Raw genomic sequence first — 213,683 nt, 5'->3', positions numbered from 1 at the left:
AGGTATACAGAAATAGGGACAGATAAAAGCCCGGAGGAAAAGATAGACAGCATAATTTAAGATAAGAAAAGCTGGCAAAAAAAAAAAAAAAGCCAAGCTAAGGCTGGACATTTATAATTAAGAATAAGCCTGTGTGTGTGTGATTTATTTGGGAGGTGGGTGGCGGACCCTCCAAAAGAACAAAACCAACCAACAACAATGATCTGGCCTTTACCAAGCACATTTATTTGTTTATTTGTTTACTGATTTGTATGTTGTATGAGTACTGAGTATGTACGCATGCATGCTAGTACAAGTATCCTATATGTGTGTTGAAGCCAGAGGAGCATGTTGTATGTCCCCGCTACCATCCTTTAAGTGATTCTTTTTAAAAAATATTTTTATTATTTTTAATTTAAAAAAATTATGGTGCAGCCGAGCAATGGTGGTGCATGCCTTTAGTCCCAACACTCGGGAGGCAGAGGCAGGAGGATCTCTGTGAGTGCCAGGTCAGCCAGGTCTACACAGTGAGAACCTGTCTAAAAGCAAAAAACTAAACCAACAAATGTGTGTGTGTGTGTGTGTGTGTGTGTGTGTGTGTGTGTGTGTGTGTGCTACACTCAACTCAGGCCCTTGATGCTAACTGAGATCATTATAAGGATGCCAAGTCTACAAAACGATAGGAACAGCTGATGAATAAAACAGTATTTTTTCTCCCCAAACACTAGTTAGTTCTGAAGTTCAAGTGGGACATAGAGCATGCTGCTTTGTGTATATGTGTTTTGTGTTTTTTATTTTTTTATTGTTGCTTTTGTTTGTTTTTTTCTGTTTGAGGCAGGATCTCACTCTATAGACCAGGATGACCTGGAACTCACAGACCTCTGCCTGTTTCTGCCTCCTGAAAGCTGAGGTTAACTCGTGCTCCGGCAGGCACACTTTGGAAAGGGCAGAAGACAAGAAGTAGTGAAGTTTCCTGGTACAGGACAGAGTCCAAGTAAGTATATGTGGAAGTTCAGTCTATGATAAAAATGCAACTGCAGAGCTGTGGAGAGAGATGAATATTCAGTGTGTGGTGTGGAGGCGACGAGGGAACTGTGAAAGGGAGGGGAGGTTGGAGTCCTACTTCATTCCTACACACAGCCAGATGGAGGGGGAGTGAAATGTGAGCGCGCACATCAGACAAGTACTAGAAAGAAATATAAGAAAGCTGCAGGAAAACCCAGAGGTGGTTGAGAGCACTGGCTGCTCCTGCAGAGGATCCGAGCACCATTTCCAGTGTCCACGGCAGCTCTCAACTACCTGTGACACACAAACACACGCATGCCCGCACACGCGCACACACGCGCGCACACACACGCACATGCACGCACGCACGCACGCACACACACATGCACACAAGAGGAGAAAGGAAGAAGGAAAACACCGTATTGACGTGGAAGAGGAAAAAGGGGAAACAGAGTGAGGAATGAGGATGAGTCAGTAGCACGGAACCAACAACCATAAGGAAAACAGGTGCGAAGTATGAAACCACGCCCCAGAAAAGAGCAATTGCCCAGGAATGCATGAACGTAGGGGTTTAAACAGAGTATTGCTGGTTGTGCTAGAGTGCACCTGGAGTCTTAGCACTTGGCATGTGGAGGCAGGAGGGTCAGTTCCTCAGTTACATGTGGACTTTGAACTTAGCCTGGACTAGATGAGACTGTCTCCCTAAGAAGAAAAAAAAGTGCTGGTGAGCTGGGTGAGAACGTACTGTGCTCCGAGCCTGAGGACCTGAGTTCCACCCCCATGGGGAGAAGAGAAAGCACTCCTGAAAGTTGTCCTCTGGCCTCTACACTCATGCCATGGCACACAAAACCAACAGAAAAAGTTTAATTCAAACCAATCAATCAATTAACTAAATAAAAACAAACACAGTAGGATGACATTCTTCACATGCCAGCTTGGAATATACTTGTAGAATATACATGTAGACTGTACATGTTGTAGACTGTACATGTTGTAGACTGTACATGTTGTAGACTGTACACATTGCAGAATGTACATGTTGCAGACTGTACATGTAGAATGTACATGTTGTAGACTGTAGATGTGTAAAGCCTCGTTCCTAGCCAGTGGGAGTGTGGCTGGCAGGTCATTTTAGCTATTGCTTTCAGAAGTGCCAATGTGCCTATCTGTGACCCAGAAATTCCTATCTGGGCTATCTGCCTGTGTACACGATGAACAAGGTGCTTTCTGCAGATATGGCTCTGACAGTTTATCTTGGTTGGCAATGTGGCTGGACCTGGGATCAACCGAGAGGCAGGCCCCTGGGCACACTTTCTTGAGGTGTGCACACTTTCTTGCATTTTGCCTGATGCCTTCACGTCTTGCTGGTGAACAGACACAGCTGTCCTTTGCTGCTGTCAGAACCCAGCTTTCTCAGATTTCAAACGTGGACTGGAGACCGGTGGCTGTCCAGGAATTCTCTAGGCCTTTAGCACCAGGTTGGGTGGCTGAAAATTATTTTATTTTATGTGTATGCGTGGGGGTGTTTTGTCTGTGCACCACGTTAGAAGGGTGTGAGCCATGTGTTGCTGGGAATCAAACCTAGGTCCTCTGAAAGAGTAACCAGTGCTCTTAATTGATGAGTCACCCCTCCAGCCCCTAAATCCTTTTAATATATACTTTTCTTTCTTTCTTTCCTTTTTTTTCCCCCCGAGACAGGGTTTCTCTGTGTAGCTCTGGCTGTTCTGGATCTTGCTCTGTAGACCAGGCTGGCCTCTAACTCAGAGATCCACGTGGCTCTGCCTCCCGAGTGCTGGGATTAAAGGCGTGTGCCACCCCCGCCACCCAGTGGCTAATGTATATTAAGTCTATCAGTTGTCTCTCTAGGAAACCCTGACTAATACAGTTGTACTGGTGACACCCATGACAAGTTTATTTGAATCACCCAGGGTTGGTGCCAACTGGATCCTCTTCATCTATCTGGAGAAGGGCACAGGGATTCCTCTGTACTGTGTCAGTAACAGGAAAACAGGTATAGTGCAATGTGGAACAGTTCATTGTTGTAAAATAGCAGTTAAAAATGTGTTACATTTGTTTATGCCGTGGAACATTTGTTTAATAATGCAAAGATGTGTTGCATTCTTTTATGTTGCATTTGTTCAACTCTGTGAAGCTGTGCTACTTTGCCTGTCTAAAATATCTGATTGGTCTAATAAAGAGCTGAATGGCCATTAGCAAGGCAGGAAAAAGGATAGGCAGGGCTGGCAGACACAGAGAATAAATAGGAGGAGAGAGAAAAGGAGAAAAAGATAGAGGAACAAGAAAAGGAGGAGAGGAGGACATTGGGGGCCAGCCACCCAGCTACACAGCCAGCCATGGAGTAAGAAGGAAAGAAAGGTATATGGAATAGAGAAAGATAAAAGGCCAGAAGTAGCACCGGGCGGTGGTGGCGCATGCCTTTAATCCCAGCACTCAGGAGGCAGAGCCAGGCGGATCTCTGTGAGTTTGAGGCCAGCCTGGGCTACCAAGTGAGTCCCAGGAAAGGCGCAAAGCTACACAGAGAAACCCTGTCTCAAAAAACAAAACAAAAAGGCCAGAAGCAAAAGGTAGATGGGATAATTTAAGAAAAGCTGGCAAGAAACAAGCCAAGCTAAGGCCAGGCATTTGTAGAAAAGAATAAGTCTCCATGTGATTTATTTATCTGGGAGCTGGGTGGCAGCCCCCCAAAGAGTAAAATAAACAACCAACAACAGTGCACTCCATTTGTTGTACACGACTGACCTCTGGGCCAAGCAACCTCCACCTGGCAGGTTTTTTGAGACAGGGTTTCTCTGTGTAACTTTGGTGCCTGTCCTGGATCTCGCTTTGGAGAGACCAGACCACTGCCCAGCCTTTTGTTTGTTTCTTAAAATTGTATGTGTCTGGTGTTTTGCCTGTGTCTCTTCGCCCAGCATCTGTGTACAGTGCTGTGGCAGTCAGAAGAGGTGGTCAGATCCCCTGGGCCTGGAGTTACTGACGGTTGTGAGCAGCCATGTGGGTGCTGCAAGCCAAATCCTGGTCCTCTGGAAGGGCAGTAAGTCCTCCTAACCCCTGAGCCATCTCTCTAGCACCTGTTCTTTTTCACTATTAGTTTTATTTGTTGACAGTTTCAGACATGTCTGCCGTTCAGTCCGATGCCACACGCCCCCGTACCTCTCACAGTTCCTCCTCCAACTTTTGTCTGGTGGGCCCGAGTTTAAGGACAGCCACCTGCATGGGTGCAGCTGCTGGGCAGAGCATGGGCAGTTCACCAGTAGCTACACCACTGAAGACATTGCTTCTCACTCCCCATCAACAGCCAATAGTTCCCCAGGGAGGGGTAGGGCCCTGTGACCCCCTCCTTCACTCATGACCAGATGTTAACAGGCCCAGTCTTGTGCAGACACAGTGTAGGCAATCTTAGCTGCTGAGGGTTCATGATTGTGGAAGTCATGTCATACCCAGAGACAGCATTTCCTGGCTCTTATCATCATCATCATCATTGGTTATGGTCCTAGAGAAGTCCCATAAAAGACCACCATCCATATATACAATCAACGAGAGCGTTTTTATTCCAGCATGCTGGGGCTGCCATCCCACACAAAGGCAAAATGGTGAAGGTCCTGAGCTTTTTAAGCACAGCCAAGGGGCGTTCCTAGAGCAGTTAGGTCATTTTAGATATGATTGGCTTAAGCAAGTGACAATCATATTAGCATGTTCTAATTGGCCAGGGCTTGTCAGGGGCTGCTCAGGGCTACATTTTCCATTTTGGGTCAGGCCTAGACAAGTCCCAGGCTTTGTCTTTGAGCTGCTGTGGAGGCCGGCTGGCTTGGCATGTACTGACCATGGGGCTGGCTCAGTGGCCCAGGCTTGGTGCGTCCTGTCTCCCTTGTCCCTGTGGTCAGGGGCACCAGTGATTATTTGTCCTTTGTTGGTGGCTCTTTCAGAAACTGCTTGTTCAATCTCAGGAAACTGAAATTAAGGCCTGATCTCTAAGAGAAGACTGAGCAGCCTGTTATGGCATCTGCTTGGTCCTCTCACATCTAGCATGTTTTGTTTTTGTTGTTGTTGTTTTTTTCCAAGACCGAGTTTCTCTGTTTAACAGCGCTGGCTGTCCTGAAACTTGCTCTGTAGACAAGTCTGGCCTTGAACTCACAGAGATCTGCCTGCCTCTGCCTCCTAAGTGCTGGGATTAAAGGTGTGCACCACCACCACCTGGCTCTTCTTATGTAGCCAAGCTGTTCAGGAACTTGTTATGTAGACCAGGATAGCCTTGAACTCAGATCTGCCTGCCTTTGCCTTCCAAGTGGTGGGATTAAAGGTGTGCGCCACTATGCCTGGTCTTCAAATGGCTTCCTTATTCATCCTTAGTTTTGGTCAACCCTCTCCTTAACCTTCCCCTTCTCTTTTCTTATTATTTTAAAATTTGTGTGTATGTATGAGTGCATGTGTGTGTACCACCTATGTGCAGGTGCCTGCAGAGGTCAGAAGGGATTGGCTCATAGTTGTGAGCCACTGTGTGGGTGATGGGAACCAAACCGGCGTCCTCTGAAAGAGCAATAAGTGCTCTTAACCACTGAGTCATCTCTCCAGACACCCTCTACTTCCTTATCACCCCCCCCACACACACACACACTGTCCCCTGCACCCTCGTATTCCCTCCATCTGGTTTCACATTCCATGTGTGCCTGCCCTGCCCCTTCAGGCCTCTTCTCCCCTCATGCTGGGGCCATTCTTACTGAGTGTCTCTAGGTGGACGGAGCAGATTCTGCCCACGCCTGAGATGAAGGCCGAGGCTGAAGGGGGAGAGTGACCCAAGGGTGAGGCTGGTCCAGTCCTCACGTCCTCCACCCAAACTCTCAATGCCTTCCATTCCCAGGTCATCGGTCCTTGTTCTTCCTTGACCATTGTCCTCCATGGGGGCAGCCATCCTGTGTCCACACTTCTGGCTTCAGCAGAGAAGGGGTGGAGACAGGGAGGCCTACAAGGCCCTAGGAGGCTCAAACATGCAGACTGTGGGGGTGGTGACCCCTGCAGCTGCTCCCCAGGGGTACACTCAGGAAGCTGGGTCAGGGGAGGAAGGTAACAGGTGACAGTCTTTCTTTTCAAGGCACAAACACTGTGCTACTCTACTGGGCAGGTCAGAGGCTCAGGCTGCATTGGCCTGGGGTTTTCCAAACGCCGACTTTCAGTTAACAATGAGGTGTGTACGGTCAAGGGCCTTGGCTGGCTCTGGAGACTGGAGTCCCCAGAGCAGCACACACAAGGCTGAGCTGGAGCAGTGGCGGGGAACTTTCCCTCTTTTTGCAGAAGTTTGGCCAGTGGGCAGCCGTGTGAGGCGGGCAGGAGGCGGGGCTGGTGGGGTACCTGTGGGCAGCAGTGTGAGGCGGGCAGGAGGCGGGGCTGGTGGGGTACCTGTGGGCAGCAGTGGAGGCAGGCAGGAGGCGGGGCTGGTGGGGTACCTGTGGGCAGCAGTGTGAAGCGGGCAGGAGGCAGGGCTCGTGGGGTACTTGTGGGCAGCAGTGTGAGGCGGGGCTGGTGGGGTACCTGTGGGCAGCAGTGTGAGGCGGGGCTGGTGGGGTACCTGTGGGCAGCAGTGTGAGGCGGGCAGGAGGCGGGGCTGGTGGGGTACTTGTGCAGGACCTTCTAGAAACAGAAGTCTCTGGGGCCAGAAAGTAACCCTGCCAGAAGAGCTCCCCGGGAACCAGGCTAGTGTGAGGTTTACGACCAATGGCAGGCCTTGGTGGTGGGTAGCTGCTGTGGAACTCTTCTCTGGGTTGCTGTCCTCTTGAAATCCAGAATAGCTGTGACTGGCCACACGAGACCCTCTTCCCCGTGGAAGGAGGGGAGGGCTCATAACTCAACCCGGGAGGTGGTGCGTGGTAGAAATGGTTGTCGTTCGCTGGGGGAGGAAAGGGCAACTTCCTCAGCAGCTGGGGTAGCTGCTTGAAAACTGTCCGTGCTCCTGGAAGCAACAGTCCTTAAATTCATGGCTTTGCCATGCTAGAGTTAGGTGGAATCCTTTGGTTTCTGTTGTTGGTCCCGTCTGGGTGAATGTCTATTGCTCACGTCTTTCCAGGAAGCCACACAACACTTGGTACCCAAACTGGACCATGACTGAACCAAAGGTAAGATGGGAGAAGCAGCTTTGCTGTCGTGCTGTGGGTGATGAGACATACAGCGAGGCTGCTCCATTTGAAGATGGAGTGTCTGGAGGAGAGGTCGTCTCCTGGGGTGGCTGTTGCCTTCGGTTTGCTATACTTCTTTTATGAATGGGGTCCACCACATGAATTCAGGGATGCCCCCTAAGCCGTTGATGAAAGGGACCTTAAGCAGGCTGTGGTGGCTCTCGTGTGACCTTTGCAGTGGGTGACAAGACATGCATTGGAGGGCCAGCTCTCTGCTCAGAAAGAGCTTGCCTGTGTAAGGGAGGAAGGACAATGAAAATGTCCTCACACAGCTGTTAAATTGGCACGGATGGGATGGGAGTATGGGCTTGTCCATTTCTTACGGGCGTGTGTGTGTGTGTGTGTGTGTGTGTGTGTGTGTGTGTGTGTGTAAATTAATCTGTGCTTAAGAGCACTTTCTAGTATCCAACAACTCAGAACCCACAGGAAGAATGGGACAGTGAGGGGAAGTGGGAGTGCCAGGACCCATCAGATCTGACTTTAGTACAGAAGTAATAAAGCCCCACGGTTCAGCTTGTAGATAGAGTCCTGAATAATGGCCCAGTACAGAAAAGCTAAGAACTGGGAACAAAGTTGCCTCTGAACTCTTTGAATTGCAAAGTTTTTGTTGGTTGTTTTTATTTAAAGTTTTTTAAAAAGTAGGTGTTTGTGTGTGGGCATGTGCACATGAACGCAGGTGCCCACAGAATCCAGAAGGTGTCACATCCTTTGGAGCTGGAGTGACAGGCAGTTGCGAGCTGCCTCATGTGGGTGCTGGAACCAAAGGCGAGTCCTATGGAGCCCTCTCAAGCACTGCGCCATCTCTCTAGTCTGTTATTTACTTTGAATTTTCTAAAAATGTATTTTATGGGGGGCTGGAGAGATGGCTCAGAGGTTAAGAGCACCGACTGCTCTTCCAAAGGTCCTGAGTTCAATTCCCAGCAACCACATGGTGGCTCACAACCATCTGTAATGAGATCTGGCGCCCTCTTCTGTATACATAATAAATAAATAAATCTTTAAAAAAAAAAAAAAAAAAAAAAAAAAAAAAAAAATGTATTTTATGCATATGGATGCTTCGTCCGCATGCATGTCTGTGTACTACATACTTGCCGCCTTTTGTCCACAGAGGCCAGAAGAGGAGGGGGTCATAGCTCTGGGATTGGAATTACAGTTGTGACCTGCCATGTGAGTGCCAGGAATCAAACCTGGTTCTTCTGGGAGAACAGCCAGTGTTCTTAACCTCTAAGCCATCTCTCCAGCCCAGTTATTTTTCTGACAAAGGGTTTGATATAGTCCAGGGTGGCTTCTTTTTTTTAAATTATTTATTTTTTTCTATTATCAGCTTGATATAGCACAAATTCTTATCCTAATAGTGAAACGTTTCACTGAGTTGCCCAGTGATTGAGTAAAATCAAAACTTACTTTAAGCCACAGTCATCCTCGGGTCCCCCCGCTATGTAGCCTCCAGGGTGGCTTCTAACTTGCTATGTAACTGAGGCTAGCCTTGAACTCCAGATCCTCCTGCCTCCACTTTCTAAGTGTTAGGAACTTTTAGATGAGAAATAAGAGAATCTCTCACTGTTTGACTTAGGAGGCCACGGGACACGGGGATGCAGAGCCATGGTCTGCTGTAACTGGTCGCTCGTTCATCCTCAAGACAAAGACTGCACACAATCTGAGGCATGATTGGAGGGAGATCAGTCCCTGAAGGACTGGTTCGTACAAGTCATTAGGTTTACTCAGCCAGTTTACTGCCAGCCGAGGTCTCCAAGAATATCCTGGGCTAGAAGACAGAAAGGAAGGACAGGCAAGACTGAAGGAAGCAGCCATGTGCGAGGTGTTTTCTGATGGTCAGGGTATCAGGCCTGGCAAACTGTGAACGCAGGGGAGTCCAGTGGATTCAGCAGGGACTCTGGACGAGTAGGAGGCTTCAGTGTTGTGTTGCAAGCCGCAAAAATATATGAAGTAGGATTTCAGCCGATTATGACAAGCTAATACCCAGAAGATGCCAAGGGCCTTCCAGAGGTCAAGCTGAGGCTTAAGGAGCCTTGGTGATATTTGGCTTTTGATTATTAGCCATTTCCTGCTATGAGCTTCTTGTGTGCTATTGTAGCTTTTCCATCATTTATTGGGCACCATTTCCCTTCTACTAAAGGAATATTTAGATAAACTTCTGTGCTGACAGCTATGCACGGCCAGAACCCCAGTTCAAGCCTCCCCGTAATTACCATCATTGGCAGCATCTGGCCAGGTCCATCCCCAGATGGAGGAAAGTACCTTATCAGAGATACCTCTGTACTCTCTAAGAACAGACTTCAAGTGTCCAGATGAGGAAGAGACAGATGGGGAAGTACTAGCTGGGTAAGAAAGAGATGAGAAGAACCTAGTTGAGGCAGAATTAAGGTGAGAGAATTAAGATAGAACTTAGAGGGAGCAGTAGATAAATATAGAGAGAAATCAGGAAAGAAGAGCTAGGCATGAGGACAGAAGTGAAGCTGTGTAGATAGAATTTTATCCCAGAGGAATAAAGTAGATGGACAAAGAGCTCAGTGTACTTACATTCTTTTCCTGAAAACAATTCTCACCGTTGGCAGTTTCTCTTTGGGCCCCCGGGAAGAAGATTATTAAGGCTGCCCTATAATAACATACAGGAGGGTTGGCGCCCTTCCACCTCCAGGTGTGGCCAGTGGCAGCAGCGCCCCTGCACAGGCGCAGCTGAAATCAGCCTCACTTGCCAGAAACACAAACTGAGCCTGCCAAGCCCTGAGGGATGGAGAGATGTGCTGTGTCCCCTAGTGACACCCCAGGAGGGTTAATGTCTACAATACATAAAGAATTAAAAAACAAAAAACTGGACATTAAGAAAACAAACCAATTAAAAAATGGGGCACAGAAGCTAAACAGAGAATTCTCGAAAGATGAAACACAGATGTCTGAGAAACACTTAAAGAAATGTTCAGTATTCTTAGTCATTAAGGAAATGCAAATCAAAACTTCTTTGACAACATTAGTCAGAAGATCAATACAATGGGCAAGATCAATACACAAACTGGAAGCTCATACTGGCAAGGATGTGGAGTAGGGAGCAGTCATCTACTGCTGGTGAGAGTGAAAATGTGTGCAGCCACCATGGAGATCAGGGAGGAGATTCCTCAGAAAGACGGGACTGGCTCCACCTCAAGATCCGGCGACACCACTCTCGGACATCTACCCGAACAACTCTACATCCTACTGCATAGATGTGAGCCCAGCCATGTTCATTGCTGCTTTATTCCTAAGAGCCAGAAGTTGGCAACAGCCTAGATTTCCATCAACAGATGAATAGATCAGGAAAATGTGGTACATTTACACAATACAGTATTACTCAGCTGTTTAAAAAAAATGAAATTCTCAGGTAAATGGATGGAGCTAAAAAAAATCATTTTGAGTGAAGACAAATGATATGTGTTTGCTTATATGTGGATGTTAGTTTTTAAGCCTTCAATGGGCATACCACAATCTGTATAACCTCAGAAGTTAGGTATAGCAAGAAGACTAGGGTGGAGGGAATGATCTTCTGAGGAAGGAGAAACAGAATAGATACTTATGGAGAGGTTTGGGGGTCTGGAACAGAAGGACTGAACAGAGGGAGTGAGGAAGGGGGAGTGAGGGACAGCTAAATTAGGGGACATTGGAGAGGACATGTGGAAACCTTCTACAGTAGAAGATTCTTTTTTCTTTTCTTTTGTTTTTTGGTTTCTCTGTAGTTTTGGCGCTTTTCCTGGATCTCACTCTGTAGCCCAGGCTGGCCTCAACCTCACAGAGATCCACCTGGCTCTGCCTCCCGAGTGCTGGGATTAAAGGCATGCGCCACCACCACCCGGCCTGAATGCTTTTTTAAACCTTATTTTATGCATTGTGTGAGGGTGTCAGATCCCCTGGAACTGGAGTTACAGACAGTTGTGAGCTGTCGTGTGGGTGCTGGGAATTGAACCTGGGTCCTCTGGAAGAGCAGCCAGTGCTCTTAACCCCTGAACCATCTCTCCAGCCCCTGGAGAAGATTCTTAATATATATATACACATACATATATATGTACACACACACACACACACACACACACACACACACACACACACACACACACACACACGAAAGAAACCTAAGCCAGGGCACAGAGGCAGAGGCAGGTGAATCTCTGTGAGTTCGAGGCCAGCCTGGTCTACAGGGTGAGTTCCAGGACTGCCAGGGCTACACAGTGAATCCCTGTCTTAAAAAACAAAACAAAAATCCACAACAAAAACCAAAACAAACCTAAATGTAATCACCAAATAACAGGGAAACAAAGCCTCAACTAGACAACTAGACAGCTCTTGCCACCAAATGAAAACTCCAATGCCAGGAATGTATTACATTGTTGGCCAGAAGGGCCCCATGGAAACACCAATCAACTCAGGCTTTAGTCAAGGCTATTGTTTGCTCTGCACAGAGGGATGGTAAGGTCCTTCTGCTGCAGACACTTTCATACCTGACTGTCCACTTTTGGGGGGAGTTGAGCTGGTGCCTCCCAAGAGCCTTCGCCCCTACTGAATGGTGTTCATGGTACTAGAAGGTACTCGGCATGCTACCAGAGAAAGGGAAACGCCAACCCAGCTCCAAACCCTTCCATCTACAGTGGTGACCTGTCTGCATGATACACTGGTCAATAGCGGCACATGAGCTGTGGGACTAACAACCACTATCTGATTGGATGTAAGGCCCCTCCACGAGATGGAACACATGCCTGACAGTGGTCAAAAACCTGAGGCCAGATAGGCCATAGACCTAGGGAACAACTAAATACTACTGTTCTGCTAAAAGAATGTAGCAATGAAATGACTCCTAATGACATTCTGCTATACTCATAGATCGGTGATTTGCTCAGCCATCATCAGAGAAGCTTCCATCTGCAGTAGATGGAAACAAACACTGAGATCCCCAGCTGGACATTGTGCAGAGAGAGACCTTGGAACACTCAGTCCTAAATGGGACATCTCCATTAAATCCCTCCCTTCAGGGCTCAGGGAAATTTGCAGAAGAGGAGGTGGAAAGATTTACGAGCCAGTGGGGATGGAAGACACCAAGAAAACAATGCCTTCTAGCCACAACCAGGGTAACACACATACGAACTCAGAGACTGTGGCAGCATGCACAGGGCCTGTACAGGTCCAAGCCAGATGGGTTCCCAGCACTGAGTGTGGAAGTGAACACCAGCTCCCATCCCTAACCAAGAAGCTATCTACAAACCACATTTAAGGGCAGGCCCCCTGTCCAGCAGTAGACAGCCAACTCAAAATGAACTCAATGGTGTTTTTGGAGTTTGTTTTGATTTTTGTTTTTGATTTAAAGATTTATTTATTATGTATACAGTGAGTTCTGCCTGCAGGCCAGAAGAGGGCACCAGATCTCGTTACAGATGGTTGTGAGCCACCATGTGGTTGCTGGGAACTGAACTCAGGACCTCTGGTAGAGCATCCAGTGCTCTTAACCTCTGAGCTTTTTGGTTTTTTGTCTCAGTGTTTTGTCTGGGAATTTTTTACCTCACTGGTCTTTTGTTTACATAGTATGGTTCGTTTCTAGTTTGTGTTTTCTGCATATATTTATGCTGCTGCTTCTTTTCTCTTTTTTTTTAAAGATAACTTATTTTTATTTTATGTGCATTGGTGTTTTGCCTGCATGTATGTCTGTGTATGAATGTGTCAGATTTCCTGGAACTAGAGTCACAGACAGTTGTGAGCTGCCGTGTGGGTGCTGGGAATTGAACCCGGGTCCCCTGGAAGAGCAACAAGTGCTCTTAAGTGCTAAGCCATCTTTCCAGCCTCCCTTTTTTCTTTTCTATGGTTCTTTTGTTCTATCCTGTTTTGTTTTGTTTTGTTTTGTTTTTAATTTGCCTGCTTGTTTTCTACAGACAGAAGGAATGCATGGAGTTACATGGACGGGGAGGGAAAACCATGATCAGAATACATTGTACGCCAAAAGACTATTAAAAAGCTATTCAGATGCCTTATCCAAAGAAAAAAGTTTCATTATATGTGAAACTCTGAGTCTCTCTCTTTTTTTTGTTTTTTCGAGACAGGGTTTCTCTGTGTAGCTTTAAGCCTTTTCTGGAACTCACTCTGCCACTCTGTAGACCAGGCTGGCCTCAAACTCAGAGATCCACCTGGCTCTGTGCCACCGTCACCCAGCTAACCTCTGAGTTTCTTACAAATGTTGAGAAGCCCCTGAAATAATCTGCTAGGATGAAAAATATGTCTATCCAGGGTCCAGGGTCCAGGCACTGGGCAGAGCTCTTGGGAATTTTGTGGCACTGATAATACCCAACAAGGTGGCAGAAAACCCTACAACAGCCGCTGTATAAAAACGTAAAAACAGGCTGGGTGTTGGCGGCACAGGCCTTCAATCCCAGCACTTGGGAGGCAGAGGTGAGTTCAAGGGCAGCCTAGTCTACAAAGAGAGTTCCAGGACAGCTGGAACACAGAGAAACTTTGTCTGGATAAAAAAAAAAAAAAGTCAGTTAAAAAGTTTAAATGATGAAGGCGCTGTGGTGGGAAAAGGCACATTCAGAATGTTTTTGGATGAAAATCCCAGTGTTAGGGATGTTCTCTTTCTACTAGTTGATGCCTTACAAATCACAAAGGTAACTGTCACTGCTGTTGACTGCACACTAGAACTAGATGTAAGTCCCTGTTGCTGAAGACACCATAAGCTGTGCTGTAGAGCATGGATAAGCCTGTGAGGGCTGGGCTGGAAGGTTCCTCCCAGCTGGCTGGCTTTCATAACACCAGGTGCTATGCAGGCTTCTGACAAGTTGCTACCAGTGGCCCTTCTCAACTTGTGCACAGGCAGCATGTTAATATGTTAATATCAGCCTACCCGGCAAGATGTGCTTGGAGATTCAGGAGTGGTACAACTGTTATGAGTGAAACCAATTGCTTTGCTTTCTAACTCGATTGAAGGCCTGCTCCACAGCAGGGAACCCTCGTTGACTGTCAGACAGAAGTCTGTGGCTGGTGAAGTCTTAGCTCCTAGTGGACATGTTACTGCTGTTGAGATTATTGCTGCTGTAGGCCTTGGTCAGGAAAGCTTCTTTATGCAGTGGGCAGTTCTTACAGCAGAGACTATTAACTGGCTGAAGTACTGAGAATAAAGGAACAAAGGACCGTTGCTTTGGTCTATTGGCACATGCTTATTCCCAAAGAGAGCATGGGAAAAAACATAAGAGCTGAACTAAGGGGCAGGTTACTGTGGGACCCTGTTCAGACACGATATGATGACCATTATTGTCCTGAAACCAGAGTAGCTATGATCAACTGCACATGACCATCACAAAGTTGGATCCAGCAACATTACCTCACAGAAGCAGGCAACAGGAGACTCCTCCCCTCCCCAAGGGTAACAAGAGGTCAACAATGCTGAGGTGGTGTTATTCTTGGGTGGTAGAATTTCCTGTAAGTAGTACATGTTCCCTGGGCTAATTGTTTCTTTGGTCTCTTGTAAGTGCCTCTTCCTGGGTGAGTCTCTCCCCAGATGACATCGCCCCAGGAAAAGACAGGCAACACTGCTCCCCCTCTGCTGTGTCCCCCTCTTTCCCTAGGCATTCCCACTGCTCCAAGATAGCACAAAAGAGGAGGAAACTCAAATGGAACTGCATGCCCTTCCCTGGAATCAGAGGGGACACAGCATCAGCTAGGTGAGACTTAGCATCAATGGCAGGAAGGTGTCAGAGACACCAGCAGGGCAGAATGAAGGGACAGAGAATCAGGGCAGGGACCACAGTCAGGTATATGGCTTCAGCCCAGGACCCTTGCCCAGAAGAGCCTTATGACCTGACACACTGGCCAGGGACACACTTGATGTCATCATTTTTATTCGTTTTCTCTTTTTGAAAATAAGAGTAAACATACAATATATATTCTCTATTTATACGTATTAGATATAGTTACTGTGGGGTCAGCCATTATCCCCAGCCACCAGAAGCAGTTTCTTAGGCCGGTCTTTCTTTGTAGAGGGAAAGAAGTGTGCGTGACTGCCAAAAGCAGAATCTCTTTATTATCAAACAGCAGTGACAGGCAAACCTATCACTGTTATACACACTGAGCCTGGGGAGCCAGGGGAGGGCAGCGGATGCTAGAGACCCACAGGAGCTCCACGCGGGAAGCACTGCCACTGCTGCTTGCTCCGCCTTTTACCCTCTTCTGTTCTAAGAGCCCGGGACTCACAGAGGGGACACCAAGGAATGTTTTGTAGGCAGTGACCATCCTCCAGGGCACGAGGGAACAGAATTCCAGATGGCTCTGGACCACGCAGGCAGTCACAGAGCACCAACTGGTATATATGGGGTATACAGTGCTGGCCCAGGTTGTCCCTCTGGGCTCATATCTGCCCAGCACATCTGGCCCCTGGAGTCCCAAGACTGTGACAGAGCAGTAATATTGGCACCCGGACTCTACCCAGGACAGGCTCAGTGGGGAGACAGGGCAGGGATTATGGGCTGGGACCCCAAAGGGAGTTCCATGCTCACCCCCAGGCAAAGGGAGAAGGCGGAGCACCCTGTGGCCTCTGGTCCAGCTTCTGCCGCTATGCTGGCTCCATTTCCTTTGATCCCACAGCAACAGCAATGGAAAAACAGCCACTGAGATACATGGAGATATCACTCCAGGAGGGGCCTGGCCCTGCTCCGGGCCCTCAGTTAGGCTCAAGGGAGCTTCCTGGATGGTCAGGAGCCCACCTGGCCTTTCCCCAAAGAAAGGAGGAGGTACTGCCACCCACAGGGGCTCCACAATAGGGCTGGCAGAAGGCTGGGGCGGATGCTGGAGGGACTTCAGTTCTTGAGGATAGTCTCGTAGGCCTGGTATACATGCTGGGACACCTCTGGTGCTCGGCACTTCAGGGACAGCTGCAGGAGAAGAGGAGGGCGGAGAAAGAACTCATCCCCAGAGCTCTTCAGTAAAGGATGGGAGAGAGCAGGCACCAGCTGGGGAGTGAGCTTGAGTGTCTGTGCATGCACACATGGCAGGGTGGCAGCTCAGAGTGGGGCAGATGTGAGGTAAAGCAGAGGGGGTGGCCGGCACAGTCAGCTGCGGGGAACCAAACAGACTTGCAGCCCCCACACCTGCTGTCTGCTCTGCCAGCAGGAGCCACTGGCAGGAGACAAGATTCACGAGCTGCCGGGAGTACCCAGACCCCACCCCCCTTTTTGGGCTGTCTGCCCCTGCAACCACTGGAGGTCAAGGTCAAGAGCGACTCTGACAGGCAATCCTGGTGGGCAGAGGGTTAAGAGGGAGCAGGTCTCTGCTGGGACGGCAAGGTGTGTGGGGCTTGCTCTGACTCCTGCACAGGAAGCAGGTTTGTGCCAGATCACCTCAGTGCTGCCTGAGGTCTTAGCCTTGAGACTCTGGGCAGAGGGGAGGAAGCCAGCCAGCCTGCACTTGTACTTGAGAGCATCCCATCTGTCTGAGGCTGCAGTTAGGAAGGAGTGGCCAGCAGAATTCTGGAATTCAGCAGCAGCAGCTCGCAGAGCGGTCCACAGGCCTCCTTTTAAGGAAGGGCTCTACATACCACGCATGTAGAAGTGTGGGAAAGCCCTGGTGTTAGTAGGCTCCATGCACGTCTGCTGGGCCTTGGAAGCATCACATTTAAGCAAAGCCAAGTTACAGAGGGAAGGAGAATGCATTGGGGTCAGATCGGGAGATGAGGCATGCGCAATACTGCCAGTAAGGATGGAGGTGGGGCAGAAGAAGAGAGAAGCAATCTGCTAACCTCCAAGTCCTGTACCATGGCACCAGCAGGGAAGGTGGACATGTAACAATCAGACGGAGATGTGAATTACCACCACCTCAGCTAACGTCACAGCCCCACCCACCAGCGCCAAGGTCACCAGAATTGGAAGGTAATATCTACAGGGCCACACCTACCAGGCAAGGGTGCGTGGGGGAAACAAAGCCTTGACTCCAGGCCTGGGAACAGCAGTGCAGTTTACAGAATACCCAGACCCCATGAAGCTGTCCTCCGATAGCTCTGACTTGGTGTCTAGAGGTATGGTTGCTGAGAATCAGTGTGCCCCTGGCTAGGCACTCAGGCCCCCATATGGCAGCAGGGCCAAAGTCTGTAGCAGTGATCCTATTTCCCTATCTGAGTCCATGTGTTTATGTCTATGTGCCTTGGTGTCTTATCTGGGTAACTGATGGGGCTGAGCTGAAGTTTCTCAAAGTTCAGAGAACCACTTCTCACACCAGGCTCAGAGACCTTGGCACAGTGCCCCTGAGATCACCGTCTCCCACAGCCCGGACTAGCAATGCTGACTGGGGGAAGCCCTGCCAGGGCAGGAGGCGGAGGGTCAGACCTGACAGTGGGTACCCGAGTTCTCACCGTGAAGCTGGGGTTGCCTGGCTGGATCCGCAGCTCTGCCAGCACCCAGATGCCGTTGGTCAACTTCAGAGACTGGTAGAGCATGTCCTGGCCCTCCACATTCCTCTTGGCGACGGTGAAGATGTTACTGCTCTGCAGCTTGTTGCTTGCAGCCTCTGCGGGATCAGACAGCCATGGAAGGCTCACATTCAGTGGGTACAGGGAGAGAGTGAGTGGAATCCTGGGGGGTGGGGGCCTCACCTGTGTTGAGTGGGCAGTCTCTGATCTGGAACTGGGCTTCATTCTCGTTGGGAATGTCTTTCCATGTGGCCAAGAACATTTGCCGGTCTACGGGGTGAGTAGGATGGGGTGAGAGATGGGATCCTCAAAACTGGCCCCTCAGCATCACATGACAGGAAATGGGTCTGGTCCCCAATGTGCCACCTGGAGCTGAGTGAAGGCACCGCCTCCTCCACAGTTGCATCTGCTTCAGCTCAGGACACAGGCCTGGTCTTAAATGTCCTCTGCTTCCTGCCTCTTCTCTCCCTTACCCTACATCTGACATTTTCTTCCACCTCTGTGCAGCCTGATCCTCAGACATGGCCACACAGCCCAGGCCCAGCCTTCCCTGCAGCCTTCTCCGGGTTCTGGCCCCAGCACTGAGGAGATAGACCCAGGTATGGAGACTGACCTGGCTCTTTGCCCCCATGGGACAAGCTGAAGGGTGAGCAGCAGGGCATCAAGTGAGGCGGATGTGCTCAAGGTCCCACCCCAAGGCAAAGCTGTCTTGTTAACTCTCGTACAAGCACTGGCCTCCTCCCGCCTCCTGGCTGTCATCCTGTTGAACAGCCCCAGGGCCCTCACAACTCACCCATCTTCCCATCCTCCACGAAGAGGACATGCAGTGGGTACAAGGTGCTGAAGTAGAAGACATCAATGTTGTTCTTCACAGCCACCTAGGCATGGGGGTCCCCAGTCAGTCCCCAAGGCCTGACACCCTGAGGCCCCAAGCAGGGTGCCCTGAGCAGACCTTCTCATAGAACCCTCCCTTGCAGCCACGGCCCTTTGTCCCCTCGCCCAGGTTCCGTCTGCAGCCCAGAGCACATTCTCTCTTAGGCCTTCCGCAGATACGGTCTGCAGATATGGCTAGCATCCGTCCCAGCCCTGTGGGGACACACCTGAAGATTGTTCAGAGGCTCCATCTTCATGACTGAGCCCACGGTGCTGAGAGGCAGGGAGAGCTCCACAGTCTGGTTGGGGCTGAGCGGTGCGTGCACCTGGAGCGGCGCAGCCGGGGCCAAGCCAAAGCTGAGGAGAGAAGGCCCGGGGGAGGAGTGGGTGCTGACGGGACAGGGCTGGCCCTCTGTGCTCCGGAGTGGGAGGGAGGTGCCGGCAAGGAGCTCCTTCATTAAGCAAGCTTTCCCAAGCTCCTGACCACCCGTGCTCCACTGGCCATGTAGAGAGGGGCAAGACTCTGGGACCAGCACTACAGCCCAGGCCGGTTAAGGCAGCTAATCTCTGCTGCCGTTTCCTCTGCACTGGACCCTGACAGGCCAAGGTGGCACACCCCTGCCCTTTCTTTAGGACCTCACCCAACACCAGGGGCCTGGACTGCAGCTTCTCGATGGCACACTGACAGCCAGGTAGTTATTGCTAAGAGCCCTGACTTCAGAGGGTCTGAGCAGCCCAGCAAAGAGCAGGTTTCCCTGGCTGGCCTCGAACCGGCCATGCCGCCAACCGCCACAGATTCAGGAGAGCCCTGCCTCTCTGTGTGAGTGGACAGGAAGGTGTTTCCGGAGGACACAGACTTCTGGAAGGCGAGTCACAGTGTGTGGAGGGGAGCCGGAATGAGTGCTATGTCCAGGGGAGTGCACCGCAATAGGCCGGTTTCCACCGTGGTGAAAACCACAAGTGCACACAGTTCCTTCTTCCTGAGGAGACACTGACCCTCCATGCCGTCCTCCATGGAGGAGGAAAGGCTCTGCTGAAGCTCCGCTCTCTCCTCAGGCCTGCTTAGACTCCAGGGGACCAGAGCTGTACCGCGGGGCTCTGCACTCCAGCTTTGAGGGAGTGCAGTCTGTCAGTGTCAGCTGGGAGCGGGCAGGGCCTTTGCCCCAGCACCAGTGTGCTTACCCATTATAAGAGGAGATAACAGCTGCCCTCCTGGACTGTCAGGTCGCTCTATGGAGACCTTGGCCTAGGATCTGCTACCCAGGAAGTGTTCAATGCAGAGGGTTTGTTATAAGCAGTCATGCATCTACAGCCTCTAATGTCCTGTGAGGGGAAGAGGCTGGGCTGCCTCAGCCTCCCCAGTCCGCCTAAGGCTCTCCTGAGGAAGCCGCCCCTTCAGTCAACTTCTTAGAGGGCCAGTTTGCTCCTCACTGGAGCCGCTCAGGAAGAGGAGTCATCAAGAGGGCTGCCAAGGTTCCCAGAGAGCCTGGCCTTGCCGGCGCATGGCGCTAGCAGGCCTGTTTTCTCACCACACACAGCACAGGAAATGTGGGGGACGGGGCGGTGAGGAGCCGGGAGCACCCACTACTTATTCTCAGAGTCCTTGTCTGATCAATCTTTTGCTCTTGGGGGAGGGTGGCACCCACTTTCTCAGAGCTGCTCCCCACACGAAAGGGACTCAGGCCTGGGAGGAGAGGCAGGCAGGAGACAATGCAGGGACTTCCAGTGGAGGGTTGCTGGCTTGGAGCTATGATTTCTGACCCAGAACTGTTCTCTGGGCAGTGGAGGAAAGTAAGTTAGGGGAGATGACCTCTCCATTCTGTCTGGTGCTCTGGCGTCCACAAAGTGGACAAGAAAGTGACTGATGTTGAGTTTGGTCAGGGGCTCACCTGTTACGATTGAACTGGATGGCAAAATCTGTCATGACCTGCAGGGCTTTGTTAGTCAGCTGCAGGTCCATGGAGATGGAGCCAACCTGGCGGGTGAAGGTGCCAGAGATCTCCAGGCCTTTGGCTTTCATGGCAGGGAGCCAGACCTGTAGGGAAGAGGATGGGAGGAGCTGTGTGACTCTTCTCCACCCCAAAGTCATAGCTAGCCTGAGATCCTTTTTCTCTTTCCTCAAGGGCCTTCTGATCAACCTGCCTCTACCACTAAGGCATGATAAATAAGCTAACCCTGTAGCCCACCCAGAACCAGCACCATAGCATAGCTCTGTATCCGAGTAGTTGAGGACAGGAAGGACATCTTCAGAGGTCAAAAAAGGCAATACAGAGAAAGACTGAAGAAAGGTGAGGAGACAGATGAGCCTTGCCAGTACCATGACAAGCCAAGGTCAGAGCTGAGTGTCCAACAGTATTCTGGATCCTGGCCACAGCCTGACTTCTCTTTGGCTGTTACAGCCCGTCCTTCCCTGCAGGAGACAGGGCTAGTCTTCCTCTGAAGAAACTGGCTGCACCATGGATAGTACCAAAGCAGCTCTGGCCTCCCAGTGTCCTGGCTGTCCTTAGCAGGCTCAGCACAGAATGCCTGCACCAGGAACCCTGCCCTCCTCCCAGCTGCTTGCTCCTTAAGGGAAGGGTTTTACTGTTCCGTCTCCACCTGCCTCAGAGCCTCGGGTGGCGCTGCACAGGGTGCTTACCAAGGAAATGGCAGGACTCAAGCCTGCCTGTGCAGGGCAACTCCAAGTGTCATCCTTTGGATTCAGGGGCCTCTCAGGCCCTCTGTCTCCTCGGACTGGCTCACTGGCCCCTTGATAATAAAAGGCTACAGTTCACCAGACAGCTTCCGCAAGCGCCCCAGTGTACAAATAGCTCAAGTCTTTTCAATGCTTCTGCCTACATCTGCCCTCAGGGCTTCTACTTCTCAAGGTACCCCAGCTTCACCCAGGTGGCTGCCCAGATTTCTCCTTCCTCCTTTCCACAGCAGCTAGAATTATCCTGTAAAATGCAAACACAATCACCAACCCCTGGAAAACCTTTTCCACTCTGCACTGGTATTCATAGCCTAGGACCTACTCAAGGCTTATATTGTCCCTTCTCCCCAAGATGTCCCACTTGCTGTCTCCCACTGTTGGAAAGTTCTCTGTCCCCACCTCACCTGGCAGGCTCTGAGCACCCTGTGTCCCCTGGGTCAGAAACCATCAGCACTGAGTCCCCAACAAAGGCTTGGGGTAAGAGCACTCAGAAAGCTGCTAAGCCTAGCCCTAGGCATGGCTCCCACAGAACAGGCATGTGACCCTGTCTCAGCAGGTCTCTTGTGCTTGCAGAACTGGTCCTCTCCCAACTACCATGTCACATCTGACATAGCACTCTGAGGGTCATTGTGGACTCATAGAGTCTTGAGAAAGTCCCAACAGAATTAAATCTTACTGGCTGACTGAATCCCTCAACTAGCTGCTAATTCATGCTGGACCAACTTGAAGTTTTCACATACAGGGAGCTCCATGCTCCATGTGTAGGGCACATACTTATCCAAGGAAGGTAGGGAATCTTGTAAAAGGGCAGACAACCCCAGCAGTAATAGTGTTATGAAGGAAGTATAGTCCCTGCCACTGCGAGTGAAGGAAGCAGTACTAAGGAGGTGGGAAAGTCCTGTCCTGTGGCAAGGACTCTTCCCCAGGAGTCTGCCTGATTACTTCTAGCCCAGTCCTCACAGCCTATTACCAGCACTAAGTGTGAGCAGGTACATCATCTCTACCAGACTAGCAGTGATGCCATCAGTTAAAATCTACACACACACACACACACACACAACCAGGTGGCGGCAGCACACGCCTTTAATCCCAGCACTCAGGAGGCAGAGCCAGTCGGATCTTTGTGAGTTTGAGGCCAGCCTGGGCTACAGAGCGAGATCCAGGAAAGGTGCAAAGCTACACAGAGAAATCCTGTCTCCAAAAAACCAAAAAAGAAAACAGAAGTCTCTGTGTCACGATTTGGGGGCTGGCTGGTGACCCAAAAGAAAAAGCATGCTATGTCCTATTGACCATTTTTTATTTATGTATTTACTTAGCTTTTTTTGTTTTTTCAAGACAGGGTTTCTCTGTGTAGCCCTGGCTGTCCCGGAACTCACTATGTAGACCAGGTTGTCCTCAAATTCAGAGATCTGTCTGTCTCTGCCTCCCGAGAACTGGGATTAAAGGCGTAAAAGCATGTGCCACTACACTTGACTTTGATCAAGTTTTCTTCTATTTATTTCATGTGTGTACATATGCACAGATGCCATGATGTGCATGTGGAGGTCAGAGGACAACTTGTGGGACTCAGTTCTTTCCTTCCACCCCGTGGGGCTCAGAGATGAACTCAAGCTAGGTGGTAAGCAGCTCTACCCTCTGAGCAATCTCACTGGCCCCAGTGAGTGGTTTTGTTTGTTTGTTTTTGATATCACATAGCTAAGGTTGGCCTTGAACTCCTGATCTTCCTGCCTCTACCTCCCAAGTATGGCTTTTGTTAGGTTTCTAATGGGTATGGTTTGGCCTGGTGCTTGGTGTCAACAATCTGTGTAGTAGACAACTAAACACGGTTTGTATCACACCCTGTGCTCTCTCGATCTGTTGACTGAGACTTGTGACCTTAGAGAGTATGTAGCCAGGCATGGTAGCTCATGTCTACAATCCTATAATCTGAGCCCTCTGGAGACCGAGGCAGGAGAATTGCCACAAGATAAGGCCAGCATGGGATTTCACAGTGAGACTCTGTCTCAAAAATGGAAGGCATACAAGTGTTCTTCTCACTTTGTAGCACAGTGACATAGAAGTTGAAGATTAGGCTACAGTGTCACTGCCCTGCATTTCATTCCAGATTCTGTCACTGAGCAGCTATGTGGCCCCTGGCAAAAGCCCTGCAGTTTCTCCAGCATACAGTGAGTAACAGTGGCATATGGCTGTGGGAGGAGCCAGGAGGCTGCTGCTGTGCAGGCTGCTGCGTGCCTGGCGTCAAGCCTGCAATGCTGTCGTGTGAACCTCTCAGCCCAAGCCTGTCACAGCCTGCCTGAGGCCCTGGCTGCCACCTCTGGAGGCGAGGCCAGGCCAGGGACGTGCAGGGGCTGCCTAGGTCCTCCTCTCCAAAGACCTCTAAGCTCCTGAGGTGGGAACATGGCCTCTGACCCGTGTTGTTAAAGGATTGGGCCTTCGAGGTCCTTGTGGAGCTTCCCTGACACAGGTGAACCTGACCCACACTGTGCTCTCCAAAGTCCCAGGCACAGGCATTTATATGCCAAACTTGGCTGTTCTCACCCATCCTCCAACGGCTCCACCTCAGTACCTACTGTCTAGTTGTCACATCAGAACGGCCTCAACCCCTTCAATATCCTGCTATTCCTACTGTGAGCAAGTTCTCATGCCACAGTCTCTGTCTGGCTCCCAAAGCTGCTGTTGCTGTCTAGGCTGCTAGGAGCACCCTGGCAATCTCCTTTGCCCCTATGCAACTCCGTCCACACCTTCCTTAGGGCCAAAGCTCAAATCAAACCGTTTCATCATTCAGTTTAGAACTCTCCAATGGCTATCACTGACCCTGTATCATGAGCAAGACTTAATTTGGCTTAGCTATCTACCTCTAGAATCTCTAGTCTAGCAAAATGTCTTGGTGGGTGACACCCTCAGAGCACACTGGGTACTTGTGGGCCGTTCTCCAGGAAGCATGATGAGGTAAGGGGGTGAGGTACTATGTTTTGGGGATAGGAGACAGGAATGCTGAGCATCCTGCCATGGAACAACTCAGGCTCCCCTGCATCCTTGGAGCACTCGCTGTATACTTACATAAGCAGAAAGAAATAAACAGAAGTTCCCAAGACTAACCCATGGGGAGGGAGGGAGGGAGGGAGGGAGCCTGTTTTATGTTTTCCTTTCTCTTTCTTTGGGGGGGGGCATGGATAAGGTCTCTATTTTTTTGTTGTTGTTGTTGTTTTTGTTTTTGTTTTTGTTTTTTGTTTTTTGTTTTTTTTTTTTTTTTTTTCAAGACAGGGTTTCTCTGTATAGTTTTGGTGCCTGTCCTGGATCTCACTCTGTAGACCAGGCTAGCCTCAAACTCACAGAGATCCACCTGGCTCTGTCTCCCGAGTGCTGGGATTAAAGGCGTGCACCACCACCGCCTGGCTAAGGTCCCTCTATTATGCAGCCCTGACTATCCTGGAACTCTATGTAGACCAGGCTGGCCTTGAAATCACAGAGATCCACTTGCCTCTTCTTCCTGAGTGCTGGGATTAAAGAAATGCCACTATAGCTGCTGTTCCTCCCTTGGAAACAGGGTCTCACTATATAGCCCTAGCTGGCCTGGAACTCACAAGGATTTGCCTCTCTCTGCCACCAAAATGCTGGGATTAAAAGCGTGCACCACTATGTCTGGTGACATTCTACCCTTGATCTTCCTGCCTCTACTTCCCAAGTACTGGGATTATAGGTTTACATCAGCACACCTGGCACCTGTTCTGTTGAGAACTTCACTGAGAGTCAGTTGCCTCTGCAGAAATTAAGAGTACCACCAGTCACACCCTCATCCTGAACTACTAATGCCACCCCTGCTTGTCATATCACAATGACAACACATTGGCATGTCTTCTAGGGCAGATTTTCTTCCTTGTCTTCTCCATAGACTGCTGGAGACATGTGGTTATTTTTTAATTTCCATCCTGGGTAGAGCCATCAGTTCCCTTCCAGGATAAGAAGCTGTCTGTGTCTGAGACACTGCATCTAACAGTCCTGAGAACAGGCACTCTGACAAGAGCAGGTATTCCCGTCCCTCCAGGCTTTCCCATAGGCAACAGTCTGTGCTGCCTTCTCCATCTTTACTCAAATGCTGACCTGCAACTGGGCAAGCACTGCTGTCACAGACAGGTCAAAGCAGAGGCTGTCAGAACCCGGGACCATAGCTAGAGCACAGTGAGAATGAGAGACTGTCCACAGGGCTGAACCCTTCAGCTTCCTTGTCCATCCCCAAGGTGCCAAGTTCAGTGGGAGGCCTTACCCATCCCAGTTCCGTTCCCCTCTCTGCTCCTGCCAGGAGAAAAGGTGAGGGACTTACTGCTTTAGGAGCTACATAGGATCCTGAAAGGGTGCCCACGCCACTGGTCAGGTCAAAGAGGTCACTCAGGCCACTGCTGATGGGTGCTCCAAGTCTGGCTGGTGCTGCCGCCGCTGCTGTCACTGCTGCTGGAGGCGCCCCAAAGTTGGTGTCTCCAATCTGGCAGAGATCAGAGACATGCATGAGAGGCAGGGACATTAGGGGCCCATGAGGAAGCCACCTGTCTTTAGAAAACAGTGTGTGTTTGTGTGTGGGGGGTAGGAACAGGACCACCTCCACATCAACTTTAAGTTGCAGAAATAAGACTAAGTAAGGCAGGTGGAGAAGAGGCTGAGCACTCCTGAGTCCCACAAGCTTTGAACCTTAAGGAGTGACCTCTGGGAGAGGACTCAACCCATAAAAGGGGGAGCCAGTGTACATTGCTAGTAGGGGTGAGCTAAGCGTAGAGGGGCTCTCTAGGAGAGCTCACAGGCTGAGGGCCAGCAGGCCTTTGGATGACAAGGCCTCACTGTCATGGGGTGGTGAGGACACTGAAGAATTTGTGGGCATGGGCCCAGGGGCAACTGCACGCCAGGAAGTCAAAGCAGAGACCGCGCAGACCCTGGCCCACCAGCCGAGGTTCAGCACAGCTGGAGAACTGGTGACAGAGGGTGGAACCGTACCCCTTCAGGCTCATCCCCCATCTCCAAGCAGAAGCAGGCAGGGTGGAGAGACAGGCAGCGACATGCAGAGAGAAAGGCCAGGAAAGAACATGAGACAAGAGAGAGAGAGGTTAGTTAACTGTGGCTCTCATTGGGATGGATCTGTTCTGAGGCCCAGGTCCCCACCCTTGGAAGGATACTACCCTTCCTTGTGGCTTCAGCCTGACACCCTCACAGCCTGTGTTCTAACCTCTCTGTAGTCTGTCCTAGGGTCTCTCATGGCCAGACTACTGATACCAAGTGCAAGGTTCAGAAGCTGCCTCTGCCCAGCACCATCAGGTGCCTGAGGAAGGGCAGAAGGAGGCTCTACTCTGACTTCCATGGAGGGCTGGCTGGGCTGCTCTCCTTAGCTGGTGTAGCCTGAGTGTAGGTGGATAAAGGCCTGGTTTCTCAGGGCTGGGAACATCCTAAGAGGACGCAGGTGACTGAGCATGGAGCGCAATCACCACTGAGGGCAGGATGAGCATCCGACACACCCCTCTGGGCTGATGATAGCACAGAGGGGCATTGAAAGCCTGCTCATCTGAAGATCATCAGTGACATCATCTGGGGGACCCAGGACATACCAGGCTGTCGAGGCCACCACCAAGAAGGTCCACAGCTCCCATCTGCACTGAGGAGGCAGCCAAAGGTGGGCCACTCACTGGAGGCCCAAGGTCCAGATTGAGGAGGTCACCTAACAGGTCGCCCTGGGCAGGGATGACATCTGGCTGATCACCAGAGGCTGCTCCAGCAGGGGCTGTTTCAGGGCTCTCCGTGCTCTCGCTCCTGTTGGACATAGAGAGGGTCAGGTGGGGCGGAGGTTTCGGAGTGTCCCTTCCCCAAGACAGGCACTGGGGTTCCTCACTGTCCAGGGGTGCGGGTGGGGGATGGGGCATCTACATGACTGGCCTCTCTGCCTCCCTAGTCCCACCCACCAGCTGTGCATTCTGGCTCATGTTAGAAAGGAAACCTGATACCAGCCCCCAAGACTGTCACTGGGCCGAACCAGCCACCCAGGAGCCACAGAGGTTCTGGGAACAGGTCTGTAGCACTAGAAGTCAGCTCCGCTGGCTGTGGGGTCCTCAACTGTCCAAACTCTCCACACCCACTATCCTCCCCTGTTAAATGGACAGTCTCAGTGGAGTGATCCATGGACACCTAGGATGTAGTTGCGCACTGGCAGGTGGCTAGAACCCTTGTTTGTTAACTAAGGTCTTCCTTCAGGCGTGCTGGCCAGCGTACTCACGAGGCAGTGCGGGGTGGCAGACTCTTGTGCACCACTCCTCGGCCACCCTCCACAAAGGCGCTGGGCGGCTTGTGGTAGACAGAGGCCAGTGTGCCGATGTAGCAGATGAGCTCGTCTAGTAGCGTTGGCTCAATAAGGTCTGTCTCCTCTGAGATGAGGGGCTTCTCCGCCAGCACCACCTCTTTGGCAGCTACAGGGTCGGTGGAGAGCAGGCGCCAGTAGATGTAGCCACGGTCCCGAAGGTCTGGGTTGTCTGAGTCCTTGGAGGGTGGAGTGGAGAAGCCTGTGTAAGTCCTTCCCAGATGAGAGAAGGGGGTCTCCCACAGCCCAGCCTCAGCATCCAACAATTGCGTGCGTTTGTTTTTTCTTTTTGGTTTCTTGAGAGAGGGTTTCTCTGTGTAGCCCTAGCTGTCCTGGAACTCACTATGTAGACCAGGCCTGAACTCACAGAGATCTGCCTGCCTCTGCCTCCAAGTGCAGAGTAAAAACATGTACTACTATACCTGTCTCAACCAACAATTCTGAACATAACCAAACGCTTGCCCCTAAACCACTTTAAGGGGCATATCCTAGCCCCCAACTTTCAGCAGGGTCTCCAATGCCCTATCTTTCAGTGAACCTTTCGGCAAACCTTTTGGTTCCCATATACCCCCTCTTCAATTTCCCCCTGTGACACCACCCCATGTAGATCTGTCTGTAACTGACTCCGGGAAGTCAGGGATCTCAGGCTACTCTGGCATCAATTCCCACAGATGCTACCCTTGGGGGTGGGGTTGGAGAGAGACTGGCTCCCAGGAATAAGGCTTCTTCTGATACATTGTGGGGAGCAGCAGGGAGGCGGGGGGGGGGGGGGGGGCACTACCTGAGTGGCCAGACTGAGGACCTGCTGCACCAGCTCCTGAGTCTCTGTTGGCTTCTTCAGGAAGAGCTTCACGATGGCTGTCAGTAGCTGTAGCTGGACCTGCAAGGGACAAGGCAAGGAGGGTGGGGTGCACAACTTAAAAGGAGGCTTGGTGGGTCTAAGAACAGCCGGAAACCAAGAACAGTCTTCCGGTCTTGGGGCTGCTGCTGAGGAACTTGGATGTGGAGCTGGGCATTGTACTATCTGACAGGTAGGGTTCAGCTGGGCTCCTAGATGCTTGTCAGAGCTTCAAGTCTGTAGCTCCGAAAGAGGTTTAGAGCTTCAAAAGGCAACATGTGTAACTAGTATGCTCCTTAAAGGTGTTGATGGTACCACAGAGATCCAGCGGAGAGGCTAGTAGGGCCCCACAGAGCTAGCCTGCTACCAAAGAACTACATGCCTATCAGAAGCAGGAAGGAAGCATTCCTGACTCCTCCATTTCATCATCAGGCTATCCTCAGCCTTGCTGGTGCTCCTCACTGTGGTCCTCATGCTGACCCCCAGTCTCACCCTTCCATAGTCTCCTCCATTCCCTCATCAATGTCATCAGCTATCAGGCTGCCCTATAGCTGTAAGCTTTTTCTTTCTTGTTTTAAAGTCAGGTCTCATTATGTAGCCCTGGCTGTCCTGGACCTCACTATGTAGACCAGGCTGGCTTGGAACTCATAGAGATCCGCCTGCCTCTGCCTCCCAAGTGCTGAGATTAAAGGTGTGTGCCACTACACTGAGCTGACCATGAGCTTTTGATGCAGGGGGATAGGGTCTGTCTAGCAAACTGTGTGACCCTATACTGCTTAGGCTACTGCATAGGGAACAGGAGGCACTTAAGAATGATGAGCAGCTGGTGGTGGTGGTGCACGCTTTTAATCCCAGCCCCAGCACTTGGGGGGCAGAGGCAGGTGGATCCCTGTGAGTTCAAGGCCAGCCTGGTCTACAGAGCAAGTTGCTGGGGCTACAGAGAGAAACCCTGCCTCAAAAAAGAAAGCGAGAGAGAGAAAGAGAGAGAGAGAGAGAGAGAGAGAGAGAGAGAGAGAGAGAGAGAGAGAAAGAAATCTATGCTGGTTGGAAAAAAAACCATACACACAAGACCACATATGTGGTCCTTCCGAAGTCACAATCTTTTTCAGCCTGGAACAGGTCTGTTGGGGAGGTGGGAACAATGGCCCAGGCAGCTCAGCAGCTGCAGTACTAGTATCAACTCCTGCTTGTTCAGGAGGAAGGCATGCACGGAAATGCAGGGCATTTCATCCCAGCTTGCAGGGTAGTCTGACAGCAGGATAAGAATGGAGAGGATGGGCCGGGGAGATGGCTCAGGGGTAAAGATACCTGCTGCTAAGGCTGATGACCTGAGTTCAACCCCTGGGACTCACATGGTGCAAAGAGAGAACTAACTTCCAAAAGTTGTCTTTGGTCTCTACTCAAGCACCTTAACACTGCCCCTCAACCTCATTTCAAAAAAAGAAAACAAAAGAGGTTTCTTCTGGGAATGAGTCATCCACAGCCCCTTGACACCTGCTTGTATACGGGTCTGTAGCTCCAGCCATTCACCTTTGGTCGGGGATGGTTCATATCTGCAATCCCAGTACTGGGGAGTGGAAGCAGAAGGACCAGAAACTCAAGGTCATCCTCTGCTACCTAACAAGTGGGAGGCCAGCCCAAGATGGATGGAAACCCTGTTGCAAAAGTACCCTTCGAAAAAAGCACAAAGAAGCTGGGCGGCGGTGACGCATGCTTTTAATTCCAGCACTCGGGAGGCAGAGCCAGGTGGATCTCTGTGAGTTCGAGGCCAGCCTGGTCTATAGAGCGAGATCCAGGACAGTTACCAAAACTACACAGAGAAACCCTATCTTGGGGGGAGGGGGCACTGGCTTCTCTTTCAGAGGACTCAGGTTCAATTCCCAGCACCCATGTGGCAGCTCACAACTGTCTGTAACTCCATGATCTGAAACTCTCACACAAACATATATGCAGGTGAAACACCAATGCACATAAACAAACACAAACACAAACACAAACACAAACACACACACACACACACACACACACACGGGGGGGGGGGGGGGGGGGGGGAGCATGGCTCACTTCAGGTGGGAGTTGGTGTGAACTTTGCAAACCACCTACAGCACTTGATTTGGAGCTAGACTAAGATCACACCTAATCTGAACTCTGGCTCTGTCACTTCCCAGCAGTCATTAAGGTTACCTGAGTTGGTTTCCTCATCTGTAAAATGGGTGTAACTCATATGGTGAACTGCAAGAGTCAAGCAGACAACCAATGGAGATAACCCTGGTGAACCATGCTGGGACTAAAGTGTGCACCACTACACCCTTTCAGGGACTTGGTAAATGGAAGGAACATGGGAAACCTGAGTTCAGAACTTCAGGGCTGTTTTCTTCCCTACAGATTCCTGACTCAGCTTTTCCTTCTGACATCGCTAATCCCTGGCTCTTTAGCAGGTTTATTCCTGTAGAGGTAGAGGCTACAAGACTAACCCAAATATTTGGCAGTTTACATATCCCCCACCCCCCAGGCAATCCTCCATAGGGCAGAAACAGTACAGGCAAGGCTTGGCTTCTTGGGAGCCACAGATGAGCGCTGATGTTAAAATTTAAAAGTGAAGCTACATGGAGGGAGGCGGGCAGCAGTGGGAGGTGAGTGGTAATGAGAATCACTGCTAGCATTCTGCCACGGACATCTGCTGTTCTCGTTCACTTAGCGCCCACTCTGCTGGCTTCCCTTCAGACAACTGCCATTCCGTCTCTTTCAACCCATACAGGCCAGGATGAACAACTGGCCCATCAGTCTTGGTAAATGGCTCCACAAAACACAGATTTGGGGACTTTTGTTGGACTGCTAAGGTAAAAGTTCTTTTTCCATGGGAGTTGTTAAACTATAAGGACAGAGTCTGAATGTTGCCTAACTATAGCTCCTGCTTGTGGGACTGTGACCAAGGCAGAGGCCATTTAGGGTGGCAGAGATAGCCCCAACACCACAAGGCAAGAGTGTGGGAGGGAGTGTGCTGCTTAGATACATCTGTCAGCTATGGGAACTAGCATAGCAGGCCCTGCTTTTTCCTGGACCACTTCACTTTTGAATCTGATTCTGACCCAGGTCAATACTACCACTGATTACTTATTATGGGCTAGACATAGGTTAAAGATGAGCATAAAATAAGCGAGGCTGAGGCAGATGAGGGGTGTGAGCTCCAGGGTTTCAGATTCCACTGCTTGGACCCAGTAGGTTATACTGCCTGCCCGAGTCAGGAGAAGACATTCCCTACGTCACAGTTAAAGGAACAGCAATGAAGAGACAGACCAGACTACAGCCAATGCCTTCTGAGCTGTCAAATCAAGTGAAGAGGAGGGCAGGACCATCTGATATGGGAGGTCAAACCAGGACCACCTCTCTACCAAAAGAAACCAGGCAAGAGCTACCCAGATCTCAGGTGTGCAATCCCTTCTCTCCAGGCTATCTGCTTACAGCTTCATTCCTGAAATGTTCACAACTCTACATCATGCTGCCTAGCCACAGCAGCCCGCTCACAAGAACAGACTAGACACACAAATGTCCATGGGCTTAAATAAAGCACACATTGACAAAGACACGCCTTCAGATATATCCTAAGGGGAGAAGGCAAGGTTCGAAGAAATCTTAAGCTGCACAATGGACTACTATAGCATGAAGTGAGAAGGAAGGAAGCACACACACACACACACACATCACTTCTCATCATTTGCAGTCCCATGCTTGTCAACCCTGGGCTTCCTTCTTTATTACAACTGTTTATTATTTATTCATGGGCATGTGTGGGTGTGCATGCCAGGAGACATGTGGAAGCTAGAGGACAACCTGCAAGAGTGGGTTCTCTCCTCCCACCAGGCCGTTCCGATGACTGAACTCAGCTGCCAGCCTTGGTGGCAGGTGCCTTTGCCCACTGAGCCATCTCACCAGCCTTGTTTTCACTGACAAGGAGGTCTCATGTAGCCCAGGCTGGACTCAAACTCTCGATAAGATGACCACTGACACCTGATAAACCCTGCCTCACAATGCTGGATTACATGTGTACACTGTCGAACCCTGCCTCATGCCTGTGAATCTGCCTCCTGTTGCCGCTGAAAAATCAATATTCACAGGGCTTGTATGGTCATCTGTAGACACAGGCCGAGCAATGGAAGCGTCAATCCCTTGACACATACTTCCAAGCTGAGGCTGGACAAGGCAAGGCTGGCTCTATCCTTCCTTTCAGTTCTCATTCTGTAAAAAGTATCCTTTTCCTCACTTAAAATGGCCCCTAAGAGCCGTGCTACAGCGCTTGTCTGGAAGACTGGAATGCTCTCTGTGGAGAAATATGTCCGCTAGATGAACTTCAGTCAGGCACAAGTAAGTCAGTGTGGTTGGCCACTGAGTTCAACGCTAATGAGTCAATGGTAAAGATTACATGTTGACCAGCTGGTAAAAAACGTGTCTAGACGTCATGGGACCTAACTTCATCTCTCCTGTTCAGGAACTGTGGTGGTTATGGGACACAAATGCCAAGAACAGTAAGAGCTGGCTCAACTGAACATGTCTGCATGCCTATCTACTGGTACATTCCTACAATCTCCATCACCAAGAGACTAAGCATGCTAGTACCTGGGACAGCGATGGCCAGGAAAGCTGTTGAGGAAGAAGTTTCATTATTCAGTCCCTGCAGTGTTTATATTTTGAACCCTGTCAATGTGCTACCAAAGACAAACGTGAAATTAAAACAAAGCCAGAGACTTCTGACCACCGTCCACACACACTGCACTCTCCTGTGCCCTCTGAGGCACTGCTGTCGGGGAGAAGAGGGGGGCACACAGAGCCTGTCAATTAATGCCCATTCACACAGCAATGCAGTAAGAGGAGGGAAGGGGATGGGGTAGGACAGGCCAGAAGTGGGCCAGGCAGTCAGTAATGGGTCTGCCCGAGTGGAGGCTCACCTGGGTGCTCTCATCATGGAAACCTTCAAGGAAGCTCTCCAGCAGCTCATCTGCATTGTCAATCCGCTCCGCATACTCGCCCACTATCCAGATCATAGCAGCTCGGGCCTCAGGCTCATCCAGCGAGTCTAGGTTCTCGCACAGTGTGGCTATGACACTCTCATACCTGGGAAAGCAGGATTGAGCCAGCAGGTGAGCAGCACAGAAGGTTGGCCAATGTGTGCTGGAGGGTTAGGGGCCAAGTCAGACAGGCAGCTGCCCAGACCTGGGGAGGCCATGAAGAGGGGATGTTTTAGCTGCTGGAGTTTAGCTGCTCTTATTTTGGCCTGGAGGGCCAGCTTGGGTAAAAGAAGAAAGCAAAAAGTTTCTTCTGAGAAAGCTGCCTGTGAGATGGAAAAGAGGAAGGGAAGCCAGGCTGCCCTCTTACCAGGAGCGGTGGGCACCTACTTGTTGGGGTACTTGCGGAAGATGTCCTTAATGACCACAATGGCTTCCTGGACCACATAGTTGACCTTGGTCTGGATGAGATCAAGCAATGTGCTCACACAGCGCTCTGCAGATTGCTGTGTGGGAAGAAGAGGCAGTGTAGGCAAGATCTCTGCACACAGTTTCCAACTGGACTAATGATCCTGCCAGGGTCAAGCGGCTTCGGCCACCTTGCCCACCTTCCTTATCATAGCATGAGAACAGATCACTCTCCCTTGACAATGGGGAGGCAGACAACAAGGGCCAAACGAGGGCCCTGGATATAAAGGACACCAGCTAGAATGAGAATACAAGACAGCCAGAGGCGTAGCTCTTGACAGTGTGAGGTCACTGGGAGTTCCTCCAGGCAAAGCCCAGGGGCTCGGTGACCCCATCTGGCCCCACCTCTGGCTTGTTTCATAAAACTGGCTGCTATGACTAAACCCACAATGTTTCTATACCTAGTCTTTTGCTTTTCTTTCTACACACTACACAGTAGCCCAATGGGACAGGTGTAGTGGATCTCTGTTCTACCTATGACCTTGAAGTCCAACCCTAGAGAGGTAGCAGGTAACTGTTCGACCTATAATCTTGAAGTTCCAGCCCTGGGGCATGGCCTCGGGCTACTCTTAAGACTGGAGAGGCATGTAGAGAGCTTTCTTCTCTCCCTTGTGGGCTTGGATGGTATGGACTGACTCAGGCAGCAGAACAGCGTGGGACAGTAGTACCTCAGCCTTCCAGGATCCTGTGACAATTCTCCTATTCTGTTTAGTGAGTTTTCTTTCCTAATAAATTCCTTTTACCCTTTAAGCAGACTCCCGTGGATTTCTCATTATAGGCAGATGTCTCAGGAGAGCCATAATAAACATCAAGGGAAAAACAGCTTAAATACCTCAAGGGTCCTGAGTGGGTATGACCAGTTCTCCCAGGATACTTAAGCCACCAGCAGACCCATTGAGTTCAGGTCAAAGTCAAGGAAGAGCTTCCCAGGCAGAGTGGGAGGGAATAAAATACTAGGGTTTAGAGTGACTTGGTAGCTCAGTCAAGGTATCAACTGAAGTATCTATCAGGCAGAGGTCCTCCCCAGACCTCTGTGATAAGTCTAACAGGAACTCCGTGAGCTGGTGGCTGCCCTGTGGCCCTTAGGTAATGCTGTAGGAGAACCATCACTACAGTGGCCTGATTTTACCTGTTACAACTCAAGGGCCTAAAGAGAGAAAGACCAATCTAGTCTGCATAGTTGGCACCTTGGAGGCTCTGTTGGTGACCCTTGGACTTACTGGACCACAAACAGCTGCTAGGACTAGACTGGCTATCTTTTTCAACAACCTTCTCCCTCCCTGGCTAGGAACGGCATCCCAGAACCTACTCACCTCCACCTTGATGGCACAGCGACCGATGGCACGCACCGCCTTCCGAACAAAATCCACATCTACTTCTGTAGCGTACTCTTTGAGTTCTGCCAAGACCTGTGCTCCCAACAGAAAATGGGTTGGAGGGATCTGATGGGACCTGCTAGAACACTTGAGTGACAGGAATGCACATGCTCCCAAAGGGATGGGACTCTGGTGCCTGCTCACAAGGGACAGTCCAGCAGAGTGTCATCAGGTTCATCAAAAGGAAGAAGACCCAAAGGGAAGGTATAGCTCTTGCTTGACACTGACAGCCACTCTATCCAAGTACCTCATTCTGTGTGGGTGGTGTTGGGGATGCTAAGTAGATACTCTTCTAACCACCACACTACATTCCCAGCCTCAACTGCTGCTTTTGGGGGTAGGGGGAGAGCAGGGGGTATGCTTTATGCACATGTGTGCACATGTGGAAGCCAGAAGACAACCTGGGGTGTCATTTCTCAGAAAAACAATCTACTTTTGGTTTTCCTTTGAGACAGGGCCTCTCACTGGCAGGCCTTGCCAGTGAGGCGAGGCTGGCTGGCTAGCCCCTGGGACCTGCCTGTCCCCACCTCTCCAGTGCTGAGATTACAAATGTACACACCAAAGTGTGTGTGTGTGTATGTGTGTGTGTGTGTGTGTGTGTGTGTGTGTGTGAGAGAGAGAGAGAGAGAGAGAGAGAGAGAGAGAGAGAGAGAGAAAGAGAGAGAGAGTGTGAGAGGGGGAAGCGGGGCCTAGGTACCCACAGAGGACAGAAGAAGGCATCAGACACCTTGAAACTGGAGTTACAGGTGGTTGTGAGCTGTCCAAAGTGGATGCTGAGAACTAAACCCATGTCCTTTGAAAAGGAGCCATCTCTTCAGCTCCCACACACAGCTTTTTAAACAGAAGTTCTGGATATCGATTTCAGGTCTTCATGACTGCCCCTGCTTTACCAACTGAACCACATCCCTAGGTGCCTAACTATCACTTTTTAGTGAATAAATGATAGGTAATAATAGAATAAGGAGAATTTTTTTAGTATATATAGGGACTATAATTATGTTTCCCAAGGTAGTCTTGATCTTCTGACCCCAAGTATCTGGGACTTCAGAGGTGCATTTGTACACAGCTTGAAAACACTCTTTAATAATAAAAATAGTAGTTGCTTCTGCTTGCTTACAGACCTCTAGCACCCACGACTCTCCATGAGATAAAATGTCAACAGTGAGCATGCTGACCTAGAGACACCTAGGAAATTGTCTGAAACCAAAGCTTGTGCCCCACGCCACCATACTCTGCTTGCCTGGGCGATGTTGGCCTGGGAGGCCAGGCGGATCATAATGTCCAGTTTCTCCAGCTTCACATAGATGGGGTCATTGTACTTCACAAAGAAAACCTTCATTTCATGCTTCAAGATTTCTGGCCTGGTGGTGGGGCAGGACGCCCAGAGGGGGGAAAAAAAGCCGTAAGTCCCATGAGGAAGCCATTCTACATCTACTGGGGATTCCTGGGCTATCCTGGGCTAGCGGTGAAGCTTGATGCCCAGGGAGGCAGAACCATCATCATGACCGTGTGATCACAGGCAGTGGTTCTGCCTGGTTACAGCTTGCTGGATTACATCTCAGGAAGGAAAAGGAGTTTACATGGAGAGCAGGCAGCAAGCCAGGGTTCTAATCCCAATGTATGACCTCAGCCTTTGTTTCCTAACCCACGAAATGAGAATGGGCTGTGCAGGAACAATTATTTCCCCAAGCCTGAATCTGCTAGTGTTAGACCTGGTGTATATGAACTCAAAATTTGGGAATATTTGTCCTGTTCATTCAATGATGAGGATGGTTAACTATGCCTAGACTATTTATAAACAATATAGTTTATGCTCTAACCCTACTTTCCTTCTGGAGTTCTGAAATATTGGAGTGTGCCCCTAAGATCACCTTAGGTGCCCTGTCTCAATTAGACTCCCTGGGAGGAAACATTCCACACATGTTCTGCTCTCTGCTGACCTTCCAATAGAGGAAAAGCCCATGAGGAAGGCCTTTCAGGGATTCTTCCATACTCCTCCTCATGACACAGCTGTAGGTCACTCTGCTAAGTCTTAGGCAGGAGCACAAATGACTCCTGGGAAATGCTCATCAATCTATGAACACCAACACAGACTCCTGCACAACAGGTCAACTCTGGGAGATGAACCGGCTAGCATGATCCATGTCTGCTGTATGAAGGCACTTGCCAGTCTGCTGAGCTATCTGAGTGCATCCACTGTTCCTCCCCACAGTCTGCTGCCCTCAAATGTACCATGGGACACATTTTCTAAGACAAGGAAATTCAGAGAGGTCACAAAGCTTGCATTTGTCACAAACTGAAAGGTTGAGAGCAAGATACTTCTGTGTCCTTCCCAGGACAGAAATTAGTAATTCTAAAACAAAGTTATAGCCAGGATGAAGCTCTGTGCTAGGAGCAGAGGAAAGAAGAAATCAAGAGTCTGTGTTATCATACAAACTGTAGAGAGCCTGGCTGAATAAGGAGCTTTTGTGGTGCTCTGTGGGGGAAGACTCTGAGGTGGGTAGTAGGAAGATGACTTCTACAGTCAAGACTTGACAAAGGCTGCCTAATCACATCGGGCTGGCCCAGGTCATGACTGGGTGACACAGACAACTTCTTAAGAGATTACTGTGTTAAATATAGCACAGGGAACCAACCCTTCATGCTGATCTAGTTCCTGTATTCTAATAAATGCAGTGACCCAAGGGCACTGGTATATAGAGACCCACACGGTAACAGCAAAGCCCTAGTCACATCACATTGCTTAGAGACTTGAACACTTTACCCAGGTCTACCCTCCAAATCTTCACAAATGTCCCAGCTCAGTAAATATTTCTGGCCCTCTCTAAGAAATATTAAGAACCAGACTGATGCTGTGAAGGGGTGCTACCTTCTGAGGCATGACCACAAGGGTCCCGGTTCCCAGCAGCAGACAGCAGAAATGAGTTGCCATTGCCAAGCCCTGACTACAGAGAGGCTGGGAGGTGAATTTAGGAGATAGAGCCCACCCCAGCTGCAGGGCACCCTCACTCAGAGCTGCCTTAGAGGGGAGAGGTCGTTCCAGAGACACTTCAGACCCAGTGCTGCTATGGAGTTTCAGACCTTACCCGTCTATCATCAGACCCCTTCCTTGGGAGCAGTGACTTCTCTGAGTCACCCCCTTAGGAGGAAGGAAGCAGGCTGCCCAGCATTCTGTTCCACTTCTCCCCCAGGCCTTGAGGTTGATACCAAACCCAGGATCTCTCACCATCTCTAAGGTCTCCAAATTCAAGGATTTCAATGAGACCTATGAACCTTGTCCCCGAGCAAACTGAAAATCTTCAGATATCCCTGAAGGACTCTACAGACTCTGCCGTCAAATGTCAGGGTGAATCAGCACCATGCTCGCCTTTACTTATCAGCTCTCTTTAAGGCTGACCCAAGGCTTCTTAACATTGACATCCTGACCTGGGCCAGCTAGTTTTCTGTCAAGTGTCCCCTGAGGGGGAAAGTACTCTGACTGAGAACCCTGTAGTACTCTCTAGGCTTCCTGCATGATGACAGATCAGTTTCCCTTGAGGGTCCCTGTCTCTAGCATGTTGCAAACATGTACCTTTTCTGCACGATGAGGTTGATGTTGCGCAGAGCCACGTACTGCAGCTCTGGCTCTGCTGACAGCAGTGTGACCAGGGGAGGTGCTAGCTTCTTGAGCAGTGTGCCGTAGTAGTCCAGGTCCTTGGACAACATCTCCATGAACTTCATCAACACCTTCACAGCAGACAGTACCACAGCAGAGTTGGCATGGGAGAGCCTGGGAGTGACCCGCTCACAGATGCTAGGGTCCAGCCATTCCAGTAGAGCAAAGAGAGACAGACAAGGGAAAAGTCCTGTTTCACTTATCAAAATAGCATGTCTTCTTTTTTTTTTGAGACAGGGTCTCATGCAAATGCAGATGGGCCTCAAACTTACCATGTAACCAATGAAGTGCTGAAGTCAAAGGTTGTCCCGTGCCCCCCCCCCGCCCCCTTTCCTTTTTCTTCCAGTAATAGCACTGAGTCTAGGCCTCATATGTGAGAGAAGTGCTCTCCCACTGGTCTTAACATTTCTCATCCTCCTGCCTCTACCCTCCAAGTGCTGAGATTACATACACACACCACCATGCCTGGTTTACGTGGTGCTGGGGCTAGAACCCAGGGCTTCATGTATGCTTAGCCATCACTCCACCAACTGAGCTATATCTCCAGGTAGAACAGCATGTCTTCTACAGGAGGAGGGCCTTCTGGTCTGCTGCCTACTGACTCTAGCAGGCCTAAAACACTGTGAGCCTCTGCTTCCTCAGCTAAGAAGTGGTGTAACGGTGTCTACTTCACAGGCTTGTTGGACACTTAAGTAAAAAGAATGAATACAGTGCCTGGAACACAGTAAATGTCCCTTCTACTGCCAAAGCATTCACTCATTCGTGTCAGTCCAGACAGGCCCGGCTGGGTGAACCAGACAATTCCTTCCACCTTTCTAATTCAGTCTCCTTGTCTGTGAGATGGCTGATGATAGGATACATTTCACAGATCTGCTTTAAACATTACATAACATGGAGGGCACCCAGCAGGTCAGGTACCTAGAGAATTCAGTGGCTCTGAAGCTACAGAGCTCTTGATTCAACCCTGATGGATACTTGTCAGTTCCTGGCTAGTCCCAATCTACGATCACAGCAGGCAGGGAGCTCACTGCCTGAAGCCATACAACTGACAGCATGGCTCTGGAGAGGAGAAGCAGACTTGGCTCCCTTAACATGTGTCTGATGATGGGAAGAAAGGGGTTTGTCTGCTCACCTCTGGGCCTCACGGTCATCCTTGGGCATGTAGTTGGCCAGACAGTCCAGAATGAAGATCTGGCCCCACTCAGTGCACTCATTAAGGGCTGTCAGCAGCTTGTTGATGGACTGTGGGTTCAAGTCAAGCAGGTTGCTACTGGGATGAGACTCGGCGATCTCTGAGAGGGCAGCCACTGCGTTTGCCACCACCTGGTGGAGAGGGTGGAGGGGCAGAGGCTGGAGGTACTGCTCCAGTCAGGGAGCAGGGGCTAACGACACTGTAGGTGAGAGGGACATCTGTGAAGGAATATGACCCTACTGCTTGGTTCTGGGGCCTCACGACACTCACTCACCCAGTGACTCCTCCGTAAAGAGAACTAAGGTGAGTACAGCTGCCACTGGGAAGAAGGGGAAGAAAGGCCCAGCCCCAGGCACCCAGCAGTGGAAGGCAATGCCCACCACCAGTCCAACCTCGCTCTACTGGCTAGAGCCACTCAGGGCAGTGGTTGTCAGCTGTGCTTCTCAGAGAGAGGAGAATCCTGTAGGTCACTTCAAGGCTGCTGAGAATGGGGAACTACAGAGGGGTTTCCCGAATGTTTCCACCAAGACAGCTCCTTTTATGTACAGTCTATGTTTTCAACTTTCCTGTATGGCACAGTATTCAAGTTAACAGTCTTTAATCTATGAGCAATCAGCGTTTCTGGTGGATACAGAGTGGGGGCTGTGCCCAGTGTTCTGAATATTTCATTTTTTCTTACACGCTTTTAAATTTAGAACAGATCTTGTTACATAGCACAGGCTGGCCTTTAACTCTCAGTCCTCCTGCCTCGGCCTCCTGATTGTGGGATTACAGGCCCTGACAAACTTCACTGCAAACAAACTCTTGTCATCCCAATGAGTGAGGGGATTCGGCTTCCCACCTAACACACCCTGGTGTCCCGCGTTCCACACTCTAGTACTGTCAGGTGACGCCTCTGCAACCCCACATGGAAGAGAACTACATGACTGCGAATTACCAAGGTGGTCCTGCACTGACTGCAGAGTCACAGCTTGCCAAGCAGGTCAGGCCAGCTCAGGTCAGATATGTTACCTTCCCAAAGTCTAATGATGAGACAAACAGGGATCTGAAAGATTAGGCAGCTTTCCTAATGCCATGTAGCTAGTTTGAGAGGGTAAAAGGAAATCCAGGCCTCATTCCCCGCAAACCAGTACAAGGAGCAGGCACTAGATACTCAGCAAGGCCCCCCCTTCTAAGAAAGGGGAGAGCCAGCTAAGGGTCAAGCCAGGTCTTCTTCCCAAGCAACCCAGGAACCTGTGGGCATCACAAGGATGTTAGCACTTACCATAGGGTTAGAGTCAGAGATGAGGTCTTTAAGTGTGTCCAGGAAACCCTGGTCTTCTACCAGCTGGGCATTGATGTCATGGAGCTTGGCTACACACACAGCTGCTGTCTTGCGCACATATGGATCTTCATCCTTCAGGCACTTTCGGAGCGGTTCACACAAGTACTCTGTGATCTTGTCAACTCGGATGCAGCCCATGGTCCTCACAGCCAGGGCCCGGATGAGGGGGTTGGGGTCCTCACAGTCCTGAGGGGAACCAGTCATTGGCCAGGGGCAGGATGAATCATCTGTGGCTTCCTATTCTTCCTGGCCTCCAGCTCTGAGCAACATCGGGCAGCTGCTGTGGGATGTCCACTGACCACAGCCAACAATACTCAAAGCAAATGGCACAGAATGGATGCCAAGCACTCGCCAGATGCTGTGTGAGCGGCTCTCTACACTCTGTGCTGCTGCTTCCTGATGCCCTGTTTCACAAGCAAGGAAGCTGAGGCTCTTGAGAAGGTGTGTGCTCACCCTGTCGGAGTAGAGCAGCTATCCAAACTCATATGCTCCTGGCACCACAGTCCTCAATCTTTTCTTTTCCAGACAGGGTCTTGCCATGTTGCTCAGACAGGCCTGGGACTCCCTATGTAGCCTAGACTGACCTAGAACTCATAGCAATCCTCCTTTCTTAGCCTCCCAAGTGCTGGAATTACAGGCACACACAGCCACAGAACCTCTCATTTCCCCATATGTGAGCCCTAGTGGGCTAGAGTCAGTGTCCAAATTCGTGCTTTGTTCCTCATCTAGTGACAGAAAATAGAGAAAGGAGTCATGAGGCAAGGGACAGAGCTGCTCTCAGACACTTGCTACAATCTGCTCTGGCAACAGACACAGGGAGTGAGTGGCCCAGCCCAGGGAAATAAAAGGCCAATAGGCCTGGTGCCACCTCACAGGGAATGAATAAGCCATAATCTTTGGGTCTATGGTTCTGAGAGAGAGGGAGCCCTCTGCTGGAGGATGAGGCCCTCAGCCTGCTCAGGCAGAAGGAAGCCTGCAGGTCTGCAAATGAGCCTGAAAATTCCAGCCAAGCCAAAGTGCGCCAGCACTCCAAAGAGACAGGGACGGTGAGCAGCCTTTCCCCCGCATTCCCACTTCCACTGGGTTTCTGCTCACCTTCACAAAGGTGTTGACAGCCATGATGGCCATATCAGGCTGACTCTTGGCATAGTTCATCAAGTAGAGGTACACCAGCTTCTTTAGCTCCAGGTTGTCTGTCTGCATGCAGTTCACCACATCAGGGAAGAGGGCGCTGCAAAATCAAAGGCGCACCAGTCAAGGCTGAAGACAGAACAGGAGCTTTTCAGGCAGCTAACTGCAGGGGAGGGAAGGGATTGCAGTGAGAAGTAGGAAGAAGGAAGAGAAGAGTGATCTGAAAGGCTTGCTTTCTTCATGGGGTTCAAGCACAAGAAGAGCCCATTAAAACAGCTCCACCTCTTGCTATGTTCATGACTCTGGGAAACTCCTTCCAGCCCCTAAGTATGAGTTCCTTCATTTGTAAAGAACGAGAAACAGAAATTGACCTTGAGGCTGGGGCTGAGGCTTAGTGGTAGAACACTTGCCTAGCATACACAAGGACCAGGGTTCAATTCCCAGTACTTCTCCCTACCTCCAGAAACCCACTTCTTAATGAGGCAGCATTCCTAAAGCATCTGGTATTTGCAGAGTATCATTCTTTTTTTCCCTCCCTAATACTTCACGTGGTCCCTTATATCAGGCTGCTAGTTCCAGAGCATCTCAGAGAAGCAGGGCTGAAAGGACAGGTTTGGCACCCACTAAGAACCGGCAAGGTATATGGGACACATGCTGTGTGCCAGGCTTGGTGCTAATGATTGGACACAATCCATCTCACTGAACAGCCCCAAGAAGCCGGAGGAATGTTCCCTTTTCTGGTAATTCTGAGGTTAAGAAAAGTCAAACATGAGATGCCAGCTCTGACTAGGACCTTTGCTGTACTCGGTACGACTCTTCCCAGCATGGAATCCTAACTATCCCAGAGTTACAGGCCTTGAGATGAGAAATACAAGCATCAGTTTTCTGGAATGTGAACCATCACCCTCTCTCCTAATTCTTGGGCTTCTACTGCCAAGAACAAGGTCACACAGAAAATGAAGGGGGCACCCAACAGACCAGGTTCCTTCGGAGCTGCAATGGACAAAGTCACCTGGAAAGATGATACAGCAGCAAGAACAGAGCCACTCTGGGGAGAGAAGAGGAAGTGAAGAGCCTGAATGGCTTTCAGGCATCATCAGCAAAGCAAGCTCTTTTGACGAGGGAGAACAAAGATGTTTCCTTTGTTAGGAAGAGACAGATATGTTCCCACTGAAGTAGAATATATTTTTTTTTTTCTAGAAAGAATGAGATATGGCCGGGCGGTGGTAGCACACGCCTTTAATCCCAGCACTAGGGAGGCAAAGCCAGGCAGATCTCTGTGAGTTCGAGGCCAGCCTGGGCTACCAAGTGAGTTCCAGGAAAGGCACAAAGCTACACAGAGAAACCCTGTCTCGAAAAACCAAAAAAAAAAAAAGAATGAGATTTATCCAGTGACTGATGGAAGCAGATGCAGAGATCCATGGCCAAGCCCCAGGTGGAGCTCCAGGAGTCCAATCGGCAAGAGATATTGAGACCAATCGGCAATGAGCAAGAGATACTGAGACCATGATTGGAAAAAGCACAGGGACAAATAATCAAACTAGTGGAAACACATGAACTGTGAACCAATGGCTGAGGAGCTCCCAAATGGATCAGGCCCTCTGGATAAGTGAGACAGTTGATTAGCTTGAACTATTTAGGAGGCCACCAGGCAGTAGGACCGGGACCTGTCCTTAGTACATGAGTTGGCTTTCTGGAACCTATGCCTATGCTGGGACATTTTGCTCAGCCTTGGTGTAGGGAGGAGGGGACTGGACCTGCCTCAACTGAATCTACCAGGACAAGCTGAATCCCCAGGGGAGACCTTGCCTCGGAGGAGGTGGGAATGGGGGAAGGATTAGAGGGGGAAGCCTGGGGGGTGGGAGGAGGGAGGAAAGGGGGATCCATGGCTGATATGTAAAATTAAATTAATTATAAAATAAAAAAAAGAATGAGATTTACAGATACCCAATCCTTTAAAACATATTTATAAATCATAGTTTACTAAATGTTTGTGTATTGTGTGTGTGCGCACTGTCCACCTGGGCTCCTGTGTGCCACAGTGCACATGTGGAGGTCACAGGACAAGTAGCAGAAGACAGCCATGTGGATCCTGGAGATTGAAGTCAGGTCATCAGGCTTGGAGGCAGACACTTTTACCCACTGAGGCACCTCATAGCCCCAATCCTTTTACAATCTGTCCTAAGAAGGTCTCCGCTAAGATTTCTCCTAACTGGCTGCAGGAAGTCCTTGCTAAGGTTCGCAATCGGGTGGGCAATCTGTGTGGAAGCCTGGGACAGCGGGATCATTCTCTAAGATCCAGTCAGGGAGCAGCTGGACATCAGAAGCTCTGTGGTATGTGCACGGTACTACGACATACATAGAACAGTCTGGATTCTGGATTCTGGAAGGTCCAGGCTCCATATCTGGTTCTGCATTAGCCATGTGATTGTTAGGCAGCATTTTTCCTCATTCTTTTTTTCATTTATTTGGCAGTAAAAACATCACTGCACACAATGGAAAGTGTAGAGAGCCACTGAGAAAATGTATCTGAAGGTGTTCTGCAGATTTGCCAAGGCAAATATTGAGCTGTCATAAAATCTATCACTTGGAGATTTCTCAATCTAACAGGCGGTCAAACACAACTACACACAGCGTGAAGACAGCCTAGAGCAGGTGCTGAGTGTCAGAACAGAGAACAACAACAAAAAGTAAAAAACACACTTCCTGTTCTCAAAGCAAAGCAAACGAGAATCGCCAGCTGTGTGTGCTGGGTTCACCTCCCTTCCTTCTGAGAGGGCTCTGCCACACCCCTGAACGCCCGCCCAGTCTGCCCCCCTCACTGTCCTCTCTGCCCGAGCCGTTAGCACTGCGGCCTGTCGCTCCCGTGCAAACAGAACCCCGTGTTTGCAAAGGAGGCCTGTCAAAGGAGCTGCGTGAGAGAAGATGGGAGACAGACATCTCTCCCATGAGAAGATGGACCCTAGCCCTGACAGCATCCAGCCGTCACCAGCTGCTCTGGCATACCTGACGTCTTTGCCCACAGTCATTGATGCAATCACTTTCTTTACTGCCTCCTTCTTCTTCTCCTTCTTGTCACTGTTAAGCTCTGCTTTCAGCTCGAAGATCTCCCCTAAGGACAGGAGACAGCAATGAGCAGTCCATTTTCACCCCGAAGATGATCTCTTGCACCAGCTTCCCAGAGAACTGGGTGGAGGTAGAGAGCAGCTTTAAGCCCTTGCTTAGGGAGGACAGTGACAGTGAGAAAAGGTGAGGAGAGATTAAGGTGATGGAAGCCTGAGGCCATGTTGGACTAAAGGAATAGGAACCAAGGTCCTGGGGGCCAGCCTGCTAAAAATGCAGAGGACAGCAAGCTCCCCTCAGCCTTCTCACTTGCCCTCATTCTCTCAAGGCTGAGTGGAATTAGGGGTGGGTGGCGGTGGGTGGTGGCTGATCTTACATGTGGCCTTTTCCTGTTTTCCCAGAACCCTGAGCTCAAACAGCTTGCTCAGGGTTTCACTTCCTCGGCCTGGAGATGGGAATTGAGCTGTTTTACAAGGGCTGCAGCAAGCAATAAATTGTTCTCAAGAACTTGATGATGTAGAAAAGAAAATGAGGATGTGCGGTTGCTCCCCACCTCCACCCCATGGAGATAGTCAGGATGTGCTAACAGGTTAGGTGGTAGACTAGAACCACACTAATTTTCCCATATCCTTTCTCATTTCATATTCACAATAACCTGTCTCTCCCCGTTTTACAGAAGAGCAATGGAGGCTGTTCCACAACACATGGGACAGGCTAAGGCTGGGAACCAGGTTTGTTCCTTCCAAAGCCTATGCTCTAAATAAATCCCTTGGCTTGGCTGGCCCTCCATGGACAACCCTTGGCCTCTCTGACCCCATTTTTTGCCTGTTCCTCTCTCTGGACTGGACAATGAACTCTCTCACTCAGTCTCAGCTGTGAAATGTCCAGCTCATTGCTTGGCACTCTGTTCTGCATCAAGGACAACTGTTGATATTAATTAGCCACATGAAGAATTCTAGTCCTAGGGTTTTTTTTTTTTTCAAGTTACTTGGGGGTGGGGGTGAGAAGGGACTGTGGGGGAAAATGCTAAGAAAGTTCTAAGTAGATTCATAATGAGAAAAAAGAAAATGAGTTTTTGTTTGTTTGTTTTTAAAATCATGACCACAAAAAGAAATTAAATACAGTTGATTAAGAACAATGACCTAGCAAAGCCTGAGCAGGGTCACATTAACGACACTGTTTAACAGGACCAAGAATAATCTATAGATCCTGTGGTTCAAATTTATAAAGGAATACATCTTCCTCCTCGAAGAGGGGCCTGATTCAGCAGACAAGGACAACCTTGGCCGAACTCCATAGGGATTTGGAGATTTACTCAAGCACGTGGCTGGGTGATGGAGGTCGGTCAAACCCATCCCAAGAACACTGGTGAGCTCAGGGCAGGCTGCTCTGAGATGCCTCCTTCCTCCAGCCACTAAACCTGGATCCTAGATCATAGAAGGCAACCAGTTCTTTCTACCCAAAGGCCACACGCCCAGTCTCTGGTGCTGCAGTCTCAACAGAGTTGTGATCCTGGTCTCACTAACTCCCTTCAGTCTTTGATTACAATCTGCCTTGGATCTTTCTCAGATTTACATCTGAATCTAGATGTCTCTATTTCTATTCACTGTCTCTCAATCTCTTTTTCACAGTCAGGGCCCCTATAACAAGGCTTCACATAAAGCAGGTTAAGCTTGAACTTGCTGTGTATCCAAGAATGGCCTTCAACCCCCAAACTTTCTGCCTCTGCCTCCCAAAGCTGAGACCCAGCACACCTGACAAGACTGTCTTAAATAAGCAACAACTAGACCAATAAATAAAATGCCTACTGGGGGCTAGAGAGATGGCTCAGTGGTTAAGAGCCCTGGCTGCTCTTCCAGAGGACTTGGGTTTGATTCCCAGCACTCATATGGTGGCTCACAACTGTCTGTAACTACAGTTCCACAGGATCCAACACCATCACACAGACATGAATGCAGACAAAACACCAGTGCACAGAAAATAAATTTTTTCAAAATCTAAAAAAAAAAAAAAAGAATAAGTAAATAAAAATAAAATGCCTGCTGATGGGCAGACTTTGGATCTGACTCAGTGATTCAACAAGATTAAGAATCAGGGCTGGAGAGATGGCTTAGTGGTTAAAAGCACTTCCAGAGGACTGGGGTTTGACTCCCAGAACCCACATAGTGGCTCACAACTCTCTGTAACTCCTGTTCTGAGGATCCAACACACTCTTCTGGCCTCCTTGGGCACCAGGCAAAGACATCCATAGAAATAAGTTTATATATATAAAAGGAGACTAAGACTCTTGTGCCTCGTCAGCGGGCACTGGAGAGGAGAGGGTAGGAAGGGCTGGCCAGAGAGGTTAAGGCACACTTCTCAGCCACAACAACTTCCACCATTTCTTTAAAAGCAGAAAGGAACAGTTTCCAAAGACATTAAACCAGCTTAGCAAACTTCAGGGCAGCAACTTAACTGGCTTTAATACCAAGTCATGGAACTGTTGGGAAATGTTTATGATGATGTCAAATGAATAACAGGATAAAAACTTTTGCTACAACGTGAACAATGCCATAGATAAGGGCCAGCCTCCCCGGACAGCAGGGCTGCTGACAGACTGTGTACTTTCCCCAGGGAGAGGCAATGTATTGAACTACTTTTAAGCCATGGGGAACAAGGACTTTCCCCCATGCTTAGCATTAATGTTCTTTCTGGGTTCTAAAAGGAATACTTGGGTTCTTACATCATCAACTGTGAACAGTTTCGGGATCTTCATTCCCAATGACGCCTCCAAGCCTCCACCCTCCCCAAGCTCCCCAATGCACCTGGGAGGAGAACATCTGGAAGACAGCATAGGCTGTGGTGAAGCATACAGTACCTTTCTTGGTGGTTGTGAAGTATTTTGAATCAGTCATTTTGGTCCTTTATCTGTGGCCAGACTCTGCAAGACAGAGAAGAAAAGGGTGGGTCTGTGTTCTGGTCCATTTTCAGTTAGGGTGTGCACTGGAAGGAAAAGAAGGATCCAGAACACACAAAGTAGGGAAGATAACTACTTATCTCTTTCTCCAGGCAAGTGAACTGTTAGGTCATGGCTGGTCTTATTTTGGAGGGTAACTGAGGGAATCTATCAGTGTTTTGACGGAACAAGCTTCCTTCTAGGAATCTCTCCCACAGAACAGGAGCTTGAGGCCATCTGTCTTTTTCGGTCTCATTATCTATGACACACTCCTATGGCTGACAGTTGAGTAACTATATGTAACTATATGTATTAGCTACATAGAGTAACTAATCCATGGACTAGAAATAAAAAGCCCTCGATGGTCAGTCACAGCAGCCCCCTTGCTGTGTTCATCCTGTTCAGCATATTCTAAATATCCACCCAGCTGTGGGGCTCAGCTTCCCAAAGCTCAGGCGGGTCTATCCTCACCTCATGTATGCAAGTGATCTTGAGAAATGCAAAGTTTAAGTAGTGAGGGAGGGAGAGATGGCTCAGTGGCTAAGAGCACTGACTGCTCTTCCAGAGGACCTGGGTTCAATTCCCAGCAACTACATGGCAGCTCACAACTGTCAGTGATTCCAGTTTCAGGGGACCCAACATCCATGGCAAAACACCAACACACATAAATAAATTTAAAAAAAAAAAAGTGAGGGAGGGGGACTGGAGAGATGGCCAGGAGTTAAGAGCACTGGCTGCTCTTGCAGAGGGTACTAGATTTGGTTCCCAGCACCCACGTGGCAGCTCACAACCACCTATAACTCCAGTTCCAGGAGAGTCAAACATACTCTTCTGGCCTCCAAGGACACTACACATACATGGTGTACATACATACATTCACTCAGGCACACGCACACCCATAAAATAAATAAATAGGTACTTGTGTGTACTAGTTTTGTCTGCATGTATATCTGTGTACCACATGTGTGCCTGTGGAGGCAAGAGGATATCAGACCCCTTGGAACTGGAGTTGCAGATGGTTGTGAGTCACATGTAGGTGCTGAGAATTAAACTTGGGTCATCTGGAAGAACAGCTGGTGCTCTTAAATGCTGGGCCATCTCTCCAGCCCCCTAAGTAAATAAGTCTTAAAGAAGCAAGGGGGGCCGGGTGGTGGTGGTGGTGGTGGTGGTGGTGCACACCTTTAATCCCAGCACTTGGGAGGAAGAACCAGGTGGATCTCTGTGAGTTCGAGGCCAGCCTGGTCTACAGAGAAACCTGTCATGAAAAACAAAAACAAAAACAAAAACAAAACAACAAAAACAGGCCGGGCGGTGGTGGCGCACGCCTTTAATCCCAGCACTCGGGAGGCAGAGGCAGGCGGATCTCTGTGAGTTCGAGGCCAGCCTGGGCTACCAAGTGAGTTCCAGGAAAGGCACAAAGCTACACAAGAGAAACCCTGTCTCGAAAAACCAAAAAAAAAAAAAAAAAAAACAACAACAAAAACAAAAAACAAAAAGAAGCAAGGGGGTTTCTTATTTCCATAACTTCCCTCAAGCTTCTAAAAAAATCTACAATTATCTCTAGAAGACTGGAGTTTGCACACTATGATTGCACCATTTCTCAAGTCTGGCCAGTTTTCTCACAGCATCTCTCAAGATATTACCCAGTTGTTGGAGTCAGGAGGTCAAAGAAAATACTGAAGCCCCCAAGTTCATCCAGCAAGCATTTACTGAGCAACTACTTTGGATCTCAACAGTTCCTCTTAATCAACAGATGAAAGATTAAAAAGGAAGTGGGAAGGATGCTGGTGAGATGGCTCAGCAGGGAAAAGCACTATGCCATGCAGATTTGACCCGAGTTCAATTCCTGGGATCTACAGTAGACTGAGAGAACTGACTCCTCAAAACTGACCTGTGATCTGAGCATGTGCATCCTCTCTCTCTCTCTCTCTCTCTCTCTCTCTCTCTCTCTCTGTCAAACACACACACACACCAGTAATAATAATTTTTTAAAAAAAAACAGCTAATGAGCAGACCATGTTGGCACATGTCTGCAATATCAGCCTTGAAAAGTAGAGGCAGAAGGGTCGTAGTTGAGGTCAACCTGAGCTACTAAAACTAAAGGAAAAAAAAAGTTACCCAGGGGCCACAACACCTTGGATAGCAGCTACTTTTGGAACTGCTCTGAGATTTACTAAGAAGTAATCATTTATTGGCACCTCTACTAAAATTAGAGGTTTAAGGGGCCAGGGAGATAGCTCAGTGGTTAAGGTGCTTAGCAATTAATTGTGAAGACCAGAGTGCTCAGAATTCATGCAAAGGATGAGCAGGTATGGCAGCCTGCCAATAATTCCCAGTCAGGGCTTATGTTCTCTTGATGAAGAAATTCCTCCTCATTTGAGAGGAAGGACAGGGCTTTATCAGCACTAAGGACTTAATCAAAGGCGGGGGAATTTTCTAATCTACCTGTAGTTTTTCATGGTAGAGAACAACCACACAGCTGCTGGATGTAGTGGTGGCTCACCTGTAATCTTAGCACCCAAAGGACTGAGGCAGAAAGATTGTGAGGTGAATCCAGATTGGGCTACAGAGTGAGACCTTGCCTCAAAAACAAAAACAAAGCTGGGCAGTGGTGGCACACGCCTTTAATCCTAGCACTCGGGAGGCAGAGGCAAGAGTATCTCTGAGTTCGAGGCCAGCCTGGTCTGCAGAGTGAGTTCCACAGCCAGGGTTACAAAGAGAAACCCTGTCTCAACATCCCCCACTCCAAAGAAGACACCTGAGGTTGTTGAGTTAGTAACTCAGGAGGTAAGGGTGCTTGCTGCTGAGGCTGATGACCTGAGTTTGGTCTCTGGCCCCCATGTGTTGGCAGAACCAATTCTTAAACGTTACCCTCTAACCTCCAAAGGGCAGTACACAAACACAGAAGAAAGGGAGGGGCAAGAAAGAAAGACATCCAAAAGGAGCAAAGTCACTTCATTTTGTCCATGCAGTTGCCTCAATGGAAGGGACTCAAATATGTAGCCTACTTCGTATTTCTTATTATGAGGAGGCAAAAATGAAAGGCCACGATGTGACCGATGTGAGCTACACAGTCTCTCCAGTCTGACTATTTGTTTCCAGTTCAGCCTGTATTATGGCAGGACAGCAGCGAAGCGGCCCCCCACCCGTTCTCATCAACGGAACACTAGCATGTCTCAGGTTGCTTTAAGTACTTACGGATGCCATTGAACACGGGTTCTCAACCTTTGGCAAATGTATATCTCCAAAAAGATTAACATTGTGATTCATAGCAGTAGCAAAATTATGGTTATGAAGTAGCAACAAAATAATTTCACGGTTGGGGTCACCAGAACATGAGGGACTGTATTAAAGAGTCGCAGCATTAAGAAGGGTGAGAAGCACTGAATAGAATACAAGAACAGAAGCTTCACTAACAACAGTATAAAGAAAAAAGACATAATTCTACTTTCTTTCACAAAGTTCAGAAGAACGAAGGCCCTTTCCTTCCAGAGCTGCAGGAAAGAGCCAAAGACGCCAGATCTAATGACGTAAGCCCTGCATGGCGCTTCAAAAAAGATCCCAGTGCTCCAGGGGAGAGCCTCTGCTTTGCTGGGCTCACAGCATGGGCCAGGACTGGAAACAACCCATAAGGGGAGGGGCATGTGGGTTTGCCTCACAGGGGGCACCATCCACCTTCAGGCCCACATAGGGCTCTGCACAAGGCCAGTGTTCAATTGACAGTTCTTCAAAGAAACTAAAGGGGCCGCTGGAGATCCCAGGGACACTGACAGATCCATTAGGTAACACTGTGCATTCAGCATCAATAGCAATTTACTTAAATATGTTCTTTTGCACTTGCACATAGCCACTTTTTTCAGAATGCTAATAATGAGAAAGCAAAAAAGATAACAGGTGTTCTGTTGTATCACAAAGGGCTACATAGTTTAAGAAATCAGATTTGAGCTGGGCAGTGGTGGCGCACGCCTTTAATTCCAGCACTCGGGAGGCAGAGCCAGGCGGATCTCTGTGAGTTCGAGGCCAGCCTGGTCTACAGAGCAAGATCCAGGACAGGCACCAACCAAAACTACACAAAGAAACCCTGTCTCCAAAAAAAAAAAAAAAAAAAAAAAGTCAGATTTGGGAGCATAATGCCCAAAGGGTCCAAAATAGGAAAGCCTCTGTTCCTTGCTGAGTCTAAGAGAATGATTAAGGCTGAGGGGACTATCTGGGCATGGAGGTACATGCCTGTATCCCCAGCAGTTGGGAGGCTGAGAAAGGATGAGAGCAGAGTAAGACCACTCCTTAAAGCAATAAGCAAACAACCTATGAAAAATAAAGTTGGAAGAAAAAGCAAAATAAAATACCAAGCACTCCCTGGGCACCCAACTGTAGGCTGCTGGGAGTTTTCTTCTGCAGTGGAGGAGGCTGTCAGGGCCTTCCCGCCTCTGTGACACAGCCTAGAATCTAGGAACCCTGAATTCCCAGGACAGAACCTGCCAGGGATTGATTCGGTATTGCACGAAGCTGACAAGGAGAAAGGGACAGGGAAGCTTCTTTTTTTGTAGATTAAAAAGAGGACAGAAGACGGGCACAGTCTATATTCCCAGCTCCTCAGAAGGCTGAGGTAAGGACTACTTGAGTAGTTCCAAGAGTTCAGGACCAGCCTAGTTAATAACAGTGAGACTCTGCTGCAGGGTTAGCCAGCACAGACCAGCAGCCAAGCTTCTGACACATCTTCTCTCAGAATGTAACAACTCCCCACAAATTTGAGCTGGCCTTAATATGCTAATTTCTGCAGCAACTATTCTGCAGATCCCTCTGCAGAGGCCCAGTGGGACAGATGATACATAAACTGTGTTCCTCCTAAGCTGACCATGTCCAGAAATGAGAGAAGTAAAGGGACACAGGGAAACGTGAGAATGATTTGGAAAGCTACCCAACGCCCAGGCTATAAAGATAAAGATACCCTCACTCCACAGGGAAAGCAAGCATCCACAGCTTGCAGATCTGCTGTAGAGCGCTCTCACACCAGTGCCAGGTCTCATGTTTGGTTGTCTCTTGGATGTCATTGCAGGAGAGATCTTGCATTCTCTCCACAGGGATGGGGAAAAAAAAAAAAACAGTTCAGTCCTGAAAGCACTTGCACTTGGAGAAGCCATGGGAAAGCTGCAAGTCCCTCACACTGCCAGCTGTGGCCTGTACCAATTCCTCTCCCATGAGGCCAAAGGTGCTAAGACCCTGTCATCTGACACATCTGATCAAGTACATGAACCACATTTAAAAGTAGGTGGTCTGCTTAGGCAAAAAAAAAAAAAAACAAAAAACATATAAGGTTTGTATTCTATCTTTGTGAGTGGCAGGGAACATTTTCAAAACAAGTAGTTAAGTTGGGTGTGGTAGTTCACACCCATAATACTAGTATTCAGGAAATAGAGGCAGGAGGATTGCCATGAGTTTGAGGCTCACCTAGACCACACAGCAGACCGTTTCAAGCAAACAAGGCAGTAATTTGATAATAGAAACCACTCTGGTGGAAAGAGACAGCATTTGGGACTGGGATCCCCTCAATTTTAGTATTTACAAGTAAGAAATGCCTCAAGGGACAGTACTCCTGGAACAACTGGTTTGCCCTTCAGAAACCATTGTCACTGTCCCACCTCCAGAATGCCGTGCCACACCAGACAACAAATTCCAATTAACAGGCAGTTTTACCATCTGAGCCACCTGCTCACCCTTTATCTCTCTCTCACACACACACACACACACACACACACACACACATACACACACACACACACACATAAATAAAGTTGGGATTAGGTTTAGGAAAAGTCCTTAATACTTTTCAAATGTTTTGTCTTCATATAATTTATCTAAATTTAAATTTTTTTGTTTTGTTTTTTGAGACAGGGTTTCTCTGTGTAGTTTTGGTGCCTGCCCTGGATCTTGCTCTGTAGACCAGGCTAGCTTTAAACTCACAGAGATCCGCCTGGCTCTGCCTCCCAAGTGCTAGGATTAAAGGCGTGCGCCACCACCGCCTGGCTCTAAATTTAATTTTTTTTTTAAAGATTTATTTATTTATTTATTATGTATACAGCATGTATGACTGCAGGCCAGAAGAGGGCACCAGATCTCATTACAGATGGTTGTGAGCTACCATGTGGTTGCTGGGAATTGAACTCAGGACCTCTGGAAGAGCAGTCAGTGCTCTTAACCTCTGAGCCATCTCTCCAGCCCTCTAAATTTAATTTTTAAAATAAGAAATATAAACTATCTGCTTTAAGCTAATAAAATGAATTTAAATGAACAACTTTTCTCCAATGACTCAAAATTGTTAACAGAAGTGTGTATGTTCAGGGCTGGAAAGATGGCTCAGTGGTTAAGAGCACTGGTTGCTCTTCCAGAGGACCCAGGTTCAATTCCCAGTACCCACATGGCAGCTCACAACTGTCTGTAACTCGAGTTCCAGGGGATGTGGCACCTTCACACCAAAAAATTTAAATAAATTATCTAAAAAAAAAGTGTGCGCGTGCGTGCGTGCGTGCGTGCGTGCGTGCGTGCGTGCGTGAAAAAGAGAGACATGGTCTCTTACTTATTCCCTGTAGTATATCCCAGGCTCACTGGACCATGACTACCTCCCACCTTGCCAAGGGATTGTTGAAATTACAGACACATACACCACATCACATCCTAGGGATATGAACTCAGGTCCTCACACTAATGTGGCAAGAGCTTTATCCACTGAATCATTTCCCTGTAAATAGAGGCTTTTTTTTTGTCCCATAGTCCCACAGCCGCTTTTAAAGTAATCACTCAGAGACTTAATATTAATTACAAACTGTTTGGCCTATTGCTCAGGTTTATTGCTAACTAGCTTTTACAACTTAAACTCATTTCTATTAATCTATGTTTTGCCACGTGTCTTGTGGCTTCACCTGTGTTTTAGTACATCTTGCTCCCCTGGCGGCTGGCTGGCATCTGACCCTGACTCCTCCCTTCTTCTCCCTGTATCTCTGCTACGATTTCCTGCCTGACTCTATTCTGCTATAGGCCAAAGCAGCTTCTTTATTAACCAATGGTAATAAAACATATTCACAGCATACAGAGGGATTATTCCACAACATTTCTCCAGCCCAATAGTAACTTTAAATTTTTTTAATTTTATTTATGTGTATTAATGTTTTGCCTGCATGTATGTATGTGCACCACATCTGTGCCTGGTGCCCTGGATCCCTTGGAACTGGAGTTATGGATAATTATAAACCACCATGTGGGTGCTAAATATCAAACACAGGTCCCCTTCAAAGCAACAAGTGTTCTTAACTGCTGAGTCATCTCTCCAGCTCCCATAATACTAACTTTTTTTTCCTTTTTTTTTTTTTTTTTAATAATTTATTTAACTTTATTTTATGTGCATTGATGTGAAGGTGTCAGATCCCCTGGAACTGGAGTTGTAGACGGTTGTGAGCTGTCATGTGAGTGCTGGGAATTGAACCCGTGTCCTCTGGAAGAACAGTCAGTGCTCTTAACTGCTGAGTCATCTCTCCAGCCCCCCAATACAAACTTTTTAAAGGAATGACTATCGTTCTGAAGTGAATTGACTTCACTGCCATTTTTTTTTTTTTTTTTCAAGACAGGGTTTCTCTGTGTAGTTTTGGTGCCTGTCCTGGATCTCGCTCTGTAGACCAGGCTGGCCTCAAACTCACAGAGATCCGCCTGCCTCTGCTTCCCGAGTGCTGGGATTAAAGGCGTGCGCCACCACCACCCAGCGCCTTTTTTTCTTAAATTACACTTACTGTATGTACATGTACACACATACACAGTTCCCAACACGGGTGTGTATGTCAGAGGACCAGTTGCAGAATTGAAATCTCTCCTCCCACCATGTGGATCCCAGAGATAGAACAGAGTTTATCAGGCTTGGCAGCAAGTGTCTACATCCTGAGCCATTGCGCTGGCTTCTATTTAGTTTCCATGTTTTAAAATGGGGAGAGCATCACTGCTGGTTTGTGTATCTCACATACTTCTTCTTTTTTTTTTTTTTTTTTTTTTTTTTTTTTTTTTTGGTTTTTTTCGAGACAGGGTTTCTCTGTGTAGCTTTGCGCCTTTCCTGGAACTCGCTTTGGAGACCAGGCTGGCCTCGAACTCACAGAGATCCGCCTGCCTCTGCCTCCCGAGTGCCGGGATTAAAGGCGTGCGCCACCACCGCCCAGCTCTCACATACTTCTTCTAACGGGATAGCATGAGAATGAAAACTCAGTGACAAGATCAAATGTAAACAAAAGCTGAGAAGTGCCTCAATGGTACAGCATGTACTGAGCATGCATGAAACCTTGGGTTTGATAACCAGCATCAAACAAAAACAGCCAACCAAACAGAATACATAAACATATCATGGGATATCATTTGGATGAAGCTGCAGAGCAGAAAAAGCAAAATTAAACTATGGTGGTAGAAGTCAGGTCAGGGGACACTGGCTGGGCCTGGAAGCTCCCTGAAGGTGATGAAGATGATCTGTGTCCTGACACATACATTGGGCACATGTTACTTGGTATGAATTATACAAACATTAAGAACAATTTCTTTCTTTCTTTCTTGATTTTTTTTTATTTTCGAGACAGGGTTTCTCTGTGTAGTTTTGGTGCCTTTAATCCCAGCACTTAGGAGGCAGAGGCAGGCGGATCTCTGTGAGTTGGAGGCCAGCCTGGTCTACAGAGTGAATTCCAGGAAGCCAGGGCTACACAAAGAAACACTGTCTCAGAAAAACAAAAACAAAACAGTAAGATCCAATGTTGGAGAGGAAAAGGTAGACTGGACCAAAATCCAGAAGAAAAAAAGTGTTTCTATGATATAAAAGCTAGCCTTCAAAAGTCCAATTACAAAAGGTCAATTTTCCTGCACGACCAAAACAATAAAAAGAAAAAGAGGCAAATTACAAACTCACAAATATTGTCATCCCATTGATAACAAAGGCACACTTGTTTCCACAGCATATCAAAATCCAGAACTGAGGCAGGTAGGTGGCTTATGGGGCACTCAGCCCTTGGGAAACAAGATGGAAGGAGAGTTTGAGGCCAGCCTGGGTTACATAACAAGACCTTGCCACAAAACAAACAAAGGAAACCCACCAATACAAAGAGGAGAATGGAGAAGGATGTAGACAGTTTATGAAACATTCATGCCTAGACCTAAGAGACACAGAAACTGAAATTACAGTGAAATACTATTGAGTGGCTATGACTAATGAAAAGCTAAAAGTCTGCTAAGAGTCCATGTTGGTATAAATACAAGAAATAAGGACCTCATTGATGTCAACAAGAGACTAATTGCCTTATACACCTCTTAGAGTAGCTGGCAGTAGCTTTCAAAACCGCAAGTATACTTAGTCACTGGTCCAGCAATTGAACTTCTAAAACTTTCTATAAAAAACAAAAAGTTGCCGGGCGGTGGTGGCGCACGCCTTTAATCCCAGCACTCGGGAGGCAGAGACAGGCGGATCTCTGTGAGTTCGAGGCCAGCCTGGGCTACCAAGTGAGTTCCAGGAAAGGCGCAAAGCTACACAAGAGAAACCCTGTCTCGAAAAACCAAAAAAAAAAAAAAAAAAAAAAAGTTGGGCGGCGGTGGTACATGCCTTTAATCCCAGCACTCAGGAGGCAGAGCCAGGAAGATCTCTGTGACTTCGAGGCCAGCCTGGTCTACAGAGCGAGATCCAGGACAGACTCCAAAACTACATGGAGAAACCCTGTCTCAGAAAAACCCAAAAGTTATTTACTCAACAACCTTTGTAATAGCAAAATGCTGTGACTACTTGAACTCACGGAGATCCATCTGCCTCTGCTTCCTGAGTGCTGGGATTAAAAGCGTGTGCCACTGTCTCCAGCTATACATGTTTTTAAAAAAAGTTTTATTTTATGCGTATGCCTGGTGCCTGCAGGAGCCAGGGTGAATGTGTGGGATCCCCAGGAACTGGAGTTACAGATGGTTGTGACCACCATGTGAGACCTGAGTCCTTTGTAAGAGGAGCCAATGCTCTTAACTGCCAAGTCATCTTTCCACCCCAACATGCTTTATCATAACTATCCAAGACAGTCAATGGAAAAGCAAAATGCAAAGTATAAAAGTATGCTGGCATCGCCATTTTAAATAAATATTAATAAAATGCAAGTATCTTACACGTTTGCAAATGTATCCACTATCCTTAAAAGGACAGAAAAGTTATCAGTGGTTTCTTCCAAAAAGGAAACTGGGTAACTAAGGAATGGGGTGTGAGACTAACTCTCCATTGATCCTTTGATAGAACTCAGAAACTCTGTGCTGTGTGTACACATTACCTGTTTAAACATAAAGCAGCTAGATGGATTGGTACATTTATCCCAACACTAGTTCCATCAATAATATCTCATTCTTCAGCCTCAGCTTTAACTCTCCTGCCCTAGAGAGCTTCCTTCCTCTGTAGCCAGAGGGACACTGGCCTCCTGGCATTCGACTCATATCTCCAACCTCTCCACAGCCTTCTTCATGCCTCTAATTTGCGATCTGTTCTGTTTAACGCTGTCAGCCCACTGACTGGCACTGTGCCTGGCACATTCCAGGAGCTCACCAAGTGTTGGCTGGCTCAGTGAATGAAAAGACAGGTTCCCAAGGAAGCTACAAAACCAAGGACTCACAACAAATCAAACTTTGTGACAAGCACCAGACAGACCAGGAACAGAAGGCTTTGCAGTTAACTTTCAACAAATACAGCAAGGCTGAGCCAATGCCAAGATTGCTGCCATAAGTCTGGCTTTACTACACAGACAGCTGTGTGGCCTTGGGAGTAAAGTAAACCTCCTGACTCTGGCCTTACATTTTCCAACTGTCAAAGGAACTTCGGGGCCCTCTCCCGCAACACAGACAGCAGGTGAAAGGTGAAAGGAAGGCTGAGTGCTAGATCCTGGCTCACCCAACTATGCCCTGGGTTCCCCTCCTCAGGGGCCCCCAGGCAGGCCATAGTTCAATGCAGTTTGAAAACCAGTCAGGTCAAGTCGTAGTGAGTGGCGCACACCTTTAGTCCCAGCACTTGAGAGGCAGAGGCAGGAGGACCCCTGGGAGTTCGAGGGCAGCCAGGTCTACAGAGTGAGTTCCAGGACAGCCAGGACTGTTGGAGAAACCCTGTCTCAGAATGCATCAGAAAAACAAAAACAAAAACAAACAAACAAAAAAAAACCCAAACCAAACAACAACAAAACAGACTCCTTCCACATTTCAAATGTTCTGATTTGCCACTCAATGAAGGAGTTTTTCCCCCATCAATGGATGTTTTTCTAAGGGGATCATGTGGTTGATATATTGTGCACCCCAATAAACTTATCTGGGGGTCAGAGAACAGAACAGCCATTATATTAAACATAGGTTTAGACAGTGGTATCACACACCTTTAATTCTAGCATTCTGGAGGCAGAGATCCATCCGGATCTCTGTGAGTTCAAAGCCACAATGGAAACAGCCAGGCATGGTGACACACGCCTTTAATCCCAGGAAGTGATGGCAAGAAGCAAAAAGGTATATAAGGCATGAGGACCAGGAACTAGAGGTCTTTTTTAAGCTTTTAGGCTTTTAGCAGCAGTTCAGTTGAGATACATTCAGATGAGGACACGGAGGCTTCCAGTTTGAGGAAACAAGATCAGCTGAGGAATTGGTGTGGTGAAGTTAGCTGTGGCTTGTTCTGTCTCTCTGATCTTCCAGCGTTCACCCCAATACCTGGCCCTGGGTTTGTTTTTATTAATAAGACTTTTTAAGATTTGTGTTACAGGATCAAAGAGGGTAAAATTCAAAAGGCAGCCAGGCAGAGGCAGTAAACCTTATTAGTTTTTCCATTTATTTATTTCTCTGCCTGGGGGTGGGGGTGTATATGCCATAGCTTGAGTGTGGCAGTGAGAGGACAACTTGTAGGAGTTGGTTCTCCCTTTCCAGCATGTGGATTCCAGGAACTGAACTCAGTTCATCAGGCTTGGTGGCCAATGCCTTTACCCACTGAACCATCTCAAGGGCCCATTTGGATTTTTGAGACAGGATGTCCTGATGGTATTTTTTTTTTTTTTTTTTTTGTCAACTTGACACAAGCCTAGACATATCTAGGAAGAGTTGATCTTGAGAAAATGCCTTCCCCCAGACTGCCTGCAGGCAAGTCTGTAGGACATCTTCTTGACTTAAGATTGGTGTGGTAGACCCAGCTGACTACGGGTGGTACTGCCCTGGGCAGCTGGTCCTGGGTGTACATAAAGCAGGCTGAGCAAGCCAGCAGTCCTCTGCAGCTCCTGCCTCAGTTCCTGCCCTCACTTCCTTCACAGTGGACTATGGTGTGGAGCTGTAAACTGAAATAAAACCTTTCCTTTCCAACTTTCTTTTGGTCACGGTATTTTATCACAGCAATAGAAAAGTAACAAAAACAGAGGACTTCATTATGTAGGTCAGGCTAGCCTCAAACTCATGATTCTCTCGCCTCAGCTGAGTGTTAGGACTATAGGTATGTACCACCATGCTCAGTTTATTAAGTCTTCAGAGAGAAGGAAAACCATAACACTCTGAGGAGGAAGGCCAAACATCGCAGGGGTAGGACTTTCTTCCTTTCAGGGCAGTGTCTTGTCAGAGCCGTCCAACCTCTGCATTGAAAAGCCATGTTAGCACATGTATGGCACATTGAGGGCACTTGGTGAGTCAGAGGGGAGCTGGTCCACAGAACAAAGAGGCAAGAGATGAGAACCACTTCAGGAGGTCGGACTCAGGTGCCAGCGCCCATCTCTGACCGCATACGAATTTGGGCAGGGAAAACTGTCCTCTCAAGGTCTGTGCTGGGCTATGCTGTGAAGCCCTTCCATGATGACAGCTGCTCAGAAACCTGCTATGTGGACATATGAACCTCAAGGACCGTCGGGACTAAGTTAGACTAGCAAGTGGTGCATACCTGTAATTCCAGCCCTAGGGAAGCTGAGGAACAAGGATCATGAGTTCCAGGTCAGCTTGGGTTTCATAGTGAGACCCAGTGTCAGAAGTAAAAAGACAGGAAGGAGAAAGGCTAAGAAAGAGAGAATGAGGAGGGCTTTCTTCAGCCAGGAAGAAAGCTCAGTTTGGGTGAAGTGCTTGCCAGGCCAGCATGAGGACCCCAGTTCTCCAGAACTCATGTACTAAAGCTGGTGGTACGCACAGTGACAGATCCCTGGTGCAAGCTTATTAGCCAGCCAAACTGGACTAATTAGTGAGTTCCAGGCCAGGGAGAGACCGTCTCAAAAATCAAGATGGATATCACCTGAGCAACAACACACCTCACGCTGACCTCAGCCTCTACAAGCACATGCATGTATTCGCACACTCATGCACCAGCACACACATGGAAACGCACACGATGGAGGGGCTAGAGTGTAGTTACCACTTCTCCTTCATCTTAAGCAGAAAAGGCACACTTGGGTCCTTACATGCGTTCTGCTCTTTCAGCTGTGTCTCAGGGGCAGAGATTGGCTTATCTCACAGATGTCCCCTCTGCGCTCTGCCCTGCCTGACTGTGACCCTGCCCATGAGGATGAGTCTGACTGAGGCACTTCTCCCCATCGGACAATCTTTTATCTTATTTACTTCTTTCTGGTGATGTTGGTGACAGAACCTAGTGTCATACCTACAAAGCAAACACTCTACCAAGAAGCTGCAGACACCCTCTGCCCAACAGTCTTTTAAAAAGGAAAAGGGGCCGGGCGGTGGTGGCACACGCCTTTAATCCCAGCACTCGGGAGGCAGAGCTAGGCGGATCTCTGTGAGTTCAAGGCCAGCCTGGACTACCAAGTGAGTTCCAGGAAAGGCGCAAAGCTACACAGAGAAACCCTGTCTCAACCCCCCCCCCAAAAAAAAAAGGAAAAGGAAAAGGAACCTCATAGGTAAGTGCAAATGTTCACTTTAAAGTTAGGGAAACCAGTAAGGCCAACTCAAAGACAAAAAGGTGAGTCATCAGTAGAGAAACCAGACTTTAGACTTTCTCTCTTAGACAATGTGGTCACCAGACTCATACAAACAGGCTCCTTCAAGTGAGCTCAGCAACTATGAGAAAATATTCCATGTTCTTTAGGGTTGGCATGAAATGCTGAACAAAGATGGTGATTACGGAAGTATGACAAACAGACATACACTATGGGCCAGACACCACATAGAGTTTTAAATGTAGTCCTCAGGGGGCTGGCAAGATGGCTCAGCAGGTAAAGGTGTTTGCCACCAAGCCCGCCGACAAACTGAGTTGACACCCAGGACCTACCTCATGGAGAGAAGGAATTCTGCAAGTTGCCCTCTGATTTCCACACACTTGTCATGGCATGCACAATAAATAAATGTAATAAAAGTATATCATTTAAAAAATCCGTCTTCATATCTGTGAAGGTTTTAATAATATCACAGGCTCACAGTTAAGGAAAACAGAAGCCAGTAGAGTATAAGGCATTTGTTTGGAGTCACATGGCTGGTGACTCCCCCAACACTGTCTCAAGAGCAGGTCACATGTTGCCCTCTATCCAGGGAAACAAATACTCTTCTGGATGAAGACCTGGTAGAAACGCATATAGGTCAAGCTAAAGGGTCCAGGATACGGGTTGCCACATCTCCCTGCAGAACTCCTCAGATGTTGAATAGCAGGTTACTTTAGGGCCCATCTAGCTACCTGAAACAGCAGGAACATCAGGTTTGGTAACATGCCTAGTAAAAGCCTGTCTGGATAAGCTTGCCAAGCTGTGGGTCTCTTGGGATTTGGATGAGAACTGATTAATCAAAGCAATCTCTTGAGGCTCACAGTAATTAAAGCTTCAAAATAAAAAGGACCCAAAGGTTTCTACCACATGCAAGCAAAAGTCCTTCATCAGCAGTGAGCATCAAGAGCCTCATTTCAGAATCACAGTCAGTTTCCCACTAATCTGCCAACAACAATGTGTTGAAAGAACCACTTTCAAGAAAGAGCCACATTCTTCTGGACAAAAAAATAAACAAACAAACAAACAAATAAATCCCAGCACTCGAGAGGCAGAGACAGGCAGATGAGGCCAGTCTGGTTTATGGAGCGAGTTCCAGGACAGCCAGGGCTACACAGAGGAACCCTATCTTGAAAAACCAATGCCCCACCCCCGACCCCTGCAAAAAAAATAATAATAAAAATAAAACAAGATGGTTATAGTGGTGCATATCTTTGATCCTAGCACTTGGGAGGCAGAGGCAGGTGGATCTCTGTGAGTTTGAGGCCAGCCTGGTCAAAGAGTGAGTTCTAGGACAGCCAGGGCTACATAGTAAAACCCTGTCTCAGAAAACAAAACAAATAATAGCCGGGCAGTGATGGCACATGCCTTTAATCCCAGCACTCAGGAGGCAGAGGCAGGTGGATCTCTGTGAGTCTGATGCCAGCTGGGGCTACAGAGTGAGTGCCAGGAAGAGCGCAAAGCTACACAGAGAAAACCTGTCTTGGGGGGAAAATTAATTAATTAATTTATTAATTAATTAATAGATAAGGAGTTCTTTGGGACAATACTCATGTTAATTAAATATGAAGAAAGAAACCAGAGACCACAGAACAAGGCTCATTACAATTTCTGCTCTCCCACTGACCAAAGGGAACACTTTCTGGAGCACTGTGGCCATCGATTCAGCAGGCACAGTGTGGAGTGTCATCCATTGCAGGCCTGGGACTACGTCCACACAGGAGTTGTACACAGTAGGCCATAGACAGGATTGCAGAAGACAGGAGAGTAATCCTGACCTTCAGAAAACTGTCTCCAAAAATCAGAGGAGCATCAGCACAGTTCTCTGTGGTGAAGGGAAGATTATACAGAGATGGAAAGATGGGTGACAGACATACTCACCAAATGCCAGTATAACAAGGTAGAGACCCGAGAACAGTGGGGCCACCAATGCCAGCCAGAAGCAGGCTCAGTCCGGAGTGATTTACAGCTGTCTCATTTCACTCTCATGGTAATCCATTTAAAAACAAGGGCCATGACACCAAGAGAAGAGCTCATGTACAAGCCCAAAGAAGCCCATGTGTTAAGGAATCTGTGACTAAGGTAATTCTTTCTCTAATATATAAAAAGCCTCCACTGAGCCAAATATAACGATAGATGTACTTGGGAAGTGGAGCCCAGGGGAATGAAGAGTTCAAGGCCTGAGCTGGGCTTCATAGCAAGACTACATCACAAAACAAACAAGGACTTGGAAGAAGAGAGGAGTGGATGAGGTTAGAGAAGGAAGCACAGGGTTCAGAGATGGCCTTGGAGGCCAGTATGGTGGACTCTGCCCACAGAAGATGCAGAGGCCTTGTCAAGTGGCATCTGCCACTGCCCAGCCTTGCCTCCTCGGAGACATTTTCTTCCTTTGATCCCAGCACCTGGGAGGCAGAGGCCAGCCTGGCCTACAGAGCAAGTTCCAGGACATCCAGGGCTATACAGAGAAACCCTGTCTAGAAAAACCAAAAAAAAAAAAAAAAAAAAAAAATGTTTTTAAATTTACTTTCTTTATTGTATGAGTGTTGTGTCTACGTGCATGTCTGTGTACCGAATGCATATCTGGTACCCTTGTAAACCAGTTGGATTCCTTGAAACTGGAGTTATGGGTGACGGTGGTAAGCCTTCATCTAGGTGCTGGGATTTGAACCCAGGTCCTCCGCAAGAACAAGTACTCTTAACCACTGAGCCACCTCTTCAACCCAGGCTTATTTTCTAATCTGTAAGTACAATAGGCATGTTTCTATAATGTGCAGGGCCTTTGGACAATCTGTCTACTTTGTTAGGAAGACTTTTTATCCAGATAGCTTCATGTTTCAGACCCTACTTTTTTTCATCTTGGCTCAGATGTCACTTTTTTCTTCTTTTTAAAGACAGGGTCTCTCTATGTTTTCTGAAGCTTGTTATGAAGACCAGGCTGGCCTCAAACTCAGAGGCTTCAGCTGTTACCTTCTTTTTTTTTTTTTTTTCTTTTTTCTTTTTTTTTTTTTTGGTTTTTGAGACAGGGTTTTCTCTGTGTAGTTTTGGTGCCTGTCCTGGATCGCGTGCGTGCGTGTGCGTGTGCGTGTGCGTGTGCGTGTGTGTGTGACAGTATACATATATGGAAGTCAGAGGACATCTTGTAGAAATTGGTTCCCTGACTGTTCTGGAACTCGCTCTGTAGACCAGGCTGGCCTCAAACTCAGAGATCCGCCTACCTCCGCCAGCCTCTGCCTCCCTTGTACTGGGATTAAAGGCGTGGACCACAACTGCCCAGGTGATTCTCTTCTTATATCACGTAGGGTGCCAGCAGAATCAAACTCATATTGTCAGGCATGGTGGCAAGTGCCTTTCATCAACTGAGCTGTCTCGCCAGCCCCATGTTAGTTCTTTTACTATTAGGTTTTCTTAAATCAGGGCCTCAAAATTTAGCCTTGGCTGGCCTAGAACTTGCTCTGTAGACCAGGCTGGCTTTGAACTCATAGAGATCCACCTGCCTCTGCCTCCCAAGTTCTGGGAGGCATCACCAGACCTGTCTTCCCGATTTTAGACAAGTTATTATTATTTCGCTGGCCCGAGACTCACTGTGTACCCCAGGGTAGCCTTGAATTCATGATCTTCCTGCCTCAGCCTCCCAAGTGTTGGGATTACAAGTCTGCACTAATTATGCCTGATTGACCCCTTTATCTAAAAGAGTACACCTTTCCAATCTATCTCCAACACTTTTGAACAAAGTATTACATATTATAAAGTGCTTATAGCATCTATTTTTCTTCCTCCATAATGCAGATTTCATGAGAGCTAGAAGTTAGATTTGTTCACTACTGTATTCCCACCGCTTATCCATACATCAAGCAAATAGGTGCTCAACACACATTGATAACTAAGGCTCAACTCTTGGGGAAATTTCAAGTTTTGTAAACCAGTCTCAAACTACTGTTGACTATCTTGAAATGGAAAATGCCAGACCTCCAAGCTCATTTTACAGGCAATAAATGGAAGGTTAAGCATAAAAATGACTAGAGAGAAGAAATGGCACAGGGTAGATGACCAGGTGGCAACGTCTCAAATGGGAGAAATAGGCTAAGAGGAGAGCTCAATGGCAAAGGCCCAAGGTTCCACCCATCCTCAGGACCACAAAAAATTAATTACTTCTAAATACATAATTGTGGTAGTTTAAGTGAGAATGGCCCCTAAAGGCTGAGATGTTTGAATGCTTGGTCCTCAGTTGGTGGAACTGTTTGGGAAGGATGTATGGCCTTATTAGAGGAGGTGTGCCACTGGGGGTGGGCTTTGAGGTTTTAAAATCTATCCCATTCCCGGTTAGTATGTGTTCGTGTTCATGTTCATGTTCTCTCATCCTCTCATCTCCTCTCTCTCTCTCTCTCTCTCTCTCTCTCTCTCTCTCTCTCTCTCTCAGGCTTGTGGGTCAGATGTAAGATCTCAGCTACTGCTTCAGCCCCATGCCTGCGTATGGCTATGCCCCCCACCACGACAGTCAAGGACTCGAACCCTCTGATTAAACACTTTCCTTTATAAGTTGCCTTGGTCATGATGTCTCTTCACAGCAACAGAAAAGTAGCTAAGACAATAATGGAACGGAGGTTAGACATGTTCAGGCCCCTTCCTTCAGTGAGGCAGGCAGGCCGTAATAACCTGCCCCACAGGCTCAGAGAGAGCAGATTACAGGAGGTGGGGAGCTGTGACAGGGGCTGCAATGAGAGCACCTCCAGGCCACAAGGTCTTGCAAGGACGCAAAGACCGTCAGGCCCTCGGTGTTTTGCTTCCTTCTCATTGTCTCTGTACTTGCTGATCTTACCAGGATTATCCCCTCCTGCCCTAGCTGCTCCAACTTATCCTTCAAATCTCAGCTTAGATGACATCACTTCAAAGACACATTCCCTCCATCTACCATCTTCAGAAGGTATTTATCTGTTCCTCTCCAGTGTTTTTATACATTTGCATACATTCACCAAGTACCTACCATGTAATGGAAGCTGTCTATGTGCAATGAAAGAAAGAGGAATCTTTGCAGACAAGCAAGATTTAAAACAAAACAAAAAACAACAACAAACAGAAGTGCAGATATTAGCCAGTTCCTTAGAAGCAAATAAATAAATAAAGCCAGGTAATGGTGGTACACACCTTTAATCCCAGCACTTGGAAGGCAGAGACAGGCAGTCCTCTGTATCTCTGTGAGTTCCAGGACAGCCAGGGCTACACAGAGAAACCTTGTCTTCAAAAAACAAAAACCAAAACCAAAACAAACAAAGGAAAAACAGGAAAGGAGGACAGCAAGCATGGAGCAGGGGGAAAGGAGGTTGAAAGTTAACTAGTGGCCACAGAAGGCCTCCTTGAGATGAAGGTTATATGGGAAACATTAGCCGGACCAAACGAACATCTGGGGCTAGGAATGAGGCAAAGCAATAGAGCAGAAGCTTAGCAAGCATGAGGTGCTGGCTCCATGCCTCCCAGGGTGGAGGTGGAGTGTAGCTGGTGTGTCTGAAGTGGTTGTGGCTGAATGAGCAATGAGACACAGTGAATGGGGCTGAGCACGAAGCATCAGAAGAATGGATTGCAGTCACTGTAAGGGTCTAGTCTGGTGTAGTGGAGTCCTGAGACAAGACTTCCATTTTAACAGGCTCTGGCTGCTGTGTCTTCTGTTTTCCTCACATCTTATTAGTTTTCCAATCATTGCATTTGTTTTCTCTTTCTGCTTTGTCTCTCCCCCAAGAGAAAGCAATACCATGGCAGAAACTAGGCCTGACTTGTTTACCTACTGGCACATCCCAGTGCCAGACACCAGTGAGTCTCAATAAACACTGAATGAATGAATGCTAGACTCAGGAAGTCTGTTGTCAGAATCTCAACGCCAAGCACTTCAACTGTTCAAGATCAAAGAATGAAGCTGATGGGAGCAGACTCAACAGCTGGCTACACAAAAACTGTCTGTCCTCCGCAAACAGCTTATAAGACCAAAAACCAATTAGGGTGTAGTTCAAAGTATAAGCTGCCCCGGTCTACTCCTATACACAACAAAGCTGGTAAAGCACTTCAACATCAAAGCACTGATTAAAGCTTCTGAGGAAAGGGTCAGTGAGATGGCTCAGTGGGCAAAAGTTCTTGCTATTGGAGCCGGGCAGCGGTGGTGGCACACACCTTTAATCCCAACACTTGGGAGGCAGAGGCAGGTGGATCTCTGTGAGTTCAAGGCCAGCTTGGGCTACAGAGTGAGTTCCAGGAAAGGCGCAAAGTTACACAGAGAAACCCTGTCTCAGAAAAAAAGAAGTTCTTGCTATCAAGCCTGATAACCTGTTTGAGCCCTGAGTGGGTGGGACCCTGATGGTGGCAGAAAAGAACCCACTCCCAAAAGCTGTCTTTTGACTTTCATAAGCAGAGACCATGGCAAGGGTGTCCTTGACCTCACACAAAAGAAATAAATGTAATTAAGGTTTTTGAGGGATCTGGAGAGATGACTCAGTGGATTAAAGACATTTGCTGATCTGTTGGTTCTGTTCCCAACACTCACAGGCAGCTCTAACTCCAGGCCTAGGGGACCTGTTGGTCTCTTCTGGTCTCCGAGGGCACCAAGCTCACACATGGTGCACATACATATATGCAGGCAGTCATATACATAAAATAACTTTTGTAGAGCAGCTTTTGAGTATACAGGTCAGCGGTGGTACACCTTCCTGTTGTGCTTTAACTCTCAGCACTACAAATAAAACAAAACGGAGCTGGTGAGACAGCCCAGCGGGCAGAGGCTTTTGCTGCCAGGCCTGACAACCTGAGTGGTATCCATCCCTAGAGCTCCCATGGTAGAAGAGGAGAGTCAACTCCTGGGAATTGCCGTTTGCCAGCCAGAGGTGCTTTGTGCCATACACAAACACACACAGAGTACAAAATAAAAGATTGTTTAAGTGTGACTTCCAATTCTACCATCTCCTACCTTAGGGTACACTGAGAGGAACGGACTGGAACCTGGTATCCTAGCTGATGGACTCGGGAACTTCTAGAGTCAACCAGCTATACTTCTGCCTTAACTGGAAGGGGCCTCCCATCTTTAGAGATCACCCTGTCAGAGGTCCAGCCCATGGTTGAAGACACAAGGAGCTTCAGAATCTAGAACCGCAGCCAAGCCTTTTGTCCCCACTAACTAACAGGACCCATCCTGGAATTAGAGGTCTGTAAAGCTAAAACAGGTCAACACATGCAGAATCCAACACACCGGTTTGGCAAACATCAGCCAACACTACTGAAAGTTTACCATCTCTCTGCTCCCCAGAACCCTGGAGGCCCTCAGGCACTCTGATGACTGGGAACAGCAGTGGAGGCCCCAGAGTAGTCAAATCCCTCTACCAGACACATTTTTCCCTATCCCACTGGGATAACATGAAGATGCACATAACATCACCTGGAACCCTAACAATGCAACAGAATATTCCTTCATTTGTTCTTTTCCCAAACCCTTATTACACATTGACTGTGTGTGCCATACACCTCACTAGATGCTGGAGACACACACAGTTCAGACAAGTTCCTTTAAAGACAGAGATCTCTACTAAGAAGGTAGCTAAGTCAACAGGCAATTACACTCATTGTCATCACTGCCACAGGACACTAGAAGGGCATCAGCTCAGGCCTCTGCAAGGTGAGGTAATGAGCGAAGGACAAGCATCAAGCAGTAATCTCGCAAAGGAGTTCGGGTAAGGGCAGCAGGAGTGGGGTCTAAGCAGAGAGAAGAGCACAAGGTACTGGGTGCAGCTTGCAGAAGTGGCAGCAGCTGAACATGCTGAGAGGAAGCAGACGAGTAGAATGGGAAAAAGCAGCCGGTGAACCAAGTGAAGTCAGAGCCTAAGGGGCCTGGATGCTACACTAAGAAGTGAGGTCCAGCCTGAGGGAAAGGAGGACCCACTGGTGGATTTTCAAGTAGGATTTTTACTTTTGGTTTTGTTTTTCAAGACAGGGTTTCTCTGTGTATTTCTGGCTGGCTTTGAACACGCTCTGTAGACTAAACTGGCTTCAAACACACAGATCTGCTTGCCTCTGTCTCCCAAGGGCTGGGATTAGGTCATGTGCCACCATGTCTGACCAAGTAGTATTTTTTTAAGGTGCCCCAGCTGCTTGGGTTATATTTTCTCCCTAGAGTATTTTTTCCTCTCTATGTAAAGTGATAAAGAAGGGGGGCAGGGGACAGGACACACACGACTCTCTCTGGCTTGTGATAATCTCAGCAGTGTATCTTAGAAAAAAAGACCTGTTGAGAAACAAAAATGCCTTCAATGCCCTCAACCTTCTGAAACACAACAACGTAAAACACCTGGCCCAAACCATGACTGTTAGCACTCCAGGCTCTGGTGCCAGACTTGAGGGTTTTTTGGGAAGTGAGCAGTGAAGACATGCAAGTCTCGGGTAAGACTAGCAAAAGATGAACGTCCAAACCCAGTCCCAGTGGCACCCACAACTAAACTGTCCTCAAATACTTTTAGGAAGTGAAGTGAGAAGAATGGGAGTGGTCCCTGGTAACTAATGTCTCATTGGAGAGGGAAGCACTACCCTCACAGGGCAGACAGCCTTCCTCAGACATAGGCCCCAGCAGGTATCATGGCTTAGGGTCAATAGAACATGCTCTGCAAGATATCCTCATCTGCCGGGCGGCAGTGGTGCATGCCTTTAATCCCAGCACTTGGGAGGCAGAGCCAGGAGGATCTCTGTGAGTTCGAGGTCAGCCTGGTCAGCCTGGTCTACGGAGCGAGATCCAGGACAGGAACCAAAACTACATAGAGAAACCCTGTTTTGAAAAACCAAAAAAAAAAAAAAAAAAAAAAAAAAAGATATCCTCATCTAATACCTACAGACACTGAAGGTGGGTCAATAGTGTCTTCTTATGATTATTTTGAGACAAGGTCTTTTTATGTAGCCATGGCTGGCACTTACTATGTAAATCATGTGGGCCTTGTCCTACCTCAGCCTAATGAATACTGGCTGGGATTACAGGCATGTACCACCATATTTCCCCAAAATTCTTATTTTCCTCAGTGCTAGGAATGAAAACCAGGGCTTTGCAAATGCTGGAGAAGTGCTCTACCACTTGAATATATCTACATATTTTATTAGGATGGAAACCCAATCGAAGTGAATTATCCAGGTCACGCTTCTAGGAAGCTGCCAGCCTGGGGCTGGAGCCAGGAGCTGACTGGGAGTCAGAGTGCTCTGCCCATTGGACCTCTGAGCCCTTCAAACTACCCAGTGGGAAGCTTCCAGTCAACCCACATTCATCAGATGATCTCTCCACAGACTCTGAATGTCTGATTCTCTAGGACTAGCAAAGCCCTCTGGACAGCTCCTAAGAGGCAGAGGGACTGGTGGGCTCAAGTCAAGACAGAATACCAGAGCTCCGAGCTCTGTTTATGTTCTTACAACCTGTGACAAGTGCTCTATCTCCAATTATCCCGTGGAAGGATAGGGATAAGGTGACACTATTAAGTTTCTGTGAGTTCAATGGAACTAGAAAAACAGATCACAAATCTCATAATAAATAAATAGAAGAGCTGGGTGTGGTGGCTCAGGTCTGTAATCAATCCCAGAACTTGGGAGGCTGAGGCAGAAGGATTGCTCTGAATTCAAGATACAATGAGATCCTGGCCAGTCTGGGGCTAGAGACAGGCAAAAAGGAGGCGACCAATGTAACCTTTTTACTTACTGCTTTTTCCAAAAGCAGAGAAACCCCTCCCATGTTCACTCCAGTTCACTGCACTCAAGGGGAAGTGAGAAGGGAGTAAGTCTTTGTGCTGCTGCCAGGGAAACTAAGGCCTAAGAGGAGCAACAAAATGTCTACAAAGGAAGAGACCCTCACCCTCCAGCCACCAAATCACCGCCCCATCTCCCAGGCACCACCACAGGCCAAAGCCGCTTCCTTTGGGCGTGTTCTTCTAGAACCTAGGGCCAAAAGATCCCCTAAGGGGTCCTGCCGCTCCCCTCTCCTTACTCCAAAAGCTCAACTGCAATGAAGGGAGTGTCTGGTATTAGTTCTATGAACTACTCTGCCATTTGGTGTCTCACAGTTCCCAACAGTCAGGAAACCCCTCGGAATCTTGCCCTGAAAGGCAGAACCCTGACAGCAACAGCCTGCGGCAGGACAGGCTGCTAACGAAAGTGAATCAAATGCTCCTTATGAAGATCAGCCCAGACAAGAGACAAGAAGGCTGCATCCTGACACCAATCCAAACAATACAACGGCAACTAAATATATCACATCACTCCTGGCCCCCACACCGGCTCCAGGTTCCTTGGTCCCTACACTCTGATGGTCCCTGGAAGCCTGCAGAGGAAGCCTGGCTTTGCCTCGACTACTCGAATGACCTTCCGTGTGTGATTTAACCTCCTGTGCCTCCGTGTCCTCGTGGGTAAAATGAGTAGAGCAATAGTAGCTACCTTACAGGAGTTGCCGTGAGCTCAGGGCACGGAGCTTCGAAGTCAGAGGTCTGGATAACCAGTGACAGGCATTCTTGTTGCGTTCGCACGAGTACAAGTGTCCCCATTCCGTCAACTTGTCCCTGAGGACCCGACGGACGAGGGGCGGGCGGCATAAGGCCATGTCTAGATTTTTGCCCCATTTAGGGGGCGGTGACCAAGAGATAAGGCCCTGAACCAGGAGGCCCCGGGCTGGCCACGGAGTGGGGACGGGGAAGCGGCGCGGAGGAGGGGCCTAAGTCCAGGAGTCGCTCCAGCCGGCCTCTCCAAAGGGGACTGCGGACCTCGGAGGACGGGATGACGCCGGGCCACCAAGCCGGGGCGAATGAATGAGCACGCAGCGCTTTCACCTTCGCCCACCCACGGCTCGAGCCCCCCCCCCAGCGTAGCGTCCTCTGTGACCTCTGACCCCGCAGACCCCCCCCACCTCGGACCCCCTCAGTTCTTCTATCGGGCTGGGCTGCCTTTTTCCTCACCCGCAAGTCCAAACGGCTCCGGGCACCACGGCTCGGCTCGCTCCAGCAGCAAAATGTCCGCAGCCTCCGCCTCCCTCTCCGCCGGTGCGTCGCTGCAGCCGGCCGCTCCGAGCCCCGCGGCTGTCACCTGCCGAGCGGAAGTGAGCTGCCCGTGCGCGGAACTTCCGGTGGACGCACACCCCGGGGGCGGGGTCAAGGGTGCAACCCAGGAGGGAGGGGCAGGGGACCGGGTGGGGCGGGGCCTGGAGCGGGAGGGGCGGGGCCTGGGTGAGAAGGGCGGGGCCTGGGCAGGTCAGGAGGCTTTGGCGATCTGTGCAGTCCTTGCCTAGATGCCCTGGCCAGGTTCCCTCTCAAGAACTGTGGAGTCAGAAAGGGTCTTAAAAGACTTTAAAGTCCATCTCTTTCTGAGTTACAGATGGGGAGACTGAGGCCATGAGCATAGGCCTGGTAAATGGGAAAGTCAACACGGAGCTGTAAATCGGATCAGCCGTCAGACTGTGCCTGTCTGCTAGGCTGAATCTAGACTTTTTCTGCAGTCCTTGGAGAATTCATTGTTCTAGGAGGAAAACATAAGCTACTCCCAAGACTTTTCACCCAAGAGGAACTTCAGAGTAAACTAAGGCATACAACCTGTCCCTTTGGCCAGGACCCCAATTCGTACAGCCATTTCATTCCTGACTTTGGTCCTCTTAATTAATTTTCTCTTTCTTCTAGATAATTTGTGATCATCCCCTTTAAAACATTATAAAACCTCTATTCCAACATTTTTATTGAACCAATATTTGCATTGCAGAGAAAAGAAAATATACTACTAAGAAAAAAGAAGACCAAAAAACCATGTAGGCTTCTGAGGCAATCACCTTTTAATACTTGGTTATTGAACCTAGATGTAACGTATCTTCTGAATTTTTTATTTTATTTTTTTGTGTTTTTTAGACAGGAACTTGCTATGTTATGCAAGCTGGATCCAGTGTTGAGGTTACAGTGATGTACTACCAGGCCTTGTTTGTGTAGTGCTATGGATCTAACTCAGGTTTGGGGCATCCTCAGCAATCACTCTAACTGAATTACTTACTATCACCTTGGCTGACCTGGAACTCTGTGAAAACCAAGCAAAGATCTGCTTGCTTCTGTCTCCCAATACTGGGATTAAAGGTGTGCACACCCATATCCAGCCATTTTTACATTCTTTAAAGCTTTGTAAAAAACTGTATGTAGCATTACAGCAAATTGTAAAAAAAAAAAAAATGGACAAAATAAAACCCCATTTGCTGGGCTGGAGAGATGACTCATCAGTTAAGAACACTGTCTGCTCTTCCAGAGGACCTGGGTTTGATCCCCGGCACCCATATGGCAGCTCACAGCCATCTTGTAACTCCTAGGGGACTTAAAACCCTCTTCTGACCTCCACAGGCACATGCATGCACATGGTACACATACATATGAACATAAAATAAAAATAAATAAATCTTGCTGGACAGTGGTAGTATGCCTTTAATCCCAGCACTTGGGAAACAGAGGCAGGTGGATTTCTGTGAGTTCAAAGCCAGCCTGGTCTACATAGAAAGTTCCAGGCCAGTCAAAAGTTACAGAGTGATACCCTGTCTCAAATGCAACAACAACAAAAAGAATACCATGTACCCCTCACCCAGCTTCCCTCAATGGTGACATTTTTTTTTTATATGTAGGATAACACTAATACCAGGAAATTGTCATTGGTAAAAGATCTTTAATAGAGTGCCTTGGTTCGAAAAACAGGATTTGTATGAGATTACAGCTGACCTTGCTCAGCCCAGAGAAGAATGCTTGAAGAGACAGCCTGTCTCCCAAGATTATCTGTCTTGCTTGATGCAGACAATTCCAGGAAAGAGAGACCACAGACCTGCACACAGTCTGCACAACAGCACCAACTTCCTCAGTCCAAAGCCTCTCCCCTGCTCTAAAGGGTCTCAGCCAGCTCACCCTCCAGCCCCTCCGGAGAGAGGCTACCCTCACTGTGTGTGTGCTAAGACAGTCTCATCTGCTAAGGTCAGACTCTCGTCTCTTTCTGTCCTTTGCCTCCAAACTCTAACAATCTTCATCTCAGTCACAGACTTTATTCCATTTTGAAAGCCTTTTTTAAAAATACAAAGTGGGGGACCTTTCTGGTATAGCAACAGAAATTCATTTTCTCACAGTTCTGCTGGCTGGAAATCTAAAATCAAGACCAGGTTAATTTTTTGTATACATCTAGAATAATTGTACATGAACATACGCTGCCTGGTGATATGTCAATATCAGGTGTCTGGAGGAAACTTCTCCAGTGAGAAGTGTTGGCAGTTGTCAATCATACAAAAAAACAAAATTTCATTGGGAATGTGAAATGAAAAGAGGAGAACTATTTAACAACAATAAAATAAAACAATTTTTAAAAAACACCCTAGCAGCACCCTGCTGGCGAGAGTTCATGTTTAACAAAGAGGCAGAATCTAAACAATCCAAGGAATGCGGGTGTGGTGGGCAGACTTATAACCCCAGCACATGGGAGGCAGAGGCAGGAGGACCATCAGCTACACATGAGCCTGGACTACACAAGAAGACTTTGTTGGGCATCTACCCAAGGAATGCTGATTTATACCATAAAGATACATGCTCAGCTATGTTCATAGCAGCACTATTTGTAATAGCCAGAACCTGGAAACAACCTAGATGCCCATCAACGGAAGAATGGATGAAAAAAATGTGGTACATATACACAATGGAGTACTACTCAGCAGAGAAAAACAATGAAAGCATGAAATTTGCAGGCAAATGGATGGAACTAGAAAAAATCATCCTGAGTGAGGTAACCCAAACCCAGAAAGACAGTTATGGTATGTACTCACTCACTGGTGGATTCTAGATATAAAATAAAGATCAGACCACAACCCATAGAACCATAGAGGCTATATATATATATATATAGCATGGAGGTCCCTAGGATGACTGTGGCATATAATAAATTTCAGTTTTACTCAATTATTGAAAAAAAATAGCCAAATGAATGGAAACACATGAACTATGAACCAAAGGCTGAGGGGCTCCCAGCTGGATCAGGCCCTCTGAATAGGTGAGACAGTTGATTGGCTTGATCAGTTTGGGAGGCATCTAGGCAGTGGGACCAAGTCCTGTGCTCATTGCATGAGTTGGCTGTCTGAAACCTGGAACTTATGCAGGGACACTTGGCTTAGTCTGGGAGGAAGGGACTGGACCTCCCTGGACTGAATCTACCAAGTTGATCACAGTCCTCGGGGAAGGACTTGTCCTGGAGGAGGTGGGAATGGAGGGTGGGCTGGGGGTAAGGGGAGGGCGTGGGAGGGGGGAGAATAGGGGAACCCATGGCTGATATGTAGAACTGAATGATATTGTAAAATAAAAAATATATATTAAAAAAAAAAAGAAGAAGACTTTGTCTCCAAACAAAAATTTCCAAGGAGACCAACGTCACTGATCTGGCTCCCAAGGGAGGCCTCCAGAGGCAGGCGGCTTTTTTGCTACATCTTCTGACTGAGAATGTGGTTTCTTCATAGGCTGAGATGGTGGGAAAGGGAATTCCAAGGAGAAAAAATATTTCAGAGGTAGGGAGGCTTGCAAGGGAAGTCCTGCAAACGGGAGCTGGCTAGGCATCAGAGGAGTCTTCGGGATTTGAAGAGTAGGTCTGGGTGAGTGAGCGCTACATAGTCACATGGATGAGGCAAAGGCCTGCTAACCGAGCTGTGTCGGAGCTGTGTCTCCAGCCCCCAATCTAACAGCTGTTACATAGTATCTATGCTCTGTGACATACTATACAAGTCATTGAGCAGCGTCTTAGTATACAAGAGGATATATGTAGGTACTACGCAAATATCATATTTCAATATCAGGGCCTCGGCTCTCTAGAGATTTCTGTTTCTGGTATCAATTCCTGGTAGACAGCAAGCTAGACTTAATTTGGACAAATTAAGTAAGTGTTCTTCACTTCTATGACCACTAGGGGGTCGACAAATGCCATTAGCTGCCATCCTTCCCTCTTGGCACCGGCCTTTTCCTTTTGGCACAGGCCCTGCAATATGCCCGTCTAGTCCCCAAGCTTCCAGACTCTTCTTCCTATGTGATTATGGATTGGAGAGGCCAGTCTTCACTTACTGCTCCTTGTAGATTTTAGTCCTTTAAATCCCTAAACGTTGCTACAGATCCTTCTGGGAACGAGGCGGGAAATGACTATGTTCCCAGCCTCACTGACAACACCAGCCCTTCACTGCAGAAGGTGGGCAGCGTCCTATCCTTCTCACACTCACCGTGTGGGGCAGAGCTGGCAGAGCAGAGGGGTCTGGAGGCATCCAGGGCTCCCCCTCCCCCACTCTCTCCCCTCTGCTGATGCTGTCACTACACACCATTGCTGCTGCGCACAGAAGCAAAATTCTGACCAGCCCTCCAGGCTCTAATGCCTCCGGCTGCCACTCAGAGTCCTCCGCTTGCTCCAGTCCCTGGGCTGGACCAGTCTCTACTCCACAGTTGAAAAGCCCCAGGCTAGAGTTGTGGATAATGAGCTCAGAGGAAGAGCACTTGCCTAGCATACTCAAAGCCCTAGTTTCAACCCCTAACACGAGGGAGGGAGGGAGGGAGGGAGGGAGGGAGGGAGGGAGGGAACCCACCAGGCTGCAAACATCATCTGGATTCAAATCCCCAGGTGTGGGAAATCTGTCCTCAACCTAGAAAATAGGACAGCTGTGTCTCCTTGCAGGATTGCTAATAGAGACACAGAGATTAAGTCACAGCATTTATGGCCAAGGCCTGTCAACTTGATTGCCCCTGTTAAACAGGATCTACTGTTTGCATTGATACTGGTTAACCCCCGCCACTTGTTGACTGTGTCCACGAGCACGTAACTCAGTCTCTTTGAACTTCAATATCCCATCTGGAAAATGGGACTGAGATCCTATTTTATACAGATGTCAAGAAAATCGACATATTTTCTAGATAGGCAAAGTCCTTAAGGCACAGACAGCTGTGGTGGTAATCTAATTGTATTGAAATATTATTTTGATTTGTACTGAAATATTAATTTGATTGTATGTTAATAAATAAAGTTGTCTGGGGGTCAGAGCTATTAGAGCCATAGCAAGAGTGTGGCGGTGGTGGCACACGCCTTTAATCCCATAGATATCTGTGTGTTCAGGGTCAGAGCTATTAGAGCCATAGCAAGAGTGTGGCGGTGGCGGCACACGCCTTTAATCCCATAAGATCTCTGTGTGTTCAGGGATACAGCCAGCATTGGAGACATATGCCTTTAAGACCTAGGGGGCTGTACATTCAGACAGTGACGAGGCAGTCATGTGTTTGGGTTTACAACCAATGAGAAGGCAGAACAACATACTTTAAAAATACGAACCGACAGGAAGTAGGTCTCTTTTCGCGAAGCTGGGACAGCAGGAGGAAGGGTGAGATTTTAGCTCTGAGCTCTGACTTCTCGGCTTTCTCTTTTACATTGTTTCTGTGTTTCTTATTTAATAAGACGGTTGGTTACATCTACATCTGGCGCCCAACGTGACAAGAATCCATTAAAAACTGCTTGGCTTGGCGGCAGGTCCGCTTTCCCGCAAGGGCGGCAGGCGGCCCGCGGCGGCGGCGGCGGCGGCGGCGGCGGCAGCGGCGGCACACGGCAGCCGGCGGCAATCGGCTTCTTAGTCCGAGCTGCTGGCGTCCTAGTCCGGGTAGCAACTTCTAGCCCGGGCCTAGGTCTGTGAGCAGCTTGCCTAAAGCCGGTGCTACAAACAACTCAGACCTGCCCTGCCGAACAGGGCCCTGCCTGTAAAGCCAACGCACGTGGTCGGAGCTTAAGGAAGCCAGACCCAAGCCTTGACTCGGCACAAGAGGGAACACGTGGCTGCATTTAAGCTTTAGCCGGCTACGCTTTCTTGTGCGTTCTCTCTTTCCTCTCTCTCTCTCTCTCTCTCTCTCTCTCTCTCTCTCTCTCTCTCTCTCTGGATTTACACCTGGGACACTAGGTGGCTGCTTTGAAAATCCCCTCGGATTTCTACTGTTCTACGCAGATTTGGTAAGTCATAATATATCAGATATTTTAAAGGAAACTATCTAAAAGAGAATTTTTTTCCACATTAAAAAACAAATGGGTTTTATGTGTACATTGGAAGAAAATTGGTTTTTGTTCGAAATTTTAGGCAGTCTGGCAATGGAACAACTATATAATATTAGTATTGGTGGAATTATGCACCTCATCACTATAATAATCCACATTTTAATATTTAAAAAGATAGTCAATTTAAGTGCCAGGATAACAGCGTTAGAAGAACTTGTTAAACCTGTAAAAATTCAGACAGAAGAAATTAACAGTGAAGTTGTTTCAAGTCGGGATCATAAGGTTGCAGAAAGAAAGCCTGTTTTCACACAGTCACCCTTAATTTATCCTGTAACAGTACAGCAGATGCCTGATCAAATGGCTACACAAAATACTTGGGCTCCAATTGAAATGTTGGATTTAAAAAGGTTTAAGGAGGCAATAGTATCTTATGGCATGCATTCCCCATATGTAAAGCAAATGTTAAACACTTGGTCAACATATAATAGGATAGTACCACAGGACTGGCGGGACCTCGCACAAGGTGTTCTGGAACCCAGCCAGAGACTTCAATTTCTGACTTGGTTTAAGGAGGAGGCTAAAAACATAGAAAAACAATGGAGGGATAAAGGAGTACAAGTTTGCCAGGATCAGCTTATGGGCGAAGGCCAATATGCTTCAGCACAAGCACAATGTTTATATGATGTCCAAACCCTAATTTTATGTCGAACGGCAGCCTTGAATGCATGGGACAAAGTTGAGGAACCAGGAAAAAAATCTGAGTCATTTACAAAGGTGAAGCAAGGCCCAAAAGAGTCTTTTACAGATTTTTTACAAAGACTGGCTTCAGCAGTAAAGAGAACGGTCTCGGATTCAGAAGCTGGTAAGGCAATAATTGAATCTTTGGCCTTTGAGAATGCGAATGCAGCATGCAAAAGAATAATCAGGCCATTAAGGGCAAGATCTGCACCTATGGAAGATTGGATTAGAGAAACAATTAATGTTGAAGCTGATGAGCATGATGATACATGGGTAGGAGAAGTAATTTCAAAAGGTTTGAGGAGTGTTAGATGTTTTGGATGTGGAAAGCAAGGACATTTGAAAAGGGACTGTAGACAGGTCATTTCCAGAAACAATGTTTCTTCAAGGAACAATGGCAACAGAATGCCCCTTCCTTCTGGAGTATGCAGAAGGTGTGGTAAGGGAAAACACTGGACCAACGAATGTAGATCAACAAAGGACAGACAGGGTAATCCTTTGCCTCAGTCTTCGGGAAACTCCCAGAGGGGCCTCAGGCAGGCCCCCAGTGCAAATCCAGTTCAAACCTTTCCGGCAGCCATAGAGGAAATGCCTGCTCTGGAGAGCGATTAAATAACCAAATGCCTATTGGAATAAATCATGCTGGTCAGAATGATGAAACAGAGAGAATAGAAAATTCAGGAGAAAACATAAAGAAAATTTTTTGGCAAACTTCTATTAATGAACAAAGACCAAAATTAACGATAAAAATAAATGGTGTTTTGTTGTCTGGTCTGGTAGACACAGGTGCGGACGTTACCATAATTGCACCAGAATTTTGGCATCCAACTTGGCCTCTTCAGGAGGTAAACGTTCAACTGTTAGGAATTGGGACATTATCTCAGGTGAAACAGAGTGCAAGATGGCTCGAATGTATAGGTCCAGAAGGACAGAGAGGAAAATTAAAACCATATGTGGCTAACATAACTATGAACCTGTGGGGTCGAGACTTGTTGCAACAATGGAATACTCAGATTAACATCCCTCCAATCTCAGAAACAAATCATAAACTAGCACATGTTACTGAGAGAAATATTAGAAGATATTGTTCTAATGAGTGGTCACCAGCCATCCATATTATACAAGAACAGGGCACAATAACTGATGATCTTCCAAAGACACCAACAGCTCTACCTTTAAAATGGTTAACAGACAAGCCTGTATGGGTCCAGCAATGGCCTTTAACAACAGAGAAACTCCAGGCTTTAGAAGAGCTGGTAGAAGAACAGTTAAATGCTCAGCATATTGAAGAATCAACCAGCCCTTGGAATTCTCCTGTATTTGTTATTAAAAAGAAATCTGGTAAATGGAGAATGGTAACAGACCTTAGGGCAATTAACAAAGTAATTCAGCCAATGGGTTCTCTACAATCTGGGATGCCTTTGCCTACTCTGTTACCAAAAGGATGGCCTCTCATAGTTATTGATTTAAAAGACTGTTTCTTTTCAATACCCTTACAAGAAAAAGACAGAGAAAGATTTGCTTTTACAGTGCCTACTTATAATAATTCTCAACCGGTTAAAAGATTTCAATGGAGGGTCCTCCCACAGGGAATGTTGAATAGCCCAACTCTGTGCCAATATTTTGTACAACAGCCATTGGAAGTGATACGTAAAAAATTTCCTAAATCTATAATTTATCATTATATGGACGATATTTTACTAGCTGACTCAAATGCAGATACTTTAGAAATAATGTTTGAAGAAGTAAAGAAAATTTTGCCTCGCTGGGGATTACAAATTGCTCCTGAAAAGATACAAAGAGGAGATTCTATTAATTATTTAGGATATAAAATAGAGCTACAAAAAATTAGACCCCAAAAGGTGCAAATTCGGAGAGATAGACTACAGACTCTTAATGACTTTCAAAGATTATTTGGAGATATTTCTCATCTACGAACTATTGTTGGGGTAAAAAATGATGAACTGACTAATTTGTTCAAAACCTTAGAAGGTGACAAGGACTTAAATAGTCCAAGAGAATTATCACCTGAAGCTGAGAAAGAATTAGCCTTGGTAGAAAAGAAAGTGCATGAAGGACACGTGAATCGTATTGATCCAAAGCTGGATTGCATTTTGGTTATCTTACCTTCTAGGCGTTCTCCTACTGGAATATTAATGCAGAGGGAAGATATTATATTGGAATGGATATTTTTACCAAATAAACCAAATAAAAAATTAAAAACTTATGTGGAAAAAATCTCTGACTTGATTTACAAAGGAAAAATGAGACTTCGTCAATTAGCAGGCATAGACCCAGCAGAAATTGTCGTACCATTAACTAAGGAGGACATTGAAAAATTATGGACAGAAAGTGAACCTTGGCAAAGAGCTTGCAGTAATTTTTTGGGAGAAATTAACAGCAAATATCCCAAAAGCAATAGAATTGATCTTATAAAGAGAGCTGAATGGATCTTGCCTCGAATTGTACGGCAAAAACCCATATCTGGAGTTCGTACATTTTATACAGATGCCAACAAAGAAGGAAAGGCAGGTTACAAATCAGAAAATTTAAGTAAAGTGGTTCAAAGTCCGTATAATTCAGTGCAAAAATCAGAATTGTATGCTATTCTGTTGGTATTAATGGATTTTTCAGAATCTCTCAACATAGTAACTGACTCTCAGTATGCTGAAAGAGTGGTGTTACATATTGAGACTGCAGAATTTATCCCTGATGCTTCAGAATTAACTTCACTATTTATTCAATTACAAGATACAATCAGGAAAAGGAATCATCCTTTATATATAACTCACATTCGATCCCATACTGGTCTGCCAGGCCCTCTAGCACAAGGCAATGAAGAGATTGATAAATTATTGATAGGAAATGTGCTGGAGGCCTCAGAATTTCATAAAAAACATCACGTTAATAGTAAAGGTTTAAAAAAGGATTTTTCCATAACCTGGCAACAAGCCAAAGAAATAATAAAGAAATGTCCTACTTGTTCCTTCTACAATCAGACGCCATTACCAGCAGGATGTAACCCAAAGGGTACTCAGAGAAATGAAATCTGGCAGATGGACGTGTTTCACTTTGCAGAATTTGGAAAATTGAAATATGTACACCACACTATCGATACTTATTCAGGATTTCAATGGGCAACTGCTTTGAGTTCTGAAAAAGCTGATTCTGTAATCACTCATTTGCTAGAAGTTATGGCCATCATGGGTATACCTGCACAAATCAAAACTGACAATGCTCCATCATATGTCTCTGTTAAAATGAAACAGTTTTTTGCTTATTACAATATAAAGCATATTACAGGCATACCACATAATCCTACAGGTCAAGCAGTTATAGAAAGATCAAACAGAACTCTAAAGGATATGCTAAATAAACAGAAATGGGTAACAAAAACCCCCAGAAATAGACTGCATAATGCTCTTCTAACTTTGAATTTTCTGAATGCCAATGAGAAAGGAACAACAGCTGCAGAGAGACATTGGATAATAGAAAAAACTACAGAATTAAATCAGCCTATATACTTTAAGGATGTGCTGACCTCAGAATGGAAACCAGGGTATATATTACATTGGGGACGTGGTTTTGCTTTTGTTTCTACAGGAGAAGATAAGCTGTGGGTACCATCAAAATTGATAAAGGTTCGATTTGAACAAGAGAGACCTCTTAATTAGAGGAGGTGATAGTTCATCAACCAGCATGAACATCCAATTTAAACTAACTTGTATCAATAAAACATGCCTTTTCATTTCATCAGATAATAACTTGCCAAAAAGGAACATCCCCAAAATTAGTCTTGGGGAAAGGTTTTTGTTTTTGTCTTTTAGGAGAATGAAGGTTAAGGAATCTGAAGAACACTGGACAAATGAGACAACTGAAGAAAAGGGACAAATCATCTATCCCAAGAAACAGAGTGAAACGGTGTATGGGTATATATTATCTAAAAAAATTTTATGTCTTCCTAAATGTTTGTTTCTGCTTTTCTCTAAAGATTTAACACTCTTGGTTTTCTAATAGTCCCAGTTCAATTAAAATTTAAAGCTGACTTTGGAGTTGGAGAATGGCTCTCTCCTTCTTTAAAATCAAGCATGTTGTTAAAAGGAAAATGCAAACTCCCTGTATCATGCCAGAATAAGAGCCATCTTCTGCTATGGTACAGGACAAAAGCAAAATTAATTAAGGGACTATTCTATTACTAATCTCAACTCTTTGATTCTATTCTGATTCTTTAAACTTTTCTCAAAGTATAAATTTTATATCAAAATTTACAAGATTAATATATATATATATACATTTTAAACTTTGTTAAGATATGAATGGTCACATAGAGTACTAACTAATTCTAGAAAAAAGGCTAGCTGCATATATATGTTTTTGTGTTCGAGTCTCTTATCAGTTTTCTGCAGGAAATCACGGCCTGGCCTAACATCAACTGAAGTCTCCAGAAAGAAGATGGGGCCCCACAACAACAACAATTCCACGTGGACAATAATAATATCATTAAGCTGACAAACATCATCCACAGATCAGCTTTGAACTACAAGGTGCTCAGAGCAAATTTGAGATGACTAGCTGAGATGATCCAGTCTCAAAGACTACTTGAATAAGGACTTGAGATAAACCCTCAACTTTGGCATTATACACAGACTGGATAATGAAGGATATAGTTACCTCTCCTAGAATTTGACAATTAACCTAAAATTTTTCTTTCAGGATAAAGAAAACTTCGCCCATACCCAGCAGGAAGCAATTTTAAGAATACGACGCCCACATTCCCAAAGAGGTGGTGTGGGGCGGGTGGTTTTTTGGTCTTTTTAATGGGTTTTGGGTCTGGGATAATTTTCAGTATTTAGAGGGGTTGGTTACAAGTTATTGTCAAGGGTTAGGAAAAAGGCTAAGCAAAGGAGATTAGATTTAAAGTTCTTGTTTAAAAAAAAAAAAGAGAAAGAAAGAAAAGAAAAAGACAATTACTAGTTTTAAATACTTTACATTGGATTGAATTGTTTTATATTGTACACAAATTTGAAACTGATATTGTTAGAAAATGCTATATGTATATTTCTAATTGTATTTATTCCATCCATTTAACAATGTAATGCAAATTTCTGATCCTTGAATGTTATTATTATCAACTATTAGGATATAAAGAAATGAAAGCTAGTAGTTAGACATTATCATAGAACTTGTAGTCATATTAGATATGTTTTAAAAATTGAGCAGAGATGTTTTAGACAGGTCATCTTCAAACCCTTCAGAGATCTACAGAATATGGCATTTAAAATGTTTTAATAACTTAGAAAATTTTTCTTTTTTGAGACATGTCGGCTCCTGGCAGTACCAATCTACTTTAGAGAAAATATGGGCATTGAAGAAACTGCATATGGAGTCAACTTTCATTCTGGCAAAAGTTAGCCACTGGACAACAAAGTATCCTCGAATCAACAGGACAAAATGGACAGACAGATCACGAAACAAGGGACTACTGATTCTTGCCAAAACAAGTGTGGTTATGGCTTTATCAAAAGGCATCTTCTGAGGCCAGGACAATATGGCCCCATCCCTGAAGTGGCCTTCGCATCCGGAAAAGGTACGGTGCCCTTTTCTTCGAAGGCAGCTTAACAGGCAGAGGGCCGATGGATTCTGTTGTACAATGGAACAGCAGCTGAAAGCTCATGCCTCTCAAAAGTAGACTGGCATTTAATAGAGGGATGTGGAGAAGAAGGGGATGCTGAGATGAAGCCATATATACACAGCCAAGAAGAATGGACAGCTGAATTAAAAAACTGTCAACAATTTCCAGAATTTAAAATCCTGAATCATGACAGGACACTAGTGGAATTCAGGTGTTTCTGGTACGTGGACTGCTCTCACCCAATGTGAGGTTGAACTGTTGACCTTGTGTACATCCTACTTCACAAATGAGTCTGTCAGATACACTAAGCCTATAGGCTGAAGATGATGCCCCAACACTGCGGAGAAACCTCAGGTGACTGCCCAGGCAGCTGGCTGTTTCTGTCAACTCACAAAATTTTTTGGAAGTTGCTTGCATGCACTTCCTGTTTTTATTTTTGTTAGCTACTATTATTCCCTTCTTGGGTCTCTGAGGGAGTTGAAGATTAGTTAGTTATGGTTGAAGATTAGTTAGTTATAGTTGAAAATTAATTAGGATAGAAAGTACATTAGATACATCTTGGAATTATCAAAATAGGATAGATAATGGAATTATTTTCTCTGATTCGTCAAATACCTGTTTAGGTATTTATTACTTGTATATATTGTATATAGTTATTGTACTTTTGTATATAGTTTTTCTTTTGTTAGTCATAACCTTTTGCTTTTTTTCTTTTTATTAAAATAGAAAAGGGGAAATGTGGTGGTAATCTAATTGTATTGAAATATTATTTTGATTTGTACTGAAATATTAATTTGATTGTATGTTAATAAATAAAGTTGTCTGGGGGTCAGAGCTATTAGAGCCATAGCAAGAGTGTGGCGGTGGTGGCACACGCCTTTAATCCCATAGATATCTGTGTGTTCAGGGTCAGAGCTATTAGAGCCATAGCAAGAGTGTGGCGGTGGCGGCACACGCCTTTAATCCCATAAGATCTCTGTGTGTTCAGGGATACAGCCAGCATTGGAGACATATGCCTTTAAGACCTAGGGGGCTGTATATTCAGACAGTGACGAGGCAGTCATGTGTTTGGGTTTACAACCAATGAGAAGGCAGAACAACATACTTTAAAAATACGAACCGACAGGAAGTAGGTCTCTTTTCGCGAAGCTGGGACAGCAGGAGGAAGGGTGAGATTTTAGCTCTGAGCTCTGACTTCTCGGCTTTCTCTTTTACATTGTTTCTGTGTTTCTTATTTAATAAGACGGTTGGTTACATCTACAGACAGCCAGCACTAAGTAAACAGTAGTGACTGCAGTTTCTCAAGGCACCATGTATGAGTGATGCACACCTACTTTTTCAGCATTCAGGAGGCAGTACAGACTAGGCCAGCCTGTTCGGCATATGGAGTCAAGTCTAGCCTGGGCTATTTAAGAAGATCCAATCTCGAACAATGCAAAGAACCAGTCAATCGTGTGTAAGACCTCGGATTCAATCTGCAGAAAAAACAAAACCTAAAGCAGGTGCAAAGAACAGAGCACTAAGTCCCAGTCCTGCAGGCATCGTTCCTGCTCCATAGCTGAGCACTTCCACCTTATTATGCAGCCCTTACCTGTATCCATCTACCCGCAGAACCAGACTTTCTCATCTCAGCCTGAAGCAATGTGCTCACTGACCACCAGCTCCCACTGCCTTCTCCAGTCCCTCGTAGCCATTAGTTTAGTTTTCCTTCCCTGTGCATTTGACCATTCTAGGCACCTCATATAAAGTTAATCCAATGTGCTGGATGGCCTTAGGTCAACTTGACACAAGCTGGAGTCATCTGAGAGGAGGGGACCTCAGTTGAGAAGATGTCTTCCTAAGATGGGGCTGTAGGCAAGCCTGTAGGACATTTCCTTAGTTGGTGACTGGTGTGGGAGGTCCCAGCCCATTGTGAGCAGTGCCATCCCTGGGCGGGTGGTCCTGCTATAAGAAGGCAAGCTGAGAAAGCCACAGAGAGCAAAGTGGGTAGCAGCGTTTCTCCACGGCCTCTGCTCCTGCCTCTAGGTTCCTGCCTTGTTTGCGTTCCTGCCTGGGCTTCCCTCAAAGGACTGTGATTCAGGATCTATAAGCCAAACAGACCCTCTCCTCCCCAAGCTGCTTTTGGTCTGGGTGCTTCCTCACAGCAACAGTAATCCTTACTAAGACATCCAATAATAGCTGTTCTTTTATATCTAGCTGATGTTTCTTATCATAACTAACGTCTTCAAGGTTCACACCTGGTGTAGCCTCTGTCAGAATCCCTTTTGTTTTATGGTGCTGCAATGGAACCCAGGGCCTTGTGTAACCTGGGTAAACGCTTACCACTAGGCTACACTCCCAGACCTCCTTTTTATTTATTTATTTGGTGTTTTTTTTAAGGCAAGGTCTCTCTTTATGTAGCTCTAGCTAGCCTGGAACTCACTCAAGCTTCACCTCTGCCTCTGACTCCTGAGTGCTAAGATTAAAGGTGTGTGCCACCACCTGAGGCTCAGACATCCTCTTAAATTTGTGTGTGTGTGTGTGTGTGTGTGTGTGTGTGTGTGTGCAGGTTTATGTAGAGGATGGAGGACAAGCTGCAGGAGTCAGTTCTCTCCTCTGCCATGTGCATCCCGAGGGATCAAATCCAGGTCATCAGGCTTGACAGCAAGCCACTTCTGCCTGCTGAGCCTTCTCACCAGCCCAAGCTTGCTTTCTACAGTTGAGCAATACTCCTATATATATGGAGCCTATCATTATTCACTATTTCATTTGTCTCAACTGTATGGACTTTTTAGATTGGCTCCTTCCAATAAACTCAATATCATTTATTTATCTATCTACTTATTTATTGAGACAGGGCTTCTCTGTGTAGCCCTGGTTGTCCTGGAACTCACTATGTAGACTAGGCTGGCCTCAAACTCAGAGATCTGACTGCCTCTGCCTCCCAGAGATTAATAAAGATGTACATACCAACCCACAAAACTCCCACTTTGGAAAACATTATTTGTTTTTAAGACTAAGTCTGGCTCTGTATCCAGATAGCCTTCATCTGGAGTCTCCTGAGTGCTGGGATTACAGGCATGCACTACCAAGTCCAGCAACTTTCTATTTTTATTTTTTTTGTAGCACTTCCTTACTTTCTGGTAACTCAAGATGGCCCAGGCTGGCCTTGTACTTCTCCTGCTCCCTGTTATCATTTTTCCAAGTGTTCTTACCGTCTTTTATTGACAATGGTGGTAGAAATCCAGCACTGCGTGCTTGATGTGCTCAATGCTATGAGGTGTTCCAGAACTTCTCAGTGGTCAGAGGTAAACCTGTAAAGTGTCAAGTCATTTGGCCATATCATCTATTACAACATAAACTGAGGGCAAACCGTGCTTTCTCCGAACCGCTTAAAAACGTTTAAAGTCTCCCAAGGCAGTGACCCTTCCTTGCCATGGCATTCCCAGGGTCCAGGATGGAAGCAATGGCTTGGACTGGGTCCTCTCGCTCACTGGGGAATGAACAGGACACAGCCCACTTTGTTTGCATGACAGGTGCCCATTGTCACCTTTCAATCTTCAGAAAAAGTCTCATAGGACTGCGAGCTGAGGAGCTCAACCCGAGCGAGTGCCCCCCCCCCTCCCCAGATCTGCTTCTGGAGATCACTCATGTTTGATCTTTTGAAGGTGGTTAAAACTTCCGGGAGCTACTTCATCAGCAAGCGTAAAGCCTAATGCCTCTCCCATGGGGTTTAAAGAGTTAGCGACCTCATAGCAAATCTATATTTGTTTTCAATTGCTGGTAACAAATTACCACCTCTTTAGCGGCTTCAGACAACAGCCATTTATTAGTTCACAGTTCCGGAGGAGCACAGTCAGCGTAGCTTGCCTGGGTTCTCCGCTGAAATTTGACTTGGGCTGAAAGCAAGGGGTTGGCTGCCCTAGGTTGCTGTCGTTTCCGGCTCCTTTCCAGGCTCATCAGTTGTGGTACAATTCATTTCCTTATGGTCAAAAACCTGAGGTTCCCACTTTCTCCCCAATTGTCAGCCAGAGACTAGTCTAAGGCTGTGCTCAGGGCTTGCCCCATGGCCCTCCTGCTCAGCAATGGAGACCCTCCCTCAACATCAAATCTCAGGCTCCAATTCTCCCGCTTCTGCTATCAACTGGACAAAAATCTCTACTTTTAAAAGGCTCCTATAAAGTGACCTCGGTCTCACCTGGACAATCTCTCTCTCTCTCTCTCTCTCTCTCTCTCTCTCTCTCTCTCTCTCTCTCTCTCTCTCTCTCTGTGTTTACACATGTTCTCGTGGGTATGTGCACATGTATGTGTGGGTGTCCACATACACATGTTCTTTTGTTGCTGTTTTCTTTGAGACAGTCTTACTATACAGCATTGCTGGTTCTGTAGACCAGGCTGGCCTTGAACTCAGAGATCTGCCTGCCTCTACCTCCTGAATGCTGGGATTAAAGGTGTGCACCACCAAGCCTGGTGCGTGTCTGTTCTTGTGCATGTGACAATCAAAAGTCAATATCAGTTGTCTTATTAGCTACTCCCCTTCCTTCCTTCCTTCCTTCCTTCCTTCCTTCCTTCCTTCCTTCCTTCCTTCCTTCCTTCCTTCCTTTGTTTTTTTGAGACAACTTGCTTTGTAGATCAGGCTGGCCTTTAACTCACAGAGCTTCACCTGCCTCTGTCTCTTGAGTGCTGGGATTAAAAGCATGCCCCTCCACTACCCAGCTTCCATCTTTTTTTTTTTTGAAAAAGGGTCTCTCACTGAACCTGGAGCTAATACATTGACTAGGCTGGTTAGCCAATGAGTTCGAGAGATCTACCTGTCTCTGCCCTACAATAAAGCAGGGGATGGACTACAGAAGTAGGCTTTCAATTCTGGCTTTAAAAAAAAAAAGACTTATTTATTTATTTTATGCATATAAGCCCTCTATCTGCATGTACAACTTTATGTCAGAAGAGAGCACCAGATCCCACTATAGATGGTTGTGAGCCACCATGTGGTTGCTGGGAATAGAATCATGACCTCTAGAAGAGCAGCCAGTGCTCTTCCTCACTGAGCCATCTCTCCAGGAGATCCAAACTCAGGTCCTAATTCTTGGGCAGCAGGCACTTTGCTAACTCTCCCACCTCCACAAACCCTGTAATCTATCTTTTTAAAGTCCATCAAGCTGGGCGATGGTGTCTGTTTTTAATCCCCAAACTCAGAAGGCAGAGACAGACAGATCTCTATGATTTCAAGTAAAGCCTGGTCTACACTGAGACTTCTAGGATAGCCATGGCTATACAAAGAGACCTTGTCTCAAAACAAACAAACAAACAAACAAACAAAAACAAAACAAAACCAGATAAACAAAAAATGGATAAATAAATAATAAATCTGGGTGATGGTGGTGCACGCCTTTGACCCCAGCACTTGGGAGATAGAGGCAGGAGGATCTCAGTGAGTTCAAGGCCAGCTTGGTCTACAAAGTTCCAGGACAGACAGGACTGTTGCACAGAGAAACTCTGTCTCAAAAAACCAAAAAATAAAAATAAAAAAACCCCCAGACAAACAAGAAAGTTCATCGAGCCATATGCTAACATGCTTGAGAGAATTCTACACCATCCTAGGCCAGGGCTCCGGTCACATTCAAAAGGTAGAGAACTAGATGGGGGGTGAAGGAGCTATCTTTAGGAATCTCTGTTTTATGCAAAGTGAAAAATTTGCAAAATGAGGGGCTTACAATAGACCACACTGCAGCCTCTTGGAGGTTCCAGGTGTGTGTGTGTGTGTGTGTGTGTGTGTGTGTGTGTGTGTGTGTGTGTGTGTGATAAAGGGTGAGCAGGTGGCTCAGATGGTAAAACTGCCTGTCTTGAGCCTGACCCTTGACTTTGATCCCCAGAACCCACATAGATAAGCAGGTGTGGTGGTGCATATCTGTGAGCTCAGCTCTCCTACAGCAGAATGGGAGGCAAGGGCAGGAGAAACGGCCAAAGGCTTGGGGGCCAGTGCACTCACTGCTCAGCCCACAAACTAGAGAGACCCTTTCTCAACAGGGTGGAAAGCAAGAATGACTTGACTCTCAAAAGTTGCCCTCTGACCTCCACATGGACACTGTGGTTCTCCCCAAACCCCCCCGACACTAAATTAAAAAAAAAAAAATGGTCTGGAGAGATAGCTCAGTGCTGAAGAGCATTTACTGCTGGGGGCTGGAGAAATGGCTCAGTGGTTAAGGGCAATAATAGCTGTTCTTCTAAAGGACGCAGGTTCAATTCCAGCACCCACATGGCAGTACACAACTGTATGTAACTCCAGTTCCAGGGTACCCAACACCCATGGCAAACCACCAATGCACATAAAACAAACAAATAAACAAACAAAACCCCCACAACTCTGGCATTTACAGACCTCTGAAGACCAGGTCAGGAACCAGCATGGCAGGATATCTCAGTAGATCCCTGCAGAGATTAAAGAAATGGGAACCTTCATTGACACTATTTTTATTTTTCGAGACAGGGTTTCTCTGTGTAGCCCTGGCTATCCTGGAACTCACTCTGTAGACCAGGCTGGCCTCGAACTCACTGAGATCCTCCTGCCTCTGTCTCCCAAGTGCTGGGGTTAAAGGCGTGCGCCGCCGCCGCCGCCGCCACCACCACCACCACCACCACCACCACCACCCAGCTTTAAAGGTGTGCACCACTAGCGCCTGGCTTCATTGACACTATTAACCAGCATATACCTATAACTAATCAGTTCACATCTAGCAGGCTGGGTTTATATATATATATGTATGTATATATATATATATATAATCTGATATATATACACATATATAATCTGATTTTCATATTTTCAAATATGTATTTATGTTACATGTATGTGTATTTTGCCTGCACGTGTATCCATGTACCACTCACAGGCATGCATTGCCTGAGGAATCGCCAGGAACCGGAGTTACTATAGTTATTAGCCTCCAGTATGGGTCTTGGGAATCGACCCAGGTTCTCTGGAAGAGCAGCCAGCGCTCTTAATGTCTGAGCCATCTCTCCAGCCCCATTCATGTATTGTTTCTTCTACAGGAATCTACTTGTATAGTTCTGCTTACATTTACTCATTTGTTTTTACAGTGCTGGGGATTAACCAAGGACCTTGCACACTAATCAAGTACTAAACCACTGAGCCATACCTCCAGCTCCTGGAATAGAAATTATTACGGGATTTTACTAAGTGTAGGTTAAATTTATTATTTGTTTTGTTTTTCCCAAGACAGGGTTTCTCTGTGTAGTCTTGGCTGCCCTGGAACTAGCTCTGTAGCCCAGGCTGGCCTCAAACTCAGAGATCTACCTGACTTTACCTCTGACCCCTGAGTGCCGGGGTTAAAGGAGTGTGCCACCACCACCTGGCTTAGATTAAATTTATTAATTGAATTTTTTTCAGATACTATTAATTGGGTTACCAGGTATCTTAGGTTTCTATTGCTGTGATAAAGATCATGACCAAAAGCAACTTAGAGAAGAAAGGGTTTATTTCACCTTACAACTTACAGTCCGTCTTGAAGGAAGTCAGCAGTAGCTCGAGGCAGGAACCGGAGGCAGGAACCGAAGCCAAGCTCCAAAGGACTGCTGCTTACTGGCTTGCTCAGCCTGCTTCCTTATACACCCGAGAACTACTTCCCCACAGGTGGCTTTGCCCACAGGTGGCTGGGCCCTTGCACATCCATTGTCAATCAAGAAAACACCACACAGACTTGCCTCCAGGCGTCTATGGAGGCCTTTTCTCGGCTGAAGCTCCCTCTTCCCAGACGACTCCAGCTTGTGTCGAGTTTGCAAACACAGGGGGCTGGAGAGATGGCTCAGAGGTTAAGAGCACTGCTTGTTCCTCCAAAGGTCCTGAGTTCAATTCCCAGCAACCATATGGTGGCTCACAACCATCCGTAATGAGTTTGCAAACACTGACTGGCCCAGGCAGGAGTCACCATCCTGCAAATCTTCTGTACAGTCCTAGATTATACATCCATGGGCTCAGCCACCTACACCTGACAAATATATATGAGAAAAAATGTGTACAAAACACACACAAGCAGGTGGTGGCACGGGCCTTTAATCCTAGCATGAAGGGGGCAGAGGCAGGTGGATCTCTGTGAGTTTGAGGCCAGCCTGGGCTACAAAGTGAGTTCCAGGTCAGCCAGGGCTACACAGAGAAACCCTGTCTTGAAAAACCAAGAAAAAGAAAGAAAGAAAGAGAGAGAGAGAGAGAGAGAGAGAGAGAGAGAGAGAGAGAGAGAGAGAGAAGGAAGGAAGGAAGGAAGGAAGGAAGGAAGGAAGGAAGGAAGGAAGGAAGGAAGGAAGAGAGAAAGAGAAAAAGAGAGAAAGAGAGAAAGAAACTCTGTCTCAAAAAACAAAACAAAACAAAACACGCAGAAACTCTTCTTCATCCATTGCTTCCTTAACAATGTAGCCTAAGCCAGTAGTTCTCAACCTTCCTAATGCTGTCACCCTTTAAGACAGGTCCTCATGTTGTGGTGACCCCCCACCACGAAATTATTTTCATTGCTACTTCATAACTGTAATTTTGCTACTGTTATGAACCCTAATGTAAATATTTGTGGAGATAGAGGTTTGTCAAAGGGGTCATGACCCATAGATTGAAAACCACTGGTCTAACCACTATTTACATTGTGTTCCTTATCCTAAGTCATGTAGAGATCAAAGTATAGAAGGGCTGGGTAAGCATAGCTCAGTGGTAGAGCACTTGCCTGGCATGTCTGAAGCCCAAAACTTTTTTTTTTTTTTTTGAGACAGGGTTTCTCTGTGTAGCTTTGTGCCTTTCCTAGAACTCGCTTTGGAGACCAGGCTGGCCTCGAACTCACACAGATCAGCCTGGCTCTACCTCCGGAGTGCTGGGATTAAAGGCGTGCGTCACCACCGCCCGGCTAAAGGTTGACCAGAAGAAGGCACCAGATCTCATTACAGATGGTAGAGCAGCCAGTGCTCTTAACCTCTGAGCCATCTCTCCAGCCCCTGAAGACCAAAACTTAATCCTCAGAACTGCAAATATGAAAAACCAATAGGGCTGGCAAGATGGATCGGTGGGTAAGGGCTTGTTGTCTGGCCTGAGTTCACGCCTGGAATTCCACGTGACAGGTTACCTGCAGCTAACCAATCAGGCTACACTAGAATCCTGCTTCCTCCGAAGTACTGAGGTTGCAGGCGCTTGTCACCATGGCGTTTTTCATGTGGGCTCTGGGGATCAAACTCCAGGCCTCACCCTTGAGCAGAGGCACTTTGCGAGCTGAGCTGTCTCCACAGCCTCCCTGCTCTGCCTCCAGTGGACTTTTGTTTGTACTGCTTCCTGTGGGACCAACAGCAGCACCGGGGTCAAAGGGAAGCCACTGAGTCGGAGCTTATTATGACTTTTTGATCTGAGGGGGTTAGGGGAAAAGACACTCACACTCTCTCCTGACGATTTCCTTCTTTATTCTCTATTCTTCTGTATTCTTTTTACTGTATATATTTTTTTCTACAGCTTATATACCCCAACAAAATTTTTTGGGCAATATAGGAATTACAATGTGGTTACATTCTATTTTTCAAGTGAATGATTATAATAAATACAAGTAAAAACATGTTTTTCATCTCCTTTACATGATTAAACATTTTATGTATTACAGGTGAAAAACAAATTGTCCTAAGAACCCACATACATTCATACTGAAGCAACTTGTTAGAGATTAACCATGTAGTCAAGCAAGGTATTTTTCTCAGTAAAGGACTTTGACTGGCAGGCTACATTTTGTAGTTACAAAGAAAGGGTCTTATCTTGAAAGGTAATCTTATAAGGACTCTTAAAGGAATCACAAACCTAAACTTTTATATATGAAAAAGAATCAGTCAGCTCTACTTTAAATCTTTGGGGTGCATACTCACTCAGCAACAGTTTCTTGCATTAAGAGATTGAGGGCAAAAATGGGCACAAGGAATTAATCATCACCTTTAATCACCAGCCAAACCTAGCAAGGAAAGTACTAGCAACAACTGGGCTGCTTTGTATTTTGACCCTAATCTAATGAATCTACGACTCAGCGATGTTTCCTTGTAAACTTTAGATTGTTTTCTGGGGGTGTTTCTTCTCAAAGCTATTAGCAAAACATCTGATCTAACCTGAAGCTATTTTAAGGCTTTGTTTCAGCTAATGATGAACAGCAAAACCCGTGACTGCATTGTCGTTCAGCATTGAGAAAATTAGAGCCAGCCTGGCTCCTGGGGACTCAATTGTTTTCCTTAATCATTAACCTGAACTGTGATCTATGCAGCTCCTTAGGTGAAATGCATAGGTCCTAGCTGTGTGACGTTTCCTCGTATTTATTTTTATTCATCAAAACTCTGTATAAACTAACATAGTTATTATCAATTAAACAATACAGCTTAGGAAGGAAACATGTTCATAATAATCCACAGGTAAAAGTGCCCAGTAGAATGGGATGTTTCCATGAGATAATCACACTACATTACAGGCAGTGGGGATCTCCCCACACCCATTCACACCATGCCAGACACCAGAGGAAAATGGCAGGGGCAAATACATAAAGGCACAGCAGAAGCAAAAGACACTCTGTGGTCTGTGGTCTCAGGGCCTTGCCTATCCGAGATTCACCCAAGAGGGATTTTCCTCCTGGTGGCTGACACCCTGAAGTCAGTTGCCACCTGCTGCTCCTCTGACATGGTCAGGCCATCGGCAGGCTTGTTTGCTTTTGGTTTTTTGAGACAGGGTTTCACAATATAACCCTGGCTTGCCCGGAACTTGCTACCTAGACCAGATTGTTTTTGAATTCATTGAGATTAGCCTGTCTTTGCCCCACCTAGGGCTAAGGTTACAGGTGTGACCACCACACGTGGCTTTCCTGGTGGATTTTTAACATACCGTTTTGGCTGGACTGACATTCCTTACGTCCCCTTTCTTGGGTGGGACATAGGAAAGATGCATGTGCAGGACTGGAGAGCAGAGGTGAAACCAGCACTCGGTGTGTGGCTCTGGCCCGGCACCTCTGACTAGCTCATTTGTTGGTGGGAAGCTGCAGCCCTTCCCCAACCGCTCCACCTTCCCCCTGCATGGCCTGGGCTCCACAACTCCCAGGCCATGGGCGTGTGTGTAGCTTTCTGGGAAGGAGTCCTGCTTCTTTAAGACACCTCCACATCCCACCCAGGTCTGTAAGGGCCAGCCTGGGGTTCTGCCACTCACCTAGGCTTACCGCTTTCTGTGGGTTCCAGCATATTCTTGCTATTTCCCATTTTGAATTCCTCTTCTCTTGTCTTTCCTGTGGACTTAAAGCTCTCACATCAGACTAAAGGGTGACAGCCTTCCAGAAAGTATGTATGCAGCTCCCCACAATCTTTGAGTTCAGACACCGGAGGCAAGCCTTTATTCTGTGACCTCAGGATTCTGCCTCCTGATTCAGAACCCTGCTCCAATCAGTGTGGTTGTACTGGGTCAGAAGAAGCAGGCACCTAGAGTTCTGGGCCCCAAACCATAAGCAGTAGCCCCCCCCTTTTTTGGGGGGGGGTTCAAGACAGAGTTTCTCTGTGTAGTTTTGGTGCCTGTCCTGGATCTTGCTTTGTAGACCAGTCTGGTCTCGAACTCACAGTGACCTGCCTGGCTTTACTGGGATTAAAGGCATGTGCCATCACCGCCCAGCCCACAGTAAGGCCTCTTACAGGGTCTGCTGAGTCCCAGGCGCCCCAGCTCCCTGTCACTAAGTGTCTGGAGGAGGGATGCTGCCCAAGCAGATGCCAACTACAAAAAAAAGCTATAGTTACCTGCTGAACCCTGGACCAAACAAAATGAAATGAAGATGATATGGTAGCACACACCTATTATCCTCGCATTTAGGAGGTGGAGACAGGAGGGTGTGGATGTCAAGGTCATCTTTGGCTACACAGTGTGCTCAAGGCCAGCCTGGACTACAGAGGACCTTCTCTTTTAAATAAACTTTAAAAGTGTATAATCCTAGATTATTATAAGAAAGTCTTTTTTTTTTTCTTCTTTTGAGACAGGGTTTCTCTGTGCAGTCCTGGCTGTCCTGGATCTTGCTCTTTAGACTAGGCTGGCCTCAAACTCACAGAGATCCACCTGCCTCTGCCTCCCAAGTACTGTTAAAGGCATGTACCACCACCCAGTTTAAAATAAACTTTGATGAAAGTCTATTAGATAAAAGTTTGTTAGATTAAAAAGCTTTATTTTAATCTAATACTAGAGCAAATGAATTTTAAAAGCCTATAATCCTAGTTGGGTGTGGTACATAAATATGCAGCTCCAGTTAATGGGGAGGCTGAGTCAGGAGGGAGGATGTTGAGGCCAACCTGACCTAAACAGGAAGACCCCATTTTCTCTCACTAAAATGTCAGATGTTTCCCCCATTACAGAGGCTTTGATAAGTGGGCCACCTGGAATGGGTTGTGTCCGGAAACAAAATGTGAGAGGACTTTGCGGGTGTGTGCTAGCCAGTTCACCCCACCAGTTTGGGTCCATAGCTCCTAGAGTGGGTCTGGTTCTGAGAGTCCTGCTTGAACAGCTGATTCCAGGGGCCCAGAGGCACAGGGAGCTCTCGGCAGAGCTGAGCGGGAGCCCCAGGGTAGGCACGCTCTAGCTCTACCCTGTGCTGGCCACTAGGGGGCTCTAAAGTCATGTCTAGGAAGGCAGTCAGTCCCGTAGGGCGCAAACCAAAAAAACAACCACCGTGAGGAGGCTTAATCCCCCCCCCCCACCGGAAGAGTCGGGGTGGGAGCTGAATTGCCTGGAGTCTCCGATATCACGAGGGACAGAGTTCCCTGCGAGGCTGTCAGCTGTGCCGGTGAGAACTCCGGACGCTGTGGCTACCTGTGGTCCACCTTCTACAACTGGGAGAACACAGCAGGGTTGGTAGCAGTCCAGGCTTCCCAGCTGCCCTCCTGGGAAGGAATGGGTCATCACCAGCCAGGCCAGGAGGCTGGAGATGACAGGCTTCATACCCATGAGGATTTCGGAAGTTTCTTTTCTGATAACCAGCCATGATCCACATACCCCGTCATGCCTGTTTCTTCCTCTGTGCAGTAACGGGGCGGAATCATCCTTCCACCTTCCTAGTAAAGGTGCAAACAGAAGGGATGACAGTGCAATCATTTGTCTAGGACTCACCATGCTCTAGAGCACTGTTCTCAACCTTCCTAATGCTGCGTGCGACCCTTTAAACAGTCCCTCATGTTGTGGTGACCCCTCAACCATAAAATTATTTGGTTGCGCCGGGCAGTGGTGGCGCACGCCTTTAATCCCAGCACTCGGGAGGCAGAGGCAGGCGGATCTTTGTGAGTTCAAGGCCAGCCTGGGCTACCAAGTGAGTTCCAGGAAAGGCACAAAGCTACACAGAGAAACCCTGTCTCAAAAAACCAAAAAAAAAAAAAAAAAAAATTATTTGGTTGCTACTTTATAGCTACAATTTCGCTACTGTTATGAATCATAATGTAAATCTCCGATATGTGGCCCTGCGGGGGTCGTGACCCACAGGTTGAGAACCAGTGTTATATGGTCTAGCCTATGCAGATACATCCCTTTGTTTACACAGTGCCGCTGGGAAGGGCAAAGCTGCTATCCTCGTTTCATGAAGACATACAAGGCTCGGGGTCTGTGCTGGCAGGAAGCTAGTACTTCTGGAAAGGGTCTGTCTAGCTATGACTACATGGGTCTGGGCATCTTGGACACAGGATCTGCTGTTTCGGGCTGTGTGAGCCTGAGCAAGACACTTACCCTTTCTGTGCACACAAAGAGACGTCAATCATTGTAGTATGTTCATGCATCTTTGTGGCTTGGGTTTGAACCCCACTGTCCATTTCACTCCACAGCCTGCCCCCGCCCCCTTCCCTGGGGGTAAGGCCTTGAGGCAACAGGAGGTCTAGTCTGGAACTAGGATTTCATGACAAGCTCAGGTTTCTCCCAGAAGGCTGCCCCCTCACCCACCCCTACCCTCGCCTCCCCCCCCCCCGGCCCCCTACCCCACAGGCCTGCCCACAAAGCTCTCTGCGCCAGGCATTCTCCCCTGGCACACACACACACACACACACACACACACACACACACACACACACGCACGCACGCACACACACACGCACACCAGGCATTCCCCTGGCCTGGTCAGCAGCCTCTGACACCCACCATGGCCTGCTGGCAGCCAGTCTCTTCCTGTTAGCTCTCAGCCTCCTCTTCAAGGCCTGCTGGGGCCCACGTCTCTCAACCAGTCAGGAGCAGCCCCTCCGTCAGGGCTTCAGGAACTGCTGTCTACCCCGAGTGCCCCATGGGATTGAGCTATGGCTGACAACTGCTCCCCGTTAGTTCCTCTGGAACCTTCTGGAATCAGCTGTGGCAGCTTTGCTCTTCACCTTTCCTTCATCGGGAGATGCTAGGCGCTCCATGTCAGACGCTTCCACACACCCTCTCCCCGGAGTCACAGACGGGATTTGTCGTGTCTGTCCCCCAGGGTTTCTCTGTGTAGCGCTGGCTGTCCCGAAACTCGCTCTGTAGACCAGACTAACCTCAAACTCAGAGATCTGCCTGCCCCTGCCTCCTGAATGCTGGGATTAAAGGCGTGCTAGAGATAAGATCTAAATACAGAATTCTGCTCCAAAATCCACATTGTTAACCAGCCTTCTGTCTCTCCTCCTGTCTCCATCAAGCAACACCTCCCACTTCTCTGAAGAAGGGTCTCATCTATACCAGGATGGACTGTTCTGCTCTCTGGACCAGGCACCCCACCAACATTATGCAAATCTCTCGTGTCACCTGTTAGTTGACAGTTACTATTTGCCTTGGTCCGGGGAAAAGGGCGGTCACAGGACCCAGGGAGAGAATGGAATGCCTTGGCCCTCTGAAACGAAACTGAGACATTCCCTGCATTTTTATCATCTTGTTCTTTTCTCTTGTCTTCAGTGCTGGGGGTGGAACACAGACAGAGCCTCACGCAGGTTCGGCAGGTGCTCTGTGACTGAGCTCCACCCCGACCATCCTGTTCACAGCTGATGACGAATGTATGTGGCTTCGTTGCCAGGTCCTGGGTCCCACTTGCCTCCTGGGACCACGCCCTTCCAGATAATCAAGTCAAAGTGCAATGGGGGGGGGGTGAGGGCTCTCTGAAAAAGACATCCCTGTGCAGGGCCTTGCCCCTAGGTGCAGGGCATCACACAGACCTTTGGTTAATAGCTGTGTGACTTGCTCAGTCTCTTCAGCTCTCTGGACCTCAGTTTACCAAGGTGGCTACCCAGAGGTCGCTGTTATGAATGTCAACAGTGAAGTGACTCCTAGGCAAGCCCAACACCCCCCCAGCGGAGGTTAGGTGCAGAGTGGGTACATAAGAGATGAGCCAGCTAGCCAGGTACGTGGCTGGCTGTTTTGAGCTTTCACAATTGACATTATTACTACTTTCTTGTTTTTATGAGACACTCTCAAACTTAACATGTAGCTGAGGATGACTCTACCGTCTCTACCTCCTGGGTGGAAGGAATACAGGCATGGCTCACCATGTCTCCCATATGATGGGATGCTGGTGATGCTGGTGATGCTGGTGATTGAGTACAGGGCCTTAGGCATGTTGGCAGGCACTCTACCCAGTGAGCCACACCCCCAGCAAGTTATTACCCTTCAACAATTATCACTACCAACATTAAGGAGTGGTCCACCTCTCAGCAAGCTTCACCCCGAGTCTAAGTGTAATCCCTGAGGTGCAAGACAGGGGTCCTAGCAGCCCCACTTCAGGGGCCAACCTGTCATCATCAGTACCCTCTTCCCCTCTCCTCTACTTCTTCCAGATTGTGATTGTGAACTTAGGGCCTCACCTGCTAGGCAGGCACTCTGCCACTGAGATGGTTCCAGCCTTCAACCTGCCCTTTGAGCCTTTTTCTGGCTTGGTGGCCCTTCAGACCCCCAGCTGTGCAGACATTAACCTGCATAACATTGTCATATGTAAGATGAGAGACACTAGCAATGACATAGTTTCTAAGATCCTAAGGCCACGTGGTTGGTACTGAAGCCACCTAAAAAAACATTTGGCTTGGGGGCCACAATGACCTGAATCCATACCCTGGATAAATGCTTGTATTTACACAAAGCGATGAAGTACCAACTCATGCTACAATGAGAAAGAACTCTGAAAACTTGCTAAGTGAAAGAAGCCATACATAAGAGACAAGTATTGTATATATCTCATTTATTGACATGCCCAGAATAGGCAAATCCATAAAGAATGATTTAGTGGATACCTGGGACTATAGAGAATTGAGAGAACTGGTGTGTGTTAGTCAGATTTGTGTGACTATGGTTCTGAGGCAGTCAAGTGATAAAGAGAAAAGGTTAGTTTATAGTTTGGAGGTTCAAGTTCAAGATCAGGGGTTGAATTGCTTATGGTCCCTATGATGGCTTGAATAGAATGACACCCACCCCCCAGGCTCATATATGTGAACACTTGGTCCCAAGTTGATAGAGCTGTCTGGGAAGGATTAGGAGGTGTGGTGCTGGAGGAGGGGCGCCACCGGGGGGCAGGCTTTGAGGTGTCAAAAGACTTGTGAGTTTCCCAGTCTCTCTTTGCCTCGTGGTTGTGGATCAAGAAGCGATCTCTCAGCCACTCCTCTGCTCTGTCACTATGGACTCTGACCCTCTCAAACCATAAGCCAAAACCAAACGCTTTCTTTGATAAACTGCCTCAGTCATGGTGTTTGTCACAGCAACAGAAAAGTAACTCAGTCTCTGATGAGGCAGTGAGGACCAGCGGGGAAGAAACGTGTTGGGCCGAGCTGTGATGTCATAAGCCAGCAAGAAGAGAGAAGAGGGGGATGGACACAGACAGGCAGACAGACTGATATGTGGGATCTCATAATCCCAATCCCCAAATGACCCAACTCTCACCTACTAAAATCCACAGCACTGTCCAGAACCACCACTCCCGAGACCAAACCTTCACATATGGACTTTTAGGGGATATTGTTTATCTGAATCGTTGCAGGGAAGGATAGCCAGTGGGTAGGGGGCTTCTTTTTGAGGAGATAAAGTGCTCTGGGATTAGGTGATAGCGGATAGCCTGTGGCTATGTGGTGGTTTGAAAGAAAATGGCCCCCAAAGGGAGTGGCACTATTAGGAGGTGAGGCCTTCATGGAGGAAGCGTGGTCTTGTTGGAGGAAGTGTGTCACTGTGGGGGTGGGCTTTAAGGTTTCATATATGGTTAAGCCACATCCAGTGAAACAGTTCACTTTCTGTTGCCTTTGGGTCAAGATGCAGAATTCTCCAGCACCATGTCTGCCTGTACGCCGCCATACTCAGAGCCGCCCTGCTCCCTGCCATGATAACAGACCACACCTCTGCAACTGTGAGCTGCCACCTCAATTAAATGTTTCCTTTTAAGAGTTGCCGTGGTCATGGTGTGTTCACAGCAATGGAGACCCCAACAGAGACAGACTGTGATACAGCCACTGAACTCCGTACTTTAACACGGTGAATATATTATGTCGAGTGGGTTGTGTGTCCATTAACAAAAGGAAAGGGGTGTAAATGGTAGTGCTGCTTCTAGCTGGGCGACACTGGGCAAGTTTCCTTCACTTCTCATGAAAATGTATTATTTTAGGAGTTTTTAGATAAGGTCTCACTGTGTTGCCCAGGCTGATCTCAAACTTCTGGGCTCAAGGATCCCCCTGCCTCAGCTTCCAGAGTAATTGGGATTATAGGTGTGGACCACCACGCCCAGCACTCTGGTAAGTTTTAAACCTTCTGGTGCCTCCTGTCCTCTGTAGGATGGGGGTAAAAGTCACTGGCAGGCTGCATGAAGTGAATAAAAACCCAAGTGTGAAATCGCCAAGGACACGCAGACGCCTCAGACAAAAGCAGGACACCTGGCTCCTGGTCACTCTTACGCCCCTCCCTGCTTCCTATCTGCTCACTTGCTCCTCCAGCTGCGAAGGCTCAGCCTCTTGGTCTTTATGCCACGGGTATGGAGGTTCTCCAGGGCATCCCGGGCTGTAGCCCAGGAGACTGGCTAAGGGGACCAGCACACGGCTGGCTTACAGAGGACATGGTACAAATCCTCCAGAGACCACAAGAACAAGGCAAGGGCTAACCCCAAGGTCTTATTAAGGTGTCAGAGGGACCACACTCAAGCCAGGGTAAAAACAAAACCTTTGTGGGGGTGATACATCAGTCAGCTCTCCATCCCTGAGGGAAGCACCACAGACACTCAATGTATAGATAAAAGGGTTATTCTGGCTCATAGTTCAAAAGCTCACGGCTCTGGGCTCACTGTAAGATAGAGCACAGCACAGCGGGAGTTACAACACAACTGCTCCCCTTACAGTCAGCACATGAGAGAGAAAGAGGAGCCAGGCTCCCAGGATCCCCAGTGACTCAAGATGTCCCACCAGTCCTACCTCTTAAAGGTTCCACCACTTCCCCAAAGGCTGGGGACCAGGGCTCGGTCACACAGGCATCAGGGGAATACTCCAGATCTAAACCATACCAGTGACTACGTCAGCGGGCACCAACCTGCTCAAAACTCAACGTCCAGTCTTCAAATCTGCCAGACGAGGAAATCCCACCCCACGAGCATCTCACCTCCCACTTGGAAGGGTCACCTGAGAAGAGGGAACCTCAGTTGGGGAACTGCCTACATCACATTGGCCTACCAAAGTCTGTGGCACATTTTCTCCCAGCCCAGTGTGGGGGATCCCATTCCTAGGCGGGTGGTCCTGGGCTGTGTAAGAAAGCCAGCTGAGCAAGCCATGAGAAGTAAGCCAGTCAACAGTGCTGCTCCATGGTCTCTGCTAGTGTCTGTGTCCAGGTTGACTTCCTGCCCCGAGTTGCCTCAGTGATGGAACCTGGCCTGGGAGTTGTAAGATGAAGGGAATTCTTTCTTTCTCCAGGCTGTTTGTGGTCAGTGTTTTATCACAGCAACAGAAAAGCAAACCAGGATGCTCCCCAGACTGGCTGGCCCCCTTGGCCCCACTTGTTTACCTCCTGGGGTACTAAGCAGACAGCAGACGCTGTTCTCCAAAGACACTGTTGGAGGTCCCTGAGCAGGAGTGAAATGCCACCCAGGAGTGAGGCTCTTGTTCTTTTCTGGAATTGTGTCACGTGCATTTTGCTTGTTTGTATTTCAAGATGGGGTCTCACAGCCCTGGCTGTCCTGAAACTCTTTGTTGGCTAGGCTGGCCTTGAACTCAGAGATTCGCCTGCTTCTCCCTCCCAAGTGCTGGGATTAAAGGTGTGCGCCGCCACTGGCCAGCTACTGAATATGATTTTTGCCATGGATTTCCATCCATATGCTCTCTCATTTTCCAGTCACATTTTTGAGAGTATGCAATTTTATCTGTATGCAAATGCACAAATATTCACACATACACACCCTACACACATTCTCACACCCCAAAAATAATAACAAAAAGAATTATAGGGGCTATGGATGTAGCCCATTTGGTAGAGGTCTTACCTAGTATCTGGGTTCCATATTCAGCACTGCATAAAACCAGGTGTGATGGTGCATGCTTGTCATCCCAGTACTTAAGGAGTGGAGGTAGGAGGATCAATTCAAGGTCATCATCATCATCTTCATATTGAGTTTGAGGACAGCCTGCCGGTAAAGCTGGGGACTGGTATACCAGGCTCTAATCTACATCTGATGACCCCGGTGGCCTTGTGCAGGCTTCTGTTTTTGTTGACACTCACTGAGATGTACCTCCAGCCACTGTACAAGCATTTGGGGAGAGTAACAGGGCCTGCCCGCTGGGTTTGGGGCCATTTGGCTGGGGCTAGCTGAAAGATGAAGTGTGTGGGCGGGGTGGGGGTTCCATGCTTAGCAGAGGAGGCACACTCAATGATGGTGGCTGCTTGTTTGGGTAATATGAGACCATCCTGCTGCAGCTAGGAAAGACCTAAGTATCCAAGCTCCGCAAGGCCTGCCTGGTTGTAATAGTCAATCGCTCTCAGATGGGCTGGGGCTGTAGTTAATGAGTGGACAAGCCCTTGTCTAGTATGCACACGGCCCCACAAAACTAATGACAACAAAAACAAGCAAAATAAAGGAAGGGGCGGGTCCAGCGCTCATGTTCTGCCCATGATAGGGGACCCTGCTTGCCCCTTACCCACTCCTGTTTAGGCTAGCTTAGGCTAGCTCTGGGAGGGCTGCCGGAGCCTGGAGAAGCCAGGCCTCCCACAGGCACTGCAGAGTCCCCGGCACTGCACCAGGTCGTATCTCTGGAACCTCGGTGAGTGGCTGGCAGCTGTAAATCTCTCGGTGGGGACTGCAGAGGCTCATCCTGGCAGCCTGAGCAGGCTGACTCCCTCACTCTCCTGGCTCTGCAGGACACAGCTCCTTGATGAGGCCAGGGCAGGGTGCCCAGGTCCAGACGACTGCAGTGTTCTGGTACTGATCTCAAGGCCATCTGAGGGGCCCGCTTCCCATCACCTGAGTCCCTTTCCATCATGGCCTCTTTCTCCATCTAAAAATCAAGAATCCTATATCTGGATCATTCTTAAAATTTAGAAGAGGGCCATAGTCAGTGTCTTTAAAAATTGCTCACAGATGCACACAACACAGTATTTTATACAATTTACTGGTCACTTTGCCATGCACCTACCAGGTTAAGAACTTCTGCATTTCAGCTGCGTGATGGTGGCACATGCCTTTAGTTCCAACACTCAGGAGGAAGAGGCAGTAGATCTCTTGAGTTTGAAGCCAGCCAGCCTGGTCTACAGAGTGAGTTCCAGGATAACCAAAGCTGTAACGCAGAGAAATCCTGTTTTGGAAACCCACCCTCGCCCCACTTCGGGGGGGGGGGGGAATCTGCATTTCAAGAGCTACTCTTTTTTTACTGGTTTGGGTTTTTGATTTCTGGGTCCCTAGGGCGTGAGCACCCTAAGCAAATGGTCTATCATCCCCATACTCGAAGAGCTACTACTTTCTGCAAAAACAAATTGCAAAAATAGGATAAGTAGAGCATGATTGATTAAAAAATTAAGGTGTTTTTTTTTTTTTTCTTTCTTTGAGACAGGGTTTCTTTGCACAGCCTTGGCTGTCCTTGAACTCACTCTATAGACCAGGCTGGCTTCACACTCAAGAGATCTACCTGCCTCTTCCTCCTGAGTAGGCTAGCCTCTAAATCAGAGATCCACCTGCTTCTGCTTCCCATGTGCTGGGATTAAAGGAGTGCACCACCACTGCCCAGCTTAAAAACCTAACTTTTACCATACCCTTGTACATGCAGAGGGAGGTCTGGAGCAGTCATATGATGGATGCTCCACAGCTTATCTCTGGAGAACAGAGCATCATGAGTTCTCATTGCATCTGGCAGATACTGCTGTCATGGGGTTTTTCTTTTAATAGGTACATGTTTCTTTGGGGGATTCTTCTCCATTTAAAATACAACCCTAAATTGGGCACGGTAGCAAACACCAGTGCTCCCAGCACCCAGGAGACTGAAGCAGGAGGATTTTGAGGGTGAGGTCAGCTAGGGATACACAGCAAGTTCCAGACTACACTGGGAAATCCCATTTTCAAAGAAAGTAACATAAAAAGAAAAAATTTTTAAAGCGAAATAAAATGAAATGTCTGTATAATATTATTAGGACTTTCAAATTCTCTAGGCCATTGATCCTTTTGTGGAGCATACCGGAGCCAGTCAGCAAGGGACCGAGAATAACCATGAAGACTCAGGCCTTGGAAGTCTGACTCACAATTCATCAAGAGCATGAAACCATGATTTGACACTTAACCCTGGGCTCCTAAAGGCAAGGTAATAAACCCAGGTAGGCCTCAGTTTATCCTTCAAAAGGGGTAAGTGGTAGTTCCTATACCTCAAAGAGTTACTTACTTTGGTAAAATGAAATAAAAATAGTTTTTATTTATTAAAGAAAAGACTCAAATTTGGAGGTGAGGGAGAAAGATTGGGAGCTCAAGGTCATGCCTGGGCTACATACTGAGTGTGGGGCTAACCTGGGCCATGTGAGACCCTACGTCAAAAAACCAAAGAAAGAGGGAAAAAAGGAAAGGGAGAGAGAGAGAGAGAGAGAGAGAGAGAGAGAGAGAGAGAGAGAGAGAGAGAGAGAGACACTGACTTAAGGGCTCTGTCTGGGTCCCCGGAAGAGGTTGTAGGTTTCATTAGCTACAGGCAACTTCCCCAAAGCTAGATCTCAGAGTAGACCCCTAGAAGGTCTCCCCAAGGAGCACAGAGGACAAATGTGGCTCATGGGATTTGGCCTGGACTGGCATCTGGCACCAGCTCAGCCATGGGGCTATAAAAACCCAGACATCACCTCATTGCTGTCTCATCAAAAAAAAAAAAAAAAGCATTTGCCTGCATCCCTTTCCAGAGGACGAACTCCTGCCAGTGTGCTGCCTGGGAGGAGTGGGGGGCAGGATGGAGGGCCTGCAGAGTTCTCCTCCTCTTGGGGGTCAGAGGGCAGGCCCAGGCATCACAGCAGCCCTGGACTTCCTCTTGATAACCGTGACAGCCCTACTCCCGGGCACTGTGTGGGTACCGTCCACTCTTACCCCTGCCCTGCAATCCTGTAGCCCTGTGATGGAATTGTTGGTATCCCTGTCTCCTAAGAACCTGCTTCTTGATGCAGAGGGGCTTGCCTGGGTTCTGGCTACCTGGATTTGTCGTGCCACTAACTCCAGAACTGGAGATCTCAGCTTCCCAGGAGCCAAGAGGCCTCTGATGTGAGCTCAGTTCTCCTCTCTCCATATGTAGTCCAGGTGGGCCTTGAACTTGCTATCCTCCTGCCTCAGCCTTCTAAGTAGCCAACATTACACAGGACTGTCACATCCACTCTGCTAGTCAAATTCTCCTTCAAATTCCATGGGGAATTCTGGTCTGAATTCAGATCTGAACCCCACTCCTGAATACTTTGGTATTCCTTTCAGAGGTGTTTGGTTGCTCAATTGGTTAATGGCGGCAACTGTTCTACCATTTGGTCAATCTCAGACCCACTGCCTGGCCTTCCTCTGCATGCTCAGCCTCCTGAGAGCTCACCTCTGCAAACCTCATTTCCCAAGCGCCTTTGCCAACCAGCTCTGGTGAGGTCCAGCCAAGGGAAACACTGAGAGGTCTGCACTGACTGACTTGGATGTGTAGGGGCTAGGATTCCCTACACACACACACACACACACACACACACACACACACACACACACACACACGACATGCTCCCTATCTAACTCCCATTGGGCTGGGCCTTTTCAATTCCCCTACTGATCTCCCTAAAGGGCTCTTTTCCTCTTCTCCTCACAAAGCAATTACTTCAAATCCCACACACACACACACACACACACACACACACACACACACACACACACGTTTTTAAAAATTTGTGTAAAACAGCTGGGCGTGGGGCTCATTTTGCATCACAGACCCTCTCAGGCTGGAGCTGTAGCCTAGCTGGTGCTTGCAGAGTGTGCATGAAGCCCTGGGTCAATCCCCAGAACCGCATAAACCAGGCATGGGAGGTGGAGACAGGAGAATCAAAAGCTCAGGGCTACCCTTGGCTACATGTTGTCTCTAAATAAATAAATAAGATATGCCATCTTCATTTGTTTTTGAGTTCACTCTGAGGCATCACACACATTCACAGTCCTCATGCTGTACCCCCAATCATCACTGCCAATTTTCCAAATCCTGTGAGCTGCTTGATTGTGACTTCTACTTGCAGTTGGCAAATACCTGCTCAGGCATTCCCTTCCCTGACCACCCCAAATCCCATGGGGTTAACGTGAGAGGAGAGATCAAGCCCATTTCACTGGGGTGAAAATTGAGGTTCAGGCAGGCCCAAAGCTCTTGAATAATTAAGGAAGGAGCAGACCCAGAAACCTGACTCCTGACCTGCGATGTCTGTAACCCCCACTTTCTGTTAGCCCTCCCTCTTCTCCATACCTTGCCCCCTCTCCAGGTGCCAGTGAATTGCCCTCATTTGATTCCTCCAGTTGAGTGTCACCTGCTGGGAGGGGTAGGGGTGGGTGCTCTGGTCTCTGCTGGCCACATACCTAAGGACACCAGGTAAAAGCATAACAATGACAAATCCTGTTGATGAATGCTCGGTTCCAGTCTGTGGGAAAGAACCTGAGTTCTCTCTCTCTCTCTCTCTCTCTCTCTCTCTCTCTCTCTTCCTCCCTCCCTCCCTCCCTCCCTCCCTGGGTTTCTTGAGACAGGGTTTCCCTATATAACAGCCCTGGCTCCCCTGGAACTCACTCTGTAGACCAAGCTGGCCTCTAACTCACAGGGAGATTCCTTCTGCTTCTGCCTCCCAAATTCAGGAATTAAAGGTGTGCGCCACCACTGCCCAGCCTAGAACCCGAGTTCTAAGCACTAGTTCCAAGGCCTTGATGCCTCCAGGAATCAGACACACACTGGGCACTGGAAAAGCCCCACGTCTCTATAATTAAAACCACTCAGTCTTCTCTTACAAAGTGCTTCCTCTAGTCCTCTGAGAGTGGAGAATCCTAGGGAGACTCATCCACTGGGGTGGGGTGACCTAGCTGAAGGGTGACCCCCTAGAACCTGATGAAGCCTTTAGCACAGCAGTGACCAGGACAGTGAGCCAGAGTGTGGCACCAGCAGAGAGCTGGCCAGGAAGCTGGCCACTGGGGAGGCAAAGCAGCCGCAGGAGGAGGAGCCCGGAGCCCAGGGTGTGAGTACCAAGGACGTCAGTGGCCCCCACCACTGCCAGGGCATGGTGGGCACACAGTGTAAGCCATGAACAGCCTAGGGTGGAAGGCATGTCACAGGCTCCAATAAACACACATTGGATGTGTCCGGGAGTGTAAAAACCTGTTTAGAACGATTTCATCCTGGTTGCTTTTCAAGGAGGGCTTGGGTAGCCGGAAATGGGTGACTCGGCATTTCCTATCAGTCCCCTTGTCCAGTCAGGCTAAGTACAAGGGTACTGAGGGGAAGATCAGGGCTCCAGTCTGCTGGAAGATAAACACACCAACAAACGCTTTGAACAAGAGAGATGAGTGCTGAGCAGGAGAAACAGTCTTCCCTTGAGAGAGCACAGCAATTGGTTGGCTAGGATCAAATGGTCAGCCCTGAAGACCTACATACAAGTAACCGACTGAGCAGGTTGTATTTATGTGTATAGGAACATACAGTCGTGTTCATACACACTTATGTAACAACAGAGAAAAAGGGAAATCACATCATAATCTCCAAAAAATTTATAAGGGGGCTGGAGAGATGGCTCAGCAGTTAAGAGCACTGGCTGTCCTTCCAGAGGTCCTGAGTTCAATTCCCAGCAACCACATGGTGGCTCACAACTGTCTGTAATGAGATCTGGTGCCCTCTTCTGACCTGCAGTCATACATGCTGTATACATAATAAATAAATAAATCTTTAAAAAAGTTTTAAAAAGAGAGGACAGTGTTAGAACGATCATGGCAGAGGAGAAATGAGAGGGGAGGCTCACTCATCCTGTCAGGGAAAATAAGAAAAGTTCTCATTGTTTTGAAAACAGATAGGGGCTCACCTGTATTTCTGGCTGTCCTGGAACTTACTGTGTAGACCAGGCTGGCCTTGAACACATAGAACCTGTGTCCTGTGAACCTTGAACCTGCCTCTGCCTCCTGAGTGCTAGGATTAAAGGCATATCTCTCCATGCAGTTTTTATTTTATTTTTTATTTATTTATTTTTTTTGGAGACAGGTTCTCATGTAGCTCAGGTAGGTCTTGAACTCCTGACTGGCATTACAGACACGTGCCATTATGCCTGGCTTACAATGGAGTCTGGATGAGCAGTGAGTGAACGAGAGGGGTCTGGAATGGGCAAGGGTATGGAACGGCAAGAACAATGGTCAGAAATATGAAATCCAACAGATTATTTCAGAACTAGTAGGAAGGAAGCTGGCATTGAGAACACTGGGAAGCTGAAGAACAGCCTCATTTACCGGAACTATGGGCTTCAGATCCTGGTTAAACCAGAGCCAGCTGAGTAACCTCTCTGCTAAATGAGCCACAGTGTCATCGTTCTGAGAACAAGTGACTGCAGGAAGGTTCTGAGGACCGCCCTGCCCAGGAGCACAACAGCAATCAAAGAACAGACTGTCAAGCTCTTGGCGGTCCCGTGCCCTCCTCACAGACCCCCAGTGTTGGGACCCACTCCGATGTCCCTCTTCCTTCCCGCCATGGAGCTGGGGTCATCTAGAACACATGGAGAGACCACCACCTAAGTGCTGTGTCGCCAAATCCTCAACCACCACTAACACCCACAATCCACCTCCCTGCTGCTGGCTGGGATGTTAGGCCTGAGGCCTGTAATTGAGGCTCAAGCATGCTGGGCTGGGCCTGAGGGAGCAGGAGACCCATGTTTATGGACACCCACTAGTGCTGAGCCCAGCTCAGGGGTCCTACTTTAATAGCTCGGGTTGACTCTTTTTCTGGATGGGAAGGCCGGGGCTCAGAGGTCAGAAGCACTAAGGAAGCCAGGAGTCCTGCCTGATGCCACAGGGTTGGGTAGGCATCTCCTCCTCCACTACTGTACACCTCTCTCTAGTCAGCTCCTGTTTGCCTGGTTATCATGGTCCCCGTGCAGACACATAAACAATTCCAAGGACTCATGGGTAGGAAGACATGGAGGGGAATCAGAAGTATGGATATCAGTAGATAGCCAGCTTCCCAATCACTTACCATGGATAAATGGAGAAACTGAGGCACAGAGCCCGCCCCCCCCCCCAAACACTGGAAGACACCCAGTCCAACTTATGGAACAATCTGCCCTAACATCCTGGAATCCTGCTGGGCGCCCCAGGCTGTGGTCTGGAACAACTTGACTGTCTGCACACAGAGACCTAACAGAACTCTCCAAAAGGATTAGTTTGCCAGGAGTTTTCCTGGAGAGCGCCCAGACAGAGCCCTAGATCAGGCTCTGCAGCTACTGGCGCAATGCAGGGAGCAGGCCCAGGGCCCAGCAGATCCCCCACGGTGGCCTGGCTCTGCAGGAGGAGGGACTTGCAAAGTGATGCCGAGTGGGGCTCAGCTGGCTCCAGCTCAGTGACATCTGGAGCCCAGAGTGGCCCCTGGGTGCTGCCTGGTGATCTGCCCTGCAGCGAGGTGGTAGGTGGGTGGAGGCAGGAGGAAGGCCCGAGGCTCTGACTTCCGCAGCGGGCCCTGGAGGGACACCAGAAGCAGGCTGGGGCATCTGGCTAGGAAGGGCCAGGTAGAGGAGGTCAAAGGGAAGGTGACAGTCCAGGGCTAGACCATGACATAACTCACTGACAAGGTAGCTGGGATGGCGTCATAAAAGGCCCTCTGTGGATGCCCATCACTTTGTGACAGCAGTTGAGAATACTGTTCTGGTGCGGAGCAGGGGCAGGGAATACAGGCACTGAAGTACAGACACTGCCAGTCACCGCGGTCCCCAGCACAACCTGACAAGGGGCTTCTGGTCAACCCCATTTACAGAAAGGTAACTAAGGTCTGAGTAAGGCAGGGATGGCCTGCAGCGCTGTGGTAAGGTGCCTCCATCTCAGTACCCGGGGAACTTGCCACACTCCTCATCCGAGTTCCAAGCACCAGCAGGGAAGATAAGCCCTAGGGAGTTCCTGTTAGATTTCATGCATGGTGCCTTGAATGACATTGGCCCCCAGAAAACAGTTACAAGGGATGAAGGAAGATGCCCCGGGGCAAGGAGGAACGCCAACCCCTAGCCAACCCATGGTGTGATCTAGCCAGCACCTGGAAAGACCTCCATTCCCACTTGAGAGAAAGCCCAGGGAGGCCATACACCTTGCTTGCCCCTCCCTCCCCTTCCCCTGCAGCTGATAGCAGGCCAGGCCCCTCCCCTCCTCTCAGCCTTCTCCAGAGGAGGGAGGACAATCTATGTAACACTGGAGTAACGAACATTTAGGGTACATTCATGATGCACCAGACTTGCAGCTTCTCATCTAATTCTCCAAGCAATATTTAGTATCAGCGTTTATTGTACAGTGAGGAGTGTCATACTTTTCCATTCAAGTACAGCATGTACTTGGACCATACTCAGCCTCCACACTCTCTTCTCCCAACTCTGAGTCTTCTTCCTTCCCCATTTTCCTTCTGTTTCCACATTATATATAAATGACCTTATACATCTACATAAAGTCTAGGACCCGGGGTTGGATTGATGTCCCAGGGTAAGAGTTCATACTGTTCTTCCAGAGGACCTGAGTTCATTTTCCAGAACCCACATCAGGTAGTTCAATGGCCTCTAACTCCAGCTCCAGGACAACTGATTTCTCTGGCCTCTGGTTATCTGTACTCATGTGCACATACCAACTCTCTCTCAATCTCCCTCCCTCCCTCCCTTCCTCCCTCCCTCCCTTCCTCCTTCCCTCCCCCCCTCCCTCCCTCCCTCTCTCCTGCTTGCAGATTCAGATGAGTGATCTCAGCTATTCCCTGCCTCCACTTTGCTCTGCCATCATGGACTCTAACCCTCCGAAACCATATGCCCAATCAAATTCTTTTCTAAGTTGCCTTGGTCATGGTGTTTCTTCACAACGATACAACAGTGACCAAGACAGTGTGTGTGGCCCATTTTCTTTTCTTATACACTTGCTGGGGACATAAACATCAAGGCTGATTCTATAACCCAGCTGTTGTGAATAGTGTAACAAAAACATGGATGTGCAAGTGTCTCTGTGATGTGTTAAGGGTCTGTCAGGTAGCAGGGCATGGTGGCGCACACCTTTAATCCCAGTACTTCAAGAGGGAGAGGCAGGGAGATCTCTCAGTTTGTGGTACCCTAATCTACAAAGCAAGTTTCAGGAGAGCCAGGGCTACACAGAGAAACCCTTCCTTCAAAAACTAAAAAGGGGGAAAAAAGCAAACCTGAACTAAATTTGTTTTATCAGTCCCTAGCGCTTGTGTCAGAGGCCTGGCATGATGGTGTATACCTATATTTCTAACCCTGCGGAGGGGAAGGTGGGAAGATCCCTGGGGCCTATTGGCCAGCTAGCTGAATCAGCAAACTCCAGGTTCAGTGAGACCCTGTTTCAGTAAATAATGCAACGAGTGACTAAGGAAGACACTTAACATTGACCACTGGCCTCCACAGCCATGCACACACACACACACACACACACACACACACACACACACGCGCGTGAGCCCCAAATCTGGATCTGCCACAGCAGGACCCCACCTCTTCTTCTTCTCTCTGACACCATCATAATAACCCAGAGGGAGGGGCTAGGCAGTGCAAAGCCCCAGGAACTCCTCCAGGGTCCAGACAACATGGACACCCCTACCCACTACCAGTTTTGTTTACTGAGAGTTTTCTCCCCAAATCCCAGTGACACCAATGCTTCCCACTGGATCCATAATTTCTCCACTTGACAAAGGCAGAAACTGAGATCCGGAAAGGAGAAGGTGCCTAGGGTACCTAGCCAGAAGTGGCAGTGCTGGCACCCAGCTTTGGGTTAGTCCGACTTCAGAGGGAAGCTCTAGATCACATGGGGAACAAGCATTACAGTCACTGCAGACATTTGGATCTGCTGAGTAAGGTAGCAAGCTCATTAGAAATTCTCAGGCCTGGGGAAAGAGCTTGGATATCTATGTGAGTTCCAGGGGTCATGCCCAGCAGCGTGGTAGGGAGAGACAGAGAAGAGGAGGAGGAGGAAGAGGAGGAGGAGGAGGTGGAAGAAAAGAGAAGGGAGAGGAGAGGAGAGGAGAGGGAGGAGGAAAGAAAAATACTCGGAGGATGTAGTTTGCTGAATCTCAGGTTGTCTTATCATCCACAAAGTATTCAAGATGGAAGGCTGGCTGGGGTGTAGCTTAGTGGTAAGATACTTGTCTAGTGTGTATGAGGCCTTACATCCCATCCTTAGCCCCAGGTGTACACACACACACACACACACACACACACACACACACACACACACACACACGATGTGTGGAGAATGGTGGTACAAGTCTGTAATCCCAGCACTGATGTCTAAGGGTTTCTATAGCTGTGACCAAACACCTTGACCATAAACAATTTGGAATTCATTTCAGCTAAATCTCAGCAGATCCTCCATTGCTGAAGGAATTCAGGGCCAGAACCTGGAGGCAGGAGCTGATGCAGAGGCCATGGAAGGATGCTGCTTCCTGACTTGCCCCCCATGACTTGCTTAGCCTGCTTTCTTATAGAACCAAGGACCACTAACCGAGGTGGCACCACCCACAATGGGCTGGGCCCTCCCACATCAATCACTAGTTAAGAAAATACACTACAACCTTGCTCACAGGACAATCTTGTGGGATCATTTCAGCTGGGATACTCCACCATTCATTCACCAATGCCCACCCATGCCCAAATCCTGGACCCTTAGATGCACGAACCACTTCCTGATCCCACAGGCTCACAGACTGGGAAGGACCAGATGTAGGCACCAGTGACTCCAGTACATGCCATTGCCTAGGTCCTAGGATACACACTTAGGAAATGAGCAAGACACACAGCACCAGGGAGGAAGGCATCCTGGGAGAAGGCAAGCTCCTGACTGGGACAGGGGTCTTCCAGAGCCAGGCTGTGAAATTTCCAATTCTAGTTCTGTAATTGGCAGGTGCTATTCTTTCAATGCTAAGGATGGGGCTTGGGACCTCATGGGTGCTAGCAAGCACTCTCCCACCGGGCTACACTCCCAGCCCATGCTGGAAAGTGGCTTAACCCTCTTCCAACCCGTTAGCATCAAAGCTTCACAAGGTAACGTGGCCTGTGAAACTTGACAGCATGGTCGTTTACAGGGTCTGGATGGGTGGCTAAGACCAGACACAAAGGAACTTCTGCTTTAGGGACACTGGGTTAGAAAGGACATCCCTAGGATTGCTTCGGAAATTCTGATCTGGATGATCTGAAGGAGCCTGGGACTCAGCATAACAAATGGTACTGAATGAAGGAGCCTGGGACTCAGCATCAACAAACAGTACTGAATGGAGCTGGGACTCAGCATCAACACAGTACTGAAGCGGGAGAGTGTGCGTGTGTGTGTGTGTGTGTGTGTGTGTGTGTGTGTGTGTGTGTGTATGACTGTTTGGGTGTGGGGGGGCATGTGTGGTCAGAGCTGAGGCAGAGACTGTAGACGCTTTCCTGGCACGTCTTCCACGTTGGCATCTTTTGCCTTTGAGCAAGAGCCACACTGCCGTCAGGCTGTCCATGTCCTCACACAGCCCGTCTGCAGGGTGGCAAGGCAGAGTGCTGTCCCAGAAGGACGAGCTTCATACCCACCCAGACTGGAGCTACAGGGTCTTTGTATTTATTTATTTGTAGGAGACAGGGCCTAATGTATCCAAGGCCATCTTCAAACTTGTGACCTGAGGATGACCTTGAACTTCTGATCCTCCTGCCTCTATCTCCCAAGAGCTGAGACTGCAGACATGCCCACCATGTCCAGCTGATGTAGTTCAGGGGACCATCTGAGTTGCATCTCTAGCCCCCACAGGCCTCATTCAAAGCCAGGCCTTGCCTCGTTGACCTGTCAAACTTGACCACCAGGAATGAAATCTTATTTGTTTGTCTGGTTTTGCTTTATTTTGTTTTCAAGACAGCGTCTCACTATGTAGCTCTGGCTGTCCTGGAACTCACTATGTAGACCAGGATGGTCTCTCGGCCTCCCAAGTGCTGGCATTAAAGGTATGAACCACTATGCCCAGCCAGGAATGAACTTTTAAACCAAACGTTAATTATTTCAAATTCCAGCAACTCCCTCTAAACTCTGGCGTTGACTGTTCTGGACTGTGGACTTACTTCCTCCTCCTCCTCTGACACTGAAGCATCCGTGTGGTGTGGCCACCACCTCTCCAGCCCCTCTCCCTACAACCCCGGCAGGCCCGATGTTCCTCTCCTCCTGAGTGTCCCACCCTGCAGGATGACCCTGCACACCCGGCAGAGCTGCCTCAGGTACCACATGTCAGCAACCGGAACAAGCCGGCCGCTGCTCACATGCTGAAGCTGCTGGACTGCTTCCTTGATGACTCAGATTGACACCGTGAAAATCAATCATCCCCCTCATCATCACTTCTGACTTAGGCCTCTCCGGGCCTGGGCATATCAGCAAGCTGAGCTCATCATCATTCTGACTTCCTGACTATGCCGTCTGGGAAGTTGCCCTCTCCCGTGCCTCCCAAGACAACCTAGAAAAGATAAAAACCTAAAAGCAGGAAGTCCGAAGCCATTGCTCAGTTCTCCCTGCTTGCAGCAAGGTGCCAGCCTGAACCACAGAGCCAAGCCTCCAGGCAGCTGCAATGAACTGGAGAGGTGCTGGCCCCACTTGGCCTTCCTGGGAAAGCGATGTGTGACGGCAGTCTCCCAGCTGAGCCTGCCTGCCGCACAGCCCAGAACCTGGACTTGAATCCCAGTTTGCACCGCATTCTAGCTGTGGGATTTGGGGCACGTTACTCGGCCTCTCAGAGCGTAAGTAGGTATAGTAACAGAATTTACTTCATAGGGTTGGAGAAAGGACAGGTGTGAGAGGCTCCGGCTGGGGTTGTGGCACTGGTCTACAATCCCAGAACTTGGTGGCAGAGACCAGACAGAGAACAAGCTTGAGACCAGCCTAGGCTACATAGAGAGTTCAAGGCCAGCCCAAGCTATGCAGTAAGACCTTGCTTTAAAACAAGAGAGGCTCCGAGGTTAAGAGTACTGGCTGCCCTTCTAGAGGACCCAGGTTCAATTCCTAGCACCCACGTGGGCAGTTCACAACCACCTTCAGTCCAGTCCCAGGAGATCTTCCATCCTCTTCTGATCTCCACAAGCACCAGGCACACACAGTGCACACACAGTGCACACACAGTGCACACACACACACACACAGAGAAAACATGCAGACACATAAAATAATAAAATAAATAAAGCCAAGAGCTGGGGGTAGAGCTCAGAGGCAGAGCACTGGCTAGCTAGCATGAACAAGGCCTGTGTTTGACTCTTAGCATAAATATAGAAATAAATAAATATCTCCCTTTCCACAGACACAAGCTTCACGGGAGCCGCTCCTCAGCCTCTTGCTGTAGGTAAGGAAAGTTCTAAGAGCCGCAAAGGACCTGTGATGAGCAAGCCTCACTGACTCATTAAAGGTCCCCCAGGACCGACAAACTAACTCTTTCTTTCCCCATCTCAGAAGCCATAGTCAGCAAGCCACTCGACCAGAAGAGTTCAGAAGAGGTGTTGGAGCTGGTGGGGACGGGGTGAGCCAGACCTGTGGACCCACCCTCCAGCACGCAGCCTTTGAGGCAGAGGTCAGCTTCCCTCTCCACCGGGTCCCAGGGCATCAGCTGTGTGGGCAGGATCAGCTGTGTGGGCCGGATCAGCTGTGTGGGCCGGATCAGCTGTGCGGGCCGGATCAGCTGTGTGGGCCGGATCAGCTGTGTGGGCGGGATCAGCTGTGTGGGCGGGATCAGCTGTGTGGGCCGGATCAGCTGTGTGGGCGGGATCAGCTGTGTGGGCGGGATCAGCTGTGTGGGCTGGATCAGCTGTGTGGGCTGGATCAGCTGTGTGGGCTGGATCAGCTGTGTGGGCGGGATCAGCTGTGTGGGCCAGATCAGCTGTGCCGGCGGGATCAGCTGTGTGGCCTGGATGCAGGGCTACGGAAGGCTTCATCAGCGCTAGGCAGTCCCAAGGTGGAAGGCCGTGGGTGGAGCCACGCAGGGAAGGTGCCAAGCTGCACACTTCTGTCTCAGCCGCTGGGGCGGGAGGCTGCCTCCTCTTTACTACGAATCAGACTGTAGTCAGGCAAAGAGAGGACGCGTCCTAGAGAGGAGAGGTTGGGGGGGCGGGGACAGGAGGACCGGAGGCTGAGGAGGAAGGAGGAGACAGGAGAGGAGGGGAGGGAGAGGAGGGGAGACAGGGGAGGGGGGGAAGTGAAGGAGGGGAAGGGGACGGAGCAGAGAAAGGCAGGGGCAGGGACAGAGTCAAAGGATGCAGGGGTTTTATGACCACTGAAGAGAAAGAAGCGAAACAAACAAGCCGATTTCAGACACAGAATTGCTGAGCCAGAAAAGGAAGTCTACGGGTGGCAGAGTGGGCAGCGCCTGAGCCTCGGCCAAGGTGACCACATGGCCAAGGTGACCACACGGCCAAGGTGACCGCACGGCCAAGGTGAACACACGGCAATGGTGAACACACACACAGCAGAGGTGAACACACACACAGCAAAGGTGAACACACACACAGCAGAGGTGAACACACACACAGCAAAGGTGAACACACACACAGCAATGGTGAGCACACACACAGCAAAGGTGAACACACACACAGCACTGGTGAACACACACACAGCAAAGGTGAACACACACACAGCAATGGTGAACACACACACAGCAATGGTGAACACACACACAGCAAAGGTGAACACACACACACACAGCAAAAGTGAACACACACACAGCAAAGGTGAACACACACACAGCAATGGTGAACACACACACAGCAATGGTGAACACACAGAGACTGATGTGCAAGGCTCATCTTGGCTCCCAGTTTTGGAGGTTCCAGTCCAGCCAGGGCCAGTTGAGCCCACTGCTTTGGAGCTCTGCGGTAAGGCAGCGTGATGGAGTGAAAACCTCACTCCGCGGCCAGGAAGAAGAAGCCATAAGACGCCAGGCAGGGTGGTGCACACCTGTAAGCCGAACTCTTAAGCAGGAGGTTCAAGAGTCTAAAGACAGAGCCAGGCGGATCTCTGTGAGTTCGAGGCCAGCCTGGACTACCAAGTGAGTCCCAGGAAAGGCGCAAAGCTACACAGAGAAACCCTGTCTCGAAAAACCAAAAAAAAAAAAAAAAAAAAAAAAAAAAAAGAGTCTAAAGACAGTCTGGGTTGCAAAATTAAGACTTTAATCTCAAAACTAACAAAAAAACGACTATAATACCAGCACTCGGGAGGCTGAGATAAGAGGATCAAGAGTTCAAGGCCAGTCTGGGCTACAAAGTGATGCCCTGCCTCAGTGAACCAATAAAAATGCCTGTAATACCAACACTCAGAAGCTGGGACAGGCAGACAGACTTTAAAGCCAGCCTAGACTATATGGCAATACCTTGTCAAAAAAGAAAGAGAGAGAGTGTCCTGGCTAGGTTTATGTCAACTTGACACAGCTAGAGTTATCTAAAAGGAGAGAACCTCAACTAAGAAGATACCTCCCTAAGATCCTGCTGTAAGGCATTTTCTTAATTAGTGATTGATGGGGAGGGTCCAGCCCACTGTGAGTGGTGCCACCCCGGGCTAGCAGTCCTGGGTTCTATAAAAAAGCAGGCTGAAGCCGAGTGGTGGTGGCACACACCTTTAATTCCAGCACTCGGGAGGCAGAGCCAGGCAGATCTGTGAGTTCGAGGCCAGCCTGGTCTAGACAGAGAGATCCAGGACAGGCACCAAAGCTACACAGAAAAACCCTGTCTCGGGAAACGGGGGGGGGGGGGGGGGAGCAAGCCATGAAGAACAAGCCAGTAAGCAGTTCCCCTCCATGGCCTCTGCATCAGCTCCTGCCTCCAGCATCCTGTCCTGACTTCCTTCAGTGATGGACTACAATGTGGAAGTGTAAGCCAAATAAACCCTTTCCTCCTCAACTTGCTTTTTGGTCATGGTGTTTCATCACAGCAATAGAAACTCTCACTAACACAGAGAGACGGGGGAGGAAGGAAGAGGAGGAGGAAGAGGAAGAAAGGAGGGGAGGAAGGGAGGGAGGAGGAAAGGGAAGGTGGGAGGAAGAGGAGAGGAAGGAGAACCTGGACTCAGCCTCCTTTAGGAACATGCACATAGTTTCTGAAGACCTCTGAGCAGGACTTCATTGCTTAAAATTTTCATCATCTTCCAGTGGCAACTTCCTGGGAAGTAACCCTCTAACATGGATTATTCAGATCCAAGTCATAACTGGAATCACCTTAAAGCTACCCTTGGACATTCTAAGCTGAGATCTGGGAAGGATTGAGAACTGTCTCAAGGAGACACCTGGGAAGGTGGGCTTATGGGATTCAGTGACATCATCATCTAATGTGTGCCTATCATACACAACAGAGGCTTAATAAGCAATTGATGGACGGGTGGATGGAAGGCTATGTTGTCTTATTCGCTGCTAAATGTTAAGAATGCAGGAAGGAAGGCAAAAATAACTTCAACCACAAGGTCTTAGAAGGGAATCATTCTTAGCTCTTGCTGAATCACGTTTTTCTAGAGAACTGATAGAATTCATCCATCCATCCATCATCCATCCATCCACTCACAATGACAGATTGGTAAGGATGCTGCAGGGATTAGCACTGGGGACCACAGAACCCAGGACACAGGACAGATTGGTAAGGACACTGCAGGGATTAGCACTGGGGACCACAGAACCCAGGACACAGGACAGATTGGTAAGGATGCTGCAGGGATTAGCACTGGGGACCACAGAACCCAGGACAGATTGGTAAGGATGCTGCAGGGATTAGCACTGGGGACCACAGAACCCAGGACCCAGGACAGATTGGTAAGGACACTGCAGGGATTAGCACTGGGGAACCACAGAACCCAGGACAGATTGGTAAGGATGCTGCAGGGATTAGCACTGGGGACCACAGAACCCAGGACCCAGGACAGATTGGTAAGGACACTGCAGGGATTATCATTGGGGACCACAGAACCCAGGAGGGGATGATGACCTAAGCAAAGAGTGATGGAGGCCACAGACAGCTTTCTGAAGGATTGACCAGGGTTCCAGCATTAATGCCCATTTTATAGACACAAAAGTCACACCTGGTGCCTCTTAGAATCCATATGTTACCTGCAATCCGATGGTCACCCTTTCACCCCACATTCCCTACATTCCTTTTCGCTATCAACCTTATCAGACGTCCCACACCCAAGAAAAGCATGCGCATTCTGCAGTCAGCTGAAGAGACTCAAAGGAACAAAGATCTAATGGCAGAATTCAAGCAGGATGAAAAATGAATGGAGAACAGTCTGGATGCCAGGGGGTCCCTCCCCAGGCCCCCCCCCCGACATTTTTCAGTGCCTCGACAAGCCACTCCACAGGCCTTCCTGCCCCTGCCGACAGCGGTATGACTGGACCTTTAAATCAGGAAAATGCTTCATCATGTTCTGCTTCGCCATGAGAAACTAGAAACTCCCTCCCCCTCCTCCCCAGTGCACTCTCCTTCCAGTACAACGTGGTTAAAGGGACAGTGCCATCTCTTCCCCAGCTCTGAGGGTCAGGCTGCAGCCAGGGGCTGGGGACAAATGAGAGCGCAGGGAAAGAGGGGCAGGCGGGGGTCTTTTTTGGGTCAGTCTGTCAGTTTCTGTCTCGAGGATCCCGCTAGAAAGAGAACCACAGTAACCTGGGGTGCAGTGGGACTTGAGGTAATTTCCTGGGAGAAGTTCTGATCTGAGGACGTCTGCACCAGTTCCGGCGCTTGTCAGCAGGCATAGTCCGTGTCTGCTCCCGGCAGAGGAGGTTGACAGGGAGAGCTTCGCAGAAAGCCACGAACTGGACAGGACATGCAGGGGTGGGTCACTCACATGCAAGGGTAGGTCACTTTGAGACCTACCTGCCGAATGACTCATCCACCCCTCCCCAGTTCCCATCGGCACAGCACAGGGGTGAAGTTTGGAAGAGCTTCAGACCTGCCCACTCTGTAAGACCTAGATCAACCCTGCCCAGTAATCTCTGTCCCTGGTGCTGAAGCGATAGCGGCCGGAAGTCTCCACTAACACCGCATTTGACCGGAAAACCAAACCCATAGAACAAAGCAAGGCCGCCAAGTCTGAGCCCCTCCGCAGCCCTTTTACCCGAATCCTCTGTGGGGCTCATGAGGGTGGTGGACTCTGGTACTGAGAAACCCCACCACTTCCTCGGGATCATGATGGATGCCTACGGTACTGGGGATAGGAGTGAGACGGCAAGATGAAACTGAGAAAGGCCAGACAAGGAAGAAAGGAAGACAAATTTCTCGGGTGTAGGAACGTGGGTGCCAGATATCCACTGGCAATGTGGGCTCCCTTCCCAAATTCAGCCAGAGACACCCCCCCCCAAGAAGGAAGCTCCTGGGGGCACTTGGGGGTTTGGAGTTGCATCTTGTCCGTTGTACACAAGGGGAAACCAAGCGGGAGAGAACACAGTTTGTACAAGGTCGTTCAGCTAGCAAAGCACAGAGCTGACCTCCCACCCCCTCCGCCCCGTTTGCAGAACCTGGCTTGGGTGTTCTCTGGGTCCACACTCAGGGCAGGGGCTTGCTGCCTACTCAGGGACCCTCTGCTTCTTCGCCGACAGTTTCCCTTGCTGGGCAAGCCAGTCTCCACTCGCAGTCTCGGTCACTGGAGTTTTTGGAGAACATCAAGTTCCCCTCCCATCCTGCGTTCTCTTTCTCCTTCTGCAGTTTCCCGTGTTCCCTCAGGGTAGCTCTGCAGTCCTTTCAAACTCCATGTCCCCCTCTCCTACCCGAAGTCAGCTCTAGAGTTCCTTAAGCCCCTCTGGGGTGGCCGCTCTACCTATCAGGGGAACACAGCACCTTCAGCTAGGGGGTCCCCATTTATTCTCGGTAGCGTCCACGGTGCAATGCCGTTCAGAATCCCTCTGAGGGTGGTTGCGGTCTCTGCACTCTTCATCTCAAGGTCCTCTAACTATTAGGGAACCTTGTGTCGCCTCTCATGAGGGGTCCTCCCATACTAATCATTGCGGAGTCTCCCATCGCTTCAACCCGCAGGCACCCTGCCCCGTCAGTTCTCAAGCCCCTGTCCCGATTTCGGGGGCCCTCTCTTAATTCTGAGCACACCAAAAGGGTCTTCCTACATGCACCTGGAGGTCTGCACTTGTCCGTTCCGGAAGTCCTTTACTCCTTGGTCTGACCTCGGGAGGCTTCACTGACGATGCGACGATTCCCCTTCACTCCTGGGTCCCCCCCCCCGCCCCGCCCCTCTCACTGCGGCGGAGCCGGTCGGCCCGGGGCCGCGGGGGAGGAGGTGGAGAGGGCGGGGCCCTCCTCCCCAGCCCCCCACTGCCGAGGGGCCGGACCCGGGCACCGCGGATATAAAAGAGCCGGCGTCCCGGAGCTGCCGCAGTGCTGCCCGCCCCGTCCCGGCCCCGCTCTCCCCGCTCTGCCGGCGGCCGCACCTGCTCCGGCCATGATGAGCTTCGGCGGCGCCGATGCGCTGCTGGGCGCCCCGTTCGCGCCGCTGCACGGAGGCGGCGGCCTGCACTACGCGCTGGGCCGCAAGGCCGGCACCGGCGGCACGCGCTCCGCCGCCGGCTCCTCCAGCGGCTTCCACTCGTGGGCGCGGACGTCGGTGAGCTCCGTGTCCGCCTCGCCCAGCCGCTTCCGCGGAGCCGGCGCCGCCTCGAGCACCGACTCACTAGACACACTGAGCAACGGGCCGGAGGGCTGCGTGGTGGCGGCGGCGGCGGCGCGCAGCGAAAAGGAGCAGCTGCAGGCTCTGAACGACCGCTTCGCGGGCTACATCGACAAGGTGAGGCAGCTCGAGGCGCACAACCGCAGCCTGGAGGGCGAGGCGGCGGCGCTGCGGCAGCAGCAAGCCGGCCGCGCCGCCATGGGCGAGCTGTACGAGCGCGAGGTGCGGGAGATGCGCGGCGCCGTGCTGCGCCTGGGGGCGGCGCGCGGCCAGCTGCGCCTGGAGCAGGAGCACCTGCTGGAGGACATCGCGCACGTGCGACAGCGACTGGACGAGGAGGCCCGGCAGCGCGAGGAGGCGGAGGCGGCGGCGCGCGCCCTGGCGCGCTTCGCGCAGGAGGCGGAAGCCGCGCGCGTGGAGCTGCAGAAGAAGGCGCAGGCGCTGCAGGAGGAGTGCGGCTACCTGCGGCGCCACCACCAGGAGGAGGTGGGCGAGCTGCTCGGCCAGATCCAGGGCTGCGGTGCCGCGCAAGCGCAGGCGCACGCCGAGGCGCGCGACGCTCTCAAGTGCGACGTGACGTCGGCGCTGCGGGAGATCCGCGCGCAGCTCGAAGGCCATGCGGTGCAGAGCACGCTGCAGTCGGAGGAGTGGTTCCGAGGTGCGCGGGCGCGTGGGGTGGGAAAGGGGTCGCCCCCTCCTGGCGGGGCAGTGAGCAGCCAATGGGTTCACCAACGAGCCGGTAGAGGAGTCCGCCTCGAAGTAGCTGGACCCTCTGCAAAGTGCATGCCACCTCATAAAGTAGCGGTTTTTTTACTCTGGCCCTCCCTTGGGGCGCCCCAACCGTGCATTTTCCTTTAGTTGCCTCCTTCCACATTATTTATGTCCGTACTTAAACGCTGGGCTAACCCCTCTGCTCCTCACACCGTTAGGCGGACCCCAGTTTCAGACCAGTCTCTCTTTTGAACAGAACAAGCTCCATCTAGACCCAGGGTATCAAGCACCCGCTTGCGCTGTCAGCTCTGCCCACCCTTTGTCGCACCCTGCGCAGAGGGTGGGTGGGGCAGGAGTATTCTGCTGACACCTACCATTCTTCTCACCACTACTCGCTCGGTGCACAATGTCCCCACGTTAGTAATCTGCTGTGTAAGATGAAAGGAGCCTTCCATTTTCACGCCCTTTCTGGCCAGTTTGGAACCAGCACGTGGATCTCATGACTGCAAGTGGCCGAGGCAGCTTCTGTGTGTGCTATTTAATATACCCTTCTTCCTCTCAAAAGCTGGGACCTCCCGTCTCCCTTTCTCTCCCAACTTCCAGGGGTTCTGAGTCAGCTAGACTGCAGTTGCCCTGAAGCACTGCCCAGTAGCTGCAGGGTGACCTTGACCACATTGACCCTCTCTGGTTCTTGTTTCTTTTTGGGACTGGGGCATGGAGAAACTGGGCTTCCTAGTCTCAGATGCACAATCCTTCCTGACATCGTCCTTATACCTGTGCATTGTTCGGGAGGAGAGTGCAGAGCTCAGGTGCTTTCCAAAGCTGTCTGCGATCCACAATAGCTGAGAATCCTCACTTGGGTGGTTAAGTTTGCTAACATCAGGCAAAACCAGGAATACTGGGACTTGGATGCTCGGAATTCCCTTTCATGCTCCACGCCTTTGCAGTGGCGGTGAACCGTCCCTTCCCCCATCTCTGCAGCAAGGCTCCTCCCAGAGGGGACCTCTTCTTTTAGGTTTGCCCTTCACCCAAGCAGAGCATCCAAGGATATATGTTCCCACCAGCTGGCCTCTTTCTTTCCGCCAGGATCAGCTCTTGTATGTGGGATGTTCCCTTTCCAGAGATTAAGACCAATTTCTGATTTCCACTGGAAGATCTGAGGAGCCAGTTGGTGACAGAGGCCAATGTACGGCTTCGATTGGCTCAGGATGTGCTAGAGAATGAAGTCAGGTAGAGGAAGGGACAAAGGGCTGGTACACAGGCCTTGGGCTCCCCTGTGACCTTGGACTCTGCAGAAATCTGCAGGAAGTTACCATGGCTACGTAGTAACTGATCACTCCCACAGCTTTAGTGCTGGTGAGATCACAGGAATGTTAACTTCTTCTGCAAGCTTGCAGACCCCAGCTGAACCTCTCAGTTAAGGAGCTCTGCCAGGCACCGGAACCGGAACGGGGGGGGGGGGGCTTCCTTTCTCCTGAGTGCTTTATGGATCCAGTTGAGGGAGACAGTCTGTTTTCCAAAGCCAAATAGACTAGATTTGAATCCTGCCACTCACTAGCTGGGTAGCTTTGGACAAGAGCTACTTGACTGTTACAGGATGGGGTGGATTAACATCTTGGCACATCTTCAACCCAGGTTGTATCACCTTCCAAATCTGAGCATTGGAACCCAAGTTCAGGTGTGCCTAACCTGTGGCCTGGTTCCTCCCCTGTTCAGTGAGGTTGGACCGACTCTCAGAGGCAGCCAAGGTGAATACAGATGCTATGCGCTCGGCCCAGGAGGAGATAACTGAGTACCGGCGGCAGCTGCAGGCCAGGACCACAGAGTTGGAGGCCCTGAAGAGCACCAAGGATTCACTGGAGAGGCAGCGCTCTGAGCTGGAGGACCGGCATCAGGCAGACATTGCCTCCTACCAGGTGAACTGGGGGGACGAGGGGGGTGCTTTCTTTCTTAGAGCAGGACCCTGGTCTCTGAGTCAGACATCGCATTATTTTTTGTTGTGTGACCTGGAGTTATCTGCCTATCTCAATTAAAATTCCTTCTCTGAGGTGAAAAGAAGGAAAAATAGGAGCAAAAATCACTGCATTGTAGAGCTGGGAAGGTCGCCACTTTCGGGGTTAGCTCAGTGGTAGACTTCTTGCCTTCCTAGTATGCCTGAGGTCCTGGGCTCCATCCTAGCACCCAAGGAATAATATACCACTTAAATATAAATGCTCAGCCTAATCCTGGTTAGAGTAGGTATTCTAAGACTAGTCACCAGTGTCCGCGGGTGTGGCCTGGGGGCAGCATTGGCAGATTTCATCAATCAAAACCGGACTTGGGGAGAAAAGTGTCACTTTCTTAGAACTGGGTAAACAAGTGAACGCGATGATTACAGAGCCATTAGGACTGGAGAAAACTCAGGAGGTAAAGGACAAGGTTCACTTGAAGCAGTGCTCAGGGGGGAGACGTTTTGTCTCTGGTCAGCATGCTTCTGGGGACCCTCTGGCTTGCCAGGCAGTCAAAGAGCAGACACTTGCCAAGCCTTGACACCTGCAGGCACTTTTGGAAAGAATAGAAATCAAAGTAGCTAAAACTGCTCTCTCCCCAGGGCCCTGTGTCGGATGCTGCTCAACTGTTCTACCCCTGGGCTACACCTCACTCGGCCCTTGCACAGAGCACTTTCTGGGGCGTCTGTAAAAACTCACCCATCATTTTCCTGACTGAGACAGTGTCTGTTGTATCTCATTCAGATCTTTCCTCAGGCTGAGGTTTTTGATCCAAGTTTTTTCATGTCTATACATGAGCAGCTTGTGGTTTTGACAGGGTCAGGGGCTTTGTCCCCAGTCAGGTGGCTAAGCAGGGTGGCCCCAGCTTACCTGAACTGAGGGCCAGGTACTGGCTGGCAGATGACTTTGCCTGATCTGTCATCCCCAGGACGCTATTCAGCAGCTGGACAGTGAGCTGAGAAACACCAAATGGGAGATGGCGGCACAGCTCCGAGAGTACCAGGACCTGCTCAATGTCAAGATGGCCCTGGATATCGAGATTGCTGCTTACAGGTGAGACAGCCCAGGGGCCTTGAGTGGTATAGAGCCCTGTGTTCTCAGAGCCTGGAGACAGTATAGAGCCCTGTGTTCTCAGAGTCTTGAGGAGTATAGAGCCCTGTGTTCTCAGAGCCTGGAGGCGGGGGGGAGTATAGAGCCCTGTGTTCTCAGAGCCTGGAGGGGGGGGGAGTATAGAGCCCCGTGTTCTCAGAGCCTGGAGACAGTATAGAGCCCTGTGTTCTCAGAGCCTGGAGTGTGGGGGAGTATAGAGCCCTGTGTTCTCAGAGCCTGGAGACAGTATAGAGCCCTGTGTTCTCAGAGCCTGGAGACAGTATAGAGCCCTGTGTTCTCAGAGCCTGGAGACAGTATAGAACCCTGTGTTCTCAGAGCCTGGAGGGAATATAGAGCCCTGTGTTCTCAGAGCCTGGAGGGAGTATAGAGCCCTGTGTTCTCAGAGCCTGGAGACAGTATAGAGCCCTGTGTTCTCAGAGCCTGGAGGGAGTATAGAGCCCTGTGTTCTCAGAGCCTGGAGGGAATATAGAGCCCTGTGTTCTCAGAGCCTGGAGGGAATATAGAGCCCTGTGTTCTCAGAGTCTTGAGGCTGCATAGAACTCCATGTTCCCATGAAGTAGTGAGCCTTCAGTTTCAAGTTGTGTTTAGGTAGCCCGCTACTCTTTAGAGACAGAAGTCTTTTGGTTTTTATTTTGTCTTGTTTTTTAAACAGATGTTACTATGTGGCCCTGTCTGGCTTTGAACTCACTATGTAGACCAGGCTGCTCTCTAACTCGTGGAGACCATCTACCTCTGCCTCCCAAGTGTTAGGATTAAAGGTGTGCACTACCACAGCCTACCTAAAACATAAGTATTTCTGTTTATTTTCATTTTTGATTAGTGTGTGTGTGTGTGTGTGTGTGTGTGTGTGTGTGTGTGTGTGCACGCATACACGCTGTGGTGCATGTGTGGAGGCAGAGGACAACTTTGTAGGGTCTCTTCTCTTCTTCCACCTTCATGTGGTTCTGGGATTGGAGTCAGGCCTTCAGGCTTGTGCATCAGGCATCACTACCCCCATGGCCATCTTTCCAGCCCAAAGTATTTCAGTTGTGAGCCTGAACCTTTAACGGCTCAGCTATCCCTCCAGTCTTAATTCTAGTAAAATACATTTTAATGATATATGATAGGCAAGATGGTTCAGTGGTAAAGGCACTTGCTATACAAGTCTGAGGCCTAAGTTTGATCACCAGAATCTACTACAGAAAGAGAACTAATTCCTGATGTCCTGTTGTCCATAACAGTGCATGCACACATGTATCCACACCCATGTACACACACACTAAAATAAGAAAAATGTTGTGAAATTCGTATCTTGCTGGGCGGCGGCGGCGGCGGCACACGCCTTTAATCCCAGCACTTGGCTAGCAGAGGCAGGTGGATCTCTGTGAGTTTGAGGCCAGCCTGGTCTACAGAGCGAGTTCCAGGACAGCCAGGGCTGTTACAAAGAGAAACCCTGTCTCAGAAAATCAAAAACAAACAAACAAAAATCCATATCTTAAAATTTACCATTTAACCTTTTTTTTTTTTTTTTCAAGACAGAGTTTCTCTGTAGCTTTGGAGCCTGTCCTGGAACTCACTCTGTAGACCAGGCTGGCCTCAAACTCACAGAGATCCACCTGTCCCTGCTTCTCAAATGCTGGGATTAAAGGTGTGCACCACCACCACCACCACTGCCACCCAGCATCCATTTAACCATTGTAAATAAACAGTTCGGTGGTGTTAAGTACATTTGCATATGCAGCACTCACCTCTATCCATTCCCAGAGCTGTTTTCACCATCCAAACTCAAACTGCATACCCCGTACAAGACTCCTCATTGTCCCTGCCCTCAGCCCCTGAGAAGTAGTCTACTTCCCAAGAGGCAGAGATCTTGAAGCTGACTTCTTTTCTTTTAATTGCATTTTATTTATTTATTTGTGTATGTGTGCCTGCACGCACACACATGGAGGTTAGAGGGTGTGTGTGTGTGTGTGTTTGCATGCACACACATATGGAGGTCAGAAGATAGTTTGGAGAGTTGGTGTTTTGCCCCCACCATGTGGGTCCTGGGTATAAAACTTACCAAGTCCTCGGGCTCAATGGTAGGTGTGCTATCTCTGAGCTATCTCATTGGCCCAAGAGTGACTTGTTTTCTTTCTGACTGTATCTACCCCGAACCCAGCTAGTCAGAGACTTGCTTTGGAGGAAGAGGTGCTCAGGTAGTCGGGGACCATTATAAGCCCATCCTTAGCTCACTAGGCCTGCAAAAATGAGTGGGGGATGCAGAAACAGCATGCATGCCATCCATGGGTTGTCGGGAGGCTCAGCCAGTCTTGTTCACAGGAAAATCCAGCCGACACAGGTTCTTCTGGGCAGTCACAGTGCTCACGGAATGGTAGCCATGAGAAGACCAATCCCAAAGATGAGCGCCCCCAGTCTAGCAGGGCTGACGTCAGGAAGGCCGCTCCTGGCTGGTGACCTTGGCTCTGGTCTAACCTTCTGCTCAGTGCAGTGCACTAGCCAGGAGCCAGAGTGATGCTTGAGTCAGACCGGCCAAGGCCCTGCCCCAGGCTGCTGGATTGAGATCTGTAGTTTAATGGGAGCCAGGGTAATTTGTCAGCTGTTAGATTTGGATAACAGTGCTCTAGGGGAAACCCCCATACTTCTCTAAGCTGGGGCTCTGCCAAGCCCTTAATACTCCTTATCTCACAGAAACAGCCTTCTGAGGTGAGGACTCTGGAGGTCACCTCTCTACCAATGAGAAAGTAAGGCCTTAAGGGTCTGGGTAGCTTAGATAAGGTCGCCATCTAGTGAGAAGCTAAGTGAGAGGAGAAATCCCAAAGGCTGGCTGTGAAAGGTGCCAGGACAGCTCTAGATGGCAATATTTAAGACCTCTCAAACTAAATTTCTAAGTATGGGCTCATTTATCCTCAGCTTTTCTCTTTCAGACATGGGAGGGATTTATTTTTCATTTTAGTGTGTGTGTGTGTGTGTGTGTGTGTGTGTGTGCACAGTGTGTATGTAGAGGTTACGCACAATTTTTGGTAGTCTAGTCACATCTCTCTTTTTCCAAACCCAGTACCTCATACATACTGGACCAGCAATATGCCACAGAGCCATACCCCCAACCCTCCAACTTTCTCTTGAATTAGGTTTTAGTTGAGAGACAGTAAGTGTACGTTTATCAATGTAGGACTTTTCTATTGAGGACCATTCTTTAGGGAGATGGTTCCTCCCATAAACAGCAGTGCAGTCCCCTGAGGGTCAGGCTCCGTGGGCGGTCACCGGAACGCTTTGTTAAAGTAACTTTCTCCATTCTCAAAGTGCTTGCTGCTGAGGCTGTGACCCCGTGGAGGGTGTGTGCTTAGCATGACTCAGTCCTCAGCAGCAGCAATAAGCAAAGAGAGAGCAATAGGGAAGGAGAGAGGAAGGAAAGAAGAAAAAAAGAAAGGGAAAGCAAATGAAATTCCTCCCATTCACCCAAGCCTGTCACTGAATGCAGTGGGGCTTCCGGAAAACCAAGGAAGATTCCAGACCTGCACATCTGCTCTGCGTTAATGGTGTGTCTCATTATCCATTCTGCAGAAAGCTCCTGGAAGGCGAAGAGTGTCGCATTGGCTTTGGTCCAAGTCCCTTCTCTCTGACCGAGGGACTCCCGAAGATTCCTTCCACAGCCACTCACATAAAAGTCAAGAGCGAAGAGAAGATAAAAGTGGTAGAAAAGTCAGAGAAGGAAACCGTGATTGTGGAGGAGCAGACAGAAGAGATCCAGGTGACTGAAGAAGTGACGGAAGAGGAGGAAAAAGAGGCCAAAGAGGAGGAGGAAGAAGGCGAGGAAAAGACTGAAGAGGGAGGAGAAGAAGAAGTCACCTCTCCCCCTGCGGAAGAGGCCGCATCTCCAGAAAAGGAAACCAAACCTCCTGTGAAGGAAGAGGCCAAGTCCCCAGCTGAGGTAAAATCTCCAGCTGAGGTAAAATCTCCAGCTGAGGTAAAATCTCCAGCTGAGGCCAAGTCACCAGCTGAGGTAAAATCACCTGCTGAGGTAAAATCTCCAGCTGAGGCCAAGTCACCAGCTGAGGTAAAGTCACCTGCTGAGGTAAAATCTCCAGCTGAGGCCAAGTCACCAGCTGAGGCCAAGTCCCCAGCTGAGGCCAAGTCCCCAGCTGAGGCCAAGTCACCAACTGCGGCCAAGTCACCAGCTGAGGCCAAGTCACCAGCTGAGGTAAAATCACCTGCTGAGGTAAAATCTCCAGCTGAAGCCAAGTCACCAGCTGAGGTAAAATCACCTGAGAAGGCCAAGACCCCTGTGAAGGAAGAAGTGAAGTCCCCAGCTGAAGTAAAATCTCCAGAGAAGGCCAAGTCCCCAGTCAAGGAAGAAGCACCATCTCCAGCCCAAGCCAAGTCCCCGGAGAAGGAAGAGGCAAAATCACCAGCAGAGGTTAAGTCTCCTGAGAAGGCCAAGTCCCCTGTGAAGGAAGAGGTCAAGCCTCCAGCTGAGGTGAAATCCCCTGAGAAGGCTAAGAGCCCAGTGAAGGAGGAATCAAAGTCCCCTGAGAAGGCCAAGACTCTAGATGTGAAATCTCCAGAAGCCAAGACTCCAGTGAAGGAGGAAACAAAGTCCCCCACAGACATCAAATCTCCCGAGCAGGCCAAAAGTCCTGCCAAGGAGGAGGTCAAGTCCCCCGAGAAGGCCAAGTCCCCTGAGAAGGAAGTTCCCAAGAAGGAAGAGGTGAGGTCCCCTGTGAAGGAGGACGTGAAAGCTAAAGAACCCCCAAAGAAAGCAGAGGAAGAGAAGACCCCTGCTCCACCAAAAACAGAGGAGAAGGCGAGCAAGAAAGACGAACCACCCAAGAAGGAGGCCCCACAGGCCAAGGTGGAGGAGAAGAAGGAAACCCCCGTAGAAAAGCCCAAGGACTCTGCAGGGGAGGCCAAGAAGGAAGAGTCTGGAGATCAGAAGAAAGCAGGGACCCCAGAGAAGGAGACCCCTGCCAAGACGGAGGTGAAGGAGGAGGCTAAATCCAAAGAGAAGGCAGAGACGACCAAGACGGAAGCGGAGGACACCAAGGCCAAAGAACCCAGCAAACCCGCAGAGAAGGAAAAGCCACAGAAAGAAGAGACGCCAGCAGCACCAGAGAAGAAAGACAGCAAAGAGGAGAAGGTCACCGAGTCCAAGAAGCCCGAGGAGAAACCCAAGACGGAGGCCAAGGCCAAGGAGGATGACAAGGGCCTTTCCAAAGAGCCCAGCAAGCCCAAGACGGAAAAGGCTGAAAAATCCTCCAGCACAGACCAAAAAGATAGCCAGCCCCCACAGAAGGCTGCAGAGGACAAGGTCACCAAGGGGGAGAAGTAAGGCCGAGACAGAGGGACATCCACAACAGCCAAAGAAACTCAGGAGGGTCCCAGTACTCAAGGGTCAGCGTAATCAATTTTATTTCTTCCTTTCCTCTCTGTAAGAAGAAACACTGTTTAGATGATGGGTACGCCCTCACCAAACAGGAATTTCTATTAGGATTAAGTTAGCAAGAGAAGATACCCTGAGCCCTGGCCCCCCCACACCCCAAGCCCACTGCAGGTGATGGACAATTACGATAGCTTATTGTAGCCGAACGTGATGTATGCTGAATGCTACATGAAAACCACTTGACTGAAAACTGCTCCCTCCTTTCCAAATAAGTGCATTTATTTCCTGTATGTACAACTGACAGATGACCGCAGTAATGAATGAGCAGTTAGGAATGCATTATGCTTGAAATGTAACCTATTCCCGAATGCCTTGTTTTCCAAAGGAGTGGTCAGGCCCTTGCCCAGCACTCTGCCCTGGAAGAGCTGCAGCAGGTGAGGCAGGGCACTGGCCACTGAACCATGCCATGGCGCACTTTCCACTGGAGTCCACTTTCAATTGCTCCCATGCAATAAAACCAAGTGCTTCTAAAATAGAACTGTGGCTGTTCCTATTTGTTCTCTTCCCCTGGGAAGGCTTGAGGCAGGGACAGGAGGTCTGGATGGGACACCAGATCTGTGCCGGTGGCCTAGGGGATCATTCTGTGGTATGTGGTCTGTGGATCACCTTCATCAGCATCGCCTGGGAGCCAGGACTCCTGACTCCACGCTGTGGACATCACAGCCTGAGAGGGAGGCACAGGGAAAGTACACACTTTGCCAAACCCCAGTTTACCCTAATAAACACTGACGCTGGGGTGCCTGGGAACAGTGAGCCCCAGGAGGATGTTGGATGGTCCATGGACTCTGAATGTTAGATGAGAAGTACCTTGTGTATAAGGGGCCACACATGGCTGGCTAATTCATCTGTGATGAAGACTACAGTCATCATCACCTAAATTACATCCAATGTGCTTCTCTGGGCATGGATTTTATTTTTTCAGTACCCCACTCCCACCCCTTTTATATTTTTATTTTGAGACAGTGTCTTACTTAAATGCCAGAGTTACCTTGAACTTGTATTCCTGTCCCTGCCTCCCAGATCCCTGGGGTTACGTGAATGTACCACTATGCCTGGCTCAGAAAGTAACTTTAAAAGCTCTGGTCCTCCTACAGGTTTCCATGGCATCCTCACTGTTAAATCCTTGGTGAGACTGGCATGACCTCTTATTCTACTTGCTCAACACCTCTCCCAGGAGTTGCTTCTCTGCCCCCCACCCCACCCCACCCCTGCCCCCAGCCAGATGGCTCTCGGCTATCATGTTTCTAATTTTCCTACCTCTGGTCACTGATGATTGGTCCAGAACGGCCAATGAAGCTCTTTTCTGGGATTTTAAACTTGGCACCAGAGTGGCTGCTAGCAAGATGTGGGTCAGGAGCTGTGGGCAGCCATGTTTCCAGACCTTTGGTAAGATATTCTGAGAAGGTGGAATGAATAGGGACAACACACCAAGAGAACCATGGTGCATTTCCTGATGATCCAATCCACAGCTTGTGGCCATCCCTTGAGGTGATAAATCCCCCTCTTTACCAAAACTCTTTGGGTTAAGATGCTGCTTTACAAACAGAAGCGTTTTGAATGATGCAGTGACTAAAGGTGTAGTTTGGTAGAAACTAAGGGTGATACCTCAGGGAAGGAGCAAGTGCCACCTCTCCCCATACCTCAAAGTTCTGGTCAACACTTCAGGCTAGGCTCCACATACCACCTTTGGCACCCACTTCCAATCTGCCACGAAGACTGAATTATTAAGAGAATGCCAGGGCAGTTTAGGGTAGTCACCTTTAAATTAAAAAGTTGTTTTTTGTTTTGTTTTTCAAGACAGGGTTTCTCTGTGTAGCGTTTGGAGCCTGTCCTGGAACTCACTCTGTAGACCAGGCTGGCCTCGAACTCACAGAGATTCACTTGCCTCTGCCTCTCGAGTGCTGGGTTTAAAGGGGTGCGCCACCACCACCCAGCAAGAAAGTCTTATGTATCCTAGGGTTACCTCTAACTTGATGTGTTCCCGGATGACTTTGAATTCTTGCTCCCACCTCCTGAGGGCTAGGATTACAGGCACTATGGGCCCTGGCAAGTAATCACTTATGAACATGGCCAAGGATTTGCAAAACCGAGCATTAGTTTTCTGAGCTGTCTACCCTGGAGAAACCAGACATCCATATGCCCTAGCACATAGCCACATCTGAACAGTAAGTGGAGACCTGAAAGGCAAGAAAGAAAATCAGGCCAGATGGTGGTGTCGTCGCACGACTTTAACCCAGCACTCCGGAGGCAGAGGCAGGCAGATCTCTGTAAGTTCGAGGCCAGCCTGAGCTACAGAGCAAGTTCCAGGACAGGCTCCAAAGCTACACAGAGAAACCCTGTCTCGAAAAACCAAGAGAGAGAGAGAGAGAGAGAGAGAGAGAGAGAGAGAGAGAGAGAGAGAGAGAGAGAGAGAGAGAGAAAATCAGAACTTCCAATCCTCTTGCCTCAGCCTCCTGAGTACCATTATTACAGGCACGTGCCACTTTACCTGGCTCTCCCCAATGCGACTTGCCTAAAAATGTTACAGTCCTCTGAATACCCCCAAATTTCTTATAATGATGACAAATACCATGGTAAGAGGTAATCATGAGATTACATAAACTATCTGTAGTCTGTGTAGGTATCACTCTTGAGACAGGATCTCATGTAGTCCAGGCTAGCTTCTAATTTACTATGTGGAGAATGACATTGAACTCCTGCTCTTTCTTCCTTAACCTCCCAAGAGCTGGGATTACAGGTGTGTACCACCACCACCCCACCCCACCACCACCCCACCACCACCACCACCCGCCCCGTGTATGTAGTCCCAGGGATCAAATCCAGGGCTTGCGCTCTCTACCAGCAGAACTATATCCTTAGTCCCATTTTCCAAGGTGATGAGGAAACTTGAGGTGGGAGCCCAAAGCTATTCGGCTGGTTTGTGGATTAAATGAATTAGTGTTAACTCAAGTCGCCAATAATGCATTGGTGTTGTATTAAGTAAGGAAGGAAATAAAAGGTCAAATCCTTAAAGTGATGAACCCCATTCAACCAAGAACAGTTTCAAGTGACCCCAAGGTGTGTTAGTAACTGAAGTGCTGCAAAAGTTCCAGTCTCTTGGGATGTAAGAAAGGTTTTCAGAATATTGCATCACCACTGGTAAGTGATAGAACCAGGATTCCGCTCTAGAATTTTAAAAAATTACTAAACTTAATAAAATTTACATTCGGCAAAGCTTCAGGGCACAGATCAAGAACACATATGTAAACTGGGTGTGGTGTGTGGTGCACACCTGTAATCCCAATACTCAAGAGGTGGAGGTGAGAGAATTGGAGGTTCAAGGTGTAGCTAGAGTTTTCCTGCCTTGCCCACAGTCAGGACAAATCTCTGTCACCCGCCAGTCCCATAGCCGCTCAGACCCAACCAAGTAAACACAGAGACTTATATTGCTTACAAACTGTATGGCCGTGGCAGGCTTCTTGCTAACTGTTCTTATAGCTTAAATTAATCCATTTCCATAAATCTATACCTTGCCACGTAGCTGGTGGCTTACCGGCATCTTCACATGCTGCTGGTCATGGCGGCGGCTGGCAGTGTTTCTTTGCCTCAGCCTTCCGCTTCTCAGAATTCTCCTCTCTCCTTGTCCCACCTACTTCCTGCCTGGCCACTGGCCAATCAGTGTTTTATTTATTGACCAATCAGAACAATTTGACATACAGACCATCCCACAGCATCAAGGTCATCCTAGCACTACATAAGAAGTTGGAGGGGCTGAAGAGATGGCTCAGTGGTTAAGAGTACTTGTTGCTCCTGCAGAGAACTCAGGTTCCATTCCCAGCACCCACATGGCGGCTTATAGCTGTCTGTATAGAGCTCCAGTCCCAAGGGACCTAATGCCCTCTTCTGGCCTCCAGAGGCACTAGGTACACTCACTGTGCACAGACACACATGCAGATAGAACACTCACACACATAAAATAAAATAAAAATAATTTTTAAAAAAGTTGGAGGGCTAGAGAGATGGCTCAGAGGTTAAGAACACTGGCTGCTCTTCCAGAGGTCCTGAGTTCAATTCCCAGCAACCACATGGTGGCTCACAACCATCTGTAACGAGATCTGGTGCCCTCTTCTGGCCTGCAAGCATGCACGTAGGCAGAATACTGTATACATAACAAAAAAATAAAAATATAAATAAAAGAGAATTAATTAAAAAAATATTCCTCGAAAAAAAGTTGGAGACAGCTAGCCTGGAAAAGGTGAGACCCTGTCTGAAAAAATTAAAAGAACAACTATAGTCTTTTTTGGGTCTACTCACTACTAGCAATGACACACTGGACACTGGACACACCAGCAACAAACAATCTGAACAGAGGTTTTTGGGTTGTTTGTTTGTTTGTTTTTAGATAGAGTCTCACCTGTAACCCCAGCTGGCCTGGAACTTACTATGGAAACCAGGTTGGCCTTAAACTTAAAAAGACCCACTGCATCTGCCTCCTGAGTGCTGAGATGAAAGGGGTGTGCTGACACATCTGGCTGAACAAGCATCAAAAAAATATTTTAGAATAGCATTAAAGGGCCACCTGCAAATGTAGATCACTGTGAGTGTGAGGCTAACCCAGCCGACACAGTGAGTTTCAGTTTCAAAAAGGGAATCCATTTAGGTTGAAAGACACCCTGTATTTGTGTATTTACAACACTAACATATGTTTTTTTTTTTTTTTTTAAGATTCATTTATTGCCGGGCGGTGGTGGCGCACGCCTTTAATCCCAGCACTCGGGAGGCAGAGGCAGGCGGATCTCTGTGAGTTCGAGGCCAGCCTGGTCTCCAAAGCGAGTTCCAGGAAAGGCGCAAAGCTACACAGAGAAACCCTGTCTCGAAAAACCAAAAAAAAAAAAAAAAAGATTCATTTATTTATCATGTATACAGAAGAGGACACCAGATCTGATTACAGATGGTTGTGAGCCACCATGTGGGTGCTGGGAATTGAACTCAGGACCTCTGGAAGCGCAGCCGGTGCTCTTAACCTCTGAGCCATCTCTCCAGCCCTGATTTTGTTTTCTTGAGACAGGGTCTCACATAGCAATTTGGCCTCAAACACATTACTTAGACAACCATGGCCTTTTACTCCTGTTCCTGGACCGCACACCCTGCTCTTTCTATTGTTTAGAAGGTAATACTCCCAAAGGCAGTTTACAGATTCCCGACAGTCCCTATAAAATTCTCATGCCTGGGTCGGTGAGGTGGCTCAGTGGGTGAAGGCCCTCACAGCCAAGCCTGGTGGCCTGAGTTTGATCCTCGGGACCCACCAAGTTGGAGCGAAAGAACAAACTCTTAAAGGTTGTTCTCCCACTTACACACATACAAACACATGTGTAGATGTGTGCTTGCACACCTGCACGTGCATGCACACACACACACACACATTCAACAATAGTAATTAAAATTTTATTGTTAAACATTTTTACTTTTTCATAAGTGGAAAATTGATTCGCAAATGTCTATGGGACTGCACAGGCTCCCAAATTACCAAATGATGAAAAAGAACAGAGGAGGAACGCTCGCGCTTCCTGACCTTCTGAAAACAGGCCACAGTCACAGTAACAAGACATAAAGACAGCTACATCAAAGGAACTCAGGGGCCAGACAGACTCTTACATCTACACTCATTCATTTCTTTGTTTTGACTTTGAAAGGGTCTTCCTGTGAATCCCTGGCTATCTGAGTACTTTCCATGTAGTCCAGGCTGGCCTTGAACTCTCAGCAATCCTCCTGCTTCAGCCTGCGGGGTGCTAGAATTACAGGCATGCACCACCATACCTCGGAGATTAATTGATTTTTGACAAGATTGCCAAGATAATTCAATATGGAAAATAATAGTATATTTCTTCTGGTTTCTGGGACAATTGGATATTCATACGCAGAAAATGAAGTTGGATCCTTACCCTACATCATATAAAAACTCTCATTGGATCAGTGACACAAATATATGAACTAAACTCTTAGGAGTGGCCATCAATATGGCCCTTCAGGTAAAGGCACATGCAGCCAAGCTGGACAACCTGAGTTCAATCCCCGGGACCCACATGGTAGGAGGAAAGAACAAGCGTCCTGTAAGTCATCCCCTGACCTCCACACAGGTGATGCATGTGGGGACCCCTGAGCACAATGGCAAACAGCACACAATTGTCACATGTTCGTTACAGCAGCTGTTCCAGGAGCCTCTGGTGATTCTTTTCTCTGTCGCTTCCAGTCCTTGCTGAGAATTACATCGTTCCTATTTGGGAATAACACCTCCGCACTCCCAGACTGTAATGACCTAAGTAATGGTCCCCCAAAGATACGAAAGTTCTAGCCACCAGAAAGGGACTTTGCAAGGATGATGAGGGTAAGGGCCTCAAGATGTGGAGATTACCCTGGATTATCTGGGCGGGCCAATGCCATCAGGAGGGTGGTAAGGCAGAGGCCAGAGAACTAGAGCAGAGAAGAAGGTGCTATGATGAGGGACACAATTGGAAAGATACTCTTGGAAGATGGAGGGCTGGGCCACAGGCAAGGTCAACAGGGTAATTCTAGATGCGGAACAATACAGGGAACAGAGGTTTTCCCTTAGAGCCCCTAGAAGGGACTGGTCCTGCCGGTCCTGCCAAGCCTTTTTTTTTTTTTTTAACTTTAGCCCAGTAATCCTAAGTAATCCTAACTTCAGATTTATTATCTACAAATTGTAAAGTAATACACGTATGCTAAGTTGTCATGCGTGTGGTGATTGGTTGCCATAGACAAAGAAACCTATAAAGATCAAATACCAGGGGCTGGAGATGGCTCATCAGTCAAGAGCACTGGCTGCTCTTCCGGAGGACCTGGGTTCAATTCCCAGCCCCCACATGGCAGCTCACAACTGTGTAACTCCAGCTCCAGGAGATCCAACACCCTCACAGAGACATACATACAGGCAAAACACCAATGCACATAAAATACATATAAATAAATCATTTTTTAAAAAGATCATATATGAGGCCAGAGAACGGGGCTTCCTGCTGGAGGGACAGGGCATTATCCAGTAAGCTGTCTTCACCTACAGGCCTCTTTCCAAGGCAGAACCCACAGGACAGAGGATAGGCGAGAGCCTCTCCCCCTTTACAGTCTAGATGCCGAGTAAGGTACTAAAAGTAGATTTTGGGGGGTGGGGCAGCATGGTGGCATATACCTTTAATCCTAGGGGAGGCAGAGACAGGAGGATCTCTGTGAGTTCAAGGCCAGTCTAGTTTACATATCAAGTTCTAGGCAACCCAGGACTACAGGGTGAGACCCTGTCTCACACAAACACAAAGCAACAAATGATTATTTATTATGGTGTGTGTGTGTGTGTGTGTGTGTGTGTGTGTGTGTGTGTATGTATGTACATGTATAGGCCCATGTGTGCTACAGTGTGGAGGTCTAGGAACAACTGGTAGGAGTCAGTTCCTGCCTTCCACTATGTGGGTCCTAGAGATCAAATTTAGGTCACTAGACTGGTACAGCAAGTGCCTTTGGCCACTGAGTCATCTAATCATCATGTGTATGCACGGTGAGTGGGCATACATGCGTGAGGAAGTCACAGGACATTTTTGTGGAGTTGATTCTGTCCTTCCACCTTTCCATGGGTTCCTGGGATTAAACTTGGGTCACTGGAGTTGTACAGCAAATGCTTTTACCCCATTGAGCTATTTTGGTGGCCCCTAAAAGTAGGTTCTTAATCCCCACAACCACTGCACAGCTATCTCCACTTAGAAATGAGGATTCATCCCAACACCAAAGATGAATCGAACAGCCTGTCCAGGATCAAGCAGCTACTCACAGGTGAAAAGCACCCAGTGGGCCGTTATGACACCAAAATGTACCTCCTGACCAGCCAGCTCCTCCGAGTAGACCGACCTGAACAACAGTATTGTTGAAATGGCTCACAGCCCAGAAAAAGTGCCAGCCTGGACAGGCTTTAGCCTGCAGCTACTGGGTAAGCCTTTTAGATGCAGACAGACTCCTCTATTTCCAGCCTGAGGCGGCTCCAGAGACAGCCATTCCAGCCGGAGCCAGTTTCCTCTGCTGGAGAAATGAAGGGAGGGTAACTGGATGTAGTGGTAGGTTACTGGAGTCCCAGCCAACCAAGGCAGGAGGTTCAAGGCCAGTAGGAGCTACATATTGACTATCTCAACCTACCCTATCCATGCCCAAAAAAAAAGGTAAGGAATACATGCACACTGTGGGAGCCCACAGGTTTCCTAGTGAGGTCTGAGCTTGCTTTACACAGCAGGGCTGCATTAGGAGATGGCTTGACCACATACATGCATGGTTATCAGGTGTTTGGCTGTGCTAGGGGCAGTCTTTTGCTCTACCCTTGGCAATCCTTTAAAAGCCCCTTAGAAGGGACAGAAGGGGTTGGTGGGTTTGATCCAGGCCTGAGGCTATCCTATGGGGTTTTGTTTGTTTGTTTTTCGAGACAGCGTTTATCTGTGTAGCTTTGGTGTGGAACTTGCTTGTAGACCAGGCTGGCCTTGAACTCACAGAGATCTATCTGCCTGCCTCTGCCTCCCCAGTGCTGGGTCTAAAGGTGTGTGCCACCACTGCCCAGCTTATCCTGTGTTTCTATCTGTCTCTCTCCCTCTATATTCCTATCTAAATATTTCTCACTTCTCCCTCTTCAAGAGTACCCTGGGGGGAAAAGTGGGAGCGGGTCTCCCACTGGCAGCCTGTTAACTAGACTGGAAGTGTGAAATTGTGATTAGTTCAGGGCTTTACCTAAAATAACTTAATGTCTGCTTTGGTCAGAGGATGCTGAACCCATGAGGAGGGCAGAACTGGGCACAGACAGGGTTCCTCTGTAGCATGGCAAGTGCACCTTCTCTGGAGAGGGCTTTTCTCAGCTTTCTCTCACCAGCGTGCTCAGTAAGAACGCCCTGAAAATAACAAGGGTCATTTGGGTTTGTAGGGAAACAGCCAAGTAAGTGCAGGCTGTGAAGAAAGCTAGGGAGAAGCTAGGTGTGGCAGCGAATGCCTATAATCCCAATATTTAGGAGGTGGATGAGCAGCGATGTGGAAATGTAAGCCAAATAACCCCTCTCCTCCCCAGCTTGCTTTTGGTCATGGTGTTTCATCACAACAGGAGCCCTGACTAAGACAGATGGCTCAGTGGCACGTGCCTAGTAAACATGACCCCTGTATTGTTGGATCCCCGGCACTGCAATAAATAAAAGGCAAGGAACATGTATGGGTTTCCTGGTGCAGGGCAAGTGCTGGCAGGGGCTGCAGCTTGGGGTGTGCTCCAGCTCAGAAACTGCAGACTGTGGACAATTCCAGCAGAAGCAGCTTCTGGAGGTCCTTCCCTATCTGCACACTCTAGGCATGGACGGCTCCACTAAGCACTCTGAAGGGGCTGATCGTCTTGAGCTTGTTTTACTATCTTTCTCCCTAGGACCAGGAGATCCCTTTGCTCTGCCTGCTCTTCGGATGGGGACAAGCTGTAACCTCGAGAGCAGAGCCCCTCCTGGCACTGGCCAGCGGTCTTTGAAACCCAGTCCCTGCCTCGGTCTGGAGGTGAGCTTTTGTGCTGAGTCAGTTTGGCTGTCTTCCAGACAAGACCAAAAGGGGCGGCCGCAATGCAGGGGCCATTAGAGGAACTATTTTTAGACCCTGTTTTAATCGTATTCAGCACAGGCAGTGAGATGCAGGCCTGAAAGTAGCCAGACCAAGGAGAGGCCGGCAGGGACAAAGTCCCAGGCAATTAGGTCAGGATAAAAAGCACCCAGATGCTCAGACTGCTTAAGACAGCAGAGAAGGACCTGCTTAGAAAAACTGGCTCTCCTGTGCTCTGTCACCAAGAAAATTGAGAGAAGAGAAGGGACAAAAGTACAGTGCCTTCAAAGAAAGGCTAGGGCGAAATGGACCTGGGGAGCTTGTTAAAAATATACTTCCTTGGCCCATCTTAGGTCAGCCGAGTCAGAGGATTAGGAGTAGGGCTTGGGAAAGTGCTTTTTGGATCAGCTTGTAGACAGGTAAGTCCTGTGTAGTTTGAGGGCCTCTGGCTGGAGTGCCTTCCTCTGGTAGTCAGAGGAAGGAGACAGTGTGGGTGGAGAGGTGGAGAGTGGCGCCAGACATTGAAGGCTACCCTAAGGTTCCATTCTTCTCTTGCTGGAATGAAGAACTTTGGCAGGTTTTGGAGTCTCCCAGCTTGCCTTAATTTTTTTTTTTTAATTCATCTTTAAGTATAAGGTGGTGGTGCTGACATGTACATATGTACATGTGTGCCAGGACCTGTGGAGACCACACACACCGAATCCCTGAAGCTCGAGTTACAGGTGGTTGTAAGCCTGACATGGATGCTGGGAACCAAACTTGGGGGCATCTACAAGAGCAGTACATGCTTTTACTCTTAACTGCTGAGCCATCTTTCCAGCCCCAAGCTCCCCAAAATCTTTTTTTTTTCTTCTTCCTTTCCTCCTCCTCTTCTTTTTCCCAAGACAGGGTTTCTCTGTGTAGGCCTGGCTGTCCTGGAACTCACTCTGTAGACCAGGGTGACATCAAACTCAGAGATCTGCCTGCCTCTACCTCCTGAGTGCTGGGATTACAGGTGTGCACTCCCCAAAATCTTTATCTTTGAGATGCTCAGCTGCAAGGGCAGAAAGAGCAGTTTCTACACAGGAAGTCCATGCTGTCAAGGATAATCTACACAGAGTAGATGTGTTTGCAAAGTGCTGGGTTGCACTGTTCTAAAGGGAAGAAAGGCTTGAAAAATCTTGACTGGAATCATAATAAAAGGTACAATTAGTTTGTCTTTGAGTTAGCAAACTAGGTTATACTTCCAACAACAGTTATTGTTGTTGAAATAACGTGTTAGGTAGTCCAGCTGGTGTCAAACATCCTATGCAGCACAGTGACCTTGAACTTGTGACCCTCCTGACTCCACTTCATGCTAGAATTATAGGCATATACCACTACAGCTGGTTTATGTGTTGTTGAGGATCAAATTCAGGGCTTCATGAATTCTAGCAAACACTCTATCAACTGAGCTATATCCTTAGCCTACAACCACAGAATAATTCTTAAAATTTGGGGGCTTTTTTGTTTTTTGTTTTTTAAAGATTATTTATTTATTATGTATACAGCATGTATGACTGCAGGCCAGAAGAGGGCACCAGATCTCATTACAGATGGTTGTGAGCCACCATGTGGTTGCTGGGAATTGAACTCAGGACCTTTGGAAGAGCAGTCAGTGCTCTTAACCTCTGAGCCATCTCTCCAGCCCCTTGTTTTTGTTTTTTGAGACAGGGTCTCTCTATATAACCCTGGCTGTCCTGGAACTCATGATGTAGTCCATGCTGGCCTTGAACTCAGAGATCCACCTGCCTTTGCCTCCTGAGTACTTGGATTAAAGGTGTGACCCTCAATAATTATTAAATATTTTTCTATCTTTGTAGAATGGTTCTTTCTTTACCTTTTGGTGCTGAGGAACGACACAGAGCTTTGCATGTGCTCTACCACTGAACTATATTCTCAGCCCTGTATTATTATTATTATTCCTCTTCTTCTTCTTCTTCTTCTTCCTCTTCTTCTTCTTTTTCTTCTTCTTCTTCTTTTAAGATTTACTTATTTATTTTATGTATATGAGTACTCTATTGACTTTACATCAGAAGAGGGCATCAGATCCACTATAGATGGTTGTGAGCCACCATGTGGTTGCTGGGAATTGAACTCAGGACTTCTGGAAGAGCAGACAGTGCTCTTAACCACTGAGCCATCTCTCCAGCTCTTAAACTCAACTGTGAATTTAGTACTGGTTGGGGCAGAGAGCAGAGTTTTTCAGACAAGTGTCCAAGCAAACTCAGGACAAGGAAGGCTGTTCTTCTTTCTATGAGCTGAGGACTGAACCCCAGGCCTCCAGTATATGAGGCAAGTGCTCTACACTGAGCTTTACTCTGAGACCCCAGAGGAGACAGTTTTGCAAACATTTTCCTAATCTTTTGAGAGTCAAAACACTCTACTTTTTTCAGACAGGGTCTCACTGTGAAACTCTGCTTATCTCCTCCTCAGAAGTCCTGGAAGTAAAGACACACATCAAGTCACTGTCATAAAGAATCTCAAGTGTTACCTGGTCTCACTCTCCTATCCAAAAGAACTAACTATGCCTAACCTTGCTTAGCTTCTGAGCACTGATATGCTTGTGACGTCCAGGGTAGTATGGACAAAGACTGGTTTCAGTCTTGCTATTTCAAGGGTATTGTCACTGGTTAGTAGTTCTGCATATGACTCTCCAACACTGATCTAACTGACTATGAAAACTTGAAATATTTAGAATTATTCTCTGTGATGTCTATTTGTTTTCTCTCTCTCTCTCTTTTAATTTTTAAGATTTATTTATTTATTATGTATATAGTGTGCTGCTTGCATGTATGCCCGCAGGCCAGAAGAGGGCACCAGATCTCATTATAGAGGGTTGTGAGCCACGATGTGGTTGCTGGGAATTGAACTCAGAACCTCTGGAAGAACAGCCAGTGCTCTTAACCACTTATCCATCTCTCCAGCCCCTATTTGTTTGCTCTTTAAGGTTGTTGCAAGTTAGGCATTTAAAACATCCAACTGCCAAGTATTAATTAGGCCATTAAGGGACAAAGGCAGGTCCAGTAGAGAGAATGAAGGCTGAGAAAGGAACATTTGGATCTACTGACTTTGGTTTCTCCTGCAACTTCCTAATAAGTAGAGATCTAGGATAATAAACACCAAGACACTTTGTCCCTGCAAAACTAACAAGGCAGGTGTGGACAAACAGGCGGCACTTCTCTAGAACTGACATTTCTCGGTCACCTTTAAAAAGCTCATCCAAGCTAGAGGGTGGTGGTGGCGCACACCTTTAATCCCAGCACTTGGGAGGCAGATGCAGGCCGATCTCTAAGTTCGAAGCCCAGCTTGGTCTACAGACTGAGTTCCAGGATAGCCAGGGCTGCACAGAGAAACCCCATCTTGAAAAAAAAAAAAAAAGAAAGAAAGAAAAGAAAGAGAGAGAGAAAAGAAAGCACATCCAGAACTAGTCCTCCTGCTCCAAGGTTCCACCTGCCCTTCCAGACTGCCCCAGTAGCTACAAACAAAGGCATTTGGTCAGGGGACATTTAATCAGCTCGTGTCTTTGGAAAATATCAAGAACTACATGTGGCCAGAGCAGAAGCAGAGACACAGGACCCAGGGCTGGGCTTGGGGGGTGACAGGTAGAGGGAATCACCGGTGGCTAAAGAATCCTTGTGGGTGATTATATTTAAATGGCTTCATCCTGCTTGGACCCCTAGAGAGACAAGAAAGGGAACAACAGTTAATAACGTGCCTTCTGGACTGATAAAATAAATCACAGCTCACTCACAAGAGAATGCCATGTAGCTGTCATGGGGGAAATGTCAGAACTGCATGGTCCAGGCACAGGGCACAGTGAGAAAATCAGATCACACTAGTTAAGGTGTGACACCATTTTTGTAAAAAGTGTCTCTACATGCTTGCAAATGTGTGAACCTGGAAGATCCATTAATACAGCAGAAGTTTTGGGGGCAGGACCCAAACATTCTCATTTTTGGATCACTGTCTATAACTTTATCAACAAACACTATATTTCTATAATTGAAAAAGTGAAGAGAACATTAAAGCTGGAGACACAGGAGGCAAAAGTTTGCACAACAGTGTATGGCCAGGAAGCAACAGGTGCAAAGCCCAGGGGTCTGACACCAAAGCCTGTTTGCTCCGGGAAGGCTGAGTCACGGCCAAGGAGAGCAATGTCTATGTTCATCTTCTTCTACCCGTGAAGATGTTAGCAGGAAAATGGGTCCTCAAAGGAAACCGCACACAGGGAAACATCTAAAGAAGAGGCTTCTTCCCTCTCCATGCTTGTCTATGACTGACATCCAACACAGCTACGGAAGGTGGCCCCCTGGGACTTGGTCTAAGGGAGTAAGGATGTGTGCAGGACAGGTTTTTGTCAACTTTCACCCCTCAGAGTCACGTAGGAAGAAGCGAGTGGAGTGAGCAGGCCGGTAAGCAGCATCCCTCTCTGGTCTCTGCTTCAGCCCGACCCGCCTCCTCTTCAGAAGGACAATGAAGTAAACCCCTTCCTCCCCAGGTTGCTTTTGGTCACGTGTTATCACAACAGAAAGTAACCAGGGCAATGTTTGAGTAGGGAGCAGGAGTTTTTATTCTTCCCTGCGGACTGACGGGTATTCAACCTTCTTTTCCTCGGTGGCTGAGGGCTTATCCAGCCTGCGTTGTGCTGGCATATAATGTTCTCCATCTCAGTTTGATCTTTCCATTAACACATGCAGTATGTGCTGCTCAGAGGGTAAGTACAGAGACCCTTATCTCACAGGGGGGAGCTGGACCTGAGATCTCAGCCTGGGATCATCCAGGCATTATAAACCTCCAACCAGAGGGTTACACCTAGGCCGAGTGGCAAAGTCTCAGTCCAAGCCGAACCTCAGGCCTACCACTGCTCACACCAGCACCCTGCACACGTCGTCAGCTGGACTTCGGGTCAAGAACCTTGCAGCCCCATCCATCAATTATGATGTTGTCACCTCCCAGAGCATTGATCGAGCTCCATACCTCAGGAAATGAGTCTTCCGGGAACCATTTCAGAGAAAATAGGCACAGGCTGCTGTGTGGGGGCTCCCATCCTACAAATGTGCTGGAGCAGGTGGAGGGGGGAGCTGAGACTGCGCACAGACCCACTGGAGGGAACAAGCCTCAGACTGGCATTTGGTGCTCAGCTGCTTCCTCGTAGCCACTCAGGGCTGGAGCTGGTTATTATCAGACACCATAACCAGGACAGCGGAGGTGCCAGACGGGAAGGAAGAGGCTGGACACCTTCCCAGATGTCAGAACTGACTACTCAAGAATAAGACTGAGAGCAAGGTGAGAACTCTTTTGTTTTATCTGTTCTGTAGCCAAGGCTGAACTCATGGCAATCCTCCTGCCTCCAGCTTCCAAGTGCTGAGATTTTGGGCACGAGCCATGACACCAAGCCTGATAGATTATAAAAAATTATAATCCAAACACCCTCACCTCCCTTATTCCCTTGTCCAAAAGAGAAGGGAGACCTGGAAGTAATCTCTAGAACTTTGACAGAATAAAAACACACATTAGGGGACAAACAGGAAAGAAAACCCCAATACCTGAGAAAATGGAAAACTAGCCTGAGGTACTGCAAGCCCAGGCATGCTACACAGCAAGCTGCCAGGACCTGCTAACACACTCTGCGCCCCTAACTTGGAGCAGGAATCATCTGAGTCACCCTGAGCTCCACAGAAGGTCTAACTCCCCCTCTTGAGCCCTAGGCCCAGGGCTCAGTGCTAGAACGGCCTGCTCTGTTGTGTGCTCACCCTCCTGCCTTCTGGAAGAGCTGCTCTGTTCTGTTTTCTCTGCTGCCTGGTAGCCCACTGTCTTGAGTCTCACTGAGGAAGACACTCAAAGATGCCAGCAAACTCTCTAGGGACTGAGGTGCACCACCTTAGGGGCTCTCTGGGATGTCCAAAGCAAACAGGCCCTGCTGTTTCCCACAGAAAACACTCCAAGTTCAGCCAGAGCTTTCTAGCATAGCAATTTCCTTGGTTGGGTGGCCTTCTCCAGGGCGTGACCAAGAACAGGGGAGCCAGCTGCAGGGAAGTCTCAGCAAGGAGAAAACAACTTTTTCCTGGAAATGAGGCGGTGGATTTCTGCTATGAATGGAGGGAGACAGACGCCCTCTGTGCAGGTCCTGTCCAATGAGACCTAGTCTTCGGGAGGGCTCTGATCCCTGTCCATGTCCTCATGAGGAGTCTCGAGAGCCCAGCCCTGTACTCACCTAAAAAGCCGCAGGCACATCTTCTCCTGGGGAAACTCCTTGGGGCCCTCCACACTGTCGTCATGGCTCTCGGTCTCCAGGTAGACATCCAGCAGCACACACAGCCTCTGCAGCTGGTTGGTCAAGAGCTGGTGGCTGGGCCGAGGACCACACAGCTCCTTATAGCACACGTTGACCTCACTCTCCATCGCCTGTGGGGATGGGAAGCCGCACCTCAGCATTCCTGCCCAGTGCGGCTGGGCACACTGGCCAGGCATTAACCTCACAGCTGAGCCTGAGGGCACCACAAGAGCTACACTTGCCACCTGAGCACACGTGTGTGCAGGGGCAGGCGCGAGCACACGCACAGGAGCTGTACACACAGCCGTGCCACAGCTTTGTCCAGAGACCCCTGATTATCATGATTTCCCCATAATGCCTACAGCAAGGGACACAGGTCTGTAGAGAAGAACCTTTAGTCCCAAGTCAGAAGGCATCAGGCTTACAAACATGCTCTATGGCCATAAGGCTACCAAATCCATCAAGAGGCACGGCCTTGAGCGCAGCCTCAGCACCTCCCCGTCATCGAATGTGAGCGTTTCTGCAGTGCTTCTGAGTCTATTTACCATCTCACAGAAGCCCAAGGTGACAAGATTCTAAGAAAACTTTTTGGTTTTTTTGGAGGCAGGGTCTCACTATGCAACCTTGGCTGGCCTGGAACTTACTATGTAGACCAGGCTGGCCTTGAACTCACAGAGATTTGTCTGCTTCTGCCTCCCTAGTGCTGGGATTAAAGGTGTGCACCACCATGCCTTGCTATAGGGAACAGAGGAAACCGAGGGCATGAAATCCAGAATGAGTGTGTCTACTGTCCTGAGTGAATGTATGTTGTCGACGTGAGCTGGCCATGGCAAGGACCCTAACCTCACATCCATGCAGGTCTGGAAAAGCCTTCCCCCTCCCTCACATGAGGTTAAGAGGAATGTCAAAGCCTTCTCTTCTGATCCAAGTATTCAGAAAATGTCAACCATAACTTTCTATCCCTTGGGTATTCCTGGCCTGGAGATTGCTCCCTACAGAGCCTGCTCCTCCTGGGATTAGCTAAACCTGCCCCCTTGGGGCATCTGTGCCCTGGGTCTCCGCCTCCATGTTCAATTCTATGTAACAAACATGCTGGGCTTGCTGAGAGTCCAGACCACCAGATTCCAGCTTTTTGTCTGTCTGTCTGTCTGTCTCTTCATTCCCTCCCCACCCTCAGTTAGGTCCAAGTCCCTGGAGTGGTGTGAGGACGCTGCACCCAGTTAACAATGCTATTTGATGAGTGGGAAATTCTATAAATCCTGTAATTCCTTGTCCTGGGACTTAAGCAGTGTCCATGGCCTCTGCTGCTGCAGGCCTGGCCACCATTCATCTCTCTAGGGGCTCTCTCTGTTCCTCCTGACACACATGTGGGTCTTACCCGGATATTGTCATCATTGCTGTTGGTTTTCTCCCCTTTCCAGTTTAGACAGAGTCGGAAAATGGGTGGGATGGAGGAGTAGCCAGGGTTCAATACGACAGCAGCCTGGAGTTTCGCTGGCAACAGGGGAAAGGGAGAAAATCAGTGATCACCCAGCTTCCCGTGGTGGTCTCCACTGTACCCAAAGCCAACAACACAATGTCTCCTGTTACCTTAAGTGCTGCCAAGTATACTGGTACTGACTGTTTTAGAACCTAAGTAGAGCTGCCAGGTTGCTGAGTGTAAGGCAGAGTAATTCTGTTCTCCAAAGATCTGCTCTACTCATCACTATTTGTCAATGGCTTAAATCTGCTACCTCAAGAGACGTCATTATAGTTTTTAAAACTCTATGTGTGTGGTTGTTTGTTTGCCTCCATGTATCTTTGTACCAACATGCATACAGTGCCTTTGGAAGCCTGAAGAAGGCAATGCATCCTGGGACTGGAGTTATAGATGGTTGTGAGCTGCCATGTAGGTGCTGGAGACTGAACTCAGGTCCTCGGGATGAGCAGGCAATGCTCTTAACCACTGATCCATCTCTCCAGCCCCTTTCTTTTTTTTTCCTTTCCTTTTCTTTTTTTTTTCTTCAAAGAATTTGTTGCTGTTGAGAGTCTCACATAGCCCAGACTAGCCTCAAATTCAATATATAACAAAGAATGACTTTGAACTCTGGATCCTCCTGTTTCTGATTCCCAACCAGGACTAGAAGAAAATGTTTCCAGCTTCTCAAATCCAATTTATATGTGAGGAAAGTGAGGCTCTGACAGAAACTTCTCTGATTGAACAGCTACAAAAGCACAAGACTAAGCAGAACCAGAACTGCCTGGTATCAAATCTGAATTCATAGTCACTCAGCAAAATATCTCCATGTATTAATTTCCCCCTGATGATACCTTTGACTCTTGTTGTTAAGATTAACTTAGGTATGTGTGTATGTGCTTGAGTGCAGGAGCACGCCAGTATGCATGTGGGCAGAGGACTGTTTCTCAGGAGCCACCTCTCTGGTTCTACTTCGTTTTGAGGCAGGGGCTCTCTTTTCCACAGAGCTTCCAGAAGATTCTCCTATCTCTGGGATTACAGATGCACCCCACTCCACTCAGCTTTTTTATGTAGGTTCTAGGAATCTAGAAGTTCAAGTCATTAGGCTTCAACCCACTGAACCCTTTTCCTGGCTCGCATATGTCTTTTGATTGGTACTTCTGATTTGGCTTATACGTATTACCCAAAGGTATTTATACTAGAAGTGGTTCCCACGTGCTGCTGCAAAGTCAAACCTGTAAGAAGTGGGGTCTAGTAAGAGGTCGTTTTAGATGAGGAGGAATTGCCTTCTGAAAGGATTAAGGTACTTCTCCTGAGACTCTGGTTAGTGCTAAGAAGTTGTTACAGAACAATCATGGCTTCTAAATCTCTCTGGCTTCCTCTCACCATGTGATTTCTTCTACACCTTCGTATTCTCACCTGCCATGAAGCTCTTTACCAGAGTCATCAGGTCATCTGGATTTCCAGCCTTCAAATATGTGAGCTACCCTAGGCAAGGCGGCCCTTTTGTGCAGTCCCAGTACTCTACAGTACTCTAAGAAAGTGCCGGGCGGTGGTGGCTCACGCCTTTAATCCCAGCACTCGGGAGGCAGAGCCAGGTGGATCTCTGTGAGTTCGAGGCCAGCCTGGGCTACCAAGTGAGTCCCAGGAAAGGCGCAAAGCTACACAGAGAAACCCTGTCTCGAAAAACAAAAAAAAAAAAAAAAAAAAAAAGAAAGTACTTAGAGTACTCAGTCCCAGTACTCTACAGGCTAAGAAAGAAGATCAGGAGTTCAAGCCAGCCTGAGCTGATCTCAAGAACAAAAATAAAACAGCGTGGTGGTACAAACTTTTAATCCCAGCACTCCAGAGGTAGACGGATCTCTGTGAGTTCCAGACCAGCTAGAGCTATGGAGTGAGGTTTTTCCTCAAGAAGACAAAACACACAAACAGGCCAGTGAGACAGATCAGTAGGTAGGGGTGGCTGCTCCTAAGCCTCATGACCCCAGTTTGATCCCCGGAACCCATAGATTGAAGGAAAGAACTGACTCCTTCAAGTTATCCTCTGATAACTCTGGGTGTGTGTTGCTTAGACCTTAGTGCACACACACATACACTAAGTAAATGTAATAAAAATTGTAACAAACTCACAAGAGTGTGAGTAAATAAGCTCTCCTTTACAGTTTCCAACTTCTGGAATTTACTTCTGTTTTACTTACCCTTTTTCTCTCTTGTGGTACTGGTAAGAAATCTAAGGCCTCGGGTATGCTAGGCAAGTGTTCTAACCCTGAACTATATCCCCAGCCCAGGAATTTTACATCACTCAAAATACTGACTAATACAGGACCACAGGCAGCTTCCTCAGCTCAGTGGTCCCAGCTGTGAGGCTGGGGGTTGGGAGGAGTGGGCAGTGCCAGGCTGCTGAGGCTGGGTAGGACAGCAGCCTACCCGCCCAAGCACGGCATCTGAGTGCCCCCGCCCGCCCCAGTAGAAGGCCCTGGCAAGTCAGATGTCAGGAGAGGGAGGGAGGTCGTCATCCAGTCTTTACAATCAGAGTGACAGCCCTGTCCTTCGGGGGGGGGGGGGGGGGGGCAGAAACAAGGTCTGCTGCTACAGGGAACTAAAACAGGAAACAAAACCAAGCCGAGGTGACGCCAAGCTTGAGATTCGGCCACCACCCCAGGGTGAGAATTCAACGGCGTGACCCACGTGTGGTGGTGCTGCAGAACGAGTCCTCATTGAAGGGCAGGTCCCTGGTCATCAGTGTCTGTGAATCTCTAGGGAGGATTCTAGGACCCCAGGCACGTGTGCTGTTTCAGGGCTCCCCTTGAATAGAGCCCTGTGGTCAGCAGAGCAATCACCTACCTGTTCCCCTTTCAATAAGCGCCAGGTAGTAGAGATTGGTGTCCCCGGCCAGTCCTGCCTCTACTATGTCCTTAGTGAAATGCAGCTCCTAGAACAAGACCAGAGTGAAGGGTTTACAACACACCCCCCACGGTCCCATTTACCAGGCGGACACTTCCACCTAGCCAATTCCAGCCAGGATAGCCATTCCCGGGTCAAAGTGTCTCTCGTAGCCAGGATACCCGGCGGACCCGGACATCTCCACCTAGCAAGTTCCGGGCCAAGGGGTCTCGCATGACCAGGGTCCGTGACATTACATGGCCACGTAAGCGCACAACGTGACCATGTGATCTACGCACACGCGTGGAGTAGTGACATGACCTGGCCACACCCCCAGCTGGTTTTAAAGTGGAGCGCCATGCTTCCCAGTTCTTCTTCTTCTCCACGCACGTGTCTCTCCCACAGGCCTGCGCACTCTGTCCCTTTATCTCTAATAAACTCTTATAAGCGGATTCTGTTGTGTTTCGTGACATTTCCTTGCAGGGTAAGAACACAACGCAGCTAAATAACTAACACAGAGTGAGCTGCGGCTCCTCCAAAGCCTCTGCCCTGATGGCGGAGGGTGGGGACAGGAGCTGAGGGGTGTCATGGTCATAGAGGCCGCAGTTCTACATACCATGTAATCTTCGTGTGCAATTATCACCCACTTCACCAGGCGAGAAACCACCTTGGCAGGGAAGAGGGACTGGCAATCACTGGTAACCGGCACGATGCCATGTTCTAAAAGAGAGCAAGGCAGGAGGCATTACAGGCAGAAATCAGGTACCACAGCTGTGGCTTGCTCGAGGGCTACGGTGGCCTTGACACTTGTCCAGTACACCTGGTTACTCAAGAAGTAATAGGAATAGAGGCATTTCCACCTGACATCCACTTCACGCAGGGCTACACGCCTGTGGGCAGACCCAGCACCTGCATTCACGGGCGCTTTATCCTTAATGCAGACAATGTCTTGCAAAACAAATCCCTGCAGCCATAAGTAGCGTCAGTACCCCTGCGGCAGGGACTGTTAATTAGATCAAACCGCTGAGAGGGCTGTGTTTGCTCAGCTGACCTTGACAGAAAACCGACCGCAGTGTTCTGTGTCGGCTCCCTGCTGGTGTTCCAAGAAACAATACACCACCGACACAGGGAACACTGTCCGGGTGACAACCACACAACCTTGGTAATGTTGGCAACGCTGAGTGGGGAGCAAGGCCTGAGGGACAGGTGGTGTTGCCCTGGAGATCAGTGTCCACATGGAACCAGAGAGCCGGCCTGGAGGGAGGGAAGAGGGGTCTTGTCTCCAGCTGGGTCCTGGAAACCCAATGCCTAGCTTGACGGTGACTCCAATACCCCAAAACCTTGCCCCCACCCTACAAGTGTCTTGTAAATACCCATCGAGTGTTTACTGACTGAACTGAAAGAAGCCATATGGCTACCACCCAGGTCAGTGGCTCATCATAACCACTGGGAGCTTAGGAGAAAATCCGAGCAGCTCAGCTGTACCCTCGGAAGCACTAGCGCAGTAGGTCTTAGGGAGAGGATAATAGGGTGACCCCTGTAGAGCTACAATCAGTGTTCCTCCCCTCGGGCTATATGGGGTACCAGCATGAATTAGACTCTCACCAAACACCTGCCAAGTGCACATATGAGTCTGTGTCGCATGGACCAGGACAAGCTGCCTTGATGAACTGTGAACTTGTCCCAATGGCTATGGTGTCCTCTGGGAGGGCTGGCACAGAACTAAGGACTCTGCAGGGAGCTCAGACCTCTGCCTGAATGGACCTGCGGCTCTCCCCATGGAACCTACCATCCACTGCTTAGTAAGGCCAGGACCACGGGTCTTTGACCTGTAATCAGGATTTACAAGTGTGAGGGAAAAGAGGTGGTTTTATTCCTATGTTGACCAGCGGCTCTCGGGCCCTAGCTGCTGCCCCAGCTTACCCAAAGATGCGAACTGTTTGTGGAGAGCCAGGCGGGACTGGACCCTGGTTTTCAGCAGCTTCATGGTGGTCTCCATGTGGCTGGCGCTCTGGGAGTGGTCAGCCACTACTGTGTGCTAATAGTGAATGACAATGAAGGATACACGTGAGAGTTCCCATTTCCTTCCTGCACAGCCATGTCCCAAGGTGGGCGCTGTTTGGGAACGGCAGTGTTTACCCACTATAACAGGTCACATACTAAGCCCTGGCAAGAACACAAGATCCTGGGTTCCCTTGAGGCTGTGACCAGCTCCTGAGAAAAGGCAGGCTTCTGTGGTGTCTGGCCCCTGGGATTTTGCCCATTCTCATTTGTAGCAGCCTTGGACACAAGTCCAAGGGCAGCAAAAGCTGTAGCTGGGCTACATCTGGGGCAAGACCAAGTTATCTTTGGTTTATAAGGCGCCCAAGCTCATAGGGAAAGCCAAGTTGTTTCAATGCTTGAAGACCAGGTAGGGTATTTTAGTGCCCGGAGTGGCTGGAGGTCAGATTACAGCCTCAAAGGAAGATGTTCTGCTGAATCAAAACCCTACAAGGCTATCAGAGGCCTTTCTGGAATCTGTCCAGCCCCTCAGCCAAGGAGGCAGGGTCAGAGTACACACCTGGGGCTGCTCTTTGGGGAAGTGGAGGCCACCCAGCTTCTGTACCCACAAGTAGGGGTGACCTAACTCAAGTACATAGTCTCTCAAAGTCAGGATGCTGCAGAAAAGAAGACAGAATACAATAATTTTGAGTTGGGAACACAGCTCAGGAGTAGAGTCCTTACACAGGCCCTAGGCTCAATCCCTAGTACTGCCTGGCCCAGGGCACAGTCCTCCTGTATACACCGAGGCCTTCTTCCCCAGTGCCCCCAAAACAGGCCAATCTCAGTCCCACAAGCTGAAGCTCCTTAACTGCATAAAATCTCTACCTGGCACTTCATCTCCAATATTCACTTCTTTTTGCCTTAGAACCTTTGCCTCATAAAGCAAATCTCAAAAGTGCAGTCACTGGCCTCTTCACTGCTCTACTCACTCAGAAAATAGCTTTTAAAATCTTGACTATTTAAGAGAATGAAAATGCCATTCATTTTATTGCTGACACTGGTTTTTTGTTTGTCTGTCTGTTTTTATGATACTGGGGATCTAACCTACCACACCACTACTGAACCACATCCCTAACTCTTGTGTCCCTATATTCCCCAAGTTTTCATCTTTCCATGGCATCCCTTTGCCTTCTATGCAAGAACAGGAAGATGTCCCCTCCAGCCCCAAGGTGCTCTGGCCCTAAAAGGTCTCCAGCTTGGCCTGAACTACCAGAAACAGACACAGAATCAGGGAAGGTTGAAGCCCTGCTTACTCACCCAACTTTATCAAACTGATACTGATTGGCTGGGTTTGGAGTTTTCTTTCCATGATCTCCAGGATACAAACAGCTCAGGACCGAGTCGGGAGACAGCAAGTCTCTACAGAAGAAAAGACCGCAGTGAGAATGTCAGCCAACATGGTGCCTCAAAGTGGACCTGGGCATTTGGGAGTGTCGATGTACCACCCGGCTCTTACGATGGCAACCACCACCTTTTTTTGTTTGGTTTTTGGAAACAAGCTTTCTCTGTGTAGCCCTGGCTGTCCTGAAACTCACTCTGGAGACCACGCTGTCCTGGAACTGAGAGATCCGCCTGCTTCTGCTTCCCGTGCTGGGATTAAAGGTGTGTGCCATCACAGCTGGTTCTACTACGATCTTTCACTGACAGCTTCCTGTGCATCAAATCCTTTATGTGCTTCAAGCCAGTGGACTCTCACAACATTGTGAAGCACAGAGGATTATCATCCCATTTCTCAAGGTATAAATTCAAGGCTTTAAAAGGTAGGACATTGAAGCTCATGATGCCAGTAAGTATAGAGGCCAGAGTTCACACTATCTGATCAGAAAGAACAGCATTTTTATTTTGTGTTCATGTATACTGTGGCACACAGAAGACAATTTTCAGTAGTCAGTGTTCTGAGATATTTGATTACACTGTGTAAAGATATGTCACTGTGGCCGGGCGGTGGTGGCCCATGCCTTTAATCCCAGCACTCGGGAGGCAGAGGCAGGCAGATTTCTGTGAGTTCCAGTCTAGCCTGGTCTACAGAGCGAGATCCAGGACAGGCACCGAAACAGAGACACCCTGTCTTAAAAAAACAAAAACAAAAAAACAAAACAAAACAAAAAAAAATATGTCACTGTGATTGGCTTAATAAAAAGCAGAATGGCTAGGCAGGAAGAGGTTAGGAGGAATTCTGGGGACAGAGAGGTCTAGGGGAAGAAGGCAGAGTTACCAGTAAGGCGCACAGGAAGCAGGATGGGCAGTACAAAGTAAAGGTAACTGAGCTGTGAAAAAGAGCGTAGATTAAAAGATATGGGTTAACTTAAGTTATAAGATGTTTGATTACACTGTGTAAAAATATGTCATTGTAATTGGTTTAATAAAAAGCTAAATGGCCAATAGCTAGGCAGGAGGTATAGCAGGGACTTCTGGACAGAGAGAGCTCTGGGAAGAAGAAAGGCGGAGTCACCAGCCAGACACAGAGGGAACAGACAGGCAGGAGGAGAGGTAATGGCCACGAGCCACGTGGTAGCACGTAGATGAATAGAAATGGGTTAATTTATGAGCTAGTGAGACAAGCCTAAGCTATAGGCTGAGCTTCTATAATTAATAATAAGTCTCTGTGTCATTTTTTGTGAGCTGGCAGCCCAAAGAAAAATCCACATACAAGTCAGTTCTTGTCTTCTGTCTTATAGAGACGGGGTCTTTCCTGCTTCTGCCATGGTACAGAGTACACCAAGCAAGCTGGGCTGAGAGCGTCCAGCTGATTGTCCTGTCCCAAACTCCCATCCAGCTGGGATAACAGTCATAACTGGCTTTTTACAGGAGTTCTAGGAATTGAACTCAGGTCTTCAGGCTTGCGTACCAAGTGCTTTTACCAATAAACCATCTTCCGGGCCCCTGAGAACAGGAGTCTTTAGTATTTTGTTTTGCTGTTTTTAAATGATCTCTTCCAGAATATTATAGTGGGGCTGAGAAGGTGACTCGGTTGGTAAAGAGCCTCCCTACATAAGCATGGTAGCCTGAGTTCCATTCACATATCAAGTTCAGTGAGGCCTTGTTTTAAAAAGTAAGGTGGAAAGTGACTGAGGAGGACAGCTGATGTCAACCCTCTGCTCTCCACACGTATGTGTCCTTGAACATATACAAACAGACATACACACGGACACACGTTATCCGGTGGCCAGGGCACCACTTTGGAGGAAGAAAGCTACATGAAATTAGAAATAGAAATAGTGCAAGAAATAATTACAGCAATAAGTTTACATGCACAATTAAGTTTATGTTTTGGGCTGGACACTGAGCCCAAGTCCTTCAGTATACTAGAGAGGCACCAACTTGTGAGTAATTTCTCTATATTATACATATGGAAAAACAATATACACTTGTAGGGCATGGTGTAGTAATTTGACAGATTAATTCAATGAGTAATGATCAGAGTGCTTAGCATTTCTACCTCCCTAATCTCATTCTTTTGAACATAGATCTTACTATGTATCCTAGCCTGGAACTCACTACACAGCCCAGGATCCCACTACTTTGAATTCAAGAATCAGCAGGATCTCTATGAGTCCGATGCCAGCCTGGTCTACATACATGTCCAGACCTGCCAGGACAACACAGTCACACCCCTCTCAAAAGGAGTGTCCTAGAACTGTACAGTGAATGAAAGACCCAGCTGATGTGTGGAACTTAGAACCAAGCTCTGGACTCCCTCTGCTGGGAACAGAGTCAACTGCAGCCAGCATGTCCCCAGGTAGCCCAGCACTACCCAGCAAAGGTTGCAAAAGCCTGGAGAGAGTGTGTAGACCTAAGAGCGTGAGGGGTGGTGGGGTGGGGGGCGTGGCGCTAGAGTCAGGAGACTCCTCCCATCTGGCAGAACTGGGAGGGATAGGCAGGGCTCTGCTCCACTGGGCACGAAGCCTGTGCCTTAATGAGCCTCAGTGTTCTTTCTCCAGGCTAGGCAGGGCCAGGCCAGGCAGGGCAGTGATCCTCTAAGCGCAGGCTAGTTTACTCCCAGGTCCTTTCTGTCCTCTGCTCTTCCTGCTCTGGACTGGAGAACAAGACTGCCGTGGTCAGGGCCTTCCTGGGGATGCTGCCGCTGCTTGTTTATACTCCTCCACTTACCACCAAGTTAAGGCTAAACCTGGGGACCGAACTGAACTGGGAAACAAAAATCCCGGCACCTTGGGACAGAGATGGGAAAAGAAGGACCCAATTGGTCAATTTGGGCCTGTCTCCCATGTCTCACTCACACATTTACATGCATCTGACTGGCTACAAAAGCCTGCGGCTCTGCCCCACACAGCAGATAGGCTGTTATCACTTGTTTCATCTGCTGTGCAGTAAGAGGGCCTCACAAACGTGAATCAGAGAGTACTTCTACATCTCGGTGATGTGCCAGGACTCCCAAGTCAGCACGGCACAGGAGCCTCTGGCAGTCAGAGGGAGGGCTGGAGAACAGGGGCTCTCCCCGCAACCCCCCCACACACACTATCCTTCCCTACCCTGCACTGATGGGGGTGATGAGCTCCACGGTGGTCGTCACTTTGGCCTTCACGGTCATGATGTTGAGGTTCATGAGATAGTAGAAAGTCAGATGAAGCACACTGTTGTCTGGGGAGCAGGGAGACAAGAGATCATTTATGACTCAGCACATCAGAGGCCAGGGGTGCTGGTACAAACACTTAATCCCAGCTTTTGGAAACCAGAGGCAAGAGGATCTCTAAATTCGAGGCCACCTGGTCTATAGAACAAGGTCTAGGATAGCCAGGACTGCACAGTAAGGACCCTCCCCGACCCCATCTCAAAAGGACAAAATAAAAACAAAAACACATCAGGCGGTGGTGGCGCACGCCTTTAATCCCGGCATTTGGGAGGCAGAGCCAGGCGGATCTCTGTGAGTTTGAGGCCAGCCTGGTCTACAGAGTGAGTTCCAGGACAGGCACCAAAACTGCACAGAGAAACCCTGTCACGAAAAACAATAACAAACAAACAAACAAACAAACAAAAACCACGACTCCGTGTAAAATGAAAAATGGTCAGGGAGGCAGTTCAGAGGGTTGAGGCACTTGCTACCTGATGGTCTCAGCTCAATTCCTGAGACGCACATGGTGGAAAGAATCAATTCCCACATCTTGTTCTCTGACTTCTATGTGCCTGTTGCAGTGGTAGGTACACACACACACACACACACACACACACACACACACACACACACACACACTAAATACATGGTTAAAAAAAAAAGGAGGAAAAGAAGAACTGGGAGACTGAAATATTGCAAGCCAGGAGTCTCTAGCTTTCTAGACCCTTAGCACCCACAACTGGCCAAGCTCTTAGGAACCATGGGAATTAAGGGCGCACAGTCAGACCTTTGCACTTCAGATCAATCAAGACGGACAGTGGGTGCCTTTTCAGCATCTCCTTGCGCTTATCATCCAACTGAACCCCAAGTGTGGGTCGACGCCGTTTCTGGACAAAAGAAATACCCAAGCATGAGTTACATGCCTCCCAGAGCCTCAGCTACCCAGCTGCTGGGCTCCTGTCCCAGCAGACACTTATTCAGTCTCCTTTGGCTTTTAGGACTGTGCTCCGTGAAAACATCAGCATGGAAAAGGGGCTCACCGTAGTCTGCTCCTCTTCAGCGTCCGAGTCGCTCTCATCATCTGAAGCCACACAGAGAAGGAAGTGAGAAGTGGGACAACCGCACAGGCTCCCTGACGGCAAACCTCAACCACAGGGATCAGGGGCCATCCAGACCGTCCTTTGTATGAGTTTCTTCAAATGAGAATTGAGTTAACTGGCTGCTCCTTACTTGGTATAGAAAACATAATGGGCCGGGCGGTGGTGGCGCACGCCTTTAATCCCAGCACTCGGGAGGCAGAGCCAGGAGAGATCTCTGTGAGTTCGGGGCCAGCCTGGGCTACAGAGTGAGATCCAGGACAGGCACCAAAACTACACAGAGAAACCCTGTCTTGGAAAAAAAAAGAAAGAAAGAAAGAAAGAAGGAAGGAAGGAAGGAAGGAAGGAAGGAAGGAAGGAAGGAAGGAAGGAAGGAAGGAAGGAAGGAAGGAAGGAAAGAAAGAAAGAAAGAAAGAAAGAAAGAAAGAAAGAAAGAAAGAAAGAAAGAAAGAAAGAAAGAAAGAAAGAAAGAAAGAAAGAAAGAAAAACATAATGGAAAGGAAGAGCAACTTATAAACCTACCAGCCTGGGTTTTAGTTGTTGTTGTTGTTGTTGTGTGTGTGTGTGTGTGTGTGTGTGTGTGTGTGAACTTGCCCCCATATGGGCACACAAGGAGGCCAGAGGTTGTACTCAGAATGCACTCATTCATCAATCATCTCTCCATCTTATTTTTGTTTTCTTTTGAAACAGGGTCTATATAGCACTGGCTGTCCTGTAACTCGCTTTGTAGCCCAGGCTGGCCTCAAACTCACAGAGAACTGCCTGCCTCTGCCTCTGAGTGCAGGGATTAAAGGCGTGCGCTGCCATGCCCACCTGTTTGTTTAGTTCTTTATTTTTGAGGCGGTCTTTTACTGCACTGGACATTCCAGCTAGGCTGGCTGGCCAGCCAGCTCCTGGGATCTGCAGTGGGATCTCTTCACCCCAGTATTGGAGTCATAAGCAAGCACTGCACGACCCAGTTTTCTGTGACGTTGGTGCTGGGGACCAGAACTAGGTCCTCACATTGGCAGTGAGCACTTTACCTGCTGAGCCAGCTCCCCAGCCTCCAGGCCTGGTTTGTTTGGTTTTTTCGAGACAGGGTTTCTCTGTGCAGTTTTTGGTGCCTGTCCTGGATCTCTCTGCCTCTGCCTCCCGAGTGCTAGGATTAAAGGTGTGCGCCACCACCGCCTGGCCGTTTCTTGAGACTCTTTGAAATGTCATTTCTATGGTGCATAAAGCCTTTTGTTGGTGTACGGCTGGCTGTAAGAGCAGCATAAGTAACAGTGGCCACTGTGTAACTGGATAGAGGGCTGCTGTACGCAGAAAGGAAGACTGTTCTTTCATGTCATCCACACAATGATTACATGAGGAATTTATTCTTCTTTTTAGGGTGGCAGGGGGTACTGAGATAGGGTCTTAAAATGTCACCCTGGCTGGTCTGGAAGTTGTTTTGTAGATCAATGTGGCTTCAAGCCTGTGGCGGTTTTCCTCCTGCCACCCGAGAGTTTGTGTGTTACCGGCATTGTTAACCTGTGACCAGCTGCCAGCTACCTTCTACAATGAGTCAACAGCCTCAGAATATGCTATGCGCCTTCCTCAGGGTCAAAGTGCTGGTGAGTGGCAGAGCTGAAATCAAAGCCTGCATTTGGTGATTCTGGGCACTGAGTTCTCTTGGGCCTGCCCTAACACTGACTGATGCTATGCTGCATCAGTCCAGCTGTTTCTCCAAGGACTCTTGGTCCTTCGGGAGTGACTCAGTATCCTCGGGTGAAGTATCCCAATCACCATGTTACCTTGAGAGTCCTCAGGGGGCTTGAAGAGAGCTTTGGCCTCGTCCACACTGCCTTCAATGGCCACCGACAGCGTCTTATCTGGAGGTGAGGAAGAGCCTCTTGGGAACGCTGCTGCGGGCTGCTCAGTGGAAGCCACCTCCACAGCTGTGCTTCTCCAAGACCCGCCCCCGTTCGTGCGGACTGAGGGGCGCACTCACTCCACACAGGAAGAGACAGAACTAAAAGCTTCCCTCCATGCTTTGCTAAGAACAAATACTCCCAAGTGCTGCTTCCCAGCTAGGCATCCCTGAGACAGGTGCAATGCCCAGGACCCCAAACCCTGGGTTTGTCACCCCAAAGGACTCTTCCACCAGCTGTCCTAAAAGTTCTCTCCCAGAAGCCCACACCCAGCCCCACCCCAGAGATGACGGGTGACTCTAAAAAGTTCTGTGTGCTGCAGTCACCGAGCACCTGGTCAGCGCTGTCTCATTTCCCTGGGCAGCGGAGAAGAGTAGGTAAGAGCATGGATGCTGCAGCCTGCTCCCAGACCTGATTCCCATGCCACTCATTACTGAATTTGTGACCTGGAGATACCTGACTGATCTGAGGCTCAGTTTCTAGCTAAAAATGGAGACTTGGAGACAGCAACTGTTGGTTGAGCGGCAGTTAAATTTTAGTTACTTCAGTTTTGGTGTGAGGAATGTAACACAGAAGAGCACACAGTTAACACTCATAAGGCTGTGGCTTTGACCCCCAGCACCACAAAAGAAACAAGTAAATACATTCTGAAGTCTCATGACAACCGTCTAGGGGCATACTATTCTTAGAGACATTTAGAGAAATCTAATGCTCAGTGAAGTCAGAAACCACACTCAGGAACAGCCACAGCAGAGTCCTCTCCAGGTTGATTCCCTTGGGCTTGGCTCTCAAGCACTCAGTTAACAATCTGTTCCACACACTTCGCCTGACGTGGACTCCAGGATCCTACTGCTATGAGCAATAAGCCTCACTCTACCTCCTCTGTCCTTGTTTCCCCTGATGGTAGTAGGGACGGAATATAGGGCTTAAGCTACACTCCAGCTCCCCCTCCTCTATCTTAAGGGTAAGAATGTCACTGAACCCTGATACCATTTGCCCAGCTACACTATAAAGGAAGGCAAACCTCCCCCCATAGCCAACTTCTGCGTTATATCTGGAATTAATACACAAAGCAGCCCAGCCCAGGCCTAACAAGCTGGTTACCCCCACGTGAGCACTGGAGACCGTCTTGGGGATCAAACTCATCCTCCACATGGTAGACGATCACTCTACCACAGAGCCACACTCCTTACCTACAATATTCTTTTTAATAGTTTAGTCTTGAATTCTACAGGAAAACAGAAGTGGAAACGGAAGAACTTTAAACACAAAAGAAAGTTACTCACCCTGTCTAGGGGGCTGGGAGGAGGATTTCATATGAGCTGATGATGGCAACGGAAGAGAACAAAGGGGAAGGAGAGGACGAGACGGACCAAGAAGACACAAGAAAAGACACAGTAATGTCTTGGTGCCATGGCTGGGACAGGGGCATGCACGGGGACAGTCTCTGTCTTTCTGATGCCATGGGGTAAAGTGTGAACAAGGAAGAGAAGCTTAGTGCTAAGTGGAAGCTGCACTGGAGCACATCAAAAACCTTGCTAAGACCTTCGCAGAGTTCGCGGGCTGTCCTGAGCACACTGGGGGTGCATCCTGCCACCTGGCAATTCACCAGAAAGTCATGCAGGCTGAGCCTGGGCATGGGAGAGCCTGGGAGTGCTGCCTAGGACCTGAATTCACCAAGCACCCCACCCCCAAACCACAAAGGAGACACTGATCCACCTGCCAATTATATCTTGATGGAGGGAGCACCTGAGAGCCTACACAGGCTGCCTGGGCGCTGTACCGAGGAGCTACACAGCCAGGTTCAGAAAGATTCAAAGCCAACCACTCCGAAATGCCCATCCCATGAGTCAAGCCTCAAGCTAGCTGGTTCAAGGAGCAAGGGGAGGCAGCATCTGCCACCTGAGGGCTCCTGGGCAAAGCTGGGGAATTCTCCTGGGCAGGCAGTTCTTCCTCCCTATGGCTCCTTCTCCCACAGCCCCTCCCGGCCCAGCCCCCTCCCTCACTCACCGCAGGCCTGCCCGTACGCAGTGGCCTGCACGAAGAGCACGTAGAGGGGAGGCGGCAGGTGCCTGGCTGTCTCATATTGCTTGTGAGCCTGGTCAAAGGGCATGAACAGGTATTCCTGCACCGGGAGGGAAGCCTGCAAGCAACAAAGGCACGTCTCAGTCTACCACACGGGCGCTTGTGATCGCTTCGCTTGCTGTTTGTTTGCTTGCTTTGTTTTGTTTTGTTTTGCTTTTGAGACAGGGTTTCTCTGTGTAACAGCCCTGGCTGTCCTGGAACCCACTGTGTAGACCAGGCTGGCCTTGAACTCACAGAGATCCGCCTGCCTCTGTCCCCGCCCCCACCCCCCACCCCCCACCCCCCAGTGCTGGGATTAAGGATTCAGGATGCAGAGACAAGCAGATCTGAGTTTGAGGCCAGCCTGCCCTACACTGGGAGTTCCAGAATAGCCAGGGCTATGCAGAGAGGTAGAGAGAGACCCTCTCTCTTTTTTTTTTCCCCCGTGGCTGAGGCCCAAACCCAGGGCCTTGTGCTTGTTAGGCAAGCAATTTACCACTGAGCTAAATGCCCAACCCCCTTGAGACCCTCTCTCAAAAGAGAAAGAAAAAAAAAAAGAAAGAAAGAGAAACAAAGAAAGGGGAAAAAAGATAAAATGTATATTCAAGTTTATTTTATGAAACAAAGCCATTCAGTTGGCAATATAACTGTTAATAGTTTGGTATGACTCCAAGTTTTTTACTAAGTACACACAAAACTCATGCATATATATATATATATATATATATATATATATATATATATATATATAAAATCTCCATATAGACACACCACAAACCAAAGCACACAAGTGAAATTATACTATGTTTGTTTAGTAATAGATCTTTTTATCTAGTTGTCCCATGAGTGGTATGCTCTACACGGCCTATCAGGCAGTAAGGTGGCACTACACATAACACAGAGCAATGCAGAGGGCCTGGAGTGCTAAACACAACCGGAACTGCTAATTCCCAGTCTCATCTTCTCTCTCCCTGCTCTCCCTTCATCGCCATCTCTTCCTTCTCTCTTTGTGTTGTTTGTTTGAGACAGAGTCTCACTATGTAGACCAGGCTAGTCTGGAACTTCTATGTAGACCAGGCTGGCCTCAAGGCATGCACCACCACACTCAGCTTGTTGGTTCTTTGAGAAATAGTCCTGCAATGTAGTCTAAGTAGCCTGAGTCTGCTCTTTATTCATCCCCAGCTGGCCTCAAATTCAGTCTTCCTGCCTCAACTTCCCAGGTCCATTAGCAGCCCAGCTTCATGTTCTTTTTCTCCTATTATCAAGTTTTACTAGAAAAATACATTTTTGTTAACAACTCTTATTCCATGTCTAGGAAGGGAAGATGGGCAGACCTTGCCAAGTCCTAGAAAAATGGATTTATAATTTCTCTAGTTCCTCTTTATTAGCCATTTATCTTTCTTCATAAAACTAAAGGATTTAGACCAAATCTGGCATCACAAGCAAACAAAAATCAGGTCATATATACAAACTTGAGTGTGTGTGTGTGTGTGTGTGTGTGTGTGTGTGTGTGTGTGTGTGTGTGTACATACACATTTTATAGATAGACAGAGAAGGAAAGAGAGGAAGGGAGGAGGAGGAGAGAGAGAGAGAGATTCTACATGGGTAAAGTGGAAGCTCTTCAAAGTGAGACAAGTTCTTTCAGAGAGTGATCTACTTCTTCACCATCAGCCCCTGAGGTGGCTAGGGAGCCTACCAGCTGTTCTCAGGAAAGGAAGCAAGTTTAAATGCCTAGGGACAGCAGGCTGGTGAGGAGCATGCAGGGGAGGGGTGGGCCGAACTTAACAGATCTGAGTCATGTTACCGGAAAGCTATGATAAACAGCAGTCAGGCACGTGTGCGGATGCTCCAGAGCCAGGGGCCCAGTACTCCTTTACTCCAGAACAGAGCTCGTCCTTCCCAGGAAAGCACCCCCAGTGTAACCGGACCAGGATGGGGAGGCCCCGTGGCCTCCGGTCTGTGGTGAAGGCACAGCCACGCTCACCTGCATGATGCTGTTGAGACGAGGCTGCAGGCTGCTCAGATACTCCTTCTTCACCTCAATCTCCTTCAGGATCTTCTCCTTGTTGGAGAGACATTCTCGGTACTTCTCTGCCAGCCTACAGGGGCACACAGGGCACTGTCACGAAAGCCTTGCAGGGATACCTCAACATACCTGCTCACTCCCGCACTCTACCTGGAACAGCTGTGACAATTCTAATGACAACCAGTGCTCACTATGTGCCAAGTCCTTTGGTGCATTCCATACAAGCACTACCATACTTAGTGACCGCATAAATCCTCCAATACGTGGACTTAAACATTTTTATTACATGTATGTATTGTGTACGTGGGCAGGGAGAGGGTGCATGTATTATGGCATGCATGTGAAGGGCAGAGAACAACTGCCCCACCATGGTTTTCTGGGGATCAAACTCAAGCTGTCAGGCTTGGCAGCAATCATCACTGAGCTACATCATTTGCCCTTTACTTGAAACAAGGTCGAGCTAGCCTATGAACGCTTGACAAGCTTCCTGCATCAGTCTTCCAAGTGACGAGATTACAAAAGGGCCACCATTCACAGACGACAGACATTTCCTTTTCTTTTCCTTCCCTTTCCTTATTTCTCATTGAGACAGGGTTTCACCAAGTTATACATGTTAACTTTTGTCTTAGTTAGCGTTTCTAGTGCTGTTTCTAGTGCAGCAAGACCACAAGTAACCCAAGGAGGAAAGGGTTACTTCATCTTACAGTTCTGGGGAGTCAGGGCAGGACCTCAAGGCAAGAGCCTGGAGGCCCGAACTGAAAAGGCCATGGAGGAATGCTACTTACTGGCTGGTTCCTCATGGTTTGCTCAGTTTGTTTTCTTCTTTCTTTGTTGTTTTTGTTTTTCAAGACAGGGTTTCTCAGTATAACAGCTTTGGTTGTCCTGGAACTTACTATGTAGACCAGACTGGCCTTGAACTTGAGATCCACCTGGTTCTGCCTCCTGAGTGCTGAGATTAAAGGCTTGTGCCACCACCGCCCAGCTCAGTTTGTTTTCTTATATACCCAAGGACCACCTAACTAGGGTTAGCACCCACCACAGTGGGCTGGGCCCTTCCACATAAACATTAATCAAGAAAATGCTCCCCAAGCTTGCCTATAGGCCAATCTTATGGAGGCATTTTCTCAGTTGAGGTTCTTTCCTCTCAGATGACTCTGGCTTGTGTCAAGTTGACAAAAAATTAGCCAGCATGGGGCTAGAGAGATGGCTCAGTGTATAAGAGTGCTAGCTGCTCTTCCAGAGGACCCAGGTTCAATTCTCAGAACCCACATGGCAGGTTACAACCGTCTGTAACTCCAGTTCTAGGGAGTCTGGTACCCTCACATTGGCACTGATGCACATAAAAAATAAATAAATATTTTTTTTTTCGAGACAGGGTTTCTCTGTAGTTTTGGTGCCTGTCCTGGATCTCGCTCTGTAGACCAGGCTGGCCTCGAACTCAGAGAGATCCGCCTGGCTCTGTCTCCTGAGTGCTGGGATTAAAGGAATGTGCGACTGCCACCGGCATAAATAAATATTTTTAAAAAGAAGATGTAAGTCATAAAGAAACAATATTAAAAAAAATTAGCTAGCACAACTTAGGACTCACTTTGTAGCTCAGGCTAGCCCAGCCTCCCAAGAAACTAGGACTACAGACCTATACTATCAGGCCTAGCAAGAAGATATTTTTAAAAAAGAAAGTTTGAGGATTTTTTTTTTTTTAATTCTTAAAAGCATTTATTTAGTGTGTCTGGATGCATGAGTACACATGCATAATGTATGCCCATGGAGATCAGAAGGCAACTTATGGAAGTCAATTCTCTCCTTCCACAATGTGGGTTCCAGGGACTAAACTGAGGTCCTCAGGCATGGTGGCAAGTACTTCCAGCCCAAGAAGAGCCTGTTCTTTTTAAAACAGTCTCATGTAGTCTAGGCTAACCTTCAACTTCTGATCCTCCTGCCTCCATGTTCCCTAATGCTGGGATTACAGGGGTACACTGCCACACCTGATGTCATGCAGGACCAGTGTGCAAACCGAGGGCTTTGTGCACAGTAGGCAAGGACGTCATCAACTGTGCAGCACCCCATATCCAGGAAAGACTTTAATGTAGATTTAAGCAAGGGCATTTACTTCAAGACAGGTGAGAGACTTAAGGATGTTATTACACCTAATGCGGGTGCAGGTTTCTCAGGGGAGCAGCTGGACTCTGCTTATCCCACAACTTGCCCCAAGTGATTCATTCAGCTCAGTTACTCATCCATGAATCCACGCCTATGCCTCTTGAGAGGTTTTGCCCATGAGCACTGGGGGGTACTTCCCTGTTGTCTCTGCACCACATGCTACCTGAGAGGCTAGACCCCAGCTTTCCACATATCAGAGGAGGCAACTACATGAGGCAACGAGACCCACACACTTTGGGAGTGGAGTAGGCAGGAATGGATTCTGAGTCAGACTGTACACAGCAGACAGTTAGGAGAGTGACAGGCCAGCCTACCTGAGCAAAATATTGATACAGACTCCTAAGAAGCATACACCGTGTTTACTAAATTCATAACTTGGGCCAAAGGCAAGTACAGAAACACATGTTTCTGCAATAAAAACAGCAGATGGGCCAATAAAAAGCCCTAGAAATCTCATACAAATTAAGAGTCAAGTCACCACAATAGAAGGGCTGTATCTATAGAGTACACAATGAAAAAAGCACATATGTATAGTCTCAGAAAAACATGGTTCACTGGGCGGCAGTAGTGCACATCTTTAATCCCAGCACTCGGGAGGCAGAGCCAGGAGCACCTCTGGGAGTTCGAGGGCAGCCTGGTCTACAGAGCAAGATCCAGGACAGGCACCAAAACTACACAGAGAAACCCTGACTGGAAAAATCAAAATGAAAGAAAGAAAAACATGGATCACTCTATGATTATTTAAAAAAAAAAAGTCCTAAAACAAGACAAAAAAAAAAAGTTAAAAAGTCAGGCATAGTTTCGTACCCTTTAATCCTAGCACTCAGGAGGCAGAAGCAGATAGATCTCTGAGACCAGCCTGGTCTACATAGTGAGTTCCAGGCCAGCCAAGGCTATATAGTGAGACCCTGTCTCAAAAAACAAAAACAAAAACAAAAACAAAAACAAAAACAAAAACAAAAACAAAAACAACCAACCGAACAAAAATATTAAGAAAGAAAAGTTGGCCGGATCTCTGTGAGTTTGAGGCCAGCCTGGTCTACAGAGCTAGTTCTAGGACAGTTCGGACTGTTAAACAGAGAAACCCTGTCTCTAAAAACAAACAAACAAATTAAAAAAAAAAAAAGATAAGAAAAGAAAAATAGAAAAAGAAGAGTTGAGGGTGCAAGTTAGTAACATCAGCCTCCCAAGAGGTTAAGGCAGGGGGATTCCAAATTCAAGGCTTCCTTGAGTGACAAAGTAAATGAGTTGTGAGTTTAAGGCCAGCTTGGTCGCACAGCAATGAAAACACAAACCAAACTGTAAACAGTCTGGGACGGTATGCAGCCCAGCGACAGAATACTTGCTCACATGTGTGAGGTTCTGAATGCCAAGGCCAGTACCAAAACAAAACAAAGTAACTGCAGCCCAAAAAAACACCTTGTAAGGAGCATTATTTATGAGAGTACAATATGGAAACAACCTAAAAGTCTGAAAGAGGAATGCTTTTGTGATTTTTCCATACCTAGGACTGTGGTACAACCTCCTAAACAACGTTTACAGAGCACTGTAAGACCAGCACAGGCATATGCTTACAGATGTGGAAAACAAAAATTCCCAGTTGGATCTCCGTGGCTGGGGATGTAGCTCAGTGGTAAAGCCCTTGCTTAATACTAATGAGGCCTTGGGTTGGATCCCCAGAGTTACAGGCAGAGAGCAGGGGTGTGGGTGGGAGGGAAGAAAGGAGGGAGGGGGAGAGAGAGATTGATTCCTGTTGTTTTGTTTTGTCAACTTGACACAAACCAGAGTTATCTAGGAAGAGGAACCTCGGCTGAGATAATGCCTTCATCAGCTTGGCCTGCGGGAGCGCCAGCATACTCCGGGCTGGTGGTCCTCAGTGGTATAAAGCAGGCTGAGCACGCCAAGGGGAACGTGCCAGTGCCAGCATTCCTCCAGTTAAGGACTCCAGCTTCCTGCCTGGCTTCCCTCAGTGACAGATGTGCCCTGAGAGCTGTACACTGAAAGAAACCCTTTCCTCCCCAAGTTGCTTTTGGTCACGGTGTTTTATCACAATAGAAACGCTTGCTCAAGCCTGATGATCAGAGTTCAAGTCCCAAAACCCACAGTGGAAGGAATGGACTAACACAGCTGCCTTCTGACCTCCACATGTGAGCACCGCCCCCCCCCATACACACACACTTAGGGACGAGCCCCCTGGAATACCGTAGAGGGAGTTTCTTGACTAAGTTAACCGAGGTGGGAAAACTCACTCTTTTAGAGAGTAGCGGGGCTGGACACCTGCTGCTCTGCTCTTGCAGAAGACCGGGGTTCAGTTCCAGTACCCACCCTCTTTAGCAGCTCACAGCCATTACATGGAACTCCAGTTCTGGGGCGGGGGTGGGGGGTGGGGGGGTCTGAGGCTTTCTTTTGGCCCCTGCTGGTCACACACACACACACACACACACACACAGAGTTAAAATACAGGAAAGCTTTAAAAGCGGGCGGCACCACTCCCCGGTCTTGAGTCTTACACTATGTGAGAAGAGAAAGCCCGCAGTCGGGAATGCGATGTTCTCTTCCTGACTAGGAACAACGGTGAGCGGGGATAGCCCTTTCCCTCCCGTTGCTTCTGTTAGGGGACTTGGTCACAGAAACAAGGAAAACAACTAATACAGTTACTAAACAAAGGGTCTCACTGTGACTTTCATACATATACATCATCAGACCTTGTTATGTCACCCTGCTTTCCTCCATGACTCTCCCCATAATGTCTTACTTCTCACTATAATCTGTGTGTGTGTGTGTGCGTGTGTGTGTGTGTGCACATGCACACGTATGATGTACTCATCTGTGCATGCACATGTGGAGACCAGATGTCAATCCAACTGTCTCTGTAATTCTCTGCCTACCTTTTGACACAGTGTCGCTCACTGAACCTGGAGCTCTCTGATAGGATAGGCTGGCTGTCTAGAAACTTCGTGGGATCTGCCCGTCTCTACACCCAGACTCACGCCACTTTATCCAGCTTTTTCACACGAGCTTGGGATGCAAATTCAGGTCCAAACTCTTGCACGAATACTTTACCTACTGAGCATCTGACCCATCTTACAGTGCAGTTGTTGTTTTTTTATTTCTTTGTGGTGTTGAAAATTGAGCCAAGAGCCCTGGGCATGGTGGGCAAACATCCTACCACTGAGCCCAGAAAGAGGCCAGTCAAGTTGGAATAATCCAGTGTGAATTAATAAGGACGTGGATTTGGTCCTGGAGACCATTCTGTCTAAGCCTGGGTCACGACCGAGCACTGCCCCCGGTGGTTAACGAGGTCAGGAAGGAGCAAGTACTACCTCTTCCTCTGCTCCAGCTCCCAGTCCAGACGGGCCAAGGTCTGTTGGTGAGGGTCTCCCATGGTGATTTCGGCCTTGCTGATGTTGGGTGGAGCCTCTGTATAAAATTCCTCTAAACTGACCAGATCGATTTCTTCATGCTTTGACCTATAAGCAAAAACTAAGTTATCGGGCAGCCATTTTCAGGACCCCAAATTGTGGCTTCGCGGGGCAGTTGTTCAACCCTAACCCCTAGGCAGCCCGGCCTCTAGCTACCTGAGATCGTGGAATTCCCTCAGCAAACGCTCAGTGACAGACATTTCAGTATGACGAGAGGCTATTAGTGACATACCACGAGGTCATTTGCCCATGCTGCCCAACCTATTTACCCATGGATTAGCTGAAGGCTTGAGAAGGATGCTTAATGAGTTTACAGATGTCTCCTGGCTGAACAGGAGATACACGGCTAAGAGACTCAGGATCACCATAGCCTAGGCTTATGCCGTCACGGTGAAACCGAGACATGACATGTCACTCTGGAAGAACAAACCTAAGAGTCTACACCTAACTTTAAGACATTTCTTTCTTTCTTTCTTTCTTTCTTTCTTTCTTTCTTTCTTTCTTTCTTTCTTTCTTTCTTTCTTTCTTTCTTTCTTTCTTTCTTTCTTTCTTTCTCTTCCTTCCTTCCTTCCTTCCTTCCTTCCTTCCTTCCTTCCTTCCTTCCTTCCTTCCTTCCTTCCTTCCTTTCTTCTTTTTTTCCAGAGCTGAGGCCCAAACCCAGGGCTATGCCAGCGCTCTACCACTGAGCTAAATCCTCACATTTCATGAATAAGTATAAGAAGAGAAAAGGCCAGACTGGCAGGACTGGATATGGGAAAAAATCCAGAGGCTTTAATTTCTGCTTGTTTATAGATATCCTTACAAAAGAAAAGCCTGGTTCTCTGCTGGGTTAATGGAGCTGAGTGCTCAGGTCCCGGAGAAATAAGCATCAGCGCCACCACACACTAAGGAGAACCATGCCAGGCGGTGGTGGCACACACTTGTAATCCCTGCACTCAGGAGGCAGAGGCAGGTAAATCTCTGTGAGTTCCAGGCCAGCCTGGGCTACAGAAGTAATTTCTAGGACAGTCAGGGCTACACAGAGAAACCCTGTCTAGAAAAACCAAAAAATAAATAAATAAGAACCTATTACATGCTATCCTCACCTCATCTAGTTCTTAAGAGATGAGGATTTTATCTCCACTTAAACATTACTACTTATTATTATATAATTTAGCTATGCTTTATTTTAAAAAATTTTCTTGTTTGTTTTTGTTTTTTCAAGACAGTTTCTCTATGTAGCCCTGCTGTCCTGGAACTCACCCAGTAGACCAGGCTGGCCTCAAACTCAGGGAGCCCTCTGCCTCCCGAGTGCTGGGATTAAAGGCATGTGCCACCACTGTCTGGCTCTTTTTCCATTTTTCAAATGTGTCCAAGATCATACAGTTAGTGAGAGGCAGAAGCTGGATGCTAACTCCAGAGCCCATGATCCTTCTCTGTGGCCACCTGCCTGAGTTCCACTATATTATGAGTTTGCCAATTTCTATCTAAGCAATGATTATAGACTAGGGCATCACATTCTTTCATGTTATTTTTATACATTTTCAACTGTCATAGTATTAAAAATAGCACTGGAGAGGGAGATGCTGACCAACAGGTACATTATTTTTTCAATAGGGCAAGTAGGTACTGGTATTCTCTAGCACAGTAGGCGAATATAATAACAATACTTGTTGAGGAGAAAGATTTGCTTTTAACAAGCACTGAGCCCAAAATGCAAAAGGGTCAGAGAGGCTTTCACAGTTCTTTGTGTAGTTTGGAAGGACTGTTTGAGCTTCTCCCGCTCAGCGTAATCTACTGACCCTTTCCCCACCCTGCAGTCTTCCAGGCTGCTGATGCTCCTATACAGGGATGGCTCACACTGGACCATGCAAGAACAAGCAGCACCACATGCGTGTCAAGGCCCTGTCCTCCCAAACTCACTTGAACTCCAGACATTTGGTGATCTCCTTCTGCAGGTGCATCACTTCGTAGAGCAGGTTCTGAAGCTGCAGGTGGTAGGCATCAACTTTCTGCTTGGCCTGAAGGAAGACGAGGTGAGCAGGGCGATTTGGGGTGGGACAAGCATCAGCAAAGTCAGAGAAGGGGTGAAGGGTGGGTTAAAGAGAGGACAGAGAGGAGGGATGAGAAGTCACCTCTACCTCATGGGTCTGATCTCTTCCTTTCTTTAGCCGGATATGGGCTAAGCGGTTTAGCTTCTTTAGAGTCATGAAATGCACACAGCTCTGGATCCTTCGCTCTTCAATTTCCATGGCCTGTGCACAGAGGAAATGGTAAAGATCACCAACAGACGGCAGCTCGGTTCCTTCCCTTCAGACCCTAGGCGCTGCCAAACCAACCCCAGCATCCAGGGCCATAAGCGGACTCCACGGACTGCACAGGGAGCCTGGGACAGTAAGAAATGACTAAGGCCATGCAGGATGACACATGCCTTTAACCTCAGCACTCAGAAGGCAGAGGCAAGAGTTCAGTGCCAGCCTGGTCTACACAGGGAGTTTCAAAGACAAAGGAAAGTAGGAAGGGAAGGAGGGAGGGAGGGAGGGGGGGGGAGGGAGGGGGGGGGAGGGAGGGGGGGAGGGAGGGAGGGAGGGGGGAGGAAGGGAGGAGGGAGGAAGGAAGGAAGGAAGGAAGGAAGGAAGGAAGGAAGGAAGGAAGGAAGGAAGGAAGGAAGGAAAAAGCAAATGCAACCAGTTTGCATAATACCACCTACACCTACTGTACTGATCTTATGGAGACCCTCACAACAGAATGCCATACCATAAAATTTGGCCTCTATAAATAATTTAAATGACAGCAATAAAAATTATAGCTATAAAACTTGGTTATAATAATAGAGCTATAGAATGTAACAATCTTAAATATTGGCCAACATACATGAAAATAAATAAGACTGATGGGAAAAAGTGAATTCTTTAACTCACCCATCTAGTCTTTAGACACACTATTTAGTTTTATATCTGCCTGACTAATTCATTTAACACCCATGATAATTTCATTTTGGGCCCTGTGATTTACTTGCACATACTTCTCAATACTTAGCAAAATGCCTGACATGTAAAAAATATTAAGTCGATAATATCAAAGTCATAGAAAAAAGTTACCTTGTACTTTCAATACTATAATGGGAGATTGAGTTGCTATGACAAATTCTAACAAATGAATAGGCAGATCTCTGGATCCTCCAGACCCCAACCCTAATCACGTGGGACAGAGGACAAGATCAGGAAGAGACTCATGACCACAAGAGGAGCTCCAGTTGTACAGACACACCAGGCGGGGCATGTAGCCTTTCTCCTCACCACATCCTTGCTGCCCTTGCTCTTCAGGTCCTGGATCTCGGCCATCAACCTTTGCAGCTCCTGGCAAGTGTACTTGTACAGCTCATAGTCTCTGCCAGGGTCCCGCAGGTCAACCTCAGCCTCCTCACTGTAGTATTTGCCTTCCTGTGGAGGAAAGAAGAGAGGTCCTGGGTAGATGGTGAAGTCTCCCTGCCAGGATCACAAACAATAAGAATGAGAACCTCGGTTATGTAAGAACATTACAATTGCCTGTGTGAGACCAGTCTGGTCTCCATTGTGATTCCAGGCCAACTGGGACTACACAATGAGATACTGTTTCACAAAACAGAACATTAAACATTATAAGGAAATCCCAAATCAGGCCATTTATGCAATTAGTCCCTCTTTTTTTTTTTTTTTTTTGGTTTTTCCAGGCAGGGTTTCTCTTTGTAACAGCCCTGGCCATCCTGGAATTCACTCTGTAGACCAGGTTGGTCAATAATTTATTTTTAATATTTTAAAATTATGTATATGTGTGTATCTGAGAGTGGTTATGTGCATGTGGAAGCCAAAGGCAGTGGCCAATAGGTGATTTTACCCACCAAACACAGGTAGTAGGAGCTTAATTTAGGTCCTCTATAAGAGGACTTAATTGAGTTCTTCATTGCTGAGGTATTTCTCCAGCCTCTAAAATGTTTCTCTTGTTTTCAAAATAGAAACCTCTGTCGCTTTTTGATTACAGAGTAATGCATGCCTGATGTCAAGAATTCAGAAAAGAGAAATATCAAAAACAAAGTAAAACACGACCTGTGGGTCAGCATGATGACCTGAGTTCTGGATTGGCATCACTGAAGAGACAACTCCTACAGCTGTCCTCTGACTGTTACTACACGTTCGCCATGGCACACAAGTGCCACATACCCTAGATACATACCACACATCTTCTGAATTGCCTGTCACTTCACATCTCAGCCCAAAACAACTTCACTGGGAATACAGTGGATTTTTAATTTATTTTCAAACAAGATAGGACTACATTGTCCATGCTGATCAAGGAAATTTCTCATTCAAATAAACATAGATGTTTGCCTCAATAAATAAGGTAAAGAGTGGCCAAGGAAGATACCCAATATCAACTGGGAGCCTGCAGGCACAAACACACCATGTGTGCATACACACACATACATGTGCACCCACACACACGTGAACATAAATACACATACAAAAAGTTAAACAGCACTATTAGCCAGGGATTGTGGTATATTCCTATAATCACAGCACTTGGAAGTTTGAGGCAGGACAATATTGACTTCAAGCCAGCTTAGACTATACATAGCACAAGACCTAAAAACAAACAAATCAACAATGCTGTGATCAGTGGGGGGGAAAAAAAATCTCGCCGGGCAGGGGTGGTGCACGCCTTTAATCCCAGCACTCGGGAGGCAGAGGCAAGTGGATCTCTGTGAGTTTGAGGCCAGCCTGGGCTACAGAGTGAGTTCCAGGAAAGGCGCAAAGCTACACAGAAAAACCCTGTCTCAAACTGCCCCCCTCCCAAAAAAAATTGTACATTCTAAGTCATGGATCATCTTGATAGATTTCTGGACAGAGAAATAGATAAAAGGAATAGAAAATCCCACTGATGACAAGTGTTCCTTGGCCACAGAAGTACTGTGGCCACATGATTCTGGTACCAAGAATGAAATCTCTCAGGAGCTCTAGAGCTGTGCAGTTAGTGCCAACCTTAGGACGACAGGGAAACTGGGAACAGCATGCTGGAACATGCTCTGTGCAGACACTAATCATATCCGATGGGCTGGCACCTGCTGTGAACGCTCATCTTTTGTCCATCACGGGAATTCGAGTCACCTGGTCTGCACACGAGACCCTGAGCTCCTGCACACTCACGAGCAGTTATTTGGCCACAGTCCCCAGTTTCCCAGCATCACGGAACCCTGGCTAATCTCACCTGCTCAGTATCAGTTCGGTTCCGTTTCCCCTCAGTTGGGGTTCCGTCGCTTCGGATCACCTTGGGTTTCCTTTTTTTGCTGGATTCTGATGATGACATTGCTGTTCTTCCAGGTCAGAGAGCTATTAGGAAAAGAAAGCTTTTAAAGATTTCCCAGAGGAGCTGCACAGATGGCTCCGCGTTTAGGAGCACTGTGGCTTTTCTAGAGGACCCAGGTTCGACTCCCAGAACCCACCTGACAGTACATAACCATCTAGAACTATGGTTCCAGGGCACCCGATGCCCTCTGACCTCGGCAAATACCAAGGGCATACATGGTGCACAGATATACATGTTGGCAAAACATATACACTTAAAAATAATAATTTAAAAATACATTGTATGATGACAGCATGAAATCTGCAGGCAAATGGATGGAACTAGAAAATATCATCCTAAGTGAGGTAACCCAGACCCAGAAGGACAAACATGGTATGTACTCACTCATAAGTGGATACTTGATATAAAGCAAAGAACAATCAGACTGCAACCCACAGATCCAGGGAGGCTAGGGGGGACCCTAGGATGACTGTGGCTTAGAATAAGTTTTTGTTTTACTCAATCACTGGGCAAGCTTCAGTGAAACATTTTACTATTAGGATAAGAATTTGTACTGTATCAAGCTGATGATAGAAAAAAATAAAATTAAAAAAAATACATTGAATGAAATTTTCAAAGATGGCTCAGCAGTTAAGAGCACTGGCCGCTCTTCCAGAGGACTCAGGTTCAATTCCCAGTACCCGAATGGCAGTTCATAACTGTCTGTAACTCCAGTTCCAATGGATCTGACGCCCTCACACAGATGTGCATGCAGGAAAAGCACCAATGCACACAATATTAAAATAAATAAATAATTTTAAAAAAGAGGAGAAAAAGAAATGTGAAACAGCTTTTTTTTTTTTTAAGATTTATTTATTATATGTACAGTGTTCTGTCAGTATGCATGCCTGCACACCAGAAGAGGGCACCAGATCTCATTACAGATGGTTGTGAGCCACCATGTGGTAGCTGGGAATTGAACTCAGGACCTCTGGAAGAGAAGCCAGTGCTCTTAACCAGTAAGCCACCTCTCCAGCCCAAGAGCTGATTCTTTTTTTTTTTTTTAATAAAGATTTATTTATTTATTAGGTATACAGTGTTCTGCCTATAGTCAGAGAGGGCACCAGATCTCATTACAGATGGTTGTGAGCCACCATGTGGGTGCTGGAAATTGAACTCAGGACCTCTGGAAGAGCAGCCAGTGTCCTTAATCAATGAGCCATCTCTCCAGCCCCAGCTGATTCTTAACAAAGACAAACCAGATAGCCAAACTAATCAAGAGAGAGAGAGGACCTGAATTAATTGACATTAGAACTAAAAACAGGATGTCCCATGGATTCTAAAAAAATTCAGAGGTTCATTAGGGAAAATTTCAAAAGACAAAAAGGATTTCCCAGAGTCAGGGGTTGGAAAGATGGCTCAACAGTTAAGAGCAGGTACTGTTTTGCAGAGGACCTGAGTTCAGTTCCCACATTGGGTAGCTCACAACCATCATAATAAAAATAAACAAAGCTTTAAGATTTTCCAGAACTGCCAAGCAGTGGTGACTCACACCTTTAATCCCAGCAGGGATTTAATTGGGAGAGAAAGGCAGGCAGATCTCTGTGAATTTGAGGCCAGCCTGGTCTACAGAGCAGATGCCAAGACAGCCAAGACTGTTACTCACAGAAACCCTCTCTCTTGAAAACACACACACACACACACACACACACACACACACACACACACACACACACCAGATTTTCCAGAATTAAGCTGGGCATGATGGTGCATACTTTTAATCTCAGCACCCAAGAGGCAGAAGCAGGAAGATCTCTGTGAGTTTGAGGCCAGGGCAGACAAGTTACATGGAGACCCTGTCTCAAACAGACAAACCAACAAGATTTTCCAGAATTTGACTTGGAGACCTTCCTGCCTCAGCCTCACCAGTGCTGCGATTATACGCGTGAGTGACCATGCTGTGCTATCCCTTTTCAATTAAAAAAAAAAATTGGTGTAATGATGAACACCTTTAATCCCAGCTCTCCGGGGGTGGGGAACAGAGGCAGGTGGATCTTTGTGAGAACAGCCTAGTCTCAAAAAATGAAAATCACAAAGAACAATTTTGATTGCTTGCCCACACACAATAAAAACACTTTGGAGGTAGCGGCTGGAAGATGAGAAGTTCAAGATCATCCTTTGCTACATAGGGGGTTAAAGGTCAGCATGGACTACATAATAAAATCTTGTCTCCCAAGTAAAAAATGGAGGGAGGATGGGCTGAGACCAGCACATCTGTAGTCACAACACTTGAGAGACTGAGGCAGAAGGATCTTGCGAATGTGGAACCAACAGGGGGAGCTCCCGGCCAGAATGGACGATAGTGACTGCATTTAAAAGCTTCATTAAAACAGGGCAGGCGGTGCCTCTTCTCACCGCCCAAGCCTCTGCAGTGTAACTTCAATATCTATCTATCTATCTATCTATCTATCTATCTATCTATCTATCTATCTATCTATCTATCTATCTATCTATCTATATGTATATGTATATATGTATGTATATATTTGTATATATTATACACATATAAAATTATATATATAATTTTCTTTTTTTTTTTTTTTTTTTTTTTTTTTTTTTTTTTGATTTTTCGAGACAGGGTTTCTCTGTGTAGCTTTGCGCCTTTCCTGGGACTCACTTGGTAGCCCAGGCTGGCCTCGAACTCACAGAGATCCGCCTGGCTCTGCCTCCCGAGTGCTGGGATTAAAGGCGTGCGCCACCACCGCCCGGCCCATAATTTTCTTTTTCTTAAAACTAAGTAAGATATTTAATGAAACAAACGAAGTCAGGCCAGCTAGCTAGGAAACAGAGGGGGCATCAGAAAGAAAAGCCAAGTCTCCCTCCACTCCAAACGTCCACACTTCACGCTCTCAGCCTTGATGCACCCGCAGTAAATGCACTACTTTTTCTTCACTACGACTCCTCGGAGTCTTACGCGGCGCGTTAAGTGGACAGAGCGTGTGTCTCTCCGAGGGCTTCGGGCGGCTGCGAGTGACAGTTAATCAAATGGTGGGCTCATCTGACAAAAGCCACAAAGGTGGCACCGGAAACCCGGGAAATCCCAAACGTCCACGGGAGCGTTACACACACACACACACACACACACACACACACACACACACACACACACACACACACACACACACACACACACCGGAAACCTGGGAAATCCTAAACGTCCACGGGAGCGTTACACACACACACACACACACACACACACACACACACACACACACACACACACGAAAGGACCACACGCGGGGTGCTATCACTAGCCCTGACACACACACACACACGCACGCACGCACGCACACACGAAGGGGCCACACGCGGGGTGCTATCGCTAGCCCTGCCATCAGCACAGTCCGGAGACTACAAGGATGCTGCTCCGGTTAGTTCCCGGGAGAGGAAAACAGCCACGAGCCCTGGGGGAAGGCGGCAGGTGAGGACCCCAGCCCGGGGAATTCGCGTGGTTGCGGTCCGCACCTCAGACCCCGCGCGCCGGCGCCACCAGCAACCCCAGCCCGCATCACCCTATCCCCGCTCACCACAATGGATCTCACGCCTTCCAGCCCGGCAGCCACTTCCGGCTCGCGACCATAGAGAAGCGGAAGAAAAAGAGCTACTGGCCGGAAGTGAGACACCAAGGCCGGATGCAGCTTGGGAAGCAAGGAAGGGGCGTGTACGCGGCTGGGCGACCTTTCTGATCGAAAATTGGGAAACTGCTGCGATGAGGACCAAGAGCTTGTGCTCCGTTCCCCTTCACCAACGCGAAATCAGTGGGCCCTCTGCCGAGTCACTTGAATTTGTGGTATGCTCAAGAAAGCAAAAGAAGGTCGCTGTGCCTTAGTTTGGACCCTAGTGGATTTGCCTCCTGACTTTATGTTGCACTAGCTGGATCAGGCTGATCTCTAACTCACTGACATCCACCTGCTGCACCTGAATGTGTCACCATGCCCGTCCGACTCTAACTTGACTTTTGGGATTTTTTGTTTGTTTTTCTTTCTTTTTTTTGAGACAGGGTTTCTCTGTGTAGTTTTGGTGCCTGTCCTGGATCTTGCTCTGTAGAGCAGGCTGGCCTCGAACTCACAAAGATTCACCTGGCTCTGCCTCCTGAGTGCTGGGATTAAAGGCGTGTGCCACTACCGCCTGGCTAACTTAACGCTATCAGAGTCACTACACCAAAGGCAGCACTAAATTAGGAGGGACATGATCCCATATCACACGTGTTCCCCCTTCACATAAGTGCATCACTGTTTGTGCATGACAAAACTGTTTCCCCAAGACAAAAATCGCTATTCTAATGCAGTATTTGAAAACGTCAGGTGAGTCGGGCAGTGGTCTCTGTGAGTCCGGGGCCAGCCTGGTCTACAAACTGAGTTCCAGGACAGGCACCAAAACTACACCAAAAGGGCGCCGCAGTACCCCTCAGCCGACTGAAAACTGCCCTGCCTTAGCCAACAGCTGAGAGTCCTTGCAGATGAAGACACCACCACAACTTACAGCAAATATTTAATTTGGTCCCATCAACTATCCCAGTACATCTTCCTGCTGTGGTAGCAAAACCATGCTAAGCAGGGGTTCATGAGGTATGGGGGTCATTGAGAAGACCCCAGAATCACTGAACCCACTCCACAGGCCTGGTGGTTCTGCAATATGAGGGTCTGGCTGGCAGAATGTCAAGGTGGGAAGAAGGAATTCAAGACGGGAATATAGGCCTCAGCCTGTATTTTTGCTTGTAGGAAGTGCAGAAAAGCTGGAACACATATTCAAGTTTCAACCGAATTATGCAGGAAAAAGTGGCTAAGCCCCTCTTCGGGTCCCCTCCCTAAGGTCTCCTGTCATCTCTGTTCTATCTTCCAATTCTGTGTTTCAAACCCAAAAGCTGAGTCCTGTGTTCCAGCTTCTTCTGGGTTCCTGCTTCAAAGTCTGATTCATGCATCCAAATCCTTCTCCCCCCCATCCTTTCTCAGCCCTTCTGAGTAGAATTCTGGGCCTCCTCCTGACTTTGATGACTTCAGGGATTATGGTAGTTCCAGATTTTTAAGGCTCAGACTTGCTTTTTTAATAGAGACCAGAGATTTCCTGGAGGCCATACCTGGTCTGATACCTCTTCACACCCCACCTCTTAACTACTTATCATGCTACCTGGGGGGAAACTAAGCCATGTCCACAGTGTTAGCTGGGGACATGATGGCCTGGAGATGAGGAGTCTCAGGGAAATGTGTGACTGTTTAAAAGGATGCTAGTCTTCATTTGGGAAATTAAAAACTTCTGGCCTGGGAGAGTGGAGGGACAGGTATAGACAGAACTCTAAGTTCTCAGAAAACATCCTCCTTTCCAAGCTGAACACAGCCCATCAGATTCTTCCAGAGCTGAGAGACAACTGTGCCAGCAGGCCTAGGAGCCCCTCTGTTCCCGGTTACTCCAAAGGAGAAAGGGAGGCGGTGGAGACAGTGCCAGCCTCACTGGAGAGGAGAGATCTTCAGAGGGATCATGATTCGTGACTCCATGTGTCGAACCAAGGGGACTGTGGAGAGAGAAGCAGAGGTTACAGAGCTGGCCAAGAACACTTGGTTCCTGACCAAAAACTCACAAAACCTGTGATGGGAAGAAGTCCCTGCTGTCAGCTGAGAAAGGCTTACAAGACAGGATTTAGGTGGTAATGAGCTGAGTATTTTACAATTTTTGTTCATTTTCTACGTATGTGACAAGAAACTAGCATGGGGCTAGAGAGGCAGCTCGGTGGCAGAGCACCCGCCTAGCGTGTGGAACTCCGGATTCTGCCCTCGCTTCCAAAGCACCCAAAACGCACTAAGCCTAATAATATAAAAGCAAGGACAGATTAAGGACAACATAGGAAGATAGGAAGAAAAATAATTCTAAGGCCAGAGGTGTGGTTCTGTGATGAGGTGAATGTTGATTAGTATGTGTGAGGTCTTAGATTCGATCCCCAGCATCAAAAACAGCAAACAAAAATAAAGAGAACTATAATGGTCTACACTGGCATGGTAAGAATTTAAGGGTTGAGGTTTGACTCAGTGTGACTGCCCCTCATTCAGCTAGGGAGGCCATGCCCGTGGGGGTAGGGGTGTCAAGAGAAAGTCCTCAGGAGGTAAGTTCTTTTTAAGGATTTTATCTATCTTTCTAACAATATTTATAAGTCAATGTGTGGGTATGTGCACATGGAGGTCAGAAGAAAGTGTCAGAGCTGCTAGGGTGGGAATTACAGGCAGCTGTGAGCCTCCCAAGCTGGGTACAGGGAACTGAACTTGGATCCTCTCTAATGAACTTGGATCCTCTCTAAGAACAGTATGGAAGTTTAGCCACTGAGCCATCTCTCCAGCCCAGAGTTTAGATTCTTGCTTCCTGTGCTTAACTTGTGTAGACAAATCTCCACAAGCCTAGTTCCCACAAGGTTGGGAGAAGCTAACTAGGCATTTCTATTGTGTCCAGTGGATGCCAGCACTGTCCGCTGGGACCACACTTGGCACAGCAGGGCTCATGCACCTACCTCAGCAGACATACCATTGCCCACACCAAGTAGCCATGTGGAAGATTAACTGTAAACTCCTCAAGGTCGGGGACAGAATCTTGTTTATTTATAGGCCTGCACTACCCACCCACCACAGTTTCACTGTGAAGATTCAGTCATTATCTGCTGACTCTGGGTTCCTAGCAGTGGCGACACTTTGAGGAAGAAGTTGCTCAAAAAATTTGCTGCGGGTTTTGATGGTAGATAGGGCAAAGCATTCCACGCATAAACTCTCAATGCCCTCCCTGCAGCAGAGACAGAAAGCAGCGGCTTCTGTGAGGTGCAGAGCTGACCCCGGGGTACATCTCACATAGGGATCACCTGCCTGTGTGTGTGTCTTAGAGCCTCAGGATGGATTGTATCATGTGGAATGTGCATCACAAGACAAAACCCCACTAACGCATGTCAAAGTAAGTTCCCACTTGGGCACAGCGGCACATGCCTGCAATCCCAGCAACTTGGAAGACTGAGGGGAAAGGTCCACCAGGATGAACTTGGGCAGTACAGCATGGCACTAATTCAAATGGGGGTGGGGACCAAACAAACAAGACAGTGCGTTCCCACACTAGAGGCAGTCAAGTGATGCCAGCTGGCCTTGCAGAGACCTGCGTCCTCGGGTCTCCCAGCAGACCACTTGCAAAGGCACCAGTGACCTGCAGAGGAGACACCCACCTGTATAGTAGACATTTTCATCCCAGCCCCTCTTCCTCCAGGCTGCATTTCGAGTCTCCTCCCGAGACTGCAGATCTTTGTAGGCTGTGAGAAAGGCAGAGGCTCATTCCTCAGAGAATCGGATCCCTGCCTCAGCACAAAGACCCTCCCACTGCCCAAACCCTGCCCTACTATCTCTTGGTGCCCAGATGCCTCCTTCGACTGTCAGCAAACGCTGCTGTCAACAGCATTCGGTCACACATGTTAAAATGAATGATTCCCACTGGGCAGCGGTGGCGCACACATGCACAAAGGCCCTGTGGTAGGGATTAAGGGTTTTGAAACATAGATATTTCCAGTCTCAAGCTCTCCTGTGGACGCCTTATCTGGTGCCCACGTGACATTTCTAGTGGGGAGCAGCTGTATCTTACAATGTTTTTTGCATTTATTTATTCAGGGTGAGGAGTATGTGGAGGTCAGAAGGTAATTTGCAGGAGTCAGATCACTCCGGCCATGTGGATCCTTGGGATCAAACTCAGGTTGTCAGGCTTGGTGGCAAGTGCTGACTGGACCAACACCGGCATACTAAATATAGCCCTCCCAAAGACCACAATTATACCCCAATCCCATGACTTAGCTCCTCCCCTAGACCTCCTTGTCTGAGAACAGGACACACAGCTGCTCAGGGAAGAGTCTGAAGGCTCTCCTTACCGTCTCCTTTCTCCTCCAGCAATTCATTCTCAGTCCCATCAATTCGATGTTTAGACCAATGGATCTGTCTGAGCACACCACTGCCGCTACCTGAAGCCGGCCCATGCCCACCTGCCTGCACTAATGTAAGCATCTTCCCATGCCCAGTTTCCAACCTTGCTTCCCTACCAGGCACAGAACTGATACGCTGCTGCTGCTGCCTCTCCTACCACATCCATGATAAACCCCAGCTCATTCCCACGGCCTTCGAGGCCCAGCCTGATCTGATGGCTGGCCTCCTCCATCCATCCATCCTGTCTACCACACTCTTCCCGTTCCCTCCATGCCCGCCTCCTTTCCACTCATCGAAGGCCTCCTCACATGCTGTTCTGTCTGCTTGTGACTTCCTCCAGCAATCCCTAGCCAGCTTCCTCACCCTTCAGCTCAGGACTCGGTATTATACCCTTCAGAGGGCCCTTGTCTATCCAAGCCACTAAGGTCCCTTGCTTCTTTCTGCTGTCTTCCCCTGCCTGGTCTCCCACAGCATCTGTCATGTGAAATTGAGTCCTTTTGCTAGTTTGTCTGAGGGTGCATCTCCCTCTGCTAGGATGTGAGAGCAACAGGAACACAGTTGCATCCACGCGTTTTGTGAGGTGACGGGACAAACAGGGTCTCCTGGAGTGCCTCCAACCTACCCCATAGGTGGTGTACCACGTAGAGCTCTCCTATTTGTGAAAAGAAGCCGCCCACTGCCTCCTGGTTCTCCTGACGGTACTTGATGGCTCGAGCCCTGGAGATAGCAGAGAACATGAGGCAGAGGCCCAGGCAATGGTCCCCCAGGGTGTCCCAGGCTGATTCTCTGGCCACATTTTATGGGTGGGGTCAAAGTGGGGCCCAGGGAACGGATTCTGGAGGTGTAGCTGCTAGCTGGTTGGCAGCACTTTCCTCTACAGAATTGGCACTGTTCAGATGGATCCTTGTCTGAGATCTGTGAGGAGCAGAGCGTGCTGGGTTCCTTGTAACACACCCTAAGGAAGCCCACTGAGAACCTGATGGGGCAGGACAGCAGGGACCCAACCGAGTGCCACCACTTACCAGTTGTTTCCCCACTCAATCATGGTTCCTGGCTGGAAGAGATCCAGAGGGAGGAGGAAGTGAGCACCACCTTGGACTCCCAACATCGTAAGGGCAAGGATGGGAAACCAGCCTTCCCCAGAGCCAGGAGCTCACTCATGGGCCCTGACTCACACCTGGTGTGCAGCGATGCGCAGAAAATGCACATCCCTCTGCTCTGAGCATACCAGGAGGGAGGAGCATCAGACACTCCTAACCAGAGCTCTGGCAAAGCAACAGAACAGCGGGGAAGACAGAAGGCAAGAGGGCTCGGTTGGGAACCAGGTACCTTGAGCTTGTATGTCCTCAGCTCATAGATGTGGGGGCCAGCTCTGGGCTGTGGCTCATTCCAGAAGCTGAACTCCAGAAGCAACTGGTTTCTCCGGGACAGCAGCATCTTGCTCCGTTCCTTCCGGAACTCCAGGTACTCCTGAAGGCACAGCATTGTAGGCACAGTAGCCAGGAGCTTTATGCTACCCTGTCAGTGTGCTCTGTGGGTGGCAGAGGAATCTCCCACACTCCCCTCCACACAGGGCTGGGCTGGAAGCAACATGCACACAGGATGCTGGGATACCTTGTTGTTTTTTAGCTTGTTCATGCAGTCCATGAGGGCTGGATAGCCACCTGAGAACCTCCATAGGTGCACTGTTGGGGACAGGGACACAGGTCAAGGAGCTACCGGGACTCTACCTGAGCAACCACCACCAAGGCTGGACTGTGTGTGTGGCAGTCGGGGGGGGGGGGGGTGTCTCCTAGTCCCCTTGTCTTGGTGAGGAGTACCACAGGGTAGAGGGATGACGTTAGATGCAAGCCCAGTACAAGCCCAGGAGACCACTAGCTCTGCTCTGCTTGGTAGCCTTTGACCCCTCAAGGACTCAATGTCCTCATCCACAAAACTCCAACATTCCTAAAATCGCAGCAACAAGAGGATCAGATGAGGATGGGGGTAGCTACTGATAAAACACGTGCTTGGCATGCAGAAGGACCTGGGTTTCATCTATAGTATCACAAACAAAACCAAACAAAAGATGATCTGAGTGTCTTCCTGCTGTGGGATGGTCTGTATGTCAAATGTGTTGCTCTGATTGGTCAATAAATAAAACACTGATTGGCCAGTAGCCAGGCAGGAAGTATAGGTGGGACTAACAGGGAAGAGAATTGAGAGAACAGGAAGGCAGAGAGAGACACTGCCAGCCGCTGCCATGACAAGCTGCATGTGAAGATGCCAATAAGCCACGTGTCAAGGTATAGATTTATAGAAATGGATTAATTTAAGATGTAGGAACTAGATAGCTAGAAGCCTGAGCCATTAGGCCAAACAGTTTAAATATTATACGTCTGTGTGTTTATTTTATAAGTGGGTTGTTGGACTGCTGGGGCTTGGCAGGACCCAGAGAGAAAACTCTCCAGCTACATCTTCCACCCTAGGGACACCAGCAGACACAGGGATTAACAGAACACTCCAAGAGGGCTGATGCTGTAGCTCACTGGTAGAGCATTTGTCTAATAGCAGGAGACCCCAAGTTCCATCTCTTTTAGCACTGCAAAAAACAACCAACCAAACGATTACAAGAGTGTTCCAAGGCAGTGACTGTAAAAGAAATAAATAAATAAGTAAAACCTGCAGCTATGTATGGAGACAGGGACATGTAGTTCCAGCCGCTTGGGAAGCTGATGCAGGATGATGCCTTGAGCTAATGTCTGGGTAACAGAGGGAGACCCAACCTTATGAAGGAAGGAAGCAGACTGGGAATGCAGCTTAGCCGGTTGCCTGCACAAAGCCCTGAGTTCAAAATCCCCAACATTACATAAAACTGGGCTGGTGACACACATTTGTGTGGAGACAGGAGGATCAGAAGGTTCAAGGCCAGCCTGAGCTGTGGAAGACCCTGCCTCAAAAAAAAGGAGGGGGGAGGAAAAACAAACTAAGGGCTGGGATACTGGGGTACTCCAGCATGTGGTCAGGGGCAGAAGGATACATACAGGGATGCCAATGTACACATGATCTCCTCGTGGATACTCAAGACTGATTATAGAGACCCCTTGGTCCTCCAATGAAAGGCCATCCTCATTCTCACTGAGAACTCTTTGTACCATTAGATTTTCCCCCAACCATAGTCTCTGCTGGCTTCAATAGGAGCCCCTCCAAAATTCATGCCCTGCCAGAACCATGCTATGTGACCTTGTTTGGAAACAGGGTCTCTGTAGATAACTGAGTTAAGACTATATACTGGATAGACCTTCAGTCCAGTCTGGTGCCCTTATCAGAGGAGAGATGCACACAAAGGGAATACCCTGTGACCCAGAAGACAGAGCTCAGACTGATGTGCCCACATGCCAAAGAATGCCAGGGGTTCCTAACAGCCGGAAGTTGCAAGAGGCAGGAAGGACGCTCCCTGAGCCTCAGAGGAAGCCCAAACCGAGCTAGTACCTTGATTTCTGCCTCTGGCTGCCGAAGTTGAAGGATGCACTTCCATTTTGGAGTCTGTAGTAGTTTATGGCAGCCCCGGGTAGCTAACCTGAGTCCCAGTAAGCAAAGCATGAGCTAATGTGAGAGAACATGTACTTAGCATATTCGAGGCCTAGGTCAATCAACAGCAAAGCAGAGGAAATGAGGGAGGGGGAGGGAGGGGGGATGGCGGGGCAGACAGAGGAGGAGAGGAAGAAGTCAAACAACAGCACTAAAGTCGGGACCACAGCTGTGCGGGGAGGCTGGCCCCCAGGAGGCGAGGGGCCATGCTAGAGCTGAGGGTAACCGACTGACCTGTGACTTGAAAGCACAGGTTCTGTTACTTCCCACGGTAGCCATTCCCTCATCAGACTTTCTTGGCACCTTGATTTTCCCATTTGCAAAACGGTCTGACCCTATAGTTCAAAGGGCCTGTTCCAGAGGGAAGTACCCTAACTTTTGTATGGATGGCAGTCTGTCCTATCATGGCAAACCAAGAATGCCGACCTACAGGAAAGGGGTCAACTTAATGTGAGGCGTGAAGAGGCCAAGAAAGAAGTCTCTAGTCATCAGTGGCCCCTAGAGAAGACAGATCAGTGGTTTGACAAGTGTATTCACATGTATATCCCTGTGCCCTGCTCCTGGAGCCTGACTCTAACGGCCTGCTCCTCAGATGTCTCCACATAGAGGAGATAAATCTCAAGATGTGCATCATATAGGATATGCTTTATAAAGTCAAAATTCATTTCACAGTTTGCAAGCATGGTTTGGTTTTATTTTAGATAAGGTATTGCTAAATAGCCCAGACTGGCCTCAAACTCTCTATCCCCCTGCCTCAGCCTCCCAGGAACTGGAATTACAGGCATGTACCACTAAGTCTGGCTCAACCAGTAACCTTTTTTTTCTTTTTTGAGACAGGGTTTCTCTGTGTAACAGCCCTAGCTTTCCTGAAACTCACTCTGTAGACCAGGCTGGACTCGAACTCATAGAGATCTACCTGCCTGTCTCCTGAGTACTGGGATTAAAGGTGTGCATGCACCACCATGCCTGGCTTCAATCAGTAAACTCTTTTTTCTCTTTTTTTTTTTAAATGTTGACCCCACCTGCTTCTTATTTTATTTATTTGTTTGTTTGTTTGTTTGATTGATTTTATGTACATTGGTGTTTTGCCTGCATGTGGGTGTCAGGTCCCCTGGAACTGGAGTTACAGATAGTTGTGAGCTGCCATATGGGTGCTGGGAATTGAACCCAGGTCCTCTGGAAGAGCAGACCGTGGTCTTAACCTCTGAACCACCTCTCTAGCCCCTCAATCAGTAAACTCTTAATAGAATCCAAGGAGTTTTGCTACTGCCAGTCAAGTTGATCAAAGATTAAAAAAACCATAGTGCTAAGCGGAAAGCACATGGCTTGTCTTGATTACCAATTATTGTCTGTCACCAACACAGACCAGATAATTACGGATATCTGTCTTTCTCTTTGTACAGGTTTCCTAATTCTATTTCTTGAGTCAGGGTCTCTATGAAGCCCTCACTGGCCTGAACTTGATATGTAGTCCAAGCTGGCCCTGAACTTATGGTACCACCTGCCTCTACTTCTCAAGTACTGGGATTACAAATGTGTACCACCATGCTAGGCTTACAGATTGTTTTCTTTTACTAAACACACACATCAGGTTTGAGACAGGTTGGCTTATGGGGTGATGAGCTCCCACTGTTGGGAGTTTATGCAAGGGAAGCTGAGAGGGTTGTCTGCAATGGCTGTGCCGTAGTCTATACCTGTACCATGCAAAATGATCCTCTGCCACACTGGAAATGGCTACAGCCGTCTACCAATGGCAGCCGCGAGCCAGGCAGGTCTTTCAGTGGACACTTGAGGTGTCAAAGATGACTGAGGAACCGAATTTTCTGGTTGTTATGGTCAAGTTTGGTTTTAATTTTTCAAGACACGGTCTCATTCTATAGACCTGGCTGGTCTGGTGCTCACTCTGTAGACCAGCGTGTCCTCAAATTCACAGTAATCCTTCTGCTTCAGTCTCCTGAATTCGAGGATTACAGGAGTCAGCCAGCATGAGCTTTTAAAACATATTTTTTCAGGATTAAGTTTATGTGTATGAGTGCTTTGTCCGAATGCATGTATGTGTGCACCATGTGTGTGCCTGGTACCCATGGAGGTCAGAAGAGGATGCAGACTCTCTGGAGCTGGAATTGTGGATGCTTATGGATGGTTGGATGCCAGAAATTGAATTCAGGTCCTCTGCAAGTGCGAAAGGTGCTCTTAACTGCTGATACCTCTCCAGGCCCCAGCATAAACTTTTTGACAATAATTTTTTGAGGAACTATTTACTTTTTAATTTTATGGGTGCAGGTGTTTGGCTTACATGTGGCTTATGTCTTGTGCACCATGGGTATGCAGTGCCTGTGAAGCCAGCAGAAGGTGTGGGGTTCCCCAGGAACTGAAGTTACAGATAGTTGCCAGCCACCAGGTGTATGCTGGGAATGGAACCTGTGAGACCTCTGGAAGAGCAGCCAGTGCGCTTAACCACTGAGCCATCTCTCCAGCACCACCCCACTCCCCAGCATGGATTTTTTAAAGAGAGGGAATATTTATATTGAGTATTAAGTATTTCCAAGAGATATAGCCCTGACCCCCAAAACTCACTACCTATAGGAGACGGTAGACAAGGATGTCGGCAGCTACAGGGACGCATCATTAGGGAATGAAGAGGCAAGTAGTGGAGATGAGAGCCAGGGACAGTGCCTGACTCACCAAGGACAGTGCCTGACCCAGCAAAAATGCAAAGAATCATTTTTTCAGAAGGATGCCATGTCTACACCAAAATATAAAACAGTAAGACAGGCAAGAGCTGGTGAGATGTAAAAGTAAAAGCTCTTGCTACACAAGCCAGACAACTGGAGCTTGATCCCTGGAACCCAAGTGAAAAAGCCAGGAACAGAAGTGCACATCTGTAATCTAGCCTGGAGTGCACAGTGCAGCACCAGAAACAAAGGGGACCCCACCTCAACAAGGTGAAGACAAGAACTACTGTTCACTAACCTCCACAGGCACACCACAGCACATGCACACCTGTACGGACAGACGGACAGACTGACAGACAGAAACACACACACACACACAAAGTAAATTAATTTGAAAATAACTTTAAAAGATAAGCAAATGGGGGCTGGAGAGAAGGTTCAGTGGTTAAAAGCACTGACTGGTCTTCTAGAGGTCCTGAGTTTAATCCCCAGCAACCACATGGTGGCTCAACCATCTATAATGAGATCTGGTGCCCTCTTCTGGCCTGCAGGCGTACCTGCAGGCAAAATACATATATACATTATAAATAAATAAATCTTAAAAAAAAAAAAAATACAAGCAAACAAGCCAAGAGTGGTGGCGCACGCCTTTAATTCCAACACTTGAGAGGCAGAGGCAGGTGGATCTCTGTGAGTTCAAGGCCAGCCTGGTCTACATAGTGAGTTCCAGGACACCAGGACCCTGTCTTGAAGAAGGAAGAAAAAAAAAAAAAAAAGACAATCAAAGCATTTCAGCACTCAGGAGGCTGAAGCAGGGAGATCTTGAGGACCACAAGAATATATTATAGAGATTTGGCTGTGTATTATAGCTATACCTAGAATTTTCAAGGCGTTTTTCTAGTGGGAAGCCATTTATCACGGAATATTTGGTGTTATTCAGTTTTAATATTCAGCTGCTCCTCGTTATGAATTTCTTGTGCTCATAATTCCCATAGAACATGTATATGTGAGCATCCTACTCCGACCAGTACTTGGATAAGGTCATGTAGGCAGGTCCTTCTGCCTCCCTGCTCCCTTTTTAGCATTTGAATTGGCTATTTTGCAAATATCCCCTTTTAGCTACATCCAAAGATAGGGCCAGCTCCAAACAAAGCACTGAAGGACAAGCAAGGAACAGACTAGCTACCAGACCACCTGCTAGGTGCCTGAAGCCCCTGAACTAAGGTAAAACTCCTTTTGGAGGCAACCTGGCTCCTAGATGCATAGCTTTGTTTCTTGTGCAGATAAAGCTCAGACTATCCAGTGCCTTCAGGCCTAGTGGCTTTCCAGAGCAATTGACTGAGGACAAAGGAGGTTTTTGCATATCCAGGTGGAGTAAAGAGTGAGGCAGAATTCCTGGTGGACAGAATTGTGTGGCAGGGAGAAAAAGAACAAGGCAGTCTCTCTGTAGATGTTAGACCGAGCAGCCTGGCCAGAGAGAAGACGACAGAGCTTCTGTAGAGGGTAAGGAAGTTTCTTATAGAGTTTATTAGGGTCAGGAGTAAGGAGCCAGGAAGGATAGATGGAGGATGAAGGAACAGAGGACGAAGATGAGGCCAAAAGCATAAGGGCTTAGTTATTACCAGGGCTATGAGGGGACAGAAAAAGTAGGTACAAAGAGGAACTAAGATTCAAGATGGAATTGAAGCTATATAGATAGAATTTTTGTCATAGAGGAATAAAGTAAAAGGACAAAGAGCTTGGTGTATCTAGATTCCTCCACCCGCCGATGGTTGCATCTCTTTGGGGCCCCATGGGAAGATTATTAAGGCTGGTCCATTAATAATATTCTAGAGGGAAAGTACGTCTTAGAGGCCAGCCTGGTCTACACAGTTAAAACAAGTTAAAAGACAGGTAAACCAAACCAAGTAAACCAGGCAAGGTAGAACAAACCCCTCAGGTCGGCCACCTATAACTAGAGAGTTCTACCCGGGGAACCGATGACTCCTAGGCAGAGCAGCACAGTGAACGGAGGTAACAAAGGAAGGCTGTGGACTGGGCAAGGAAGGACTCCCAGGCCTCGTGGGCTGCCTGAGGGCACTGAGGGAGGAGCCACAACAGGTGTTTGGGTGGGGCGATGAGGTATGAAAGAAACATACTCCCTCATGCCCCCAGAGATGCTGCAGAGAGAGGAGGGCAGTCGGATATGAGAGCTGGTGGAGACCCGGGCTGGGTGGTCCCTGTGGACAAGGGAAGCTCACCTGCCTGGTCCTGCTCCCCGTACCACGTGTTCCAGTTGCCCACAAGCGAGCAGGGGTAGTCCTCATCCAGGTGCAGCTTGGGCAGCACAGCCTCCCTGTGGGAAGGGCACAGGAAGGAGCAGGGCTTGCACTGGCCACCAAGGGCCCTGAGATAAAGGTTCCAACTCGGGCCCCAGGGCCAAGCCTGTCTCCTCTCTAAGAAGCACAGGTGGGGCTCTAGAATCCACACCCTTTGATTTGGACAGGAGATTGAGGCAGAGGGTTTAAGAGTTTCTTGGGAAGGAGGGCCCTACCCACTACCTCCCACAGTGGAGGGGAACAGTAGATGGAGAACACTCACGTCAGACTGTTGTAGGCATCCAGATATTCGGGCTTCACATTGTGAACTGCAACATACGACAGAGAGCAGGAAATGAAGTGCATGCAATACCCACACATGCTTGTGTGTGTGTGTGTGTGTTTGGGGGGGAGTTGGGGGATCAGAGTGAGCAGGCCCCAAATAGGGCCAAGGCTCCCAGGACAGCTTGGGGCCTTGCTGAGAAGGAGGATTCTATCATCTCCAATATCATAGCTCTTTACCCCAAATCCGCCCACAAAAACAGCCTGAGGTGCAGCCAGCCAGGTTAGCGGCCACTCACATTGGATCTTGTAGAGGTTACTAGTCTCCTTCTTAGACAGCAGCGTGGAGTGGGCGTCCTTCCGAGGATCCACCTTGTGAACAAAGAGGGAGCGGAACCAGCTGCCTTCACTGTCCTTGGAATAGAAGCTGCGGGACAGAGGGATTGAGAGGGCCACGTGGAGGCGGCACAGGAGCCCTAGCGATTCCCCAGCTCAGGTATGATCCTCCCTTGGCCTGATGACCTACATTTCTAACAACAGGGCCACGGAGTCCCATGGCAGCTACAGAGAGTGAAATGCCATCATCCGGGCAGACACAGTGCCTTCTAGAAAGATCCCAGCTGCCCAGTCCGCACTGTATCCTTGCAGAGCTCAGGAGGCCAGGAGACAAGCTGTGCTCCAGTATCTCTCCCTTCTCTCCCCTCCACTTCACTCCCTGCCTGCCCAGGGGTTCTCCAGCCACACAACAAAGTCTATCGCTAAGAGGATCAACCCCCCAACTCACCTTCCCTGAAGCCCGTCTTTGTGATGATAACAAAGACCCTGGCCCCCCTAAAGCAGGCAATCACCCCTATGAGCAGCCAAGATTCTTCCTTTTGCCTTTCTGGGTTCTATGATACAATTTTACAAGCTCAGCCGGGCGGTGGTGGCGCACGCCTTTAATCCCAGCACTCAGGAGGCAGAGCCAGGTGGATCTCTGTGAGTTCGAGGCCAGCCTGGGCTACCAAGTGAGTTCCAGGAAAGGCACAAAGCTACACAAAGAAACCCTGTCTCGAAAAACCAAAAAAAAAAAATTATTTTTTACAAGCTCCCTCTTCCTATTCCTTAACATCCTACAGAACTTTTGTAGCAGGATTAACTTTTCCTGCCTCACCGCGCCCTTTTCTCTCTATGTACATGATTACGAGAGAACAGAATTCCCAGGAATTCTGAACTCAAATCCTGGGGCGCTCTGAGAGTCCAGCCGTTTACTCTTCCAAGTCATTAGACCCAGAGGCATGGGACAGCTGTTGTCCTTCTGGCTGGAAAGGCCTCCAAATTAACTCTGGAACAGAGTATGACAGTTTATATGCTCCACCAGGTCCTTGACAATGTCAATTCAAGAGCCTTCTACTGGGTCTCAGGGGAGTCACCAAATCTCACACTCTTGCACACACTCCAGAACTTACTACAAAACTTCCCTCCAGATCCTCACCTTGAGCCCCTTTACAACACCCCTACCCGAGACTACCTGGCTCACAGATGTTGGCAGTTTTTCCAGTGGCAGGACATGGCTTCACAGAAGTCATAGAATCTGGGCCTTTTCTGGGTAATAAGCTCAAAGACAGAACTACTTGTCTTCACCAAGGGCAGAAATGTGATTTTTTTTTTTCATGTAATGAGTGTCTGTGCAGCCATCTGGGAAGAATGGGGTCTCTGCACTGCCATGACGCCCTGATCAGACATGTCTAGGAGATCCTGGCCCTACCTGAAGCCACCGGGCTTCTAACTGAGGTGGCCATTATTCACTGCCAGGCCGACTCTGACAGTTCTTAGGATAACAACCAAGCTGATCAACAGCCTTTCACTTCAATCTTAATCCCCAATCCTACTCTCTCACAGTCTCAGGAAATCCAAATAAACCTCACCCACTTCCCCCTAGCATGATGGTCACAGATATAATAGTTCTAGTAGACAGGGACCTTCACCCAGTGGAAGAAGCCAACTCCCGTAAAGCAGAGCAAGGGAGAGCCTCACAGGCCACCATCCTCTTGAACACATCCTTGCTTTGCCCTACGACCCCACCCCCCACCTCCGCCTACAGTATGACAATGTTCAGCTTCCATTTTCTTTTGTTTTTGTTTTTGTTTTTGTTTTTGAGAGCTGAGGACCGAACCCAGGGCCTTGTGCTTGTTAGGCAAGCGCTCTACCACTGAGCTAAATCCCTAACCCCTCAGCTTCCATTTTCAATATTAAGGAGTAAATGAAAGTCTCAAAATTAGGCATGATCTCTATGCTGTGTGGCAGCCCTCTATCATCTGAAAAGGCTGAAATGGTTAATCTAAGTCTTTTTATTTATATGTAGCTATCTAATTTTATGTGCATGTGTGCCCGAGTGTATGTTTGTGCATCATATGCTTACAGGAGCCCACAGAGGTCAGCAGAGGAACTAGAGTTACAGATGTTTGTAAGCTGCCGTGTGGGTGCTGGGATCCAAACCTGGGTTCTCCACAAGAGCAGCCATTGTTCTTAACCACAGAGCCATCTCCAGTCCCCTTAATCCAGCTCTTAGAAGCTCTCTAAGTTCACACTTCAGACCCTCCTCAGCCCACTTTTCCTCCCAACTGTACTTTTAAGATCTCACACCCAGGTGTGAAGCTAGGTGTGGTGGTGCACCCCCTTAAGCCTGGTACTCAGGGGATAGAGGCAGGCAGATCTCTGTAAATTCAAGACCACCCTGGTCGATAGAGCAAGTTCCAGGACAGCCAGGGCTATTTAGAGACCCTGTCTGAAAACAAACACAGTAACAAAAAAAAACAAAAAAAAAAAATTCACCTTTTAAGTTGGAGATGGCTCAGCTGTTAAAGCACTGGCTGCTCTTCCAGAGGACCTGGGTTCGAGTCCCAGCACCCACATGGTGGCTCCTAACTATTTATAACTCCTGTCTCAGGGGATCTGGTGCCCTCTTCTGGACACTCAGGGCACCAAAAATGCACATGATGCAGACATACATGCCGGCAAAACACCCATACACATAAAATATAAATAAAATTTAAATAACAATTAAACAGAGATCTCACATCCCTCACTCCAACAGCACTGGGCCCCTATACTTGGCCTAGGATTTGGTCTCATCTTCCTGATGGCCACTGTCACACTCTTTACTTGTCTTCCTGAAATCACCTAATAGGGTCATTTTTAACCATTCTGACTTGGGTTATTCTGCTACTCCTGGTCTCAGCCCCTCCTGCTTCCTCACCTTCCCCAAAAGGCCCATAATCTCAAGTAACACAACTGGACCCTGATGGAAGACCTCTGCCTTTGCTTACCCCTTAACTCCTACCAGGAGTGCATTTCCTGCTCAGCCACTATTTAAATGGACCCAATTAATTTCCCTCCACACACATTTCCAATAGAACTCTATCTCCATGGGCTCAGCACACCTGTTCAACACTCTCACAGCCAAATGTAAACATAAATCTATTTCTTTGCATCTCCACACTCACCAATTTAGTGTATAGTCTTGTCAAATGCTGGCCTTAATAATTAAACCAGGCTCATTTGAACTGAAGCCACAAGGGGTCCCATCCCACGGGCATTCTTTTTGTTTTGTTTTGTGAGACAGGGTTTCACTGTGTAGCCCTGGCTGTCCTCGAACTCAGAGATCTGCCTGCCTCTGCCTCTGCTGGGATTAAAGGCATGTGCCACCACTGCCCGGCCCGTAGGCATTCTTTAATCACACAACTTTACCCTTCTATTAGAGACATAAAAAGTGTGCCTGTCAAACCCCCAATTCCAAGACAATGTACAGGTCTCACAGGTGTTTATTCTTTGGCCTGCCTGATAAAACTCTAGAAAAACTCACAAAACTCCGTCAAGCCTGACCAACTGCTTGTCCCAACATACCTCTGTGACAAAACCAAACCTCCTCTCAAAAGAGCCCTTCAAATTCTCCTCTCTCCGATCACCAACACTAGATCCTAACAGACCCCTGACAGTTCTACCTGTATGAGAAAAATGGCTTCAGCCCCCAACACCTCAGCTTCAACTGTCCCTTAAACAGTCAGACTCCTATTTCTTCCATCCCTCAGCCTCCTCCGTTTCTGGAACATCCAACCATTTCCTTTTTATCGAACACCACCATCTATCTTCAGGCTTAATGGACCTGTCCCTGCCTTCGTTGCCCCTAACAGTTATTCAGCCTCCTTGTGTCTCCTGACCTAGGAGACTGTCCATCGGAAACCCCTCCTACCAGGCAGGCCTGGGCATTACAGCAGGAGTAGATACCAGAGATGCAGACTTAGATTCACTACATAAGCTTAAGCTACATCTCATCAGTTTTTGAGGACCGGGGTGCTTCAGTAATGCTCCGCCGTAACTGTCATGCCTTTGACCTAAGTATGGTGGCCCAAAGGGGTACTGACCTGACTCTGGGAGAATACTGCAGCTACACCTATCTATCAGCATAGTACATGCTGTAGGTTACAGGACACTATAGACATCAAATTTAAGAGTCTCCAAAGGATGGCTCTTAACTGAGAGACATGGGGGTTGACCTGCTCACTAGCCTAATCCTCACCTTTCTTTTTTGACCCTCACTTACTTAATCTTCTGGTACAATCACTATTTTACAGAGTACAGGCCATCAAGCTCCAGACTGTAGTCTTCAGGGATATCAACCATCACCAGAGACATCAACACCTGTCTCTCACCTCTGAAGACCTCTTAATTTCCAAATGATACCACAGTCTGGACTTCTACCTCTTGAGATAGCCACTCCTTTCCCTTTCAAAAAAAAAAGGGGGGGGGTGAGGGGGTGGCTCCAGAGCCTTCTATGCCTTACATCCTACAATCCTGAAGTGACTGAACCAGCAGCTCCAACCAGGGCCCTGTGATACCCCCACTTAGCTTTGTGGAGCTCAGAAGAAGGGGGATCCTCATCTCTTGTCAGTGACTTGACTTTGCTCAGCTATCTTGGGAATGTAAAGAAAAGAGGCCAAAAATAAAAGCAAAATTCCCACTCAACAATATGGCCTGATCTTTATCTTTTTTCGTTTGTTTTGTTTTTCGAGACAGGGTTTCTCTTCGTAGCCTTGGTTGTCCTGGAACTCACTCTGTAGACCAGGCTGGCCTCAAACTCAGAGATCTTCCTGCCGCAGACTCCCCCATGCGGGGATTAACGGTGTGCGAGGATACCTTGCCAATCATTTTTTAAATATGTATGACTGCTTTGCCAGCATGTAACTGCACCACATGCATGCTGCACCCAGGGAGACCAGAAGGAAAACATCCGATTCGCTAGAACTGGAGTTACAGGTGGTTGTGAGCCAAAATGTGGGTGCTGGGAACTGGCCCTGGGCCCTCTGCAAGGGCAGTGACCCACTGAGTGCTCTCACCAGCCCAGATCCACATCTTACACAGACATCTAAAACTAACCCTTAATGACTCATGGAACCTTACACAAATGGCCGATTCAAGAAAAACAACTTACTTCATAAAATTTACTATTAAGCAAGATAATGAGAGGTCCATCTATTCCCTCAAATATGAACCTGAACAAGAGTCTATGGTGGTAAAATCAAATAACATCCCCTTAACTATTATAAAAAGGTTTCCATCCCTTTTCAGGGGTGTGACTTCCCTCTCTGGGAACTCACGCTTTCTTGCCATGTATTTCAGCAAGTCCTCTGTTCATGTCTTGTTAAATTCTTTATTGGCTGAGTCATCATCCTTCCCAAAAGTGTTTCACATGGCATATACTATACTTCTTTCCTATATGCACATATTTACAATACAGTTTCATCTATAAGGCATCTTTTTCATATACATGTACTTACAATGATGATAAAATTTAATTTATAAGCTAAGCATAGTAAGAAATTGATAATGATAAACTAAAACAATTATTCTGTAATAAAGTGTTTGTGGATGTGGTCTATTTCTGGAATTTTCCATTTCCTATTTTCTGATAAGCGTTGCTAGCAGATAACTAAACCTACAGGAAGTGAAACCACAAGTAAAGGGTGTAATATCTATTCTCCATTGTCCACGTGACTGGGTTTGGGATAACCTAGGAGACACACCTCTGGCCGTGTCTGTGAGGGCGTTTCCAAAGAGGCTTAACTGAGAAGACTCACCCAGCACAGTGGCTAGAGACCTAGACTGAATAGAAGAGGCAAGGGGGAAGAAGGAAAGCCTGAAGCAGCTGAATTCATCTCCACTTCCTGACTGCAGACACAATCCGAGCAGCCACATCAGGCTCTGCCCAATGTCATGGACTGTACATTCAAACAGAGTAGGCCCTTCTCCCTTAAGCTGCTCCTTATCAAGTATCTGTCACAACAAGTAACCAACAGCAAACGAGGAATCTATGCTGCTTACCTGGGAGAGGGAAGATGTAGATGATTTGCTGCAAGCCGCAGGAAAACATAATGGAATCCAGCTACTATCACAAAAGCTACTACTTGGAAAGGTTAAGGATTTTTCCAAAGGTCAAGTCATGGCTTAAGAAGTCTTGGTGACATTTTAGCTTTTGTATATATATTAGCCAATTCCTGCAATGATATTATTGCATGCTATGTATGCTTCCAAGAACTCATAACAGTGTGTTTTATCTGAAATACTATCAAGCATCCAAGGCCAAACGATCTCCTGAATTAAGGAAAATTTAGCTCAGACCCTCCTTTCTTATACAACCTTAGTGGTATTTATACTAACATTATAGACTCCTAACATTTACCAAATCACCTCTAGGAATGTAGTGTGAGCACATAAATTCCCTTTTTCTGATATATTAGTAACTGATATTAGCTCTCAGTTGACCTCCTCCTTTACCACTCCCCTTTTGGGTTGTAAAAGAAAGCCTGATGGTCAGTGCCTGAGGAAAACTCTTGTCTGTCTTTATGACCCTGTAAGAATTCAAGCCTGGTGACCTTGCTCTAGCTAGAGCACTGATATTGCATGGGTATAGAACTGTAAACCTCAGAGACTGAGGAGGATTTTGACTGGAGAACTAGAAGAATGAGATGGAAGATGAGGAAGAGCCAGATGGGGAAGAACTAGATGGGTAAGAATGAGATGAGAAAGACCAAGATGGAGCAGAACTAAGATGAGAGAATTAAGATAGAACTTAGAGCAGATAAATGTAGAGAGAAGTCAGACAAGAAAGGAGCTAGGCATGAGAACAGAACTGAAGCTGTGTAGATAGCATATTATCCCAAAGGAATAAAGTAGACAGACTAAGAACTCAGTGTACTTAGATTCTTTTCCTGAAAATAATTCTCACTGTCTGTAGCTTCTCTTCTGGGACTCTGGGGAGATTATTAAGGCCGGACCACAATAATTTACAAGAATGGTTAAATTTAAATTGTTATTAAGTGAAAAGAACGCTGGCTTAAACACCTCTAAAGTCACGGTCTCTTTCAGTTACTGTGCGTGTATTTGTTCACTTAGCAAGAAGCAAAAGGACAAGTGTCCTAGGTGGGTGGGACACATGGTGCACTTAGGGTGCCTCTGAGCCAGACCGGGAGCTTCTTCACTGCAGGAGCTGCATGAAGCAATGCAACCCTCTTAGTGTGGGTTCTAGTACCGCCACCTTCAGGATGAAGCACAAGCTCGTGCCTTAAGGAACTTGCCGAGGTCATATGGAAAATCAGAGACCAGCGCTTTTGAAAACCAGTCCCTCATCTGGGGCTCAGAAGGGCACGGCCTTTGCTCTGAATGGTGGGGCTGCTTCCCCAGGAGTGACAGGTGACAGAGAGGACAGTGGCTGGATTTGCCCACCAAGACCTTTGCTCCAGAGCTAGGCTCTCAGTAACTCATTAACATCAGCAGTGGCCAAGATAAATATCCCGTGGCCAATCCTAAAGAGCAAGCCAGGCGGGGGCTTCAAGGCTGGGGAGTTGAGGAGAGGGGAGGGGAGGGGAGGGGAGGGGAAGGGAGGGGAGGGGAGGTACCTGGAGCTTTGGTTTCCATCTCTTCCTGCCATTCTGCTTCCCCATGTGTTGTTAAGTGAGCAAGATAGGACAGCCCACCCCGCTAGGTCTTTTCTTTTTCACTAATTTTTATTTGATTTTATGTATATGGATATTTTGCCTGCATGCATGTCTGTGCACCACTTCCATGCTTGGCTCCCTGGAGGCCAGAAGATGGTATCAGATTCCCCCGGAACTGGAGTTACAGACAGTTGTGAGCCACCATGTGGGTGCTGGGAATTAAACCCCAGGTCTCTGGAAGAGTAGCCAGTGCTCTTACCTGCTAAGTCATCTCTCAACACCAGGAAGATGTTTTATATAGGTAAAAATCTAATAAGGGACTTGTTCAGACCCAGGGGGTGTCTCAATTTCAAGCCAACATCTTAAGTGAGTTTTTTAAAAAAGATGTATTTATTTAACGTGTGTGAGTGTTTACCTGAATGTATGTATGTATACCACATAGGCGCCAGAAGAGAACATTAGATCTCTGAAGTTACAGATGGTTGGGAGCCACTGTGTGGGTGCTGGGAACTGAACCCAGGTCCTCTGCAAGAGCAGCAAGTGCTTTCTCTTAACCACTGAGCTATCTCTCCAGCCCTCAAGTGCACATTTTTAAGAGTTCAATTTTTCCTTTTCTAGTGAATTCCTGATGTTCTCCTACCCTTGACCTAAAGTGCTATGCTGAGCTACCTAGCATGCAAGACACCCTGGGTTCCATCTCCAGCGCTGAAAAATAAAAATTATACATACCTAAACCAAAAAAACCTCTGTTTTGTTCGATTATTACACTTTATTTATTGTTTGTCTTCCCACCAGACACAGCCTCACAAGGTGGATCTGGTGTGTTCTGCTGTGTTTCCAGTAACCGAAGCAAGGCTAACATACATGCTCAATCTGTGTTTGGGAGATAAATGAATGGGAATGGGGCACAGATGCAAAAAGATATAGATAAAAACAGACAGATGGACAATGGATGGACAGACGGACAGATAGACAGGCAGGCAGCGAGATTAAAGCCTGAAAGTTAAAGAGAGACCTTGACCTAGAATGCGAACTCAGACTCAGGGGCCTTTCCAGTCCAACCACCACAGCAGAATCAGTGCTCAAGAGACTGAAGAACTTGTCGGTGTCGCTGGGACAAACCCAGGTTCCAACGCTAGCTTAGCTTCCCCAGTCTCATCTCTAAAAAGGGGCTGGAGGGTTAGAGAAAAGGCCCAGCACGACAGTACAGCCAACAACGCTGCTTCTCACTTCCTAATGGGTCTCTCCTTCCATTTCCCCCTTTGCTTTGCTTTCTTTTTCTTAAAGTTTCACGAGACAGGGTCTCTCTGTCACTGTCGTCGATTTGTAGACCAGGCTGGCTTTGAACTCACAGAGATCTGCCTGCCTCTGCCCCGCAAGAGCTGAGATGAAAGTCGTGCGCCACCCCCACTACCACCACCACCCACCCCCCTCCCACCCCCTCCCCCCCCCCCCATTTTCCCCCTTTTCTTAATCTGCCCTTTAACCTTTGTAAAGCATTTTGGTTCCTGTAGTGCTAGAACAAAACACGGGGCCTGGCATATGCCAAGCAAGTACTCCACCTCTGACCTACACCCTACCCTTTAAAGCATCATTTGTGGCCAGGAGGCCAGCCTGGTCTACAAAGCAAGTTCCAGGACAGCTGGAGCTATTACAGAGATACCTTGTCTGTGCATGTGCAGGTATATGTGCTAGAGATTGGTGTCAGGGATCTTTTCTATTGCTCTCCACCCTAAGTTTCTGCAGGTGTCTCTTACTATACCTGGAGCTCATTGATGTGGCAAGGCAACCTGGTCAGCGAGCTAAGGGAGCCTTCTGTCCCTTCCTCCCAGCACTAAGGGTTACAGTGACGTGTTTGTTTGGAGACAGGGTTTCTCTGTCCCCAAAACAAAATCAAACAAACACTAATGGGACTAGAGAGATGGCTCAGTGGTTAAGAGCACTTACTGCTCTTACAGAAGATCTGAGTTCTCTTCCCAGCACCCATGCCTGGTGGCCTGCAACCACCTCCAGCTCCAGAGAACCCAATGCAACCCACTGTCCTACCTGACTTATACTTACATGTACAAACCCACACTCAGATACACACATATACACTCATAATAAATGATAAAAATAGCCTGGGTTTGGTAGCATATACCTTTAATCCCAATACTCAGGAGGCAGAGGCTGGTAGATCCTTGTGAGGTCTACAGAGAGAGTTCCAGGCCAGCTATAGTTACAGAGTTAGACCCTATATTTAAAACACAAAACAAGGGCTGGAGAGATGGCTCAGCAGTTAATAGCAATTACTGCTATTACAGTGGACCTGAGTTTGGATGCCAGCACCACCTGGCATCTCACAACAGTCTGCAACTGCAGGTTCGGGAGAGCTGACCTCTGCAGGCTCCTGCATAAACATGGTCCACATACACTCATGCCAACATACACATAAATAAAGCAAATAACAGGCAGCGGTGGCGCACGTCTTTAATCCCAGCACTTGGGAGGCAGAGGCAGGCGGATCTCTGTGAGTTTGAGGACAGCCTGATCTACAGAGTGAGATCCAGGACAGGCACCAAAACAACACAGAGAAACCCTGTCTCAAAAAACCAAAACAAAACAAAACAAAGTCTGTAAACATATAACATATTTAAGTTGGGTTGGGAATTTAGCTCAGTGGTAGAGTGCTTGCCTAGCAAGCGCAAGACCCTAGGTTCAGTCCTCAGCTCCAGAAAAATAAAATAAAATAAAGCAAATGACTTTTTAAATCTTAAAACAAAAACTCTTAACCAAATAAATAACAAGGGCCTACAGAGCTAGGAATGGTAGCTGCTACCTGAGACTCCCCAGTACTCAAGAGGGATGAGACAGCATGATTCCAAGTTTACCTTAGGCCTGGGCTACAAATGGAGGTCAAGGCCAGCTCAAGCAACTTAGTAAGACTAGGTCTCAAAATCAATGTCAAAAGGGCGAGGGATATGGCATTGTGATAGACCACTTGCCCAGCATTCACAAGGCCCCAAGTTCAACCCCAGCCCTGAGAAGAATGAAAGAGATCTGCCCCAGCTAGACCAGTCCAGCCCTTTCCCATGAGACTCTCGTAGTTTCACAGCCTCGTCTTTTCCCACAGCTATACAGCTAGTCACAGATGATCATCCTTCCATTCCCCACATGACCTCGCACAATGCTTCTGATACAATAGCTCAGAAATTACTTGACCAAGACAAGAACATTTCTATCTCCTTGGGAAAAGTTATAGTAGACGTCACATTCATACTGCCAATGGAAGTCAAAAGTCCGAGTGCAGTGGCCTGAGAAACTCAGAACCTTCTAGACTGGGAAGTTCAGCTCTCTGTAGGTCCTGAAACATCTCAATTTGAGCTGGCTGACTTTAGAGAGGAACCACAGTTCTGCTTATCATGAGAGAGGTGTTTTTGGCTCTAAGAACTAAAGTTTGGGGCTGCAGATACAGCTTGGCTAGCATGGTCCTATGTTCAAGCCCCAGTGACACAAGGGGAAACACATAAACACACAAGCCAAACCACCCTTTATAATTCACCAAAGGCTTGTGGACAACAAGATTAGCGTAGGAGTAACAAGAATTTCTCTTTATTTCTTTCTTTCAAAAGAGTCTTGCTATATATCCCAGGCAAGCTTCTAACTCATGATCCCCCTGCCTCAGTCTACCAGTGATAGGAATACAAGCATGCACCGTTATCCTTAAATAGCACTGTTTATTGAGCAGCTGCTATATACAAATTAATCCTCCCAGTACATTTATTTTTAACTTATTAATTCTTTGAGAACTTTGTACAATGTGTTGTAATCATATTCACCTCTCCTCTTACAATAAAATCTCAAAACAATGAAGGGGCCAGCAAGACGGCTCATCAAGTAAAGTGCTGGCCACGCAGTCTCTTTACCCCAAATCTTCGGTATTACAGCCGGCCCCAAGAGTGACTCCAGAAACATAGGGAGCAGGCTGAATCAGGTCAGCAAGAATGCGTGCTTTCAGGTCTCAATATGAGGCCAGGGCAAAAAAAAAAAAAAAAAATATATATATGCAAATCACTGAGGGTAAGTATCGTAGATAAGTGCTGAGTGATTTCATAGTACAAAGCAGGGATCACCCTACCCATTTTACACAAAAAGAAACCAGAGTCACCAAGAATCATCCAGGATTGCCAAATTTAGAAGCAGCAGGCTGCCTCTAACCCCTCCCCCATCCCTTTGTGACCTCCGGTTGTTCGCCACACAAAAAATCCTACCACCAACTGACTCTGTTCCTTTCTCAGCCTCAGTGTCTTCCTTCCTCAGGAAAACATGGTCTCCTAAAAGATGATCTTGTGCAGGGCAGATGGTGGCACACGCCTTTAACCCCAGCACTCGGAGGCAGATCTCTGTGAGTTCAAGGCCAGCCTGGTCTACAAAGCTAGTTCCAGGGCAGCCAGGGCTACACAGAAAAACCCTGTCCTGGGGGGAGGACGGGGGAATCTGTGGGCTGGCCATGGCTTGGTTAAGAGAACACACTGTTCTTGCAGAAGACCCAAGCTTGGTTCCCAGCACCCACATCAGTAGCTCACAACAGCCTGGAACTCCAGTTCCAAGAGATTGAACTCCTTTTTCTGATCTCAGTGGGCACCTGCATTCATGTGCACATTCTCATTCTCTCTCTCCCCTTTACACACACATAAATAAAAGTAAAATTTCTTTTTTTTTTTTTGGTTTTTCGAGACAGGGTTTCTCTGTGTAGCTTTGCACCTTTCCTGGAACTCGCTTTGGAGACCAGGCTGGCCTTGAACTCACAGAGATACGCCTGGCTCTGCCTCCCGAGTGCTGGGATTAAAGGCATGCGCCACCACCACCCGGCTAAGTAAAATTTCTTTAAAGAAAAAACTAGATGATCTTGGGCCAGTGAAATGTAAAGGCACCTGCTGCCAAGACTGACAACCTGGGTTAGATGCCTGGGAGCCACATGATGATCTCCACACATGCCACAGTACGGACATGCACACACATGTGCACACACACAAGTGTTCAGTTGCACGTGCACACAAAATAAATTTTAAATTATGTTATACGTGGGTGTTTTGCCTGCATGTGTCTATGGGCCACTTGCACACCTGGCACCTGTGAAGATCCCTTGGAGGTGGAGTTACAGACAGCTGTTAAGTGGTCACGTGTGTGAACTGTGAATCAACCCGGGTACTCAGAAAGAGCAACCAGTGCTAACCCATCATCTCTCTAGCCCCTAAAATAATTTTGTTTGTTTGTTTGTTTTATGAGACATGGTCTCTCTGTGTAGTCCTAACTGTCCTGGGTCCTGGAGCTGGATCTGCAGACCAGGCTGACCTCCAACTCAGAGATCGGCCTGCCTCTGCCACCCAAGTGCTGGGGTTAAAGGTGTGCGCCATCACCATCCGGCTCAAAGTAATATTTTAAATTAAATTAAAAATAATGTTTTCCTTGATATTCTTTCAGCTCTCGCCATGACAGAAACTGCTTGAGGCATAGGCTTGGGCAATGGGTAACACAAGCATGGCTTCTTTATCCTCAACAATCCAATGAAGTCTAGAAATATTATGGTTTAATTGGTAGAAAGAGCACTAGCCTAGCATAACTGAGCTCCTGGATTCTTTTCCTAGCAACACAACGCAATCCTATCAGATACATCCTGTTTCCTCCTTCTGCCCAAGGTCATCCCTCCACAAAAGGCTGTTTACAAGGTACACTCCAGGCTCATTTCCTAATGTCAACGTCTCCCTCTTTATCCAGCATGGAGGTGAAGGGCACATGTCCAACTCAGATCTAATGGGACTACATGGCTTCACTCCTGGGCTGGGGCAGGAGGAGCGCAGATTCCTTTCCACAGGTGTGAGGACAGACAGGTGTTCTCACTTCTTTAGCAAATACTCTTTGCCATACCCTGTTCTCAAACCTGTGAGGCTGCGCAAACAGAAGAAGGACTAGGGAATGACAGGTCAGCACGGGGTCAGAAGGGCTCAGGGTGGTGAGTGCAGAGATGAGGATAGTGCAGGACACTGCGCGGTGGAGGGAGGAGCAGCCCAGAGCCAGTCAGGGGAAGCCAAGCCCTACGCAGCCAGAGCTGAGCCTCTCTCTCTCTCTCAGGCCACCAGCGGTGGTGCAAAGTGCAGGGTGCATCATGAGACCTGGGTCCTACATCCAGAGCAACCTCCGCATGGCTCGGAGACTGACCTTGAACAACTCTAACCCACTTCTGCTGACCCACTGTACAGTGCAGGGTGAGGAATCACTTTGGGAATTCCCACTGTACCTCAGTCCTCCTCTCCTTCCTCCTAGAACTTCCTGAGGGAGGAGCTGCCTGGCCCAGAAGCCCCCAGCGCGTGCTCAATCACAAAGGCCAGACTAGAGGGCTGCTACCACTGTCCTCTGCCTTCGTCCCCGCTCCAGTGCTCAAGACCTGTCCCTCCCACTCACCTCATTTTTTATTCTCAGCCCAGACTCAGGTCCCAAACAGGACAAAGAACCTGCCCAGCAAGGCATGGTAATGCACGCCAGTAATATCTAGGAGGCTGAGGCAAGAGGATTCCGAGTTCGAATCACATGTAGTGTGAACCTGTTTAAAAAACAAAACCCTACCCATATCTTTCCACCTCCCTTATTCTTTCTCAGACTCTCCTAAGGCCTACATCCTGGCATCTCCGCCTCTAACCCCCGAATTCCAAACCCAAGAGTCTGCTCTTCATTCCAGCCCCCTCCCCTGCCCCTGTTCCGGGCACGCGGTCAGCCCCGTCGGCCTCTCACCGCACAGCAGCCGCAGCGGCGAGGTCCCCAGCGCGGGGTCCCGGCTTCCCCAGCAGCCGCCGTGCCGCTGCAGAGATGATGCACAACCGCGGAGCCATGTTGGACCAGAGCAGGTCGGAGGAAGGCCACGCCCCAGCCCGGTGGAGGGGGCGGGGCTAGATAAAGCCACACCTTCGCCTCGCCAGCCTCCCTTTCAAGCACAGTCCTCCAAATCGACACGCGAACAATCCCAATCCGTATCCGCACCCCTGAGCTCCTGGAGCTCTGCAGCTAACTGCATCTGTTCCCTTGAACAACCCATTCCCCACTCTATACCTCAGAATTCACCTCGGTAAATGCGGCGTCAAATTCGGAGAACAAAGTAAAGAGGGTCTGCATACCCCCAAAATTGTATACAAATTATGTGTGCCTGTCAGTTCTCTTGCTACTAGGATGCTGGGGTGGAACCCAGGAGTTCACCCGTGGCTGGGCAAGTGCTCTGCCTACACTTGTTCTTCTGGGTCAAGGCATCAACAGACAGTGTTTATCTCATCAAAAGAACAAATTCTCTCCAACACTTCTTTTTAACTTTTAAAAAGATTTATTTCGTTTTTAATCGTGTGTGTGTGTGTGTGTGTGTGTGTGTGTGTGTTGGTGAGGCCTCTGATATCCTGCAGCTGGAGTTTTAAAGGAGCTTTGGAGCCATCCTAATAGGTGTTGGGATCCAAACTCAGGTTTTCTCTAAGAGCAGTGTGAACTTTTTAACAGCTAAACCTTCTCTTCAGCAATTAAGACTGGTGGGCAAGGCTCTGAGCAAGCAGAGTGCTCTGTCTCCAGAGCTCGGGTGTGATGGTTTACACATGTAATCCCAGCATTTAAGAGGCTGAGAGAAGAGAGTCGATGCTACGTAATTTTAGGGAAAAAAAAAAAAAAGCTTTCTCTCCACCATCTTGCCACCTGGGGCCCCTATATTTGATTTCTCAGCCCACACAGAGATGGAAGGCCTGTGGGACCCAACCAAAAGAATGCCAACCCACTGACTGGTAATTCCCACTCTGTGTGCCTGGGGTCAGGGACTTGAAGAGGACACAACTAACTTCCTGACTCCTTCAGACTGTGAGTCTGGCCAGGTAGATCCCGTCTAAGCTCTTGAAACACCAAAGGTCCCAGCACTCGGGAGGCAGAGGCAGGTGGATCTCTGAGCTCGAGGCCAGCCTGGGCTACAGAGTGAGTTCCAGGTCAGCCAGGACTGTTACACTGAGAAACCCTGTCATGGAAAAAAGAAAAGAAACAACCAAAGGTCAGCTGAACAAGCCCTATCTGTACCAATTGGTAGCCAATGCCTGGTATAGCAGACAAACAGCCAATGACTGCTGACTGAAACCTCCAGAGCAGAGGTGTTGGCCCACCCCCACCCCTCCCTCAGCTAGGCTAGCTGGCAAGTGAGCCCCAAGGACCCTCTTGTCTATGTTTCCCCAGCACTAGGGTTACAAACCACCTCCCCGCCTCTGATGTGCATGGAATCAAACAAGGGTCTTTGGGCTTATACTGCCTGAGCTACCTCCAACCCAAGAATTTAGATTTAAACTATGTGCTGGTTTGAGTGAAAATGACCATCATAAGCTCATATGTTTGAATACTTGGTCTCCAGTTGGTGGAACTATGTGGGAAGGACAAGGAGGTGTGGCCTTGTTGGAGGAGGTGTGTTACTGGGGGCAGGTTTTGAGGTTTCAAAAGCTCATAGCCATTCCCATGTTATCTCTCTCTACTTCTGCTTGTGGGTCAGTATGTGAGCTCTCAGCTACTGTTCTAGCTCCATGCCTGCCTTGACTGCTGCCATGCTCCGCACCATGATGGTAACGGACTCCAACCCTCCGGAACCTATGTAAGCCCACAATAAACTCAAAGTTGCCTTAATCATGAGTCTTACTGCAGCAATAGAAAAGTAACCAAGACAAACTGTGATTCCTTTTCCCCCTTGAGTTTTTTTTTTTTTTTTGAACTTAAAAAAGAAAATTATTTAGCCAAGAGGTTGATGGCACACTGCTGTAATCCCAGCATTCAAGAAGCAGAGGCAGGAGGGTCTCTATGAATTCGAGGCCAGCCTGGTCTACAAATCGAGTTCCAGGACAGCCAGGGCTCTTACACAGAGAAATCCTGTCTCAAAAACAAAACCAAAACAACAACAAAAAAATCTATTAAAGTTTATGTGTGTGTATGTGCCTGAATATGTACACCAAATGTGTGCAGTGCCTAAGAAAGTGAGAAGAGGCATCAGGTCCCCTGGAACTGGAGTTACAGGTTATGAGCCACAGTGAGGGTGCTGGGAGTCAACTCAGGTCTTCTGCAAGGGCAACCAGTGCATGTAATGCTGAAGGATCTCTCCAAGCCTCCCCTTGAGTTATCTTAAGATGCTACAATGAACACAACTTATTTTGTGTGATTTGTTTACAAAGGAAACTGTGTATCAATATTATAAACAGAAGTTAGTTGCCAGCAGGTAGAACCCTCAAAATAAATGCCGTGAAGATCAGTATTGAGGACTATAGCTAAGACAGCAAGCTGCTGGGCTGGAGAGATGACTCAGGGGTTAAAAGCACTGACTGCTCTTCCAAAGATCCTGAGTTCAGTTCCCAACAACCACATGGTCACTCACAACCATCTATAATGAGGATCTGGTGCCCTCTTCTGGCATGCAGGCATACATGCAGGCAAAACACTGTATACATAATGAATGAATGAATGAATAAATAAATAAGTAAATAAATAAATAAATAAATAAATAAATAAATAAATAAATAAATAAATAAATAAATAAATAAATAAATAAATAAATAAATAAAAGCAGGCTACCAGCCTGCAGCTCCTGCTCTGTGTAAGCAACGAGAAGCACACAAAGGATGTCAGAGATGGGCTGGACCTGGAGAGAGAGTGGTCTTCTCATTTTAGAAGTCAGTGTGATTGCCACAGTGTCCCCAGGCAACTGCCACTCAGGAAAAACCCAGATGGTTAAAAGGAGACATTGCTG

General features: G+C 48.2%; 4 protein-coding genes, 1 long non-coding RNA gene and 1 other non-coding gene across 13 annotated transcripts; 1 reads left to right on the top strand and 5 right to left on the bottom strand.

Moving 5' to 3' along the window:
- Positions 1 to 15,017: 15,017 nt before the first annotated feature.
- On the bottom strand, positions 15,018 to 124,984 carry Ap1b1 (adaptor related protein complex 1 subunit beta 1). Of its 5 annotated transcripts, none has more exons than XM_076545836.1 (22): positions 124,869 to 124,984; positions 48,393 to 48,455; positions 45,479 to 45,584; positions 42,437 to 42,572; positions 41,282 to 41,527; positions 39,958 to 40,148; positions 38,742 to 38,963; positions 36,411 to 36,531; positions 35,108 to 35,203; positions 33,717 to 33,832; positions 33,270 to 33,435; positions 28,270 to 28,368; positions 27,408 to 27,667; positions 26,746 to 26,947; positions 26,141 to 26,161; positions 25,479 to 25,637; positions 20,355 to 20,500; positions 18,693 to 18,822; positions 18,386 to 18,470; positions 17,776 to 17,862; positions 17,536 to 17,690; positions 15,018 to 16,063 (listed from the first exon to the last, which is right to left on the bottom strand). In XM_076545836.1, the coding sequence occupies exons 2-22, from the start codon at positions 48,427 to 48,429 to the stop codon at positions 15,989 to 15,991; spliced, it is 2,856 nt and encodes a 951-aa protein (XP_076401951.1). In that variant the 5' UTR covers positions 48,430 to 48,455; positions 124,869 to 124,984; the 3' UTR covers positions 15,018 to 15,988. The 5 variants fall into 5 exon arrangements, with proteins under 5 accessions (XP_076401951.1, XP_006973022.1, XP_076401950.1 ...); XM_006972960.4 differs by lacking the exon at positions 124,869 to 124,984 and adding an exon at positions 73,378 to 73,534; XM_076545835.1 differs by lacking the exon at positions 124,869 to 124,984 and adding an exon at positions 72,863 to 73,286.
- LOC121821046 (small nucleolar RNA SNORD125) lies at positions 19,846 to 19,941 on the bottom strand. The gene has a single exon (XR_006061747.1). It is a non-coding gene; the product is annotated as a small nucleolar RNA SNORD125 (small nucleolar RNA).
- Positions 95,254 to 109,929, bottom strand: LOC143267551 (uncharacterized). The gene is made up of 2 exons (XR_013042739.1): positions 99,976 to 109,929; positions 95,254 to 98,909 (listed from the first exon to the last, which is right to left on the bottom strand). It is a non-coding gene; the product is annotated as an uncharacterized LOC143267551 (long non-coding RNA).
- Positions 124,610 to 134,810, top strand: Nefh (neurofilament heavy chain). The gene is made up of 4 exons (XM_006972958.4): positions 124,610 to 125,762; positions 127,532 to 127,731; positions 128,732 to 128,856; positions 132,457 to 134,810. Exons 1-4 carry the CDS (start codon positions 124,625 to 124,627, stop codon positions 134,219 to 134,221), a joined length of 3,228 nt encoding a protein of 1,075 aa, XP_006973020.2. The 5' UTR covers positions 124,610 to 124,624; the 3' UTR covers positions 134,222 to 134,810.
- A 12,618-nt stretch (positions 134,811 to 147,428) lies between these two features.
- Positions 147,429 to 182,804, bottom strand: Thoc5 (THO complex subunit 5). Of its 4 annotated transcripts, none has more exons than XM_076545831.1 (21): positions 182,711 to 182,804; positions 179,046 to 179,167; positions 177,101 to 177,244; positions 175,943 to 176,056; positions 175,725 to 175,822; positions 173,724 to 173,870; positions 168,199 to 168,313; positions 166,161 to 166,293; positions 165,437 to 165,472; positions 164,034 to 164,111; positions 162,205 to 162,245; positions 161,952 to 162,051; positions 161,085 to 161,193; positions 157,852 to 157,953; positions 157,112 to 157,208; positions 156,475 to 156,589; positions 155,168 to 155,271; positions 154,513 to 154,600; positions 151,591 to 151,706; positions 150,153 to 150,343; positions 147,429 to 147,614 (listed from the first exon to the last, which is right to left on the bottom strand). In XM_076545831.1, the coding sequence occupies exons 2-21, from the start codon at positions 179,142 to 179,144 to the stop codon at positions 147,551 to 147,553; spliced, it is 2,091 nt and encodes a 696-aa protein (XP_076401946.1). In that variant the 5' UTR covers positions 179,145 to 179,167; positions 182,711 to 182,804; the 3' UTR covers positions 147,429 to 147,550. The 4 variants fall into 4 exon arrangements, with proteins under 4 accessions (XP_076401946.1, XP_076401947.1, XP_076401948.1 ...); XM_076545832.1 differs by having other exon boundaries at positions 182,649 to 182,720; XM_076545833.1 differs by lacking the exon at positions 165,437 to 165,472.
- An 857-nt stretch (positions 182,805 to 183,661) lies between these two features.
- Nipsnap1 (nipsnap homolog 1) lies at positions 183,662 to 210,835 on the bottom strand. Its single transcript, XM_015991743.3, has 10 exons — positions 210,677 to 210,835; positions 196,235 to 196,362; positions 195,937 to 195,982; positions 195,597 to 195,691; positions 188,726 to 188,796; positions 188,441 to 188,581; positions 188,134 to 188,165; positions 187,734 to 187,828; positions 186,370 to 186,453; positions 183,662 to 184,692 (listed from the first exon to the last, which is right to left on the bottom strand). Exons 1-10 carry the CDS (start codon positions 210,772 to 210,774, stop codon positions 184,628 to 184,630), a joined length of 855 nt encoding a protein of 284 aa, XP_015847229.1. The 5' UTR covers positions 210,775 to 210,835; the 3' UTR covers positions 183,662 to 184,627.
- Between the last annotated feature and the right edge of the window lie 2,848 nt (positions 210,836 to 213,683).

Source organism: Peromyscus maniculatus, chromosome 10 (genome assembly GCF_049852395.1).
Source record: "Peromyscus maniculatus bairdii isolate BWxNUB_F1_BW_parent chromosome 10, HU_Pman_BW_mat_3.1, whole genome shotgun sequence".
In the NCBI taxonomy this organism is placed as follows: domain Eukaryota; kingdom Metazoa; phylum Chordata; class Mammalia; order Rodentia; family Cricetidae; genus Peromyscus; species Peromyscus maniculatus.
The sequence above is the reverse complement of the archived record's forward strand: the minus strand, read 5'-3'. Positions and strand labels throughout refer to the sequence as shown.

Coding starts and splice junctions, on each gene's coding strand:
- Nipsnap1 (XM_015991743.3), bottom strand. CDS start 210,774: ATGGCTCCGCGGTTGTGCATCATCTCTGCAGCGGCACGGCGGCTGCTG. Junction 195,983..196,234: donor TAACCTCTACAAGATCCAAT/GTGAGTGGCCGC, acceptor CGTATGTTGCAG/TTCACAATGTGAAGCCCGAA. Junction 188,797..195,596: donor CGGGGAGCAGGACCAGGCAG/GTGAGCTTCCCT, acceptor TGTCCCCAACAG/TGCACCTATGGAGGTTCTCA.
- Nefh (XM_006972958.4), top strand. CDS start 124,625: ATGCGACGATTCCCCTTCACTCCTGGGTCCCCCCCCCCGCCCCGCCCC. Junction 125,763..127,531: donor GTCGGAGGAGTGGTTCCGAG/GTGCGCGGGCGC, acceptor TCCCCTGTTCAG/TGAGGTTGGACCGACTCTCA. Junction 128,857..132,456: donor ATCGAGATTGCTGCTTACAG/GTGAGACAGCCC, acceptor TCCATTCTGCAG/AAAGCTCCTGGAAGGCGAAG.
- Thoc5 (XM_076545831.1), bottom strand. CDS start 179,144: ATGTCATCATCAGAATCCAGCAAAAAAAGGAAACCCAAGGTGATCCGA. Junction 154,601..155,167: donor TTGCACACGAAGATTACATG/GTATGTAGAACT, acceptor GTCTTGTTCTAG/GAGCTGCATTTCACTAAGGA. Junction 147,615..150,152: donor ATGTGCCTGCGGCTTTTTAG/GTGAGTACAGGG, acceptor TTGTCTCTCTAG/GGGTCCAAGCAGGATGAAGC.
- Ap1b1 (XM_076545836.1), bottom strand. CDS start 48,429: ATGACTGATTCAAAATACTTCACAACCACCAAGAAAG. Junction 41,528..42,436: donor CTGTCAACACCTTTGTGAAG/GTGAGCAGAAAC, acceptor GGTTCCCCTCAG/GACTGTGAGGACCCCAACCC. Junction 18,823..20,354: donor ATCCAGTTCAATCGTAACAG/GTGAGCCCCTGA, acceptor TTCTCTCCTCAG/CTTTGGCTTGGCCCCGGCTG.